We start from the raw sequence: 288,358 nt of genomic DNA, 5'->3' as shown, positions 1-288,358 counted from the left end.
TTCCATAAATGGAGCTCTTTTAGAAAGAAGTACCACCAACACACATTTTCGAGAAAATGAACATCACTTAAAAATTTCCATAACTGAACACATTTTGATTATATCACCATAACTATCCCTAAGAAATAGCTGCTACAGAAGGATGATAAGAGAGCCTTGCAATCTCCCAAGGAGCTTCCAAAGTGAAATCTTGGGACACTATTGAGAAAATGGAGCAATGCAAATATTCCTTCAACCTATGCACATTTGGAAAGTGAAAAATACCTTTCTTTTTTCTTCTTAACTGGAAACAGTTTAAGATAAAATAGTCAAAGAAAGGAAGGAAGGAAGGAAGGAAGACGGGAGGGAGGAAGGGAAGGAGGAGAGGGAGGGAGGGAGGAAAGATGGAAGGAAAGAAGAAAAAAAGGAAAAAACCTTAATTTTCTTTTGTCAACCAACTTACTTTGAATTATTATTTAGAAGAAGCAAACCAATGAATGTTTTCTTCTTATAATTTACCACAGTTAATTAGAATTTTTAAATTATTTGAAGGAGAAATAGAATTTAAACGGGCAAGAATGATTAGAGGCATTTTATAGCAAGAATTACATCAACTGTCACTGTCATTACAATGTGTCGCCCTCCAATATGAATGATAAGAACGTCTTTGTCTCAAGCAGTCATGTTTCTATAGTTTTGCACATCTGCTGACTAGATTATCAGAATATCCACTTCAATCACCTGCTTGGCCTTAACTACTCAGATGCAGTGTTTATTACAGAGACTGATAATCTTTAAATCTTGTGAAATTGTCTTTCACATCCTGTGCACAGCAAAACGCTCACACTCTCTGTTATAATCTTAGAAATAGGAGATGTCATTATTGGAAGATAACTCAGGAATCATCCTAGCCAAACTCTTAATTTTTATTAACACATCTGAAAACAGATTTCATTAATAGAAAAAACAGAGGAAATGTTAAGAGATTTGCCTTTAAGAAGTCACACAGAAATGGTGGAGGAAGCCCATTCTGCCTCCCTAAGTCCTGTTTCAAGCCCTAACCTTCAAGTATGTTTATGGGGTTGATGGAGACATATATGTGGAAAGTTCCAGAAGCATATTTGGAGAAGCAGACCTTGACAGGATCCCTGCTCAGCGCCTCACATCCACCCTCTACCTCACCAGTTTCACAGGTCCACCATGTCTAGGTGCCTGAGATGAAGTGAGCACATTAGCAATACAAATTAACTGAAAGAGAACCAACTGCATAAACTGTAGATTTAAGGTAAACTTTTTTTTGTTTCTTATCTTTGCAGTTTCTTCTTCATTCTTCAAACACACCCAGACAGACAGTGTTACACAAAAATATCAGTCTGCTAAGCCAACCCAAGTCACAAAAGCATGTCTAACACAAGACAAACTGACAGATTTCCCAATCCAACTCCTAATCCATTTTGGAGTGCTTGCTTCTCTACATCTCAGTTTTACTACAAACACCAAAGGTTCTAATTTCTAACCTCGAAGAGATGTATAAATGATTGAGAAATACTCATAACTTGTATGATGATAAACAGAGAAAAAAATTCTCAATAAGGGGACCTTTTTAGGACTTCCATTAGAAAGTGGCATGAAAGTCAAATTAGTTGGAGGTTACATTTCTTTATAAAGTATAGTTTAAAGAAAATTGTCCTGAAGATGAGAGTCTGGATATTCTTCAAGTAGAAAAATCTTGGTTTTCATATGTTAACAGGTCAGACAACCATGTTAAGGTGCAACAGGTAACAACTCCCCACTCTCAGCTCATAACAAAAGTGGCTATCTCCTGATATTATTATAAACACAAAGAGAAAAAATTATCTGTAACTGAGTCAATGATGTATCTTCAGAATAATTTCAAGTACCCTATTTTAGTATAGACATAATAACACTTTAAAAACCTACTGGTTTTTGCTCCCATGGGCCTTGGAACACATGCCTTAAAAAAAAACCTCACCAATGAAAAAGAAAAAAAAAAAAAGATCCTGAAAAAAGTCTCTACCTATTTCCTCAAAACCCCTCCTCCTGCTCTCAGTTTAATTTTTAAAATGCCTGACTTGAAATTTAAACTTATATTTCCAGTATCTATATCTACAAAATTGGAAATCAGTTTTTCAAAGAACTCTCAACATGCCCTCAAAAACCAAAGGGAATATTTTTAAATTTTCGGATGTATAAGTGTTATACCAAGTTTAATCAGTTAAGTCTGAATGATTTATTGTGAAACCAAAGCGAAAAAAATCAAACTTCTGGTTGATCTAGTTTTAGCTCCTCTTAATTTTACACATTGTTTTATGAGCCCCCAGGGGTTATGTAGGCATTTTACTCATCTTTCCATCGCTAGCGCCTCTCACAGCCGCCCTCGGGGATTTGCAGTAGAAGCTGTTTGGCCTGACTTACATGGAAAATTAAGCTCTAAAAATTTTTATGCAACAACAAAGACCATCAGCCTCTTTTTTTCAAGGTGGAGATCTAGAAGCAAAGTGAGAACATTTGGGAGCATAAAATTAGTCTGCTTTAACTTTAATAAGAAATGGTGATTGAAAAAAGTACAAATTTCGCACTTGCAGGAATGGGAGGGGGGGCGGGAGTTACTAAATCTGGAGTGTTTTTTCCTCCCTAAGTGCAAAACATAGCAAAACTAATAAAATTATGACCCAGAATAAAAAGGTCACATTCATTCTCAAAGCATTCATTTAAAAGTATACAGAAGCGTTCTTTAAAAATGCCCGCATATTTACACATAGCAGGAATGTGGCTACCAAATATTAATCCTGAGGGAAACGGATACACATTTACCTTCATAATTAGACACAGCAGGCCAAATGTTAAAGTAAACTGACATAAACCACAAAGACAGATTGAAAGTGACCAACAGAAAGTGCCCATCCGTCCTGGGAGCCCCGCTTGTGCCCCGCACAGCCATTGATCCAACATCTGCAGGCAAAAAAACCTACACTCACTAGCCGGGTGACGGAGAAACCAAACTTTTACAAATAAGTTAGTTCCGTCTTGCCAATCTACACCCAACAGGTGTCAACACACATCGCCACACAAAGTCCTTCCGAACAAGGTGTAAAGAAGCAATGTAAGGTTAGCAAGGAAGCTGCAATGACCCGACAGCTTTCGGGGTCTCGGAAAATATAAAGCCGAGCCCCTATTCCAACGGATCACAAGGAGACGGACGACAAGGCGGGGATGGAGATGGGGAGGCGGAGGAGGGGAGCTGTCCCGCCACAGACGCCGCAGGGGAATCTCGAAATCTCGGAGGGTGGTCCCACTGTCGCATCGGGCCCTGGACCTCTGGGCTTAGAAGAACTGGGTATTGCCGCGGCCGCAGGCAGGGAGACGGGGAGGGGATGGCGCGTGGTACCTGCTTATCCAGAGCGTCCCGGGCGCCGCCCGGCCCGGCCCCGGCCCTGGGCGGCGCGAGTGCCCGCTCGCAGCTGCAGCCCTCCAGGAGGTACATGCCCGCCGGGCGGCAGCTCTGCTCGCCCTCAAAGTAGAAGAGCACATTCTGGTAGAGGGCGAACCACTTTTCGTGCCAGCGGCTCGCCTCGGTTGCCTTCTTGCTCAGGAAGCCGCGCTTGGTGCCCTCTTTGCGGGCTAGGAAGGCCAGGTACAGGGCGTGCCCCTCGTTGTAGCGCACGCTCTTCTGCATGGTGAGGGCGCTGGGGTCTCACCCCTGCCTCGCGGCCATCTCCCGCCGGCTCGTCCGAAGGCGCGCCCGCTCGGCTCCCGACGGCGGACGACTCCCCTTTTCCGGGCGCCGCGCACAGGGCACGCCGTCGGCCTTCCGGGCGCGGCGCGGCGCGGCGCGGCGCGGGTCCGAGGGGCGCCGGTCTGTGGTCGGGGCACGTTGTCTTCCGCCACCGCCGCCCTCCTGGCCGAGCGAAGCCCCCGGAGCCCCCGACGCCCGCGTGGAGGGAGAGTGGCCCCGCGAGGGCGGCCGGCCGGCCGTTTCTTTGCCCAAAGTTGCGGGAGCCCGAGCCCCCGCGGCGGGCTGGGGCGGCGCAACGCGCCGCAGCCTGTGGAGGACTGTCCTCGGGCAACTCGCTCCGGGAGACAGAAGGTAAAACGTCACGTGGTAGATCAGCTGTAATCGGCTTGGAGACCGATTTAAAGGGCAAAGTCAGCGCGGCGGCGGTGACGGCGGCGCAGCCCGCTTAACCGCAGCGCGCGTCCCTCCCTCGCCCGCCGGCCAGGCCGCTGCCTCTGCTCCGGCCGCGAAGGGGCGGTTCGCGCAGAGGTGGAGGCGTGCGGCGACCGCACACACCCGCTCACACGCGCGCTCGATCGCACGCGCACACACACACACACACATACACACAAGTATATAGACTCACAAACACAGGCAAATGCACACTCACAGGGTGCGCACAGTCCAAACACTTGGCGTTTGCACAATTACACACTCACACGCATACAAACAGGAACACACAAATACACAGTCACAGACACCACACACTCCAAAACCCACAAATATATTCGCACAAATACACACAATGCAATACTTAACACAGAAAATTATGCACTCACATATATACAAATAACACCCACAACGTGCATTCCTACACACAAAAATACAAACCCATTTACGAATACACACGTAGGCAACCACACACATGCACACACTGACACGTTCACCCAAACACACATTTAGACACACAAATCATACACTCATCCACACGTTCAACCACACGCACACAATATAGACACACGCACACTTTTACACTCATACACACACCCATACAAACTGCACACAAATACACACCCATACACAACACGTTTATATTCACACATTCATGGTCATACACTCTCACAAACAAATGACCATATACAAACACATACATGAACACACACATGAACACACAAATGCACGAACACATTCACTCAAAAGTACACACAAATAACATTCATACACAAGCAATCACAAACATACAAATACACATTCATGCAAATTCATACACTTCCACAAACCCACTGACACAACACACTCACCTGCCACATCCACATCCTCACACTCATCCACGACTGGGTTTCCATGGCAGTGGGTGGAGTCACAGGATGGCTTTGCATAACGGGCAACCTTGACTTTTCCACCTGTACTTGCACAGCTGTATTTAAAACTCGAGGTGAAGGTTAACGAGTGTGACTCTCCTGTTCGCAGAAAGGTATCGGATGCTGTTGGTTCCCTGTCAATGACCGTGATTTCTCAGGATTAAGATGAAAGAGACTAAATTTTAAGCAGAGTTTTCAACCAGGAAAAAATACCCAAACAGGGAGACTTGTGGCCCCTTACAGAATCGATTCCTCAGAGGCCACGTTGTCATAGGTTCATTAGATACCCTTGCTGGGACTGGGATTCGTTTGATAAATAAATCTCACAGGTTCAGCCAGAAAACCAAGACCCCTAGTATACAATATAAGTGGAAAAGAAATGATGTGCACAGCAGCTGTGAGAGAAATCTAGTGAACACTCCAGGGAGTACCAGTGTTTGATTCTGCTATATACATTTTTTAGTCCCCTTAGTCACTTATCATAAAAATGGTTTGTCAACGTGTTTATTGTTAAAGACAAAATAATAATGATAATAATAAAATCCTTTTCTGGGCCATGAATCTGCCACAATACACCTGTCTTGTACCACTAGTTGTGAGTTCATTAACTGGTAGTCCAGGGCTTCTGCTGTAAGTTGTGTTTTTGCAGAATATTTTAACCCTGCCTCACTGAGCAGCTGAGTGTTTCCATTTTACCTCAAAAAAATCACTATTAAAAACTATAGGGAAATTGCCATTTGAAATTACAGTATGAGCACTGTGGTCATTTTCCTTTACATATTTTTAAATATCTAAAGGACAGTGCTTTGCAGATTTGGGTTTAACTCAGCTGGGAGCTTGCATTGTTCTTTAGAGGAGATACAAGTATAGAGACACTAAGTAAATGTGGACAAGGTTTTGAGCCAGATTCTAGATGCAGAAAAGATGGCAATTGCCTCAGGAGGCTGTGATCTAAACCCCATGAGCGAGTTGGCAGCAGTATAGTTGACGAGCTCCATTTTTGAGTGGAAACCATTAAGGGTGTGAAGTCAGTACAAAAACAATTTTGCAATGAGTATTTAGAACTCCGAACCACTTGTGTTTTTTCAGATGTGAAACTTTTTTTTCCCCAATAAGCAAAGTCTCTGGTGTTGAGGCTAATTTCAGTGCTTATTTATCCTTTCTGTCTACTCAAATATCCTTTGATTTGAACCACAAGAAGTATTCTTCTCAGCCTCTGGTCTGGCATCACTTCCTACCATGGACGGTGTTGTGGCCATCATATGCCCCTCCCACCCCCGATAGCAAGAGAAAGGAACTCTGATTTCTTCCAAAATTTGGCTGGTGACCATTATGGGTTTTAATTATGGAAATTCACTGGGAGAACTACTTATTGATCACCTGTTTATATCCTCAACACTATATTTAAGTGATGTAGAGGATATAAGGAAAAGACTTTGCCACTGCCTCTAGGTGCCTAGTCTACTGGGAATAGGATTTAATGTTTAGGCACTTCTCACCTAACTGTTCCTCCAAGGCACAGCTGCACCACCCAGTAGGAGAGCTTATGTGCAGTAGGTATCCATGCGATTCGTAAATATTTCCCAAATTAATTTAATATTTGGTCACTGAATTATTAAAGAGGGCACACACATTAGCAAACATTAGATCATTCTGTAAGACTGTAAGAGATGGAAACAACCAAAAATTCCTGGACATTCTAGAGAAGCTATATCCAGTGACTGCCTGATGGGCATTTGCGAGCTTTTAACTTCCTTCATTCATATGGAAACTGCACCCCTGGAATGGTGCCATCTTGAAAAACAAAGGGCCAGGAGGTTATGTAAATGAGGATGCTTTTCCTCCCAGCTGATCAAACAGGCTGGCAAAAAGGACTGTGTTCCAAGTGGGTGGAAACAAGCTCTTCTATGAATTCATTATTTTTCCTTCTTGCATTTCATGGACTCTTTCCCAAAAGGGTCCGTTTAAGTTGATTGTCGAGAACAACAGTGCATTTCTCACTGATAATGATGAGAGTGTCCTCTTTGACTTTGTCTAGGCAAGTTAAGAGAAAAAAAGTTAGCGATGAATTATCATATCTGGAAACCCTAATTACTACTTGTAGAGAGAGACGATTTCCAGATAATCTGACAAGAAAGGAAGGGAGGGAGAGAGGGAAGGAGGAAGGAAGGGAGGGAGGAAGGAAAGAAGGAAGGAAAAGAGAAACTTTCGTCTGAGTTGTCCAAAGCTATTAAGGTTGGAGAGCTGGAGTAGGGGAGCTCCTTCTACATGAATAGAACCTAATCCATAGCTTTTCCAGATCCATAATTCACGCATGAGAAGACATCCCAGGAGAGCTCTGTGGTCAAATACTATTCAAAGGTTAGGAGGACAGCAGGCAAGAAAGTGAAGAAGCAGCAGGCAGGCAGGGCCTGGAGAGCGTGGTATCCCAGAAGCTGAGTAAAGAAAGTGTTTAGAGAAAGAGGGAGTGATCAGCTGTATCACATGCTTCTTTAATGTTAAGTTAGATGCTAACCATTGAGTTTGGACGAGGAGGGGATTGTTGGTGATGGTGACAACCATGGTTTCAGTGGAGTGGTAGGGCTAAAAAGACTAAATGGAATGGTTCACACACGTTACATATATTACACTCAAAATCCAGGATGCAAATCCAAAACTGTTTTAGGAAAAACTCTGTCAGTCAACTTACCAGTATGGACTTGGAAGCTCAACACTCAGATCATCTCATTCTCAGCAGAGCCAGCTGTAGGCCCCTATAGGTAAGTGCCAGGAACATTCTGACAGGTCAGGTCATCACGTGCCCCAGGACCACATACACCTGAGTGAGAAGCACTGCTGAGTTTGGAGAAGATTCACTGCCACGGAAGAATGTGCTACAGGGAAAGACACCTGGTGAAACCCTGTCACGGTCACACAGCTGATAATGATAAGATTGAATCCAGCCTTATCACGGTCAACTGCTTGTCCAAATGGTCACAAAGTGGGGCTATCTGGCTGCTTCAGCAAGGAGTCTCTTTATTCTTCTCTGTCCCACTAAAGACTGAGCAGATATTCCTGGTGGCTCTGTGTCATCTTGCTGGATTCAGTTTCTCCTCATGCTGTAGGTGCAGGTGCAAATGGGGTAGGGCACAGGCTGTACGCTTTTGCTTAGACTGAACTCTGAAAGTTTCGAAACCTTGGGGATAAGAAGTAGAAAAGGAGTGGGTGAGGCTGTGGGAGTGATTTGAAAACCATAAACAATTTTCTGTCTCTTAGGATCTGGAGCCTTGGATTCCCCTTTGGTGTAGAAATTATTCCTTCATAAGAAGCCCTTTAATAGGCTCTTCAGTTCAGAAATACGAAGCAAATGCCCTCTCATCATTCTGGGAGAAAACTGTGAAGGGATCTCAATGCGAGTGTTTTGGCTCAAAAGCTCAGCATTCTTTTGTGATACATGTTATTGTGTGCATAGGTATTCTAGGAAGAGATGTTTCTTTTTCTTCTGGCAAAGACTGGCTTGATACAGAAATAAAAGCACTGCTCTCCTCTCCTGGCATGGAGAGGACTCTATTTCCCAGCCCTTCTTACCATATAAATGGGTTTTGGCCTAAGGGATGTGGGCAGACGTGGTGGGCACCTCCTTCTAGATCTGGTCAGGATCATCTCTGCTCTCTCTTCTCCTTGGTAAGAGTAAAGACACATATTGAAGTCAACAGGGCCACAAGAAGCCACAGTCCCTGAGTCACTGCATGGCTTCGAGCTGCCAGGAACAGCCCAACCCATGTGACATTGTGACATAAGCAAAACATAAACTTTTGTTTTATCAAACCACAGAGATACTAGGTTTGTTGTTACAACTAGTGTTAATTGCCCTGACTGATACATTTCTCTGTGGATTTAAAGTTCATTATACTATAAACTGTTCTTTGTACTTTTTAAAAACAGGCTTATTGTGGTATAAATCACCTACAATAACTGCGCATATTTAGAGAATACTATTTGATAAATGTTGACATACTTGTATATCCATGAACCCATAGCCACAATCAAACTAACAAACATTTCTATCACTCCCAATAGTCTCCTCATTCCCCTTTGAAATTCTTTCCTTCCCACCCCTCCTTCCCCTTCACCCCCATGCAAACACTGGTCTACTTTGTCACTGTTAGTTTGCATTTTTTAGAATTTTATAAAATGGACTCATACAGTATGTAGTCTTTTGTCTGGCGTCTTTCACTCAGCATAGTGGTATTGAGATTCATCCATTTTGATGAGCTTATCAATAGTTTATTCCTTTTCATTTCTGAGTAGTATTCTGTTGTATGAGTTCATCCATTTGCCTGTTGATGGACATTTGAGCTGTCCTTTGGATTAACCTAAGAACACCAAGATTTTCTCCTGTATTTTCTTTCAGAAGTTTTCTGTTGTTAGCTCTTGTATTTAGATCCATGATCCAAAGGTATGAGGTATAAATTGAGGTTCGTATTTTTGCATATGGCTATCCAACTGTTCCAGCACCATTTGTTGAAAAGATTATTCTTCTCCTATGGAATTACCTTGGCACCCTTGTCAAAAATCAGTTGGCTACACATGTGTGGGTCTATTCCTGGACTGTATTCTGTTCCTTTGATGTGTGTCTTTATATATATATATATATATATATATATATATATACAAATTTACATTGATATATAACTTAACACCAACTTCACACTGTCTTGATGAACTTTATAAAAAGTCTTAAAAAATCAATAGTTTAAGACATTAAACTGCATCTCCTTCTTTAAAATTGTTTTGACTATTTTAAGTGTTGCAATTCCATACAAAGTTTAGATTCAGATCACAAATTTCTGAAAAAAAATTGCTGGGGTTTAGATTGGGATTGGACTGAATCTATAAGTCAGTTTGGAGAGAATTGACATCTTAACAATATTGAGCCCTCCAATCCATAAGTATGGTGTATCTCCCCATTTTAGGTCTTCTTTAATTTCTCTCAGCAGTGTTTTATAGTTTTCAGTGTACAGGTCTTGCACAACTGTTGTCTAATTTATTCTAAGTGTATCATATTTTTTGATGCAATAGTGTCTTAGCTCAGGCTGCTCTAACAAAATACCATAAACTGGGTGGCTTGCCAGCAACAGAAATTTCTCACGTCCCAGAAGCTAAAAGTCCAAGGTCATGGTGCTAACATGGTTGGGTCCAGTGAGAGTCCTCTTCCTGGTTGCAGACAGTGGACTTCTCGTATCCTCATAGGGTAAAGAGAGAGAGCTTTGGTCCCTTCATTGTCTTATAAGGGCACCAATTTCATTCATGAGGGCTCTACCCTCATGGTCTAATTACCTCCCAAAGGCCCCAACTGCTATTATCATCACATTGGAGATTAGATTTCAATATATGAATGGGGGATGAGGGTGGACACAAACAGTCAACAACAAATAGTAAATGATATGTTTTAATTTATTTTCTGGTTGCTCACTGACAGTATATAGGTATAAAATTTAGTTTGACGTTGATCTTGTACCCTGAAACCTTACTATATTCACTCATAAGTTCTTATAACCTTTTCCTTTTCTTTCTTTTTTTTTAAATATTTATTTATTTATTTATGGCTGTGTTGGGTCTTCGTTTCTGTGCGAGGGCTTTCTCTAGTTGTGGCAAGCGGGAGCCATTCTTCATCGCGGTGCGCAGGCCTCTCACTATCGCAGCCTCTGTTGTTGCGGAGCACAGGCTCCAGACGCGCAGGCTCGGTAGTTTTGGCTCACGGGCCCAGTTGCTCCGTGGCATGTGGGATCTTCCCAGACCAGGACTCGAACACGTGTCCCCTGCATTGGCAGGCAGATTCTCAACCACTGCGCCACCAGGGAAGCCCCTTATAACCTTTTCATAGACTTCTTTAAGATTTGCTACATAGACAATCATGTCATCTGTTAATAAAAATGCTTTTATTTCTTCCTTTCATATCAGTATGTCTTTTATTTCTACTTCTTGCCTTTTGCTATGGCTAAGACCTCTAGAAAAAATGTTAAATAGAAGAGGTGAGAATGTACATCCTTGCTTTTTCCTTATCTCAGGAGGAAAGGATTCACCAGGTATGATGTTATCTGTAGGTTTTTCATAGATGCCCTTAATCAGGTTGAAGAAGTTCCCAGCTATTCCTGGTTTGCAGAGTTGTTGTTTTTTTTCAATCATGATTGGATATTGAATTTTGGCAGATGCTTTTTCTTATGTTCATATGGTTTTACTTTTTAAATCATTCAATATGGTGAAGCAATAGTTTTAAGTAATAGTGTTAAATAGGCCTTGCATTCCTAGGATAAGCTCTACTTCATCATGATGTATCGTCTACTGTTAATCCCGTACAGTGCATCTTTCATCTCAAACATTAGATTTTTCTTCTCTAAAAGTTTGATTGGGTCTTTTTGTCTTCCATTTTCCTTTTCATCACACTCATGCTTTCTTTTACCTTATCAAACATATGGGGTATATTTATAATAGCTGTTCCATCAATTCTGTCATTTATGTCATTTCTGGGTCTGCTCTTATTAATTACATTTTCTCTTTCCTATGAGCCACATTTTCCTGAGTCTGCCATTTTTGGTTAGATGCCAGACACTGTGAACTTTACATTTTCAGTTCTGTTGTTCTCACTGTGTTTGTTTGTTTGTTGTAATATACTCTTTTAAATATATATATATATATATATATATATTTTTTTTTTTTTTTTTTTTTTTTTTTTTTTTTGCGGTACGTGGGCCTCTCACTGTTGTGGCCTCTCCCGTTGCGGAGCACAGGCTCCGGAAGCGCAGGCTCAGCGGCCATGGCTCTCGGGCCCAGCCGCTCCGCGGCATGTGGGATCTTCCCGGACAGGGGCACGAACCCGTGTCCCCTGCATCGGCAAGCGGACTCTCAACCACTGCGCCACCAGGGAAGCCCCTCTTTTAAATATTTTTGACTTTGTTCTGGAACTCAGTTAAGTAACTTGAAAATAGTTTGATCCATAGAAGACTTATATTTAAGCTTTTTTAAGGAGGTTCAGAACAGCCTTTCATCTAAGTTAGTTTGGCCCACCCAGTTGAGGACTCTACTTCATATTCCTTGTCTTAGGTGATATTTCTATTCTGACTACTAGGAAGTAGTGTGAACTCTGGAGACTTTTCCTCTTGCTTCTCTCTGGACTTTTTTTTCTGGCCTTAGTCATTTTCTCACACACATGAGCTGATCTGAACTCAGCTAAAGACTGGAGGAGAACCTTCTGTGGATTTGGAGCTCTCTCTTTATGCAGCTCTCTCCTCTCCAGCAACCTGTCCTGTGTATTCTAGCCACTGGCTTCCCTGAACTCTAAATCTTGTCTCTTCAGCTTAGTGAGGCCACCAGGCCTTCTCTGGGTTCTGCCTTTCAGGGCCACAGCCTGGCAACTCTCTCCAGGATGGCGGGGGAGTGGAGAGGAGGTGGCACTTGTCGGGCTCATCTCGCTTGCCTCCCTTACTCAAGGATCACAGTCCCTTCCTGCATATTGTCCTGTGTCTGGAAACCACTCCTTCATCTATTTTGTCCTAGACTGTGGTTGTTTAAGGCAGGAGGTAGAAGTTCTGTCTTCATTCTTGAGAAGTTATTTGGCAGTTGCTCATAGGTGATGAAGAATTCATGTTGCTAGGATATCTACAAAGTAAAAGACAGGTAGGAGCTTCAACCCACATGTAGGAGAGACTGAAGAGGAGCTGCACCAAGCTTGGCAGAGCCTCACTGTCGTTTGGACCATTGATGTCCTCCCTATCCGAGGTGTGTTATTTAACACCAAAGACCACAGATGGCTCGTATTGGACTATTAAGTCCCATTAGAGCCTTAAAATAAGCCCTCATGGTAGGGCATGTGTTTTCTCCAAATGAGAGTGATTCTTCCTTTCATAAAATCATCCTGAGAAGAGGTTGATTCTAGGACAAGTGAGAACTGAAGAGGAAAGGTTTGTGTCAAAGGGAGAGAGAAACTTTTTCTCCAGCAGGGAATTCCTAAGTTAGTCTCCATGTTAATATCTACGTTCTCTGTTTTGTCGGAACCCTGTATTCTCTGTTCTGAGGGAAATGAAAGAAAGGAACGATTCCATCATTGAGATGGGGTGGTAAAGGTGAGTGGTGCTTCCCCTTACCAATCTCATTTCCCACTGGCCTGGGGGTGGGCAGCGGCCCATAGTTGCATGGAGGTGATTCCAGCTTCAAGGAGACACTAGACAAAGGTCCCTGGGGCTGGCAACTGAATGAGGAGGCTGGTGCAGGAGACCATACGCAGATCTTTTGGTGAACCCTCATAAGGAAGCACCCCAGTGGCCTCTTAGCAATTATTGAGATATAATTGACATATAACATTATATTAGTTGCAGGTGTACAACGTCATGATTTGATATATGTACATATTGCAAAGAAAACATTTTGAGATGGCAACGTTTCTACAGTCAACCGATGGGGGTATGAAAGCATGATAATCAGTCTAGATATTAACAGACATGTTTCCTATTTACCCCCCCTAACTGTTGGTGTCTAGATATACACAAAGAGATGTGTAGGGTTGGTGGTTTTCAACCTTAGCTGCACATTAAGGTCATGGGAGCTTTTAAAAAAGACCAGTGACTCTGCCCACCCCCAGAAATTCTAATTCAGATTACTCTGGGGTATAACTCAGGCATCTGCATTTTCAAAAGTTTCCAAGTAATCTGAATGGTTAGCTAGGGTTAAGAAGCACTGCCCTAGGCCTTTGAGGCATATATGCCTGTACAAAACCATTCATCTCACCTGGGCCTGCACAGTAAAACCGCTTGTCTTCTTCCTCTTCATTTTCTTTCTTACTCTGCCAGGATCCACTGCAGGCTGCCTGGTGACTACTGCTCCTCTCACACCCTCTCACTACTCTTTTTTGTCTATTTTTCCTCAATCTGTCTTATATTGGGTTATTTCACCTATATCCACAGCACTGTGCCCTTAAAAGACTAACCTCACCCAGCCATGAACAGCCAATCAGAGAGCTGCTTTCCCTCTGGGTGTCAGCCTCCATAGCCAGTCAGGGAGCTACTTTGCTTCTACATAGCAGCCTGGTCAATCATAGCACACATTGGCTGTGAGTTTCAGAGCCTTGCTTCTCCCCTGAAATCTGGTCTTCACAGGGTTACCACCTTGTCGCAGGTTGCCCAGGACTTCCTGGTTTTCGCATTGAAAGTTCTCCATCCTTGGAAACCCCCCAGTCCCCAACAAATGAGATGACTGACCTCCCTAATCCTGGAGCCACTGCATGACTTCCTTGTTCCCAAGAGCTGTTTGGTTTTTTTTTGTTTGTTTTTTTTTTTTTGAGCTGTTTGTTTTTTAAGGCCATTGAAGGTTCAAGTCCATCTGAGTACTTGAGGGTGGAAGTGGCAAGTTACCAATGACCTAAGACTTACTATCCTGGAGCTTATTATCAAATCTTTATGCAGTTAAATTTCCATAGTTTATTTCAAATGGTAAAATTATCATGTTCAGTAAATGTGTCAGAGTCAAAAACACACATAGAGTAGCATATGTTTGCCTGAGGCAAAGAAAATGAGATTCTGAACTGCTAATCTTAGTTCTCAAGTAGTATGGGAAGATAATTTTATAATGTGGATTATTATTATTTGTGCGGACTTGGGTAAAAATTATTTTTAAATGTATACAAGGGGGCTTCCCTGGTGGTGCAGTGGTTAAGAGTCCGCCTGCTGATGCAGGGGATGCGGGTTCGTGCCCCAGTCTGGGAAGATCTCACATGCCGTGGAGCGGCTGGGCCCATGAGCCATGGCCACTGAGCCTGCGCATCCGGAGCCTGTGCTCCGCAACAGGAGAAGCCACAGCAGTGAGAGGCCCATGTACCGCGCACAAAAAAAAAAAAAAAATGTATACTAAGAATAACAACAGGTGCGTACTTTATATTTGGAAAAAGCATTTACTTACCAACCACTAGCAAAGCATGTGCTCTGAATTGATTTTCCAGTGCCAGAGGTGGACTTTGGTGCTCCATCCACATTCCTAGGGGCCAAGAATAGACATCTGGACCGAGGAATGCTGTGAGGGGCAGAGTGATGCTCACACAAAACCTAGAAGTGGCAGTATGCAGAGACAGCATGGGCCTCTGAAGGCCACTTAAGAAAGAGAAATTCCACCATCTGTGAGTCATCACTTTGAGTTTATTATTACTATATCCCTGTGCATTTATTAAAAATGCATATACTCTCAGTAGGGGCACACACCTTTATGTGAATGCATTTATCAACTCATATGCCTTCCTAACAGGATAAATAGAGCAGCCCGAAAGCCCTGGATCAAAAGGAGGAAAAATTGGAGGGAGGGAGGGGAAGAGAGGTGGAGTGTGACATTGAATTCTAGGCAAAATATATAGTTAAAAGAATTGGGGGGAGGGATATGGGGAGATCTTATATCATCCAGGATCCAGTAAGGAAAATTTGAATATTTTAAATAGAATTTAATTCAGGGATAGAAGACCAAAGGAGTCAAATGGGGTTCAGGGTGGAAACTCCGAGACTAAGAACTGCAGGAAGTCAGTACAACTTCTGGGCTGTAGAGACAAAGGGAGAAGATGAACTCCTGGGCACCTGGAGTACCTGGCAGAAGCTGGAATCTTGTGGGCTTGTCTGGCAGGAGCTGAAGCCATGGAACAGACTCAGCTATTGCTGCAGACACTAGCCAAGGCAGAGATGGAGGAGAGAGAGAAAGAACTTGTTTACTCTCTCCTGCCTTCAAACTCACCAGTGTCCCTTGTTGGCTGAACTCACCCTGAGCCTGGCAGAGAGATGCAGAGCAGGGTGAGGGCAAGAAGTGAATGTGAGAGCAAGCAGGCCCAAGACTGGCAAACGCCCGAAAAATATCTACCTCTCTGCTTCATGAGCACACCAGTGGCATGCTCTTAGCACTGGGTACTCCAGCCCTAGATTTCAAAACATACAACCTTGAAGGCAGCTCTCCAAAACTCCCAACCCTATTCTCCCAAACTAGAAATAAGTTTATTCTGTAACCAGCTGAATGGCCTCTGTGACCCAGATCATCAAGAGGTCAACTCAGGGCTTCCCTGGTGGCACAGTGGTTGAGAGTCCGCCTGCCGATGCAGGGGACACGGGTTCGTGCCCCGGTCCGGGAAGATCCCACATGCCGTGGAGCGGCTGGGCCTGTGAGCCATGGCTGCTGAGCCTGCGCGTCCGGAGCCTGAGCTCTGCAACGGGAGAGGCCACAACAGTGAGAGGCCTGCGTACTGCAAAAAAAAAAAAAAAAAAAAAAAAAGAGGTCAACTCAATAAACATTTAGCAGCTTCTTACATGTTTTGGTGGTGATGGTGGAAACAAATAGGAATAAGACTCTAGAACCTCCAATAGTTTCCCATTTTAAACGAGAGGGCAAGCAAATACACAACTATTTATAATGCAAGACAAGACAAAAGGCCAAAATGAGTTTTCCCTGTGGCCATCAGAAAAACAAGGTGACTGAGCTAGATGATTAATAAAAAGAGAGCCAAATCATAGTTCATAGTTTGTATTTTCCAGGCTGGTGAGTTACGGTAAGACTGAGTACAGGAGAGACTTGCTGAAACTGATTAGGTGAAATTCTTTAGCACAAGTCCACATCAGATTCCCTGACTCAAATGCCATCTCTCACTAGATAAAGCCCAAGTTTCTCCCCTTGGCACAGAGGGTCCTCTGTGACCTGGTCTTGATTCCTGGTTTGTCTCATCTCCTACCACTTCAAATATTAATCTCCAGGAACTTTAAAATTCAAATTTTAATCTTCAGGCACTTCAAATATTAATCTCCAGTAACTCCATATTTCTGGTAGATCTCAGCTTTTATGAAGTTCAACAGTGCTTGTCGAATAAGTGACTGTTTCATGCCTCTAGCTTTTTATTTGCTTCTGTAAGAGCAGCCTTCTTTCTTCACCTGACAAGTGTCTGCTTATCCTGCAAGACATGGCTTGTTTATTTTTCCCCAGTGGAGGCTTCACTGAACCTCCAGCTGGATTTAGTCTTCTTTCCATGTGCTCTAGTTGCATTATCTCTCTTTTAGCATTTACCACAGTTTGGGAATTATCTGTTTACATGTCTGTCTCTGATACTGGATGGTTAGATCCTTGAGGCCAGGGACCCTGTCTTACTCATTTCTGGGCCTCAACAGAGGTCCCAATCCTGGGCATTGTAAAGGCTCATCTGCACTGAACCTAGCTATGACCAACATTAGTAATTGCTACCCAAATCCTTCTCCACTTCTCTTCCCTAACAGTACCCTAAAAGTAAGAGTATTTCCAGGAGTGGGGCTCTAATCTGCTCAAGCCACCAGCATGTTCCACCTCTCCCACTCAGAGTGATCGATCTAAGCCAGTCCAATCAGAGTGAATTGAAATTCTAGGGCAAAGACTAAGGCTTTCTCTTTGCTTAGATGTGGATGAGAGCCAAGGAGCCTCTGGAACATCGGCCATCATCTTGCAACCATGAGGAGAGCCAGCCTTAGGGTGGGATCAGTGCTGCGGAAGACAAAATGGAAAGACATGTTTGAAAAGGGTTCAGGGAGTGGGAGGATCGATGACATTGTTGAACCTCTGGATCCAACCAGCACTGAAGTCTGCATTCTCAGTTGGGTTCTCTGTCATGTGCCGTATAACGAGGTTGGTGTGATACACTAGGAAAAGATTAGTATCTCTAGAGTTAAGCACACAATCAGGAAACAGTAAAGGGCAGCGTCGAAGAAACTACTTGACTCTCCAATCACTAGTCCAGCCCTTTATGGGTACTTCATTCTATTTTCTTCTTCATACTGCAGTTGTTTGTGTTCTTGTCCAGTTCCTTCCTCATAGTGCAAATTTCCCCAGGACAGGGCCTCAGCTGTTCTCATCTTTGACACCCCTGGAACCAGTACAGCTGGTCCCATGGGCTCAGGCTGAGTGGCTCAATACAGCTGAAGTGGCATCTGGGCTTATATGGATAAGACCTGCTGGTACACTGGCAGTGGGAACCACCCCTGTGCTTTCTCCAACCATGTGCCCTACCCCTTCTATTCTACAGAATTCAGTGCAGCTCACACCCCAGATTAGGCTCGGGGGAGGACCACCTTCCCTCTTTTCTGCCCTCTCAGACTGATAACTCCCATCTGTGCTGAAGACATTTTTTGAAGTGGAAATCAGGCCACTCAAACTGAGAAACTGGAGTTTCCTAGTAGGGAAAACAGGGGGGAATGTGTGAAGGAGGGACAGTCCTGGTCCCCCAGGAGGGTTATACTCACTGCTCAATTGCTACCCCATCTGAGTCAGGGCAGTTGGACTACTTCCAAGAGAAGAACTCAGAGAAGGGAGTGTACACTTCTGCCCCACATCCCAGGCCCAGACCCTTGTTCAGATTTGTCACATGGTAGGACTTGCCCTGACAGTGGCAATCCCGGCTGTGGGGCGCCCTGGCTCTTAGGAAGGAGTCTCTGATGCTTTCTCTGGCTTTTCATACTGCAACCCCACCTACCCCACAAAATGAGGGCATCCCTGCCCAAGAGGTGAAAATCTACTGAGCAAGCCTCTGCGTCCCACAAAGGAGGTCTCCTCTCTAGATTTAGAAATTACTGAAAAACAATGAGGCTTCAATGGAAAAGTAGGGACTCTAGATGGTAATGTAAGACCCAGAGCCTGGTGGAGACACACACATGCACACGAGCACACACACTTGATTTCATGTAGAGAAAACAGGTACTGGAGTTTGAGGAGGGCGGAAATAAAGAGAAGAGAGTGATGAGGAGCAGGGTGAGCCTTTAGCACTCTGGAAGTGAGACTTGCAAGCCTCAGTCAAGGGCATCTCTACCCAGCTGCTTTGACCACTGTGGCTACCTCTCTCCATTCTTTTGAACTAAACATACTGGATTCCTTTGGGTAGTAGAGTCATTTTCACAATGTTGATTCTTCCAATCCAAGAACATGGTACATCTCTCCATCTGTTGGTATCATCTTTAATTTCTTTCATCAGTGTCTTATAGTTTTCTGCATACAGGTCTTTTGTCTCCCTAGGTAGGCTTATTCCTGGGTATTTTATTCTTTTTGTTGCAATGGTAAATGGGAGTGTTTCCTTAATTTCTCTTTCTGATTTTTCATCATTAGTGTATAGGAATGCAAGAGATTTCTGTGCATTAATTTTGTATCCTGCTACTTTACCAAATTCATTGATTAGCTCTAGTAGTTTTCTGGTAGCATCTTTAGGATTCTCTAGGTATAGTATCATATCATCTGCAAACAGTGACAGTTTTACTTCTTTTCTGATTTGGATTCCTTTTCTCTTTCTTCTCTGATTGCTGTGGCTAAAACTTCCAAAACTATGTTGAATAATAGTGGTGAGAGTGGGCACCCTTGTCTTGTTCCTGATCTTAGGGGAAATGGTTTCCGTTTTTCACCATTGAGAATGATGCTGGCTGTGGGTTTGTCATATATGGCCTTTATTATGTTGAGGTAAGTTCCCTCTATGCCTACTTTCTGCAGGGTTTTTATCATAAATGGGTGTTGAATTTTGTCAAAAGCTTTTTCTGCATCTATTGAGATTATCAACTGACAAAGGATTAATCTCCAAAACATACAAGCAGCTCATGCAGCTCAATATCAAAAAAACAAACAACCCAATCCAAAAATGGGCAGAAGACCTAAAGAGACATTTCTCCAAAGAAGATATACAGATTGCCAACAAACACATGAAAGGATGCTCAACATCACTAATCATTAGAGAAATGCAAATCAAAACCACAATGAGGTATCACCTCACACTGGTCAGAATGGTCATCATCAAAAAATCTAGAAACAGTAAATGCTGTAGAGGGTGTGGAGAAAAGGGAACCCTCTTGCACTGTTGGTGGGAATGTAAATTGATATAGCCACTATGGAGAACAGTATGGAGGTTCCTTAAAAAACTAAAAATAGAACTACTATATGACCCAGCAATCCCACTACTGGGCATATACCCTGAGAAAACCATAATTCAAAAAGAGCCATGTAGCAAAATGTTCATTGAAGCACTATTTACAATAGCCAGGACATGGAAGCAACTTAAGTGTCCATTGACAGATGAATGGATAAAGAAGATGTGGCACATATATACAATGGAATATTACTCAGCCATAAAAAGAAACAAATTTGAGTTATTTGTAGTGAGGTGGATGGACCTAGAGACTGTCATACAGAGTGAAGTAAGTCAGAAAGAGAAAAACAAATACCGTATGGTAACACATACATGTTGAATCTAAAAAAAAAAAAAAAAGGTTCTGAAGAACCTAGGGGCAGGACAGGAATAAAGATGCAGATGTAGAGAATGGACTTGAAGACATGGGAAGGGGGAAGGGTAAACTGGGACGAAGTGAGAGAGTGGCGTGGACATATATACACTACCAAATGTAAAATAGCTAGCTAGTGGGAAGCAGCCGCATAGCACAGGGAGATCAGCTCGGTGCTTTGTGACCACCTAGAGGGGTGGGATAGGGAGGGTGGGAGGGAGATGCAAGAGGGAGGGGATATGGGGATATATGTATATGTATAGCTGATTCACTTTGTTATACAGCAGAAACTAACACGCCATTGTAAAGCAAATATACTCCAATAAAGATGTTTTAAAAAAATAAAATAAAAAATTAGCATACTGGAGATTCCTGCTGTGCAGATAACCCTGCTCAGGTGAGTCATTTAGTCCTAACTGGCATTTTCCTGCAAAGTAAGTTTTCATCTGAAAAAGCCCAGGGGCATGGTAGTGTCACAGGTAATAGTAATAGCAGCAAACACACTTACTATGTGCTCGGTGTCAGTCCATGTCTTTTTCATAAATTAACTCACTTAATCCTCACCACAACATTTTTTTTTTTTTTTTTTTTTTTTTTGTGGTACGCGGGCCTTTCACTGTTGTGGCCTCTCCCGTTGCAGAGCACAGGCTCCGGACGCGCAGGCTCAGCGACCATGGCTCACGGGCCCAGCTGCTCCACGGCATGTGGGATCTTCCCGGACCGGGGCAAGAACCCATGTCCCCTGCATCGGCAGGAGGACTCTCAACCACTGCGCCACCAGGGAAGCCCCTCACCACAACATTTTGACCTGCATTTTATTATCACTACTATTTTACAATGAAGAAATTTAGGCACAGAGAGGTTGAGTAACTTACCCAAGGACACAGAGCTCATGAATCATACAGAATTTGAACTCAGGCAGTCTGACTCTATGGACTTGTCCATATTTGTAAAAGGGACATTACATCTCCTGTTCCCATACTAGTCAAATGAGGCTTATCTAGTCTTGTTCTAATAGTATTTCTCTTCATGAGTAACAGAACCCACTCTAGGTTCTTTAATCAAAATAGGATTTTAATAAAGAGGTTTAAAGAATCCTGGTAAGAGAACGAGGCTTCAAAGTTTGGGGCATGGAGCCAGAAACAATAGCTGGGGACCTCCCAGGACTGCCTCAAGGTGAGACATGCCACATCTGGTGCTGGTACCGCAGGTGTCGTCCACAGGGCACCACCACTGCCACTCTGTTCCTGGAAGGGCAGAGTCTCTTGGTCACTCTCCGCCACTCTTAGCAGCTGCTTCCTCATGATTTTCTCCTTACCTGAAGTCATGGGTAGGTATGTCTAACTGGCGGAGCCGAGGTCACATGCCAGTGCTGCCAGGGAAGTGGAAAATTGAGTTCTGATTTCTACTTTGGGGAGACGAAACTCATAACCTGAGTTTGAAAAAGATGCTGGGTATACGAATGTTCGTGCCAGCATCATTCGTGATAGCCCGATACTGGGAACAACCCAACTGCCCTTCGTTATCAGAACAGATATACAAACTGAGGTATATTCATACAGTGGAATAATATACAGCAGTGAAATGAATGAAGTATGGCTACAAGAAACAGCATGGATAATTCTCACAAAATTTCTCATTATGTTGAGAAAAAAGCCTAACACTAAAGAGTATGTAGTATATTATCCCATTTATGTGTTAGTTAAAGAGCAGGCAAAACTAATGTATGGTGATAGAAATCAGAATAGTGGTGACCTTTGGGAAATTATTAACTGGGTGGGTATATGAGAGAGCCTTCTAGGGTGATGGCAGTTTTCTAAATTGTGATGTAGTTGCCGATTACACAGTTTTTTCATGTTATAAAAATTTAAAGAGCTGTATGCTTTGATGTGTGCACTTTTCTATATGTGCATTATATTTCAACAAAAATGTTTACTTAAAAATACATGGTTCGGGCTTCCCTGGTGGCGCAGTGGTTGAGAGTCTGCCTGCCGATGCAGGGGACACGGGTTCGTGCCCCGGTCCGGGAAGATCCCACATGCCATGGAGCGGCTGGGCCCGTGAGCCATGGCTGCTGAGCCTGCGCGTCCGGAGCCTGTGCTCCGCAACGGGAGAGACCACAACAGTGAGAGGCCCGCGTACTGCAAAAAAAAAAAAAAAGAAAAAAAAAAAAAATACATGGTTGGGGGCTTCCCTGGTGGCGCAGTGGTTGAGAATCTGCCTGCCAATGCAGGGGACATGGGTTCGAGCCCTGGTCTGGAAAGATCTCACATGACCCGGAGCAACTAGGCCTGTGAGCCACAACTACTGAGCCTGCGCGTCTGGAGCCTGTGCTCCGCAACAAGAGAGGCCGCGACAGTGAGAGGCCTGTGCAATGCGAAGAAGAGTGGCCCCCACTCACTGCAACTAGTGAAAGCCCTTGCACAGAAACGAAGACCCACACAGCCAAAAATTAAAAAAAAAAAAAATGTTGGGCAGCTACACACATGATAAATATCAGCAATTGTCCTGTTCCACCCTCTGTTAAGTGTTTGAGCAAATGAATCATTTTGTTTGCATCCATCTCCTGTCCAGAAACTTCAGTAGTTCCTTGTAGACTGGAGAATAATATCTAAGTTCCTTAAACTGCCCTGCGAGGGTCTTTCTAGTCCAATCTGTGTCCAGCACACTGTACTCACCTGCCCTCACCCCTAGGGTTGGCCCTGCTCTCACCTGGAAAAGTCCACCATCTGGGAAAACTGGGAAATCTGATCTCTTCTGCAGGCCAACTAAGCCCCACCTCTGCCCTGAGGCCCCTACTCTAACCCTATACTCCCTTAGCCTCCTCTGAACTCCCATGGCAATTAGAATTGGTAAGATGTAGTTGACGACCAATATGTATTGCAGGCAACACCTCTTGAAATATTACTTTTTTGGGGGTCAATAACTCCCATTTTATAATTTATCTTACTAGTCAGATTGTGGGCTTTTTGAAGAGCGATCATAGCTGATAATAGATCTAATTTCCCTGCAAGGTATTGCACAGGGACCCGCCCAGGCAGACAGTGTTTGGTAACTTGTAGACACACGGATTCTGATGGAAAAAAAACCCTCTTGTTCAAGGTTCAATGTTCAAATCCCAAATCTGCCACTTGCTGGCTAAGTGAATAAGCCAAGGGAATTAACTGCTCAGGACCCCAGGACGTCCTTTAAAGGGTAGTTAATGATCATTTACATCGCTTAGCCTGGCATACTAAGTACATTATGCATATTAGCTATAGTTAATCTTTTCATTCTTGTTTTTAACTCTAGGGCACCTTTAAAAGTTCGCCTGAAGCCATAGGTCTCAGAACATAAAGAAGGTGAGGCACCTGGCCATCGGAGAGGAGTTTTGCTAGGGAAAGGTTCAAATGAGAAGAAAGGTGGCTTGAAAGAGCCCATGTTCACATCTCTCTTGTGGGTTCCAGGCTGTATATTGAACAATAGTATAAATATGACCCTGCCTTTCACCTTTCAGAATTTATATAGGAACTCAATTGTCCAAATAGTCCTAGCCTGTAAAGGCTGCTTTATTGTTTATTTTTTTTGGCCGCATGTCACAGCATGTGGACCGACCAGGGATTGAAGCCGCGCCCCCTACATTGGAAGCATGGAGTCTTAACCACTGGACTGCCAGGGAAGTCCCAAGTTGTCCAAATAACAACAGAATTTATAGGGTGTGGTTTACCTTAGGTTTTACTTTTTTCCAGGCTTAGCTGTGGCCGATCCACAGCAGCATGAAACTTAAAAGGCTCTTTTAACAGAAGATAAATGTCACCACTGAAGCCATTTTTTTAAATGATCAATGGACATAATCCAATTTTTAGCAGAAACCAGAGCATATGTAATTTGAACTAAGGAAGACAGAGCTGGATGAGACACAACAGTGAGGATCTGGGGGGCAAGAAGCAAGATAGAGAAGCTCCCTGACAATGTTATCTGAGAAAGGCAAAGCACGATGGAGCCTCCTAACACTCAAAAGATAGCACGTCTGAGGCAGTATTGTTTTATATAAATGCTGGGGGAGGTCATGATACTGTAATGCAAAATATCAACCTCAGACTCCAAGTTGAACAGATCAGAGTTCAAATCCTGACTCTGCTATTCATCAAAAGTAAGACTTTGGGGAACTCTATGGGCTGGTACTTCAGAATCCAGTGGAAATGTGTATACTGATTTCCACATCTGTAAGTAGGGATGATGATGATAATGAACTAACCTCATAGGGTTGTTGTAAAGATTAATGTATGCGTATTTTTAATACAGTGCTAGGGACATAGTATGTATTCATTAGTTAGCTATTATTATTCTTACCCACGTAATAATTCTACCCTATTGTTTTAAGACCACAATCCCCGGTCTTTGCCAAAATGCCAAGAAATCAGCAGAAGCCTGAATTATTTAACAGCTTCCTTCCTTTGATCAATCTTCAGCCATTGCCACCCTCATTCTTTTATTTCTCACAAAGTTTATGGTAATGGACAATAAAGCATTTCCTGTGGGATAGAGTCATTTGGATTTCCTATGCTGGGGACAAGCTCAATTTCCTGGGAAGGACCATCTGGCATTGCCCCCAGCTAGCCCTTGGAGCCAGGAATATTGCCTGGCAGTGAACACAGGAGAACATTTCACTTTCTCTTGTAGGATTCAAATTTCGTACAAATTATAGCTCTGTTCTCCTTTACTGCTAGAATCAAATGTGAAAATTAGGCATGAAATGCACATTCATCTTCTAAAATGTACTGCTCTATGTAGCATCAGCTTCTAGGTCTTGACTAAGTCTACAAATTCTGCAGTATTTCTATTAAGAAGGCAACGTGAACCATAGAGATTAGAAAGGAAAGCTCAGAAATCCATATGCACTAGGCTGGCAAGAGGAAACTTCACAAGATTCAAGCCTGAGAGTTTTTACACTGTGTTATATGCGCATTTTCATTTGCTTTTATTTGCCTTTGTTTGCATGAGTTGTGTGAAGTTAACTGTCAATGGCTTTATTTATTTTTATGACTCTTATGGTATTACAGTTGCTGATATCTACTGCTATGATTATTATTTATGACAAAATTAGCTCCTGTTGGTAAGCGTAGTAAATTTTCACTCACAGAGTACGTCTATGTTTGTGTTATTTTAATCTCAAATACAAATTGGCAACTACTGTAATTGTGGAAGAGAACAAGGAAGTGGGATTATAAATTGCCTTTATGAGGACAAAATATCCTTGGGATACTTAAAACCTTATTTTTAAATAGCATCTGATGCAAACTATTATACATAGAATGGGTAGACAACAAAGTCCTACTGTATAGCATAGGGAACTATATTCAATATCCTCTGATAAACCATAATGGAAAAGATTATGAAAAAGTATGTGTGTGTGTGTATATGTGTGTGTATATATATATATATATATGTATATATATATATATATATATATATATATACATATATATATATATATCTGAATCACTTTGCTGTAGAGTAGGAAGTAATATAACATTGTAAATCAACTATACTTCAATAAAATAAATTTTAAAAAATAAATAGCATCTGAGAAAGAGATAAACCTATGGTCACCTAATCTATGACAAAGGAGGCAAAAATATACAATGGAGAAAAGACAGCCTCTTCAGTAAGTGGTGCTGGGAAAACTGGACAGCTACATGCAAAAGAATGAAATTAGAACACTCCCTAACACCATACACAAAAATAATCTCAAAATGGATTAAAGACGTAAATGTAAGACCAGACACTATAAAACTCTTAGAGGAAAACAGGCAGAACACTCTTTGACATAAATCACAGCAACATCTTTTTTGACCTGCCTTCTAAAGTAATGAAAATTAAAACAAAAATAAACAAATGAGACCTAATTAAACTTAAAAGCTTTTGCACAGCAAAGGAAACCATAAACAAGATGAAAAGACAACCCTCAGAATGGGAGAAAATATTTGCAAATGAAGCAACTGACAAAAGATTAATCTCCAAAATATACAAGCAGCTCATACAGCTCAATATCAAAAAAACAAAAAACCCAGTCAAAAAAATGGGTGGAAGAACTAAATAGACATTTCTCCAAAGAAGACATACAGATGGCCAACAAACACATGTAAAGATGCTCAACATCACTAATTCTCAGAGAAATGCAAATCAAAAATGCAGTGAGGTATCACCTCACACTGGTCAGAATGGCCATCATCAAAAAATCTACAAACAATAAATGCTGGAGAGGGTGTGGAGAAAAGGGAACCCTCATACACTGTTGGTAGGAATGTAAATTGATACAGCCACTATGGAAAACAGTATGGAGGTTCCTTAAAAAAACTAAAAACAGGGCTTCCCTGGTGGCGCAGTGGTTGAGAGTCCGCCTGCCGATGCAGGGGACACGGGTTTGTGCCCTGGTCCGGGAAGATCCCACATGCTGCGGAGCGGCTGGGCCCATGAGCCGTGGCCGCTGAGCCTGCGCATCCGGAGCCTGTGCTCCGCAACGGGAGAGGCCACAACAGTGAGAGGCCCACATACTGCAAATAAAGAAAAGAAAATAAACAAACAAAACCCTAAAAACAGAACTGCCATATCACCCAGCAATCCCACTACTGGGCATATACTCTGAGAAAACCATAATTCAAAAAGACACATACGGGCTTCCCTGGTGGCGCAGTGGTTGAGAGTCCACCTGCCAATGCAGGGGACACGGGTTCATGCCCCGGTCCGGGAAGATCCCACATGCCGCAGAGCAGCTGGGCCTGTGAGCCATGGCCGCTGAGCCTGCGCATCCGGAGCCTGTGCTCCGCAACGGGAGAGGCCACAACAGTGAGAGGCCCGTGTACAGCAAAAAAAAAAAAAAAAAGACACATACACCCCAGTGTTCACTGAAGCACTATTTACAATAGCCAGGACATGGAAGCAACGTAAGTGTCCATCGACAGAGGAATAGATAAAGAAGATACGGTACATATATACAATGGAATATTACTCAGCCATAAAAAGAAACAAAATTGAGTTATTTGTAGTGAGGTGGATGGATCTAGAGACTGTCATACAGAGTGAAGTAAGTCAGAAAGAGAAAAGCAAATATCATATAATAATGCATATATGTGGAATCTAGAAAAATGGTATCAATGATCTTAGTTGCAAAGCATAAATAGAGACACAGATATAGAGAACAAATATATGGATACCAAGGGGGAAAGGGGTGGGGTGGGAGGAATTGGGAGACTGGGATTGACATATATACATTATTGATATTATGTATAAAATAGACAACTGATGGGAACATACTGTATAGCACAGGGAACTCTACCTAATGCACTGTGGTGACCTAAATGGGAGGGCAGTCTGAAAGGGAGGGGATATCTGTATGTGTATGGCTGATTCATTTTGTTGTGCAGTGGAGGCTAACACAACATTGTAAAGCAACCATACTCCAATAAATATTAAATAAATAAATAGCATCTGAGGAAAAATGAGAAATTGCTTCAACTCTGATGACTTTGACGATGACTTTTTGGTTAAGAGGCTGAATTTTAGCTCATGATCTCCTGGTTTTATTTCCTATGCCATTACTGTAGCTTGTCAGATCACTGCAGGAATAAACTTGAAAGATCATGGCAACTTTAAAAATATATTCAATTGTCTTAATGGCAAGGAATATTGCTATACATATATATATATATATATATATATATATATATATTTATTTATTTATTTTTTATTTTTTTTATTTTTTTTTTTTAATTTATTTACTTATTTATTTCTGGCCGCACTGGGCCTTTGTTGCTGCATGTGGGCTTTCTCTAGTTACGGTGAGCGGGGGCCACTCTTCGTTGTGGTGTGCGGGCTTCTCATTGCGGTGGCTTCTCTTGTGGAGCACAGGCTCCAGACGCGCAGGCTCAGTAGTTGTGGCTCACGGGCCTAGTTGCTCTGCGGCATGTGGGACCTTCCCGGACCAGGGCTCGAACCCGTATCCCCTGCATCGGCAGGCAGATTCTTAACCACTGCGCCACCAGGGAAGCCCTATATATATATTTAAATATTTATTTATTTATTTGGCTGCACTGGGTCTTAGTTGTGGCACACAGGATCTTTGTTGCCTTGTGTGGGCTCTTTTTGTGTGTGTGTGGGGGGGGGCGCTCTTTAGTTGAGGCATGTGGGATCTAGTTCCCTGACCAGGGATCAAACCCAGGCCCCCTATATTGGGAGCATGGGGTCTTAACCACTGGACCACCAGGGAAGTCCCTGCTATATTTTTAAGAACAAAAATTAATATTGAAATGAAGATGTGAAAACAACTAGACTTGAACAGGGTCAGATGGGTGGACTTTGGTGCATTTGGAAAGAGTTTTGCTAATTAGGACTAGCACAGATGAACAGTTGCTGAGACGTTGGGAAATTCTTTGGTTTCCAGTCACTGAGACCCCCTTGGGAACTTTATTGCTAACTTTGCTATATGACCATGGTAACATTATCCCTTGAGCATTTTCGACTCTAAATTGTCAAAATGGTCAAGAAAAAGAAAAAATATTATTTTTCAAAGTCCTTTATCAAAGGCACTTCTCTGGTTAACTTTGGACTGAGGCCACAGGAAGCTGCTAAACCTCTCCTGGGCCACATCTAGTTCCAGCAGTGGCACCATTCTAAGTTCATCCTAAAGAGCCATTGCCCACTGAGGCAAGTATCACTGGAATATTCCCATTAGGGCAACTGGCAGGGCACTGCTTGGGCAACAAAATAAAACAACAGTACTTCCTCATATTTTTTGCAGGCTTTCATTTCAAAAAATATCAAAGTGTGCCAATATGTCACCTTGCAGAAAAGACATTTAGGAAGTCATCTAGGCCATGTTTCTCTAAACATTGGTTTACAAAGTCTCACTGTTCTCTGTGAAATGAGAAAAGTAAGAACAATGTAGTAAGTTTGTAGTACAACTACATTTATTAAAATTTAAAGGCCTGTCTTTTATTCTGAAAATTTTGCCCTTCCTATTTTAGGAATTAAAATATCACTTTTATATGAATGATAGTTATTGTTGACAGTATGTTTAAAAAATGTATATTCTTAGCAAAATAAGAAACTGACAACAAAAGCTGTCCTCTACCCTCCAACCTCCAGTTTAAAAAAAACCAACAACAACAAACTTTGGATCCACTGATCTGTTCTTTTCAAAAGCTACACTGTATTCAAGTTTCAGGAGTGCTGTCTTCTCCACTGTATTTAAAAATCCTGCGTGCATAGCAGCCATGTTTCACTCATCTGTGTGCTTTGACTTCCCTGACAGTTCTTGGCACTCTGCATGCAGTAGGCGCTCCATAAATATATGTTGTGTTGACTATGAAGCAACCTCCATTCATAGTGAAAACACCTCCAGGGGAAATGGAAGGCAGCCTTTATTTTATGGTAATAGAGTATTTTGAGATTTGGTTATAACGGTGAAATAGAGTAAAAAGAGATATGGAGTGACAGGCTTGGGTGGATTCTTGGCTCCATCACTTTCCCATGAACCTCTTAAGTTTTTGGTACCTTGGTGTCCTCACCCAAAACTGTAGAATGTGTGCTTTGCTCCTCTGTGAAGTTGGTCCGGAGATCAGATGCATGGGTACCAGACCACAATTTGTCTACCTAGAACTCTATTCTGACGCACCCCAGGCTTCTCTCCGGGTCCCCTCATATGATTCTAGGGCAGCCAATCACAGCGTCCCTACCTCTCAGCTGTAAGTCTGGGTCAAAAAGATGGGGTACGGGACCAGCAGCCGCTCTCCCCTCTGTAGAGAAGATGCCTCTATGTAGTTGGAACCTGAGGGAGTCAGCCAAAGAGATAAAGCTAATGGGTCACATTTCTTAAGTCCTCATTATGCACCAGCACCAACCTAAGCACTGTCACACAAGAAGCCTGGGAGGTAGGTGCTGTTATTTTCATCCTCATTTGTCAGAGGATAAAGCCGAGGCACAGCTAGTAACAGGAAGAGCTGAGTGAACCCAGGCTGTTTGACAGGCGCCCAGAATCTCAGCCGCTGCATCATACCTGCCTTCCAAGGTGGAGGGACAGGAGGCAGAGTAAGTCCTAACAGAGCCTCCCTAGGTCCACTCTCATCCTCCTCAGTTACTCGAGCCAATAGATCCCCTTTTTTCAAGCAAGTTGTTATCCTCAGCTCAGCGCTCAGGATCGTAGAGGGGAGGAACTGTAAGGAGTGTAAGAAGCAAACGCTCCATCTTCTCAGGAAGATGAGCAAACTGAGGTCCCATGATTTACACAAACAAAGCCATGCACTCCAAACATCCCTGTTGACTCATACCCCACTGCTTCCTCTCACAAAATATCTGACATCCCTACGCAAACAGTCTCTGACCCTCCGGCTCTCGTGCCATCGCTCTCCTCTGGCTGTTTAATTTCTACTATCCGTCCAGTTCCAACCCTTCTGTGCAGCCTTTGTACATCCCTCCAGCCCACAGTACTCTTCCCTCTGGATCACCCTAGCAGTGTAACTGTATTCACAGGCTGCCTTCCGGGATCTTTGTTTGTTTGTTTGTTTTTTGCGGTACAAGGGCCTCTCACTGTTGTGGCCTCTCCCGTTGCGGAGCACAGGCTCCGGACGCGCAGGCTCATCAGCCATGGCTCACGGGCCCAGCCGCTCCGCGGCATGTGGGATCTTCCCAGACCGGGGCATGAACCCGTGTCCCCTGCATCGGCAGGCGGACTCTCAACCACTGCGCCACCAGGGAAGCCCCTCGGGATCTTTAATGTTAATATTAACTCTGGCCTCTATTTAATTCATGTACCTGACCCCTAATGTCCATCTTGACTAAGTTCCTTGAAGGGTGGGACATTGTCTTTTGTGGTTCCCTAAGCAGCTAGTACCAGGACCTTACATACAATTAATATGTGTGGGTTGACCCTTTACTTTTTGTTATTCATCTTCCTCTCACATGTTGCTGCCTATCACCTCTTTCCGAGAAAGTCAACAGGCTCCTCACCTTCTGGCAGAATGGCCCAAGCACTCTGCCCATGCCTGCTCTAGTTCTGGGTCTGGTGATGCTCAAACCTTCCAGCCTCAGGCAGGAGTCAGAAGAACCAGGCACTGGGCAGCCCCACAACAGACAAGCCACCATTTGGGAGCTGGATATTCCCTCCATGCAAACTGGACCAATGTACAACTTAGATATGTCGCTGTAAATCTTTGCTGAATGAACACCTCAATGGCATTAAAGTTACAGCTTAACTTCTTTTCTTTACAACACAGTGGTCAAGAACCTCTGAAGAAAAAAAATGTCTAGGAAACCTGAAGGCTGTGACCATGTGGAAACATTAAATATAGGAAGAAATACTGTCCAGAATTCAAAGTGTTGGAAGAAATTCTACATGGGATCATATAAGTATATGAAATCTACATTAGATCATATAAGTAAATAAACAAAACATTTGGTTTTGCCCAGTCAGAATAAAGTAGCTCCATTTTTGTTTTAGTATCTTCTATATGTCACTACTACCAAGAGCTGTAAACCTCATGACAAAGTAAGGATTGTTCCATTTTGTAGACTAGGATGCTGACACCCTTCAAGGTTGAGTGACTAGCCCAGGATGACATAAATGGGGAGTGAGAGAGCATATGGCCATTTAGCAAGGGCTCAAAACACTATTTCATACTCATATTTTTAAAAGCATAGCAACTAAATCATTTCTTCAGTAGAATGTGTATGTTTACTCCATTATAACTCACATGAACTTGTCTTCATGCAAATCACAGCAAAGATTCTTCCATCGATTTTGGTTTCAATTATTCTAAAATGGAAACAGTTCAATTTTTATAATTATAAATGTACAAGTTCAAGTATATTTTACCACAATAAAAAATCACCAAAAAGGTAGATTCATTATAAAAACAAACAAAAATAGATATTACCACAAATATAATGCACAGAATAGAAATCACTAGTAATCTTCTCTTATCTAGGAATAACTAATTAATAATAAAGAGCTCCTGAACAAATTTAAATTCCTCTGCATTGTTATAGTTCTACAGTGATCCCTTAGAAATGTTAAGCATGAATGGCTGGCTTTTCTTTTAGCCAGTTTGTTGCTATATTTTTATTTTAGTTTCATTAATATTTGAGAGGAGAGAAGAATTAAAGTCAAAGTACTGGCAAAGTCACACAAATCCATTGTAATCTTCAGTCTGGCTGCACCTAAACTCAGTTTCTCCTTTTGTACCCAGAAGACTCACTGTTCAAAACAATATTGTGTTGATCAAGAGACTGAAAGAAACGAGACACTTCAAAGCAAAGAGGACAATTTTACATATCAGTACAGGTGGAAAGTGCTGTCCTTCTAAACCCAGTAAAGTCATCCTGTTCTCCATACAAACAGGTTTTATTTTTTATAGAGACAACTGATTGCTGTTGAAATATTAAGTATCTAAGAAGCTAACAAAAGGTCAAGTATACATGCTTTCTACTTATGCTACTGGCTAACTGCACCTATAACCCAACCAATGTATTACTTATGTGAAATAGGGGCATATTTTACCTCTCATAACATACTATACTAAGGAATTACTACCTAACATGAATTTAGAGCCCATTTTTATAATTTAACAGGATGTGATCATCTGAGCACTGGGAAAAAAATACAACAGAATTATTAAAGAAATTGAAAGCCTTTAGAATTTGAGTTATTTTGCCTGGATTGAGAAGGTTAAGAGGTGACCAAAACTGCCTTTGAGATATAAAGGGAAACTGTTAAAATTAAACTGAGGCAGGGACTTCCCTGGTGGTGCAGTGGTTAAGAATCCACCTGCCAATGCAAGGGACACAGGTTTGATCCCTGGTCTGGGAAGATCCCTCATGCCGCGGAGCAACTAAGCCTGTGCGCCACAACTACTGAGCCTGTGCTCTAGAGCCCGTGAGCCACAACTACTGAAGCCCACGTGCCAAAACTACTGAAGCCCATGTGCCTAGAGCCCGTGCTCCACAACAAGAGAAGCCACAACAATGAGAAGCCTGCACACCACAGTGAAGAGTAGCCCCCGCTTGCGGCAATTAGAGAAAGCCCACACACGCAGCAACGAAGACGCAACGCAGCCAAATATAAATAAATAAATAAATTTTAAAATAAAATAAATAAACTGAGGCATATCAAAAATTTTAAAGTTTGAGCAAAAAATTATTTTAATTGGTAGGGCCAACTGGAAGTGGTTGGCAGTGCTCCATCAACAGGAGCCAGGGGAAAGATTTTTTTTTTTTAAATACATATTTATATCATAATTGGGATCAAACTGCACTTACTGTTTTTCTAACCTGCCTTTTGCACTTAATGCTTATACTAAGATCATTTTCCCATCATTAAATACTCTTCTGTAATGTGATTATTTATTTATTTATTTATTTATGGTTGTGTTGGGTCCTCGTTTCTGTGCGAGGGCTTTCTCCAGTTGTGGCAAGCGGGGGCCACTCCTCATCACGGTGCGCGGGCCTCTCACTATCGCGGCCTCTCTTGTTGCGGAGCACAGGCTCCAGATGCGCAGGCTCAGTAGTTGTGGCTCACGGGCCCAGCCGATCCGTGGCATGTGGGATCTTCCCAGACCAGGGCTCGAACCCGTGTCCCCTGCATTAGCAGGCAGGTTCTCAACCACTGCGCCACCAGGGAAGCCCGGGGAAAGACTTTTCTACAGAAGAAGGGGAAGCAAAGCAAGGGGATTATTTGATTGGCGATGACTTAAGCATTTGTATTTAGGAAAGCCTAGTTGGGGATGTGTGATTGGTTTTCCTTAGGTCTCAATTTCTTAATCCTGAAGAATCTACATGCTTATGTTTTGGTTTGCTTATGTGGGCTACTATGGTTTTAGAACCAACTCAGTCTAATGGTCTCCTTGTTTATTTAACATTACTTTGCGGGACTGTGTTGAACCTACAGTATTTACTGATCGTGAACCATTGTCATTTAAATGATTTATAATATCTCTAAACTTGAATGGGTAACTGGTATGGTCTGAGGGGCCCACCATGAATAATAAAGACACTGCTATCACTGGGAAACTCTAAGAGTTTAGAGGTTACCTCCCAGGAACCAGGGACAAAGGCTAGCCCAATTCTTTATTATATAAAATTGTATATCTGATAAGGAGCTAGTGTCCAGCATATATAAAGAACACTTACAACTGAACAATAAAAGGACAACTCAATTAAAAAGTGAGCAAAGGATTCGAACAGACTTTTTTTCCAAAGAAGTTATACAAATGGCTAATAAGCACATGAAAATATACTCGGCATCATTACTTCATTACCCATCTTGGTCATGAAATATTTTCCTTCTTATATATTATTGAATTTATTTTTCCAATATTTTGTTGAGGATTTTTTAGTAGCAAAGTATTTCTTATTGAATATTGATATCTTGTATCCAGAAACTAACCTGAAATCTCAACTCTTTTTTGACTGAGGGACAGGAAAACAAAAGCAGTACGGCTTATCTCTCATTCTCTCTGTTCTGTCTGTATTTTCCAGACCTCCACCAGGGAGTCCTGTACTTTGGAAGGAATTGCACCGCAGTGAAGAGTAGCTCCCCTTGCTGCAACTAGAGAAAGCCCGTACTCAGTAACAAAGACCCAACACAGCCAAAAATAAATAGGTAAAATAAATAAAATTTAAAATAAAATAAAATATTTATTTGGCTGTGCCAGGTCTTAGTTGTGGCACACAGGATCTTTGTTGTGGCACGTGGGATCTTTAGTTGTGGTATGTGGCATCTTAGTTGCAGTACGCGGGATCTAGTTCCCTGACCAGGGATTGAACCCAGGCCCCCTGCATTGGGATCGTGGAGTCTTAACCACTGGACCACCAGGGAAGTCCCCCAACCCCAGTTTTGGTTCAAGTGCATCTCCCATATGTTCCTCCTGTACTTTATGTATATCTCTGCCATAGGTGGCATTATTACATGGTATTACTGTGACATGTAGACAGCGTAGTGTGGTAATTAAAAGTAGGGACACTGAAGTCAGAATGTCTGGGTTTAAATTCTGGCTTTATTTAGTATAGACAATGTGACGTAAAGCTTCTTAAATTCTTTGTGCCTCAGATTCCTCATCTATAACATAATGATAATAATGCCTCTTTCATAAGGTTGCTGAGAAGCAAAATGAACCCTAGATATTTGTAGATAGACTGAAGTTTATTTTTTTAGCTTTCATTGTTTAGATAAATAATGTATCTATAGAAATTAGTATTGTTTGGCACATAGTAATTGATCCATAAAAATTACCTGTCATTATTGTTGTTTTTTAAAATTTCTAATTTATCCAGGGGATAGTAAGCTTCTTGAGGGCAGAGAGCTTTCTCTTATTCCTTTGTCATTCTCCAGCACTAGCAAGTATGCCTGGCAAAGAGTAGGTACTCAACAAATGTTCTGTTGTTTTTTTAACATAGAGAGACAGGAAGGCTTTGGTCTTAGGGGCAAAGCTAAAAAAATAAACTTCAGTCTATCTCCAAATACCTAGGGTTCATTTTGCTTCTTTCCAGAGTCCATGCAGTAATCACCCTTTGGGACTATCCATGGTGCTGACCTTTGCCCAGTTGGCTTAAGTGGCCAGAGCCTGCCCCAACAATTTGGGTTGTATTCTCTGTTGACTTACTACCTCTGCTGCACCCCCAGTCTGACTGAGCATGCTGTCACCTCAGTGTGCTGATGACTAAGGCTTTTCAGTAACCCTCCCTGACTTCCTAAATCGGCCCGTAGGTGCTTCTTTCCTAAATCCTATTCAACGTGCTTCTCATGACTCCAGTCACTAATGTAGCTAACTCTCTTCTTTATTCCCAATCAGTCCCTTTCTCTCTCTCATGCCTTTTCTGCTTTGGTTCCCCACTATTTTGTTGTGCTTGTTTTTTTTCCTACCTTTTCCTCTTTCCCCAACTATGATGAAAAAAAATTTTTATTTGCTATCCGCTTCATTAATGGTGACTCTCCCTCAAAAAATCCCTCTGGAATCACTGGCATATTTTATGTCAGTGCAGAAAGAGAGGAAGTAGGGCAGGCTTTCCATGGGAGACAAGCAAGAAACAGGCAGGCTTTCCAGAGGTAGGGAGCTGTGTGTTTGGCCTCTAACATTCACCTGTTTAAAGTAAGTTCAAATATAGATTTTTCTTAAGACAGAGTTTAGGATGACGGTGGTTATGGAGCATGTGTGGCAAGAGGGCTCTAACTGGGGGTTAAAACAGGTGGGAAATGCCCCACGGATGAACTTTGGTTACATCACTGGCTTGTGTGGGGCCTTATCTGGCTAGAGAGACATTTTTTTGGTCCAGATAAACTCTGCTAGAGGGAAGGCATCCAAAGAAGAAAGGGAAAATTCTAGTTTTTTCTCTCCATGACCCACTTAAAAGAAAATTAGCTACATCCATAAACAGATAAAAATCATCACCATCTTCGAGTAGGAAGACTTAGAGCATATATGTATGCAGTTCCTAACATTGCTATATCAAAGTGTAACCAATAAGTTTAGCCTGGTTAAGTACCTCAAGTGAACCAGATTCAGATGTACAGACTTAGAGCTCCTCAGATGGGTGGGTGCCGGGGGTGGTCTGAGCCCAAGAAGCTAAGCCAGCTTCTAACTATTTCCATGATCCCAGGCATTTACTAGAATGTTTCTGAAGGCAAATGAATACGTCCTCAGAAACATTTGCTATTGTTTTCGGTAACTATAAGTAACTGGGGCAGGAATTTTTTAAAGTTGTATTTTGTTTTGTTTTGCTTTTTAAAGCGAACACTGCTTAGAGCCAGGCATTTTTCGAAGAGCTTCACATACATTACCCATTCAATTTTTAAAGTAACCCAATGACCTATGTGCTATTATTATGCCATTTGTCATATAAAGAATTAGGGCCCAGAGAAGTTAAGTAACTTGCCCAAAGCCACACGACACAGCTAGGAAATGACTGTGTCCTTTGAATCAGGATTCAAATCCAGATGTTCTGACTCCAGAGTCTATGCTGTTAACCCCTGTGCTCCTCTGGCCCTTTAAGGGAACTATGTATGGTGGGGCTATCTTTCCAGGGTATAGGGACTGGGTGGATGTGCATTACTTTAAACACTTTTACAACTAATGTCAAGAACACCTTGAAATAAGGATAATAAGTGAAAATAAGGCTATCTCAATAAAAATAAATGCAATTCAAGGAAGCTGAGAAAGGGGTGAGCAAGTTGTCAGTTTGTGTCAGTTTCCCTACCCGCCCTGCATGGGGAGCAACTTTATTCTTCATTCCTGGGGATCCAGTTACTTAGCTAGCTCTCTCCAACTCTGCCCCTCCAAATATACTAGACAATTCGTAATCATATACTATCACATTATAACAAATATAAAATAGCTTTTTTTATTGTGAAAAAATAGATCTGAATTAAAACTTCTGGACATTTCTCAAATTATCCCTTATGATTTACTCTTTGAAATCATGGAATTTATCTGAGCGAAATTGCTGCCAAATCATCTACCCTTTCCCTTTGCTTCACTTCCTATAGTTTCTAACATCCACCTTGCAAAACAGCTCCTTCCCTCCAGGCTGTGCTGAAATGGGCTCCCCACCAATTTCATATCCCCACTGCCCTCCTGACACCCCTGCCAATTATATTCCCATCTAGTTAAATGTTTTACCTTGACAATCAGCATTCAACATATGTTTTTAAAGCTTCTTTCTTATTCAACTGTATTGCTTTTCTGGCTATTTAAGACTTACCAATATTACAACAATATTCTGCTCTTACTTATTGTAATCTACAGAATTTTAGTTATATTTTGGGTGAAATAGGCTTTTATGAACTAACCTAGAAACTTAAGTGCCCCTCTTAACCTTGTTTCCATGGGGAAATGCATTTCAAATAACAAGCTGATATACAGACGATTAGAACACAAGCCATTTGTACACCATTGGCTGTCTGGAATGTCAAGGGCCTATGACTGTTATTTGCCACACGATATGCAGCAACAAAGCAGCTAAATGTGTTTTTCATTTCTATGTGACCAGTGTTCTCCCAAGCACAGATGTTTCAAGGTTTCTGTGAGCTGATGGAAGAATGGAAATGCTCCAAAAACAACAACAAAAAAACCCCCACAATAAATCAACAAGGTGAAATAGTCATTAAACTCCTTGAGAACTGGGTGCGTTAGTCTATCCAAAGAAAATTTTATGGGACAATGTATAGAAACAGATTTTTTAATAAAGCTTTTCTGATTCAGGGCATAAATCTAAGAAAGAATGCTAAGAATTCACAGGTACCAAGTAGCAACAAAAATTGACCTAAGGGCAATCAACCTATTTATAAACTGGAGGGCATAAAAAGTGGAGAAAAGTTGCAAATATAGTCAACTACTATCTATACTAAGCAAATTAAAATAGGAAAATACAAACTAAAAGAGATAGTTATTGTGATGATTATGAACTTGGACCATTCAGGAAAAAAAAAAAACTATTGGTTTAATAGCAATTTAACTGCTCTTAGTGGAATTTTTCAAAATAGCTACCAGAATTGATTTAAATAACTGTACAGAGGGAAAAAAAAAACTATTAGTTTAATAGCAACTTAACTCTCTTAGTGGAATTTTTCAAAATAGCTACCAGGATTGATTTAAATAACTGTACAAGACAAATGTTGTATATTTCTCTCTTATTTACAAGGAGAAAAAGAAGTACATGGTAGCATAGGCAATAAAGAGAGACACCAAATATTAAAACAACATTTTTGGCAAAGATGAAATATGTATAAAACAGAGATAAAAGGAAAGTAGCACGAGAACAACTGAGATATTTGTTATGTGTTTCCAGAAACCTGAAATTAAAGTAACGCTCCTACATCATGTCCAGAAGCCACACTCAGCTATGACCACAAAGAAAATGATACCTAGAAAAATTAATGAATGATCAGATTTCTGAGACCTTTTCGAGGATCCACAAACACAGACATAAGACAAGGATTAAAAATAATAAAACATGGTTTGCGAAATAGAAAACTAGAATAAAAACAAGAAACATCTGGAAATACTGCATGATAACAGAATGCCAAAATGGAGGTTGTTCCAAGAAACTATAAAAAGACAAAGCTTACGTTGAGCATCAAAAGGCAGGCCTGCTTGCCTAAACCCATGATCTACCCTGTGGTAGTTGCAGTCGCTTGAGACAGAGGCTGGCAGTGGGGGAATATTCTTGCTTCAGAGGAATGACCCACAGAGTACTCTTTGAGGCTGAAGCCATGGGTCCCTCTGCACACATTTTCTTGCAGCTTTAGGATACAATATAACAGAGAGAGATCAAGACAATGGCATTGGCAGCTTTTCTGGCTTGACTATCTTTCATTGGAGAAACCTCATATTGGGGTTTGGTGGTCGAAAAACTTGTTGTCCCCATTGGGGAAATAACCAAGGCCCAGGTAGCTTCTGGGACTACCTAGAGATACAGGACTCCACACCAAAAGTCCACAGGGAGCTGAGAGCTTCGTTCAGTGCCTATACCAAAGAGGACTTCATGAAGGTTAGAGCTGCACTAGGATGGCCAAATTAAGTAAAACCCCCAAATACCTTTAACTTCCATTGTACTTTTTTAAAAAGAACTGGTAAACCTAAGGCCTATCTAGGGTAGTCATAAAGAAGATGAATTGTGAAACAGACCAAGTGAACAACGCTTTGTCCACATGTGTTGCATCAGTTAGGATGCTTTTGGCAGCAAGGAACAGAAAAATCAGACTTATAGCTTAAACTATAAGGATGAATAGTTCACTAAGAAGTCTAGGGAGGCAGTCCTAAGGTTGATTTGATGGTTCAATTGTGTCATCGAAGACTCCAGCTCTTTCTATCCTTGATTTCACTGCTCTCATGGTCATAGTTCCAGGCATCACATTCTTACATTACAGCTTGCATAGCTAGAAGTGGAGAAAAGTGGACAAAAACAACTTTCTCTTGGCATGTTCTTTTTATCAGAAAGGAAAAGAATCTCCTGAATTCTCTGACAGATTCCCCTTAAATCTCATTGTTCAGAACTAGATCAGATGCTCATCCCTAGAACACTTACTCTCAAGGAGGAATGGAGTTGCTATGATTGGCTTAGACTAATCAACCTATTAGTTGGGTACATTGCAGCTAGAATGAAGTTGGAATTCTGCTATCAAAGAAGGAAGAAGAAATTATACAAACTTGTCCTTTAGGAAAGGATAAATAGGTAAATAAAAAGCCTAAGCAAAATGTTATACAGACTACATAAACGATTATGCTGCTGCTGTGGTGTGGATGGAAACATGCAAAGATCAGGATAGGCTAAGTAATGCTGCAGGAATAGACAACCCCAAGTAAACAGAGGTTGATTTCTCACTCACATTACATGTCTATCACAGGTCTGCTCCACTCATAGACCAAGGCTCACAGAGCAGCTCTTATCTGGAATGCTGCTAGCTTTACAGCAGAGGAATAAAAGACATGGCAAACAAGATGCTCGTTCTTAATGTTTCTGCTCCAAAGTGACACGTCATTTCTGCTCATAATTTATTACCTAAGGGAAATCATTTGGTCATGCCTGAGTTCAACAGCCAGGGAGTATTATCCTCCTGCAGGAAGGTGATCCCAGGGGAGGGCAACAAATATTTTGAATGATAATGCAATCTACCAAAAGGGTGGATGTGTCATTTACCCGTTATTCACTTCAATGTGGTCATGCTCATTTGTGACTCAGCATAAAGCTTTTTTAAAACGAGAATCTAGTTTGAATTTTTCTGTTACCATTAAAGACAGTACTTGCCATTTATCCTATGATAAGCCACCTGAAGAACCAAGTAAATGTACAACAGCATTTGTTGTTTAATTTTTTCAATAGAATAATGCAACCATATAAAAAATAATTTAGAACACCCATAAACAGTTCCGTTTCCTGAGCTCCATCTCCCCTTTTCCCCTTAGCTTTAATTGATTCTGAGTGCAGAAAAGATTTTTAACTGTCCTCCTAACACCTCATGTTCTCCCTCTCTCTCTCTTTTAAATCTAGAATTAGGTTGGCTCAAGGAATAGTTCTGACACAACCATAATAGCCTCATCTTTCACAGTTCAGATATGGCCTAGTTGGAAAAAGCATATTTTATTGTTGAGAAGTTTGTTTATAATGGGGACAAATCCCACACTTTCTAAAGTTCTATTCTAATCCTCCCAGGACATAGCCTGATAAAGTTCTTGCAAAGCAGCTCTCTTCCAGAGAGAGTTTCCTTCTCATTCTGCTCCTGTATCCTCAGAATGAGAATCAGGGTAATAATGTAACTATCTGTGATTTCTCTGCACTTAATTATGGGAAGAAACATTGCTTTTCTTGTTGCCTAGGGTTTTGCAGAAGCATTTAAAGCAAGTTTTTGCACTGAGAGCTTATTTTAACTTATTTTGCGATTAACAAAGTTCTACGGCAACATATTATACAGAAATCATATATGACTTTTTGGAAACAGTTAATAGATTAACTTCTTTGTTCTTTAAAGAACTCAAAATTAACGTGAATTGGGCATATATAAGGCATTTTCCCCTAGTATTTCTCAGTCAAGACCTACAGAAAAGCGATATTATGTGATCTATTAAGTTTGTGTGTGTGTCTAAAATATACATAAAATTTACCATTTTAACAATTTTAAGTGAATAATTTAGTGACATTAAGTACACTCATATTTTTGTGCAAATATCACCACCATCCTTCTCCAGAACTTTTCATCACCCCAAACAGAAGCTCTGTACCCATTTAATAGTAACTCCCCATTATTCCATCCTCCAAACCACCACTCTATTTTCTGTTTCTATGAATTTGACTACTCCAGGTGCCTCATATAAGTAGAATCATACAGTATTTGTCATCTTATAACTAGCTTATTTCATTTAGCATAGTGTCCTTAAGGTTCAACCATGCTGCAGCATGTGTCAGAATTTCCTTCATTTTTAAGACTATTAATTTTTAAACTGACATAGATGATAATGTATTTTAATATGATCTGCATGGTTTTTAAATATTGTTTTGTCTTATTTTTGATTTATACACAGTTAGATGTACTCTTGAGGTACAGTTCTATGTGCTTCAGTATATGCACAGGTTTGTGTAATCACAAACACAATAAGGATACAGAACTCTACCAAATTTCTCGTTACATTCTACCCTCCTCCAATGCTAATCCCAAGCAATCATTAATCTGTTCTCCCTCCCTATAGTTTGCCTTTTCCAGAATGTCACATAAGTAAAATCATGAGTATGTAACCTTTTGGAACTGGCTTCTTTCAGTCAGAATAATACATGAGAGATTTACCCATGTTGTTTGTACCAATCATTTGTTCCTTTTCCTTCCTGAAAAGTATTCCATTGTATGGAACTGTCATATTTTGTTTATCCAACTGCCAGCTGTAAGACATTTGGATTGTTCCCAGTAATGGGCCAAAATGAATAATGCTGTTATAAACATTCATGTCTAAGTTTTTGTGTGGATACAAGTTTTTGTTTCTCTAGGGTAAATAACTAAGAGTAGGAATGTTAAATCACATGGCAAATGCATATTTAACTTTAGTAGAAACTGCCAAACTGTTTTCTAAAGTGGCTGTACTATTTTGCATTCCTACTAGCGAAGTATAAGAAATCCAGTTGCTCCATATTCTCACCAGCATTTGGTTTTGTGTTTTGTGTGTGTGTTTTAAGACATTCTAATAGGTGTGCAGTGCTATCTTACTGTGGCTTTAATTTACATTTCTATAATAACTAATGGTGTTGCACATCATTTTATGTGCTTATTTCCCATTCAGTTCTCTTCTTTGATGACCAGTCTGTTCAAATCTGTTGGCAATTCATGTATTGAGTTGTTTCCTTATTGCGGTGTTTTAAGAGTCCTTTATATATTATGGCTATGAGTCCTTTGTTTGATATGGAATTTGCAAATATTTTTGCCAGTATATGGCTGACATTTCATTCCCTTAACAGCGTATTTTGCAGGTCAAAAGTTGTGTTTTATACGCTACTAAATAACCAAGAGATCACTAGAAGAAATCAAAGAGGAAATAAAAAAATACCTAGAAACAAATGAAAATGAAAACAAGGTGACCCAAAACCTATGAGATGCAGCAAAAGCAGTTCTAAGAGGGAAGTTTATAGTGATACAATCCTACCCCAAGAAACAAGAAAAAAGAAAAAAATCTCAAATAAACAACCTAACCTTACACCTAAGTCAATAGAGAAAGCACAAACCACCCCCCCAAATTAGCAAAAGGAAAGAAATCATAAAGATCAGATCAGGGGCTTCCCTGATGGCGCAGTGCTTGAGAATCTGCCTGCTAATGCAGGGGACATGGGTTCGAGCCCTGGTCTGGGAAGATCCCACATGCCACGGAGCAACAAGGCCCGTGAGCCACAATTACTGAGCCTGTGCGTCTGGAGCCTGTGCTCCTCAACAAGAGAGGCCGTGATAGTGAGAAGCCCGCGCACCGCAATGAAGAGTGGCCCCCGCTTGCCTCGCACAGAAACGAAGACCCAACACAGCAAAAATAAATAAATTAATAAACTCCTACCCCCAACATCTTCTTTAAAAAAAAAAAAAAAAAGCCTATTAAAACAAAACAAAACAAAACAAAAAAAACCAAAAACCAAACAAACAAACAAACAAAAAGATCAGATCAGATATAAATGAAAAAGAAATGAAGGAAACAATAGCAAACATCAATAAAACTAAAAGCTGGTTCTTTGAGAAGATAAACAAAATTGATAAACCATTAGCAGACTCATCAAGAAAAAAAGGGAGAAGACTCAAATCAACAGAATTAGAAATGAAAAGGAAAAGAAACAACTGACACTACAGAAATACAAAGGATCCTGAGAGATTACTACAAGCAACTCTATGCCAATAAAATGGACAACCTGGAAGAAACGGACAAATTCTTAGGAAAGCACAAACTTCCGAGACTGAACCAGGAAGAAATAGAAAATATAAACAGACCAATCATAAGTAATGAAATTGAAACTGATTAAAAATCTTGCAACAAACAAAAGCCCAGGACCAGAGGGCTTCACAGGCGAATTCTATCAAACATTTAGAGAAGAGCTAACACCTACCTTACTCAAACTCTTCCAAAATACAGCAGAGGGAGGAACACTCCCAAACACATTCTAGAGGCCACCATCACCCTGATACCAAAACCAGACAAAGATGTCACAAAAAAAGAAAACTACAGGCCAATATCACTGATGAACATAGATGCAAAAATCCTCAACAAAATACTAGCAAACAGAACCCAACAGTACATTAAAAGGACCATACACACTGATCAAGTGGGGTTTATCCCAGGAATGCAAGGATTCTTCAATATACACAAATCAATCAATGTGATACACCATCTTAACAAACTGAAGGAAAAAAACATATGATAATCTCAATAGATGTAGAAAAAGCTTTTGACAAAATTCAACACCCATTTATGATAAAAACTCTCCAGAAAGTGGGCATAGAGCGAAACTATCTCAAAATAATAAAGGCCATATATGACAAACTCACAGCCAACATCATTCTCAATGGTGAAAAACGGAAACCATTTCCTCTAAGATCAGGACCAAGACAAGGATGCCCACTCTCACCACTATTATTCAACATAGTTTTGGAAGTTCTAGCCACAGCAATCAGAGAAGAAAAAAATTAAAGGAATCAAAATCAGAAAAGAAGTAAAATTGTCACTGTTTGCAAATGACATGATACTATATATAGAGAATCCTAAAGATGCTACCAGAAAACTACTAGAGGTAATCAGTGAATTCAGTAAAGTATCAGGATACAAAATTAATGCACAGAAATCTCTGTCATTCCTATACACTAACAGCGAAAAATCTGCATGAAAAATTAAGACAACAATCTCATTGACCGTTAAAATAAAAAGTACCCAGGAATAAAGCTACCTAAGGAGACCAAAGACCTGTATGCAGAAAACTATAAGACACTGATGAAAGAAATTAAAGATGATACCAACAGATGGAGAGATATACCATGTTCTTGGATTGGAAGAATCAACACTGTGAAAATGACTATACTACCCAAAGCAATCTACAGATTCATTGCAATCCCTATCAAACTACCAATGGCATTTTTCTCAGAACTAGAACAAGAAATTTCATGATTTGTATGGAAACACAAAAGACCACTAATAGCTAAAGCAATCTTGAGAAAGAAAAACAGAACTGGAGGAATCAGGTTTCCTGACTTCACAGAATACTACAAAGCTACAGTAATCGAGACAGTATGGTACTGGCACAAAAACAGAAATATAGATCAATGGAACAGGATAGAAAGCCCAGAGACAAACCCACACACGTATGGCCACCTTATCTTTGACAAAGGAGGCAAGAATATACAATGGAGAAAAGACAGCCCCTGCAATAAGTGGTGCTGGGAAAACTGGACAGCTACATATAAAAGAATGAAATTAGAACACTCCTTAACACCATACACAAAAATAAACTCAAAATGGATTAAAGACCTAAATGTAAAGCCAGACACTATAAAACTCTTAGAGGAAAACATAGGCAGAACATTCTATGACATAAATCACAGCAAGATCCTTTTTTTTTTTTTTTTTGTGGTACGCGGGCCTCTCACTGTTGTGGCCTCTCCCATTGCGGAGCACAGGCTCTGGACGCTCAGGCTCAGTGGCCATGGCTCACAGGCCCAGACGCTCTGTGGCATGTGGGATCTTCCCGGACTGGGGCACAAACCCGTGTCCCCTGCATCGGCAGGCAGACTCTCAACCACTGCGCCACCAGGGAAGCCCAGCAAGATCCTTTTTGACACACCTCCTAGAGAAATGGAAATAAAAACAAAAATAAAAAAATGGGACCTGATGAAACTTAAAACTTTGCACAGCAAATGAAACCATAAACAAGATGAAAAGACAACCCTCAGAATGGGAGAAAATATTTGCAAAGGAAGCAACTGACAAAGGATTAATCGCCAAAATATACAAGCAGCTCATGCAGTTCAATATCAAATAAAAAAATCCAACCCAATCCAAAAATGGGCAGAAGACCTAAAGATACATTTCTCCAAAGGAGATATACAGATTGCCAACAAATACATGAAAGGATGATCAACATCACTAATCATTAGAGAAATGCAACTCAAAACTACAATGAGGTATTACCTCACACCAGTCAGAATGGCCATCACCAAAAAATCTAGAAACAATAAATGCTGTAGAGGGTGTGGAGAAAAGGGAACCCTCTTGCACTGTTGGTGGGAATGTAAATTGATACAGCCACTATGGAGAACAGTATGGAGGTTCCTTAAAAAACTAGAAATAGAACTACCATATGATCCAGCAATCCCACTACTGGGCATATACCCTGAGAAAACCATAACTCAAAAAGAGTCATGTTGGGGCTTCCCTGGTGGCGCAGTGGTTGAGAGTCTGCCTGCTGATGCAGGGGACACGGGTTCGTGCCCCGGTCCGGGAGGATCCCACGTGCCGCGGAGCGGCTGGGCCGGTGAGCCATGGCCGCTGAGCCTGCGCGTCCGGAGCCTGTGCTCCACAACGGGTGAGGCCACAGCAGTGAGAGGTCCGTGTACCAAAAAAAAAAAAAAAAAAGAGTCATGTACCACAATGTTCATTGCAGCACTATTTGCAATAGCCAGGACATGGAAGCAACCTAAGTGTCCATCGACAGATGAATGGATAAAGAAGACATGGCACATATATACAATGGAATATTACTCAGCCATAAAAAGGAATGAAATTGAGTTATTTGTAGTGAGGTGGATGGAACTAGAGTCTGTCACACAGACTGAAGTAAGTCAGAAAGAGAAAAACAAATACGGTATGCTAACACATATATATGGAATCTAAAAAAAAAAAGGATATGAAGAATTTAGGGGCAGGACAGGAATAAACACGCAGATGTAGAGAGTGGTCTTGAGGACCTGGGAGGGGGGAGGGTAAGCTGGGATGAAGTGAGAGAGTGGCATTGACATATATACAATACCAAATGTCAAACAGATAGCTACTGGGGAGAAGCCACAAAGCACAGGGAGATGAGCTCGGTGCTTTATGGCCACCTAGAGGGGTGGGATAGGGAGGGTGGGAGGGAGATGCAAGAGGGAGGGGATATGGGGATATATATATACATATAGCTGATTCACTGTGTTATACAGCAGAAACTAACACAACAGTATAAAGCAATTATACTTCAATATGGATGTTAAAAAAAGTGTTTAAAAAATTTTGACGAAGGTCCATTTTTAAATTGTATTGTATTTGATGTCATATCTAAAAACTCTTTGCCTAATCCGAGGTCATGAAGATTTTTCTCCTATGTTTTCTTCTAGTAATTGTATAGTTTTACATTTTACATTTAGGTCTACAGTAAATTTTGAGTTAATTTTTGTACAAGGAGTATAGTAGAGGTTAGGGTCATTTTTTTTTTTTTTTGCACATGGATGTCCGGTAGTTCTAACATCTAAGATTATATTTTCTCCAGAGAACTGCCTTTCTTCTTTGTCAAAAATCAATTGACCATTTTGTGTGGGTTTATTTCTGGACTTAGTCTATTCTATTCCACTGATCTATGCAGTTATCCTTTTGCAAATGTCACTGTTTTGATTACTGTACTTTTTGAGTCTTAAAATCAAGTAAGATGAGTCTTTCAACTTGTTTTTTCTTTTTCAAAGTTGTCTTGCCTTTTCATATAAATGTTAAAACAAGCTTGTCTATATCTACAAAAAATCTGCTGAGATTTGGGTTAGAATTCATTAAAACTATAGATCAATTTGGGAGAATTGACATCTTAATTATACTGAGTGTCCAAATCCATGAATAGTATCTCTTCATTTATTTAGGTCTTCTTTATTTAATCAGTTTCTAATTTTTGACATATAGATTCTGCAGATATCTTGTTAGATTTAAACGAAAGTATTTTACTTGGGGGGGAACTATGTAAATGGTACTTCTTTTAAAATTTCATCTTTAAATTGCTAATGGCTAGTGTACAGCAATGTGCTTGATTTTTATATGTCAACTGTGTATCCTGTAGCTAAACTGACTAATTAGTTCTAGCAGCTTTTTTATACACTCCTGTGGATTTTCTACATACACAATCATATTGTTTCTGAATAGAGAAAGTTTTGTTTTCTCCTTTCCAACTTGCATGCTTATTTCTTTCTCTTGTCTTATTAAACTGGCCAGAACTTATAATGTTAAATAGAAATGCTGAGAACAGACATTCTTGCCTTTCTCCCAATCTTAGGGAAAAGTATTTGGTCCTTCACCATTAGAAATGATGTTAGCATTAAGTTTTTTTTTTTTTTTCTTTGCCCTTCATCAACTTAAGGATCTTGTATTCCCGGTTTGTTGAATTTTCTTTTGTTTTTTGAAATAAAGAATGGATGTTGAATATTGTCAAGTGCATTTTCTACATCTATTGATATGATCATATGGTTTTTATGCTTTAGTCTGTTAATATGGTGGATTACATCGATTGATTTTATAATAACTTTTTAATTAAAATATTTATTCATTTAATGTGTATACATATTTTATTGGATCTCATTTTTTTTTTTTTCCCCGTACGCAGGTCTCTCACTGTTGTGGCCTCTCCCATTGTGGAGCACAGTCTCCGGACACGCAGGCTCAGTGGCCATGGCTCATGGGCCCAGCTGCTGTGCGGTATGTGGGATCCTCCCGGACCGGGGCATGAACCCGTGTCCCCTGCATCGGCAGGCAGACTCTCAACCACTGCGCCACCAGGGAAGCCCTGGATCTCATTTTTTTTACATCTTTATTGGAGTAAACTTGCTTTACAATGGTGTGTTAGTTTCTGCTGTATAACAAAGTGAATCAGCTATATATATACATATATCCTCATATCCCCTCCCTCTTGCATCTCCCTCCCACTCTCCCTATCCCACCCATCTAGGTGGTCACAAAGCACCAAGCTGATCTTCCTGTGCTATGTGGCTGCTTCCCACTAGCTATCTGTTTTACATTTAGTAGTGTATATATGTCAATGCTACTCTCTCACTTCGTCCCAGCTTCCTCTTCCCACCCCCAGTGTCCTCAAGTCCATTCTCTATGTCTGCATGTTTATTCCTGTCTTGCCCCAAGGTTCATCAGAACCTTTTTTAAAAAAAAATTCCATATATATGTGTTAGCATATAGTATTTGTTTTTCTCTTTCTGACTTCACTCTGTATGACAGACTCTAAGTCCATCCACCTCACTATAAATAACTCAATTTCATTCCTTTTTTTGGCTGAGTAATATTCCATTGTATATATGTGCCATATCTTCTTTATCCATTCATCTGTTGATGGACACTTAGGTTGCTTCCATGTCTTGGTTATTGTAAGTAGCGCTGCAGTGAACATTTTGGTACATGACTTTTTTTGAGTTATGGTTTTCTCAGGGTATATGCCTAGTAGTGGGATTGGTGGGTCGTATGGTAGTTCTATTTTTAGTTTTTTAAGGAACCTCCATAATGTTCTCCATAGTGGCTGTATCAATTTACATTCCCACCAACAGTGCAAGAGGGTTCCCTTTTCTCCACACCCTCTCCAGCATTTATTGTTTCTAGATTTTTTGATGATGGCCATTCTGACCGGTGTGAGATGATATCTCATTGTAGTTTTGATTTGCATTTCTCTAATGATTAATGATGTTGAGCATTCTTTCATGTGTTTGTTAGCAATCTGTATATCTTCTTTGGAGAAATGTCTATTCAAGTCTTCTGCCCATTTTTGGATTTGGTTGTTTGTTTTTTTGATATTGAGCTACACGAGCTGCTTGTATATTTTAGCAATTAATCCTTTGTCAGTTGCTTCCTTTGCAAATATTTTCTCCCATTCTGAGGGTTGTCTTTTCTTGTTTATGGTTTCCTTTGCTATGCAAAACTTTTTTTTTTTTTTTTTTTTTTTGCGGTATGCAGGCCTCTTACTGTTGTGGCCTCTCCCGTTGCGGAGCACAGGCTCTGGACGTGCAGGCTCAGCGGCCATGGCTCACGGGCCTAGCTGCTCCGCGGTATGTGTGATCTTCCCAGACGGGGGCATGAACCCGTGTCCCCTGCATCGGCAGGAGGACTCTCAACCACTGCGCCACCAGGGAAGCCCCACACTTACTTTTTTTTTTTTTTTTTTTTTTTTTGCTGTACACGGGCCCCTCACTGTTGTGGCCTCTCCCGTTGCGGAGCACAGGCTCCAGACATACAGGCTCAGCGGCCATGGCTCACGGGCCCAGCTGTTCCGCGGCAGGTGGGATCTTCCCGGACCGGGGCACGAACCCATGTCCCCTGCATCAGCAGGCGGACTCCCAACCACTGCGCCACCAGGGAAGTCCCTACACACTTACTTTTTTAAAGACCTAAACGTAAGACCCGAAACCACAGAAGTCCTAAAAGAGAACACAGGCAGAACACTCTTTGACATAAATCGTAGCAATATTTTTTTTTAGATCTGTCTCCTAAGGCAAAAGAAACAAAAGCAAAAATAAACAAACGGGACCTAATTAAACTTAAAAACTTCTGCACAGCAAAGGACACCATCGACAAAACGAAAAGACAACCTACTGATTGGAAGAAAATATTTGCAAATGATGCAACCAAAAAGGGGTTAATATCCAAAATACATAAACAGCTCAGACAACTCAATATAAAAAAAAAAGATTAAAAAATGGGAAGAGGATCTGAATAGACATTTTTCCAAAGAAGATATACATATGGCCAACAGGGACATGAAAAGATGCTCAACATCGCTAACCATCAGAGAAATGCAAATCAAAACCCAATGAATATCACCTCAAACTTAGTCAGAATTGCTATTATCAAAGTCTGCAAATAACAAGTGTTGGAAAGGAAGTGGAAAAAAGGGAGCCCTAGTATACTTTTGGTGGGAATGTAAATTGGTACAGCCACTGTGGAAAACAGTAAGGCGTTTCCTCAAGAAACTAAAAATAGAACTACCATATGACCCAGTAATTCCACTCCTGGGAATATATCCAAAGAAAATGAAAACACTAATTCAAAAAGATACATGCATTCCAGTGTTTATAACAGCATTATTTATAATAGCCAAGATATGGAAGCAAACTAAGTGTCCACCAACAGATGAATGGATAAAGATGTGGTATATATAAAAAATGGAATACTGGGCTTCCCTGGTGGCGCAGTGGTTGAGAGTCTGCCTGCCGATGCAGGGGACACGGGTTCGTGTCCCGGTCCAGGAAGATCCCACATGCCGCGGAGTGGCTAGGCCTGTGAGCCATGGCTGCTGAGCTTGCATGTCCAGAGCCTGTGCTCCGCAACGGGAGAGGCCACAACAGTGAGAGGCCTACGTACTGCAAAAAAAAAAAAAAAAAAAAAAAAAAAAGGAAGCTATTAGAAAAAGAATGATATTCTGCCATTTGCAACAACATGCATGGACCTAGAGGGTATTATGCTTAGTAAAATAAGTCACAGGAAGACAAATACTGTATGTTATCACTTATATGTGGAATCTAAAAAATAAAACGAATGAATATAACAAAACAGACTCACAGATAACAGATACAGGAACAAACTTGTGGCTACCAGTGGGGACAGGGAAGTGGGGAGGAACAAGATACGGGTAGGGGATTAAGTGATACAAACTACTATGTAAAAAATAAATAAGCAACAGGGTTATATTGTACAGTATAGGGAAATAAAGCCATTATTCTGCAATAACTTTATTTTTTGGCCACACCACGCAGCATGTGGGATCCTAGTTCCCCAACCACAGATCCAACCAATGTCCCCTACATTGGAAGCACAGAAGCTTAACAACTGGACCACCTGGGAAGTCCCTGTAATAACTTTAAATGGAGTATAATCTACAAAAACAACAAACCACTATGTTATATGCCTGAAACTAATACTGTAAATCAACTATACTTCAATTTTTTTAAAAAACCACTTACTTGTGATGATAGTCTGATATGCGGTTTCTTCAGTTACAAAAGAGAGGAATATTGTATGGTACTGTAATTTTTTTGACAGCAAAGTTATAAAACAGAAAGCTAACCCATTATTAATTTTATATTAAATATCACTCACCTTATGCCTATGGAAAGATAGGCTATCTGCTTCAATGCAAGTCTTGCACACAGTGTTCTACAACATGAATATTTAGGCAGTGAAGATGATCATGATGACACAAAAACATCTCATATAATTCTTGCCGTAGTTACTAGATTTCCACACAAACATACACAACAGATAAGTTTATTAACTGCATGGCACAATGATTCTTTACTATTCATTAAGTGGAGGTGAGTCATCATAAAGGTCTTCATCCTTGTCATCTTCACATTGAGTAGGCTGAGGAGGGGAAGAAGAGGAGGGCTTTGTCTTGCTGTCTGAGGGGTGGCAGAGGTGGAAAAGGAGGCAGGAGAGGTAAACGCATTCAGTGTAACTTCATGGAAACACACAGTAATCTGACTTTTTTGCTTTCTCATGCATCTAAAGAATATTTCTATACGACACCAATCCTTTTTCCACCATTCGCTTTTGTTTCAGTGTCCATATCATACAAGGGTCTGTGTCGTGAAAGAAGTCAAAAGCAGTCTTGTATAATCAAAACTCTTCTGCCAGATTGTCTAATGTCAATATGTTTTGTGGTGCTGCTTCTTCTACATCTTCTTCCTCATCATCTGGCACTGGTTTGGAAGCACCCATCTCCATCAGGTTGTCTTCTGTTCATTTCTCTAGTTTGCTGTCTACCAGCTCTTGAATTTTTCCAAGGTTCATATCTTGAAACACTTCACCTCCCAATTTTATTTTATTTTATTTTTTGCCATATCCACAATCTCTTTCATGACTTCCTTGACTGTCTTTGTTGTAAAGCCTGTGAGGTCATGCGAACATCTGGACAGTTTTCTCCAGCAGGAATTTATTGCTTTGGGCTTGATGGCTTTCACAGCTTTTTCTATAACTATGATGGCATCTTCAATGGTGTAATCACTTCAGACTTTCATGATGTTCTCTGTATCTGGGTTCTCTTCCATAGCATTGACAATTCTTTCCATAGAGGACCATGCATAATGAGCCTTAGAGGTCCTTGTGACCCCCTAATCTAGAGGTTGAGTTAGAGATGTGTTTGGGGGCAAGTAGATCACTTTGATGTCTTCAGTATTGAACTCATGGGGTTCTGGGTGGCCAAGGACATTTTCCCATATCAAAAGAACTTTAAAAGGCAGTCCTTTATTGGCAAGGTATTTCCTGACTTCAGGGACAGAGCATTGTTGGAATCAATCCAGAAAAAGTGTTCTGGTTGTCCAGGCCTTTTTGTTGCACAACCAAAAGACTGACAGCTTTTGTTTATCTTTTCCCATTAAGGTCCAGGGGTCAGCAGCTTTATAGGTAAGGGCAGTCTTGGTCATAAACCTGACTGTATTTTCACAAAACAGTAGTTAGCCTATCTCTTCCTGCCTTAAATCCTGGAGCACGCTCCTCTTCCTTACTAATAAGTGCTCTTGGTGGAATTTTTTTCCCCCAGAATAAGGAACTTTCATCTGCATTAAAAACCTGTTCAGGCAGATATCATTTCTTCTTAATGATTTTCATAATGGCATCTGGGAACTTGTCTGCTGCCTCTTGGTCAACAGAAGCTGCTTCTCCTGTTACTTGACATTTTTTAAGCCAAACCTCTGTAACTATCAAATCAGCCCTTGCTGGTATTAAATTCTCCAGTTTTAGATCCTTTACATTCCTTTTGCTTTAAGTTGGCATATAATGACTCCACTTTTTCTCAAATCATATTAGAGTCTATAGATATGCCTTTTTTATAGCAATCCTGCACCCACATAAAAGCTGCATTTTCAATACGAGCTAAAAATGTATTTTGCAAAAAGTGCAAGTTTTTTGTGTCTGCTGGTGTAGCTGCACTAACGGCTTCATGAATTTGCTTTTCTTTTTTTAACAGTGTGTCTTACCCTGAACTCATTTACCTTGAAATGGCGGGCAAGCACAGCTGCAGACCTCAATCTATAATACATACCAAGCAATTCAACTTTCTCTTATAATGTCACAACTTTTCTCTGCTTCTTGTGAGCACTTCCAGCATCACTAGCAGCACTTTGTATGGGTCCCATGGTGTTTTTCAAAGTTTGTGGTATTGCACTAAACAAGGTAAAAATCATGTAAGAACCACAAGAGATCACTTTTTACTGTGACACACAATTTACTGGAGAAACAAACTGCTCACACAGAGACGACTAGCGTCACACAGCATTTTTGGATACTCACAACTCTTGAGCTCACTGCAACAGCTACAGGAGGTGGCTACAAAATTATTATAGTAGTATGTACTACAGTTAATTTTATGCAATTATGACTTAATACTGCATCTTTGTTTGTTTACATTTCTCTCATCTGCAGATGGTGCCATATGGCCTGTGTTTGCATGTGTAAATTTTGGTAAATTTTAACTTTTTATAGTAGATTTGTGTATATTTTATGGTAATAAATGATAAAATGGACTAGTATCTGCATATATTTTATACATGGATGACATCCCTTTTTCTTACTTTTTCGATATCTCTAGGCTACTTGATTTGTAAGTTTTTTCAAATTGCCACAAATCTCCAAAAAATTTTCCAATATTTTTATTGAAAAACATCCTCATATAAATAGACCCACTCAGTTCAAACTGATATTTTCAGACCACGATGAAAAAAACCCTTCAGAATTAATAACAAAAGCAGATGCTGCAGGTTGGCTCAATCAATATAACTTCAACTCATCTGTAGTATTTCCTCCTCTAGAAAAGAGCTGGAAGGCCAAAGACCAAAGCGATTTCTCCCGTTCCCTTGAAGCTAAAGTTATGTATGGACTATCTTTCGCCAACAAGACATAGTCGTGTGAGACTTAGCAGAATTGACTTTGTAAAGTGAAGATCACATGCCTCCTCAGGCAGGTTTTGTCTTGGAATGTGGTTTCTCTGCAGCAGTTATAGTAGAACATCTGGTGTCTAGTAATTATCTTTTGTGAACTGCAAAGGAAAGGTATTGCCTGCAACTAAGAACTTGGCCAAAACAACCCCAACTACTAGGTGATTTTAAAACTGTCTCAACCTTAGACCAAAGAAGAAATAAAAACTGCACTTATATCATGTTTGGAAATTAACTACAATGAAAATATCAAAATTTATGGGATTATACCTAAAGCTGTATTTAGAGGAAAATTCATAGCTTTAAAATGTTAATATACAAGTATCATTATTAAATATGAAGACTTTGGGGTCAACTGCCTTTGTTTGAATATTGACTCTTTAACTCAGTGCTCAGAACTCAGTTATGTATGATTATGGGCAAGTTACTTAGTTCCCCTCCAAGTCTGTATTTCCTTATTTGAAAAATGGAGATATTACCTCAGAGGGTTGTTACAAAGGTTAAATGGGAAATATCTAAAGCACTCAGCTCAGTGCTTAGCATAATCACTCAAACAATATTAAATATTATCATAAGGAGTTAGAAAATGGATAAACCAGTCTCTCGTTAGAGGAAAACAAAGGGGAGAGTAAAAGGGGAGTTAGAAAATTTAAGAATTTTCTCAATGAAGGAAATTCCATATCTATGCTTCATTTGCTTTCAGTAGGCTCTAGGACTGTCACCACCCTATTCAAAGCAATGAAAGAATTTGGAACCTTGCCCCAGGAAAAAATCCTTGAGCATTTCTCATAGAAACAATTTGTGTTAGAATCTCCTGATTCTGGGTGAGAGAAGTTTTAAAACTATTTTAGAGACTATCCAAAATTAGATTGAATTAAGTCTCCCCAAGTATGTTCATAATACATTCAATGCCAGTATTGTGTGATTTCTGACTTGGGCCATTTAGTCATCCTCAAACAACAAGCATGTCATTTGTAACAATATTTGATATTTATCAGGCATGTTATAGCTTATAAAGCTCTTCCTTATGCCTTTCTACTTGACCCTTAGAACAATCCTATGAATAAGCTAAGTAAGTCACATGTTACTATACTAATTAAAATTTTACAGAGGAGAAAATCAAGTTCCAGAGATATTTTATATGACTTCTTTGAAGATACTAAATGGCAGGGCACAGAAATTTAGAACTCAGCTAGGAACCAAAAAGTACTAGACTCACTGTAATATTTCCCTTATATTTTTATCTAGAAGTATCTTTAGGCTGCCTGCTAAAGTCATGGGATTTGAGAGGGTTTTTATTTACTAAGAAGAGAACACACTCCTATTTGTATTTCATCAGGATTTCTTTCTATAACCCATTCAAGAGAGATTTAATCCTAAGAGTATAAGGATCTGCCATTATCATTAGTACATTTATTCCCACCAGTATCTAGCTTTATTCCATTCCCCAAGAATTGTAAAAAGCTTTTCCATGTCACGCTATATACATTTCAACATTAACTCTGGATTCATCATTTAAAGATCTTAACTCTTCATGAACACACTAACATTTCATCAAGTTTATTGTGTAGTAATGAAAACACTTATATTTCTCCATAGCTACCAGATATTTTTAGTTATATATTTATTTATTTTAAATTTTATTTATTTTTTATACAGCAGGTTCTTATTAGTTATCTATTTTATACATATGTATTTATTTATTTTTATTGAAGTATAGTTGATTTGCAATGTGGTATTAGTTTCTGATGTACAGCAAAGTGATTCAGTTCTATATATATATATATAAAACACACATATACATATGCACATATATATTCTTTTCCATTATGGTTTATTATAGGATACTGAATATAGTTCCCTGTGCTATACAGTAGGACCTTGTTGTTTATTTTATATATAGTAGCTTATATCTGCTAATCCCAAACTCCTAATTTATCCCTCCCCCACCCCCTTTCCCCTTTGGTAACCATAAGTTTGTTTTCTATGTCTGTGAGTCTGTTCCTGTTTCTTAAATAAGTTCATTAGTATCATATTTTAGATTCCACATATAAGTGATACCATATGGTATTTCTGATCAGATATTTTTATCTTTCCTTTAGTTATAGTCTCCCTTTCAATTTTAAGATGTTACTGAATCTATAAATACATAGTACAAAATGTTCTGTACTTCAGGTATTTCACTAATTCAGATGAGTATGTCAGAATACTCCTCCAACCAGGCTGAACCAGTGAGGTTTTTTGTTTCTAGAACGCTGATTTCCAGTGTATTCACATATTGCACAAACCTCCAGCACTTTCATGAAATTAGGTCAATCACTTGTACTGGTGCCCAAAGTTGCTGCCAAGCTCATAGTAAAGTGAAGCTGGGTAAAGTGAAGCTGCCATTCTGGACAGAACTGACTAAGCAGAGTAGATGCTTGATCTTGGGGTTGCTACTCTCCAGGCCAACCAGCTGCTCATGTGGTGGCCCAAGACAAGCTACCCAACAGGAAAAACCATGGTAAACTGAACCAATCAAGTCTGCCTTCTTAGGGCATCTGAAGAAAAAAGGAAGTAAGAAAATGGTAGTGGGGGCAGAAACAGAGACCGTTGGAGAGAAGGCAGTAAGCATAAGTGACGGAAATGCAGAGGCCAGAAAACAGAAACAGAGTACAAAGTCAGTAATGGCAGAGGCAGCAAAAACAGAGAAAAACTGATTCACTACAATGGTGGAACAGCTTCCACATAGGGAGAAAACGAACCCTGTTGCTGATGAAATAACTAAACAACAGAAATAGAACTGTGTATGCTATATTCTGAAAATCATTCAAATTTCTCCTCTTCCATAAGCCCAAGTTAGGCTGCTGTTTCTCTTTTCCTTACTCTCAGTGTATCCTCTAGTGTCTTTCTGCTCTTGCAACTTAAAATAGAATCTATCACTATTAACTAAGTTTGCAGTTATTCACTTAAACACAGATCAATGAATTTATGATAAATTGCTATTCTGAAGGAATCATTTTAGTCGAAAAAACACCTTAACTGTGGTTAGACATTTACATAACATTTTATTTCTTCGGTTTTGAGGTTAGTAGCTAAATTGAATATAGTAAGATGTCTTGCAATTGGCTACCTACACTCATCTGCTACCAATAAACGTAGTTTTTACATTTAAATAAGATGCCTTGAAGTCTCTGGTACTTTCCTCTGTAGAAAAGTTATATGTTCAACTTGCTCCCTCCTATAAATGAGGAATTGCATTTTCTCACTGCAAGAGAACACTAACTCAATAACTTTTTTATTCAAACCTCACTCAAGGTTTCTATCTGACATAGGAGTGATTGTTCTGGGAGCTTCTAATACTGCAGGTTTGTTAAACCACTGCTGACCAGCATTAATTTACACAGGGACCTGTAAGCCTGCTGCTTACAAAGTGAGAGTTAATTTTTGGTTCCATCAACAACTCTTTTCTGACTAAGGTCATCTTGTTTTTGTGCCTACAGTGAAAGAATATTTTAGAACTTAGCTTGTGTACTAATAATATGAAAGCTACTGTTCACTAGAAAATTATAGTGCTCAAGGTCATGAAGCAGAGCTGATGCTTGGAAAGATTTTCATTATCTCCTTTCCTGATTATGCTCTACATTGGCTGGAATGTTACTTAGGATATAAAATACCATTATATCAGAGAGCTTACGAACAGTTTGAGGCATCATGCATGCTCTTTATGGACACTCCTTTAAGTTTCATAAAACAAAAATGCAACTTTCTGTGTTTCTTTTGCCTAATATTCTGTTACAAAGAAATGCAAGGAGTTTGGAGAAATTAAAGGCCCACCGTTATTTGCAGAACTGACTTCTTATGAATAAGAATTTGAAGGCATTATGACCATGCTTCTCATAACTCAATTCTTTAACTATCTGCATCAAGATCACTTATGAGACTCATTTCAAAAATAAGCTTTCCTCTTGGTACTTTCCACTCAATTTTGCTGTGAACCAAAAACTCCTCTAAAAATAAAGTCTATTTTAAAAAATGAATCTGGATACAGACCTTACACTTGTCACAAAAATTAACTCAGAATGGATCACAGACCTACATGTAAAATGCAACACTATAAATCTCTTAAAGGATAACAGAGAAGATCTAGATGACCTTGGGTATGGCAATGACTGTTTAGATATAACACCAAAGGCACGATCCATGAAATAAATAGTTGATAAGCTGGATTTCATCAAAATTAAAAAAACTGCTCTCTGCAAAAGGCACTGTCAAGAGAATGAGAAAACAAGCCACAGACTGGGAGAAAATACCTGCAAAAGACACATCTGATAAAGGACTGTTATTTAAAAAATACAAAGAATTCTTAAAATGCAACAATAAGAAAATGAACCTTGCAATTAAAAAAACAGGCAGAAGGCCTATACAGACAGCTTACCAAAGATATATTGATACATATGGCAAATAAGCATATGAAAAGATGCTTAGCATCGTATGTCACTAGGGAATTGCAAATTAAAACCACAATAAACCTACACACCTATTAGAATGTCCCTAGTCCAAAATACTGAGAACACCAAATGCTGGCAAGGATGTGGAGCACCAGGAACTCTCATTCATTGCTGGTGGGAATGCAAAATGGCACAGTCATTTCGGAAGAGAGTTTGGCAACTTTTTACAAAACTAAACATACTCTTACCATACAACCCAGCAATCACACTCCTTGGTATTTACCCAAAACTGTGTCCACACAAAAACTTGTACACAGATATTTATAGCAGCTTTATTCGTAATTACCAAAACGTGGAAGCAATTACAAGGTCCTTTGTAAGTTGAATGGATAAACTGTAATAAAAACAGACAAGGAAATATTATTCAGTGCTAAAAATATGAGCTATCAAGCCATGAAAAGACATGGAGGAAACAAACACATATTACTAAGTGAAAGGAGCCAATCTGAAAAGGCTACATACTGCATGATCCCAACTAAATGACAGAGGCAATGGAAAAGACAAAACTGTAAGACAAAGGTTGTAAAAAGAGCAGTGGTTACCAGGGGTTAGAGAAGAAAAAGGGATGAATAAGCAGAGTATAGAGGATTTTTAGGGCGGTGAAACTATTTTATATGATACTATAATGGTGGATACATGCCACTAAACACTTGTCCAAATCCATATAATGTACAATGCCAAGAATGAACCGTAGTATATATACCATGGGCTTTGAGTGATAATGATGTGACAATGAAGGGTCATCGATTGTGACAAATGTACTGCTCCAGTGGGGGATGCTGACAGTGGTGGAGGCTGTGCTTGTGTGGGCAGAGGGTACGTGGGAAGTCTCTGTAGTTTCTCCTCAATTCTGCTGTGAACCTAAAACTGCTCTAAAAAATAAAGTCTATCCAAAAAAAAAAAAAGTTCCCTGGGTTCCATACCAGAGTTACTGAATTAGACAGAATCCTGGAGAAGTGTTATGATCCGAGGAATATGAGTTGTAGCAAATCTCTTTGGAGACAAGACCACTAATCATGTAGGGAGAAGTGAGAAAAGGAAAGGAGAGAGAAAATGGGAAAGAAGAGATGAGGACACAAATGAACACTGACTGATATTCTTGTGTACCAACCTCAAAGATTCAGATTCAGCAGAGCTAAAGTGAGGCCTAGAAATCTGTATTTAAAACCTCCTTAGGTGATCCTGAAACTACAATGAGGTACCACCACCTCACATCGGTCAGAATGGCCATCATCAACATGTCTACAAATAATAAATGCTGGAGGAAGTGTGGAGAAATGGGAACCCTCCTATACTGTTGGTGGGAATGTAAACTGGTACAGTCACTATTGGAAAACAGTATAGAGGTTCCTCAAAAAACTAAAAATAGAGTTACCATATGATCCAGCAATCCCACTCCTGGGCATATATCCAGACAAAACTATAATTTAAAAAGATACATACACCCCAATGTTCACAACAGTACTATTTACAGTAGCCAAGACATGCAAACAACCTGAATGTCCATCGACGAATGGACAAAGATGTGGTGTGTGTGTGTGTGTGTGTAAAATTGTGTATATATATATGTGTCTGTATATATATATATATACATATATATATATGTATATGTATATATACACAACGGAATATTACTCAGCCTTAAAAAAGAATGAAACAATGCCATTTGCAGCAACATGGATGGACCTAGAGATTATCATACCAAGTGAAGTTAAGTTAGAAAGAGACAGACAAATACCATACGATATCACTTATATGTGGAATCTAAAATACGACACAAATGAACATATCTATCAAACAGAAATAGACTCACAGATAAAGAGAACAGACCTGAGGTTGCCAAGGGGGAGGGAGGGATAGGGGAGGGAAGGATGGGAGTTTGGGATTAGCAGATGCAAACTATTATATATAGTATGGATAAACAACAGGTCCTACTGTATAGCAGTATCCTGTGATAAACCATAATGGAAAAGAATATGAAAAAGAATATAAATATGTATAACTAAATCATTTTGCTGTACAGCAGAAATTAACATAACATTGTAAATCAACTATACTTCAATAAAATTTAAAAAAATAAAATAGAATAAAACCTCCTTAGGTGATTCTGATAGAGGGCGGGACATCCCTACATCCAATGAAGGAGATTCATGGAAGTAAGGTTTTAAAAAAAGGAGCATGAGGCTGAAAAGGAGGTTAAAATGGCACATAATATTTCTGATGTAGAAAATAAAATGACTTCTGAATGTTAAAAAGAAAAAGGATACAGTCAAAGGCAATGAAAGGATGATTTGAACAAAGGACAAAACAACTAGAGAAAAGGGTTCTTTGTCCCGAGATCAATAATTATTTCTGCCAGACGACAGCCCTGCTGTGTGTCTCATGATCATATAGGTGCATACTCTTCACCATCTTCATCGAGACAAGGCCAATGACAAAGTTATCTCTGGGGATTTAGTCTCAAAAACAGATTAGGTTGTAAAGCTCTAACATGCCAATAACCAGAGTGGTAGTTTCTAAATGCCACAATGTAAAGCATTTATTATAAACAAGCAAAAAACAACTGGCAGATAGTTCAGATAAAAATCAGTTCATACAGTGGGTTAAAAAAATCAATTTTTAAATTTTTTTAAAAAATTTATTTATTTATGGCTGTGTTGGGTCTTCGTTTCTGTGCAAGGGCTTTCTCTAGTTGCGGCAAGTGGGGGCCACTCCTCATCGTGGTGCGCGGGCCTCTCACTATTGCGGCCTCTCTTGTTGCGGAGCCCAGGCTCCAGACGCGCAGGCTCAGTAATTGTGGCTCACGGGGCTAGTTGAAAAAAATCAATTTTTAAAGACATTCAAAATCCATCAAGTCGGTAAGTGTGTCCATGAATTAGCACCTAAAACTAGGGTAACCACGTAATTTATTATTCAGAACAGGACACTTTTGAGTGAAAGAGGCTCTTAACAAGTACACCAGGAAAACAGGTGTAGACCAGAATGTCCCAGATTCATCCTAGGCAAACCAGAATGGATATCTCCCTAATGGTAATACCTCTTTGAACATTAATAAACCTAACGATAATCATCTATACTAACCACAATGTTCCAAAGAGGAATTGAAGGTAATTACAAAGTTAGAAACCGCAGATGGTATTAATCCAGGTTCCTTTTTCTCTCCACCCATGTTCTTAGTGTGAAACATCAAATGACACTTTTATAATTACTTGGCACAGCAGTAATTAATACTGATCTTGGAACTTAGTAAAGCTCTACAATAATTTGTAGACCACATTGGAATCAATCTAGTCTTTACTCTGGAATTCATGCAGTGAGCACTACTTCACCAGCTACCTTACCACTACCACCAAGACAACAGGCTCTAACTTGGACAAACTGGCAGAAGAAATTTTAATTTTTTTGTTTTAAGATATAGTATACTTCTATATGGATCTTGAATCCCTAGTGAAATAGTATCTTGATTATGAAACGAAGAGTCATTTCGTTGGATTTCTAACATGAAAGGGTTTGGTTTTTCTTTTTCTATTTCAACATTTATTGGGGTTCTACAGTATGCCATGCTTTGTCTAAATGATAGATTAAGCAGAGGAGAGAGACCAAATGACGGTCAATCCAATGAAAAATATTGCTTAGTCACTTGTAATCTATGAGACTAGTGGTTCACAAACCAGACTGCACTTTAGAATTATTGGGGGGTAGCTCTAAAAAAAATCTTGTGGGGGCTTCCCTGGTGGCACAGTGGTTGAGAATCTGCCTGCCAATGCAGGGGACATGGGTTCGAGCCTTGATCTGGGAAGATCCCACATGCTGCGGAGCAACTAGGCCCGTGCGCCACAACTACTGAGCCTACGCGTCTGGAGCCTGGGCTCCGCAACAAGAGAGGCCACAATAGTGAGAGGCCCACGCACTGCAATGAAGAGTGGCCCCCACTTGCCACAGCTAAAGAAAGCCCTCACACAGAAATGAAGACCCAACACAGCCATAAATAAATAAATAAATAAAATTTTAAAAAAATCTTGTGGCTTGCCACATAAAAATCTGTACATAAATGTTCACAGTAGAACTATTCATAATAGCCAAAAAATGGAAAGAGACCAAATGTGTATCAGTTGATGAACGGATAAACAAAATGTGGTATATACATATAATGGAATAGTTTTCAGTAATAAAAAAGAATGAAGTACTGCTACCTGCTACAACATGGATGAACCTTGAAAACAGTAAGTTAAATGAAAGAAGCCAGACACCAAAGACCACATATTGTATAATTCCATTCATATGAAATGTCCAAAATAGCAAATCTATAGAGACAGAAAGCAGGTTAGTGACTGTCTAGGGCTGGGGATTTGGGAGAGGAATAGAGAGTAACTGCTAATGACAACAGATTTTAGGGTGATAAAAATGTTATAAAACTGACTACAATCATCAGAGAAATGCAAATAAAACCACAATGAGGTATCAGCTCACACCCCTTTGGATGGCTATTATCAAAAAGACAAGCAGTAACAAGTGTTGGTGAACGTGTGGAGAAAAGGGAACCTTTGTACCCTGTTGGTGAGACTGTAAATTGGTACCGCCATTATGGAAAACAGTATGGAGGTTGCTCAAGAAATAAAAAATAGAACTACCATACCATCCAGCAATCCCACTTCCAGGTATGTAACTAAAGGAAATCAAATCAGGATCTCAAAGACATTATATCTAATATTAGAATTGCAGCACTCCTTAAGTTTGATACCTGGAGTACATACCCAATCAATGGCATCTTTCCTGCCAATCTCCATGGCATGTGTACAATCTTCATGTCTAAGACTCTGACACAACTTTCCCTTCAACACCTCAGCACCCTGGCTGGGAAGGAGCCTCACTTAGAATTGCAGTTTGGCAGTGCTGATCTTCTTCCAAACTTGGAGCAGGACTGACCTCCTGCAAATTGGCTGGCTGGCTGATATCCTGCTTTATGTTAGAGAATCTACCTTGTAATATTCCACATTGTCACTTGCCAGACACTGTGGACCGTCACTGCCTGGACACACTGCTCCTGAAACTCTTACCTGCTTGAATGTTGACACTGGCCTGGGCAAGCCAGAGATAGCCCCAACTATCCACTTGGATATGACCTGTGATTGCTGGTCCCTGCAGCTCCCTCAGGCATGAGCGTGACATTCCTGGATTCATCTCCTTTTTCTGCTGGCGTGCCAGTAAGGTTACGGCACTACCTCTGTTAATATAAAACATTTATGGTCTTATGGAGTATTGAAACATTGCTTTAAAAGTGTTATTTTTAAAATTTAAAGAGTAAATCCCAACTAATTCTATTTGGAGATACATTTGAGAATTTCACTGTATGTTAATATTTCTGGAAGGATGGAGGAATCAAACTACATCATATACTAACTCCATAAAGGTGGGGAATCACAGGGCTAAAGCATGAGTGACTCAAAAGTGTAGCAACCAACTGCTCTTCATCACCTTGGGGAGACTTAATTGACTGTGTCCAGGGCTCACTGTAAGAAATGATCTAAAGGGACCTTCCCTGGCGGTCCAGTGGTTAAGACTCCACGCTTCCACTGCAAGGGGTGCAGGTTCCATCCCTGGTCGGGGAACTAAGATCCCGCAAGCTGCGCGGTGCAGCTAAAAAAAAAAAAAGAATCTAAAGAAGAAATTAGAAATGTGGCCATCAAGTGAAGGCATTTCACTGAGTAGGAATGAAAACCGAGTGGGAAACAGGATGGGAAGCCTTTGTGCAAGATCATATATTTAGAAACAAAAAGAATATGGATATGAGAAGCCAGGTTGTAAGTGCTATAAAAAGCTCAGGGACAAAGCTGAGCACTGTCACCCTAAACGTGCAGGGAGGGAGCATTGTTATGAATCAACATAGCTATAAGGTTCAATACTGGGAAGATCATACATTTGCTATATCAGTTCGTAGAAAGGTCCAAAATGAGAAAGCTCAGTTTTGTGTACTTGGGAGGAGCAGCAACCTTGGTTCCACAATTAAACCTAAAAAGTAACAAATGTCCCAAATAGTTGAGAACCCCCAAATTCAACATGAAAAAAAATCATATATAGCAAGTATTTATCAGATGTTTATTACTTGAATGACAAATAATTTAATCCAACAATCCTCAAATTGCTTAAAACTATGACAATATTTAGCTTTTCAAATTTCATATGACCTTACTCTTTCTGTGCTCTAGTTTCTAAAAGCCTGATAATTCTATTTCTCTTCAAAAATTCTTATGCTTACAGTGAATAAACTGGTGGCATTATAAAATTCTTTTAGTTCCAATGAAAAGGTATATTCCTGCAAGGCATTTCAACCAGTTGCAAATTATCTGAACTGAAACAAATAAGATTATGCATTAAATTTTTATATCACTCTAAAAGTTCATGAACTGTATATTCTAGCACTCCAGGTTTTACTTAGAAGTTTTTGATTTTATTTGAATCTTACCGTCCATGAGATTTTCTAATGACATGATAGAAATCTTAATATTCAAAAGTGTTTATACTTTTAAAAGGATGGCAGGAACCTGAAACAGACTTTCTACACAAAAGTCCTCCCTGTTTCTAACAGGAATATACCACGGTCAAGTTTTATGCTCAGGTCAAAGATGGGCTGTTACTAGAGAGTTGTTTTATACAGTTGGTATTTTTAATTCTCTATTTTTTGGTTCCAAAACGTAGTCTTCATTTTCATCAGGAAGAGAAGTCTGTAATTTCTTCCAGTTTGAACTCATCCATCCACTTTTGCAAATCATTTGCATCATTTATCGTCCATAACTTCGCAAAACACTTTAGTCTTTTCCTGGAGAGAAAATAAAATACTATTTCTTTTATAAATGAAATTGTTAGAGGCCAGTACATCTCATGGAAAGCTATGAAAAGTCTGTAACATTAGACTCACAGGTAAGGTCCTGTGGTTGGGAAACTATGTCAGGATGCATCAGCCTTCCTGAGAAACAAATTTTTCAGTGCTGCTACTATAATCAAGAGACCAAAGTTGTTGATCAGCTCTCTTGCCTCTGGGGAGGGGAGAGCCCAGCTTCCTCCCTCTTCTAACTCAGCCAGAGGCTATGTGTGCTCACAGGATGAAAAGTAAAATTGATTTAATAAAATAATGCAGGCTAAAAAAATAAATAAATAAAATAAAATAATGCAGGCTATGGAAAGAGTAAAATGCCAACATAACAGAGACCTACTTAGGGTCTGAAGAGGGAGTATTTGAGTTCCAATCACTGCTCCAGCACCAACTAGCTGCGTGACCCTGGTTTCCTGGTCAGCTTCCTACCCCCACTTAGCCTCATTGTCCCCAACTATAACATGGGGACGACAGCAGTACCTATCTCACAAGGCTGTCGTAAGGATTAAGTGAGTTAATGTATATAAAGCAATAAGAACAGTAACTGGCACAGTGTCTAGGCTGCTGCAAAGGACTGACTGCCCAGACTTGCTGGTGCACACAGCAAGCATTCAATAAATATTAGCTATTACCAAACCCACATGAACGCACGGGATTCAGTTTGCTTTCTTTGACCTCGCCAATGGAATCGATGTGACAGGCACTTTTAGTGAAAAGGAAAAACAATAAATGCAGTGTATCCTGATAAATCATCAGATTCCATCCCAGTGCAACCTCTTTCTATAAGTCTGTCTTTTTAAGATAACTTTCTAGATTTCAAAATGTCATATACTAGTTGGAAGAGTTAAAATATTTATAAATAACCTGTGAATTTCACTGCTCTTGCTTTATAGGCTATATAGCAGCAACATGTATAAACTCTCATATTTTATCACCATCTTGCTTATGTATCTTTAGTAGTAAAGTTTTATTCTAGTTTCTGTAGGGAAAAAGAAAAATAAGAAGACAACAAGAGAGGATTTAAATCAGCCCAAAGAACTAAGGGCTAAGCTTATTTTTAAACTCTCATAGATGATTACATTTCTCTCTAGAAAAATTTTATGTTAATCTATTTTGTTACAAATAACTAGAAATAAGCGGTCACTGATTACATTTGTTTCTAACTTGGCATTGAGGAAAGGATCCAGAAGAGAATGTCAACAGAGGAAACGATATGTCTTTTATAGTATTCCAGCACTTTGGACCTGATTCACCACCATTTACCACTGCAAAGTGTGGAGTGCAAGGCAGAACCACAGAGGAAGGAAGAGGAGAAAGAGAAGTTGGTTGCACAACTGTACGTCAGTATACAAGTTGGCAATTGTTTAACTAATATTAGGTGTTAATATTTCAGTATTTAAATAGGGGATGATTTCCAGAACTAAAACATATTCTTACAGTATAGTGGTCAGCCAAGATGTTCTATTGGACTAACAGCCTGTTCACTCTTGGTCATATGGTTATGGACCAGGGCAATCATGTCCTGCCCCAGGCCGATCAGACTCTCCAAGCAGAGAAAGAATGGGGTAGGAGGTAGGGGAGGAGCTTATGTTGTTTTATAATATAATCTTATATTTGGGGAAAAAAGGCTATAATTTATTATTTATTAGTATGGTGTTTTCCTAGGAATATCTTCCTTCCAAAGTACGTCTCAGGTTTATATGAAGATTAGTATATATACTGACTATATACTTGCTGGCTATCCAGGGTAAAAAGTGAGTGCATTCACAAAAGCGTTCCTAGATGATGGAGAAGTCGGTTAGAATGAAAACTCTGTCACAAACTAATCCACAAAGTAAGTGACGTGTGGATACTGACTCTAATCAGCTAGTTATGTGATACTATTATTTTCATTCCTGTCCTGACAGAATTCTTCATTTCTGAATGCAACCACTGCATATCTGAATGCAATATATGAATAAAAGAAGTACTCTAAACATTTTATATATTGAGGTTAACATTAGTAATTTTTTGCATAAATATTTTAGGCAACAAATGTGTTGTACATATTAAGAAGTTAATTCTTTAGAAAAATGATTAAAAGAACCAATTTATCAACTTAATAAAAGATCTGACTAGAGAGGCATGAGTGAATTCACGTGAGCTTTGGTAAGAGCTGTTTTCATTTTATTGTAATTAAATGTTTCACAATACTTGAAGAGACACTTGAAGGAAGTTCTGATGTTCATTTACAGGACAATCCTCTTCCTGGGACAACTTGGAAGATTTCATTATAAATCAAAAAATGCAGCACAATCATTCTGACCTTTTCATATTTACTAATCCTTCCAGCTCTTTTGATTTGCTAGCTGCTTTCTTTAAAATTTCTCCAGGAACATCTGCTAGTTTAGCCACATTGAGTCCATAACTCCTTGCTGCAACTCCTCTGGTTATTTGATAAAGAAAAGTGACAAAATCAGGAACCTGGTCTTCTTCACCTAAAAAATAGTTAAAAAAGAGAGAGAGAGAGAGAGAGAGAGAGAGAGAGAGAGAGAGAGAGAGAAAGAAAACCATTCTTGAAAGTTGAAAGAAATTAGAGGATTAAAGACAACATACAAATTCTTATAACTTTATTCAATTAAAATTTATAACCTGAAAAAGAAATCCATTGTTCCTAATCCCTTGTTAGCTCCTTTTATCAACACTACATATCTAGAAAAGGGTAAATACTGCTTTGAAAATGCTTTTGAATTTAGAATCTATCTTTTAGCTCAGTTAAAATGGTGTTTAACAATTACTCATTGTAAGCTAAGAAGTATTTAGTTTTATGCTGTTTGCTGAAAAATTTCCACTGACCTTCTATATCAAAAAAGTGATTCTGATACGTGGTACAATACAATTTCTCCTTTAAAAATAGATTTAAAAAAAAGTGTTTTCCAGTGGAAGAATATATTCATCAGTCTTGTAATACACTCTGTAAAGTAACATATGTAAAAGATGTTTCTAAGAGTGCTAGAAACAAAACCACAAAAACAGATAAGGAAATATTACATGTTGCACAGTTTAAATAACAAGACTGAGAAATTCTGGCTTATTAAACATCCTAGTTAACTAAGAGCTATACATATTGAAGTGGATGCTTTGGTACCACCCAAATCCCACTCAGGACTGAAGGGTTTACTGCCCCAACTGTCAGGAAGGCTGTTAAGCTTGCAACTCTCAGCTGTGTGCTCCCTTTGGGAACTTCCTCAGCTGAAGAGAACTGCTTCACCCAAGGTCACGTCCCATCTTGGGCAACCTGCGTCCAGTGACTGGTTGCTATGGGGGTTTGTAGGCAGCCTCTAGGATGGCCACCAAAGTTCTCTGCCTCCCTGTGTTCAAGCCCTTGTGTCATTCCCTCTCCTTGAGTGTGGGCTGGTTCAAAGGACTTGCTTCTAATGAATAGAATATGACAAAAATTATGGCCTGTCACTTTTGAGATTACATCATGAAAGACTGTGGCCTGTTTTGGGCACTCTCACTTTCTTTCTGGCTTGTTTGCTCTAAGGGAAGCCTGTGGTCATATTGTGGGCTGCCCCATGGAGGTCCCATGGAAAGAAACTGATGTCTCTGGCCAACAAGTCAGTGAGGGCCTGGAAGCCTACCAACAGCCACGTGAGTGAACTTGGAAGTGGCTATTCTGAGGTCTGCCAACAGCATGTGAGTGGGCTGCGAAGTGGATTGCCCCAGTCAAACCCTGAAGCGACTGCTGCCCTGGCCGATACCATGAGGTAGCCTGTGAGAGACTGTGAGGCAGAGGTGTTCAGCTGAGCTGCCCCTGGATTCCTGCTCCACAGAAATTATGAGATAATAAATATTTGTTGTGCTAAGCTGCTATGTTTTGGGGGGTAATTTATTATGCAACAGTAGATAACTAATAAAAGGTATAAGGCCTGGCTCTCTCACCCGAAGTTGAGGTAACTCTGAAGGACCAACCCTCGTCAGAGCTCTCTGCAGGGTGGGCTGAAGCCTTATAACTGTAACACAGCCCAGGACTGCCCAGTCCTGCTCGGGTGTTGATGGTGAGAGCGCTCCCCAATAAACTCTGGCATGTAAACCTCAGAATCTGCTTCCTCAGGAACCAGTCTACCACATAGTACATATACATGAAGTTAAAACTTTTAAAGAATTGGGATACAATGAAGTACAATAATACAAAGACAAGACTGTGAAGGGATTCAGAACAAGGCTCCCCAAGATGTGCCACTCTGGCGTGCAGAGTGTCTGGGGCTGAAGACAGGGGAGGTCCAACAGGTTCAGGAAGGGCTTTTTAGCTCCCCCTTCAACGGCCTAAAAGAATTTAGATGGAGGTAGCCGGGGGCCCTGGCTCAGAGACAGACTGTTACCACAGAGAACATTTATCTGAATGACCTATGTATAGGGCAAGACAAACATCTAATTACCAAATATCTGTTTTTCTTATTTCCCTGTGAATTACCCTCCTCCCCTTTGATGCCCCAGTCTCATATCCCATTCCTTAGCTCAGGATGGCATAGAAGCCTCAACTGCCTGACTTGCCCTCATATTCTTATGAGGCCCCCATAGATACATAAGTAAATTTGGTTTTCTCCTGTTAATCTGTCTTATGTTAATTTGATTATTAGACCAGCCAAAGAACCAAGAAGGGTAGAGAACAAATTCTTCCCCAACAGCTGCATACAGTTTAATCTCTGATAAACCTAAAGCAGCTTGGGATTATGCAGCTTTTATTACAAAATTCAATATAATTGAACGGTATTGCAAAAATGTCCAAGATGAACCAGATTCACAATGATTTCTGAGACCCTAGTATACTTATTATAAGTTTATCAGGAGCTTTTCTCATATATTATTTCATTTGATAAACGTGTATGCTTTATTCTTTTATCAGCTAAAAGCTAAAAAGCCAAAAGACTGAACACAATGGAGAAAAAGGATAATGGAATTTTCTTTAATCTCCTCTAAGAATTCAGCAACAGACAAATAATACCTTTCTAAGGGTGGGTGCTAGAGGTGGGAGGTGAAAAGTATGCTGACACTATCAGGAATACATAGACTAAAACTCACATTACAAAGCACTAAGAATACCTTTTGCCTCCAAATAAAACTTAAGGAACACAAAGAACAGGTGACAAAGTGGGTAGGAAAAGACTAGGAAAGAAGCATGTAGAAACCAGTACCTGCTAACCTGGATAGTTTGTTACCCTTCAATGCTCACAAGACATTTTCATTCATGCAAAATCTTAAAAACTTTACCTTCTTTAGTTGATATTATTAGTAGCCTATCCAAAATCTATTCCACCTCTAAGAAAACCCTGATTTATAAATGAATTAACTCCCTGACCATTTATCTCAGGGAGCAGTGTCCTCATATCCAGCTCCAAATGTTGATCCCAATTAGTCTAGGCTGACCAAAGTTATCCCTTCCATTCTTACTTCTAGGAATTGGTTTAAGAATGATCATGTGATTCAATCCTGAAAATAAGATAGGACACTGATGAGATGCTAGTGGGTATCTAAGAAAAGTTCCCTTGCTCCTAAGAAAGAGTCACAGGAAAAGCTGGTCCCTTTTATTCCTTCCGACATTGTCAATTCTGGATGCAATGCCCAAAAGAGCTGCAGCCATCTTGCTGCTAGTCTGATGATGAAACCAGCAAGGCAGGAAGGCAAAGCCTGGAGAACTGCATAGAAGAGGAGCTGAAGCCCACTCTTCCTGAGGTGCCTGTAATACGAAATTATACGTATCCTCATCGTCTGAGCTGGTGTGAGCCCAAGTGTTCTGTTACTTGCAGTCAAATGCACAGAGGAGAGGTTAAGAGACTTCCTAGGATGACAGCAACAGCTGGGCAGCAGGCCTAGGAAACAACCAGTTCAGATGAGCAGGAAGACAAAGGGCTCCAGGAAGAATGAAACCAGTGGGGAAAACTGGAACCAACAGGTTCAGTCATGTGGAAAACTGTCTAGAGAGGTGTTTTGCAAAGCTACTGGAGGATACAGGAACTTTCAACAATAGACTCAAATAAAACAATGAAAGAATAAAAACAATTATCACCTTCAAGAAAAACATTGTAAAAGAAAGAAAACATACTTGGCTCATGAGTAAGCAATACCTACTGGCAGTAATAGTGAAAACAATGAATGTGAATGAAACGGAAAAAACGTGAAACTACTATACCAGGAGGAAGGGGGAGGGAGGGTGGAAGACCCTCATTTAACAGAAGTCAGTAAATACTGTGTCAGGTTGATGAACCAAGAGATAGGAAAATAAGCACAGTATTTAGAACTATGGAAGAAATGGATGAAAGAGTCAAAAGCAGTTGCCTTGGGACTGGGATTGGGAGGGGCCGTGGAGTAATAAAAGGATGGAAGCAGGGGACCACTGCCTGTTACTGTGAGTCTTTAGCATTATTTAGTTTTTAAATATTATGTTCATGAATAAAAATCTAAGTCAATAAAATAAGATGCCAAAACACTTAAGATGTAAGGGTCTGAGTTAGTAGTCAGTTCACATCAAACACTTACCACTGACCCTTCCCTGCTAGTGAACTCTGTTTTGTTTATCCCATTGGATTTTAGCTTATAAGCTCCTCCTGTCACTTTGGATGCAGATGAATAGATACAAAACTGCTTCCATGAGAGAATTTATGCTGTGTTTTTCAAGACCGCATGGTGGTGAAAGGCCAGGACTGCCTAACATTACATTTATCTTAGGTCCAGTGCTTTGTTCTATTTGGGCCAGTTGCCTGATATCTTTTTCAGGTCCATCCTTACTTATTACTTTTCCAAAATAAAATTTGGACTCTGGAGTATCTTTGATAATGGATTTTCCATTGTAGCACACCAACTGCATAAACCATCACTGGCCCACAGCTTAAAAGAAATTATTATTGGGCTTCCCTGGTGGCACAGTGGTTGAGAGTCCGCCTGCCGATGCAGGGGATGTGGGTTCGTGGCCTGGTCCAGGAAGGTCCCACATGCCGCGGAGCGGCTGGGCCCGTGAGCCATGGCCACTGAGCCTGCGCGTCCGGAGCCTGTGCTCCGCGATGGGAGAGGCCACAACAGTGAGAGGCCTGTGTATCGCAAAAAAAAAAAAAAAAAAAATTATTACTGAACAGGGGGGAAAAAAAAAAGCTAAAATCTACTATATTACTTACAGCGCTTGAATTTTTTCTATTGGCTAATGATGTTCTTTTTCACGAAATGTTTCATTTCTGTGACTTGAGTAGTAAGCGGAAGGCTAGGAAAAATACTGTGGCTCCCATATACCATTTCTAGCAGAGCAGAAGAGAACTTGCAGGCAGAGGATGTAGATTCTAGGCTCAGTTCAGCCCCCACCCAGGTGGCTGACATGGGGAACCCACTTTACCTGAGATTCACTTTCCTTGTCAAATTAAGACAACATGTATGGCCAGTATAGAGTATTACTCTTAGTAAGTAATTAATGCTAAATGATATTTTGGGAAATGTATTGAGTTTTTTTTTTTTTTTTTTTTTTTTTATGCGGTACGCGGCCTCTCACTGTTGTGGCCTCTCCCGTTGCGGAGCACAGGCTCTGGATGCGCAGGCTCAGCGGCCATGGCTCACGGGCCCAGCCGCTCCACAGCATGTGGGATCTTCCCAGACCGGGCATGAACCCGTGTCCCCTGCATCGGCAGGTGGACTCCCAACCACTGCGCCACCAGGGAAGCCCTATTGAGTATTTTTAAAGATAACTAATACACATGACTGTTAGGGCATCTTTTCTGAGATGGATCTAAGAATAAAACCTAAATGACACCCTCACCCCACCTTCTTCTTGTAGAAAAATGAGATAAGGAGGGCCAGAGAAGGATTCAGACATGGTGAGGATAAATGCAAATTCTATCTGACCCTAAGCTTAGAGAAAATGAATTTGGACAAATGTCAATTACAATCAACATTCACAGCTTTTATGATTAATAAGCAATAAGTTCATCCTCCTATGAACTTCAAGTTATAAATTATGAAAACCAACAGAATTCTAGTTGTACTTACTGCAAGAACAATTCATACCTGGGTCCTGTTTGCTTTCATCCTCGTTGACCAAGAATCCCATGTGATAATTCCCCACCTGTTGTGAGTAACTTTTTTCTAATTCACAGACTGGTGGATAATGGGTAACAAAGAGGGTTAAGGATTTCACCTAAAGCAGTGAGACATAATGAAAGTTATTTTATTTTTAAATTTTAATTTAAACTTTTCTCCAACTTTATTTTGAAAAATTTCAAACCTTCATAAAAGCCTCAAGACAAGTACAATGAACACTCATGTATTCTTTATCTGGACAACCATTGGTTAATATTTTGCCATATTTCCCCTTTCCTCCTCCCTCCCCCTCTACACACACACACACACACACACTTTTTTCCTGAACCATTTGAGAATTGTAGACATCATGACACTTGGTCCCTAAATACTTAAGATTCTATCTTCTGAGAACAAAAACACTCTCCTATATAACCAGAATAAAATTATTACACTCAAGAAGTTTAACAATGATATATCACTATTTACTAACACATAGTCCATGAATTTCCCTTACTATCCCAATAATGTTCTTCAGAAATTTCTTTATATTAAAAAAAAAAAATCAAGACTCATGTGGTACACTTAGTCATGCCTCTTTAGTCCCCATTAATCTAGAACAGTTCCCCAGACTTCTCTTTTTTCACTTCTATGTCTTTAAAATTTTTGAATTATCCAGGAGGGCTGTTTTGCATAATCTCCCTCAATTTGGATTTGCCTCATTCAATTCAGATTAAAACTTATTACCAGCAATATTATATATATACGTAGGTGACATACCCTTTTCAGTATATCACATCAGGAGGTACATGATGTCAATCTGATCTATTATTGGGGATGCTAAAGCTGATTATTTGGTTTAAGTGTGTGCCCAGAAGATTCCTTCACTGTACTGACACCCCTCTCCTTTGTAATTAATAAATAACTTGGGGGTGATACTTTGAAACTGTGTGAATATCATTTTCTCCAACAATCTTTCATCCAAAGGTTTTACTATCTGTTGATCATCATTGCCTGAATCAGTTATTATTCTGGTAGTTAATAAGTGTCGATTAAAAAAAACAAACAAAGCGTTCTCTATTAGCTGGAATTTTGTAAAGTAGAGCTTTCCCTTCTTCCTCCCTACCCTCACCATTTTAAAATTTATTTTTGTGTTGTTAGTATCAGTACAGACTTGTGGATTACTTAACTAGGAATGTTTTAAAGCACAGTTATATGTGTTCTAGAAATCCCTATCTTAAGGGAAGTTAACACCAAATCTTGGCCTAAAAATTAGCAGAAGAGGGTAATCAAATTGAAGAACTCCAGTTTTGATTCATCTGCCATTCGCCTTATTAAAAGTCAGAACATATGCCTTTTGTCTAAAAACAACAAATAAACCTATTAAGGCAGAATTTCTTTGACAAGTTGCTCTTAAAATCTGCCCTGAAATATCTTAGGACCAGCTGTCTCCCCAGTGTCCCTTCCCTGAGCTGACGGGCATTTCTAGCTGGAAGACCTAAGGGTTTGGGTTACACCACTGCCCCCCTCAAGGCCATTTTCACCCTGCAGCAGCAACATGTAGCCTCCCTGACTCCTCCTTTTCCTCCCTTCCCCATCCCAGCAATCAAAAGACATCATGAAAAATCAAGATTTTCATCCATAAAAAAGTTAGGGACTCTTGTTCCTGAAAAATCCTCTTCAATGACTTAACTCCAAGGTAAACTTTATCTAAAACTAACACTTTCTTCATCAACATTTAAAATATCCAAAAACTGCTACAGAAGCAATGAAAACATGACAAACTCAATTCTGTCTTAATTTGTTCCTGAAGGTTCTTAAATGACTCTGAAATTGTGACAAACTGCTTTTGGCAGCCAGCCTCCAACATGGCCCCAGATATCTTCGCTTCCCAATGCTCATGCTCTTGAGTAGCCTCTTCCACACTGATCAGGGCTGACCCTGTGTAGTCAACAACATGATGGCAAAATAAAATGCACTGCTGCTTCTACCTTGGCCTCTTGGAATGCATCCTCTGGGGGAAGCCAGATGCCACTCTGTAAGGATACTCAAGCAGCCCGTGGAGAGGCCCATAGCGAAAGAAATTGAGGGCCCTGGCCAATCGCCAGCACCAACTTGCCAGCCATGTGCGTGCGCCACGTTCGAAGAGGATCCTGTAGCCCTGGGTGACAACTTGACTGCAACCTCAGAAGAGGCCCTGGGCCAAAACCACCCAGCCAGGCTGCTCCCAAATTTCTCACCTCCAGATACTCTGAGAGACAATAAATGATTACTGTTGTTTTAAGCCACCAAGTTTCAGGGTATTTTGTTATGCAGTCATAGTAACTGATACACTGCTATAGAGTAGATACAATTAAAGGAAACTCGAAGTTGACAAATTCAGCTCTGTGATAATTTGTTCCTGAAGGCTCAAAATAAAGGAATGTCTTAATTAATCTATTTTTTATTAAATGAAAGATTCTTTAAATTCTGTAGTGCTTTACAACTTTCCGAAGTTTCATGCACATGATTTCATATAACCCCATAATAACCCTTTTTCCCCTTACCCCTAAAAAGCCCCTCCCTGCTTCCTTCTCCCCACTAGTTTGCTCTCTGTATCTGTGAGTCTGCTTCTTTTTTGTTATATTCACTAGTTTGTTGTATTTTTTGATTCCACATAAGTGACATCATACAGTATTTGTCTTTCTCTGTCTGACCTATTTCACTTAGCATATTGCCCATCCATGTTGCTGCAAATGGCAAAATTCCATTTTTTTTACAGCTAGGTAGTATCCTTTTTTTTTTTTTTTTTTTAGGTACGCGGGCCTCTCACTGTTGTGGCCTTTCCCGTTGCGGAGCACAGGCTCCGGACGCGCAGGCTCAGTGGCCATGGCTCACGGGCCCAGCCGCTCTGCAGCATGTGGGATCTTCCCAGACCGGGGCACGAACCCATGTCCCCTGCATCGGCAGGCGGACTCTCAACCACTGCGCCACCAGGGAAGCCCCCCTTTTTTTTTTTTTTTAACATCTTTATTGGAGTATAATTGCTTTACAATGGTGTGTTAGTTTCTGCTTTATAACAAAGTGAATCGGCTATACATATACATATATCCCCATATCTCCTCCCTCTTGCATGAGTAGTATCCTTAAATGAATGTTTAAAAAGTATGTTTTGGAGGCAGACATAGAACTATACTGAACCTGTAGTTTCTACAATGATTAAAGAAAAGTTCCTGAGCTATATCTTTTTGAAAATACAGAATTTCTTTAAAAGTAAAAAGTATTTATTTTAAAACAGAAAATGTGTCATTAACTATGTAATCTAACTAAAAGTTTAAACAAAAAACTGAGGGCCACAAAACTTTAAAGAAAAGGGGATTTTATTTTTGCAAAGAAATACGAGCAAAAATGTGCTTTTATTGGCTATTTAAGGAAGAAAGGAAGAAATGAAAATGGAAGGAAGACACAGAGACAAAGAAAAGTGTAAAAAGTAGAGAACAAAATAGAAAAAGAAAAACCAAAGAAGAGACAAGGTTCAGGGGCAGGTGCTAAGGTGAGAGAAAAAAGGAGAGATCAAAATGAACAAAAACAGAGACAGTTAATAAAGGGGACAGTTTGATGGAGATGACGGGGGTACAAAGTTTGACACAAACAAAAGTTCACATTCAGGTGCTTAGAAACGAACTCTGGGACTTCCCTGGTGGCGCAGTGGTTAAGAATCCACCTGCCAATGCAGGGGACGTGGGTTCGATCCCTGGTCAGGAAGATCCCACGTGCCGCGGAGCAACCAAGCCCGTGTACCTCAACTACTGAGCCTGTGCTCCAGAGTCCACGAGCCACAACTACTGAAGCCCGCGTGCCTAAAGCCTGTGCTCTGCAACAAGAGAAGCCACTGCAACGAGAAGCCCACGCACTGCAACAGAGTAGCACCCACTCGCCACAACTAGAGAAAGCCCACGCACAGCAACAAAGACCCAATGCAGCCAAAAAAAAAAAGAAATGAACTCTAAAAAAAAAGAAACACACATGCACTGAAAGTGTTACTAAGATAGAGACACCGAAAGATCAGATCAAAGGTCTTATAAGGAGATCTTCTAGGATATTGTTGAAAAAAGTATTTCACAGGGCAAAAATGGCACTATCTCTTATTTGGTTCTTTTCTCAAGGATTGGATTGCAGGTGGATGGGCCCTGCTCTTGATTTAGTTTGCCAAGGAGAGTAAGATACAGTTCTAGGTGGAAATATTGCCAAGGAGGCCTTTCTCCTACTGACCAGGTTTATTCTGCCTCAGCAAAAGAAAGCAAGACACATCAAAGAACTACAAACTTTACTTAGGGCCAATCTACCTGAGTTCCATGTATAGCATTTGAAAGATCAATTGCAGGAAAAGGATGAACTGCAGGATAATATTGAATATTTTGAAACCGAGGTCAGGAAAACAATTTGTATAGTATGCACCATTCCTGTACAAAAAGGTATGCAAGATACTTACATCTCTAATAAAATGCTCAAGTGTAGCATAAGCAATGGCGATTCCATCATGGGTGCTTGTCCCTCTTCCCAATTCATCCAAGATAACCAAAGACTGTGATGTTGCTTTTCTTATTATTTCTGCTGTGTCAGCCAGTTCTTCCATAAATGTACTCCGTCCTTTATATATGTTATCTGCAGCCCCCATCCTACAAACAAGATGACAAAATCCTGATTTTCCTCTGAACTTCATTATTAGGAAGCCAGACATTATTTTCTGAACAATAACTGTAAAAGATCCCTACAGGGGTCTATGTACTTTGAGCCAATAACAGCTGAAATTGTATTAAACAAAAGAAAATATGTTGGATATAAAGAGTGTCTAACATCAAACGGCACCTTATAGAAACATTCTGGGTAGAACCTGAGGTACTGGACAGAGCTCTTGAAAAGCAGGGAAACCTCTGACTTGGCCTCTTTCTGACCAATCATTTCAAATCAAGGTTTTGGTACTCACAGGGGAAAACAACGCTTCTCTGTATCACTGTGTGTAAAATCCATGAGTACTAGGATGCCGTACAATCAAAGGCTTTTTCCAGTGTTTCCTGAAGAAGATTCCACACCGATATTACAAATTAAAGTACCATGTTGAAATAATTTTTTTTTTTTTTTTTACTAGAACTAGAATTATGGAGGTTTAAATAACCTCAGACACCTAATACAGGTTCCTAAAGTGGACTTCATGGAACAGTGTTCTTAGAGATGTCAAGAAACAGGTTCAAAAGATGTAAGGGTTCTTTCCTGTAAGACTTCTTAGAGCCTTTAATATTCTACTACATCTTGTGCATTTCTTACACCTGATCTAGTACACAGCATTTCTAACTCATTTAACCATGAACGCTTGAAACTTCTCCTGGAGCACCTTCTGACAATAATGGTTTACAGAACACATTTGGGAGAATGTAAAAAGAAATCTGGGGGGAAAAATTAGGTATTTGCACTCCAGGTCATGCAGTTTGCAGCAAAACCTAGAATTCAGACTCTGACCCACTAGCCAGCTTTGTGGACGCTGGTGACTATTTTCTCAGCAAAATACCTTCATCAATTTAGTTTTTCTACAACAGTTCACATGTGACCTACAGCAGCATAATATGTCTCTTATTTCTGGAAAAACTCATGGTAAAACCGAGCCTTAACTATCCTGTGGCTGGAGCCACGTACTGGGCAGGAGCAATGGAGTATAATGCCCACCCCCTCACTTCCAAAGACTGGTGGCACCTTAGGAGACCTGCTCCAGTAATCAGTGGCATTTAGAACCTGTAATTAACGACATCTACGATGCAGGTGACAGTGCTGTCGATTCTGTCTCCTTTAAAATCGATAACTACGAAACATATTTTCTGAAATGGTGCTAACTCAGGAGCATTCTGGTTACTTTTTCAAAGTTTAAATCCTGTTATTTACCTCAATTTTCAATGTTTACTTTACTAATATGTTCCCTGCCACAAAGCAAGAATATTAAACTTTCCTATCCCTGCAACCGCTCTGAATTCTTCGGAACCATAATGTTTGAGTCTCACTTAACAATGTTTGATTTTATTCCTGACAGGTTGTGAACTGACAAAAAGAACATATCTTTCGCTGATAATAAAATAGCTCTGATAAGGCAAATATCTGGGGGGGGGTATCTTTGATTCAAGAGTTAGAAAAACAAGCAAGCACTGGCTAAAATTTTAATGCAACAGTTTACGTATACTTAAGTGCTTTCTAGAAACACTACGGTAACAGAGTGGTCTCACTGGGAACTGCAGGAATTGTAGAATGCTTTGGGGAAAGATATTCTAAGATGAGATTGCAAATCAGGAGGGAAGGCTGAATGATCAATCAATAAAAAAAGATGGTAGCTAATTGGCTCTTTCAGAAAAAAACAAAAACAAAAAAACAGACAACAAACAAAGATGTGTCCCTACTCACACCATATTCCAAAATCAATGTATATGAATTTAAAAGTTGAATGTAAAAATAGAAACCATACACATACCAAGCAGTCTAGATGAAATTTAATCTCTAGACAGGTGGGTGGATGGCTTTATATACATGGCATCAAAACATGTGTGTAGCAAAATGCCATGGTACCAACGTGTCTTACGGTATTACAGGGTTTCTGTCCTTAAGGAGGTCAGGCCAGATTTCAGGGGATCTTGGGTGTATTTTTATTAAACAATGGTCCCAACTCTACTATTAGACCAGTAGCTCTCAAATACCTTTTACCTTTTAAATCCTTTGTTCACATGAAATTTTACAAAGAAAATCACTCTGCCAATGAGATCAAAGGAACACTGATTTGGTCAAGAACCCAGCACTATGAGGCCTCACTTCCCCTTCTAGAGGGGGCTCTGTGGGACTCCTAACACCCTGTAGAACAGTCTGAAAGTCACTCCATTATAGGAGCCAAAACATTTTTTCACAATTCTATTTTTCCATAGCACCTGATGATAAGGTAGCAATGCTGCCCAGCAGACACTGAAGAAATGGTGGCGCCTTAACCAGTCACTGAGGCCACTGGGGAAGTATGTGTTTGTAACTGTGGGAACTGTTTATTGATAAAAATATTTTCTATTAACTTCTCTTAAGAAATTTCCTTTAAGGAATTCCTCTTCTTAAATTTATTTTTCCAATAAATCTCAGCAATATAAAGATTTTATATGATTCTGATGGACACAGAATTTTATCAATAAATCCATTTTCCTTTTGGTCTTGTTTACTAGGAAACAACTGGACAGCTCCTTATAATGACAAATAGCAACAGGGACTTTATCTTAGGTTTCTATCCTTGTCCTTGATCTTTGAATACCATTTTACTTTCTTATTGTCCTGCTCTATTGTATATATCCCAGTAAACTGTCTAAAATAAGGTTTGGAAATAAGGCAGGGTATAACACCATTACCAAAAGGTCTGTAATTTTCTATTAATCCAACAAGCATTTACAACACATCCTACTGGACAATGATTCTGAAATTTTTCAAATGTTAAACTATGTTAGAGATTTAAGGAATTCAGAACATATGTCATTATTATCATTCTGCCTGTATTTGTATTCAAATGCAGGGAAAAATGGAAAATGCATTCTTTAGGTTTCATCTCAGAGTAAGTTTGCTCTGACAGGTTACAGATATATGATTAAGAAAAAAAAAATCACTCTGATATTTTTAGGAGTGGCGGCTGACTAATCTTTCTAATCCCCTACTCCCTCCTCGTCTAACCCTTATATAGGTCAACAAAGCTTAATAAAGCATTAATGGAGAAAAGAAATTACTACTTTTTTGAATCAGTTTCTAAAATCAAGAACACTCATGAAAATTTGAACAAGGGTTTGTTTTTATGAGGTCTTGATATTCTGAGATAACATTCTAGATGTTTCTAAATTATAGCAAATAGGGTGGGGCTCTGTCCCTTCAAACCACGATCTCTGGGCCTTATGAAAGGAAGATGCTAGCATGAGGGAGAAATTCTGAAATTAACAGGTGGAAAAAAGGATGCTTTATATTGAATGATAAGTAATTGGAGCTTAAATATGAAAACCGTTAACTAGAGGAAATGATTATTGTACTGCATCAGGATTTTTTGGGACACACTTTAAGTGCTTTTAAAATAATATATAAGTATATATATTTTACATATATATAACTAAAATTTACCATTAAAAAAATTCTATTTATTTATTTATTTTTGGCTGTGTTGGGTCTTCGTTGCTGTGCTTTCTCTAGCTGTGGCGAGCTGGGGCTACTCTTCGTTGTGGGGTGTGGGCTTCTCCTTGTGGTGGCTTCTCTTGTTGTGGACCACGGGCTCTAGGCACGTGGGCTTCAGTAGTTGTGGCATGCAGGCTCAGTAGTTGTGGCTCTCGGGCTCTAGAGCGCAGGCTCAGTAGTTGTGGCATACGTAAAATTTACCATTTTAACACTTTTTAGGTGTATAATTCAGTGGTAGTAAGCACATTCACAATGTTGTGCAGTCATCACTACTATCCATTAGCAGAACTTTTTCATCATCTCAAAATAACCCATCAAAAAAATAATTCCCTGTTCTTCTCTCCCCTCAGCCTCTGCCTCTATGAATCTGCCTCTTCTAGTTCCTCAGATAAGTGAAATCATACTCTATTTGTCCTCTAAGTGTTTTGTATAGGACGGCTTTTATATTAGCTAATTTTGCCTTCTTTTTGGAATTGAAGATGTTCTACTTACTTCATTTCGCTAAAAGCTTTGCAGAATTCTGTACAGTATGGGTGTTTTAGATTGGGTTTTTTTTGCATATTATGTAATTTTTACAGAAGGAAATAATCTCCTGAATAGCAAAGTACTCTAACTTAAGAAGGATGGTTTAAGGAAGAAAAACAAAGTTAAAGTCTAGGAAGAGAAAAAAGGCTTCAAAAGAATACCAAATATTGAAAGATGTGTAGATACAGCATGGTATTTAAAAGGTATAAAAAAATGTGAAGTAGTAGATCTGTATCACATTTTCACATAAACATTAACCCAGCAATGGAATGAAATCACAAATAATTTACCACTACACGTGTGCATTTTTTTTTTTTTTTTTTTTTTTTTTTTTTTTTTCTTTTTGCGGTATGCGGGCCTCTCACTGTTGTGGCCTCTCCCGTTGCGGAGCACAGGCTCCGGATGCGCAGGCCCAGCGGCCATGGCTCACGGGCCCAGCCGCTCCGCGGCATATGGGATCCTCCCAGACCGGGGCACGAACCCGTATCCCCTGCATCGGCAGGCGGACTCTCAACCACTGCGCCACCAGGGAGGCCCTACGTGTGCATTTTTTAAAAGCCTGGAAGGCCATACACCTAAAGGACGATTTCCAGGTTGTGGAATTACAGGTGATTTAAATTTTTTTTTCTTTTTGAGCTTTTCTATAGTTTTAAATTTTGCACAGTGAACAAGCTTTACAGTATCATTAGAAAAACAAATGTTATTTTAAAAATCACAGTACATTTAAAACACTTTATACTCCACTGATACATTTAAAACACTTTATACTCTACTGTATCATTGTGTTAAGACAAGGTAAAATTATTGCAATTACCAAGATAAATAACCAGCTTTCTTCTACCAATATCAAAACACCTCATTAGCAGCAATGAAATTATTATAATAGATAATGAAAAAGGTTTCTTTATCTAGGGTAATTGTTTCTACTAACAGCTGCAATCAGATCACACTATGGTATTTAAAGTCAATTTATAACAGCTATTACAGTGAACTGCAAATATAACCAAGCAAAAGAACACTACAACTCTTTCAGTGTCAATGGAAACATAGCTGAAAATCAAGGCAGCAATCCAGGAAAATGCCAAACTTGTACTGGCTCACATGAAACCATGTTCACTAGAACCACCTACAAAGCACATGCAGGCCACATAAGGACACAGGTGTTTTCCTATCAAAGGAAACCCACAGTGTGCTGACTGGGCAAAACATTCCCCAACACATCTACTTGTCTATTCAGTGGGATAGTCCCAAGAAATTCAAAGGAAAATATTTAACTATTTCTTAACTATTTTCTGTGAAACAACACAATTAAGGCCATCAAAGCAAGGATAAATCAGTCATGAGGGAAAAGACTAACCAGATTAATTAATAAGATCAATACAGGGAAACGTGACACAACCAGAGGAGGCATTCTTATAACTGAACTCACACTATGAGCTTGAGCAAATCACAATCTCTGCTTCTGTTTTTCCTTCTGTAAAATGTCACGTGTTGAAACTAAATAATAGCTCCTAAACCTGGATATGTTTCTGAGTCACTTGCAGAGGTTCTTTTTTTTTTTTTTAATATTTTTTTCAGTTGAAGTATAGTTGATTTACAATGTCATATTAGTTTCAGGAGTACAGCACAGTGATTCAGTTATACATGTATGTGTGTGTGTGTGTGTGTGTGTATTCTTTTTCAGATTCTTTTCACTTACAGGTTATTACAAAATATTGCATAGAGTTCCCTGTACTATACGGTAGGTACCTATTGGTTATCTATTTTATAAACAGTAGTGTGTATATCTTAATCCCAACCTCCTCATTTACCTCCCCCCTTTCCCCTTTCGTAGCCATAAGTTTGCTTTCTATGTCTGTGGGGCTATTTCTGCTTGGTAAGTAAGTTCAATTGAACCTTTTTTTTTTTTTAAGATTCTACATATAAGGGATATCATATGATATTTTTCTTTCTCTGTCTGACTTACTTCACTTAGCATGATAATCTCTAGGTCCATCCATGTTGCTGCAAATGGCATTATTTCATTCTTTTCTATGGCTGAGTAATATTCCATTGTGTGTGTATACACACACACACACACACACACACACACACACACCCCACATCCTCTTTATTCAGTCATCTGTCAAAGGACATTTAGGTTGCTTCCAGTCTTGGCTACTGTAAACAGTGCTGCAATGAACATTAGGGTGCATGTATCTTTTTGAATTATAGTTTTCTCCAGATATATGCCCAGGAGTGGGACTGCTGGATCATATGGCAACCCTATTTTTAGTTTTTTAAAGAACATCCAAACTGTTCTCCATAGTAGCTGTACCAACTTACATTCCCACCAACAGTGTAGGAGGGTTCCTTTTTCTCCACACCCTTTCTAGCATTTATTATTTGTAGACTTTTTCAAGATGGCCCTTCTGACTGGAGTGAGATGACACCTCACTGTAGTTTTGATATCCATTTCTCTAATAATTAGCAATGTTGAGCATTTTTTCATGTGCCTGTTGGCCATATGGATGTCTTCCTTGGAGAAATTTCTACAGATTCAATGCAATCCCTATCAAATTACCAAGGGCATTTTTCACAAAACTAGAACAAAAATTTAAAAATTTGTATGGAAACACAAAAGACCCTGAATAGCCAAAACAATCTTGAGAAAGAAAAATGCAGCTGAAAGAATCAGGCTCCCTGACCTCAGACTATACTGCAAAGCTATAGAGATCAAAACAGTGTGGTACTGGCACAAAAACACACACACAAATCAGTGGAACAGGATAGAAAGCCCAGAAGTAAACCCATGTACCTATGGTCAATTAATCTACAACAAAGGAGGTAAGAATATACAATGGAGAAAAGACAGTCTCTTCAATAAGTGGTGCTCCAAAAACTGGACAGTTACATTTAAAAGAATGAAATTAGAACATTCTCTAACACCATACACAAAAACAAACTCAAAATGGATTAAAGACATAAATGTAGGACCAGATACTATAAAACTCCTAGAGGAAAATACAGACAAAAAGCTCTTTGATGTATATTATAGCAATATTTTTTGTATCTGTCTCCTAGAGTAATTTTTTTATATCTGTCTCCTAGAGTAATAAAAACAAAAATAAACAAATGAGACCTAATTAAACTTAAAAGATTTTGCACACCAAAGGAAACTGTAAACAAAATGAAAAGACAACCTACAGAATGGGAGAAAATATTTGCAAATGATGCAACTGACAAGGGATTAATTTCCAAAATATAAAAACAGCAAACAGCCCAATCAAAAATGGGAAGACCTAAGCACGAGTTCTTAATTACAAAGTCCAGGAGTCTCCTTCATCATACCGATAACAACTGTATCTCCAGGGAATCTACATTCCAGGGACATGCCTGGAATCTGCACTTAAAACTAAATGAAACCAAACCCTCAGGTGACTTTGAAGCATTAAATTCATACGACCACTTCCCATCAAAAAGATGAAGTGAGATATCTCCTGTTTGGCAGACACAGCTACAGGAGCTAAATAAACCAGAGAGGCACTCATAAGGCAACATTTCTGTTGCCAATAAAATTCTCAGCAGCCCACTCATTTCATAAAATATAATGTGGTTTTTAGTGCTGGTATTTACTACCAACTAGAAGACATGTACTCAGTCAAGATATTTTCCTTCTGTCCAAGAAGTATACATATATTTTAATAGAGTACAAATACTCCACAGTAGGTACTCAATCAGTATGTGCTGAATTAAACTAAATTCGGCAAACAAACCAGTTATCAGCCACACAGCCAAAAGCAAACATTTAAGATAAGTAAATTTAAGCATTTGAAGACCTATTACCTTCCAATTCTCTCTCAAAATAAACACAATGGTGCGATTCTGGGTACAAAGCATTACTGAGCCCAAAAAGTTGAATGAGGTTTAAGTTTGCACTTATCAGGATAATAAGAAACAGATCTTAATTCAGTGATGCACTCAAAGATGTTAATAGTCCTTGGAAATATGTGTCTAGAAATATAATATTTCACCAATGAGTACATATATCACCAATTAGGGCCAAATGTATATGTTTGCCAAAATTCTACTTTTAAAAAATCCTTCTTATTCAGAGAAAGGTTCATGAGATTACAACATCCAGGAGAAGACTCCCAAAGCCTCCTATTTATATCTTTTCATGCATTTATTTATTCTTCTTATGGCACAGCACACACCACATAGTAGGCACCCAATGAATATTTATGGAAAACATAAATTTAAACCTAGTGTTGTAAATGTCCAATTAATAATGCAAAAACAACCAATTTAAAGATAAAGTTTGGGAATTCCCTGGCAGTCCAGTGGTTAGGACTCCATGCTTCCACTGCACGGGGCACGGATTTGATCCCTGGTGGGGGAACTAAGATCCCGCATGCCACGCGGCATGAACAAAAAAAAAAAGACAAAGTTTGGAGCCAAATTTTACGCACACATCTGCTAGACTTTAATATTTTTTCCATTGAGCGCAAAAAAGGATCTGAAGTGATTTAGAATAACAAAATATTTATAACAGAAGAGTTACAAGGAATATGAAAGTAAGATTACAAGCCATAGAGTATATGCTCAAATTTGAGACAGCAAGTTTAGCATGAGCTTTTAAAATGCTAATTTTAGGGTCTCACGCTGAAGATTCCAATATAATAGGTCTGTGACAGGCCTTAGAAAGCAGCATTTTTAACAAGCATCTCTGATTCTGATGCAGCTGTTCTAAGAATCATGCTAGAGAAATACTCATGGAGAAATACTCCCATATAAGAAGAGATGGGGAAAACTAAACCAAATTTGTTTCTACACTTGTGCCTTAAATTCAGCTCTTAACCTCTTGGCAGTCAAGACAAAAAGGAATTAAAGGGGAAGCAGCCATTGGCTGAAAACATGAGGCCTGGCAGTTTGTCAGGGAAGGCCAATAAATTGCTTCAAATCTCTTTATAAACAGACACAGCACGCACATGGAGAGAAAAAAAATTCCTTAGCATTAATAAAATGTGATTTATCAGATGGTACTTCATGTAAAAGATATTAATAGAAATGAAAATGCCCTTATGACCAATTTTTGAGACTATATAGAAACATCACCAAATGGGTATTTCTTGTTCTAATTAATTTAAATCGTAGGGACAAATTTTTACACACTGCTGGTGGGATTCTAAACTGGTCCATGTTCCTTGAAGAACAAGAAAGATGCACATCCCTTACACTCTACAGTCCCACTCCTAGGTAAAGCCCAGAATCAGAAAACTCACACGTGTACTAGATGTAAGACAGGTATCAGAACTGCTGATATTTGCAACAAATTTGAATCATATTAGATATTAATCAAGAAAAATGGGTAAACTATGGTACATGCATACAATGGACTATCTTAATTAGAGAAAAATGAGTCAACTAGAATTATATGCATCCATATGGATGAAGTTCATAAATATGATGTTGACGGGGAAAAAGCCACTTGCAGAAGAATGACGTTTAAAAGCATACCAAACATAAAGTTTAAAGGCATACCAAATAATTCCATATATTATTTCAAAACATACCTATGTAGTGAAAATATAGAGAAACTCATGAGATAAAAACCAGAGTCAAAAAGGGTTACTTTGGATGGGGTGGAGGGGAACAGGACCAGGGAGGGTTATGGGTTCAGTTGGATTGGCAATGCTTTATTTCTTTAGTAGGTAGGAAGCTACATGGGGGATTGTAATATGTCTGAATAATTTCATAATAAACAAATGAAAAATATGAGGTTATAATATTAAACCGTATCCTAGTAAAAATTTAAAATCCTAGGGATATAACTAAATGTGGTCCACATAGACTCCTTTCCAATGGTAATAGGAAGAGAAGGCAAGGACAGGGGGAATGTACAGGGAACAGGGTCCTTCTACTAGAGCAGTGCATCCCAGATGGAGGTCTCAGAGGTTAAAGACTTCAGGGAATCTCTGCATAGAAGACACACCACAGCCAATAAAAGTGTGAGACTAATCTGTAAGAACTGACAGGGAAATTCAGTTTCCCCCAGGTTAGGAAATAAAAGCAAGCTATATAATAATAATGCTTAGTATAAGACCATTTAAGAGAGAGGACTTATGTATACCTCTAAACTTGTGGAAAGTTACATGAAAAACCATAAATAGACGCTGATCTGTAGAGAAGTAAACATTTCACTTAATACCCTACTACACTGTAAATAGTTTTTCATAATAAGCTTCTCTTACTTTTAGAATTAAATAACTGAGCTCTCCAGCAAGGGCTTGGGGAAATGCTTCTCAGCCTTGCCCACATTTCAAAACCACCTGGACACATGTAAAATTCAAATTCCCAGACCCTGCCCCAGGCCAACTTAGAACCTCTGAGGGCAGGGTCCAGGTTTCAACATTCTTTAAAAGCTCCATGTACATTAAGGGTTAAAAAAAATCAAAGATGTTAAATGTGCAAAGGGCAATGTTTCTGTTATGAAAATTAAAGACACCAGTCTTGCATACTGATCTGACAGAAAGCCATCAATTCCTAAAGGAGGAAGAACTAGGGCTACTTAGAGGCTGGGTTAAAACTTCGGAAAAATAGGGTCTGATATGCTGTTGGGAAGGTTTAAAGCTTAGAACCCCAGATTCCATGCTACTGAGTAGGGAAGAGAAGTCTGTCCTGGAAAAAAGTATTCCCAGACAATGACCATATATGCATTTCATTAGACGCCTATGAAACATCTCATTTTGACTGATATAACCCTTAACATTTTTGGGGCAGGGGAGTACTCTTGTTACCTGTTTATTTCAGAATTTTGAAAATATTCATAAGCCAAACTAAAGAAAAGTCACCATAATCCCATATCTCTTACGATATTTTGGAATGCAGCCTTCTATCTAGATGGTTTTCTCTGCATATATTTACATATATAATTTATCATACAAAAGTGGAATCACACTGAATGCCAAGCTTCATAACCAGCTCTTTTTCTTGTAATAAGAATATTCTTTCATGTAATACTACCTCTGATTTGGCCCATCAGGACCAGGTAACTATAAAATGTATCCCCAGGTAGATGAATAAACTAATGTGTTTGCAGGAGTTAACTCAGAACGAATACTATTATACTGAAACAATGAATTCGGTGTTGGCAAGGTTTAGAGTGCGGAATATTTGGTTAACTTCTTTCAAGGATGACAGCTAAGACCAGCAATTCGTAGTGATTTCACACCCTTTAAAAATTATTCTCAAAACCTGGTATTATCAAACTTTTTGTTTTATAGATGTGAGACCTGAGGCTAAGTTTAGAAAAGGAGTACTATACTAAAATATATATGAAGACAGACTTTTAAATCCAAAATACTAATGACACAGACTCTAGAAGAAGGAACAAAACTCAAATTTACTGAGTACCTATTACATACCAGACACATCATGTACTTAATTCCCACAATAATCTGTGATTAAGCAGTATTATCTCCATTTTATAGATGAAAACACCGAGACACTGAGAAGTCAAGTAATTTGCCAAAGGTCAGATAGCTGTTAAGTAGCAAAAGTGGGATTTGTACCCAACTATAACGCTTTTTTTTTAATTCCATGACACCATACTTCTTTCAAGGCTCTAGGTGAATGAAGTAACTAGTACACAGTCAGGAAATTGGTGAACTTGTATTGAGACCCGAGCTTTCTGGCTCTAAAGCTTCCATCCTTTCCCACATATAACCTATCTACTCACATTTTAGGGGCACTTATTATTAGCAAGAGATAAAAGAGAATCCTACTGACCCATCCAGAACTGGGCGAAGTCTGGGATTTTACACTATTTATATCAAGTTAAGCCAATATGGTTTCACAGATGCTAGCAAAAGACATGAAAACCCTGAATCAGAAACAAAGGACTTTTACCCATATTGGTTTGCATCAGCTGTCAAGTCCCGTAAGGGCAAGGCAAAGGGCTCACCATGGATGCTGTGCATGCAGTGGGTTGTATTACAAGGCAGAAAACTGAACTTGAGGATTCACTACTTGTACAACAAAAAGAAGCAAGCTTCCTCTTTGTGGGGAGATGTTATTACCTCTTCCCTCAAGATTGCTTGCTGCAAGCCCAACCCTGACAAATGCCCAGGTAGGGAGCAATCAGGGGCTTTCTTGGTGTACTCAGTAGGGACATGCAGGGACACTCAGGGCCCATGGCAGACTGCTTTTATAAACATGACCTTAAGGTCCATGAAACAACAGCTACTTAAATGGTAAAGCATAAGAGAATGTCCCATATTTCAGTGTTTATATCTTTATAATCTATTTATTTCTTTAACTGACTGAAATGATTCTTTGCTAATTAATGTTTTAAAGTTGTGATCAATCTTGCAGTATAGGGACTTCCCTGGTGGTCCAGTGGGTAAGACTGCGCTCCCAATGCAGGGGGCCCAGGTTCGATCCCCGGTCGGGGAACTAGATCCCGCATGCATGCCGCAACTAAGAAGTCCACATGCCTCAACTAAAAAGATCCTGCATGCCGCAACAAAGATCCCGTGTGCTGCAGCTAAGACCCAGTGCAGCCCTACCCCCCCTAAAAAATCCTGAAGTATAAAAGATCAATATCTCTCTGTGTTTCAGAGAGATCTAGATATCCAAATAGATTAAGGTTTGATTTGTTTGCCCAGACTTCATAGCTTGTGTTACAAACTTTGGCCAAATGTCTGGTCGTCTCTCTTTTCATGACATTAGCAGCCATTTCTAATTATTGCCTAGATCTATAACTACATTAGGGATTGCAAAAAGAGAGAGGGGGTGATATTCTAATACTATTATTCCTTCTCTGTTAGCTGGAACACTTCCATAAAGAGAAAATTCTTCTCATCATATTTTTGGAAAGGCATGGTAGCTGCATGGTTCTTCCCCTTTATTTTTCAATTTTCATTCTCCAAAGTGACTACTGATTTTTTGTTTTAAGTATCATGAATTCATTCTAATATCCTCTAAGGTGATTGATGCATTTTTTTAGAATCATAAATTCATGGACATAACATATTCCACTGGATATCCCTCTTAAACATGTTCAAGTCTACCACTCAAAAATAAAACAAATCCTTTACTGGATCTCTCACCCCCTCTTCCCAGCCAATCTGCTCCAGGGTCACCTACTAACTCTATATCCTAACTTCTCACTTACTCTCTAACCCTCTTTAACTGGAGTGAGGCCCCACCACTCCACCATAACAGCTCTTGCAAAGGTCACTAGTCATATCCATTTTGCTAAAACCAAGGTGGACTTTTCAGGCTTCGTCTCATTCAGCCTTTCAGTGCTGTGGACCATTTCCTTCCTCCTTGAAGCATGTTTCCCCGTGCTCCCATGACACTGGGATGTCCTGGTTTTCCCCTACCTCTCTGGGTACTCCTTCTCTGTTGGTTTTTTAAGCTTAAGCTTATCTTCTTACTCAGCTATGACATGTTGGCAGTTCTAAGGCTCAGCCTTGGAACATTATCTTCTTCACTATACTTACTCTCTGCCAACATGATCTCATCCACACCCAGGATCTCACTTCCCACTTATACAAAGATGTCTCACAACAAATCTATATTGTTACCTTTCATCTCTCCCTCTGAACTCAAACTTTATATCCAACTGACTACATGACAGCTTCCCTATGGTCTCAGAGTATTGCTACCTACTACATATAAACACCAAGTCAATATTCAGCCAGAAAAAAGAACAAAATAATGCCATTTGCAGCAACATAGATGGACCTAGAGATTAGCATACTAAGTGAAATAAGTCAGACAAAGACAAGTATATGATATCACTCATATGTGGAATCTAATTTTAAAGAATGATACAAATAACTTATTTACAAAACAGAAACAGACTCACAGATTTCAAAAACAAATTTATGGTTAACAAAGGGGAAATGAGTGGGGGAGGGATAAATTAGGAGCTTGTGATTAACATATACACACTACTACATATAAAATATATAAACAAGGACCTACTGTATAGGTCCTATTGAATATTCTGTAATAACCTACATGGGTAAAGAATCTGAAAAAGAGTGAATATATGTATAACTGAATCACTTTGCTGTACACCTGAAACTGACACAACATTGTAAATTAAAAAACCAAAAATAAAGTCAGGATCCATGGAAAAAAAAAATCACTCTCTTCCAGTAAATGCCGGCATTCTCCACCCAGATGCACAAACCACTGTCATTGCTGAAAACTCCATTTATCTCAGCCTCATATCCCATCTATCACCAAATCCTGTTGATTTATTTCCTGTTATTTATTACCTTTCAAATATGACTCCTTTCCATTTAAACTAACACTACAACCCAGTCCAAACTACTGATACCTCTCACCAAGGCCACTGCAAGGGCCTACTGATAAGACTGCATTGATCAACTGTGTCCTTCCTCCAAACATTCTCTGCATTTCAGTCAATGTAGATGTGATCATACCAAGCCCTGTTTAAGACCCTTCAATGGTTTCCCATGGCTCTTACACAAACACCTAACACGGTCTACACTTTGTGTAACTTGCCCTTACCTATTGTCTTCAGCTTCATGGAGAATCTTGCTCCCCTAGAGGGCCACCCTTCAGCTGGTGTCTATGTTTTTTTTTTTTAATGTGAAAGAACATGTGCACATGCTGTTTTCTTGCTCTGAAATGCTCTTCTTTCCTTTGATTAGTTAATGCCTCCTTCAGATTACACATCACTTGCTAAAGGAAGCCTTCTCCTGACGTTCCTGACCAGATCAGGTCCCAGCACCACAGGCTGCCACAGCCTCACATACCTAGCCTTTGTAGACTTGTCACAGCTGCAATTTTACATTTCTTTATACAATTTTTTGGTTTATGCTGATCTTCTCCATCAGGTAAACTTCATGGGAACAGAAACTATGATTGCTTTGTATTCTGAGTGCTTGTCATATGTTAGGTGCCAAGTTAGTATATGTTGGATGAATGAACAAATGAAAATGAATGGATAAAGATCCAAATTTGTTGAATTAATGCACTTTGTCCTTTTCCAGAAGGCTTATATTTGCTCTCACCGAATATACTTTATATAAATATTTTATATACATAGAACAGGTTCTATACATTGGTAAGAATTTTATTATACTAATATTATAAATATGTTATCATCACAAAGGTTAGTTATTACCATTGAATTCATTCCTTGTGGCAGAAACTATTTTCTGATTACCTCTAAATCCATTCCTGAACACCTGTCCCTTGCCTAACTCCGTTATAAAAGCCGGATAAAATCAAATTCATACTTTGTTTTGCTTGTAATTATGGCCATGAGACACAGCGCTGGTTAGCGAAATGTAAGTGAAAGTTTTCTGGGAGGCTTCTGAAAAGGTACTGATTTCCTGAAAAAAAAGAGAAGCTTTTGCATTCCTTTTCCCTTTTTCCTCATATGAATATCAATGTGATGTCTGGAGTCACAGCAACTATCTTGCAACTATGAGGAGAAGACAACAAAACTGCAGAGCCACTGAAACATCAGAAGTGGTCACCTACTTCAAGCTTCCTTGTTAAATGAGAAAAGGAAACCCTTATTTTCTTTTCTATTACTTGTATCTAAAAACATTCCTGATATTCTGCTAACAAGATTCTCTTCCAGACAAATTACCTTACATTGCCCAAGATATTTTTTCTCTTTCTTTTTATTTTTCTCTTCTTTTTATCTTTTTTCTATTGATGAAATTTCTCTGTCACTCCTCCTAATAACGTAACCAAAATAAAATACATAGTATTTTTTTTTAGGAAATAGAAAATTAATTATAATGTTAAAAACTAAAGAAATATTTTTTAAATTTATTATATTGAGTTCATTTACAAATATATGGAGATCAAAATAACATCTGTTTGGTGATATGGCATCAAATATTGGGTTGGCTTCAATCCAAAAATGGGCAGAAGACTTAAATAGGCATTCCTCCAAAGAAGATACACAGACTGCCAACAAACACATGAAAGAATGCTCAACATCATTAATCATTAGAGAAATGCAAATCAAAACTACAATGAGATATCATCTCACACCAGTCAGAATGGCCATCATCAAAAAATCTAGAAACAATAAATGCTGGAGAGGGTGTGGAGAAAAGGGAACACTATTGCACTGCTGGTGGGAATGTAAATTGATACAGCCACTATGGAGAACAGTATGGAGGTTCCTTAAATAACTAAAAATAGAACTACCATATGACCCAGCAATCCCACTACTAGGCATATACCCTGAGAAAACCATAATTCAAAAAGAGACATGTACCAAAATGTTCATTGCAGCTCTATTCACAATAACCCGGAGATGGAAACCACCTAAGTGTCCATCATCGGATGAATGGATAAAGAAGATGTGGCACATATATACAATGGAATATTACTCAGCCATAAAAAGAAATGAAACTGAGCTATTTGTAATGAGGTGCATAGACCTAGAGTCTGTCATACAGAGTGAAGTAAGTCAGAAAGAGAAAGACAAATACCGTATGCTAACACATATATATGGAATTTAAGAAAAAAAATGTCATGAAGAACCTAGGGGTAAAACAAGAATAAAGACACAGACCTACTTGAGAATATGGGGAGGGGGAAGGGTAAGCTGTGACAAAGCGAGAGAGAGGCATGGACATATATACAGTACCAAACGTAAGGTAGATAGATAGTGGGAAGCGGCCGCATAGCACAGGGAGATCAGCTCGGTGCTTGGTGACCGCCTGGAGGGGTGGGATAGGGAGGGTGGGAGGGAGGGAGACGCAAGAGGGAAGGGATGTGGGAACAGATGTATATGTATGACTGATTCACTTTGTTATAAAGCAGAAACTAATAAAAAAAATTTTAAAAAAATATTGGGTTGGCCAAAAAGTGTCTTCGGTTTTTAAGTCAAAAGAAAAGACATTTTTCATTTTCACCAAGAACTTTATTGAACAACATATTTACTGTTTTGTTCCACTACCTTCTGCCATTTTTCAGGCAACTTCATAATTCCATCTTCCCAAAACTTTTTATCTTTTTGAGCAAAGAACTGTTTACAGTCTTCCAGGGAATTGAAATTTTTTCCTTTAAGAGAATTTTGTAAAGACCGAAATAAATGTAAATCTGAAGGTGCAATGTCTCATGAATACGGTGGATGAATTAGAACTTCCCGGCCAAGCTGTAACAGTTTTTGCCTGGTCATCAAAGAAACATGTGGTCTTGCGTTATCCTGATTGAAGACAATGCATTTTGTGTTGACTAATTATGGACACTTTTCATAGAGTGCTGCTTTCAGTTGGTCTAAATGGGAGCAGTACTTGTTGGAGTTAATCGTTTGGTTTTCCAGAAGGAGCTCATAATAGAGGACTCCCTTCCAATCCCACGATGCACACAATACATCACCTTCTTTGGATGAAGACCAGCCTTTGGTGTGGTCGGTGGTGGTTCATTTCACTTGCCCCACAACCTCTTGCATTCCACATGATTATACAATATCCACTTTTCATCGCCTGTCACAACTTGTTTTAAAAACAGAACATTTTCATTACGTTTCAGTAGAGAATCGGACGTGGAAATACAGTCAAGAAGGTTTTTTTCACTTAACTTACGTGGAACCCAAACATCAAAGCGATTAACATAACCAAGCTGGTGTAAATGATTTTCAATGCTTGACTTGGATATTTTGAGTATGTCGGATATCTCCTGCGCGGTATAATGTTGATTGCTCTCATTGAATGTCTCGATTTGATCACTATCAACTTCTACTGGTCTACCTGACCGTGGAGCATTGTCCAGCAAGAAATCCCCAGCACAAAACTTCACAAACCACTTCTGACACATTTGATCAGTCACAGCATCTTCTCCATACATGCAAAAATCTTTTTTTTTGCGTTTCAGTTGCCTTTTTACCTTCTTTGAAATAATAAAGCATAATACGCTGAAAATGTTGCTTTCTTCTTCCATCTTCAATATTAAAATGGCTACACAAAAATTCACCAGTTTTGATGTTTTTTTAAAAATGCACGCTGATATGACAGCTGTCACAATACAGTCTAACAAAATTGTTTCAAATGAAGTTAAAGACAGCTAAGAACTACTAGAGCCATCTTATGGTAAAAAAGGAACAAACCTTTTAACCAACACAACAGAATTTAGGTTGCTTTGCTTTGTTCATTCTCTGATTAAAACCCAAGACTTAAAGTGTTTTAATGTCTACTCAACTACATGAACCTTAGCATGTGATATATTCTGATGTGTTCAAGGGTCAAATATTAAATAAGCAGGAAAATAAATCAGACACTCTACACATATACTTTGACTATATACTATAGACTATATTTACTTTTTTCTAAAAATGTAAGTGTAAGAAGTATAAATAATATTTTAAGAACTGATAAATCTGAGTAAATAGATTAAACTATGAATCCTAATTGGTGAGACCATGATATTTCACCTATATTCCTAATATGGCATGCAATTTAGGTTTATAGGTTGAGGGTAAGTCTTAGCCAGTTGCATGTTATGTCCTTAGAGCAAAAAAGAAAATGAATTAAATTATCTTGGGCCAGTGCCTTTTCCAGTCTGTTGTCAGTTCCCGGCCTATAAAATAAGGAGGGTAGACTAGGTTGCAGACTGCTTTATAGAGCCTAGAAGCCAAGTCTCCAAGCCTTCTACCTCTTTTTTTTTGAAATTAAGAAAAATTTTATTTTATATTGCAGTATAGTTGATTTACAATGTTGTGTTAGTTTTAGGTGTATAGCAAAGTGATTTAGTTATTATACATATACATATCTATTCTTTTTCAGATTCTTTTCCCATATAGGTTATTACAGAGTATTGAGTAGAGTTCCCTGTGCTGTACAGTAGGTCCTTATTGTTTATCTATTTTATATATAGTAATGTGTATATGTTATTCCCAACCTCTTAATTTATCCCTCCCTCCACCTTCCCCCTTTGGTAATCATAAGTTTGTTTTCTAAGTCTGTTAGTCTGTTTCTGTTTTGTAAATAAGTTCATTTGTATCATTGTTTAGATTCCACATATAAGTGATATATTTGTCTTTGTCTGACTTACTTCACTTAATATGATAATTTCTAGGTCCATCCATGTTGCTGCAAATGGCATTATTTCATTCTGTTTTATGGCTGAGTAATATTCCATTGTATATATGTACCACACCTTCTTTATCCATTCATCTGTCGATGGACATTTAGGTTCAAGTCTTCTACCTCTGATTAAGGCAGAGCAGATCTGCTTTTATCTGTTTAATTTTCAACTTCTACAAATAATTTCCTTTAAGAAAGAACTCGGTAACTAAAAACAAGTTGAAAATGACCAGACAAAATGATCTCCTTGGTCTCTTCTGATATTAATTTCATGAAGAAATGATTTCTTTAAGTTCCTAAATTCTAAATAGCAAGATCCTATATAGCAAATCTGTTCACCTAACTATGTGCGTAAGAAGAAAATTCATGTGACGATGTGGGCTTGATTTATTGTCAGAAATATATTCAAATAGAACTAATGTTTTTACCTTGTGAAAATGCCATCCACAATTCCAATTGTTGCTTCCTTTGCCGGAACATAGGAGCCAATCTGAGCCATGATAGTAATCAGTGCAACTTGCTTTATGTAGGAGCTCTTTCCACCCATGTTTGGTCCAGTAATTATCATTACTCTCTCTGAGTCCCCCTACAAAATTAAAAAGCAATTTCACTTATTGTACTAGAGGGGCTTCTATGTAATAGCTACAATTTATTCCATAAATGAGAATGCATTAGGCAAAAGATTAAGGTGTGATGTTTAAATATGTCACCCATTAAGTATCACAAAGGGAAAGAGGACCGCTTTGTCTTCAACTTGAACTGTGCTATTACAGAACAGTGAAGTCTTAGCAGCACACATGGTTGTTTCTGGACTTAAAAAAGGAAATAACAAGAAGCAACCTAAATGAGATAAATACTATGGCTTTCTCTTTAAATAATCATTAATCTGCCTATGTCTGTTTTTTATATTACTTACATTTAAAATTTATCAATTTCCATTTGTCCATACTAAAATTATAGGTATTACACATCTAATTGCAGAAAGCCCTAATCTGGGTTGGTAGCAAATGAATATTTTCAGTTAAAGAGGGATAACTGCTAAAGGGATGAATACCAAATTCTAGATATTGGTTTTATCAGGATTTAATTACTCACTGGTATTTCACCAGAATAAGTGAAAATGGGAGAAAAGCTGCAACACTTGCAATGATTTAATTTCTAGAACTTACCTGTATTAACTAATTCTAGTACTTGCCATGTATAGACTCATCCTAAGAGAAACTGTCCAGCTGCAGCCCTCTGCAGAGGAGTTAGCCTAAGGCATCCATTTGCTATGCTATGTGGACCCACCACTCTTGGCAATACCTGCCTGGTCAAGAGTAACCAATCGGTAACTGACCAACAGCCTAAGAGGTGGCTTCACATACAGGTCTTCTGAAACTAATCAACTAATCTCTTGGGAGCTGAAATCAAGAACCATGGAGAGGTTCAGTAAACTGGAGGAGAGGTTGAAAAGAAACACAAAATGAGGCTACAAGACACTGGGGACCATGAGTAAGAAGTTATGAGTAACCAAAAGGTAGGGCAGGGAAAGAAAAAATACAGAAGAGCCAAGAGGAATTAAGAAACTTCATGCAAATAATGGGGCATTAGAGTAAAGCATTAGAAAGTCTTACTATTAAAGGTATTAAAAACTAAACCTGTTCCTGTCTCTAAAGATGTTCCATATCCTTATTAACCATACATTTCCAGTCTCCCTAAAGCCAAGGTATACTAGAGATCTTGCTCTTCCTGTGTGATTCCTTTCTCTTAGGATTACATATGGCTTTATAATGAGCCTCATGAATCTCCATTACTTGAAGGAACTTGAGTTAATCTGTGTTTCTTGGAACAGAAAGAGCCTAGCACAGTAAGAGCAAAGGAAACAAACCTGGTACAAGTAGAATGATAAAACTTATGATGAAAAATTTTAAAATTCTCCTACAGATGTTAAAAAATAATAAGCTATTATAAACAAATGAACATTTGGCATATGAAATGTTTTGAAAATTCAAATTAAATGAACAGATTTCTTTTTTAAAACTGACAGAAATTACACAAGAAATAGAAAATCTGAATAAGCCTATACCTATTAAAGAATTAAATCTGTAATTAAAAGCCCTTCCAAAAGAAAAACACCAAACCCAGATAACTTCCCCACTGAATTCTTGCAAACATATAAGAAAGAAATAGCACCAATCTTACAAAAACTCTTCTAGAGAAGAGAACAAGAGGGAACTCTTCCCAAATCATTTCAGAAAGCCAACATAATCTTGACATCAAAACCTGACAAGAGCATTACAAGAAAAAAAAAATACAGGTCAGTTTCATCCATAAATATATAATATATGCAAGACTCCTTAATAAAATATTAATAAGACAATCCAAGGATATACAAACCATTTAGAATTTTTGAGGAATATAAGGTTGGTTTAATATTCAAAAGCCAATCAATGTAATTCACCACATTAACAGAATAAAGAAATCATATGATGCTCTCCAATGACACACAGAAAGCATTTGATAAAATTCAATATCTATTCATTTAAAAAATTGCAGGAAAAGGAAATAAAAGCTATAAGAATTGGAAAGAAAATGATGAAATGATGAAACTGTCATTATTCCTACATAAAGGAATAATGACATACAGGAAAAACTGTTTCCAGAAAAATCTAAAGTAATCTATGAAAATTATTAGAATTGACAAATGAATTGAGCAAGAGCTCTGGGCATAAATTCAGTATTCAAATGCCAACTTTATTTCTACATTTTAGCAACAAGTAATTACAAATTAAAAAAATTTAATGATATAATTTATAATAGTATCAAAAGAAATCAAATACATAGGAATAAACCTAACAAAATGACCAAGACTTCTAAAGAGAAAACTACAAAACATTACTGAAAGAAATTAAAGAAGGCCTAAGTAAATTAAAGAAAGCGCCATGCTCACAGAATAGAAGGCTCAATATTGTAATGCTACAATAATTAAACTAGTGTGATTCCGGCACAGACACAAATAGACCAGTGGAACAGAATACAGTCCAGAACAGACTGACATGTATACAGTTTCCTGACTTACAACAAAAGTGACACTGTAGCACAGTGGACAAAGGATGTTCCTTTTAATAACTGGTGCTGAGTCAAAAAGATATCCATATAGAAAAATTTTAAATCTTGATTTCTTAAGTTACATCATAAAAATCAATTCCAGGTGGATTATAGATTTGAAAGACAGGGAAAAACTATAAGGTTATTAGACAATAACATATGACCTTGGGGTAGACGTAGATTTTGTAAGCTGATCATGAATCACAATTAACTGTAAAGAAAAATGTTGAAAATTAGAGTGCATTAAAATTAAGAACTTTTATTCATTAAAAGATGTCATTAAACTGAGCTATTTGTAATGAGGTGGATAGACCTAGAGTCTGTCATACAGAGTGAAGTTAGTCAGAAAGAGAAAGACAAATACCGTATGCTAACACATATATACGGAATTTAAAAAAAAAATGTCATGAAGAACCTAGGGGCAAAACGGGAATGAAGACGCAGACCTACTTGAGAATGGACTTGAGGATATGGGGAGGGGGAAGGGTGGGCTGTGACAAGGCGAAAGAGAGGCATGGACGTGTATACACTACCAAACGTAAGGTAGATAGATAGTGGGAAGCAGCCGCAGAGCACAGGGAGATCAGCTCGGTGCTTTGTGACCGCCTGGAGGGGTGGGATGGGGAGGGTGGGAGGGAGGGAGATGCATGAGGGAAGGGATGTGGGAACAGATGTATATGTATGACTGATTCACTTTGTTATAAAGCAGAAACTAATTAAAAAAATAAATAAATAAACTTAAAAAAAAATGGAAAAAAAAAAAAAAAAAAGATGTCATTAAGAGAATGAAAAATTATGGAATAGAAGATATATGTACTAAGTATTTCCCAAAGACTTGAATACAGTGTAAATAATGAACTCCCACAAATCAAAAGAAAGACAACCTCAAGAAATATGGCTGAAAAAAATTTTTTTAATGACAAGAGAGGGACTTCCCTGGTGGCCCAATGGTAAAGAATCCATCCTGCAATGCAGAGGACACGGGTTCAATCCATGATTGGGGAACTAAGATCCCACATGCCATGGGGCAACTAAGCTCACGTGCCACAACTGCTGAGCTTGTTGAGCGCCTCAACTAGAGAGCCCTGCATGCCACAAACTACAGAGCCAACATGCTCTGGAGCCCGTGTGCCACAACTACAGAGAGAAAACCTGCAAGCCACAGCTAGACTTAAGCCCATGTGCTGCAGTGCAAGATCCCTCAGGCCACAACAAAGACCTTGCAGTGCCACAACTAAAGACCCGATGCAGCCTAAATGAATGAATGAATAAATAAATGAATAATGAATGAATGAATGACAAGAGAAAAAAACACAAATGGCCAGTAAGATGACATTCTACTTCAAATCATTAAGAAAATATAAACCAAATCAGAGAGACCACATCACTTCACTAAATGGCTAAAGTTAAAACCAAAAACTGCCAGTATTAAGCTTTGGCAAAGATGCAAAACAACTAGAATTTTCATATACTACTACTGGGGAAGTAAATTGTACACTATTTTGGAAAACTGTTTGGCAGAATTTATTAAAGCTGAAAGTAAACATATCTGAACAATTCTGCTCTTAGGTACATGTCTAACAGAAATGTATATGATGTATATTTAAAAAAATGTAAAAGAATGTTCACAGTAATACTTTTCATAATAGTACTAAATTGGAAGTAACTCAAATGTTTATCAATAGAACAGAAAAGTTATCATGTATTTATACAATGAAATTCTCTATGACAATGGAAATAAACAATATGCAAAAAATATGGATGAACTGCATAAAACCAATGTTGAATCAAAGAAGCCAGACACAAAGAGTATACATTGTATGTCTCTATTAATATAAGGCTCAAAAACAAGCAAAAATAACCAAAATTATTATTCTTTGGTAAAAGAAATTAGGACAGTGATTACCTTTCAGGGGGGAAGTAGCTACTGGGAGGCCTTCTCATACTCTACAAGTGGAGCTTTTAGAATGTGTTCATTTCCATTCTATTGTTCTACTTCTCGACCTGGTTTTGGGATACTTAAATGGGTACACTTTGTGAAAATTCACTAAGCTGTACACTTATGATTTGTGCATAATTCTGTATATTTCAATAAAGGTTATTTTAAAAAGGAAATGAATATATTCTCACAAATTAATCTACCAAGCAATATAATTCCAGAAGTTAATTTTGAAATTTCTTTGATAGATTAAAAACAAACAAACAAACAAAAAAAAACAAAGAAAAGTCAATACAATTTTGAAGAACCACAATTGTGAGAGGAGACTTTGTAATAAAGCTATAGTAATTAAAAGTGCAATATTGCTTTAGGCACAGGTAAACATAGCAGTAACAGAAAGCCCGGACACAAATCTATACATGGCACTTGGTATTTTGTTTATTTTATAAATAAGCAAAAAAGATACCATGGTTCAATAAACAATGGTGGGACAATTGGGTATCCATATGATAACAGAGTTAGGCTTGAATCTCACAGAGTCCCTAAATTGAATCTAGATGGATGAAAGAAAGAAATGTGAAAAGCAAATCTTAAACTTTTAGAAGAAAACATGGGAGAACGACTTAATGACATGAAGGTAGAGAATGATTTACTGAACAAGATGGGAAAAGCAACACAAAAATATAAATCATACAGGAAAAGACTAATACATTTGATTAAATTTTTAATACCGCTGTTAAAAGCAGTCATCAAACACAAAATGAAAAGGCATATAACAAAGTAGTACTCCTACTTATTAATAATACCAAAACAAAGGAAAAATGGGCAAAGGACATGAATATGATATTTATAGAAAAAAGAAACATGAAAGGCCAAAAACATGTTAATCAGGGAAAGGAAAAGGAAATCTGCAGTATTTTTCAAGGGACCTATTCCTTATATTCATATGAAAAAATAAAGAATATCCATAGTGAAAACTTTTGAAGGAATAATTTTAAGAAATAACCTTTTACATTCATCATACCATCAAAAAGTTTAAAAGTCTGTTTACATAGCATGTTGGCAAGAATGTGGACAGCAATTTGGAAATGTTTACTGACGTTAAAGAGTCCATATACTGGTACATATGACACAGCAATTCCTCTTTTAGAAATCTAGGAAAATGCACAAGTGCTCAAAAAGACATTTACAAAGCTGTTCACTCTAATACTGTTTGTATTCGTAATAGACAAAAAATAGAAATTGTCTATCACTAGGAAAATGAAAAGATCTACTTTGTACAATTATTAAAACGATTATTTACAAGGTAGAATACAATAAGATAGGTTCAGTGGCACATATTTATGTAAATTTTAAGTATATACAAAAATATTTCTATAGTATTAAGATACATCTATATCAAAGAATAAAAGCCATGCATAAGGATAATAAATAACATCAGGATAATGGTTGCCAATGATGGTAGGAGGTAAAGAGGGAGGAAAAGAGATGGTAGTTAATTACATATGACCTTAGCTATATGTATACTATTTTATTCACTTTAAAAACCCTTAATTATTACAAAATGTCAGTCTCTATGATATCTGAGTGAGGGGTAAATGAATGTTATACTGTTTCTATACCTTTCCACTTGTTTGAAATATCAGGTAGTTGAAAGTTATTTAAGTGAATTACTTTAAGATTTAATTATTTCATGGATAATCACAATCAAGTAACTCTTTGCAAAAACACATATATTTTTCAGAAAAATTCACATAAGTTCCAAACGACATTTTGTTATTTGGATTTCCAGCATATTATACAAAAACAAAGTACTATAGAAAAGCACATAATGGAAAGTGAAAGAATATAACACAAAGGAGATAACCCACAGAAGGGTTACACATGCCGTGCTAAGGGCCCTTGAACTGAGAAGGCATTGTTTATGGAGCTGCCTGAAGCGGAACTACCAAATTTTAAAAAGGAAATGAATATATTCATTTCCCATTCATTCCCATTGGCACGTGAGGGTGGCCAATGGGAATGCAGGAGCAGAATTTTTTTTTTTTTTTTTTTTTTTGCGGTACGCGGGCCCCTCACCGCTGTGGCCTCTCCCGTCGCGGAGCACAGGTTCCGGACGCACAGGCCCAGCGGCCATGGCCCACGGGCCCAGCCACTCCGCGGCATGTGGGATCCTCCCAGACCGGGGCACGAATCCGTGTCCCCCGCATCAGCAGGTGGACTCCCAACCACTGCGCCACCAGAGAAGCCCAGAAATTTTTTTTTAATCAGTAATTAAGGAAAGCTATAAGAAAAACATACACCCTTTATCTTGTAGACAACCTTTCTCCCCCCAATGCCTTGAAAAATAAAAGTAATTATTGTTCGATTCCATTTTTTCACCCAGTGAAAATCAATAAATTTGACAGGGTATCTTAAAAAAATCTTAATTTAATAACTAAATATTTTAGTAAATAAGATCTACAGTGATAAAGCAAAATATAATAGTATGTGTAGTTAGAAGATGATATCAGTTTCTGGCTTTGCCATTAACTAGGTAGGTTAATGTAAGAATGAGTAACAGAAATCTTGGCCTTACACGAATTTTGTGAAATTTAAAGTAAATAAGAAAACAAAATATGAAATTCCTTCAAAATTATAAATGCTGTAACAGTTTTTGTAAATCATGTTTCTTAAAACTAAGCCACATGAAGAAAAAGTCACAACACACTCTAAACTAACTGAAACAGAAAAAATGAATTAAAGGAAATGGATAAAAGGAAATGAAAGTAAGTTTGCCTTAGGCTTAATGTAAAAGTCAAATGTGAAACTTATTGGAAGAGCTTGATAAGTAAAATAAGTATGTGTATGGCACTGACACAAATAAAAATGTTACTCTCTTTTGGATTTAAATTGCATATAAGGTAGCGAAAAATGAATAAGCAGATCTGGTACTTCCCATTATTTTCAAAAGGAATGACATTTTCCTTTTACACTGAACTACACAGAAACTGCTGGTGTTTAGAACCACATGATCATGTACATGTTCTTTGAATACTTCATCTCTCCAGCATTCAATACAGGATAACAAAGTTTTTAATTTATTTGATTCCAGAGCCAATTGATACACAAAAATCAATTCTTTGTATATATAGAGAAAAATATCACATAAAAACCTAGACTTCAGAGTTCTAATATTTAAATAATGTTTATTTAGCTGGAAAACAAGTCTCTTTCCCTGACACTATACACCAGTAAGTGATGAATGACTGATAAAACAAAATGACCCTTAGAGATCTTCTTTAACCAGGAAGAGGGTATCCACCAAAGCCTTATCACAAACATCAGACTTAACGGTCAAATATTAAAAGCATTTCCTTTAGATCAATCAAGACAAGATGTCCACTATTACTGCTTTTATTCAACCTTATGCTGGAGGAACCAGGCAGCATAACATGACACTGAAAAAAATAAAAGGTATAATTATGGACTAAAAAGAACAAAACAAAATTGTCATTCACAGACACATGATGGTTTACAAAGATAACCAAGAAGAATGGCTAGACGAATTATTATAACTAATGAGAGAGTCTAACAAGGTGGCTAGATTTAAGATCAAAATGCAAAATAAACTTCATTTTTCTATAAGAGCAACAAATAATTAGGAAATAATTGTAAAAAAGTGGTGTGATGAATTGGGAGATTGGGACTGATGTATATACACTAATATGTATAAAATGGATAACTAATAAGAACCTGCTGTATAAAAAAATAAATAAAATAAAATTCAAAAAGAAAAGTTATGACCTACATAGCAACAAAGGAATACTTAGTAATAAATATGATAAAGATGTAAAAAAACCTTTATGAAAATAATTTTTTACTTTTCTTGAGAGGACTTAAAGAAAACCAAAATAAGTATATACTACATGCATAGAGGGACAAATTTATATGCCACATCTATATCACAAAGATGCCAACTTTCTCCCAAAGTGATCCCTAGGGTCAATGTAATTCCAATAAAAATCTCAATTTTTCCCCCCACCAAAGAACTAGTTAAGTTGACTCTAAAATGAAATGGAGAAGCAAATGCTAAGGAAAACTCAAGATGTTCTATTAGAAGAATAGGTGGGGAGATGTAAAACATTATTTAAATGCTATAGTAAATAAAACTGTGTGATCTTGGCTTAGGAACCAAAAACAAAACAACCAAGAAAAAAAAACTGACCACTGAAAAATAATAGAGTCCAAAACAGTTCCATGAAAATATGAAAAGTTAATATATGACAGAAATAATTCTGCAGATTGATGGGAAAGAATGGGTTATTTGAAAATTGATGTAGGACAACTGATTATATAGAAAGATATGAGATTGGAATCCCACCTCACACAAGATATAAAAATAGATTTTAGGTTGATTCATTAAGGACCTAAACTTGAAAAGTAAAACTTAAGAAATTATAGGTGAATACTTTATAAACTTTATAAAGATTGGTCAAAAAGATTAATATATAACCCAAGTTTATAAAGTATATAGAACTCACATTTCAAAAAGTCATTTGCATTCTCTGTAAAACTAGTCAGGGATATGTGACTGCCTTTCCTCTCTAGTTCCCAAGATGACATAGCAAGTACATACATGATCAAGGAATTTCACCTATCTAATGTGTTTATCTATCTTTTAGTGAGGACCATATGTATTTGAGGCACCACACATCAAAGGGTCCCAGATATGAAAGATACATTAAATCTATCTGGAAGACCAGTTTGGATGAGTAAGCATTCTAACAAAATAGCCAGAAGCCAAAAGTTGGCAAAGAACCACTACCCACTCTGGAGCTTACTGAAGTTCCTAGTAACGCACCCAACAGGACTGGCCTAGACAGTGCCCAAACCTGTGGTAGCATCAAGCAAGATGCCATGCACAGAGCAAGTTCTCAAGAAACCACACACGGATGGGTGGATGGATGGATGAATGACAGGGAACAAAAGCTGAAGTACTGCACCAAGGGGACTGTTTCTGGAGAGCATCTATTACTCTGATGAACCTTTGGAGAGGCTAGAATTTCATTCTTTAAACATGTCATAAGATCTTAGTATTGTGTACTAAGAATCAAAACACTGAATTTAAATCAGTAAGTTTTAAGATAGCTAATTAAGTTCCACATTTAATGCCATATTCTTTGGGAGAAAAAAAGAGGTAAAGATAACAAAAAAATAAAAGGTAAACTTTAAGGTATCATAAGAAGATCATAGACAAGTGCCAGGCACTGTGCTCAGGATTTTATATTCGTCATCTCATCCAGTTCTCACAACAGTCTCATGGGGTAATACTAGTATCGCTGTATTTTCATGTTACAGGTGAGGAAAGAAAGGCTTGGCGAAGCTAACTATTACCTTGCCCAGTAATGCGGAGCTACTAAGTAGTAGAACTGGGATGCTAAGTGAAGACCACCCTGACAGATGTCTCAAAGGGAACCCCTACTCAGTGACAAGAAATCACAGTCACCACTAAATAGGAGTGCTGCTCTAGCTCAGAGCCAGCATCCTTGGATTTCTCACTGGGTAAACTACAGTGATGATCAGTCAGAATATCCCTGAAGTCAGGAGATGCATAGCAGAAAAAAAAAAAAAAGCTAAATTGTTCAATGTTAATTTCCAAGACTTGAGTATCACCTAATTTTCTGCAAAAACTGCTTTCTTCCTTGACAAGTACAGATGTTGACATCTATCCTTTAAAAGGAATCATGGTAGAACTATTTTTATAATAGCTGCAGACTGCTGAAAAAGTTCAACAGTTTCAAAGTGTTTTATTCCCTGAAAACGTCAATCAGTGGCACGTCACAGTAAGAGACTCCTCAGTGAAAGCTTTGTCCAGACAAGCTCTCAGCCAAATCCCTGCACTTTTAACCCAAGGCAAACTCCAAACAGAAAGGTGGAGAATGAGGCTGGAGAGAAATACAGGCTATATGTTGAGATACCAAGATAAAAGTCCCAATCCTTCCAACATCTACATGCTTTCCAATTTACGTTCCACTGAGAGCTAGCTGTTACTCTGCCCAACCCCTTCATTTTATAGATGAAGAAATCAAGACCCAGCGAGTATGGTGGCCTATCTGAGATGACAGTAAACTAACAGCAGAGCAGGATTTGAATTTACACTTCCCATCACAGTCAGGCACTTTCCCACTACACTCATGTACCAAAAAGTAGTACATGATAAGATTTTTTTTTAAAAAGGAACAGAGAAAGTGTTAGAATAGAAAGAAATTATTTCTGGCCATAGTGATGGGGAAGGCTCTAAGGAGGCAGTAGCATATTCTGGGTCTGGAAGGCTGAGAAGTTCAATCACTGGAGATGAGTAAGAGATAGGAAAAGAGAAGAGGAACATTCTGCACAGGTCAGAACACTTTAAAAAGCAGTTATCCTTGACATGAAAATTCATGAAGTGTTCCATCTTTTTAATCTATGATGAAGGAGGCAAGAATATACAATGGAGAAAAGACAGTCCCTTCAATAAATGGTGCTAAGAAAAAATGAAATTAGAACATTCTCTAACACCATACACAAAATAAACTCAAAATGGATTAAAGACCTAAATGTAAGACCGGATACTATAAAACTCTTAGAGGAAAACATAGGCAGAACACTCTCTGACATAAATTGCAGCAGGATCTTTTTTGATCCACCTCTGAGTGAATGAAATTAAAAACAAAAATAAATGAATGGGACCTAATAAAAGCTTTTGCACAGCAAAGGAAATCATCAACAAAACGAAAAGAAAACGCAGAGAATGGGAGAAAATATTTGCAAATGAAGCGACTGACAAGGGATTTATCTCCAAAATATACAAAGAGCTCATGCAGCTCAATACCAAAAAAACTCCAACCCAATCAAAAAGTGGGTGGAAGATCTAAACAGACATTTCTCCAAAGAAGACATACAGATGGCCAAGAGGCACATGAAAAGATGCTCAACATCACTAATTATTAGAGAAATGCAAATCAAAACTACAATGAGGTATCACCTCACACTGGTCAGAATGACCATCATCAAAAAATCTACAAACAATAAATGCTGGAGAGGGTGTAGAGAAAAGGGAACCCTCTTGCACTGTTGGTGGGAATGTAAGTTGATACAGCCACTATGGAGAACAGTATGGAGGTTCCTTAAAAAACTAAAAATAGAGCTACCATATGATCCAGCAATCCCATTCCTGGGCATACATCCAGAGGAAACCATAACTGAAAAGGATGCATGCACCCCAATGTTCATTGCAGCAACATTTACAATAGCCAGGACATGGAAGCAACCTAAATGTCCATCGACGGAGGAATGGATAAAGAAGATGTGGTACATACATACAATGGAATATTACTCAGCCATAAAAAGGAAAGAAATTGGGTCATTTGTAGAGATGTGGGTGGGCCTAGAGACTGTCAGAGTGAAGTAAGTCAGAAAGAGAAAAACAAATATCATATGATATCACTTATATGTGGAATCTAAAGAAATGGTACAAATGAACCTATTTTCAAAACAGAAGTTGAGTCACAGATGTAGAAAATAAACTTGTGGTTCCCAGGGCGGGAAGGGGGGGCGATAAATTGGGAGATTGGGATTGACATATACACGCTACTATATATAGAATAGATAAATAATAAGAACCTACACGCAAGAGGGAAGAGATATGGGAACATATGTATAACTGATTCACTTTGTTATAAAGCAGAAACTAACACACCATTGTAAAGCAATTGTACTCCAATAAAGATGTTAAAAAAAACCTACATATACACACTACTATATATAGAATAGATAAATAATAATAATAATAAGAAGAAGAAGAACCTAGCACAGGGAACTCTATTCAATTCTCTGAAAGGACCTGTATGGAAATAGAATCTAAAAGAGTGGATATATGTGTATGTATAACTGACTCACTTTGCTGTACAGCAGAAACTAACACAACATTAGTTAATCCACTATACACCAATAAAAAAAATTAATTAAAAAAAGAGTTTAGGGTTTCCCTGGTGGCACAGTGGTTGAGAGTCTGCCTGCTGATGCAGGGGACATGGGTTCGTGCCCCGGTCCAGGAAGATTCCACATGCTGCAGAGCGGCTGCGCCTGTGAGCCATGGCCGCTGAGCCTGCGCATCTGTAGCCTGTGCTCCGCAACGGGAGAGGCCACAGCAGTGAGGCCCGCGTACCGCAAAAAAAAAAAAAAAAAAAAAAAAGAGTTTAAAAACAACTGTTGATTTAGAAAAAAAAAAAAAAAGCAGCAGTTTATCCAGGAAGAAAGGAGCACAAGAAGACAGAAGTGATAGAAAATAACATTCAAATGCTATTAATATTTCCTCCAATCATTAACAATATATGATGATCATGTTATGTGAAAAACACATTTATAGTGATTCACACTGAGGATAAACTGGAGACTGGCAAAAAGACTCTTGTACAACCAAAGCTGTAAGAAAGATCCACAGAGAGAATCAAAAAAAAGGATACAAATGAACTTATTTACAAAACAGAAATAGACTCATAGACGCAGAAAGCAAACTTATGGTTCCAAAGGGGAAGGTGTGGTGGGGATAAATTGGGAATTTGGGATTAACAGATACACATTACTATATATAAAATACATAAAAAACAAGGACCTACTGTATAGCACAGGGAACTATTTTCAGTATCTTCTAATAACCTATTACAAAAAATAATCCAAAAAAGAATATATATACATATACGTATATATACATATACATATACATATATGTATATACATATACATATATACATATATATGTATATATATATATATGTATATATATATATACATATATATATAACTGAATCACTTTGCTGTATACCTGAAATACTGTAAATCAACTACATTTCAATAAAAAATATTTTTTAAACAAAAATAAATCGATAAAAAGAAAGATCCACAAAGAATCAGGTAGGAAGGGAAGAGAAGCGATCAGGTCAGGACCTATGCCCCTGGGAAAGGACATAGAAGAGAAGGGGGATCCTCCCTGGGGAGTGAGTGGTTCAGGCCACATATTGGGTGCCCCAGCCCTGGGGTCCAATACGGGGAAGAAGAGTCCCCTTAGCTGGTTAGAAAGCCAGTGGGACTAACAGGAAAGCTGAAAGAAACCTAGACAATGTTCACGAAGAATGCACACAAACTTCCTTACTCTTGAAACAAGGTGCAGAAAACAAATTGAAACTACACTGGACTCTGGAAGTTTTCCTGCGACCACTCCAGCACATGCCCTAGTCTGAACCAAGCACCCGCTCAGGCCCCACCTGCTTTGTGACACAGCTCCACGCTAGGGTGAGTGCTGCTGCAGCTGAGGAGAATGCTCAGTTGCAAGGGACTGCCAGCCCAGACCCAGAATGGCATCTGAATGGGGTAAGAGCAGCCATTACTGGTGCTGACAGAAACAGAGCATCAGAAGTGGTCCTGGGCTTTGACTGTGGCCAGGACCACTAGAGCCCGTGCCCAGATCTAGGCCAAGTGCCCACAATGGCCCCGCCTGCTCTATGGTGCAGTTCCACACTAGGGTGAGAGCTGCAACAGTCAAGGGGAGTGCTCAGTTGTTGAAGCAAAAAGGCGGCTCAGACAGGGAACAGCATCTGAACAGGGAAGGGGCAGCCATTACTGGCACTTACAGAGGCAGCACATCAGAAGCAGTCTCAGGATCTGACGGTGGCTGAGGCCAACAGCCCGCACCCAGACTCTCTTGCTCCAGCACTGCTCCCTTCTGGGGCGAGGGGACTGGTGCCGGGAGTGGGGAGAGCAAGAGCACACACTTTGAGGGAATGGAGCAAGCTTGGACCCAACTCGCAGGGCTTCTGCTCCAGCACCTTGGGATCTGCCTCTGCCCCCAACAGGGTGGTGTTGGCCACGGAGCAGAGGAGAAGCTCCAGCTCTCACCTGGCTCTGGCCCTGGCCCTTCCACTTCCAACCCCATCGCCTACCAAGGTGATGGCTTCTAGCACACCCTGGGGAAAGATGTGACTCACGCTCACGTGAGATCTAGCTCTCCCACCAAAGGCACTGGACACATTCAGACTATATAAGGTTGCTCCCACACAAGGATACCCCTTCAAGACCACAACAGGTAACTGTTTCACCTAATTTCACACAGACAGAGAAAGTTAAGTAAAATAATAAGACAAAGGAATTTGTTTCAATCAAAAGAACAAGAGAAAACCTCTGAAAAAACAACTAAGGAAACAGAAATAAGTAATTTGCCAGATAAAGAGTTTAAAGCATTAGTAATAAGCATGTTAACTAAATTAGGGAAAAGAATAGAGGAACACAGTGTGAATTGTAACAAGGACCAAGAAAGTATAAAAAACAACCAGTCAGAACTTAAGAATAAGTGAAATGAAAAACATACTAGAAGGAATTAATAGCAGACTAGGTGATACAGAAGAATGCACAAGTGATTTGGAAGACAGAATAATGGAAATCACCCAATCAGAAGAGCAAAAAGAAAAACAAATTTAAAAAATGAGAACAGATTAAGGGACTTCTAAGACAACATCAAGCGAACCAACATTTGCATTATAGGGGTCCCAGAAGGAGAAGAGAGAGAAAAAGGGGTCAAAAATATATTTGATCAAATTATGGCTGAAAACTTCCTGAACCTGAAGAATGAAACAGATAATCAGGTATAGGAAGCACAGAGAGTCCCAAACAAGATGAACTCAAATAGACCCACACTAAGATATACCATAATTAAAATGGCAAAAGTTAAAGAGAGAATTCTAAAGTCATCGAGAGAAAAAGTCATATATAAGGGAACCCCCATAAGGTTATCAGCTGATTTTTCTGCAGAAAGTTTGCAGGCTAGAAGGGAGTGGAATGATATTTTTAAAGTGCTGAAAAAGAAAATCCTGCAAACTAGGATAACCTACCTAGCAAGATTATCATTTAGAACCGAAGGAGAGATAAAGAACTTCTCAGACAAGCAAAAACTAAGAGTTTATCAATACTAAACCTACCCTAAAAGAACTGTTAAAAGGTCTTCTCTAAGTGGAAGAGACTATAACATGAAGTAAGTATCTATAGAAAAGGAAAATCCCACTAGTAAAGGCAAATATATGGTAAAAGCTGAGGATCAACCACTTAAGTAAGTTAGTATGAGATTAAAAGACAAAAAATTGTAAAAGGAACTACAACTACAATGAACAACCGTAAAGGGATAAACATGAAAATGTAAAATATGACATCAAAAACACAAAATGTGGGAGAGGGGATATATAGCTGTTAGCCTAACTGATGCCATCTTGGGCCCTTAGAGTCTCTCCTGTCCTTCCACTGATACTACCCAGGACTGTACTATGCAGTAAATCACTTCTCTGTCATTCAGGGCTTTGAGTTAACAGATATTGTTTAATAATAATTAGGATCAGGTGGCCTCTATGCTCTGTTAGTCCCCAAACAATGATGAAAACCTTCACGGATGTATTCCTAGTGCCCACAAGACTAGTTATCCATTCATAAATTTAATTTAGGAATGCACATTCTGTTTCCAAGCACCTATCCCCCACACCCTAGGTCAATTATAAAATTGTCCCAATGGCCCCTCAGCAGTGCAGACTGCACCTATGAATGCTTCCGTATCACTGTCTCCTCAATCCCAATTGCACCCTGTGAGTAAGTTACCCTATAATAAACTGACCCATTGATTATATAGGGCTGCCTCCCTCATCGTTTGGTCTCAAGATGCCTTCTCAGTTTGGTGGGACTTTTCATTCCCACTGTCCTCTAATGGGGGAGTAAAAAATTGTTCAAACACATCTTTTAGAATGTGTTTGAACTTAAATGACTACCAACTTAAAACAAGTAGATATAGGTCAACATAAATAAATCCCAAGGTAACCACAAATCAAAAACCTGCAAAAAATAAACAAAAACTAGAGAGAAAAGAACACAAGCATACCACTAAAGAAAAATCATCAAGCCAAAAGGGAAGCAACTAAAATAATAATAAAAGAACAGAGAAGAACTACAAAAACAACCAGAAAACAAGTAACAAAATGGCAATGCCAATAAGTACATACCTATCAATAATCACTTTAAATGTCAATGAACTAAATGCTCCAGTCAAAAGACATAGTGTGGCTACTGAGATTTTTTTAAAAAGGACCCATCTATATGCTGCCTACAGGAGACTTACTTCAGAGCTAAAGAAACACACAGACTGAAAGTCAGGGTGGGAAGAAGGTATTTCATGCAAATGAAACAACAAGAAAGTGGAGGTAGCAATATTTATATCAGACAAAATAGACTCTAAAGCAATGTCTATAACAAAACACACAAAAAAGGGCATTATATAGTGATAAAGGAATCAATACAAGAAGAGGCTATAACACTTACTAACATATATGAACCTAATAGAGGAGCACCTAAGTATATAAAGCAAATACTAACAGACATAAAAGGAAAAATTGACAATAATATAATAATAGTAGGGAACTTTAACACCCACTTACATCAATGCACAGATCATTCAGACAGAAAATCAATTAGGAAACAGTGGTCTCCAATGACACATTAGACCAGCTGGGCTTAATATCTACAGGACATTCTATGCAAAAACAGTAGAATTACACATTCTTTTCAACGGTACATGGAATGTTCTCATGCTAGGCCATAAAATAAGCCTCAACAAACTTAAGAGGGTAGAAATTATATCAAGCATTTCTCAATCACAACCATATGAAACTAAAAATCAATTATAGGAAGAAAAATGGGAGAAACACAAACACACAGAGACTAAACAACATGCTACTAAGACACCAATGGATCAATGAAGGAATCAAAGAGGTAATCAGAAAATACCTTGAGACAAATGAAAATGGAAATGCAACACTCCAAAATCTATAGGATGTAGCAAGAGCAGCTACAAGAGGTATGTTTATGGCAATACACACCTACCTCAAGAAACAAGAAAAATGTTACATAAACAAGCTAACCTACCATCTAAAGGAATTAGAAAAAGAACAAAGGTCAAAGTCAGAAGAAGGAAGGAAATAATACAGATCAGAGAAGAAATGAATAAAATAGAGACAACCACCCTCCCCCAAATAGAAAAGATCAATGAAACCAAGAGCTGATATTTTGAAAAGATAAACAAAATTGATAAACCTCATTAAGGAAAAAAAAGAGAGAAGGCCCAAATAAATAAGAAGAGAAATAATAATTGATATCACAGAGATACAAAAAATCATAGGAGAATACTATGAACAGTTACATGTCAACAAAATGGACAACCTAGAAGAAATGGACAAATTTCTAGAAAGAGACAACCTTCCAAAACTGAATCAAGAAGAAATCTGAACAAATGATCACTAGGAGTGAAACTGAACATATAATTACTGGTAGTGAAATTGAATTTGTAATTAAAAAAACCTCTCAGTGAACAAAAGTCCAGACCAGATGGCTTCAAAGGGGAATTCTACCAAACATACACAGAAGAGCAAATACCTATCTTTCTCAAACTATTCCAAAAAAAACTGAAGATGACAGAACACTCCCAAATTCATTCTATGAGGCCACCATTACCCTGATACGAAAATCAAAGACACTACAAAAAAAGGAAAGAAAATTATAGGCCAATATCTAAGATGAATATGATGCAAAAATCCTCAATAAGATATCAGCAAACCAAATCCAACAATATATAAAAAGGGTCATATACCATGATCAAGTTGGATTTATTTCAGGGGCATAAGGATGACTCAATATTCACAAAATCAATGTGATATACCACATTAACAAAAGGAAAGATAAAAATCACATGATCATCTCAATAGACACAGAAAAAGCACTTGACAAAATCCATTCATGATTAAAAACTCTCAAAGTAGGTATATAGGGAACATATCTCAACATAATAAAGGCCATATATGATAAACCCACAGCTAACATTATACTCAACAGTGAAAAGCTAAAAGCTTCCCCTCTAAAATCAGGAAAAAGACAAGGATGCCGACTCTCACCACTTCTATTTAACATAATATTGGAAGACCAAGCCACAGCAATCACACAAGAAAAACAAATAAAAGGCATCCAAATTGGAAGAAAATAAGTAAAACTGTCACTATTTGCAGATGACATAATACTATTATAGAAAACCCTAAAGTCTCCACCAAAAAACTATTAAAACTAATAAATGAATTCAGTAAAGTTGCAAGATACAAGACTAATATACAAAAATCAGTTGCTTTTCTATACACTAATAGTGAACTATCAGAAAGAGAAAATCAAGAAAACAATCCATTTAACATCACATCAAAAAGAAAAAAATACCTAGGAATAAACCTAACCAAGGAAGCGAAAGACCTATACTCTGAAATCTATAAAACATTAATAAAGGAAAATGAAGGTGATACAAAGAAATGGAAAGATATCCCGTGTTCATGGACTGGAAAAAATATTGTTAAAATGTCTACAATACCCAAAGCAATCTGCAGATTTAATGCAATTCCTATCAAAATGCCCATGACATTTTTCACAGAACTAGAACAAATAATGTTAAAATTTATATGGAACCATAAAAGACCCCTAGTTGCCAAAGCAATCTTGACAAAAGAGAACAAAGCTGGAGGTATCACCCTCCCAGACTTCAGACAATACTACAAAGCTACAGTAATCAACACAGCATGGTACTGGCACAAAAACAGACACAAAGATCAATGGAACAGACTGGAGAGCACTGAAATAAACCCACACACTAATGATCAATTAATTTACAACAAAGGAGACAAGAATATACAATGGAGAAAAGACAATCTCTTCAATAGGTGGTGCTGGGAAAACTGAACAGTAACTACATTTAAAAGAATGAAATTGTAACATTTTATGACAACATATATAAAAATAAACTCAAAATGGATTAAAGACCTGAAACCATAAAACTCCATAAATCATAGCAGTATTTTTGGGGATCAGTTTCCTAAGGCAAAAGAAACAAATGGGACCTAATTAAACCTAAAAGCTTTTGCACAGCACAGAAAACCATCAACAAAACAAAAAGACAACCTACTGAATGGGAGAAAATATTTACAAATGATATAACCAATAAGGAATTAATATACAAAATATATAAACAATTCAGTATCAAAAACACAAACAACCGGATTAAAAATTGGGCAGAAGACCTGAATAGACAGTTTTCCAAAGAAGATATACAGATGGCCAACAGGCACATGAAAAGATGCTCAACATCACTAATCATTAGAGAAATGCAAATCAAAACCACAATGAGATATCACCTCACAGCTGTCAGAATGGCTATCATCAAAAAGTCTACAAATAAAAAATATTGGTGAGGATGTTGAAAAAGGCAACCCATTTATACTGTTGGTGGGAGTGTAAATTGGTGTAGTCACTATGGAAAATAGTATGGAGGTTACTCAAAAAACTAAAAATAAAACTACCATATGATCCAGCAATTCCACTGCTGGGTGTGCATCTGAAGAAAACAAAAAACACTAATTTGAAAAGATACATGTACCACAATGTTCACAGCAGCATTATTTACAATAGCCAAGATATGGAAGCGACCTAAGTGTCCATCAACAGATGAATGGATAAAGAAGATGTGGTATATATATATAAAATGGAATAACACTAAGCCATAAAAAAGAATGAAGGGCTTCCCTGGTGGCGCAGTGGTTGAGAGTCCGCCTGCCGATGCAGGGGACACGGGTTCGTGCCCCAGTCCGGGAAGATCGCACATGCCGCAGAGCGGCTGGGCCCGTGAGCCATGGCCGCTGAGCCTGTGCGTCCGGAGCCTGTGCTCCGCAACGGGAGAGGCCACAACAGTGAGAGGCCCGCATACCGCAAAAAAAAAAAAAAAAAAAAAAGAATGAAATTCTGCCATTTGTAACAATGTGGATGGACCTAGAGAGTATTACACTTAGTGAAATAAGTCAGAGAAAGACACATATTTTATGTTACCACTTACATGTGGAATCTAAAAAGTAAAGCAAATGAAGGAATATAATAGAATAGAAATTGACTCACAGATATAGAGAACAAACTAGTGGTTACCAGTGGGGAGAAGGAACAGGGGAATGGCAAGATAGGTGTAGGGAATTAAGAGATACAAATTACAATGTGTAAAATAAATAAGCTACAAGGCTATATTGTATAGCACAGGGAAATACAGCTATTATTTTGAAACAACTTTAAATGGAGAATAATCTATAAAAATACTGAATCAATATATTATACACCTGAAATTAATATAATACTGTAAGTCAACTATACTTCAATTAAAAAGAAAACACATTTATAGCAGAATCATGAGAATAATCTGGCCATAGAATTAAATTAAGCTTACAACTCAAACATATTTTATGGTATGCATTATTGTTGTTCTGCTTTGTCATTAGGTACAAAGTCAACAGGGTATGCACATTATTGTAATCACTCTTTCTTTTAACATTTATATAGACAAAACAAGCATTTCTGGGAGTATTTGTTCTGGGAGAAGAGAGGAAATCTTTGCTCTCCTCCCACACTACCTCAACTTGACCTGTTTCAAGTATTATTCTTGTAACAAACATGTGAGCTCCTACTATGTGCCCACATGGTAGTAGGTTCTAAGGCACCTTCTTGATCTCAGGGTAAGAGACTGTGACCAGGATTCTAATGTCCATCCCGCCCCACTCTAGAATACTTGGGCTGTGGATCTCCCTTGGGTTACAGAGATCCACAGGGTTCGAGCACTTCCTGGGAATCTTCCTGCTGTGCGTATTTGATTAATTTTCCTCCCTCTTACAAATTTAGAAGCCACCAACCACACTTTTCCCTTTCTCCCTCCCAAAAAGGTAAATTTATATTATTTATATTAAAAAAACAAAAAACCCCAAACCACGAACGAACTAAAAACTCCACCTTGGATTGCTATAAAAAAATCCATCCATTTTGAAGTCATTTGGTTTAAAAAGCAAATAATCCTAAGACTGCTGTGGGTTATGGTGGCGTTTCCCAAGCAGTACTGAGACAGGCTGGGACCTGGGACCCTTTGCTGCAGTGCTTGCACCTGGACAAACGTCTCCTTGAGAAACAAAATACAAAGAAACTATATGAGACTAAAACAACTGCATGCACACGCAGTTCGGGCAAATTTTGGACAACAACATACAAAGAGACCAAAAACCGAACTGCCACTTCTGAAGAGCCGGGAGCAAAAGCAGGGTACTGAGCATGCCCCCTGCATACAGCACCACCAAAGGGGTGGGCAAACCCCCTAAGCCACTCTCCAGCCCATCCCTTGGACACACCCCTACCCTCACCCCATATAAGGAACTAGCTTGGCCTTCCTGAGTGAGCCAGAGAAACTGTTGCATGTTCTCGCTCCTCCTTGCTGAGGCAGGGGCCCCAGTAAAGCCTTGACTGAATTTCTTGTTTGGCCTCTTATCAATTCTATTGATTAAGGAGGCTAAGAACCCTGGTTGGTAACAGTATGTCTTGGCAAACTGTCTTGGTCTGCTTCACAGGTTACAGGTGTTCCAAGATGCTGACCCTCAAAGTGGCAGGTGGAGCTGGGGCAGTCAGAGCTCCCAGGACAACCTCCTTTTGCTCTGAGCAACCTTTTCCTTCTCCTTTTATTCCAGTGTACCAGCACTAACATCATTTTGTTGGTGTGCTGCGAAGTGAAAAAGGTTGGAAAGCACTAGCTTGCCTTAGCATACTTTCATGTTTTGGGAAATAGTTCAAGACTATTCAACTTGGGTAACCCCTGGCAGTCAACTCCCCTTTCTGGGCCTTGGTTTACTCACAAGTATGAAGAGGTGGTTACACTAAATGATCCCTAATGTCCCTTTCTAGTTCTACAGTATAATTACTGTGTAAGTTGTGAACTTCCCATATAACACCCTGAAAAATAACATTTTGTGAAGAAGAAAAAAGCACAGATTTGGAGTAAGACTTGGAGACTGCTCAAGACTTCAAGTTAATCCTTATTTAACAAATCTGATTAGATGCCTGCTACGTGCCAGAGAGCCCTGATTGACAGTAGGATTATAACTAAAGCAGAGAAGCAAAGTCCCTGTTCTCTTCAAGCTTATAATCCACTGGGAACCACAAACCAAAAAAAGGCAATTACAATTTAGTGGCATAAAGACTAAACTGGGGAGAAATACAGAGTGTTGTGGGTATGTGACAGGGGTACCCATCCCAGCTTTGGTAGGGAAGCCTTAGTGCGGGATGTGACACCAGGACCAGACTTAAAGAAAAGCAGGAGCTGGAGGGCGTGTGGGGTGGGAGGTGGGTGTGTGGGAGGTGGGTGCGGACGGTGTGGGGGAAGATGACATTCTAGGCAGAGGGAAGACCATCTGCCAAGTCCCGTAGTGGCGCAGCATGTTGGGAACTATACGACTGGAATTTTAAGCATTAATTCAAATAAGGGAGTGATATGACAGGTTAGGAAAAGCCCTGTAGCTGCAGAGTGGAGAATAAACTGGAGGTGGGCAGATCCAGTGGCTGCTAAGTCTACAAATACTCAGATTATGTAATGAGTCAGGGAAGGGAACCAAAAAGGGAGGGTTTAAAAGTGTATTCCTTTCAATTATGCTTGCAGAAGTCAAACAAGGTTTCCTAGAAGAGGAAGCAGAGCCAGGTCTTAAAGGATAAAAAGGAATATACAATAGCACCTTGTTTTTTTTTAATTGTTTGTATTTCTATTTTTTTTTTGATGTTCAGATGAAACAATAACTGAATGCTAAAAATTAGGTAGGGATATATTTAAAAGATCCTTGAAAAATTCTCTTCAGCTAAACCCACTTTCAGTGAAATGACTCTTCTATGTCATGCCCGAGAGGGCTTTTCCTTCAGCCTTCTTTACATTTTTATACAATCTCCCTGAGTGACAGACCCAGAATCTAAACTCCCTGTACATGCATCGTGATGATTCTTAAATCCCTAACTCCAGCTCAGCCCTCTCTCCTGGCTTTTATATCCACCTTCACATTGGGATCTCCACCAAATGTCCACAAGCACCTCAAAGTCACAGTTCCTTTCTGTTTGATTCTTTGTTATATTCCTGCCAGAAAACCCAATGTAGCAGGTTAAAAAAAAAGTTAGTTTGTTTATTGACCATTCTGATATCCTCTACTTTGAAATGCCTGTTGAAGTCTGTTGCCAATTTTTCTACTGGATAATCCGTTAGTTCCCTTATAGCTTTTATAAGTACTCCATCAGTGTTAATTTAATTGGATCTATCTCCCACCAAGTTAGAGAGGTATTGTGTCTCTTCTTTGTAAGCCTGAAATCAAGCACAATATTGACACAAAGTAACTGTGTCAAAATCTGTAAGAATAAAATATTCATAAAACAATGCTAGTAAAAAATTCATAAATCAATGCAAGATTGTGAGATGTGAAAAAAATGAGTATTCTTAAAACCAGCTGAGGAAAAGCGGGCAGTAAGTTGGCTTGTTTAGAAGCATTACAATGAGTTCATATAATACAGAATCCAGAAAAGTATAATTACATGTGCAAAAGACCATTTCTTAAAATTACATAACTATCAAAAGCAACGATGCCACTTGACTTTCAGGAAATTATTTTCAGAGTGTATTTTATAATTAACACCTATAAAATATTTAAAATTGAGTTTTACATAGTAAGTTCTTTTTCAACAGTATCCCTATATAGAAATTTATACCCTGCAAAAAAGAATGCACTTCACCATAGCAACAGTTCTATATCAACTCCTACTCAAGTTAGAAAAAGCATATGTAAAAGAAATGAATATTCTGGAATATTCTGAGGTGCTTGCTGGAATAAATCACTCCACTTATTTTGTAAAAATTTAAAAGTAAGAGTTCAATGTTTCTTTGAAACATTCCTGTAATTAGGCTAATTTAGTTTCTCATATCTTGCTTTTTTAAATAGTGTAATACATTACTTAAAAGAGGGGGAAAAAAGAATAAAAAAGGAAAAAACAAATTCAATGTCAAGAATAACATACTTGATTGGCGTTTTGGGGGAGGGAAATAACAACAGGAAATGATGTTTCCAGTGATTTATAAGGAAACCAAGGTACTATATGGTACAACTCTATTACTTTCTCTAGAAAAGTTACACCCTACTGGTATTATGGAAACTGAACAAGAAATTCTTATGTTCACAGAGACTTCCTGTAATAAGTACTTCCAAGTACTTATTAACTTGGTTTGATAAATTAAGTAACTTACAAATTCCCTAATGAGAATAAATATGTTTACAGACACTGGGGATCTGGTTATGTACTCCTACAAGTCTTTGTATGATATTGCCAACTAAAAATTGCCACTTGCCATCTTCCTCTACCAGGACTAAGTCACAAACCACTGCAACCGCTGACCTTCAACACACCCTGGAAGGATTTCAGGGTGGAGATCAGGAATAAGGCACTCTGTGCTCTGGGAAAAACTGGCAGAACAGGCCTTCAGATAGCTAGATATTTTCAGGAGAACATTTTGAGACCAATTCTTGCACCTCCTCATATCTAGAAAAGCACTAAAATCATTAACGGTGACATCTGCTCCTCGTGACTAGCAGCAAGCCTCCGCCAAAACGTGTGCTTGACTGCACGCACCCCGTTCACTAACATCATATGTAACACTGACCCCTACCTCTCTGGAGCAGTTTCTCAGAGCTATTTGAAATGCTCCCGAGCTATAGTCCTCATTTTGTCCCACATAAAACTTAACTCACAACTCTCACGTTGTGCGTTTTTTTAGTCGGCAATATCAGAATGTATCGTTAAACTTGATGTAATTCAAAGCATTTCCTTTCACTCACCACCCTTGTGGTCAACCAAATTCACCAGGCTCACATCTCTGTCACCCTTGCTCACAGCCCAAGATGGAATACTCTGTGATATTCCCAGCTCCCTTGCTCTCCTGGGCTTCCTTTCTCTGACCTAATTTCCAACTGCTCCCCTACATTTCAATTTTCTCACTATCCTCTGAAAAATTCCCGAATACTTCTATGTTTCTAACTTCCTTGATTAACATTTCCTTCATACGTTGACTTAGACCGAAAGCTGGCTGTTATTCCCCTGCAGTCCTCTCATTTCAAGGATGAGCTTTTTGCCACATCCTGTCACATGTATCTTAGGGTTCAAACATTCTCCAATATCTGCTTCCTCAGGGCTTTACCATCTCTACTTGTCTTCACCACAGGCATCTACATCTACCTCCAGGTCACCAGTCTCCATCCCTCGGAATCTCTGACACCTGGACCACCTTCACCTTCCACTACAAATCCTGTTGTTTTAGATGATTTCAATGTGCATATGGTTGCCTTTTTCTCAAATTCTGTTCCCTGATCTCCTCATCCCCGAAGACCGTCTCCACTTCTGCTACTCACCTTCCATGGCCATACCTAGGATCTTGCCCTCACCCAGAACACTACCTCTGAAATCTTGAAGTCAGGCATCTCATTCTCTGATACAATCTCTCTCACTTAACTATTCCCTACATAGTAACTCTTTCATCTCATCACCAGATAATTTTCCTCTGTGTTGACAAAGACTCCCTCCTTGACTAAATTCTAGTCAGGCTCCTCTGAGCCCTCTTCTTGACTAGGCCCCAACCTTGGCCTATAACAACTGCAACCCTCTCAGCACAAATGACTTCATTTACCCTCCCCACTAAGAGACCAGAACAAAAGCCAGCAGAGCTTCTAACTGCTCAAGGCTGCATTCTTGGGATGACCCCAGTCCCCCTTAAAGTGCCTGCCTACAAAAGCACAACACTGCCAAGAGAGAATGTATACTTGTTCCAGCCAAAATGTGGTGATAGGCAGATAGACCCCGAACCTTCTCTTAGAGCAGTTACTTCAGAAAGCTTGCAATTATAAATCCTTTCTCTGCCCCTCTAAGAGGTAAATCTTCTACCACCTAGAGCTGCGTGAAATGCAACACTGAAATGCAAACATTCATGGAGATAACTCTCACTGTCCTTCTCAGTCCCTCTGGGAGGGTATTAGCAACAGTTGCCAGTTAATAAACCCAGAAGGGTCTCACACTACCCAATCCCCTTTCTCAATTTTTCTGTTCCCACTTCCTTGAACCTGCCCACGCCCACCACTCCTCCCTACTCCCTCATTCTCCCTTTAAGACACCCAGTCACCTCTGTACAAACTGAAGTTGAGTTCATTTCAAGCTGGACTCTTTCCCTATGCAATAATATTACTGAATAAAACTACCCTTACCACTTTAATTAGTGTGTGGTAGTGTAGGGCTCTGTTTATCTTTGACAATGTAAATCTATGTAACACACACACACACACACACACACACACACACAGAGTTCACTTTTTTCCCCAGCTTTAATCATTCTCTTGCTAGTATTCTCAATCCTTTAGGAAAAAAAAAAAAATCTAAATTCCTTAACATGGCTTTAAACAAACTGGCCTCTTCCTTATTTCTGACACTTTTTTCTTTACACTCTATGTCCCAACCTTCCTCAACATCTTTCAGTTCCCTGAACCCACCCTGTCTCACTCCCAGACTCTACCATGCTGGTTTCTGACCTGGAATACTCCTCTCCATTTCCCTGGCCTGCACTGACTCACTCTCTTCAGTCAATATTTCATCCCTGGGAAACTTCGCAAATGCTCCCCCTACATTGGGTTAGGTCAACCTGCTACGTGCTCCATGTCACCTGGTCTCCTGTACCCTAGCCTGACCAAGCTGTATTGTAATAAACTATCTTCTCTGCTAGACCACCAGCTCTCTAAGGGCAGGGATATTTCTGTCTTGCCTTCCACTCTCTGTCCTAATACTCTGCTTCACTACCTGGGGCTAAATAGGAACTCAGTAAGTATGTGTTAAATGAATAAGTATTTTAAATCATTAATGTAGTATAAGAGAACTCTAGCCCATATAACAAAAATTCTTATCACTGAAATCAGCTGAAGCATCTGTGATTCTTTCACAGAATGTTTGAAAACAGTAGAGCATAAGACAAAGCCTATACTATACACCAACAGGAATCTGCAAAACCATGGTATGATTCTACCCCATTAGTATCTGCGAGCATTTATAAATATAAAATATTTTCCCTGGATTACCAAGGATAACTAATTAAGACTAATCCTTTAGTTGCTAAATTGTTCCCTCTATGGATAGTCCTTCACTGGAAGTAGCACTGATTCCATATTTGGTGGTGAATATAAAACTACAGCCAAGGATTAGTTGATTTAAAGCCTAAGGTAAAACTTGTGTAAATTTTTAAAACATTATTTGGTATTTAAAAGTTTGAGATTAGTGTTATCATCTTTCACTTATTTTTGGCCATGATGTGGTACTTACCAACAAATTTGTACTATTGGGAACATACTGGTCCTGTTCTCCCAGCAGCACGTCAATCACAGGGTGCCGGCCATTTTCTATTATGATTTTCCTTTCTTCTTGTAGAGTTGGTCTGCGAAAAGAAGCATGTTTCAATTTACAAGGCAAGGAAATAGGCTTTAAAAAAATCTCTAAGAGCATGAAATTTTCTGTGGCCAGTCTGTCAGACACACAACAAAACCTTAAACATGGACTTTAAGAACATATGCTCAGAATAAGTCTTTGAGTATAAAAGTTAAATTTCAACTGTAGAATCAGAATTGGAAAGACAATTATTATAATTATAGTGCTCTGAAGCACAAACTTTAGCAGAGTCTTATGATGGCTCTGTAACTGAGATCTACCTTTATAAGATCCTTTTTATTTTTCTACTATTCTCTAAAATATTTTCATTAATAAAAATTACCGTTCAGATTATTGCTACTTAAATCATTTTTAGTAATAAGCAAAATAAAGAAAATCATGCAAAATTATTTCTAGATTTAATTATTACATTAATAAAAATTGTGTGTTGGACTTGGGGACAGAAGGACCTAAAATTTTCATATTCTGTTTAATTAAAACATCTTTATATGGTCTTTAGTATCTTTCACTTTTTTTGATACAAAAAATGTTTGTGTGCCTTGTTGGTTTTGTTTTTTAAGGTTTTATCTTTCTGTTTTTATCTATAGCTTTATCTATCCAAGCTCTTGTGAGCAGTGTCCTTCTCTCAGTCTCCTCCCCAGAGGTTACCACTGAGAGCAGTTTGGAGTCTACTCTTTCCAACCTTCTTCTCTGCATTTAAGTTTATATACACTCATTGTATTGCTTTGTGATTTCTTTTTTTTTAAAAAAAAAGAATCATACTGTAAGATATCATTCCACAACTACTTTTTTTCCCCCTTAATATTCCTCAATACATATAAAAGGCAGATTTCACCATTTACCATATGGGTCCAATGGACTCTTTCATTTATTTTGTAAATATTTCTTAAGTCATTTTACAAGTAATTTGTAGAACTGAGAATAAAAGAATAGTGAAAAAAATCATGACAAATTTTAGTAAGAATTCAAATACAGCAAATCTCAAAGTTTTATTCTATATTTTCCTGGTTTTGAAGGCATATATACCTGGAATGGGCAACACACTGTGAATGTAAATAACTGTTCATAAGCTGTCATGCATGCACCTGGACCATATTCATTTATAAATACTAATTCTAGATTTCAATACATTTCTAATAGGTTTTAGTTTATCATTATTTCTGATTCTTTTACCACTTGCAACAAAAATGCAATGTTTGAAGAATTTTTTGAAATCTTTTAAAGCTCATAATTTTGTAAAAGAGAAGACAGCCATCTTCTTTGCTTCATAACTGCAAAACATTTTTGCACTTACGTTTATAAATACAATTAGAATAATCAATCAAATGAGTATTTTTATTTTATATCATCTATTTTCTTTCAATCTCCTGCCTTCAGCACCTATCCACCAGCAAACAGTATCAAGTAAATTTTAGCGCACAAATATCATAAAAGAATACTCTCAGACGTCCTTTTAGCAAAACAGGATGGTCTCATTTCTTGTCACTAAGTATTGCATGCTGTGTGTTTCCTTTGGAATAACCAACTGGATAAGGATACTACATTTCATTTTGCCCTCACAAATAAATTACTCACACACTAATTCTTGAGTTGGAGACAGTGCACCTAGGATATTATTATCTGCACACACATAATCTGAGATTTTGTTTACACAAGAAATTTCACCACCATCATTAGTATCTAGAGCACTACTATCTTTCCCTTCACATTCATCTTTTGAATAACCTAGTAACAATGAAATGTCTTCCGTCACTTTTTTTCTCTTTGCTATTATGGGTGAGAAATGAAAAATTCTGAGTTCTCAACTGTGTTCACTCAAAGTTAGAAGCAAAATACAAGAGTGGCATCTCCAGTCTTCTTATATACCTTCTTGAAAGATGATGTAACTCTTCAGAAAATACAATGAGAAAAATGAAGAATGATGTGACAGTGATTTCTATCTCATTTTTGCACCATCATTCTCCAGCTTCCTTCTTATTTTAGACTTTTTTTTTTTTTTTTTTTTTTTCAATACGCGGGCCTCTCACTGCTGTGGCCTCCCCCATTGCGGAGCACAGGCTCCGGATGCGCAGGCTCAGTGGCCATGGCTCACGGGCCCAGCCGCTCCGCGGCATGTGGGATCTTCCCGGACCGGGGCACGAACCCGTGTCCCCTGCATCGGCAGGCGGACTCTCAACGACTGCGCCACCAGGGAAGCCCTTATTTTAGACTTTTACAGCATACTGGGAAAAATCGATAAACAGTGATGATATCATTCCTAGCATGATGAAATAGTAAAGCATTACAGACATAAGCAAGATAAAAATCATTAAAGATCCCAAAATGCATCATTGATTTATAAAAGGGTCCAATGGACCCATCTGGTAAATGCAAGACAGAATAAATTTTATTCTCCTTTAAAAAAAAAAAGGTAAATTGTCTCTTTGTTCTTTGGAAGACCTTTAAAGAACTCAAAGCTGAAATTAGGTCCAGTGAACCCTGATGGTATGGAATACTGAAGATTACGGATCATTTCTTGTCAGAACTTCAGCATTCTTTGGAAGGTGCTGAATAATAAGTTAGCTGTTCTCCACTACTGAACATTTACTGTCTAGATTTTCACTGTTATAAACAATGCTCCAATGAACGCCCATATATACGTGTGCATGTGCATATTTCCAAGTGTTTCTCTAAGCCAGAGGAAATTCCTGAAGCAGAATTTCCAAATCATAGGGTATGCATATTTTTTAACAGATGAGATACCTGTATCAATTTGCCCTCCCACCAGCAGGATATGAAAGGTGACTTTTCATACCCTTATCTAAACTTGGTATTATCAAACTTTCTAATTTTTAACAGTGTGACCTCATTGCTTTAATTTGCAATCACTGATTCCTAAGGTTGAACGTCTTTTCATCAATTTCTTGGCCACTTGCTGGTCTTTTTCATCTTAACATCCTATCAATGACCTCCTCAAGTGCTTAGACTCAGAACTTTCACATATAAGCACATTTCTGAATTCAAAAACACCAAGAAATACTACTTTCCTAAATAAATACTTAAATTTTTCTTAAATATATCTGGCTAACAAAACCCCAAGAATGTACACTCACATGTCTCAAAGAAAGTCACTAAAGTATCTTCTGAGTAAACAATTTGAAATCATCCTTTGGAACAGGATATTTAAAATTACAAGAAAAGGACGGTTTTTGAATTTTAGGGTATAATTTTAAAATACAATTTTTACCTAAATGGGTTACAAATCTACTGTAAAAGAAAAAAGATGAAACCAACTGTAAGTGATATCAGTTTTAAAGTAAAATTCTAAGTGCTCTGCCAAGTGAAATCAACATATATTCATGACATTGATATGATTTCCCAGGAAGGTTTTCACTTTAGAATAAAAATTTGAGTGATTTTTTTCTGCTCTAAAATCTATACTACTTATTCTGTTACTATCAAAATTACATAATGACAAAACACTTCCTGGTATAGTAAGAAGCAAATGAGTATTCAGAGAGCTGAGATGATATACTAGGACAGGACAGCTACAGCAAGAAAGATATGAAAATCATGTTGAGGGCATTTTGTGGCACTGAACAAAAAGAACTGAGAAAATCTGGATTCTGCCTGAAAAGAATGAAACTTAAACAAATTTACTTATTTTATATTTTTAAAATTGCATCATTCTCCTTTAAATGCCCCAGAGAAACAAGACATAATCCATATTAATAAAACAATATAATGTCCAGAATATGAATTGGATAGAAAGACCTAGAATAAGAACTTCTGCATAAAGATTTAGACTCTAGTGAATAAAGTGTCCTAATAGCATTTAGAAAGAAGAGACTGTAATTATGAAGCCAAACAATCAATTTTAACTGCAATAACTCAGATGCACTGAAATCTTTAAACAAGTTGGAAATCTAAGGAAAAAAAAGTATAAACTTCAGATACTTAAGTACTAGTTTAAAAGGTATTTTAGATAAATGTTTCCTATTTCATGGCTATTTACACTCAATTTTATGGCTGCTAAAAAAAGAGACTGAGTATATTACTTAAAGGTTATGGTGTGATTTTTCATTTAAATTTTGCAGGTGGATTTTTCTTAATATAAAATATATAGTATCCAATTTGAATAGTATTTTAGCATGCAACATTTCCTGAAATTGTCTTCCTGATAGAAGAGGTGGTTTGGAACAATCCTACTGAGGACAAGTAAGAGGTTGGATAAAGTATAGAAAACAGCTACTTGAAGGCTCCTGACAACTAACAGGACAGCAAGGAATTACCAGGGAAGGATCTGGGGTAGAACAGAGGGTCAGGGAGACTGTTTGCCAATTACTGAGGGAACGGCTGACACTGAGCACTATGGACAGCTTTAATCTGGACTGAGACACCAAAAGGCTGCGCATCAGGCATAAGAGTGCATATGAAGTGAGAAATGCAGATTCTGAATCTTTGAACCTTTGAATCTTTGAGCCTTTGAATCTCTGAATCACCTCAAGCCCTGATAAGGACTAAGTGATGCCAGAACGTTTGTGTATTGAGATGTGACTCTTTCAGAAGAAAACATCAAATTATTTCTACAAATGATTTTGCAAATACAATGCCTAGAAGATAATCAAAATAACCAGGCATTCAAGGAGATACATGAATGAAAATGAACAGAAACAACAGACAATAGAAACAGGCCCACAAGGACTACAGATATTCGAATCATCAGACACAGACTTTAAGATAACTATGCTTACCATATTCAAAGAGACAGACAAGATTGCAAACTGACAGAAAACGAAAAATGATTTTAAAAAAATAAATTATTATAGGTATGAAACATACTAAAAACCCTTAAGCTCAGATATTTTTTAAAGACAAAAAAGTTATATAATACTTAATTCTTTCTGATTTTTGAATAAACATCTGTGAGTAACAATTGCTGTTTATTAAGTGTTTATCATCTACCTGGTCCTGCTTAGAAGTTTCATAATGTCTTTATCACATTTAATTTGTACAACATTTCTAAGAGGCAGGTATTATTTTGTCAATGCAGAAACTGAGGATCAGACAGGTTACAAAACTTGTTTAAGGTCAGTTGTCAAAAACCAGGCTGGTATTCAAAACTATGCCCCTAAGAGGTGATTAGGGCATAAGGGCAGAACCCTCAAGAATGGGCTAGTACTCTTATAAAAGAGACCCCAGAGAGCCCCCGATAGGGCAACGCCCACAGGAGTCACAGAGAGCCACCAGTGCAAAATTCCGGTCTGGGGCAGCTGCCAGAGTGAGCTCAGGCAAAGAGCACCAGCAGAAGTGGGGCCACCAAAGAGACCTACCTCATGGGCAGGGCCCAGGCACAGAGCCACTGTAGGAGCTGGGTGGCCTGGAGCCCTAGGGGCCCAACCTTTGCCAAGCAAATCTATGGGAACAGGACTGCCACCCCAGTGGGTCGGGAAAGCAGGACCCTTGTGCCCCAGTGGGCCTAGAGGGTAGAGCACTGAGTCAAAGATTTAGCTGAAGCTTAAGATTTGGACTCAAGGAAGAGCAACTGAGTGCAATTTGCCTCAAAATGAATCACACCTTAACTCTCCCCCATATCTGACTTAGATGATATTTAAATGAGACTTTTATAATTATAAAGTTAAACATATCATAAAGTGTTCCAGTGAACGCCAACAAATGAAAGGATTGCTCCTTTATGAAAATGTCACCCACATAAACCTAAAAATTGAAATATGTAACATTCCCCTCTAGTTATAGTGAATATCTGCTTTCATTGCACTCAATGCTACAGCAAGAAAGGAATTTCTTAATTTTAAATCAAGCTATATGTGTATGACATTCAGCTTTACCAAGAGTTCAACATATTTGAGTAATTTTAATACCTTACAATAAAAACACTAAAATTAATTGAATAATTCTATCTGTTCTAAAGCACTGGAAAAGGGGAGAAATAAAAAAAAACACATTACCTGCAGTAATCTCCTTGCTTAGCGACCTTGGCCAGGGAGAAAATGCAGTCAACAGTTGCTAGGTGATGTACTGCTTTACACAAGGAGTGATAATGTTCACTGAAATTCCTACAGAAACAACAACAACAAAAAGGTGAGCAAATTGATTTCTTAGACCTGTAAAAGCTGCACAATAAGTAATCACTTTGTTAGCTAAGATGAGCATAAACAAAATAACCAGGCATACCTAGCAGTTAAGAAAGGTGGAAATTACAGTGAATTACTTTTCTGTTTAATAACTTGATTACTGAGGCTTTTTTGTTTCACTTGGAAAGAAATATACATATTTAAAATAGTTTCTATACAAAAGATGTCTACTCTTAATACCTTATTGCACATTTCATCTGACCATGACACTTCAACTCAGACCTAATGAACACTAATGTAGTGATCATTTTCATTTAGCTTAAATAATGTCATGAACTACCCAAATGGGTCAGCCTCCCTTTGTGCTTCTCCTTCACAGCATCATCCAAACTAGGAATAACAGTTTTATTATCTTTATTTTACACTGACTGGAAACTTCTCGATGGTAGAGCCCAAATCCATCTGATTTACTTATTTAACATCTAGCCCATAGAGTTGACACTGTAATAAATTTCATTGAAGGCAAGCAAGAAGAAAGGTACTTTTTTTCAGTAACCTTCAGTTGTCTTATTAATAATTCATATAGAAATTAAATCTTAGACTTGTTTTTCGAAAGGTCTGCCACTGACTCAAATCTTTGGCCAATTAAGTAGCTGGTGATCTAAAAGCTTAAAAGACTTTACTGAAAGACTTATTCAAGAAAAAATATAGGAATGTATCCAGGGGGTTTCATTCTCTTTGTTGTTTTTTTTTTTTCGCTTAGATTATCCCATTATCTCTTGCCACAGGAGTCCCTTATACCCTTTTAAAGAAGATCCCCCCAAAAGTGATGACTGTTAGGCTGAATGCTTCTCTTAAAAAATATTTCTGTATTGTACTGTGGGTTTCAGAAACTTAGAGATTTAGTCTGTTTGCTTCTTAAATCCAAAGGTTTTTAGAGTGCTTCCTAGCTTGAAAACGACATCCAGATTAAGCTACTGTGTGATTAGTTATTACTATAATACTGTATTGATTTTTTAGAATCTGTAATTTCTGATTTTTTATTAATATTAGACTAATCTATTCCATGTAAATGACTTTTTCAGATACTAGAAACAACACATTAAATATCCAGTTTTATTTCTGCATTAACTTTGTGAATTGAAAAATTTGTGAACTGAAAAATATATTTTTACCTTACAGTATATTTTAAACTACTTTGAGTAGACGGAGCATAATGAATACAATTTACCTATTTCTCCCTGAATTAAAGTTAATCAAAACAAACAACATGAATCCTACTAACAGTATTAAAAGTCTGTGCAAAATCCCGAACACAAAGGAGACTGGCCCCTGCCATCAGACAGGAGCACCAAGTTGTCACCTTAAAAATGACTCTTGGGCTTCCCTGGTGGCGCAGTGGTTGAGAGTCCGCCTGCCAATGCAGGGGACGCGGGTTCGTGCCCCGGTCCGGGAAGATCCCACATGCCGTGGAGCGGCTGGGCCGGTGAGCCATGGCCGCTGGGCCTGCGCGTCCGGAGCCTGTGCTCCGCAACGGGAGCGGCCACAGCAGTGAGAGGCCCGCATACCGCAAAAAAAAAAAAAAAAAAAAAAAGACTCTTAGTTTTGAAGATGCCACGTGCTGCACGGATGTAACACCCCTGAGTGGCTGCCCAGTGATCAGGCCTTGTCATTTCTGGTCTGGCTTCAATTTTAGATCTGACCACTCATCTATCCCTTGGACTGTGGCTGACTCTGTTCCTAATTCTAATTACTGACCCATCTGGTCTTCCTATCCTGGCACTCTCTCTTTTGCCAGAGAGCAGCCACATTTGATGTTTCTGCTCTTGCCTCTCTGGATCTGAGTGTCAAAGCACCTGTGGCACTTAAAAAAAAAAAAAAAAAAGCAGCCAATTTTTTCCTACTCTCACTCCATTGTTCTCAAGTCCTGTCCAGGCTACTAAAACCCTAATTTGCCACTACCCAACAGCCTTAGGTTGAGGGTAACTGTCCCTGATGATCTTCTAACTTCCAGGATTGAAATGAGTAACATAACTCTCAGTTAGTACCATTTCAGTTTAACAACAAAAAAGGCAGCAGAGAGAAGGTAATTATTTTGATATGGACGACAATGTTCTTTTTCATGTCAACTGTATAAATAAGGAATGTGAAAAAAATTTTAACTATCATAACATCACCATCATAACTTCATAATTCTTAAGAAGCCTTGTTTGACTTCTCGGTCTTTGTCTATTTGCTACACTTCGCCAAATTTCAAAGAGATCATTCATACTTAGAAAACTGACAAGCTGAAAAATGGGCAGTTCAGATAACAATCTGATAGACTGGGTTTATGTCATAACAACGTGCAACTTTATCACTAAGCCACCGAACAACTTCACCTAACCACTGTGATTTAATCTCTGGTCAAAAGATATTGCTGGGTCCATGGGAAGCAGATTAAGACACTTGTGTTCTAAAGCTGTTATGACAGTTTACCATCAGATGTTTACTATCAAATATTGCTCAATGATATCTGAAGTTAATAAAAAAAGGAGACTATTTTATTTTTTATTTGCAAATGAATTTCTAAAATAATCAAATGACTGTGTGAGAGGTATTATAATTCAATTTTTAAAGAATCTGCAATTGAGATTATTCAATATCCACAGCCCATCTTCTAGAACACAAAAGAAGAAACAGTTTTTTGAGAGAGGGTTCTATTCACAGACTTTCTTACAGCCTTGATTTCTTACGATATTTTGATAAAAAGTAATGTGACTAATGGACCACTGTTAGTATCTCAGTAAGAGACAAAAACACTTTGTATAGCTGGTATTCAATCCTCTGGTGTCACGTTCAATGAGGTTAATCATTTCTGAAATGACATTATATTCACACCATCTGGCACCTCAATAAACAGTATGCCATAACAATCAATGCTGTTCTCAAGTTGGGGCTCTAGTTGCAAATGCTGTAGCTAAATTTCAGCCAATACTCTTTTTTAAGATAAAAAAATTTAACAAATTTTTCTCATTTTGAAAGTAATATATGTATATTATAGAAACTTTTGATATCATGTATCTGCAAAGTACATTAAATTTCCAGTAACCTCAACATCCAGAATTAAATCACTTAATATTTGAGATGATACACACCCACCCACCCCCACACACACACTTCTCCAAAGATATACAAATGGCCAATAAGCATATTAATCATAATAGCACATATATTTAATCTTTTAAAATACAAAGATTTGTATGCTGTGCATGTAAGTGAATTTACACATACAGAATTAGCATCACATTTTGATACTTTCCATCCTTTTTTCACTTAGCAATATATCATGAGTATCATATTCTTCTGTGATGTTTTATTTAATGTTAGCTCACACCCAACTACAGCAAAGGTGTGGTACAATGGAAGCAGGATTTTCCTGAGTTAATGGGGTAGAATGGCCCAGCAGAGGGCTGACACAGTGAGAACGGTGAGGTGTGAGAAGAGGACAGGAGAGGGAGGGGCAAATCAAAGAGACATTTCAAAGAGAAAAAAGACAAACAGGAGTTTGATAACAGATAAAGAGACAAAAAGAAAGAATCCAGATGCCGCCAAAATCTTTAGCCTGGAAGACCTGAACTTTCTTTATTCTAGAATCGGGACAGGGGGAACATAACCCAGACCTATAAAATCATGTACGGTATGCAGAGAGTGAAGAGGAACAACCTCACCAAATCCCGGGACCCTAGGACATGGCCCTCAAAGTTTGAAAGGGGAAATGTGAGTCCAATTTTCATGTTCCCAGTGATATTACTAAGGGAAAAGTCAGGAAAACTGAGAGACTCAAGGGCCCTAAAAACCCTTAACATAGGTAATTGAAAGTAAATTGGAAAAAGGAATTTCAGACCAAATTTCCATCCCTGAATTCAAGACTCTGAGACAAGAGAACCTCAAAAGATTCCGGATAAGTACACTGGAATTGAGATAGGCTGGGACCTGGGACCCTTTGTTGCAGTGCTGCAATGCTTACACCTGGACAAACCTCTCCTCGAGCAACAAAATACAAAGGAACTATATGGGACTAAAAATAACTGCTCACATGCCCAGGTGGGGCAAATTCTGGACAAACGATACAGAGAGACCAAAAAACCCAACTGTTACTTTTGAAGAGCCCCAAGCAAAAGCACGGAGTCAGGAGCAAAAGCAGGGCGCTGCACATGCCCCCAGCTCACAACATCACCTAAGGGGTGGGCAAGCCACCTAAGCCACCCCTCCAACCTGACCCCTGGACAGACCCCTACCCTCACCCCGTATAAGGAACCAGCCTGGCCTCCCTGAGCAAGCAAGGGAACCTGTTGCTTGTTCTCATTCCCCCCTGCTGCAGCAGGGGCCCCAATAAAGCCTTGCCTGAACTTCTTGTCAGGCCTCTGATCAATTTCTATTGATTAAGGAGGCCAAAAACCCTGGTCGGTAACAAAATCTCTTTCTGATCCTATAATTCAAAACTCTGCTGGGCAAGAAGAGATGGTACCAATTTACTACCTTTTAAAAACTCACATATTATCTTTTTTGTTCCTTTTTTTTCACTTGTCAGATTGGTTAATTTAAATGGAATAAAGCTCCCTGAAGACTTCACTGAATACTGTTCAAGTTTTTAAAGAGAAAGACTAAGAGATTTCTGTTTAGACTGATGCCCATGGATTGACTCATCATGGGCGGGCTCTACAGCCTGATGGTAAGGGGCACACACCCTACCACCAGACACCCTGGGTTGCCTCTGGGCTCCAATCCTTACCCTTGTTGTGAGCAACTTATTTTTCATTTCTGCATCTCACTTTATTCATTTGTAAATTGGGGATGATAATAATATTTCACTAATAGGGCTCTTGTGAGGAATAATGAGCTAACATATATAAAGTGTTTAGATGCGTGGTGGTCTGGAGCCAGCTCCCATGGACTCTTGAAACTCAGCTGTCCACATCTCTTCCCAGTTCAGTCCAGCAGGAGACTGCAATCAGTCCAGGTGGGAGTAGTGACACAACAGAAATCAAACACACACTACTACTCTTCCAGAGAGTTGGCTGTTAACCGTTTACCAGCACACCAGCAAATTAAATTAAATATGAGCATGTGACTATTAATAAATCCAGAATGAGACATTCTTTGAGACAAAGGCAAGGACTCTTCGAAAAAAAAAATCTCATAAAAATCCAGAAAGGTAGGGGCCTATTCTAGATTCAAATACACTAAAGAAACATAATAACCAAATGCAACATGTGAAAGTTTTTTAAATATGGGGGGAGGGGGACTCAGATATAGAGAACAGACTTGTTGCCAAGGGGGAGGGAGGTGGGGGAAATTTTCAAATTTTCAAATTTACAAATTTTCAAATTAAAAGTTTGGGGGAAAAGGTAAAGGATGTAAAAATATAAGAAAAAAATTAAATGGCGATAATAAAAACAAAATAACTGACCCATACTTGTCCAACTCTGAAAATGTTAAGCCTTTATATAAGAAAAGTCAACAAAGTCCAAGGTAGAATTTCAAAGTGACGCTACTAAACATCCTTAGCAACAAAATGTTAGTTCAGTAACAATAAAGTATATTTGGTTTCTTACTAAAGACTAAAATGAGCTTACATTTCAATGGATTCAAAATAAAATCAGAGAACACATGTACTCAACTATTTTATGGCAGGTCACAAGCAGTAATCTCTACTTTTCTTTCTGATGGAAAGATTTTCCGGTCTATTTCTCATAGCAAAAAGTCAGATTATATTTTTCATTGTAAACTCACTCTAGAAAATCAAGCCATTCAGCACTGCAGTCAAGGACTAGCTGCTCCCGGAGCTGATTCAGATGTCTGTAATTTTCTACAATAAAAGGAGAGTGAAAGCGGCTCACAGCTTTTGTGCTGGAAGAGAAGAAAAAACATAAATAGGAAATCAAGGTTACTAAGAAATCAGTAATGCCATCACTTCAGAAAATTAAAGTACTTATTTATTATTCTCTGATGAACGTTGAAAGTAAATAGCTGTAAATACAGAACATTCTTCAATTATGATCCTGAACTTTACTGACTCCAAAGATCTTTGTTGTAAATAAAATACTTGAAGTTCACAGGACTTTGTTCAGGAAGCTTTTAAAATTCATTTCAAGTTATACCCATATGGCAAAGTCAAAGTTTAGAATTTCTGTTTCATAAGAGCTTTTTTCTTTAAATTATACTAAATGAAAATGCTTGCTTTATTAAAAAAAGATCAGATACAAATATAACAAAGGAAGTCCTAACAAAGCAGGGAGTTGGACATACTGGTGAGGGTGGTATTATTTCTTATATTTTATTTATTTATTTATTTATTTGCGGTACACGGGCCTCTCACTGTTGTGGCCTCTCCCGTTGCGGAGCACAGGCTCTGGACGTGCAGGCCCAGCAGCCATGGCTCACGGGCCCAGCCGCTTCACGGCATGTGGGATCTTCCTGGACCGGGGCACGAACCCGTGTCCCCTGCATCGGCAGGCGGACTCTCAACCACTGCGCCACCAGGGAAGCCCTATTTTTTATATTTTATACTTTTTTGTATGATTAAAGTATTTCAGTGAAAAAAAAGCATTACAAAGAATAGTAATGTATTAATTCAGGAGGCAGTCAAAGAAGAGTTCTTCATGATCTAACTATAGATTCACAGTGACCCTGGATGGGAAGAAATATCATGTACTCCTCTTTTGGGCTTGCATATAATCTCTGCTTCTTCCTCAAGAAGCTGCAGAACACAATGGGGGATGCTATGGGTCCCCAGTCAGAGAATCCAGACGAGGGCTTCAACTCTGTCACTTACTTGCTAGCTATGTGACTTTGGGCCAATAAAACTGACTTTCTCTAAACTAAAAACTTTCCTCATCTATCAAATAGGGATAATAATAATATCTACCTTATAGGTACTGTTGAGAGGATCAGATAGTGCTTAGCAGAGTACCTATGTCATTAGTACTCAATGTTAGGAGTTCCATGGTGGTGGTTATTACTGCTATTGATGCTATTACTATGATGGGAACTTTAAGAAGAAAAGGTCAAGACTGAGTGATAGGCAGGTGATGACAGTGTATCCTGATCTTTGTTTATACCCTCACTCCTGTAACATGCTGTCACAATTACCTTTAATTTGGCAAGTTATTGGATTATAAGTGAGCCTTTCACATTAGAAATCTGACTTGATATTCTAACCTATTCAAGGTTCTGACAGCTAAACAACAGATAAAAAATAACAGTGAAACTTCCCCCAAACCATCTTATTTATTCATTCAATTTACATCATTGAAATGTTCAAAAGACGCTGGCACTGATTTATGCCTTGCTTATTGCTTTTAAAGTATGTCATCTAGATTTCTATGCAAACATATTTATCACAGTTCTCTTCTGACAAAACTCATTTAGTGAGACATTTTAGTGAATGTTCTAGATACACTAACATAATTTCTAGTAATTTCTCTTCACAAAGCATATTACCATTCATTAGCTGTAGCACAGGACAAAAAAAGATAAAGAATGCCTGCAAAATGAGGAAACATTCCCTAAAGTCAATAATACCCAAAATTCAATTATAGCTTCTGGTAACATAGGAAAAAAAAAAAAAAAGGATGGTATTAGAGGTAAAGAAACCCATGACTGTGCCTTCAGGATCCTTTGACAGTGGCCATGGAAAATAAATAGTTTTCTTTTTTAATTAAAATAATAATTAAAATTAATAATCATTCACACATCACGTCAAAATAATGTTAAAATTTCCTTCCATTCTTAACATAGAGTTCCTTCATACCATCACCAGCAACTAGTCCCCTACTACCTTAGGCAAATATAGTATTTTCATCTCAAGTTCATGCAAACATATTAACAGTAGTAATAAATATTTCACAAACGATGCTACTCACAAGAGGAAATACACTTCTCTAAAACCACTTTAAGAGTCCCCTCTTGGGGATTAATGCCTAACCAAGGAGAAAAGGCAGGGTCTCAACGTGGTTCTCTAATTTTGTTTCTGATTAATTATTTTCATCAATTCATGGTATAACTTAAAAAAAAAAGAACATGTAAAGAACTATTATAACTATGTGCCATGGAAAGCAAGCTCAGTGAGGCATAAAATGAAATGTCAGCTTCTTAAAAGAAATGTCAGGTATAGCATTCATCAAGAAGTTCAAGCAACCAAATTAATCTTATAATTGAAGGTTCTGCAACTTTCTTTTTCCATGTGTTTAAAATGTTCTCTGAGGAATAAGAATAAAACAGTAGTTCACAAACAAGAAAACAAGTGTACACAAATAAGATACCCTTTGGAAAAAATGTTTTAAAATCCATGATAAAAAGAGTTTAAGATAATTATTTATCTAGTTAAAAGTTCCATAAATAAACTGAAGGGCCAAACTGGCTTTTAATGTCAAGGATGTGGTTATTAACATACCAGAAGCATGCTGGTAAACACATGTCATAATTCCCGTTAATAAGAAAAAACACGTATTTTTAAACTTACCTTCCAACCTTAACCCAATCAGTTGGTATACAAGATACAGCAGAATTCTTTATCTCAATCATAAACTAAAATAAATACAAATAAAGGTTAGATATTTAAATGATTAACCATTATATTTTTAAATCTTTTAAATCTTCCTCAAAATTGTTCTATAATAGCAGAAAATAAATGTGATGATTGTAATTCAAAAAAAGAACTGTGCTATAATAGTCTAGCAAATATTAATCTAAACATTCAAAATAAATCCAGTATTGTTACTGGGAGAGTGCATATATGTCTGTACAACCAAATATTACTAATTAGGGTTTCAATACTTGGGATAAAGTACAATTTGTATTCAGCAAAAAGGTTGTAATAAAGGATATAACTTGGAGCTTTAATGTTTGTAACACTGTTATGTTCATACTACGAATGGTGATTTTTCTTTAATGACCTTTTTCATTTATTACTACCCACTTATCTTAAGAATTCTATTACTCAGTAATAAGATTAAATTTCTAAGTACATAAAATTTTAAAATATTTGATTATTAGATGTTATATCAGTTTGAGATATGGTCAGTCCCTAATTCTAAACAGAAGAGGATTCATCGTAATAGTTTTTATCCAAGAAACCTAAGTCCTCTAAAAGTATCCTCAGACAAAGCACGTAACTTCCTCAGCAATTAAGGGATTTCTTCACGAGTGTCTTCTTTAAGTTTTCATTTATATGAACCATATCTTTATAGATCCAACTGTACTCTACAAGCTTTTCTGAAATCATCCAGGAAGTAAATGAAATCACTACTTCAATCACACCTTCCATTTTTAGCACTAGTTATATAGCATCTCTTCTTCCTGTTCAATTTCCTGTATTATTGCAATGATATTTAATGTTTTATTTAAATAAATAAACAAATAAAAAATACACTTATTTTGTATGGGATGGGACTCAGAAGCTCTGCGGCAGCCACTAATTTTGAGATGGCTACAGGAACTTTGTCACATGTTTTACAACATTTCAGGTATTTATAATATGCATATTATTAATAGTATCAGCCTGGGACTTCCCTGGTGGTCCAGTGGTGGAGAGTCTGACTTCTAATGCAGGGGATGCAGGTTCGATCCCTGGTCAGGGAACTAAGACCCCACATGCCGCTGGGCAACTAAGCCCGTGTGCGACAACTACTGAGCTCGTGTGCTTCAACTAGAGCCCGCGTGCTGCAAACTACAGAGCCCATGCACTCTGGAGCCCGCATACCACAACCAGAGAGAGAAAACCCACGCTCCAAAACTAGAGAAAAACCCACGCACCACAACAAAGAGCCTGCATGCTGCAACTAAGGCCTGACGCAGCCAAAAAAAAAAAAAAAAAAAAAGTATCAGCCTGGCTTTTGAGTTTACTTTTCTATTAATAGAAACATTGTAGCTTTTACATTAATTATAATAGGAATTAATGATTAATTTTAAGAATTTTCATCCTTAGCAAAGATTTTGTAACTAATGCTGTCCTCTTTTATAGAGGGAATTAATACAATTTCAAATCTGATATATCCAGTTAAAGAGTTAAGAGTGAAGAGTCTTTAAAAGTCCCCTTTGGCTAAAAGAAAAGTAACTAAGGGGGCTTCCCTGGTGGCGCAGTGGTTGAGAATCTGCCTGCTAAGGCAGGCGACATGGGTTCGAGCCCTGGTCTGGGAGGATCCCACATGCCGTGGAGCAAATAGGCCCGTGAGCCACAACTACCGAGCCTGCGCATCTGGAGCCTGTGCTCCGCAACTAGAGAGGCCGTGATAGTGAGAGGCCCGCGCACCACGATGAAGAGTGGCCCCCGCTTGCCACAACTAGAGAAAGTCCTCGCACAGAAACGAAGACCCAACACAGCCAAAATAAATAAATAAATCAAATACTTTGCAACAACTTTCAGATTACCATATTAAAAAAAAAAGTAACTAAGGACAAAAATTCACAAAATAAATATCACTGATGAGAAATCACTCTAAGAGTAGGCTAAAAAATTCTGCTTAAATATTATTTTGAAATGTTCTATGAGAAAACATATTGGTCTTTTTAAAAAATAATTGTGGGAGGAGCTATGTCAAAGGCAAACAGCAAAATTCAGGACCACATTAGATCACTAATATTTGGGAAGGACATGTGTAACACAGAGCTCCATAGGAATTACTGCCTAAGGATGGTGGAAATTTTGAAAAGAAGCTACAACTGCCTCAGTGAGGTCTCTGGGCAGCCAGCTAGGATAGTGTACTTAAGTTATTCACCATAACTCTGCAGCATGGCAGCTCTGGATTCAGATCCATGCCTTATACTCATTACCAACTGCCACTGGTCAGTGGCAAACTGCTCCCTTTGGAGCACCTTGGGAATAGTTTGGACCATAACTGTTCAATCTGTAAGTATCCAGGGTCTATTCTAAGGACCACAGTTCCTCGAGCAAGCCATTTATAGAGCCAATACAGGATGGAAAACAGAGTGAGAATCAGGAAAGCTACGTGGACCTCCTGCTTGTTAAACCCCTGGGGTCACTTCCTCAGGTGCTGCTCCTGTGTGTCATCTTCTTTTCAGCCTGTGTTTCTCCTCAGAGTTGTCATCAACTAGAAAGTTTTTTTCTGTTCTACACTAGCTATGGAATAGGAAATTTTCTATTTCATGAACATTCTAAGAATGAGAAGACAGGCCTTTTGTTTAGAGACTTTATTGTTAAAGAAAAGGAAACTAACAAAAATTGGAAATTAACATATATTTCAGAAATCTTAGAGAGTTCTCATAGCAACTTCCCTTACTCTATAGTTCATGACTGTGTTTCTTAGGTGTTGATGCTAGAAGTCTGTCCAGATTCATTGTAACAATCCCTCATATTCTTCTGCTGGGATCCAGTTCTGTCCTGGTTAAATGTCAGATATTGTTACTCAATTTACAGCCCGTAGAATCACTGGACTGGCAGCATTGTTAAGTTTGCTGAAATTCTTATCACACTCCAGAAACTGCTCTCTGTTTTCTCCAAGGCCACACTTCACCCATTCCTGTCCTCTCCACTGTCTTTCCCACTATGTCTTAGGAATTTGCAAATATTTTTTATTTAGATGTAAAATATAACAGAGATTACTTTCCACGTCTTAAACATGTTAAGCAGATATTTGGATACGCTGCATGCTGTGAATTAATAAAATTTTTTCTAAAGATTTTCCACTAATATTTCTTTCCTTTTCCTTAAGAAAAATACTAATCAATACTGCCTCAAGTCTAAATATCCCCCCATGCCTATTCCATATCTGATTCAAGGTTAAGAGACAATTCTCTCCACACATAAAACATGAAAGAGGCTGCCACAGAAGCAATGAACTAACTATGTAAAGCTATGTAAATTTCTGTTTTCATTATTTTCTTTCCAGGATTTTCTTTCTTTCACTATTTTCTAAACTAATACTTTCAGAGTCAGACACAATAATTCACCATAGTCAATAAGGCTTAGTATTCTAATGAGTACATAAAAACTGGGAACAAAGGTGAAAAAAATGAATGGTGCCAAAAGTAACACTGACTTGACAGTCTATCTATTTTTACTAATATGAACAAGATCCATGTACCACATAGGGCTGCTATAACAGGTTTTTAAAAATATATTACAAAGTTAAATGTATGGAAATAAAATTTCAGACAGAACCGAAGGGTATAAAATAAGAAGCACATATATATAAAACAAGGGTTTTCCTTCTTTCCTCCTTCACTTCTCAGAGGTAATCATATTTGATGGAGTCTGTTCTTATTCCTTTGAGTATCTCTAAATTTGCTTATAAGTTCAGTACAAATATTTAAACAGAATTTGATTATAACAATGCTATTTAGAATTCATTTGGTGTTTGAATGAACAGAATCACTAATTCCCAAAAAATGTTATAAAAGTGATTCTGTATTGATGTACTACTAAGATTCTACAGGTTAAAAAAAAAAAACCCAACAAGAATCCATCCTATTGTTAAAAACTAAGAAATTTCTTGCCTCAAACTTATCAACTTAACTTAGTAAAGGTTAAAAATAATAATTTACCTTCCTTGTTAATCCTTTGTAATCCAATTACTTAATCTCCATGCTGCGCTTTTTCTTAAATTCAATGCTATACTGACACAAAATAACTAATCTACTATCCCTTATGAATTCCTAATCAGTTTTCCCCATTTTTACTTTAAAACTGCCAAATGAATCCATGGCTGTCTTCCAATGCCTTAAGCTTTATTTAAGTCTGAATAGTACGAGCTCTACAATGTCTGGATTTTATCAAATAAAATCTATGATGTTGATAATCCTTTGTATTAATATTTGTGAGTTGAGTGAAATAACGACATGGTATAAAGATTGGAGGCCGACCTGGGCTGGAAATGAGCTTCTAACTTGGGTAACTTATCTCACTATACTATGCCAAGTCTCAGTTTCCTTTCCTGCAAAACTGGAATAATCCCTTTCTGTGTTGTTACAAGGATTAATAATATATGCAAAGCACTTAGCACCATTCTGAACATTAACATGTGCTTGACAAATGGTAACTATATTACTATTATTATTATTATTATATGAATAATATGTGCATAGTGCTTTCCGATTAGAAAATACTTTCATGTATTTTAACTCAATTGGTCTTCACAGTAGTCTCACTACAGAGGTGACTCTTCCATGGTCATGTAGCATGTAAGTGGTAGAACTGGCAGCTTTCCCCACTGTAATACCAGGTAACCACTTTTCTACTAAACATCTTTTATTAACGTATCAGGCAATTTTGATCATCTCATTTTCAACGAATAGAACAGAACAGTGGCACTGAGATCACTTGTCAGTTTGCAAGGTCATAATTATATAGTGAAACCAAGAGATACAATTAAGTATTTGGTATTTGCCTGTTCAGGGAAGAGTGAGAAGTAAGTATACGTAGGGTGAAGTCATTTTTCTGTTATACAGAGCTCTATGTGGAATGCATTATGAAATGTCTGCCTTAGTATAATATCTTAATTTTGTCTAGAAGACAGGCTGACTTAATCACTGGTCTGTTACATTAATAAACATTTTAATAAAGATTATAATTTACTGTAGAATTTCTTAATTCAAGTAATCAAACAAATCAACACTTTTGGCTAAATAAAGCAGTCCAAATATTTTAAAAACATTTGAAATTATGCTTTTCCCCACTAGAAAAATATCTATTTTTAAAAATTCTGAATAAAATATTCATCCTATAGAAATTATTCACAAATTCCCTAATTTGCTATTTTAACAAAGTAGAATTTTTCAGATTCCCTCAGTTGGAATCTTTATATTTTATTAAGCATAAGATGTAGAAGTAGCAACACCTCAAGACTTAGAATAGGACCGACAGATATAAGTACACTTTAAAAAGCGTACTTATTCCTGGTTCTCATTCAGATACTAATATCAAACTTTAAACAGAAATACACATACCAAAAAACACATTCTAGACAGCACCATAATCTTATGGAAGATCCACTAAATGTAGGTTTTTGCTATAGTTTTGTTTTTCTGTTCTTTTAGCAGCTATACTGCTTCAAAAGGAAGCCCTGCCATTTAATCACTTTGTGATCCAATTAGTGTAGGTTATTCACTACATTCGGTGGTTTGTATCATTTCATCATCTGCAGACCAGGAGTCAAAGACTAACTTCTCTCTCTTGGATTTAGGGTAAATGAAGTCTTGAAAGTTATTATTTACGATAGTCAAGGTTCTCTATAATTTCAATAGATAATATTAAAACACATGTAACATTAAGTTCCATGGTTTTACCGAGACTAAAGTAAATAAGCAAACCAAATACTGTTATTAAAAGAAAATTCTTATCAAAACAAGCTATTACAATGTATTTCCAAGAAACAAAACAGAAAATCTGAAAAAAAAAGAAAACAATAATCCTTTCATCTATCCTCAGATTTTTATTTACATTTTAAAATATCCTTTCCAATTGAGGAAAACTAATGTAAAGGAAACGTATGTTTGATACTACCTCCTGTCCTGATACTGTCACATATTGTGCAGAAGGATTTTTTAGTATTTTTCGTATTTCTTGCAAATGTGTTTGAATCTTGTCAGTAACTTCCTGAATTTCGTCCTTCCTCTTTTTTATTAAAGGGAAGTGAGAAAGGTCTTTGAATAATTCAGTTTTATCCCCAATCCTAAAAAAATGAGAAAATGCAAATACATATATTAAAGCATATTACTTATACCAATTAACAATTATTTTTCAAAACATAATGAAAGACCAAAGGGTGGGAAGTCAGGAGAACAAGATTTTAATTCCAGCTCTTCCACTAAATATTTATGGGTGAGTTTCTTAATTTCTTTGAAGACAGACAAAATTACCCTAACATTATTTTCGTTTTGCAAGTTCATGATTGCCATGGTGAAACCAAGAGATGAAATTCAACATTTGTTGTATATTCAGAAAATAAACACTAATGTAAATACTGTCAAATCTTTTTTCTTATACTTAGAGTTCTTTGTGGGATAAATTGTAAAATGACTACTCCTTAGAGGATAACTTTGCTTCTGCAGTTTCTGAATATAAAGCAGAGGATCTCTGGATATCTAGCAAATAAGCACAAGATGCCATCTGCCATCTATTTTTGGATTAATAAACTGCTACTACTTGCTAGGCCTGGACTTTATCTTTTCATCACCTGATACCTGGAGAAGTACCACATTTGTTCTGTGTGACGGAACTGCCTAAACACTAAGTGTTATTTCTAGCTGTAATATAGAGCCTTTAGTATCTGATCACATTTCTAGTTTTACATGCAACTTCTTTCATTACTTCTATAGAAGCTTAAGTATCCACACATCAAATGGCAAATACATTACTTTCACTGCTAGAAAGGAAGAACTAAGGGTCTGCTACTTACTTGGCAGCTTGTTCGTTGAGAATCTTTAAGTAATGCTCCACTGGACTGAGGAGTTCAGGAATTTCTGAAATAAATGTCTGGAGCAACTCTGACTGAACATGGGAATTAACAGCAGGTATTAGTGCTTGAAATTCTGACTTCAGGTGGTACAGGGTTTTGACAATCAGGAAGAACTCTTGTGTAGAACACTGAAAATAGAAATATTTTTTCTAAATAGCATAACATATGTGAAAATGAAATTTAGTTTGTGGTCGTTTTAAAGGTAGAATCAGAATAAAAGAAAATTTTAATTTACTGTATAAATTAGTTAATTGAAATAAAGCTTTTGTTGATATGTCCTAAATGTTAATAGTTTAAGTACTTTATAATATTTTCAAGCTATAAAGAAAATAATTTGAGTCAAGGATAGGAAAGCCAATACTTGTTCAGTATTTTTTCATTTTAAAATATGTTGACCATATAACACAAATACAGTAAACAATGTCGCAAATATAAAGAATAATTCTGAGAAAATATCTGCAAAACATTTAAGAGATAAAGGGCAAAATTCTCTCAAGTATATGAAGTTTTACAAATTGACATGGAAAAGATGAATAATCCAAATAATAGTGGCTAAACGAACAGAATATGAAGCTCATAGAAAAAAATGTCCAATAAGCACATGATTAATGTCACATATAATTAGGATAAGCAAATTAAAATGACAAGATAGCATTTTTCACTCATCAGAATGTCAAAGATTTTAAAGTATGATAATAGCTAAGTAACAGAGTGTGAAAAATGACACTTTTATATACTACTAGTAGAGGCATAACTTTCCTGAAGAGCAATTTGGCATATATTTAAAATAAAAAGTGTATATACCCTTTGACTAAATAATTCCATTTTAAAGAATTTAACTAAAATTATTTTTCACAAGTAGTAAAAAAAAACTGTGTATCTGAATCTTTATAGTAGCACTGTTGGTAATAATATTAAAAAGATGAATAAGAAACAAGTATCCAGCAATTGAGATATTAGGAAAAACTCATTCAATGTGATACTATAAAACAGTTAAAAAAACTTAGACATCTGTAAATACTGATGTGCAGGTTGATATGGAACTCTGTAGTTTCAACATATTAAATATACATAGTATATGTTTACACTATATACCATACATGTATTTACACAGTAAAATTTCATTTGTGATTCTTTAAACTATATATATTATTCTACAGAAATAAAAGTATAAATTGAAAATTTCTGGGAAGTACACATGTAACTTTCTCTAGTTACCTCTGGGTAGTCGATATGCAGGAGGGTGGTAAAGGGAGACTTTTACTCTTTATTTTACACTCCTGTATACTGTTGTATGTAATTTTGTAACATGAACGTGAATAATTTTTTCAGGGGTGTATAGTTGTTTTACAATGTTGTGTTATTTTCTACTGTACAGTGAATTGGAGTTCCCTGTGCTACATATCAGGCTCTTATTAGTTATCTATTTTATACATATTAGTGTACGTATGTCAAACCCAGTCTTCCAATTCATCCCACCACCACCCCGGCCACTTTCCCCCCTTGGTGTCCATACATTTGTTCTCTATATCTGTGTCTCTATTTCTGCATTGCAAACTCTTTTATCTGTACCATTTTTCTAGATTCCACATATATGCGTTAATATACAATATTTATTTTTCTCTTTCTGACTTACTTCACTCTGTATGACAGTCTGCAGGTTCATCCACGTCTCTACAAATGACCCAATTTTGTTCCTTTTTCTGGCTGAGTAATATTCCATTGTATATGTGTACCACATCTTCTTTATCCATTTGTCTATCGATTGGCGTTTTGGTTGCTTCCATGACCTGGCCGTTATAAATAGTGTTGCAATGAACACTGAGGTGCATGTGTCTTTTTGAATTATGGTTTTCTATGGGTATATGCCCAGCAGTAGGATTGTTGGGTCATACGGTAATTCTATTTTTAGTTTTTTAAGGAACCTCCATACTGTTCTCCATAGTGGCTGTATCAATTTACATTCCCACCAACAATGCAGGAGGGTTCCCTTTTCTCCACACCCTCTCCAGCATTTATTGTTTGTAGATTTTCTGATGATGTCGATTCTAACTAGTGTGAGGTATTACCTCATTGTAGCTTTGATTTGCATTTCTCTAATAATTAGTGATGTTGAGCAGCTTTTCATGTGCCTCTTGGCCATCTGTATGTCTTCTTTGGAGAAATGTCTATTTAGGTCTTCTGCCCATTTTCGGATTTGGTTGATTATTTTTTTGATGTTGAGCTGCATGAGCTGTTTATATATTTTGGAGATTAATCCTTTGTCCGTTGATTTGTTTGCAAATATTTTCTCCCATTCTGAGGGCTGTCTTTTCGTCTTGTTTATAGGTTCGTTTGCTGTGCAAAAACTTTTAAGTTTCATTATATCCCATTTGTTTATTTTTGTTTTTATTTCCATTACTCTGGGAGGTGGGTCAGAAAAGATCCAGCTGTGATTTATGTCAGAGTGTTCTTCCCACGTTTTCCTCCAAGAGTTTTACAGTGTCCGGTCTTACATTTAAGTTTTAATCCATTTTGAGTTTATTTTTGTGTATGGTGTTACGGGAGTGTTCTAATTTCATTGTTTTACATGTAGCTGTCCAGTTTTCCCAGCACCACTTATTGAAGAGACTGTTTTTTTCTCCATTGTATATCCTTGCCTCCTTTGTCAGAGATAAGTTGACCATCGGTGCGTGGGTTTATCTCTGGGGTTTCTATGCAGTTCGATTGATCTATATTTGTTTTTGTGCCAGTATCATATTGTCTTGATTACTGTAGCTTTGTAGTATAGTCTGAAGCCAGGGAGTCTGATTCCTCCAGCTCCGTTTTTTTTCTCAAGATCACTTTGGCTATTCGGGGTCTTTTGTGTTTCCATAGAAACTGTAAGATTTTTTGTTCTACTTCTGTGAAAAATACCATTGGTATTTTGATAAGGATTGCACTGAATCTGTGAATTGCTTTTAGTAGTACAGTCATTTTCACAATATTGATTCTTCCAATCCAAGAACATGATATATCTCTCCACCTGTTTGTGTCATCTTTGATTTCTTTCATCAGTGTTACAGTTTTCTGAATATAGGTCTTTTATCTCCTTAGGTAGGTTTATTCCTAGGTATTTTATTCTTCTTGTTGTAATGGTGAATGGGATTGTTTTCTTAAATTCTCTTTCAAATTTTTCCTTGTTAATATACAGGAATGCAAGAGATTTCTGTGCATTAATTTTATATCCTGCAACTTTACCAAATTCATTGATTAGCTCTACTCATTTTCCAGTGGCATCTTTAGGATTTTCTATGTATAGTATCATGTCATCTGAAAACAGTGACAGTTTTACTTCTTCTTTTCTAATTTATATTCCTTTTATTTCTTTTTCTTCTCTGATTGCCATGGGTAGGACTTCCAAAACTAAGTTGAGTAAGAGTAGCGAGAGTGAACATCCTTGTCTTGTTCCTGATCTTAGAGGAAATGCTTTCAGTTTTTCACCATTGAGAATGATGTTTGCTGTGGGTTTGTCGTATATGGCCTTTATTATGTTGAGGTAGGTTCCCTCAATGCCCACTTTCTGGAGAGCTTTTATCATAAATGTGTGTTGAATTTTGTCAAAAGCTTTTTCTGCATCTACTGAGATGATCATATGGTTTTTATTCTTCAATTTGTTAACACTGTGTATCACATTAACTAATTTGCATATACTGAAGAAGGCTTGCATCCCTGGGATTCTTTAAATGTGTTGTTGGATTCTGTCTGCTAGTATTTTATTCAGGATTTTTGCATCCATATTCATCAATGATATTGGTGTGTAATTTTCTTTTTTTGGTCATATCTTTGTCTGATTTTGGTATCAGGGTGATGGTGGCCTCATAGAAAGAGTTTGGGAGTGTTCCTTCCTCTGCAATTTTTTGGAAGAGTTTGAGAAGAATGGGTGTTAGCTCTTCTCTAAATGTTTGATAGCATTCACCTGTGAAGCCATCTGGGCCTGGACTTTTGTTTGCTGGAAGATTTTTAATCACAGTTTCAATTTCATTACTTGTGATTGGTCTGTTCATATTTTCTATTTCTTCCCGGTTCACTCTTGGAAGATTATACTTTTCTAAGAATTTGTCCATTTCTTCCAGGTTGTCCATTTTATTGGCATAGAGTTGCTTGTAGTAGTCTCTTAGGATGCTTTGTATTTCTGCGGTATCTGTCTTGACTTCTTTTTCATTTCTAATTTTATAGATTTAGTCCTCTCCCTCTTTTTCTTGATGAGTCTGGCTAAAGGTTTATCAATTTTGTTTATCTTCTCAAAGAACCAACTTTTAGGGCTTCCCTGAAGGTGCAGTGGTGGAGAGTCCGCCTGCCGATGCAGGTGACAAGGGTTTGTGCCCCGGTGCGGGAAGATCCCACATGCCACGGAACAGCTGGGCCTGTGAGCCATGGCCGCTGAGCCTGAGCGTCCGGAGCCTGTGCTCTGAAACGGGAGAGGCCACAACAGTGAGAGGCCCGCATAGCACACACACACAAAAAAAGAAAAAACCAACTTCTAGTTTTATTGATCTTTGTTTGCTATTGTTTTCTTTGTCTCTATTTCATTTATTTCTGCTCTGATCTTTGTGATTTCTTTCCTTCTACTAACCTGAGGTTTTTTTATTCTTCTTTCTCTAGTTCCTTTAGGTGTAAAGTTAGATTTTTTATTTGAAATTTTTCTTGTTTCTTAAGGGAGGATTGTATTGCTATAAACTTCCCCGTTAGAACTGCTTTTGCTGCATCCCATAGGCTTTGGATCGTTATATTTTCGTTGTCATTTCTCTCTAGGTATTTTTTGATTTCCTCTTTGATTTCTTCAGTGATCTCTTTGTTATTTAGTAGCATATTGTTTGGCCTCCATGTGTTTGCGTTTTGCATGGTTTTTTACCTGTAATTTATTTCTAATCTCATTGCGTTGTGGTCAGAAAAGATGCTTGATATGATTTCAATTTTCTTAAATTCACGGAGGCTTCATTTGTGACCCATGATGTGATCTATCCTGAAGAACGTTCCGTGTGCACTTGAGAAGAAAGTGTAATCTGCTGTTTTCAGATGGGATGTCCTATAAATATCAATTAAATCTATTTGTTCTATTGTGTCATTTAAAGCTTGTATTTCCTTATTAACTTTCTGTCTGGATGATCTGTCCATTGGTGTAAGTGAGGTGTTAAATTCCCCCACTATTACTGTGTTACTGTCAATTTCCTCTTTTATAGCTGTTAGCATTTGCCTTATGTATTGAGGTGCTCCTTTGTTGGGTGCATATATATTTACAATTGTTATGTCTTCTTAGATTGATCCCTTGATCATTATGTAGTGTCCTTCCTTGTCTTGTAACATTGTTAATTTTAAAGTCTATTTTATCTGCATACTGCTACTTCAGGTTTCTTTTTTTTTTTTTTTGGCGGTACGCAGACCTCTCACTGCTGTGGACTCTCCCGTTGTGGAGCACAGGCTCCGGATGCGCAGGCTCAGCAGCCATGGCTCACGGGCCCAGCCGCTCCGCAGCATGTAGGATCCTCCTGGACCGGGGCATGAACCCGCGTCCCCTGAATCGCCAGGTGGACTCCCAACCACTGCGCCACCAGGGAAGCCCCCAGGTTTCTTTTGATTGTCATTTGCATGGAATATCTTTTTCCATCCCCTCACTTTCAGTCTGTATGTGTGCCTAGGTCTGAAGTGGGTGTCCTGTAGACAGCATATATATGGGTCTTGTTTTTCTATCCATTTAGCCCATCTGTATCTTTCGGTTGGGGCATTTAAATCCATTCACATTTAAGGTAATTATTGACATGTATGTTCCCATTATCATTTTCATAATTATTTTGGATTTGGTTTTTAGGTCCTTTTCTTCTCTTGTGTTTCCCGCTTAGAGACGTTCCTTTAGCATTTGTTGTAGAGCTGGTTTGGGGGTTGGTGCTGAATTCTCTTAGCTTTTGCTTGTCTGTAAAGCTTTTGATTTCTCCGCTGAATCTGAATGAGCTCCTTGCTGGGTACAGTAATCTTGGTTGTAGGTTCTTCCCTTTCATCATTTTAAATATATCGTACCACTCCCTTCTGGCTTGCAGAGTTTCTGCTGAGAAATCAGCTGTTAACCTTATGGGAGTTCCCTTGTGTGTTATTTGTTGTTTTTCCTTTGTTGTTTTTAATAATTTCTCTTTTTCTTTAATTTTTGTCAATTTGATTACTATGTGTCTCAGTGTGTTTCTCCTTGGCTTTATCCTACCTGGGACTCACTGTGCTTCCTGGACGTGGTTGGCTATTTCCTTTTCCAGTTTAGGGAAGTTTTCGACTATAATCTCTTCAAACATTTTCTCGTATCATTTCTCTCTCTCTTCTCCTTCTGGGACCCCTATAATGCGAATGTTGGTGAATTTAATATTGTCCCAGAGGTCTCTTAGGCTGTCTTCATTTCTTTTCATTCATTTTCCTTTATTCTGTTCTGCAGCAGTGAATTCCACCATTCTGTCTTACAGGCCACTTATCCATTCTGCTGCCTCAGTTATTCTGCTACTGATTCCTTCTAGTGCATTTTTCATTTCAGTTATTGTACTGTTCATCTCTGTTTGTTTGTTCTTTAATTCTTCTAGGTGTTTGTTCTTTAATTCTTCTAGGTGTTTGTTAAACATTTCTTGCATCTTCTTGATCTTTGCCTCCATTCTTTTTCCGAGGTCCTGGATCATCTTCACTATCATTATTCTGAATTCTTTTTCAGGAAAGTTGCCTATCTCCACTTCATTTAGTTGTTTTTCTGGGGTTTTATCTTGTTCTCTCATCTGGTACATAGTTCTCTGCCTTTTCATTTTGTCTATCTTTCTGTGATTGTGGTTTTTATTCCGTGGGCTGCAGGACTGTAGTTCTTCTTGCTTCTGCTGTCTGCCCTCTGGTGGATGAGGCTATCTAAGAGGCCTGTGCAAGCTTCCTGATGGGAGGGACTAGTGGGTAGAAATGTGTGTTGCTCTGGTGGGCAGAGCTCAGTAAAACTTTAATCCGCCTGTCTGCTGATGGGTGGGCCTGTGTTCCCTCCCTGTTGATTGTTTGGCCTGAGGTGACCCAGCACTGGAGGCTACAGGCTCTCTGGTGGGGCTAATGGCGGACTCTGGGAGGGCTCATACCAATGAGTACTTCCCAGAACCTCTGCTACCAGTGTCCTTTCCCGGCGGTGAGCCACTCCCCGCCTCTGCAGAAGACCCTCCAACACTAGCAGGTAGGTCTGGTTCAATCTCCTGTGGGGTCACTGCTCCTTCCCCCTGGGTCCTGGTGCGCACACCACTTTGTGTGTGCCCTCCAAGATTGGAGTCTCTGTTGACCCCCAGTCCTGTCAAAGTCCTTCAATCAAATCCCACTGGCCTCTGAAGTCCAGTTCTCTGGGGATTCCTCCTCCCATTGCCAGACCCCAGGTTGGGAAGGCTGACATGGGGCTCAGACTCTTCACTCCAGTGGGTGGACTTCTGTGGTATAATTGTTCTCCAGTTTGTGAATCGCCCACCCAGCAGTAATGGGATTTGATTTTACTGTGATTGCACCCCTCCTACCGTCTCATTGTGCTTTCTCCTTTGTCTTTGGAATGTGGGGTATGTTTTTTGGTGAGTTCCAGTGCCTTTCTGTCGATGACTGTTCAGCAGTTAGTTGTGATTCCGGTGCTCTCACAAGAGGGAGTGAGCACACGTCCTTCTACTCCATCTTCGAACGTGAATAATTTTTACTTTTGGAGCTTGGGATAAAGAGTATGGGCTAAACATGTGCATCTAATTTCACTCTGTCTTGAAGCTACAGACCAAGATTGTTTTAAAAGTCATGAAACCTCAAGAATAATTAGGAGAAAAAACAACAGCAACAACCCCTTAGAAGCTACGAAGAAAATGGACTAACAGTAATTGACTTAGAAGCCTCAAGGTATTTGAATCTTAAGCAGCTATGAGAAAAAGTAGGACCCCACTTGAGTTATACCCAGAATCCTAAGACTCAGGAACTGGTGGCACAAAGTGGAAGTGGAAGCTGAGGGTAGGGGAGTTGGGAGGGGAGAAAACAACTGGTTGAAAGTGAATTAAGCAGCAATTAAATCCCTCAATCCCCTATTCCTCTATATGCTACTAAACAACCACCATTTTCTACCCTACATAAGACCCTTGAACAATGTGGAGGTTAGGGGTGCCAACCCTTCACACAGTCAAAAATCTGAATATAACTTTACAGTCAGCCCTGCATATCTGTGTTTCTACATCCATGGATTCAACCAACCATGGATTATGTAGTACTGTAGTACATATTTATTGAAACAAATCTGCTATAAGAGGACCCACACAGTTCAAACCCATGCTGTTCAAGGGTCAACTGTAGTTTTCTTCTCTGGAGAAGGTAAAGGGTGTGTGAAGCAGCTTCAGGAACAGTGAAGGATGAGAGTACCACCAAAAGCAAGGGATTAAAGGAATGAGTACAAACTGAATGCTGAGATTCCCAGCTGTCCTCATTGAGCTCCCAGAACATTAGCAGTCAGAAAACTGAAAGAGTCCCTGGGGAATCTCACAAGCCCAAGAGGAAAATTTTAAAGATAGCATATACCAGGAGTTCCCCCAATAAATGGACCACTGAGTTCACGCTACAGTTCACCTTATAATTTGCAAGCCACATTCAACTACACAGACCTTGCTATCAGCATTTTAGTTCCCCACTCTTTAAAAATGATCAGACAGATTAAAAATTCTAACATGAAATCCAAAAACTAAAACAAACAATCAATTAATGGACGAACAAATACTAGAAGAAATAGAGCCTATACAGGTAGAAGAAATCTTCTAAAAAAAAATGTTAACAATATCCTCAGTTAAACAGAGAATACTGAAATAAGAGTATTGAAATAAACAGTGAATCATGAAGTAAGAATGGCATGCTATTTTTTAAAAAAAGAAATGTTCAGAGAACAAGAAAACAACCAAAAATTTTTAGAACTTAAACTATCAGAGTAGAAATGAAAAATGCAACAAAAGAGGCAGAAGATCAATGTGATAAAATTTCCAAGAAGGTAAAGCAAAAGTGTAAAGAGATGGAAACACAAAAGAAAGTTCAATAATCAGTCCAGAAGATTCAATCAACTCAAATAATAGAGCTGCAGAAAGAAAGAAATCATCAAAAAATAATTCAGAGATGTATTACATATATACAGAGGACTAGTACTCAGCCATAAAAAAAGAATGAAATAATGCCATTTGCAGCAACATGGATGGACTTAGAGATTATCATACTAAGTGAAGGAAGTCAGAAAGAGAAAGACAAATACCATATGATTATCACTTATATGTGGAATCTAAAATATGACACAAATGAACCTATCTATGAAACAGAAACAGACTCACAGACATAGAGAATAGACTTGTGGTTGCCAAGAGGGGGGGGTTGGGGGAGGGGTGGAGTGGGAGATGGGGTTAGCAGATGTAAGCTATTATGTATGGAACGGATAAACAACAAGGTCCTACTGTATAGCACAGAGAACTATATTCAATATCCTGTTATAAACCATAATGGAAAAGAATATATTAAAAAAAGAATGTGTGTATATGTACATATATACATACATATATATATACATACACACACATATCTGAATCACCTTGTTGTACAGCAGAAATTAACACATTATAAATCAACTATACTTCAATAAAAAAAATAATAATTTTGAATTTAGAATTGTACTTCCAAATTTCCCAGAACTTGGTTGCCAGCTTGAAAGGGCCCAATACAATGAATTAAAACAGAACCAAATCACGGCAAATTATCATGAAATTTTAAAACACTGGAGACAGAGAGAACCTTCTGTTTTCAGAAGGAGGGAAAAAAAAGAACAACAACAACAAAAAGTAACACAAAGAATCAGGAACCAGTATGACTTCAGACTGTTTAACAACAATAGTAGAAGAAGACAATGAAGTAACACAAAATTCTAAAGGAAAATAATTTATAGCTTAGGATTTTTATACCCAACCAAACTACCAATCAAATGTGAGAGTAAAAGAAAAAAGACATTTCCAGACAACTAGGTTTCAAAACTTACTTCCAGCGCCCTTTCTCAGGATGCTTCTAGAGAACGTACTCTACTAAAATGAAGGAATAAACCAAGAGGAAGTCATGGAATACAGAAAACAGAAGATTCAATTCAAGGGAAATAAAGGGAATCTAAGAAGTAGCTACTCAACAGGTATAGCAGGGCAACCAGTCCAGGTTGGATCAGGTAGGAAGGCTCAAGAAAATGAAATTAACAGAATATTTGATGAAAATAAATATCTGGAAATGAGAGGACAATGTAAGTTTGAGTTAATGATAAGTACACAACATAAATAGTATATATATATATATATATATACACACATATATATATAAATGGATGAATGCTAAGAACGTATTTAGAAAGATAATAATTAACTACAAGGAATGAAGTAAATTATGCAAAAAGAAAAAAAAGAAAGTTAGGTCCAACTCAACAAAAGCTGAGTTCAAAATGCATCACAGGGCTTCCCTGGTGGCGCAGTGGTTGAGAGTCCGCCTGCCGATGCAGGGGATGCAGGTTCGTGCCCCGGTCCAGGAAGATCCCACATGCTGTGGAACGGCTGGGCCCGTGAGCCATGGCCGCTGAGCCTGCGCGTCTGGAACCTGTGCTCCGCAACGGGAGAGGCCACAGCAGTGAGAGGCCCGTGTACCGCAAAAAAAAAAAAAAAAAAAAGCATCATAAAGCACCTTTTCTCCAGAAAGGCCATGGCTTTCTGGGAAAGATACATACAGGAAGCTGCACTGTTTGTATAAATGTGCAGCCTAGAATTAATTTACAGCCTAGAATTGACCTAGAGTCACTTAATAGTACATTCTAATAAAAGAGCAAAAATTAACATTTTCAATAGAATTTCTGAATAATAATGTCTTGTAATTATTGTAATTTGATAAGCAAAAAAGGGGATTGATGGTTCACATTCAGGTATGATATAAAGTTTAAGTCAGCAACAGCAAGGTGAAAACCAGAAGTGCTTGCAATCAAGTCCTAAGTGCCCATGGCAGGTTGCTCTCAAACCTCTTAAGCAAAATGGCTCAATGGAGCTGCAAGAAAGCTGAGGATAAGGGTAAAACAGTTGCTCCTGGAGTCTCTCATGTTCAACCCCATTTCTGGCAGCAACCTTCTCTGTGGAAGAGCTTGAGAACACATGCCCAAGTGCAGAGGCAGGTCATCACAGGGCTGGAAGAACCCCAGACTAAGCTCCGTACTGAAAACATGGCTTTGGGCTTCTACCAGTCTAGTTATGAAACTATTCTCGCCTACAAAATTCTGGAAACACTCTCCTTTCAACATTTACTAAGTGCTATAATTCTTTAAATGTATTCACCACCGTTAGCACTTATGTATCATTTTCTTACAAAATAGTTATTGAGCAGTTAATATGAATTCCTATGACTACCACTATTTTCTAAGATTTAAATGTGAAGTCTTACTATCAAAAGAAATGCTTATTTTATTTAAGAGTCGGCCCACTTGGTATCCTCTATTATTATCATCATAAAAATACCTATTTGTGCCTATTCCACGACACTTTCCACACAGCCAGATGGCCTAGGCCTACCACTTCCACAACATCCAAAGCGTGTTCCTTACCATTTTCTGAATTTCACATAATTGGCACAATCTGTACCCAGGATATCACTCACCATTTGGTGCATACAGCAGAAGCTTATTTAGAGTAATCTAATGATAAAGAACAGACATGTGTTTGATGGTAATGTTCCAAGAGCCAGCTAACTAATTTAAAGCAAAAATTTGCTTTAAAGCATTCAGACTTCCTAAAGTTGGTCTGTTAACAAATCATTTCTAATCTTCGCTTTTCAAATCAATCTTTAGGCACATTCTTGTGTAAACACTAAAACAGCAACAAGGAACAGCTTCTGAGTGAGTCACAAGTTCCTTTAGTATAGTTTGAAACTCTAAAAAGTCATTCCTACTCTGCCTGTTGGTTACTTTTAAAAGGATCATATTCCATCATATGTGGAATCTAAAAACAAAAACAAAAACAGAAAACCCGAATTCATAGATACAGAGCACACATTAGTGGTTGCAAGGGGTGGTTGTGTGGGCAAAATGAGTGAAGATGGTCGAAAAGTATTTGTAAGTTGCTAAGAGAGTAGATCTTAAAAGTTCTCATCAAGAGAAAACAAAAAAAACTTTGTAACTATGCAATGGTAAAGGATGTTAACCAGACTTACTGTGGTGATCATTCTGCAATATATATATATATATATATATATATATATATATATATATATATATATATACACACATCGAATCCTTATGTTATATATTGATACCTGAAACTAAAATAACGTTGTTTATCAATTATACCTCAATTTAAAAAAGAACTAGATTCTGACATTTACCAGAGTTTTAAAACTTTTCTAAGTACACAAACTTTATGAAATGCAAATATTAAAGTACAGTTTAAAGAGAGGCAGGAAGGCATAACAGAAATCACAGCATCCATTTTGATGCCGTGGATACTTTGATTCAGCTCTTCTGATTAGCAATTGATAATTTTTTCAGCTTTGCTCCTATTTTCTTTTGAGAAAAACAAAAACCTCTAACATCTGTCAGTGAATCCTTTCAAGTAGTGAAGGCAATGTGTTTGGAGATCTGTTGCTTGACGAACGGTTATAAGCCCTGATTGTCAGCCACTGGGTCAAGGTCGAAAACAAAGTAACAAATGGTTTGACATCCATTCTGTAATCTCAAAAGAGTCAACCATAAGACTTTCAACTACCAGGGCAGCCTCTACTATTGGCAGCAAAACAACAACACAGTGCACCAAGCAATGGTACAACAGATGCCGCCAACCCCATAACCAATGGACACATTTTTCCCCTAGGGATTAGTATTTCCCAATTTCAACTTGTTCTTTCTTTTCAAATGTAGCTGAAGCATATGGAACAGTTACGTAAGTCCTCTTGGGCACTGCAAGTATTCTTGGAAGCAGTAGTTATTATTCTAGTAAAACTTTGTGGGGGAAAAGGCCTAAAAAAAGTAAAGACTCGTGAAAAATTGGTCACAACTAAAGTTTGGGCACATAAAAAAAGTTCTACAATAAAATTATTAAATTGGCAAGGGTTTACATTTGGGCAAAAAATAAAATTTGCTTATGTAGGGACAACCAGGGAAAAAAATGCAATGGTATTCAAAACTGCTACTACATCAAAAATGGTAATGTCCAAAAATGTAAGCCACTAAAACCCAATCAAGGACCCTCATTTAAATATGAATTCTGTCACTTAGTAACAAGTTACTAACCCTCTTCTTAGCATCATCATTTAGTCAAGGTAATGCAAGCTGTTGTAGCATTATATAAAGACAGCAATATACATAATTTCCCACCAGTAAGAAGGTGCTAAACCTTCTCAACCTCACCAAATTTTTTTTTACAAGGAACAAAGAGTCTAATGTATGTGAGTGACTTCTGCAGTAGGTAAGACACTATAAAAAGTTAAACAATTATAAATACAACTGAAAATTTTTAAAAATTTTAGGCATATTTTGAAGATAAGGCAAATTATTTCTCTAACAAACCTCACTTGTTACTGTTATGACAAACTGTAAAGCTTAAGTGATGAAAATCAAAGGAATGCTTTTTACTTATCCTCAATATCCAAACTTGTCTGCATATTAATACCACCACAAATATTTTACTAGCAGATTTCTCCTTTGGTTAAGTCAAATAAGAAGTTGTTCTGAGGTCAAAAGAAATAAGGCACCTCTTTCTAAACGTAGACGGTCTAAGTAAATTTCCTATTTTGATGATGGTCCATACTTTGAGGTTGAAACAGGAGAACATCCTGTATTATAACAGAAGGGCCTCTATGTATTGCTATAGTTAGCAAAAGTGGGCAAACTTTTACTATTTACAGTGCAAAAACTGGAATAATCTCAGTTTGTGCAATTAAAATCTCTAAGGATTCTCTCATGTTATCTGCAAGATTTTACAAAATAAAATAAAAATAAAGCTCTGAGATGTTTCCCATTTGCACCTCAACCTGAAGAACATTATCAGTTTTAAAAGATTCGATTTCTGTCACACTTACTTTTTTGTGATAAATGCTACAGAGTCCTCTTTCAATGTCAGGCAATTTACGTAGATGATTTTCTATCTGGCCAAACACACTGGATTCTGAATGGAGAACTTCAGATACAGCATCAAGTCGAGCATTTATCTCCCTGTGAGAACAGAGTAATGGCAATTATCAGATATGTTAGAAACTCAGACTGCAGACATTTCCCACTCTAATGCCCAGCACTGTGAGAGAGCAGCCACTCAGAAAAGAACAAAGGAGACTCTTCCTCCATACCTCTGGCCCTTCTCTGCCCCTTATCATCGAAATCGAAGAGCAGGTACCAGACAAGGAAAGTCATTAACTAGATGGCTATTCATTAACTAGCCAGCAGAGACTGGCTCCTTACGTTTTCCTTCCTCCAGAGCAAACGCACAGACTACACTTCCCAGCCTCCCCTGCAGTGAGGTATGGCCGTGTACCCAAGTTCTAGCCAGTGAAATGTGGGTAGGAATGATTACGCCACTTTTAGCCCTGGCCCATAAAACCTCCTGTGATCTTTCACATTCACTCTTTCCCCCTTTGCCAACTGGATGTTGAGTCCAGGGCAATTCTGTGAGCCCCTCACCTGCTGACTCCATCAGCATGGGTGTGTGAGTAGAGCAGAAAATCCCCCACTCCCACATCTGCTACCAAATGAACGTTTCATTAGCAAAAAATAAACTTGTATTGTATTTAAACAACTGAGATTGAAAATTTACTTGCTACCATTGCTTGTATTACCTGGCTAATAAAATGGGTCTACAGTGGGCAAATGAATTTCCTACTCTGACTGAAAGGATGGACCATCTCAATCAAAAAGCAATTCTTTCAGCTAACCAACTTTTTTGAGAGAATACTTGGTGGTGGTGGTTGAATTGATCAAGTGTTCGACTGAAATGGGACTAGGCACACTGAGCCTGGGCAAAGACTGGGAGCAGCAATAGAAAGTGCAGAGGATGGGACTTCCCTGGCGGTCCAGTGGTTAAGACTCCACGCTTCCACTGCAGGGGGCACGGGTTTCGATCCCTGGTCAGGGAACTAAGATCCCGCATGCCATACAGGACAGCCAAAAAAACAAAAAGGAAAGTGCAGAGGAAAAACATCAGGAGACATGGGAGGCCAGGGCTGCAGGATTTTATGAATGGCTACACCCAAAGTGATGGGCCACTTGGGGAGAAATGGTGAGACTCTGTCAACTCAACATGGAAACCTGACGAAATGTGTCCTAAATGAGATAAGGCCCATCCAGCACCTATACACGTCAAAGGCCTACACTAGGTATGATGGCCATATGTGAAAAGACTGCAATAAGTAAACATATCTAGTAGAAAACGGGCCTTTAGTAAATGCTTTTTGGATCAATGAATGAACAAACAAGCAAGCAAATGAAAGAATGAACTGACATTTGGGGGGAAATGGGGCCATTAGCTGTTGAATACACATCTATCAAAGTTCTGTTGATATCATATACACTGATGTGAAGGGCAAACCTTATATCAGAATCCTGACTAGATAACTATTGAGTATTTCACAATTAATTGAGTGCTTTTATCTTTGTTATCCTTATAACTATCCTGTGAAGTCATGCCTGTTCACAAAACAGGATACTAACTTCAGGTCTCATTTTTCAAAAAAATATTTATTTGGCTACACCGGGTCTTAGTTGCGGCACGCGGGATCTTTAGTTCCCTGACTAGGGATCAAACCCGGGCCCACTGCATTGGGAGCCCAGAGTCTTAACCACTGGACGACCAGGGAAGTCCCCAGGTCTCATTTTTGTTCCATTTTTTCTCTGGCTCATCCTCTGCTATGTAGAACAGGCATTTGGTTTAGCATGACAAAATAGAACAAGCTAGAGCTTTGTAGACACCCAGGCTGATTCTTCCATTCTCAATGGGATGGCCTCTTAAATCTATTCAGTTCTTTCCATGTCTACTGCCACTACCCTAGTCTAAGTAAAAATCATTTCTCACAAAGAGAAATGTTCTACCAAATCAGCCTCCTAACTTTCCACCCCATGCGCACTTCTGTCCCTTTTTCCAATCCATTCTCCACACTGTAGCCCAAGTGGTCTTCCTAGAACCCAAACCTGTTCGTGCCACACCTCTGCCTTAAGCTCATCAATGACCTGCCTTTAATCTTAGATTCAAATCCAGAATCCTTAACTGACCTATAAGACAACTGATCCCTGCTTACCTCGCAAGTCTCATCTCAGATCACCTGTCACTCTCTTCCTTTCACTCTAAGTTCCAGCTGGACTGAACTTCTCCCAACATCTCGGTCACTCCAAGTTCTCTGACATCAGGGCTTTATCATCTGCTCCTCACTCTGCCTTGAAGACTCCTTTCCCCTTTCCTACTGCCTACCAGCTTCCACTTTGGCAAACTCCTTCTCACCCTTCCTCTGAAAGGGCTTTCTAGACTCACTAGACTATATTTCATCCTTTGCCATCCTTTTCCATACAACCCTCTGTTTTCTTTCCATAGTGGAACTTACAACTGTATTTACTTCTCTACTATCTTTACCGCTAGACAGTAAGCTTGGTGAGAATGGGGATCATTTCTTCAGTCCCATAGTTCTGAGATCACGATACGTGCTCAATAAGTAGCTGTTGAATTTGAGTCAACTGAATTTCAAAGACTACATATAAAATAAATCAAGATGAGGTGAAAAAATAAAAAATTAAATTTTCTTTGCGTAAGATTGTTAGGGTAAAACATTGATTTATTTTATCACAACGTTTACCCCAAATGCTATACAAATATAAAGTTTTATTTTAATAACTCACTCCTGCACAAATGAAAGATGACACCAATTGAAACAGACTAAGTTGATGCTGCAGATGGTACGAGGACAGATAAAATAATGCCATCTGTGAATGTATAAAAGACAGCCAGATAGCTACTCCCTCAAAAATTATAAAGGTTGTCTGAAGTATGGAAAGATAAAAGCAAAAGAGGTTAATAAAAACCTAAATCATATTTATGAAGTCTTCCAAAAGACTTTTAAAAAAATACTTTCTTGGAAAATAGAAAGGTAGTAGCTTTTTTTAGCCTTGTGACAGCCCGGACAAAAGCCCGTTCACTATGAATCACTTTCACATTAACCCAGCCTTCACTTGTTAGGGAGGTAACAGCTCAGAGGTTAAGAATTTGGGCTGAAAACGTAAATGACCTCAGTTCAAATCCAGGCTCTTCCATTTACCAGTAATTTAGACTTGCCCTATTTTCTCCATCTATAAAATGGAAATAATAATGGTCCCTAACTCATAGAGTTGTTACAAGAATTCAATGAAATAACACACATTAAGCACTTAGCACAGTGCCTGGTACATAGTAACTACTCAATACATGTTAGTTGTTACCACCACTATTATTACAGAGATCTTTATTTGGTTATGAAATTTGTTTGGTAGGCATCACAGAGAACAGCTCAGGGGAGGGAGAAACAGCACCCAAAACATAAGCTTGGAAATAACTATGTGTAGACAAGCCTTTAGGCATAGATATGCAAAAAGGTGTTTTGTGCAAAGTGAACAGGAAAGGATTACACAAGGAAGGCTAGTTCTGGCACCTCAAGTGCTACATCTGACTGGTAGTAGTGACCTGAAGTACTGTGCTAAGATTGGTTAGCAGGTACATTGAGAAAGAACGCCATAACCAACTACAGATGTCTAACACGGGCAGGGAGAGGGGGAGACGGGGAGAGGGTGAGGCACTGTTTACCACCACGAATTTCTCATCACTGGGGCAGCTATACTTCCACTTTTATCTCCTATAAGCAGATCAGAATGCAAATCAATAAAAAATGACTTCTAATCAAGTTTTTGAAATAAAATGGTATATCTTAGAACTGTTCTTTAATTAGCAGGTATAAGACTTTCTAAATAACCGTAATAAAATAATAGGTCAGACCACCAGAACAGAAAACAATTATTTTGGTACAGTCAATGAGAGAGATCAACAAAACAGGAAATAGCACTGTCAATTAAATGAGGATAAAGATATTATTCCAAGATGCCCTGTGGTATTCTACAGTTGATCGTACCACATGATACATTCTAAACAAATGAAAAGAGGACACCTGAGTCATTCATTTCATTCCATATGACAAAAAACAATGAATGTGAGGTCCTGGGGATGACAAATATTCTTCTTTACCACCAAAGATCCAACGAGTAAATGTGGGTGTCGCTGGAGTCCTTCACGTTTGAAAATGAACTGAGTGATGACGTTAATATCTGTTGTATGTGGCTGTCACTCAGAAACACAGTGTATCACCTATAGCTACTGCCATAGTAAGGACATGTGATCAGTCTGTACCTGCTGGTTGCTATTTGTGGAGATGCCTCTATAATTCTAACATCAGGTTATTTGGGGAGGAAAGAAATAAACTACTGGGGAGAGGTTTTTTGTTGTTGTTGTTTGTTCTGATTTTTTACTGAAAGGTTAGCTCTAAACACAGATGATATAAAATGCGTAAATTAAATTCAGACATTAACACATTACTCATGCGATACGGCTAAACCAACTACCTAAACAACTTTCTGGTAGAAACATGAATCACAGGCCTTCTCCTAGGGCCTAACCATCATTATTTGAACCCACCTAGCTTTGCCTTTCACATACACTATTCACTCATTCATTCAATGAACAATTACTGAGTGCTTATAAAGCACCAATTGCAAAAACAGAAGATGGAGAGTGCAAATATCATGCTCAAAACCTTATAGATCATGAAAGAGTTTATTTTATTTATGAAATTACATTCTAAAGAGCTATTCTCAATATTTACTTTGTTGCAAATTGTAAATCACCCAAGTTTTTAAGGATTTTTATTACTCATGTTCAAATGAGGCAGCATTTTACCAAGAGACAATTCACCCTTTTCAGAATATTAAACAGAACAATTTTCTGACAGCTACCTTCCATTATTGGTTCAGGTCACAAATCTGAGTCTTTGAAAAGAGCATGAATATGATTTCTGTTTTTGATGATAATGGGAATGGGTATTTTCAGACCATCCCTCCCACTGAGGACAATTCAAAAAGCCAAACAAAACATAAAATACGTTCATGAAAGCATCAAAAGACTAACAAAATTTAAGGAAAATCTATACTAAAATCTAAAAGAAAGCAAGAACCCAAAGAAATAATCCAGCAGTCAAAACCACTTTTGCACTAAAAACATATGCCAGAAGAATCTGCTGTAAAAATAAGCTGGCCTCATAGTAAGGGTAAACTTGTAGAGTAGGTGAGCATCATTTGGATGAACTGAAACACGTCAAACACTGAACTTGAATTAAGATGTCCCAGACTGGAAGTATCACTGAGAATCTGGCAGAAGCAAATGAAAATCTTCTTTGGGAAAAGACACCTTCATCTTAGCTCTCGTGTTATTTATTTATTTATTTATTTATTTATATTGGAGTATAGTTGATTTACCATATTGTGTTAATTTCAGATGTAGAGCAAAGTGTTTCATTTTTTCAGATTATATTCCATTATAAGTTATTATAAGGTATTGAATATAATTCCCTTTGCAATACAGTTTATCTATTTTTATGTATAGTAGTTTGTATCTGTTAATCTCATACTCCTAATTTGTCCCTCCCTCCCTCCCTCCCCTTCCCCTTTGTTAACCATAAGTTTTTTTCTATGTTTGTGAGTCTGTTTCTGCTTTATATATAGATTTATTTGTATTATCTTTAGATTCCACATATAAGTGATACCATATAGTATTTGTCTTTCTCTGACTTTCACTAAGTATAATATTCCCTAGGTCCAATCATATTGCTGCAAATGGCATTATTTCACTCTTTTTTATGGCTGAGTAATATTCCATTGCATATATATATACCACATCTTCTTAAGCCAATTGTCTGATGATGGGCACTTGGGTTGTTTCCATGTCTTGGCTATTGTAAATAGTGCTGCTCTCTCACTTTATTCTTAAAAATAAAATTTCTAAGTAATATAACCAGCATTCAAGCATAAAAAGAAATGAGATGAGTAAGAATCAATAGAAACAACAGACAACAGGAAGAGACATAAAAACTACCAAGCTTTGTGGGGTGTGGGGCTGAATGATAAAAAATACTCAATAAATTCAAAAGACATTGTCAAAAGAAAGCAGATGAAGAACAGAACAGGTAGAGAAATTAGAAATCAAATCAGTTATATAATTTCCATTACTTTACAGGTGATCCTTCTTTGCTCTCTTGCTCTCTATAGGATTTTTATCTCTGATTCAGTGTCATGTGTAGTTTCATCATGATTTAGCAAAATGTGGGTTTCTTGTTTGTTTTCAATTGCCCTTTGATTCAACTGTGCTTTCTAAACCTAAGGAGTCACATCTTTCATGAAATATGAGAAACTCTCATCTTCTATCTCTTTGAATATTGTCTCTCTTTTCCTATTCTCATTTTCTTCTACTGGAAATCTGATGAGGATTATGTTAGACTTGATTTGTCTTTCAATCTCTTCTATCTCTGATCACACTGTCTCTCTGTGCTACACTCTAGGTAATTTCTTCAGATATCATCTTGGATTTCAGATATTGCATCTATTCTGGTCTAACCCACCCACAGTTTCTAAAAGTTGTATGTACTTCTTCTTAAAAAATCAGCCTGACCTCTTTTGATGGTATTTTTGTTCTGTGCTTATGTTTTTATTATCTTTTGTGTTTCTTTTAACTTGGTGGTTCAATATTTATCTTTATAATCCCCTTATTTGAAAGTCTTGGGATTCTAAGTCTACTGTTTATAATTTCTGCTGACTCAACTCACGATTACTTGTTTCTCCACGTCTTTTGTAATTACGGTTTATGAGCTTACAGCAGAACTTGCTCTTTGAGATTCCTAGGAGGCCTAGATGAGAGTGTATCCCTTCAGGGAGGACCTGTATTTGCCTTCGCCAGGAACCATAACGCACAATGGGACAATTTTAAATAAATTTCACAACTTAGAAATTGCCAGACCACAGAGATAAAACAAATCAGAATAACAAACCTGAGTGAAGGTGGGCCTGTGGTTAAGAATTCTTGGAAACTTGGCAACTATAGAACAAAGCAGAGACCAGCTAAAGGTTCCTGAATAGACTGCATCCCAAAAGATGCTGGTTAATCCATATGCAATAACAGGGCAGACATTTGGGTAAGAGGCATTTAGGGTCACTTTTTTCTTGGTGGCAGCAGTCCCCTTCTCTGCTCTCGCTCGCATCCACACAGCAAAGGAAAAGAGGCGTGGCATCAACATCAATCAGTCACAGCTCCCAGTTCTGTTTCACCCACCACTCTTCCTTCCCATTTATGAGAAGTAGTGTGTCTCACTGGGCTGAGTAAGAGCAGCGTCACCGCAGGTGAACATCTGTTGGCAGGCTCATGGAACATGGGAAACCACAAAGAATAAATAGGGCCTCCTCGTGTAGTTAATTACAGGAAGTTCCAGAGAGTTAAAATGGCATTTAGCTTTGCTAATATAAACTAAATGTTAAGTGGAGCAAATATATAATATTCTATTACTTTGTCATTTAGGCCAGGGCTATAAATTAGACATACAAATATTAATACTCTAAACATATGGGTTTACCAAAATAAAAGTCATTTAATTATTCAAGAAAATTAACTATTCAAGAAAATTAACTATCACTAAAATGTACTTTAGAAAATTACACAAAAATCTAGTCAAGGACCTATTTCCTAAAACCAACAATTTTCAATTTGCTTAAATATTGGTGTGATTTAAATGCCAATAATAAACTTAGCATGCTTAATTCTCTTAAGCAGTTTTATAAAAATCTAACTTGAATTATAAAAGTATTCTTCATTTGTTCTAATTACGTTATTGAGCAATACAGTGAGTCACAAGCATTTTATTTTAGGTATAAAAGCTTCCATCACTTGCATCTACTTCTCACTAGATTACACCTTGACCAAATTAGATTAGAAACTCCTTGAGAGTAGGAACACTGTCATTGACACTAAATAATACAAAATTAATAATAACTATCTGGGACTTCCCTGGTGGCACAGTGGCTAAGAATCTGCCTGCCAATGCAAGGGACATGGGTTCGATCTCTGGTCCAGGAAGATCCCACATGCCACGGAGCTACTAAGCCCATGCGCCACAACTACTGAGCCTGCACTCTAGAGCCTGCGAGCCACAACTACTGAGCCTGCGTGCCACAACTACTGAAGCCGGTGCGCCCAGAGTCCATGCTCCACAGCAAAAGAAGCCAATGCAGTGAGAAGCTCATGCACCACAACAAAGAGTAGCCTCCGCTCACCACAACTAGGGTAAGCCCGCAAGCAGCAACGAAGACCCAACACAGCCAAAAATAAATAAATGCAAGCAGCAACGAAGACCCAACACAGCCAAAAATAAATAAATAAGTTTAAAATAACTATCTTATACTACTAAGTGTTAATGTGCACTTGGTCAATCAGAACAGAAAGTTGAGTTTCCTAAATTCCCAGGACTTAGTCAAGTTAAAGTATTAAATAAAAGAGAAAGGCTGTGATCCAAGCCCAACCACATACAATGACAGTCCTCAAATGCTAATAGTTGCGTCATTCTGAAAAGGGACTAACACAAAGGCTCTACCTCTTTACCAGTGGTCCTTGAAAATTCTCCTCACGATTCTGACTATAGCTATAGGCAAAAGATAAAATACAGGGAAGTACCAGATTCAGGAGAACTGACCAGGACAGATACTGGACAACTGACATCATGGGCACCCAGCCTCCTTCCTGTAACCACTGGAAGCCCCCCAGCCAGGTCATCTTATGACTGTCTTCCCATCTTTCTAAAACAAGATGTGGTGGAAAACAGATGCTCTCAAGTCTAACATGGGCTTTCCAGAGAGATGGGCTTGGGTTTGAATCTCACTTTCACCTGATTAGGATGGTGGTGAAGGGGTGGTAGAAGTACCATTTAAAAATTTCATGTATATGTGTGTGTGTGAGTGTGTGTGTGTATGTATATTCTCTATATTATTTACTTTTAAGAATAAAACATTGCAAACACACATAAAACACTACCCCAGCTGCATTTCTTTCCCTTTCCTCCCTTCCCAGAAGTGACCATTTTCCTGATGTTAGTAAATATCCTTTCCACTTCCTGTTTTTATATTTCTACCACTTATGTCTGAACCCCTAAACAACACAAATGTGTTACAAAATTCAGATAAATGGTTATTGTGCTCTATGTATTCTTTTTTTTTTTTTTTTTTTTTTTTAGTGGTACGTGGGCCTCTCACTGTTCTGGCCTCTCCCGTTGCGGAGCACAGGCTCCGGACACGCAGGCTCAGCGGCCATGGCTCACGGGCCCAGCCGCTCCGCGGCATGTGGGATCTTCCCAGACCGGGGCATGAACCCGTGTCCCCTGCGTCGGCAGGCGGACTCTCAACCACTGCGCCACCAGGGAAGTCCTATGTATTCTTTTATAACGTTGTTTTTATGAGATTTATCCACATTGAAACATGTAGACTTGAGTCATTCATTTTAACTGCCATATAATATTCTAATGTATGACCAGATAACTATTTTTCCATTCCCCTAATAACTAGGTTGCTTACAATTTTTTGGTATCACAAAGCTCACAGCTATCTTCTTGACTGCACAACTGATGCCAGGAACCACAGTAATCCTTTATATGTACCATCTTATTTGGTCCTCACAACACCACTATGGGGTAAGTAATGCAATTCCCATTTTACAGGTAAAGAAACTGAGGTGTACAAAAGTTCATAACTTGACCCAAGTGACACAACTGAATGAGGGAATCAGAACTCAAGCTCAAGTGTCTCATTAACTCCAAAACTGTGCTTTCAGACATGGCCGTATGTGCTTTGCTGGATGATCTCGGTTAATGAACCTAAGTGTCAGTTTTTCTCATCTACAAAATAGAAGCAGTAACCAGCTCTGAGGATAGCTGAAAGAACAGAGATAACACAGAAGAAAAATGCAGCACAGTTAGACCCTGGTTTCCCTTTCTGCCATTTTCTTTCCACTCATATGATCCTCTTGAGTTTTCATCTTCTGCTTCCTCCCACATAGAGACTAGTTTACAGAGGAACAGACCTCACCTCTCAAGCCTCAGCACTTCCCTCTTCCCACCTTGGCTACTCTTCTTTCCTCAACTCTTAGATTTGGACGTCTGCTCCTTTCTACCAAAACATTTCCCTTTCTTTTTTTAAAAAAATATGTTTCCTTTTCATCCCTAAAATTAATCTAACATTTTGCATAAATACCTTCACCTGGACAGATACAATCCAGAATGTTTTTCAAAGGTAAAGGAGATGAAAGATTTTTCAGAATACTGTACTATGGGAGCAAAATTGCGTAATGCTTGCAATTGACAAAATTCAGTGTTCTTTACAACCTCACTACAAATATTGAATAAATGTGTGATACATTTAAATAATCATCAAAACACTTGTTTCCATTCCAGAGATGTGTACATTTGATCTGCCCATGCCAAGAGGAGGAAAGATATGAAATAATTAAGCCTATCTGTTATGGACTGAACTGTTTCCCCCAAAAAATATATGCTGAAGACCTCTGTACCTCAGAATGTGACCTTACTTGGAAATAGGGTTATTCTAGATGTAATTAGTTAAGATGAGGTCATACTAGAATAGGGTAGGCCCCTAATCCAATTTGACTATATTCTTATTAAAAGAATGCCACATGAAGAGAAATGCACGCAGGGAGAATACTATGTGAACATAAAGGCAGAGATAAAAGACAACACATCTCCAAGCCAAGTAACACCAAAGATTGCCAACAAACCACCTGAAGCTAGGAGAGAGACACTGAACAGATTCTCCCTCACAGGCCCACTGACATTTTGACCTTGGACTTCTAGCCTCCAGAACTGTGAGACAAATTTATGCCATTTAAGCCACCCAGTTTGTGGTACTTTTGTTTCGGCGGCCATAGTAAACAAATACACTGTCTAAATCACCAGTTATGTAATTCAGATTCTACAGGTATGGTCTTTAAGAGCCACATGAAAATCACGTTGACCCCAAATATTTCTAAGCAAATAAATTCTGACTCAGATGTGTTTAGAGTTATGAGCTAGACCTTTTTACATGATACTTAAAACTAGCTATGCCTGAAGTGGATGATAGCCCCTTCCTGTCACCCAGCCTGGCTTCCTTACTAAGTCACATGACTTTCTCTGATCAACTTCTATCTATTTTAATTCCACTAGGGGTTTGACAAGAATGCAAGATGTCGCCACACCATTTCTTCCACTGTTAAGTACAATGTTTTCATACCTGAACAAGCAATTATTCCACTAAAAGAGAAGAAATGATTTCTCAGAACCAATTCTGTGGCACTAAAACAAGGAATCACAAGAAAGAAAACTGCTTCTAAGGTTCTTTTTTTTTTTTTTTTTGCGGTAGGCGGGCCTCTTACTGTTGTGGCCTCTCCCCCTGCAGAGCACAGGCTCCGGACGCGCAGGCTCAGCAGCCATGGCTCACGGGCCCAGCCGCTCTGCGGCATGTGGGATCTTCCCAGACCGGGGCACGAACCCGTGTCCCCTGCATCGGCAGGCGGACTCTCAACCACTGCGCCACCAGGGAAGCCCCTAAGGTTCTTTTAAAATCAAGAAGTTTTTCTCCGAAAAATAAACTTCCCTTATATAGGTTTGCCTTTATTTTCAAAGCCTACTGAGAACCCTAAGATTTTCAAATGGATTCATTTGTTCATAATTTCTTAATCATCTGTTATATTCAAAGTACTATGAGCTGCCAGTGTATTGTGTTTGGGGTGGAGTAGTAAGAAACAGGACATAATTGAGAGGAGATAACTTTCTATAGCAGGAGGAAGGAGAAGAAGGAGGACTTCCCAAAGGAGGAGTCTGAGTTAGGACTTTAATGAGTCATTCTTTTCATTATCCATTCAATAAATACTTACCAGACTATACTACAAAGCCACAGTAATCAAAACAGTATGATATTGGCACAGAAAGCAGACACATAGATCCATGGAACAGAATAGAGAGCCCATGGTCAATTAATGTACGTACGGTCAATTAATCTATGACAAAGAAGGCAAGAATGTACAGTGGACAAAAGACAGCTTCTTCAGTAAGTGGTGCTGGGAAAACTGAACAGTTATATGTAAATCAATGAAATTAGAGCATTCCTCACACCATACGCAAAAATAAACTCATAATGGATTAAAGACTTAAATGAAAGGCCTGAACCCGTAAAACTCCTAAAAGAGGATATAGGCAGAACACTCTTTGACATAAATTGTAGCAATATTGTTTTGGATCTGTCTCCTAAGGCAAAAGAAGTAAAAGCAAAAATAAACAAATGGTGCCTAATTAAACCTAAAAGCTTTTGCACAGCAAAGGAAACCATCAACAAAATGAGAAGACAACCTACTGAATGGGAGAAAATATTTGCAAATGATATGACCAATAAGGAGCTAATATCCAAAATATAAAAACAGCTCATACAGCTCAATATCAAAAAAAAAATAATAATAAACCAGATTCCAAAGTGGGCAGAAAACCTGAACAGACATTTTTCCAAAGAAGATATACAGATGGCCAACAGGCGCATGAAAAGATGCACAACGTTGCTCATCACCAGAGAAACGCAAATCAAAAGTACAAGGGGATATCACCTCACACCTGTCAAAATCTCTATTATCAAAAGGTCTACAAATAACAAATGTTGGAGAGGATATGGAAAAAGGGAACCCTAATACACTGTTGGCGAGACTGTAAATTAGTGCAGCCACTATGGAAAAGAGCATGGAGGTTTCTCAAAAAGCTAAAAATAGAACTACCATATGATCCAGCGATTCTCCTGCTGGGTATATATCTGAAGAAAACAAAAACACTAATTCAAAAAGATACATACACCCCAATGTTCATTGCAGAATTATTTACAATAGCCAAGAAATAGAAGCAACCTAAATGTCCATCAATAGATGAATCGATAAAGAAGATCTGGTATATTTATACAATGGAATATTATTCAGCCATAGAAAAGAATAAAATTCTGCCATTTGCAAGAATGTGGATGGACCTAGAGAGTATTATGCTTGTGAAATAAGTCAGAAAGAGAAAGACAAATATTCTACTCTATCACTTATATGTGAAATTTAAAAAATAAAACAAGCAAATTTATATAACAAAACAGAAATAGACTCCATAGACACTGAGAACAAACTAATGGTTACCAAGGGGGAAAGGGAAAGGTGGAGGGGCAAGATAGGGGTATGAGATTAAGAGATACAATTATGTATAGAATAAATAAACAAGGATATATTGTACAAACAGGGAATTATAGCCATTATTTTGTAATAACTTTAAATTGAATATAATCTATAAAAATATTCAATCACTACGTTTTACAATATTATATGTTTCAGGTATACAACACAGTGATAATGTTGTGAATCAACTATACAACTGTACCTCAATTTAAAAAAAGGAATACTGATATATGCTACAACATGAATGAACCTTGAAGATATTATGCTAAGTGATAAGACAGTCACAAAAATACAAACCTTGTGTTATTCCACTTATATGAGGTACCTAGAATAGTCAACTTCATAGAGACAGAAAGTAATATGGTGTTTGCCAGAGTTTAGGAAAAATGAGTAATGAGAAGTTATTCATGAATGTGTACTGAGTTTCAGTTTTGCAAGATGAAAAGAGCTCTGAAGATGGACTGTGGTGATGGTTGCACAATACTAATGTATTTAATACACTTAAAATGTACTTAATGAATGTACTGCCCTTAATGACATGTACACATAAAAATGATTAAGATAAATTTTACATTATGTGTATTTGACACTAATAATACGTATTTTCTTTAAAAAGTGCAAATGTAGAAAAATGAGCACGGGGAAAAATACTTATCAAATGCTTGTTATAAAGGAAACACACAGTTGAGTGAGACAGGCAGATATTAAACAAACACTGATAAACAGATACCAATCATAATAAGTCCTATACACCATCCAAGAATAATACAAAGAACATAATTTAGATTAGGAGGTCAGAGAAAACCTCTCTGAAGAACTAACACTTCAAGGTAAAACCTAAAGAAGAAAGCAGTTAGCTGTGTAAAAACTGAAGAGAAAGAAAAGAATATTCTAGGTAGAGAGACGAGTAAATGCAGAGACCATGAGAAGAGAAAAACCTCTGGAATGCTCAGGAACTAAAGGAAGGCCAGAGTGAACAGACGACAACGAATGCATGAATGCAGAGGAGAGTCAGACAGAACAGCCATGTTTAAGAATTTTAATTTTATTTGAAGCACAATGGAAAGCCAATGAAGAGTTTAAGGCAGGGCAGTAATATGATTCAGCTTTTATTTTCAAAAAAGAGATCAGTTAGGAGGATACCGCAGCAGTCCAAGTGGGACTGACTGCAGTCAAGATGGCAAGACATGCACAGTCTCTGGATATATTTTAGAGGTAAAAGCAATAGGACTTAGTATTAGATTGGATGTGGTTGTCAAAAGGAAATATCCAGAGTAAATCCCAGGTTTCTGGCCCAAGCAACGCATTAGGTGGAGGGGACAGGGAACCAGGAGGAGGAATAGGGTTGAATACGTTAAGTTTGAGATGCCTGTGATACACCTATGTGTTTAGGAGCCTGACTTGAATATATAAGCCTGGAGAATAGAGGAGAGTAAGGCCCAAAGATACAAATTTGAGAATCACTGACATTTTGATATTTATGGTCATGGGCATAGGAAAGCTCATTTGGAGAGAACAGAAGGGGAGGGAAGGATAAGGGAAGGAAGAAAGCTGAGCTCCTAAGGTTCAGGCCTCAGGAACTCCAACATTTAAAAGATACAGAGAAGATGAACAGTGAGCAAAGGAAACTTTGAAGAAGCAGCTAGCAAGTTAGGAGGGAGACAAAAATGAGTAGTTTCCACTTTAGAAAAAGGGAACAGACTGTACAAAGGTCCAGAAATAAATCACACCCTAGTGTGCTGTGAGAACTGTAAATAGTAGGGAGCAAAACATAATCAGATATACATTTTTTAAAAAAAATCATCTTTGGGCTTCCCTGGTGGCGCAGTGGTTGAGAGTCCGCCTGCCGATGCAGGGGACAGGGGTTCGTGCCTGGGTCCGGGGAGATCCCACATGCTGCGGAGCGGCTGGGCCCATGAGCCATGGCCGCTGGGCCTGCACGTCCGGAGCCTGTGCTCCGCAACGGGAGAGGCCACAACAGTGAGAAGCCCGCGTACCGCAAAAAAAAAAAAAAAAAAAAAAATCACCTTTGGGTAATGCAGATAGAAACAGAGAAGGGCAATACCGGAGGCATGGAGATGCTTAGTTTCCTTAATAAAAAGTCTTTCATGAAAGGGCTTTCACCTGAGTGCCTTTCATAAAAAGTGATTTTACAAAAAGGCAAGATGATATAATACTACTTCGTGCAGAGAGGCAATGTTTTCATCATTGATCAAAATAGTTCATCCACTAGAAGGGGAGGAACTGATTTCTCAGGTTCCCTTTGTGGTTAATAATCTGCTATTCTGTAAGTGTGTATGCACACCTGCACACGCATGTACACACACACACACACACAGCTGCATTTCCAAGAAATCACTATCTCACTGAAGGAAATGTCTTATTTCCAATTTGTTCTGCATACTCATGTCGAACATTTCCTGAGGCAGAGACATGCTAGTAGATGTGTGGGTCTGGAGCTGCGGGAGATAATGGAGACAAAGTCATCAGCACATGAGTTACAGGAGAAGCCATGGCCACAGATAAGATCCTAAGTAGTGTTGAAAGTAAGAAGATGCCCCAGGAAAGAGCCACGGGTAACATCAACACTTAAGGTGCAGGCAGAAGAAGAGGTACTCACGGAGAAAACTCAGAACTTACCTTTGCTTAATGTTTCAAAATATAGGGTAAGTTACTGAATCTTGAATACTCTTCTAAGATGAACAAATCTGCCTTGGAAATTAATATTTTGCCTAAAATACCATTTTAGATACTCATCCCACACTTTTCAAAGTTTTCTGCCCCTCCCCCTCCCAACCAGTCACTATTTACAAGCAGAATTTGCATTGTGGGGCTTGTGGACAAAACCAGTAAAGTACCTATGGTATATGTATAAAAGATTGACAAGACCATATCAACTAAAAGAAGCAGAAGAAATTCAAAGATGGAATCTCAAAAAAAATGAATTCAATATAATTTAATTTTAAAAGGTCTTAGGACTAATGGCTTGCCAACATGGCATTCAGTTATAAGAAGCCAGAGGCCTACACTGAAGAATCTTCTTGCCTAAAATTACAGAACTGATAAAACGTATGGGACACAACACATAAGAAAGCATAACCTATTTATAAAAGCCAACGTGTTTCAGTAGAGTAACATCTGACCTCAATAACCCAAGTGAATTCTTTGAATCAGTAAGTATAGGGTAAAAGCCATTTATACTTTCTAGAAAGTCATTAGAAAAATTTGCACCAAAGAGGCCATTTTATAGAATAAAAAGTAGTGGGAGTGGAAAATCCTCTGAAACTTGAAACACTTGGTTCTGAATTTATGAACTGTGTGATTGCCCTGGAAGCTAAAATAGGTTAAAAATATAAAAAAGATCCTAAAGGATTTAAGAGAATTCATGGATGACTGACAAATAATGGGCTCTTGAAGAACTTTGGGAGATCCACCTTATATCTTGCTAAGTTCCCTTGTCACCAATTATTTGTTGTATGATCTCACTATAGACAAAAACTAGGCCCTAACCTTTGGCTGCCTATGTCAGAGACAGAATATTAGCCTGGATGCATGGCACCTAATGTTAGTACTAAAACAACAACAACAATAAATATATAGCTGAACTACTGACTAATCAGCTGAAGATTTTCTCTAGGTATTTGTTTGGAAGACATGGCAAGTGCAATTAAGATATAACTGGAATTCTTTGGAAGTCAATTTTTTTTATAAACACATTTTTATTTATTAATATTTATTTATTTATTTTTGGCTGTGTCGGGTCTTAGTTGCGGTGCACGGGCTCTGTAGCTGTGGCATGCAGGCTCTCTAATTGTGGCACACGAGTTCAGCCCCACGGCATGTGGGATCTCAGTTCCCTGACCAGGGATCGAACCCTCATCCCCCGCACTGGAAGGCAGATTCTTAACCACTGGACCACCAGGGAAGTCCCTGAATTCAATTTTAATGGATTAGGAAGCTTAAAGTTTTAAAACTATGACTTAAAATAAAAATGGCAAAGGAAGAAGTTTTGTGCGCCTCTTTTCAGCTATATATGTTTTACGCTGGTCTAAAGTTCATACTTGAAAGCACTGGAGTTCAATGCATGGAGTACCTTCTCTCAGCCTTTCTGGGAAAGGAGGGTCCCAAAGAGTACATGATCAACCCCCAAAGAGCATACAACATGGTCTACTGAATTTATCTCAAATTAATCCTATTTATACAAAACAAATTTAACAACAGAAATAAAAAATTTAATTTGCATGAAAAAGTCTGCTAGCAAGTCTGTTTCTGTTGAATATTTCAACTAACCAAATAAAATAATAAGAATAATGTGGATGCTTTAGATGCCTTTCTATCAGCCAGAAGGCAACACCCCTTATATTGCTGTCCGCAGACTATCTACAGAAAGCCATCTTGTCTGCTTTTGCTCCATGAGGTATCTTTATCTCGTTTGAATACTGAACCAAAGTAGATACTTCCATTTTCAGAATTCCTTCTTTACCTAGTCAGTTTCCCCTGTCCAAAGGTCTTTATGGTCAAGAAAAGAAATCGTAATGACCCATGAAAAGCTGAAGTGATTTAGTAATCAATCATCATCAGAACAGTATCTTAAAGCTTAGGACTAACAGTTAACAGCATCTGCTATCCTTTGCTAAAGATGGCTATTTACTAAGCACAGCATAAGATACAGCCATTAGTGAGGCTGCTGTGCAGTTTAAGAGACGATGCACGTAAAGCCCCTAGCATAGTGCTTGCTATATGATAAAGAGCTCAAACCTGGCAGTGAAGATTACTGCCTCCTTCTATTCCTTACAGCAGCCCTGTGAGGAGGTACTGTACCACCGCAAAGGTGAGAACACGGTGGGCTGGCTAGGGGGTGGTGAGCTGCAGCCTTAGTGGGACTGACTCAGTTGACAGAGCCCACTAACAGCACCAGCACTACACTCTCTCTGGTCCGTCCATATGGGAAGCTGTTCAAGATGGATTCAATGCTGATTTTAAATCTAGGCTCTACCAGCTGTGAAACATTAAGCAAGTTATTGAAGCTCTCTGAATCTGTTTACTCATCTCAAGGACCCACCCTCAGACGATGATTCTAAATATTAAATACTGGTACATAGTAAAAGCACAATAAATAATAGCATTCATTCATTCAGTCCGTCAGTCAACATTATTTGGACTCCTATTACGTGACAGGCATAGGTCACAGCTCCCAAATCTATCTGCATGTCAGAATCATCTGGGAGCTTTTAAAAATTCCAACTCCCAGGCCACACTGAAGGCCAATGAAATCACAGTATCTGGGGGTTGGATACAGGCATTAACTATTTCGAAGCTTCCCAGGTGATTCCAACGTGCAGACAAGCCTGGAAACCACTGTGTTTTAGGCACCAGACTCACCTACCTTCCCTGAAAGCACACCTAGTTTACTCATCCTACCTTCTTAAACATCTCAGATCTAAGCCCTCTTTCAGATTCCTACTGTTACTTCTTTAGCTCAGGTCCTCAGAACCTCTCTGTGAACTTGCTAACTTGTTCCCCACCCATGACCACTTTGTCTGCTCCCACACACAAGCCAGTTCTGATCCTATCACTCCCATGTGCAGAATCACTGGATTAAACTCTGGCTACCAGCTCCTCAGCCCAGCCTTCAAAGCCCTCAACAAAAGGCCCCAGCCTCTCTCCCTACACCCTTATGCTACTGATGACCCAAGCTAACTGGTTAACTCACTTTCTCCGGGCAGACCCCATGTCTTCCAACTGAAAGCAGACTCGTTCTTAGGGACAAAGAAAAAAATCTTCCCGATAATAGTTTATTGCCAGATACAAAATCAAATCGTCCCCGATTGAAAAGAGTGTTCAGATTAAACACACAAAAGACAATTCCTTTTACCTTAGTTTAAGGAGTGGCTGGGTCACCCACTTCTTTAACTTCCGTCTCCCAAATGAAGTTTTAGTATGGTCTAAAACCCAAAATAAACTTCCTTTGGTTTTCATATCAGTCTAAAAAAGACCAGAAAACAAGCTTTATCAACTAGATGATTGTATTTGTACCAAAACTGCTAGTTGTTCATGCGTCCTCATTACTCCATAGACCCCAATTTTAAATGTTACGCCCTAGCACAAAACAGAGCTCCAAACAGGTGTTCATTCAATGTCAGATGAATGAATGTATACATACACATATCCTTATATACACACACAAAGTACTTATATTTTACACAAGAAAGATATAGTCTATGTATAGTTTTTAGTTAACTAACAATAAATTATTGAGAAGTCTCTTTTGAAATGTTTGTCCTAAACATCTCAAAAATATAACTGCATCCTTTCCTGCCTTGGAAAGCACAGTGAAGATAATTTCATTTTCCTTTGGCAGTCCAGTATCTCCCACTACCTAAGAATTGCCATTCTAAAGAAAGATACTCTCATGACAACACTGAACAAGTTTAAGGAGAGAAGTGAACCTGTACTGCACTCTAGGACTGTACCCCTGAAGGGTTTGATTTTAGTCTGTTTTATTAAATCCTTAGCAAAAATTTATCTATGCCTTGCCACTTTAAAGTTAAGCCATTAAAAAATTTTACAATTAACTAGAGATGGTATTAAATTTTACCAAGGTTTCATTGTAGTACAAAATGTCTAATAATAGGTTTAAGTTCTATTTGGAACATAAAGTTGTTTTCACCTGATTTTTTTTTTTTTTTTTTTACTCTTTCCTTTTCCTTCAAATCAACGAGCAGGTACGTACAGACTACCTCCTGTGTGCTCAGCAGAATAACTGGCAAAGGTATATTAAGACATGGTCCCTCCCTCAGGGCACTTACATCCAAGTGTGGGAGAAAAGACTCCTAATGAGGACACAATGCCACCTGGCAGAAATCAACTATAAAAAGTGTGCTATAACCTCTCCAGGCCTTAGGAGTTTAAAGCAGAGCCCACACGGAAACTACAGTGGTCATGGAAGGCTCCCTGAGGACGAGCTGGGCAGGCAGAGCAGACCTATGAGGAGAATCCACATCAGTGACTGCACCATCCCTTCCTGAGACGACAGCCCGACTGCCTGGACCACAGTAAAGGGTCCCAGGAAGAGTACGGTGGAGGGGAATCATTCTCTAATTACCTGACATCATTGGAGAAGCAGGCTCAGACAAGACAGGGAGAACTGCGGGAGACCTGAGTCCTGTTATATCTTTGCTCTCCCTGACAGCCAGCTCCCTCCTCATGACCCCTTTCCATTGCTCTATGGTAAAGGAGGCCAAAGCCGAAGCACAAAGACAAGCAGAAGATGCTAATTCTCAGCTTCTATTTCTACAAGGGCCCAAGTCCTGATAAAGAAAGGGATTTTAGAGGGTATTCTGATGACGGATGATTTTTGCCTTAGGAATTTGATTTCAGAACTGACTCCACTGTGATAGGATGTGAACGAGGAGGATGTGGCAGAAGTAAAGAAATCTTGGAATGCCGGGGCTGTGTCTGCAGGCTTTGACTGTGGGCTCTTCTTCACCCCAGAAATGCCCTTTTGTGTGCTACGTCGGGGATGTATACAGAGTTGATGAGAAAGACTTGCGGGAAATATGCTCAACTTCAGGATGACAGAATGACATGATAAAAATGTTATTGCATAAAAGGAAGGCTGACTCCAGTATACAAGGACAGCCTGGCAGAGGGAGAAACCAAGTGAGAGAAACTAGACAGCAATATACAAATCCAGGAGTCAGGAGAATAAATTCAGCATTTACTTTAATTCACAGCAGTTCTAGTGATTCACAGCAGATGGTTCAGCTTTTCCACTACTTACTCAGATGACCTGGAACTGCTTTTTCTTTCTGTGACTTTATGCTATAATAACATTAGTTTTATAATATAATATCTCACATTCCCAAGTGATAGTTTAATACATGAAAGCAATAATTTTAATGTCTTCATTATCCTTCTCATTCACCAATAAAGGGCAAGTAAACAATGATGGAAGTTTGTGAAGTGAAATATTATGCATCTTACAGTCAAACTGAGTATCAGAGAAACTTGTTTTCTATGCTGGATAATGAAGTAAGACTGCAGACACTTCAACAATCAGTTAAAAGTATGTAGAAAAAACATAACCAAGCAGACCAAAAAACTCCACTTTACATTAATTTCCAAAGATGATGCCTTTCCAAAGAAATATTTGATAAAGAAATTATCAGGATGGACATGTTGCTTCAATCATTAAAAAGCACAGCTCTACAGCTCCCAGCATAACCCCCAAGTAAGTATTTCATGTATTTGGTCCTCAAAGAAAGTGAGCACTGCAGTTACCGGTAGATGTCAGGCAGAGCTGTCAGCTGAAGACAACACTGTTTTCACCTGCATACCTAAGAACAGACTGCTACCTGATCCCAAATTATTTTTCAAAACCATTTGGAATCTAATAGGCCTTATGTTTACCTGACCTGATTCTGAAGGATTTCCAGGTTCCTTAATGTTGTTCCATTAATTGTCATAAATTCCATTTCGCCTGACAACTGTTTAAAATTCCTGTAAAAGAATGAAATATGAGCCACGATGCAAGTGCATAAAGGAACAGAAAAACTAATTTAGGCATTAGAAATACTCCAGTAACATGATTTCCTGCGATAGGAAATCGAACCAAAAAAACCCCAAAAGAATATTCATTATAAGAGTATCTTCTATCGACGCTGGGCGCTGTTAGGTAAACTGATGTGAAAGGACAGCTGTTGTCACACCAAAACCAAGAACAAGGAAGGGAAGTAATGGCACCAACAATTTAAAAATTTTTTTATATTTCCACTAATAGAACCAAACATAGCCTTTTATCATTGGCAGAGCAAGTGGTGGTCTCTTCAGGAAAAGCTACGCAATTTGCTAGAAAAATGTCAGTACACTTAAAAACGTCCTCCTTATTCTTTAGCATGAGATCATCCTGAAAAACACTTTAAAAGCTTTTAATCAACATTCTGGTATGTGCAAATGTTATTTACTCTATAATTAAGACCACAAATTAATGTGGCTAATGTTTTAGTAGAGTATAAAACTGAAAAAGTAGAAATTACTTCCTTAAGTTCAAAGAATTCACATTCTCCATATGTCCCTGTAACTATCGCAAACTAGATTAAAAATTCAATAAATTTCAAATAAACTTGACTATTGAGTTCAATGTGATTAATAAATGTGTGCACAATTCAAATTTTGTCCTTATTAGTCTGTCATGTTAAGAAGTATATTAATCAATGCATTACTAATCCAGTAATTAATTTCCTTTATAAGCCAGTCATTTGACATTTCTGTCCATAGCACTTACAGATTTGATGGCTCATTTTTCAAAGCAAGAAAAATAATGGCAAGTCACTAAACTATTTGGAGGGAAAGCATGAGTGTTTGCATCATAAAACTAACCCCACTCATCATGGCCGTAATAAGATGTAAATAAAATCCAGTTTCCTAAGCCAGTTATGGAAGCAAGCTTTCATCCAGGAATCTAGAGCCTAAAATCAGAGCCCAAGGAGCCAGTGCTCATTGAGAGATGCCTCCACTTCTAGATGACTCCCAAAACTAAGGTTCCAGAGCCCTGAAAAAGAAATAACTTACTGCATATTAGGGATGTCGCCTAGTAACTGAACACTGTCCCCTGGCAGTGTAATTTACCTGCAACAGGTTTGACCTAACTTCCAAAGGATGACTTGTTAACGATTTTTAGAGGGAAGCAACTCCAACACTGATAGTAGGTGTGTGTAGGCCATTCTCTCCTTCTTATAACCGTTAACTTAATTTGCCTTGATTACAGTAATTTATCTTCTTCTGCTATCCTCATTAATAGATCTAAGCTCCTTGGAGGCATGGGTTCTTTGTGTCTTATACATTTTTCAGCACCTGCAGAGCCTAGCAGAAAGTATATGTTCAGCAAAGGTCTGCCATCTTTCTATGGGGAGGCCAGTTTGGGTTTGTTTGGTTTCCTTTCAGTCATAAAGCCCAGAAATGTATATGTGAAACACCCAGAGACAGTACTAAAATGTAAAACATTATTTTCAGGAAGAAACAATTAGGCAGTGATTTGCTGTACAGCTGACAGATGTTCACACAGCTTCATGGTCAAAGATACAAGTTGGGGGCTTCCCTGGTGGCGCAGTGGTTGGGAGTCCGCCTGCCGATGCAGGGGACGTGGGTTCGTGCCCTGGTCCGGGAAGATCCCACGTGCCGCGGAGCGGCTGGGCCCGTGAGCCATGGCCGCTGAGCCTGCACGTTCGGAGCCTGTGCTCCGCAACGGGAGAGGCCACAGCAGTGAGAGGCCCGCGTAACGCAAAAAAAAAAAAAAAAAGATACAAGTTGGAAGTATTGCTAGCCTGGACTCTGAGTTGCTATCTAACCAGTTCCCATGTGTTTAAAGAAAAGTCATTTACTTCCCCTGTTCTTGACAGGTTTAACCTACACCCTAGGGGTGATTAATGAATACCTGAGTACCTTAATCAGACACAGACTCTCGAAGGATGCTTAGTTGGCATCAAGAACCCACAATTCAGCAGCATTGACATCTGCAATGATCTTAATAAAAGAGATCAACCACTGGGCAATATTAAGTTAGACTGATACCTATGGAATGATAATTACCAAGCAACTGTAAGAACTAACTATGCTTCAGGTTTCCCATATGTTTGGATGATAATGTACTCTGGAGTTCTGACTCTTCCTTACAAATACAAAAGAAATTTCCTTCTGTCAGTGTCTATTTCCATTAGGAATTATATATATACTTTTTTTTTTTTTTTTTTTTCTTTTTGCGGTATGCGGGCCTCTCACTGTTGTGGCCTCTCCCGTTGCGGAGCACAGGCTCCGGATGCGCAGGCCCAGCGGCCATGGCTCACGGGCCCAGCCGCTCCGCGGCATATGGGATCCTCCCAGACCGGGGCACGAACCCGTATCCCCTGCATCGGCAGGCGGACTCTCAACCACTGCGCCACCAGGGAGGCCCTATATATATACTTTTGAAGTCAGGGTTATATCTGCCAGCATCCTTAGGAATTCAACAGTATATGATCACTGATCAAGCAATTCTAAATTATTTATCCTTTTGGAAAAAAACAAATTTTATGTGCTTTGAAATAAACCTTATAAACAATGCCTGGCTAGCATTCATCCTGTGTGAACTTCCATAGAAATCTTCCAAGTAACATGGGAAAATACTTCATTAATATTTCAGACAACAATAATACAAAGGATGCTTTTCTCCCCCTCAAGTTTTATAATGGGAGAAAAATGTTCTTGCTGAAAATTGCCAAAGAAATTTAACATTCTACATCATCCCTATACTACTTAAAGAAAAACAAAACAAAAACTAAAACCAATCTTTCTGATTTAGACAAAGGCAGCAAAGGTGTAAACCTTATGTGAAAGATCAACCCCTTACAAAGATTCTATTTAAATACTATTAATATTATTTGAAAATGAAAACAGACAAAAAAAAAAAAAGACACCCTACCACATTACATATGAAATCTATAGTGGAGAATAGTTCTCTATGTAGTTTTCAGAGTTCATACATTCACCATTTGTCTAACCCTTTGATGGTTAATTTATGAATTGTAAATTGTATCATATGACAAAAATTCAGTTTTATTGTAAATTCACTTCTAATTTATTTGCAATTAAAACAAATACCTTTGCATTTCTAAATGCTGCCAGTATGTATATTAAAGAAGAAAATAAGAAGGGTGTATAACAGATCTCCAACAATTCACTAGGAGAATACATAGGACTCAGCATATAGTCATACTCACAGCTATGATTTATTACCGTGAAAGGACACAAAGCAAAATCAGAAAAGGGCAAAGGTACATAAGGCAAAGTCCAGAGGAAACCAAGGACAAGCTTCCAAGAGTCCTCTCCTGGTAAAGTCACACAGGATGTACTTAATTTCCCCAGCAGTAAGTTGTGGCAACATGCGTGAAATATCCACCAGAGAAGCTCATTAGAGACTCAACACCCAGGGTTTTCACTGGGGGCTGCATTCACATAGGCACCTCTTCCCTACCGTGTACCGAAATTCCAGCTCCCAGAAAAAAAGGAGGTGTTCAGCATAAACCATACTGTCTGCAGAAACCGTTTAGGCACAGTGAGCCATTCTTACTGGAGAATGCTGGAAACCCTCCCCAAAGGCAAGGTCTCAGATGCCAGTCAAGGGTCAAGCTTGCATGTAGGGATTCCTAAGGATAGTTGTCTCATCAGGTTTGCCATGTTAATCTTTTTTTGCATTTCTCTCTTTTCAAATTCTGTTTCTCTTAAAAGTATCTCTGTTGTATTTATTTACTTTGTATTCCTTCTAGTTTACTCTTTATTCCTAAATTGATCTTTTTCTTTAATATATAGTTCACTCTCAAATCCTATCACCTCATTTCAAATCTTTCCTATTTCTCATCTATTCTCATTTGTCCTTTCATATTTAGCATCATTTCCTTTTAGCTCATTTTGAAGTAGTAGGTTATAGTTTTTATTTAATTTGTGGGCATGTCTTTCTGGCATGCGTTCACTTTCTGTAAGGACATTATCCTGCTCCTTATTCTTTTTTATTATAATTTTATATGGGATTTCAATTTGGTTCTTTTCCCATTGCTAATTTTTAAGTGAAAGTTAGTTTTCCAGATGTTTCAGAACACAGACATTTTTTAGGATAGCTGATGTTACTTTACACATCTCCCTCTTCTGTTGTTTTTTTATGGCGTTCAATCATGGCACCTCACTTCTGCTTTCATTTGTAAAAGATTAATTGCATGAGTACTGTCCTTTAACCACAACTAGAAAATTATACAAATATATATATACACACACATACACACTACATACATGTGTGTGTATATACATATACATATATATATACATTTAAAACTGTTTTCGGGCAGTTGGACATCAGGCAGCATAGAACTGTGATCCTTGAGAGAAGAAAAACAAAAGAGGTAAACACTACGACTTACTCCTTGGAGAGACCAAGGAAAGTAGAAGTTGTGAGACAGAATGCCAGAGATGACAGAGCTGCATACAGAGAGATGCAGAAGGGTCCCCTCAAAGTCTCTGGTGAAGCACTGATCCTTAAATATGCGGAGGACCTCACATGAGATCAGGGAAAGAACCACAAGAAACAGTAGGACGAACAAGGGTTCACATAGGGCGTAGAATAGTCTGCTCTCTGACTAAAGAGAGTAGAAATACCTCAAAATACTTAGGGCATTGGGTAGAAGTCTTGGAAGTGTATTGCTTTCAGGGTGGGATTAAAATAGACATAGGCAAGGATTTCCCAATCTTGGTACTAAATGATATTTTACTGAGATAGCTCCTATCTGTCCACCCCACCTCTGCAGAAGAGGAAGTAGCTTACTTATCCAGGATCGATATGATATAGGGTAATTCTTCACAGAGCCAAAGATAAGGGGCTAAATCTCTCAACTCTACAAGTTAATCACTCTTTTAAAAAGCTGTCTATAAGGGGCTTCCCTGGTGGTGCAGTGGTTAAGAATCTGCCTGCCAATGCAGGGGACACGGGTTCGAGCCCTGGTCCGGGAAGATCCCACATGCCGCGGAGCTACCAAGCCCGTGCGCCACAACTATTGAGCCTGCACTCTAGAGCCCGCAAGCCACAACTACTGAGCCCATGCACCACAACCACTGCCACAACCACTGAAGCCTGTGAGCCTAGAGTCCATGCTCCGCAACAAGCCCACGCACTACAACAAAGAGTAGCCCCCGCTCGCCACAACTAGAGAAAGCCCACGTGCAGCAACAAAGACCCAGTGCAGCCAAAAAAAAAAAAAAAGCTGTCTATGTTAGTAGCTGTCCTCCTTATCTTCAACTCTATGATCTGTGAAATAATAAGAATAAGAAAGGTGATGAAGTTTTATGAATGCTTTTCAATACCACTTCTTAATACTACTTCTCAATTAACTGTGAATTAGTATAAAGCACGGTTTTATATTATGGTGTTGTAGTCAACACTATAATACATTCAATAGCTATCATGAATACAAATTGACAGAATTCTTAAGCTTTCTTTTAATTTATGTCAATTAATATTTTTAATATTCTTCAGCAACAATACCACACGGCTCATTCTTGCCCCAGAATATTCTATCTACAGCAGGTAAACTTCTTACCTAGTACTTACCAAAATTCAATTCAATAGTACTTACCAAATTCAATTTAAGAAATGTTTTTTAATATAACATCACCCTTTTTTTATTTTTGAGAAATCACTTACTTGGGTTTGGAAAGCACCTTTTCCAAGTTAAACTCTTTCAGATATCTTATTATGGCAGCCAAAGAGCAAATCACAGGCTTTTCCAAGTTAATGATGCCAGAAAAACTTTGAGAACCTAAAAAAAACAGAATATACACCTTCATTAAAGTTATTATTCATTATTAAAAACAAACATTAAGTTAAATAAAATTTAGTTTATGATTTTTGAAATAATAATTTAGACCGTTATCTCCTAAAATTACCCTTTGGAAAAGTACAGAAGTTTACAAATACCTAGGGTATGGAAAAAAGGGCATTTTCTGATGGTGGATGACCCTTTTTGGAGAGCAACAGAGCAACTATTTTCAAAGTGTAAAATGCTCATCCCCTTTGACCCAGAAATACTCCAAAATGCTTGTTAAAGATGTGTATACCAGAAAGTGAGTTGAAAAATCTTTTCTAGTAGTTTCTGCTTTATAACAAAGTCAATCAGCTATACATATACAGATATCCCCATATCTCTTCCCTTTTAAAAAATTAGACACAAACTAATTGAACATCAATAAGGTATTACTTAAATAAATTTCAGTACATCCAGATTATTATGCAGCTACTAATGGGAATGACTTTCCCATTAGCTTTCCATCTGGTCTCCCACCTTTATCCCTGTGCCCTATAGGGTATTCTTAACAGAGCAGCCAAAGGAATCCTTTTTAAAATGTATGTCACATAACTGGATTACGGTGCTTACAAATCCTCCAACATTTCCCAACTCACTGAGAGAAGTAGCACAAGTTCGTACAGGGTCTAAAAGTCCCTACACAACCTGCCTTCCATCTCCTTTCACCTCTGAGCTCACCTCCTAATATTCTCCCCTTACTTACTCTGTCCCAGCACCCAGGCTCCTTGATATTCTTTAAACACACCAAGCACTTAAGATATGTTGTACTTACTGTTGTCTCTGCCTGAAACACTGTTCCTTTACACGTCCATGTGGTTTTCCCCCTTAACTACTTTAATCTTCATTCAAATCTTTGTTCAATTGCCACATTCTCAGTGTGGCCTTCCTTCACCACTCTACTTAAAAATTCACCTCTTCCCTGCCTTTCTGTATAGTACTCATCACCTTTAAACACTATTTTATTGTACACCTCCCCCTATTAGACTGTAAACTCCAGAAGGGCAGGAATTTTTGTCTGTTTAATTCCTTACAGTACATAAAATACCTCAAATAGGCATTCAATAAAAATTAGTTGAAAGAATAAATACAAGTTATATTAAACAAATACATAGAAATATGTATGTATATGTGTAGATCTGTACATCAAAAAATTCTTAAGGATGTGAGGGGAAGGACTTGTACTTTTTTCCTTACACACAGCTATGTTTTAACTTTTTTTGCAGTAGGTATTTATAACCTTTAGAAAAAATTACAAGATATCCTCTACAAATCTGTAATATAAAATATATTACTTTCAGCTATATTTATATTTTTATAAAACCAAGGTGTAAATGACGAGTTAACAAAACTCTTTTCCCTTCTACTGAGAATTTCATCTTTTAACTGTCTAGCTCTGTTCCCCAGGAAACCTGACAAAGATGAAGTGCCACTGTGTTATGAGGTAGCATTGCGTATGGTAAAAATGACCTGAAATCAGTAAACTGCAGCATCTGAACTAGGGGAAATTATAAATACCTGACTCCAGAATTTTGGCCTTCCTTGAGTACATTGACTCTTTGAACTTGGCATGTCCTTTGGAGAAATTCCAGCAAGAGATAAGGTTTCCTATAGGGCATGGGGCTTCTAAGCCAGGGCAGATCCTGCATCCCCCTGATGAAAGTCTGCTTTCTTTGCAACTGAGCAGTCACTAGAGGAGGGAGGGGATTTTAAGCACCCAATGACTCTGTGGACTGCTGCAAAGACTGCTGAGGACTCCTCCCACTAAGAGAAACAGCGTCCTGTCGGCAAACTGGATTTTCTGTCCTATATCCTTCTAAGTGAATCTGATGCCAAGAGTGGCTTATGATAGTTTCGTGACTTAGTCTTGTCTTTAGTTGAACATAAGATGATGATCCCTTGGTGATATCTCGGACTGCCATTATAAGTGGGTTACACTCTCAGACGCTTGACTCAATTTGGCCAAGACACCATGAGATTAAAAGGGATGGGGAAAGAAATGCCAACAAGACATTGATGCCTAAGAGGGAGCTGGGGGAGGCTGGTCTAACAGTGAAAGCTCTGCAGCTTGTGATAAGGGATAAAATTGGACCTTAGCATAAGCTGGACTGGCAGGAATGAGGGGTACAGACCAAATCAAACAGATACTTGGCTGAGAAAATGTGAATTAGACAAGCAATGGTAATCCAACATATTAAGACCCTGTCACTAATGTTCTGGTATTTTAATTCTGGCCATCAATTTTTGGAAATGCTAGCCTTCATTAGGAGATTTACCCAGACTTTTTATAAAATTGCAGGAAAATCACGGGCTATCTTTTAAAGGAAGCAAAAAGGAAGGTTCTTCAGTAACTAACTTGTTACACTCCAATGAATATGTCAAAAACATCAAGTTACTAAATGGTCATAATTACAAAGAAGCAGCTGCAGTTGTGCTTCTGATGAGTGCAAGAACAGTGAACTCTTCCCTCTACTTCCAGTCATTAATCAATAACTATCTAGTTTCCATTAGAGTTTTAGTCAAACTTGCACCTTTATCCAAATCTCAACTCAGTTAAATTTGAGGACACATGGCTAACATGTATAAAATATTTACCTTTACCATCAACTACGTCTTTTGCATAAAATTCTGTAACCTCTTGGAAAGCGTGGCTGTATTCAAAACACATGTTATCCATCCTTTCTACTCGAATTCTGTCATCCCGCATGCTGAAAGAAAAAAATGCAAAATTAAAAAATTAATTATCCATAATCTTGCACTATCTGTATTTAGGCCTTGACCTGACCAAAATAAATAAGACTCATTCCTTATTCTCTCCCAAGTTGAAAATAAAAAGACAAAGAGCTAAGGTTTCCCTGTCAAAAGCCTGCATTTCATAAAATATTATTACTTTTACTCCTGGTATTTTATATCACCTAGCACACTGTGAGTACTTTATATAGATTGTTATTAAGAACTCATTAAAATTAAGGTCAGTTACTTTAATAAACACAAAAGGGAGAAAAATGGAAAAGCATCAATTTAATTGCATCAATTGTTTAAATCCACTAGAAACAGAATACATCATTAATTTCTTTGAAGTGGCATCTTTGGTTGGCACTATGCTAATAAGTCCATTTCTTCTATCACAGCCTCCAGTCAAATATAGTAAATTCCCCTTAAGTCAACTCTCACTCTTTCTATAAGTGGTTCTACACTTTTAAAAAATATGCATATATGTGTGTGTGTATATACATAAATGATCATGTAAGTACGTAAACAGAATCATCAAATCATCATCCATGCTAGTAGTGCATCATTGTCTTTTCCACTTTCTAGTTTGCTTAACTCCCCATTCCCCTCCCCTCCCCTCCTCTCCTTTCCTAATCACCTCACTCCCAACCCGTTAACAGCCTAGGAGGAATCCTTCCTCGTTTTTTTCATGTTCATATGGTCATACATAAGTATGTCATATACACCTACTCATACATGCATTGTTTTATAAAAAGGGGATGACTTTATACAAACTTTCCTGCATCTTCTTTTCTTCACTAAATAATAACTCTTGGAAATCCCTCCATATAAAGTGACCTAGCTACAACTCACTCTTTTTAATGGCTGAAAAATATTTGATAGTATGTAAAAGCCATAATTTATTCCACCATTTCTTTACTATTGGACATTCACTTGATTTAACATTTTGCCACATGTTGCTTTAGAATATTTTTATCTAAAAAAAAAAATTACAGATACAGGTGTATCCTGCACACGTCCCTCTTCAGTCATATTCATCTACCATCTTCAGAAGTAAACACTACCTTCAATTTGGTGTATATTAGCACTATGTATGTTTTTATACTTTACAATATATTTTAGCATCTTTACACAATACACTGTACCATTTCATGTTTTAAATTTCATATAAGCAGTACTTTATTACACCTATCCTTCTACAACTTGCTTTTGCACTCAGAATTATATTTCTAAGATTTATACATGAAGATGGACATATTTTTTTTAACATCTTTATTGGAGTATAATTGCTTTACAACGGTGTGTTAGTGTCTGCTATATAACAAAGTGAATCAGCTATATGTATACGTATACATATATCCCCATATCCCCTCCCTCTTGCGTCTCCCTCCCACCCTTCCCTATCCCACCCCTCTAGGTGGTCACAAAGCACTGAGCTGATCTCCCTGTGCTATGTGGCTGCTTCCCACTAGCTATCTATTTTACATTTCGTAGTGTATGTATGTCCACGCCACTCTCTCACTTCCTCCCAGCTTACCCTTCCCCCTCCCCATGTCCTCAAGTCCATTCTCTACGTTTGCGTCTTTATTCCTGTCCTGCCCTGCCCCTAGGTTCTTCAGAACCTTTTTTTTTTTTTTTTTTAGATTCCATATATGTGTGTTAGCATACGGTATTTGTTTTTCTCTTTCTGACTTACTTCACTCTGTATGACAGTGTCTAGGTCCATCCACCTCACTACAAATAGCTCAATTTCGTTTCTTCATATCTGTTTTTAAATTTTCAATTATTTCTTATTTTTGAGTAAATTTTTAAGATTTGCTTTTCAAATTTAATTCACCTGAATTTATTCTGGGGATGGTGTGAAGGTAGAAATACACTTTTATTTTCCATATGATTATCAATTAAGGATCAAGCACCATTATAAAACATTCCATCTTTTCCTACTAATTTAGAATGCTGCCTCCACATTTCTATATACGTGTGACCCTGTTTCTGGCTTCTATCCTATTCCACTGATCTTTTTGTCTATCTCTGTATCAGGACCACAGTATTGTAATTTCCATGGCTTGGTATCAATATCTGTGGCAAGGCCCCTACCTTGCTTTTCAAGATTGTCTTGGCTATTCTTGGGCTTTTGAATTTCTTTAGAAATTTTAGGTTCATTTTGTCAAGTTTCACAAAAACCGTATTGGGCTTTTGACTGGATTTGCAATAAATTAATTTAGAGAGAAATGATATCTTAACAAATCAAGATATCCTATTGTTAAAGATGGCATAATATCTCTATTTATTCATGTCTTTTATATCTAACAATAATGTTCTGTAATTTTCTCCATGTTATATATATCTTTGGTTGTGCTCACTCTTAGATATATTATAGATTAATACTACTGTGAAGGGAATCTTTTCTTCTATTACATTGACTAAAAGCTTATCACTGGTGTACATGAATCTAAATTTTTATATGCAGCAACAATGCTAAACACTTTTTTCCTGTATTGTCTATATATGAATTAATATCATCTTCAAGAAGAAAATTTCTGTTTTTCATTTCTTTTTCCTGTTTCACTACACTACTGGCTAAGACCTTCAGGACTGCGCTGAACAAATGTAAGGCTAACAGCCATCCTTTGTTTTCTTACTGATACTAATGGGAATGCTTCCAAAGTTTCGACTCTTAAATATGATTTTTACTAATGGGTTTTGGAATAAATGACTTAGCCCGAGGTTTGGCAAGTTTCCCAGTTCTTGCAAAAATAAAAAAAATTAGTCATAAAGGATTACTGAATCTTAGCTAATGCTCTTTCTATAGGTATTAAAATAATCATATTGTTTCCTCTCACTTAATCTGGTAAGATATTATTCATATTTCCTGATCTTTGCATTCCTGGAATATATTATACTTGTCATGATGTTCTGCATTGCTTAAATAAAGTTATAAATTTGATTTCTTAGTGTTTTTCTTTTCCCCCAGAAAATCTGTGCCAGCATACCTAGCTCCAAAGGCTTTTTCTGTTCTACTGCAAGACTAGACAGGCAAAAGCTGCTTCAGGAAGAAATCTAAGAGGGAGGATTTTCTCCCATCTGTAGTGCTGAAGAGGATTTTTCCACCTTAATCCAATGGAGAGAGTATCAGACTAACTATTGCAAATCTCTTATCAATTTTTATCTTCCTGTAGACACCCTTAATACCTGGATTTTTAGAAGCCTACTGCAAAGCTATTTAGTAACTCAAAAAGCAACAAATGACCTTAGGTGAGTTCCACAATGCTTTTGTACAAGTTCCTAGAGTGAACACACGAGGCAGCTGGTAACTCAATTACTGTTCTAATATTTTGTTTGAGAAGCAGATAAGGATTTAGAAACACACTAATTTTGATAAAAATGGACTTGTCAGTTACCCTTGAGGCTTTCATGGAAGCATTACAAGAGTGTTAATTTCAACATTCTGCAATCTGTATATAAAATACCCTCATGCAAACATTTTTTTCCACAAACTGATTGCAGTTATATGTGAAATCTCTCACCTGTTTCCCTAGATTTCTTTATGGTAAAATCAAATCACTGTATCTTTGAAACAAAAGTCTACTTGAAACACTGTATACATAGAGAGTAATATCCAACCAGAACTGGTCAAACTAGATTTTAGTAAAATTTCTATACTCAACAGAGAACTGTCAATCTTGGTTTCCTCAAACTGTAGCCTGTGAAATACCTGCATCAGAATCACCTGCAACACACATTAAAAGCACAGATGCCACACCCCAAATGTGTTCCATCTGAATTCAGCAAGAAGCTGGAGGAGAGGGGGTATTTTCATTTTCAACAGGGTTTTCGGAGTGACTCGCAGGCAAACTGCAGACTGAAAACACTCATCTACACGAACAATACTGACAGCCATTGTAGGACTAGAGTACAAAGTGGAAATATAAATCTTCTCCAAAGACAGTCTATGTTTTTAGCTGCTCTATTAGAGGTGAGCAGTAAATATCTTTTCACCAAAAAATTAAGGAAGTCAATGATGGTCCCATAATTGACCTAGGACTTAAAAAATTATTTAAAAAAACACCTTCCCACCCTCTACAGAGGCTGTTTGTGACCAGAGGCTGAACAGAGGCTATGCTCCTCCTCCGTGGGCCTGGGGTGGCAACTGCCCTTCTGCACTGGATGGGAGGACTAATGTCAGCATGTAAGTCTCAGTCACTACATGGGGTATGCAAAGCTGGACTGTTTTAAGATTTCTAATTTTATTTTATTTTTTTAAAGATTTATTTATTATTTGTTTATTTTTGGCAGCATTGGGTCTTAGTTGCGGCACGCGGGACCTTCGTTGAGGCATGAGGGATCTTTTGTTGCAGCGTGCAGGCTTCTCTCTAGCTATGGCAGCGGGTTTTCTCTCCTCTAGTTGTGGTGAGTGGGCTCCAGAGCACGTGGCCTCTGTAGTTTGTGGCGCATGGGCTCTCTAGCTGAGGCACACGAGCTCAGTAGTTGCAGCACTCAGGCTTAGTTGCCCTGCAGCGAGTGGGATCTTAGTTCCCTGACAGGGAGCGAACCCATGTTCCCTGCATTGTAAGGTGGATTCTTTAGCACTGGACCACCAGGGAAGTCCCAAGATTTCTAATTTAAAAAAATTTTTTTCCTATGTTACATGCCTCTGTGTTGCCAGATATATTGTTTTTGAAAAATTAAGTGGCAATAAAACTCTCAACAAGTGTGGAACCTACACTAAAAAAAGGGGGAACTTTAGACCCAGTAATGTCAACTTGGACATAAATTTGGTGATTCTCTGGTGCTGAGTAGCAAACTACTTACAAAGATTTTGATAATGTTTAATTGTGACCAAATGTCAACTTACCAATTTATGATCTATGCTGACTTTTGAAACTATAATTTTTATAGATAAAAAGAGCCTTGCTAAAGGCTGACAATCTACTCTAGGAAAACCCAAGGCCTCTTCTGACAGTGTACTTATTGATAATAATAATACGGATTGAGTTCTAAGCTTGTTGAGTGATTAATTCTTTCCTCTGGGCTTCCCTGGTGGTGCAGTGGTTGAGAATCTGCCTGCCGATGCAGGGAACACGGGTTCGTGCCCCGGTCCGGGAAGATCCCACATGCCGCGGAGCAGCTGGGCCCGTGAGCCATGGCCGCTGAGCCTGCGCGTCTGAAGCCTGTGCTCTGCAACGGGAGAGGCCACAACAGTGAGAGGCCCGTGTACAGCAAAAAAAAAAAAAATCTTTCCTCTGAGGACAGAATGCAATAGAGATCGAGATTGAATAAAACAGACTATGTAACATAGTTACAATGCCTCTATATCAGGATTAGGATGAAAGTCATTAATTTATTACTTCTTATAATAGGGAACCATCACTTTCTCGGAAGACTGAGGGCATTATGTCAAATTATAAAGACAACCACTACAATGAAAATATCAGAATAACCCAAGAAGAACAGCAAAGAAAACGGACCATATAGTGGAAGATTCTTTAAGATATAAAAATAGAAAAATGATTATAGACAAACTAATATCAAATATATCTACCATAATGACAAATGTAAATGGGCTAAACTCACTTATTTAAAGAAAATTAACCTTGGATTGGATTACAAAAGAGGAAAAACTGGGATTTCCCTGGTGGCACTGTGGTTAAGAATCTGCCTGCCAATGCAGGGGACACAGGTTCAAGCCCTGGTCCGGGAAATTCCCACATACCACGGAGCAACTAAGCCCGTGCACCACAAATACTGAACCTGCACTCTGGAGCCCACGAGCCACAACTACTGAAGCCCGCACACCCAGAGCCCATGCTCCACAACAAGAGAAGCTACCACAATGAGAAGCCCGTGCACCACAATGAAGAGTAGCCCCTAATGCTGAATACTAGTGGTCATAGTAACTATTCTTGTTATTCTTCTGACTTTTTTGGGTCTATTATTAGTGCTTGTTATTGCTGTAGTTGTATAATCTTACACAGTATAGAAGTTTCCTGAAGTATTGCTGTCATTTTTGGTGTTGTCTTGTAATTAATAATGGATGAATGGATGTTGAATTTTATCAAAATACTTTTCACATCTGTCTAGATGATCATATATTTTTCTCCTCTACCTTACTAATGTGATGGGTTATATTAATAGATTTCTTTATGTTGAACTGTTTTTATATTCTTCAGCTAAGGAATCACACTATCTTGTATTTATCCTTTTTAGTATACTGATGGATTCTGTCCGCTAACATTTAATTTTGGAGATTGATTATATGATTTACACCTTAAAAAAAAAAAAAGAGTAGCCCCTCATTCTTGCAACTAGAGAAAGCCCACACAGCAACAAGGACCCAACGCAGCCATAAATAAATCAATAAATCAATAAATCAATAAATAAATTTATTTATTTTAAAAAGAACAAGAAAAACTTTCTACACTATAGGAGCAAAACTTAAAGTAATTCAGAAAGGTTAGAAAGAAAAGGTTGGCTGGAAAAAAACTGCCCAGATGAATATATTAGGCTAGTGTAAATAAAAAGAAAGCATGGGACAAGATTTTCTTATCAGGCAAGAGAAAATTCAGGACAAAAAGCATTATAACAAGACAAAGAGAGGTACTTAATGATAAAAAGGACAAGATGGAAGAAAAGCTTTTCATCCCATATCCTTACAAGAGTTTTAGATTTTTGAACCATTGGAATATACTACTTATTCAAAAAATAAAATTGTTTCCTTAGAAGAGAGAAAGAGGGCTTCGCTGGTGGCACAGTGGTTGAGAGTCTGCCTGCCAATGCAGGGGACACGGGTTCAAGCCCTGGTCTGGGAGGATCCCGCATGCTGCGGAGCAACTAGGCCCGTGAGCCACAACTACTGAGCCTGTGCGTCTGGAGCCTGTGGTCCGCCAAGAAGAGAGGCCGCGATACTGAGAGGCCCGCGCACCGCGATGAAGAGTGGCCCCCACTTGCTGCAACTAGAGAAAAGCCCTCGCACAGAAACGAAGACCCAACACAGCCATAAATAAATAAATAAGTAAATAAATAAAAAGCTAAAACTATAGAGCTTCTAGAAAAATATGAAGGAATATGTCTATGAACTTGGTATAGGCACAGATTTCTTAGGAATTAAAAAAAAAAAAAAAAAAGAAGAGAGAAAGAAAAAGCAAAGAGTGGATTACAGGATTTATTACACAGGAGCTCCCAGGAGATGTTTGTCCACTTCCATGGACTTAAACCTGGGAGGCTAGGAGTCCAGGAAACGGAATGGCTACAACCTTCCTGCTACCTTGTGGAATGTAAGAGGGCAAACGCCAGAGGGAGAGACGAAGGAGAAGAGCCCCTAAATCCATCCATGCCCAATTCCAGCCTACCTTCAAGCTTTTCACTTACATGAGCCAATATGTTCATTTTTCACTTTTAAAAATTCAATAAGAACTCACTATAAAGTATACAGTTTTCAAAAAGCAAAAGAGGAGTCTTTGCTGTCCAGAGAAGGAAGTGGACACAATCACACAGACAGCATCTTAGAAAGATAGCAACCTCTACTGTTGGCCAGATGGGCAAAAGTAAACTGAGGTGAGAAAGACCCAGTTTGATTTCAGCTGGTGAGCCTGCTTCAGACCAAACCAAGAGGGAGACAGAGTACAAATCAGAGACTGTAGAGACCAGGAAGCCCCCGGCCACCACTACACACACACTTTCCCACCAAGCAGAGATAAAGGGACCTTAGACAAGTTACCACTGGGGGCTAGAAATTAAAAGCAAATTTAGGGCAAGCCCTCGCAGGGTTAGAAAGACCCAAAGTAAGGAAACACTAGGACCTGGCCCCAGAGGACAGGCCTGTTGGGGAGCCAGAAGAACTGAGAATCTCGTCACTCACTATGCAAACTCCATGGGGCCTCAAACAGAGGAGGCCTAAGGCCCAGGAAGTAACCAAGGCCTGCACGAATGGCAGCTGTGCCTGCTGTTCAAAAGACTAAGACAGGTAAGACTAAGACAGGAGGTCTTACCTTATCTTACCTTATCTTAAGGTAAGACGTCTACACTAGGTAAACTCATGTCTTTCTAAAATTTTCTCTAGCTTTTGATTTTACTTTTTCTTTTATAGTAGTTGTTACTTTAAGGAAAAAAAAAAAAGGTAACACTCCAACAAAAAATTGCTCATCTGTCTGGAAATTGCTAACCTGACAGGGAAGTACTTCTATCTGCAATGAGGTCAGAAGAACTAAGAGGATTAGAGTGCTCAAACTTTGGGGAACCAGGGGGAAGAGAAAAACGAAGGGGGAGGGAATGGAGGCAGAAAGCCCAAGGGCCTAGAGAAGGCATCATTTCTGCCCACAGTCATAACCTCCCAGCTCTTCCTTCCTGACCCTGGAAATCTTCTCTAAGGATGAACTCCCTTGGAACAATATTTTAAAACCTCCATCCTCTCTTAATCTTTCAGTCCATCCCAATCCTGGGTCTTTTTGCCACCCGTCTCCACATACCATACCCCCAGCCCTGTGCACATATTCTTACTTATTTAACAAGCCAGCCAAGACTCACCTCCTCTAAGACGTTTTCCCAGAAGAATAACCACATGCTAGGATGGCCTGTGCTTTCTACTGGACATGTGGGACTGCAGTTTGTAAAGTAATACCTTTAGAAATAAAGCTACTTTGTTTGAAGCACACATGCTTTTTGTCAGGAACTTTACTGCCAGAGATAGAAATACAAACTGTAATATGCATTATAAAGGAATGAAAGTTTCATGGAATATTAACCAAAATAATGTCAACTGTGCTATAACACATTACTCATTTTGAAGTCCAGAAGCAGAGGTGAAAGAAGGGAATGGTTGCTTCTTTGTGTGTTTTTACTGAGAAGCCATATAATGGAGTGGTTCAGAGCCTATGCTTCAGAGCCAGGAAGTCTGGATCAAATCCCAGTTCTGCCACTTAGTAGTTGGATAACCCCAGACTCAACAGCTCTCTGCCTCAGTTTCCTGGAAATCTGTATTAAAAGAATAGTAGCTCCTTCACAGGGGGTTTGTGAAGATTAAATCCGCCAATAAATATTATAAAGCCCCCAGAATAGTGTCTAATACATAGTGTTAGTTATTGCTGTTATTATTAACATTACTACTGATACTTAAGAATGAAAGATAGGAATAGTCATGTGCTCAAAGGAAAAGGGAAAAAAGGGAGAGCGCTTTAGAACAGATGAAATTGGGCAGGGCAGGCACAAAGGAAAGAACACATCAGCAATGAAAAATATTCTCAGTAGCTACCAAGATGTGTCTCTAACGGTACCTTTTTCACTCCAGGGGAGCACAGGATGAAGATGAGGAAAAGCTAATGTGGGATTTCAGAAACCACTACCTCTCCCCAAAATAGCACCTCACCTACTTCTGATGCGTGAAATGCCTTTAAATAGATGTAAAGCATTTTCATTTCACAGGCAGAAACAAGTCACTCAAAGGTCACTTAAATAGCAGTCTTCAAAGATGACAAAACAAAAGATACAGGTTAATTTTAAAGTTTACCTTTAGAAAAATTAACAAAAGTTGCTAAACTCTAAAACCAATTACCTAGACATGTACACACTACTATACATAAAATAGATAACTAATAAGGACCTACTGTATAGCACAGGGAATACTACTCAATACTCTGTAATGACCCATATGGGAAAAGAATCTATGGGTTGGCCAAAAAGTTCCTTCAGTTTTTTTTTTTTTTTTTCTCTTGCGGTACACGGGCCTCTCACTGTTGTGGCCTCTCCCATTGCGGAGCACAGGCTCCTGGACGTGCAAGCTCAGCGGCCATGGCTCACGGGCCCAGCCACTCCGCGGCATGTGGGATCTTCCCGGACCGGGGCACAAACCCGTGTCCCTTGCATCGGCAGGCGGACTCTCAACCACTGCGCCACCAGGGAAGCCCTCCTTCAGTTTTTAAGTAAAAATAAAAGACATTTTTCATTTTCACCAAGAACTTTATGGAACAACATATTCACCGTTTTGTTCCACTAACTTCTGCCATTTTTCAGGCAACTTCATAATTCTATCTTCCCAAAACTTTTAATCTTTTTTAGCAAAGAACTGTTCCAGGTGCCTTTTATAGTCTTGCAGGGAATTGAAATTTTTTTCCACTAAGAGAATTTTGTAAAGACCGAAGTAAATGGAAATCTGAAGGTGCAATGTCTGATGAATACGGTGGATGAATCAGAACTCTCCAGCCAATCTGTAACAGTTTTTGCCTGGTCATCAAAGAAACATGTGGTCTTGCGTTATCCTGATGGAAGATTACACGTTTTCTGTTGACTAATTCTGGACATGTTTCATAGAGTGCTGCTTTCAGTTGGTCTAATTGGGAGCAGTACTTGTTGGAATTAATCGTTTGGTTTTCTGGAAGGAGCTCATAATAGAGGACTCCCTTCCAATCCCACGATATACACAATACATCACCTTCTTTGGATGAAGACCAGCCTTTGGTGTGGTCGTTGGTGGTTCATATCGCTTGCCCCACAATCTCTTCCGTTCCACATTATTGTACAGTATCCACTTTTCATCACGCATCACAATTTGTTTTAAAAACAGAACGTTTTTGTTATGTTTATGTGGAGAATCGCATGTAGAAATACGGTCAAGAAGGTTTTTTTCACTTAACTTATGTGGAATCCAAACATCAAAGCTATTAACATAACCAAGCTGGTGCAAATGATTTTCAATGCTTGATTTGGATATTTTGATTATGTCGGCTATCTGCTGTGTGGTATAACATTGATTGTTCTCAATTAATTTCTCGATTTGATCACTATCAACTTCAACTGGTCTACCCAACGGTGAAGCATCGTCCAGCGAGAAATCATCAGCACGAAACTTCACAAACCACTTTTGACATGTTCAATGTCACAGTACCAAAAACTCAAATGTTCAGCAGGTGAATAGATAAACAAGTTTTGTAGCAATTCTACTGAACAATAAAAAGGAACAAACTACCAATACACTCAAAGCATGGGTGAATTTCACAGGCATTATGCTGAAAGGGGCTGGACATGAAAGAGTACATACTGTAATGATTCCATCTATGTGAAATTCTGTAACAGTCAAATCAGATCAGTATTTGTTTGGAGTAGGAGGTGAACGTGGGGAGAAAAATGACTGCAAAGAGGCACAGGGAACTTTCTGGGAAGATGGAAATATTCTGTATCTTAATTGGGATGGTGGTTATATTGATGTATATATTTATCAAAATTGATTTGACTCATACACTTAAAATGTGTAAATTGTATTGCATGTAAATTATACTTAAGGTTGATTAAAAATTAAAGCTTTATATATTTGCCATATATAATTAATAGCTGAAAAATTTTCTATTAAAAAATCTGAACATTTTGGTACAGATGAACTGGTTTGCAGGGCAGAAATTGAGACACAGATGTAGAGAACAAACGTATGGACACCAAGGGGGGAAAGCGGGGGTGGGTGGGGGTGGAGGTGTGATGATTTGGGAGATTGGGATTGACATGTGTACAATGATGTGTATAAAATGGATAACTAATAAGAGCCTGCTGTATAAAAAATAAAATAAAATTCAAAACAAATATCTGAACATTTAGACCAACAATTCCTGTGCCAGTGTGTATTTCAAATACATTTTTGGAATAAGATTCTAATTCAAGTATTTATTCAGCAAAAAGCAATGGTGCAGAGAAGGATCTCATTTTGAAGAAAAACATTTAACTTCAAAAAGTACATTCCATATTTATATGCTTTGAGATGATCATAGTTTAAATGTCATCCACTATTTCACATACACACAATCATCCTAACACGAAGCAAATTTTTACAAAATAATTTACGCTTCCTGTGGTTCAAAGACATTTTTATTAATCACAAAAATCACAAAATCTTTACCTGACATTATATGCCCTCGAGAAAAAGCAAAAGAAATCCTACTTTTCTGAGAGTCTTATATAATCCTGAAGAGAATGATCAGCATTAAAACATTCTCAGCTTAGTGGAAATTCATCTCAAACATTTTTTTCATGCATGATTAAAAGCATTCTCTCAGTGACAGACACAAAATCAAGACCATTTCACTCGGATCATACGCCTTTGAGTTCATTAACAAGCTCAAGCCTGCCTCAGACAACTTAAAATAACCAATCTTCCTAAACTGATATTTTTCTCTACAAATAACGAACTCTGATATTATCCCAAGAAACAGCTGCTTCAAAAAAAAAATAATAAAATCAACAAATTGACGATCTGGAATTCATAGTACATGAATAACTAACTGATGTTTCCTTTTCAATTCAACAAATCTTCACTACAGGAATAAATGGAAAAAAGGAAAAAAGGAGTTCCTTGCTGTGTGTTATGGGCTGAATTATGTCCTCCTAAAATCCCTATGTGGAACTCCTAACCCCCAATACGTCAGAATGTGACCTTTTTTTGAAGACAGAGTGCTTACAGAGGTCATCAAGTTGAAGTGAGGTCATTAGGGTGGGCCCTAGTTCAATATGACTGGTGTCCCTATGAAAAGGGGAAATCTGGACACAGACACACACACAAAAGGAAGACTGTAGCAAGAAACATAAGAAGAAGATGGCCATCTATGAGCCAAGGAGAGAGGCCTGGGAAAGCCTTCCCTCACAGCCCTGAGAAGGAACCAACCCTGCTGGAACCTTGATTTTGGATTTCTAGCCTCCGGAAGTGTAAACCAATAAATTTCTGTTTTTTAAACCACCCAGTCTGTGGTACTTTGTTACATCAGTCCTGGCAAACTAACACAACCCTACTAAAGGGCTCAGTATCTATTTAGAGATGCTTATAAACAAATCACTAAAATACCAAGTAGATTGAAAAGAATGCCTGTGGTAGTATCTGCCAATTTCAAGAGTGTAAATATTCTCACCATGGATGATTCTAAGCTACCAAAGCTTACCTGAAAGAAAATTCCATGGAAATATAACCATCCATTCTCACAAGCCACTACAAGACAAATCTAGCACAGAGCAAAAACACAGGCATCAGTATTTAATACACAGGTGATTTCAATGTACAGCCAAGGCTAGAATCCCAACTGAAAATTGCAGGACAGCTTCATAAAAGCAATAAGACTGTTAAAATACAGACTATTTTGGAAGACAGATGAGGAGAAAACACACCACACCACATAAGAATAGCTTAAGAATGGCAAAAAAACAAGTGAAGAATGAAAAAAAGAGCTAATATTTACTGAGCACGTACTATGTTCTATGCACTGTTTTAAACCCATTATATGTATTAACTATCTTAATCCTCACTACTACTCTGTGAAAAAGTTCCATTATTATATACCTGGTTTTGTATAAGAAAACAGAGCCACAGAGAGGTTAATAAGATCCACAGCTAAAAAACGAAAACAAAGACAAAAAACCAAGGAAGCTAGGATTCAAACACAGGTTGTCTGGCCCCAGACTCTGTACTCAGACCACTGTCCTGTGCCATCTCTCATTGTACATGACATGTTTAGAACACAGCAATTAGTCTAGTGCAACTAGAGCCCAGAGAAAGGGACAAGGGACTGGACAGGAGAAAGTGTGCCATACTCCTGGCTTCATGTTACCTTACTTACGCAATGGGTTTTCAACTCAAACTCTTGTAAAATCAATCAATTTAACCTTCTTGCAAAACTTGTTGTTTAAATACGTCCAATCAAATAGAAAAGTCTGGAAGTGAAAATCTATCTGTAAAACAAAATCACCACCTCTTTATTTATATGTGAAAATACGATTTAGACACAAGGATTGTTTAGCAGGCAACAAGCACCTGTCATCATTCAGGAGCAATTAGCGTGGCCCTAGAGCCTCTGAGAAGGAATGCAGGAAAATCATACACATTCCCTAAGCTACAAAGAGAATTCTGGAAGATGAGGCTGCACTCACTAAGCTCCTGGGGCAAAGACAGCACCACACATGAAAAGCCTAATTTTTCCACTTCTGAGGTTAGAGGAAAGACACCTATAAACACTTCACATCACTGAGGCCCCGGGGGACCAATGAATTCCACTACTGTTTCCAACATTTAGCCAGTATTTAACTCTGGAATTGTTCTTTAAAAAAAAAATGCTTTTTATCTATGTATTTGCAGAGCATTGTAAAATATCAGCATTTTGACAAAGGTAGTATTTTAGTATATAAGATAATGGCAAAACTGAATAAAACACATACCCTTTAAGTAAAATCTTTGCATTGTCAGTACAGAGGGAAAGATAAAGTGAAAGGAAACAAGCAAGCAAGGAGGGAGAGAGAGGCTTCTCTCCTTTTACAGGCAAATACTTTAATGCTCACAGGGCCTTGGAACTAACCTAAAGAAGCTCTTTCTTCAGCAGCCCCAGAAAAATGACAGAATGTGTTGAGAGGCTAAGTTCTGTGTCTCTCTGTAGCAATAAGTAGGTGGGAAGGAGGTAGAATATGACAATCAACCTGAAGGCCAGGCTGTTCCCACTGTTCTCCAGAAGTGAGAAGAAATAGGATTTTATTCTGGGTGGGCAATCTCTTGTCTTGCTCAATTTAATCACCCACATGTAAACTCTGTGATATCCGGGGGTTGAGAGTTAAAAGTTATATAAAGACTGTAAAGTATCCTTACCGATACATAAATGACTGCCTGACTTGGCAACCAGGAATTGCTTAAAAAGGGCAGTAATCACTTTATCAAGTACTTCCAAACTCCCAATATTTTAGTCAGAAGCAAACTAGTTTTTACATTCCTACTTGCAAAAATTATATCTCAACAGTATTAAACACCTGTCACTTAGTGGCTTATTGGAACAACACACATTTATTATCTCACAGTTCTGTAGGTCAGAATTCCAACGGTCTCACTGGGCTGAAATCAGGGTATAGACAGGGCTGTGTTCCCTTTCTGAAGGCTCTGGGAGAGAATCTGGTTCCTTGCCCTTTCCAGTTTCTAGAGGCAGTCTACGTTTCTTGGCTTGTAGCCTCTTCCTCCATCTTCTGAGCCAAAATGAGTGGGTCAAACACTCACAGCACATCACTCTGACTCTTCTGCCCCCAACCCTTCCACATTTAAAGGACTTGTGATTACTAAGCCCACCTGGATAATCCAGGGTACTCTCACTACCTTAAAATCAGCTGAGTAGCTCCATTATTTCCCCTCTGTCATTTAACCTCACATATTCACAGGTCCTGGGTTTGGGACAAGGTAATCTTTGGAGACAGAGAGACAGATACATGCATATATGCATACATGCTACTAGACCACCTGTGCCTGATTCCTCCCTATAAAAAATTTATAATTTATAAATTACACAGTAATTACTATAATAGTAATTACCTCAAAGGTTTGTTGTGAAGATTACATGAGTTAATATGAGTAATCATCATTGAATACACCTGGTATATAGTAAGAGCTACACTATCTTTTACAAACTCTTTAGAATTTCTTTTTTTTTGGCTGCACTGGGTCTTTGTTGCTGCATGTGGGCTTTCTCTAGTTGCAGCGAGCGGGGGTTACTCTTCGTTGTGGTGCATGGGCTTATTGCAGCAGCTTCTCTTGTTGCAGCACACGGGCCCTAGAGCGTGTGGACTTCAGTAGTTGCAGTGCATGGGCTCAGTAGTTGTGGCTCGCAGGCTCTAGAGCGCAAGCTCAGTAGTTGTGGTGCACGGGCTTAGTTGACCCGCAGCATGTGGGATCTTCCCAGATCTTTGAACCTGTGTCCCCTGCATTGGCAGGCAGATTCTTAACCACTGTGCCCCCAGGGAAGTCCCTACAAACTCTTATTTCATCTTTGTTTAAACTTTTCTCTCGTTGTGCAATGTATTTTCTCAACACCTGTCTAGTTAAGTGTTGCCTATCCTTCTAGGCCTTCTCTTGCATGATGCTTCCCTACATTGCATAAAACTGCATTTGTCTAATACAGTAGCTACTAATCACACGGAGCTACTGAGCACTTGAAATGGGGCTGTTTGGAATTGAAGTGTGCTATAAGTGTAAAATACACATTGGATTTCAAAAACTTTGTAAAAAGGAATGTAAAGATTTAATATATAAAAAGGGATGTAACAGTTATATGTTGGAATGATATTTTGTATATATTGAATTAAATAAAGTATATTATTAAGATTAATTGCACCTGTTTCTTTTTACTTTTTAATGTGGCCACCAAAAATTTTAAATTACATATGTGATTCACATTACATTTCTACTGAGCAGTGTTGCTCTACACAGAATTATCCTCTCCCTCTCATGTACTCTCTTAGTATTTAGTTTGCTTTCCTATCACACACACTATATAATCTACTTTGTATGCAGCGATTTGTGTATGTGCTGGCTTTCCAAGTAGACTGGTAGCCTTTAATGGGCAAAGATCATGGATCTTCTAATCTCAAGAAGATCCATGGTAACTGTACTATAACTGTTTGTGAAGCTGAATGGAAAGGGAAACATTATTTAGCTAATGTGTTTTGTATACCTTACCTGATTCACTGTTAACAGGAATGACCAGAAGTCAATCTGTCTTTGAAGCAACTTTTTCTTGGGTTAAACACATGATTAGGATGTACAGCAAATGGCAAAACAAAGTTTCATAAAACAATACTTAGCTTATTACATACAATGCACCCATCTATCTTTGACTCTACACTATTTTATTTCTTTTTTTTAAGTGGTAATTGCAACCCATAAGATTGTTTTCATAGTCTGCTAATGATTTGTGACCACAGCTCCAAAAGCACTGCCTTGATGGGTGGGTCAGGTGCAGGCCTCCCTGGCTGGACACAAACAATCTTAAAGATGTCATGTGATACTCAGCACTCCCCTGATCTCAATGGCCCCACCAGGTAAGGACTAACGCTGTGGTGTGGTCATGGTCCAACATGGCCATCAGGGAAGACACAGAGATCCACTCATCATGAATTCTTCTCTCCACCAGCCTTCCTGTTGGGGCTGGGGGCAATTTAGTACACAATCTAGTACAGAATCTAGTACAGTGTGTTCAGGGCCCATGTCCACTCCCATGAGATGGAGAGCCCAGCTCAGCATGGCCAAGAGAGTTGATCAGAGCTGAAGGTACAAAGTAACAGAAAGAGCTCATGATGGTGCTAAGGGAAAGAGTCCTAAGAACTTGTCAGAGTTTTCTGAGCTGCTGTTGTGTGAAGGGGCTCCCAAGCAAGCCTGGAGAAACACCATTAACCTCAGCATTATGTATATTAAATCAAATTATATATTGAATCAAATACTAGACAGGTATTTTCTTTAAAAAGGTGAAGGGAGGAGGGGTAAGGAAGGGAAGAGGAAAAGGGAGGTAGGGAAGAAAAATGGTAGAGGGAAAAGGCAAGCCAGGACTTCATAGACTTTTATCGCTCTAGGGATGAAGACTTGGGTTAGTGGTTAAAAAGAATCCACAAAAAGAGGATGGGAGGGAGAAGAACTTCCTGGCCTGAAAATAAGAGATAAGGGAATAATTTCAGAGTAATCAACAAAAATAATGGAAATTAGTAAGAAATCTCCTTTCAGCAGAAAGGTTTGACAGGAAGGAGTCATTGAAAAGACTAATGGATAAGTCTGCAACCACAAAGGCTACGACATAAGCAAGCCTGGTGGGGAGGCGGGGTGCGCTTTGAACCAAGGTTTTGATTTAAGGTAGACAGTGAAAGGAAGCTTTGTTAGAAGGGAAGAAAGTGAAATGAATCTTTGAACTATGAAGAGGGAAAGGGAAGAAAAATAACTGAAGAGATCCTAAGGACAGATGGCTACCTTTTTTAAGAGTTCAATTAAGGAGATTTTTGTACTTCATATTGCTATTAGGTTATATCTTAATGATGGCAGGAGGTGGACTTATCAACATCAAATAGGACTGGAGATCTAGTGGGCTTTGCCACTAATTACCTTGGTGATCATGTAACTTCAGAATAAAATGTTTTAGTTAATTAGGAGACTTTATGAAATTAAATCTCCAACCCCAAACGAACAGGTAATTTACAAAAATCAAGTAAAAGTAGTAGAACAATTCTGCACATCTCACACAATTGCTTCCCAACTTTCTGTTCAAGTGGACTGGCCCCACCTTGGGAGTTCTCTGTAGTAATCATTCCTCCAGACTGCTCAAATTCTGTTTTTTCCTATTCTACTACTATCAATAAACCTATAACATGTACACCCCATTATTCTTTTAAGATAGAGATATCCCTGAGGATTTACACTCAATGAAAATGCACAAAGACGCTCACTATTTAGATAAACCACACAACAAACACTCTTGTAGAATATCTATTAATTTATCGTGTTTTAAATTCTGGATTTTCATATATATGAGTTAAAAGTGCTACCCATTAAGGGCTTCCCTGGTGGCACAGTGGTTAAGAATCCGTCTGCCAATGCAGGGACACGGGTTTGAGCCCTGGTCCAGGAAGATCCCACATGCCGCAGAGCAACTAAGCCCCTGAGCCACAACTACTGAGCCTGCACTCTAGAGCCTGAGAGCCACAACTACCGAAGCCCGGGCACCTAGAGCCCGTGCTCAGCAACAGGAGAAGCCACCGCAATGAGATGCCCATGCACCGCAATGAAGAGTAGTGTCCACTCGCTGCAACTAGAGAAAGCCCGCATGCAGCAACAAAGACCCAACGCAGACAAAAATAAATAAATAAATATTTTTAAAAAGTGCTACCCATTAAAAGTTCTAGCTAGAGATGTAAAAACTATCTGCACCAAGAAAACTACTGAAAATACAATGGCATTTCTACCAGAGAAGGAATTAATATAATTTTTAAAAGGAAATCAATATAAAACAGATTTTTAATATATTAAGACTTCCTCTTTAAATGTTTGCCTTGAGACACATTTTCCTACTGTGTATTAGATTTATTTCTGCTACTTAATCCACTACCATATCTACTACCACAATCAATATTCTAATTTTGAATTTTCTAAATAGTGAAGTGAAATTATTATATAATAAATAGAATGAAACAGAATGGAAAAGGAGCCAACTTTACATTTTATCTTCTACTCTAGAAACAAGGAATAAAGAAAACAAGAAAAACAGAACAGAAAGAGAAAAAAAACAAAAAAAGATTTCCTATGAGCATCACAGTAGAAAAAGTTTCAAGTGCCAGAGATGAGGTTGGAACCTTGCTGTCAAATGATAGGAAATTAATATGGTCTTCCCAAAATGAGTTGGCTATCCTCATACATTTAAATACACATTTACCATCATATATCCTGTACGAATTTCCAGCTACTACAACAATCCCTTCATGTTTATAAAACCCAATTCATTTTTCCTAAGAAAAACAAACAGGAAATATTCATTATTCTCCTTATTCCAAAAGTTACTTGTTTAGTCATTCACTCATCAAGCATTTATTAAGTACCTACTATATTCAAGCTACTATAATAGGTCCTGGGGACACAAAAGATTATTATGACACAGTTTCTGCCACGAGCCATCCCTTCTCGGTTTTTTTCTGAGGATACTCTTAATCCAACCCCTCCTTAATATTGTTCTCTCTCCACTGTTCCAACCTTGATTCTCTTTCAGTTCCACTTTATACAATCTTTCTCTCCAAACCCCACATCTGTACTACCTTAGGCTGCTACACTCACCCTGCCAGGGCAGCCAACCAAACTAGTTTCTTTTCCCTGAGAAAGCCACACTCTCTCAAACCCCCATCAGCCTGGCTGTCATTCTCGAGTCTCAATTCTGGCATACTCTTCTGGGAAGCCTCGCTTAACTGCATAGACAAAGCTTCGTGTTCTTATGCTACCAGTGACTCTATAAGACCATAACATTTGGCACTTTTGTTATAACTGTTCGTTTCCATGACTACCAGCCCTGTAGACTGTAAGAATCTGGAAGGTAGGGACCTTACTCATTTTTGTATCTTCACCATCTAGTAATAAGCTTGGCACACAATAAATATTTTTAAGAGTGAATGAATGAATGAATGGATGGATGAATAATAATGTGCAAATCAGAGGATGGATCAAAAGGTGAGAATCCACTGCAAACATCTATCAATACAAATATTTCTTAGGGATAAGAAAAGAATAATCAATCAGAATTTACTGCCAGCTATCTAAATTAATAAAATAAACTTGAAAGTGTAATAAAATACCTCAATTAGGAAGGTCAACTACTATAAAAAATGGAGACAAGCCCAACTCCAGGGAGCTTAAATGCCCTTTCTGGACCTCAAATACATAACCTGTATTTCTCTTAAACTCTGGTTTGGATTTTTTTTCATTCAAGCAATGGTCCTATTTATACTGGATTTAGCTCTAACACTCATACAGAACCTAAATGACAAGAAGCAGATAAACATGACATACACTGCCCCTAAAGTGTGCTCCAGCATGTTTCCCCTACCTCAGTCATTCCTCCTCCACCTTCAAGAATGTTCCCACATCTGGGGCTTCCCTGGTGGCGCAGTGGTTGAGAGTCCGCCTGCCGATGCAGGTGACACGGGTTTGTGCCCCGGTCCGGGAAGATCCCACATGCCGCGGAGCGGCTGGGCCCATGAGCCATGGCCGCTGAGCCTGCGCGTCTGGAGCTTGTGCTCCGCAATGGGAGAGGCCACAACAGTGAGAGGCCCGCGTATCGAAAAAAAAAAAAAAAAAAAAAAAAAAAAAGAATGTTCCCACATCTGCAAGTACATCACTACTACAACTCAGTAGTTTTTGGTAAACCAACCCACTATTTTTTCAACACAAATACCAACTTAAGAATCTTCCTATGCCGTAAACATTTATGAAATCACCGGTTTGATTCACTAATTATACATTTTTAATATACCTTAAATAAATATTTAACTATGAAAGTAAAGAATATTTATTTGTGAACTGCTTGGAATTCTATCAAGTAAGTAAACCAAGTGTGACTCGGCTCCACCAGTGGTGGCCAGTGCTCAGAGTCACCCACTCCCAACCTTCCCTGTTCCAGGGCCACTCCTCTTTTGACCTAAGACTCTACACCTGATTTATGCCCTTCTCCAGGCTCTCTGAATTCACTTGGTTTTGAGTTTCCTTCAATTCTTTTCGAATTTTAACTTAAATACTTAATTTTTTTTTTTGGTAATAAGCAATAAAGGAGAAACTCTATAAAAAGCTAATATGACTTAATCCTCGTGACAGCACTCTGATGGAGGACTGGTCAAACTTCACTACGGTTATTTTTTGTCTGCTCAGATTGTTAATTCACCAAAGAATGGAAGAAGGACTTTCCCCATTGGTTGTGCTTTTAAAAATGTTCTAACATGCTTAAACTTTAGGTGATACCAAAACAAATTTTAAACTGTTTTAAATTATAAAAAATTTGAAAACGGAGTTTTCTTTTTCCCTGAGTCAGACTCACCCCACGTACAAAACTACAGTAAAGATTTGCACATTGGATTATCAACATAATCCAAGTGCTTTTTAAATTTTATTTTAATTAAAGTAATATCAAGGAAGCAAAGTTCATTCATACTCAGAACAATCTCTAAAATAAGATCTTGATTAGAAGCACTTCTGCTCTGGGAAAGAGGAGTAAACACACCTTTCCCTCTTTCTCCTGCTGAGTACAACTCCCTGGACATTATACATAAAACAAATAGAAGACTCTCTGAAAGGCAGACAGAAAGCAGACCAGCAGGGAACTCGAGACCTGAGGAGTGACACAGAGGTGAGTCCCCTGAGTTTACTTTTGCCACATATATCCCAGCCTTGGAGGTGAAGAAGCTGACAATCGGGAGAGGCCAACAGGAGCAGGCAAAAAAGGTCCAACAATCCTGCTCTCCCCAAACACCCAGGAAAGGTGCAGCCAAGCAAGACAGAAAACTCTCAGACAATAACCACTCTACTCCAGCCAAACACCACAGAAAAAAAATGTGGTCCAACTCCACCCATGCTAGCAAAGGCCAAGGGGGGAACCTAGACTTCCTTTCTCACCAGACTGATAAATGGTATCAACTGGTCACAGTTGGTTTTTAGCCAAGTATAATTTTCTAAATGTCATGCAGCTTCAGAAAATTTTAAGAGTTAATATTGTAAAAAAATAATACACACCACTCACCATATCATTTGCAACAGATGGACTACAACCACATATCCCTACTTTGTCCTATTTCTCTATCTGGCTCTTTATCCCCTCCCTTTATGTTTCTGTCTATCCTTCTTCCTCCAACTCCCAACTACTGACATTCTCCAAACTCTTTGATCTTATCCTTTTCTCTGTACAGTTTTTTCTTTTATGGGAACTGTTCATTTACTTTTTTTATCTCAACACTCGCACTAGGCCTCTTCTATCATGCCATTCTTTGCCCAGAGACCCGACTGCCTTCCATTAGGAGTCCACACCCCTTTGCTGGATTTTATGGTCCTTGACTCTCTCTTTCCCCCAACTCTCAACATGAAAGTTCTCCTCCAATCAGAAAAGTCTCCCCACTGTCTTCACACCTCCTCTAATATTTCCAGCCTGTGGGCCCCAGAGTTCATGTCGTTTCCACACACACAACATACTATCCTCCCTCCCCACTACCAATTCAAAGCCCCCTGTCCTGCAAATGCCCCCATGCCAGCCAACCTCCTCCAACAGGCCTTCCTTGGTTATGTCAGGGCCCAGAAAGCTCTCCCTCTCTGTATTCAAAGTTGACCATCATCTGCTCTGTCCATCTGACTTGCCTCAAAAATCAGTTTCTTTGAGAACTAGTAAATATTAATTAATATTTGTTTATTGTTTTCTATACCTTTCCTCTTGACCAGTTTTATAAACATATAACATCTCTAAGCTAAAGTGATCTTAACTGCAGTTAATACAGTGCTTAAAATCATTACTTTCCCTTTGTTTCTCTCTATAGAGAGAATGTAAGAATGTATACATTCTTACAACAAATGGAAAAGATAACAATTAATATAGTAAGACTAATTTCCTAAGAACCAAACTGAAATCTATAAACACACTTTACATAAGTGATCTATAAAATTTTACATAAATTATCTATAAAACATAATTCACTGAAGAAAAGATGATAGTTTATCATTATTGAGGAAGAATAACTTTAGCTTAGTACTATCTCTGACTAATAGTTATTCACTCTAAATTATCATACAATACAAATTAATTCTGTATCTAGACAAATAAAAATAAAAGTGAAGCTTTTCGTAGTCTTTAAATTGTTATCCATGGTATATGAAATGCTTTGGAGACCTCTTGTGGTCAAAGTTAAAAAATACAAAACAAAACAAAAAACCTAATACGTACTTAAAATGGATATCCTGTAATTCCAAGGCATTCTGCCTTTTCTCACAAAGCTTTATTATGTCTTCAGTATTAATAAAATATCAACCACTAAGTGACAAAAACGGCTGGTTTTAACTTCAGGTTTATAGTGGAAGAAAAAAAAAAGGAATTCTAAATCTGAGACTCAAGAACCTACCCATCACTATTTAAAACAAAGAAGAGGATACCACCAGAAACACAAAACAAACTTTTCTCCTTGAAAATTCAATGCTATGTTATTTACTGGTAGTAAATATGGAACAGAGTTTTGGCAAGCTCTGTTCTTCATACCCTAATTAAAAGCATTCCCAGGTTTCCCTGGTGGCGCAGTGGTTGAGAGTCCGCCTGCCGATGCAGGGGACACGGGTTCGCGCCCCGGTCCGGGAAGATCCCACATGCTGCGGAGCGGCTGGGCCCGTGATCCATGGCCGCTGAGCCTGCGCATCTGGAGCCTGTGCTCCGCAACGGGAGAGGCCACAACAGTGAGAGGCCCGCGTACCGCAAAAAAAAAAAAAAAAAGCATTCCCGATCCCCACTGCTAACTTTTTCTTTCTTTTTTTTTTTAAACAAGGCTAGGAATTGTATCTCAGGTTGATAAAGGCTAAATTTTATGGATGTTAAAGTGGACCCACTAGCATTTAGGGAGAAATTAAGGTAGGACCACACTTCACACAGTAAAGCAAAATAAAAGTGAATTAGAAGTTGAATGTAAAACTTTTTTTAAAATAATAAATCGACTAAAATAAAATATAAGTAATTATGTAAGTGTTTTCAGAATAAGGAGAGATATTTCTAAGCATAAAAATAATGGAATGCTACCATTAAGTATGGAGGCTTAATTGGTTCAGGCAGTACACTAAAAATACAGAGAAACAGTGAATTAATATATAATCAAAAATGTTTTTTCAAGAGAGTCAAAAAAAAAAAAGGAAATCCCCAAGGGCCAAAAGCCATATGAAAATCATAGCTGTGGATGGGAGATGACACCATAAAGGGCCATGCACAGAGAGTAGAATACGAAGGTCCAACATACTTCTAGTAGGAGGTCCAGTGGAGCAGAGGGGAGAGGCAGTATTCAGAAAGATAATGGCAGATGGGAATAACAGAAAAAACAGCTTCCATCTATAGAGAGCTTTCTATGCTGGGTGCTGTTTCAAGCACTTTGCCTTTATTTTAACTTATTTAATCCTCACAGCAATCCTATGAGGTAAACACTCTTACTTTCTCTATTTTACAGAAAAGGAAACTGAAGGACAACATAATTGAGTAATTCAACCAAAGTCACTAAGAGGAAAGCCAATTTTCGAACCCAAACCCTGTGTCACAAGAGCCACACTGCTTGACCGTTTGACTTTTGAATCTCTACTGCTCCATTCTATACCTAGATATAGATCAACTTTAGACTACACAGAAATGTGGATTAATTGTTTACTGTTTAGTCCATTATGTGAATAAAATAAAAAATTACATGTGGTTAGTAAACACAGAAAAAATTACATAGTCCCAATGCTAACCAGAAAAATACAAATTAAAACAAGACAAAGGCAGTCATCAAATTTGGTAAAACCCACATATGACACCCAAACTATCTTTGGTATGCCAAATGGCTTTTGAATCTCATTTGATGAGTAAACATTTAGGAACATCCCCAGGCGATGCTGCCTGCCAGCCAAAAAATTCCATTTTGGCAATGTCTTTGTGGAATGTTTTAATATTTTATTGAATTTTGCCTTTATTGTTTTATAAAAATAAGTGCTTTGTGACCATCTAGAGGGGTGGGATAGGGAGGGTGGGAGGGAGACGCAAGAGGGAGGAGATATGGGGATATATGTATATATATAGCTGATTCACTTTGTTATACAGCAGAAACTAACACAACAATGTAAAGCAATTATACTCCAATAAAGATGTTAAAAAAAAAAGAAGACTTTCTAGTTAGAATGCTGTGATTATACTGTAGCTAGAATTGAATATATCCATTTTTCTGAGAATGAATAATAATCATAGTATGAGTTATGATAATATAGTCTCAAATATTTTGTCTAGTTAAAACAGTGTTTGCCACCAAAATGCAATAATCTATGCCAACTGAAGAATTCCCGCTTGTCTAAATTAATTTATACATTTGTCTGTTGGGCATAATATCTTATGTGATAGATTTCTAAATGATGTGCTGTTTCAAAATCTTAATGTGGTCTTCATTTCTAGCTGTTGTTCAGTAGTACTGGTTTGAATCATAGTATTCTACTAAAAATAAATCATAAATTGTGAAAATAAATAAATAAAGCTAAAAAAATAAGTGGAAATCAGAAAAATGAGAGTGTTGATTCAACTGATCAATTTTAATCTCAATTACATCTAATTTAATCAAATATACACTCAGGTATGAAGGAAAAAATTAACAAAATCAAAGATATAAAATATGGGAAATATAGTTTTAGAAGACTGTCTTTAAAATCTTTAGAGATTCTATTAACTTTTTTAGCCCTCCAAAGGCAGCATCCCTTATCAGTTTACTTGTCTGACTTTTAATTAACCAAGTTTGAACACTGTCAGAAAAGGATTAAGAACAAAATAAGGGGAATTCATGCAGAATTTTTCGTCTATCCAATTGGCAGAAATTATTTCAATGATCACTTCCCATGCTAGCAAGGGCTCAAACAACCTGCCTATACTATAGTGGTAGAAGTATAAATTAATATTACCAATTCTAGCAAGCAATCAAGAGTTTTCTAAATGTTTATACTCTCTAACCAATTAATTCCACTTTTAGGAATTTAGCTTAAGGAAATAATCAGAAATGCACACAAATATTTCTATGCATGGATATTCATCATAGCAATATTTGTAATACTGAAAAAAATGAATACAATCTAACAAAAGGGGAATAGATAAATTACTGTATGATCCACTGATATGACTGAATGTTATGTAGTCATCTTGTCTTCGTAAATACTCACTGAAATATTGGCAGATGCAATGATGTTCTCTAGAATTTGCTTCAGATAAATAATCCAGGGAGGGAGAGCGTAGAGTTATAGATGAAATGAGATTGGCTGGTTGAGAAATATTGAAGCTGGTTGATGGATTCATGGGGTTCACTAAACTATTCAGTATAATTTCATATACGTTTGAAATTTTCCATAATAAAGTAAAAAAATACATGGAGAATTAAAAAAAACAGAATACAAAACTGATTTTGCAACATGAATCAAAGTTTATAAACAAAAAATGATGATACACATACACAGAAATAATACACCAAGATGTTTAACAGTAGTTATCTCTGAGTTATAGCTTGTTACTTTTGTGTTTTTTTTTTTTAACTCTCAACTTTTCCTAAATGAATATGGACTAGTGTTACAATCAGAAAAACATATTTTGAAAGCTACTTTGAAAGAATTTCAAGTCAGATGAAAAAGGAACATTCAACTCGAAGAACAAAGAAACATACACAACTTCACTGAGTCAATTAATTTGATTTTCCAACTGATTTGTTAACCTATTAAATGTAAATCTTCGTGGGCTCTCCGGCCTAGTCTAAAGTCCAAATTCCTCAATATATAAAGTCCTCTTCACCCGAGCCCCAGCCCACCTTTTCAGTCTCTTCTCCCACCAAACTCCTTGGGTAACAGTACAGAATCTTCTCACCTAGGCACCTTCATGTCTGTCATGCAATACATCATGTTTTGGGAATCCAGTTAGGTCTCTACACATCTGCCTCTCCTACTGGATTATAAACTCTGCCAGACACATATCACAAGCACATCTTCTCCCTCCATACGCCATGGTGCCTAACATACTGCTTCATAAATAAGAGGAGTGACCATAGATCTAGTAAATTTAACTAGTGGACTCAGCCACAAATTGAAACTTGCAGCACAAATAAGGCATTTCCAAAACTATATAAACTTTCTAAGAAATGATTATCTGCAGAAACTGAAGATTAATTACCAAATAATATCATTTAATAATATCATAAGCCCTTTAATATCAAATAATTTCATTAAATATCATAACCCCCTTTAAAAAGAGCAACTTTTAAAAGCCTTCATTAAGGTGACATTAAGGGTCATTTTGGTTTTCTTTTTCAGAATTTCCACTACTACTGAAATATTTTTATAAAGAAAAATCATTTTTAACAACTTTATTATCAGTTTGGGAATCAGATCTAAGTTTCAGAATCAACATGAATTTCCAGCAATGTGCCAACTCACCTAACAGCTGTGGTCTTGTGGATGAGCATCTCTGTTTGCTGTGACAAGTCTGATGGAAGCAGAAGCTCCACTGGCTGCAGGCATAATATCCGAGTTTCTAGCTCTGAACGGGAAGCAGAGTCCTGGAAACTGTCGAACACAACCTCTCCTGTGGCGGGCTGCACTCCCTATAAACAAAAATATAATGGCACAGAAAAAATATATTTTTCCCCATTATAACTATGACACAGCATTAATAAACGTGGAAATAGTAAAGAGGACACTCACAAGTATGTACTTGCATTTCTAAAATGTTTGAAAACCTGTCTGCTTTCCAAGACTCTTAAACAGGAAGTCAGACTCACCAATCTAAACTATGCTAGATGGGATTTTAGAGAGACACTCTGAGTCCAACTAAGTCCTGGATCTAACACACCGGACTGAGTGACTGTGACAACTCATTAAACCCGCCTGGGCCTCAGGGTCCTCCTCTGTAACTGGGGATAAACCAGCCTACTTCCCTCATAGAGTTATTGTAAGGGTCAAATCAGAAAACAAATGAACACCTTCTAAGCTATAAAGTACTGCACAAATAGTGGCTGCCATTACTGAGAGTAAGAAGTGATATGTTTCTAGAAACCTGGCCACCAGAGTAGGAGTAAGGTACTATTTCAATATATAAAATTAATAAATAAAAAATATAGGGGGGATGGGAATGTCTGTCCTGAAGGCGAGGTTTGGGTGGCTCACCACAGCATCCACTACACAGCTTTTCTTTCTGGCATGTTAATTTGTTTACTGTAGTCACATTCTTTTGTTTTTTTTAATTAAAAAGATTTTTTTTTGGCTGCATTGGGTCTCCGTTGCTGAACGCAGATTCTTGGAACCTGACATGTTATCACTTTGAGACCGCTGGCCAGCTGCTCCTGACTTGGCCACATGAAGGCTCAGACTGTCCAGGTCTCTGAACTGAAGAGAACTAATACTATTAGCATATCTCTCACTACCATTAATGCAAGGTATTTCAATGAAGAGTATCAGGAGGACATCTACAAACCCCAGACTGGCATATACAAGTTCTGAGGAATGGTGGAACAACCCAATGTATCTGGGTGACCTTTGGAGACAGCTGAGACAGAGCTACAACAGGGCAGTGGCTGACACCCAACTCACAGCCCATCTTCTCCAGCCGCGTGGCGAATAGGGTCTTGGTGCTCCGGCAGGCTGTCAGGCCTGAGCCTCTGAGGTGGGAGAGCCGAATTCAGGACATTGGTCCACCAGAGACCTCAGAGCGCCACGTAATAACAATCTGTCAGAGCTTTCCCAGAGATCTCCATCTCAACGCTAAGGCCCAGCTCCACTCAATGACCAGCAAGCTCCAATGCTGGGCACCCCATGCCAAACAACTAGCAAGACGGGAACACAACACCACCCATTAGCAGAGGCTGCCTAAACTCATACTAAGTTCACAGACACCCCAAAACATACCACCAGATGCGGTCCTGCCCACCAGAACACAGGCACCAGTCCCCTCCACCAGGAAGCCTACACAACCCACTCAACCAACCTTACCCAATGGGGGCAGACACCAAAAACAATGGGAACTACAAACCTGCAGACTGGGAAAAGGACACCCCAAATACAGTAAGTTAAACAAAATGAGAAGACAGAGAAATACAAAGCAGGTGAAGGAGCAAGGTAAAAACCCACGAGACCAAAAAAATGAAGAGGAAATATGGAGTCTATCTGAAAAAGAATTCAGAGTAATGATAGAAAAGATGATCCAAAATCTTGGAAATGGATCAGGAATGAGGAATGAGGAAAATACAAGGAACGTTTAACAAGGACCTAGAAGAACTAAAGAGCAAACAAACAATGATGAACACCACAATAAATGAAATTTTAAATTCTCTAGAAGGAATCAATAGCAGAATAACTCAGGCAGAAGAACAGATAAGTGACCTGGAAGACAAAATAGTGGAAATAACTACCACAGAGCAGAATAAACAAAAAAGAATGAAAAGAACTGAGGATAGTCTCAGAGACCTCTGGGACAACATAAAACGCACCATAATTTGAATTATAGGGGTCCCACAAGAAGAAGAGAAAAAGAAAGGGAATAAGAAAATATTTGAAGAGATTATAGTTGAAAACTTCCTTAATATGGGAAAGGAAATAGTCAATAAAACCCAGGAAGCACAGACAGTCCCATACAGGAGAAATCCAAAGAGAAACACTTGAAGACACATATTAATCCAACTATCAAAAGTTAAATACAGGGCCTCCCTGGTGGCGCAGTGGTTGAGAGTCCGCCTGCCGATGCAGGGGATACGGGTTCGTGCCCCGGTCTGGGAGGATCCCATATGCCGCGGAGCGGCTGGGCCCGTGAGCCATGGCCGCTGGGCCTGCGCATCCGGAGCCTGTGCTCCGCAACGGGAGAGGCCACAACAGTGAGAGGCCCGCATACCGCAAAAAGAAAAAAAAAAAAAAAAAAAAAAAAAAAAAAAAAAGTTAAATACAAAGAAAAAAATATTAAAAGCAGCAAGGGAAAAGCAACAAATAACATACAAGGGAATCCCCATAAGGTTAACAGTTGATCTTTCAGCAGAAACTCTGCAAGCCAGAAGGGAGTGGCAGGACATATTTAAACGGATGAAAAGGAAAAAGATTACTGTACCCAGCAGGGATCTCATTCAGGTTCAACAGAGAAATTAAAGCCTTTACAGACAAGCAAAAGCTAAGAGAATTCAGCACTACCAAACCCGCTTTACAACAAATGCTAAAGGAACTTCTCTAGGCAGGAAACACAAGAGAAGAAAAAGACCTACAATAGCAAACCCAAAACAATTAAAATGGTAACAGGAACATATGTATCAATAATTACCTTAAATGTAAATGGATTAAATGCTCCAACCAAAAGACACAGACTGGCTGAATGGATACAAAAACAAGACCTGTACATATGCTGTCTACAAGAGACCCACTTCAGACCTAGGGACACATACAGACTGAAAGTGAGGGGATGGAAAAAGATATTCAATGCAAATGGAAATCAAAGAAAAGCTGGAGTAGCAATTCTCATATCAGACATAATAGACTTTAAAATAAAGAATACTGGGCTTCCCTGGTGGCGCAGTGGTTGAGAATCTGCCTGCCAATGCAGGGGACATGGGTTTGAGCTCTGGTCTCGGAAGATCCCACACGCAGTGGAGCAACTAGGCCCGTGAGCCACAACTACTGAGCTCGCGCGTCTGGAGATTGTGCTCCACAACAAGAGAGGCCGTGACAGTGAGAGGCCTGTGCACCACGATGAAGAGTGGCCCCTGCTCGCCACAACTAGAGAAAGCCCTCACACAGAAAAGAAGACCCAACGCAGCCAAAAATAATAAATAAATAAATAAATAAATAAAAATAAAGACTATTACAAGAGACAAATAAGGACACTACATAATGATCAAGGGATTAATTCAAGAAGATATAACAATTGTAAATATTTACGCACGCAACATAGGAGCACCTCAATACATAAAGTGCTGTATATGCTAACAGTCATAAAAAGGGAAATCAACAGTAACATAATCATAGTATGGGACTTTAACACCCCACTTTCACCAATGGACAGATCATCCAAAACAAAAATAAATAAGGAAACACAAGCTTTAAATGACACATTAAACAAGATGGATTTAAATGATATTTATAGGACGTTCCATCCAAAAACAACAGAATACACTTTCTTCTCAAGTGCTCATAGAACATTTTCCAGGATAGATCATATCTTGGGTCACAAATCAAGTCTTGGTAAATTTAAGAACACTGAAATAGTATCAATTATCTTTTCTGACCATAATGCTATAAAACGAGATATCAATTACAGGCAAAAAACTGTAAAAAATACAAACACATGGAGGCTAAACAATATGCTACTAAATAACCAAGAGATCACTCAAGATATCAAAGAGGAAATCAAAAAATACCTAGAAACATATGACAATGAAAACATGACAACCCAAAACCTATGGGATGCAGCAAAAGCAGTTCTAAGAGGGAAGTTTATAGCAATAAAATCCTACCTCAAGAAACAAGAAAAATCTCAAATAAACAACCTAACCTAAAGTAATTAGAGAAAGAAAAACAAAAAAAACCCCCCAAAGTTAGCAGAAGGAGAGAAATCATAAAGATCATATCAGAAATACATGAAAAAGAAATGAAGGAAACGATAGCAAAGATCAATAAAACTAAAAGCTGGTTCTTTGAGAAGATAAACATAATTGATAAACCATTAGCCAGACTCATCAAGAAGAAAAGGGAGAAGACTCAAATCAACAGAATTAGAAATGAAAAAGAAGTAACAACTGACACTGCAGAAATACAAAGGATCATGAGAGATTACGCCAAGCAACTCTATGTCAATAAAATGGACAACCTGGAAGAAATGGACAAATTCTTAGAAAAGCACAACCTTCCAACACTGAACCAGGAAGAAATAGAAAATATAAACAGACCAATCACAAGCACTGAAATTGGAAACTGTGATTAAAAATCTTCCAACAAACAAAAGCCCAGGACCAGATGGCTTCACAGGTGAATTCGATCAAACATTTAGAGAAGAGCTAACACCTATCATTCTGAAAACTCTTCCAAAACAAAGGAGAAGGAGGAACACTCCCAAACTCATTCTACGAGGCCACCATCACCCTGATACGAAAGCCAGACAAAGATATCGCAAGAAAAGAAAACTACAGGCCATCTATCACTGATGAAGATAGATGCAAAAATCCTCAACAAAATACTAGCAAACAGGATCCAACAGCACATTAAAAGGATCATACACTCTGATCAAGTGGAGTTTGTCCCAGGAATGCAAGGATTCTTCAATATACCCAAATCAATCAATGTGATAAACCATATTATCAAACTGAAGGAGAAAAACCATATGATCATCTTAATAGATGCAGAAAAAGCTTTTGACAAAATTCAACACCCACTTATGATAAAAACCCTCCATAAAGTAGGCATAGAGGGAACTTACCCCAACATAATAAAGGCCATATATGACAAACCCACAGCCAACATCGTTCTCAATGGTGAAAAACTGAAACCATTTCCTCTAAGATCAGGAACAAGACAAGGTTGCCCACTCTCACCATTATTATTCAACACAGTTTGGAAGTTTTAGCCACAGCAATCAGAGACGAAAAAGAAAAAAAGGAATCCAATTGGAAAAGAAGTAAAACTGTCAGTTTTCAGATGACATGATACTATTCATAGAGAATCCTAAAGATGCTACCAGAAAACTACTAGAGCTAATCAATGAATCTGGTAAAGTAGCAGGATACAAAATAATGCACAGAAATCTCTTGCATTCTTATACACTAATGATGACAAATCTGAAAGAGAAATTAAGGAAAGACTCCCATTTACCATTGCAACAACAAAAAAAAACAAAATACCTAGGAATAAACCTATCTAAGGAGACAAAAAACCTGTATGCAGAAAACTATAAGACACTGATGAAAGAAATTAAAGATGATACAAACAGATGGAGATATACACCATGTTCTTGGATTGGAAGAATCAACATTGTGAAAAGGACTATACTATCCAAAGCAATCTACAGGTTCAGTGCGGTCCCTATCAAACTACCAATGGCATTTTTCACAGAACCAGAACAAAAATGACCCCGCAGAGCCAAAGCAATCTTGAGTAAGAAAAATGGAGCTGGAGAAATCAGGCTCCTTGACTTCAGACTACACTACAAAGTTACAGTAATCAAGACAGTATGGTACTGGCACAAAAACAGAAATATAGATCAATGGAACAAGATAGAAAGCCCAAAGATAAACCCGCACACATATGGTCACCTTATTTTTGATAAAGCAGGCAAGAATATAGAATGGAGAAAAGACAGCCTTTTCAATAAGTGGTGCTGGGAAAACTGGACAGCTACGTGTAAAAGAATGAAATTAGAACACTCCCTAATACCATACACAAAAATAAACTCAAAATGGATTGAAGACCTAAATGTAAGGCCAGACACTATAAAACTCTTAGAAGAAAACATAAGCAGAAGACTCTATGACATAAATCACAGCAAGATCCTTTTTGACCCACCTCCTACAGAAAGGAAAATAAAAACAAAAATAAACACATGGGACCTAATGAAACTTAAAAGCTTTTGCACAGCAAAGGAAATCATAAACAAAACGAAAAGACAACCCTCAGAATGGGAGAAAATATTTGTAAACGAAGTAACTGACAAAGGATTAATCTCCAAAATATACAAGCAGCCCATGCAGGTCAACATGAAAAAAGCAAACAGCCCAATCGAAAAATGGGCAGAAGACCTAAATAGACATTTCTCCAAAGATATACAGGTTGCCAACAAACACATGAAAGGATGCTCAACATCATTAATCATTAGAGAAATGCAAATCAAAACTACAATGAGGTATCACCTCACACTGGTCAGAAGGGCCATCATCAAAAAGTCTACAAACAGGGGCTTCCCTGGTGGTGCAGTGGTTGAGAGTCTGCCTGCGGAGGCAGGGGACACGGGTTTGTGCCCCGGTCCGGGAAGATCCCACAAGCCGCGGAGCGGCTGGGCCCGTGAGCCATGGCCGCTGAGCCTGCGTGTCCGGAGCCTGTGCTCCGCAACGGGAGAGGCCACAACAGTGAGAGGCCTGCGTACCACAAAACAAAAACAAAAACAAAAACAAAAAAGTCTACAAACAATAAATGTTGGAGAGGGTGTGGAGAAAAGGGAACCCTCTTGCACTGTTGGTGGGAATGTAAATTGATACAGCTACTAGGGAGGACAGTATGGAGGTTCCTTAAAAAGCTAAAAATAGAACTACCATACGACCCAGCAATTCCACTACTGGGCATATACCCTGAGAAAACCGTAATTCAAAAAGTCATGTACTACAATGTTCATTGCAGCACTATTTACAATAGCCAGCACATGGAAGCAACCTAAGTGTCCATCGATAGATGAATGGATAAAGAAGATGTGGCACATATATACAACGGAATATTACTCAGCCATAAAAAGAAACGAAACTGAGTTATTTGTAGTGAGGTGGATGGACCTATAGTCTGTCATACAGAGTAAAGTAAGTCAGAAAAAGAAAAATAAACACTGTATGCTAACACATATATGGAATCTAAAAAATAAAAAAAGATTCTGAAGAACCTAGGGGCAGAACTGGAATAATGACATAGACATGGAGAGTGTACTTGAGGACATGGGGAGAGGGAGGGGTGGGCTGGGACAAGGTGAGAGAGTGGCATGGACATCTATACACTACCAAATGTAGAACAGATAGCTAGTGGAAAGCAGCCACGTAACACAGGGAGATCAGCTCGGTGCTTTGTGTTCACCTAGAGAGGTGGGATAGGGAGGGTGGGAGGGAGACGCAAGAGGGAGGAGATATGGGGATATATGTATACATACGGCTGATTCACTTTGTTATACAGCAGAAGCTAACGCACCAATGTAGAGCAATTATACTCCAATAAAGACGTTGAAGAAATAAAAAGTATAATTTTTGCACAAACAGATCAAATATAACAAACTTGATAAACACTATGTACATAGTTTATCCAGGGAAACAACTATGATAACTAAAAGCCATCTCCATCACCTCAAGCCAATAATAGCCAAGATAACCTGGAAAAGATCATAGTTTGGAAGAAAAGAAAAAGATTAAGTAATTTACTCAAGGTCGAGGGGCAATAAAGTGGTGGAGGCAAGATTCACGTAGTCTGACTCCACAAGCCACACTCTTACTCACTACTGACAATTACGAAAGGGATGGGGCCAGTTACAGACTGCATGAGCTAACAGGAGGAAAAACAACCAGTCCCTACACTCATGGATGACTGGTGGAAAGTCAACTGACACAGCCTCTCCAGAAAACTGCCTGACGTTTTCTAAGGAAGCTGAGAACATCCACATCTTATAACTCAGCAATTCCTCCCCTACCTATATACTCTTGAGAAACTCAGGCACATATATAAGGCATGTGCAAAAAGGTTGATAGTGTATCCTTTGTACAAGCAAAAATTGCAAAGAATCCACAAGAATGAAAAAACTGTAAAATGAAATACAATGTAGCAATGACAACAAGAAAACTACTAAGGTAACACATGTAATATCTGATAAATCCCATGTACAAAATGGTAAACAAAGAAGCAAGACCCAAAAGGATACATACAATATATTTACATTTATATACTTTTTAAGGTAGTAAAACTGTATCTAAAAGCAAGGGAATTATTACCTTAAAGTCTGGATTATGGTTACCTCCAGAGGGAAGGGGCCCTTCTGTGAGCAGTGCTGTATTTCCTAACCTGGCTGGTTGTCTCATATTACACTGTAAATTTCTGTTTTATGCATTTTTTTTCCTCGATTATTTTATAACTTTTTAAAAAATCACTCATTTTTGGCTCAAGGAAGTTCCTTAATTCTAGCCCAGAGGCCTTCTCTAGTGGCCAGATAGCTGGACTGTAAGTACATTAGCATACATATATGTTTATCTCCCAATCTACAACCCAATTTTTTAAAAAGCTATTAACAGAAGTTCAAGTAATAAATTTATCAGCCAGATAAATTCCCCTCTGCTTTTTTAAATCAGAGAAATGGTCTACATCGTAAAACCTGCAACATCTACTACTCTGTGTGATATGTAACATTGATAAACCCATAGTCAGTCTGCATAAAGCTGTGCATTGCCCAGCCTGAAGGTAGCGGGCCTGATGGCAGTGGCACTACAACACAAAAGCCTTTGATTTCAGACTAGCTACCAGAATCCAAAGGATGACTCCTAGGTAGTGATTGGGGAACATGTGACACTCACCACAACAGGGAAGAACCCAGCAAGAATAGGGTAAAGGAAGATGAGATCCATTTCAGCCACACTGAATTTGAGTGCCTTGTCCAATGAAGAGTTGGAAGCAAGAGCCTGGAGCTCAGAAGAGAGGTGCCGCCTGGACCAGACCTCCGGATGTCATCAGCCCAAAAGTGGTTGGTGAGGTAAAGAATGGGTCCCAAGAAAATGCCTGAGATGCGAACTATCGTTTCTTTTTTTTGCATGCCAGTTCATACACTACGGTTAACTCTGGCAGTAGGCCAGAGCCTATGTCTAACTGCACAAAGTAGGAGCTGTATACTATCAACTCTGCTCCTTAGACTGAGTTCCAGGTAAATATAAAATAGCACATTACATCTGATAAAGCTTAAGAGCAAGTAACCTTACTACTTGTAGGTAGGTTCAATTGCCTGCAGCTAGATAAAAAGTGCTTCTCAAAGGTAAAAAAATCATTTAGAGCCATCCAACAGTAATGCAAACTCCCAGAGGGAAAGGCTTACTGATTAAGCAAAGGTCAAGTTAGCACAAAGTTATGCAGTCAGACTGAGGTATTAAAAGGTGCTTTGGAGACATTTGGGTTGTAAGAATTTTTGTTGATACGGTAGCTGGTTGCAGAAGTTTGTAAAAAACAAAGAGAATGAGTTATTATTAGGCAAAGGGTCCTACTTGTGCTTAAGAGAACAAGGGAGTCTAATAGTTCCAAAGGGCCCTTAAACCTAAGATTGTAAGCAGAGTCCAAGTAAGTCTATAAACGGGCAAATCTGCTCACAAATTGCCAGAAGGCAAGATCAATAAAACTATGATTCACAAATTATACTTACCTGGAAGACTGGTTATAAATATTCCTAATCCTTATTAAAAAGAGAGTTTTGTACTAGCCAGCTATCATTTCCCTTTAACTCTCGAACTTTCCTCTGAACTAGATATGACAATCCCATAATCATTTGTGTTTAACTTCAAATCCCTAGAGGAAATTTGTAAAACCCTTTGTTATCCATGCATGTGTTGACTTTTATTCTGCTATCTGTACACCGTCCACATGCATGCCTGTCACTGGGTCTATCTTCAACCCTAAACTGCTAGAGCCCATGGACAGAAACTATCTGGATCCTTCCACAGCACAGAGTGCCAAGTAGCCACCTGAGAAAATTATAACTAGTAATTTAACATATAAAATTAGGAGGAAAATGTTTTTCTAGTATAATTACTTGAGGACACAACCCATCAGATAGCCTCATTATAAACCATACATGATTACTCATATTTAAAGATTCCTTGAACATCTATCATTCGTTCTTTTTTTTTTTATTTATTTATTTATTTATTTATTTTTGGCTGTGTTGGATCTTCGTTGCTGTGCACAGCCTTTCTCTAGTGGTGGCGAGCAGGGGCTACTCTTCGTTGTGGTGCACGGGCTTTTCATCGCGGTGGCTTCTCTTGTTGCAGACCACAGGGTCTAGGTGCACAGGCTCAGTAGTTGTGGTTCGCGGGCTCTAGAGCGCAGGCTCAACAGTTGTGGCTCACGGGCTTAGCTGCTCCACAGCATGTGGGATCTTCATGGACCAGGGCTTGAACCTGTGTCCCCTGCGGATTCTTAACCACCGCGCCAGCAGGGAAGTCCCTATCATTCATTCTTCACCTACAAAGTACTTACCACAAGTCCAATGAAAACGTTCCCCTTTTTTTTGTCTTTAACATTTTCCTTATTTTCACAGATACACAGAAGATAGCTGGTAGAAGTATCAGTCATTATCTCATCGACATTAACAGCGTCATCCAGCTTGACTAAAGGATTTACATGTAATAATCATTAAAGAAAAACAAATGCTACATTCCCATTAGCTTTTCTCCCTTAAAATAATGGTTCATTTTCCTGGGCATTTTTGCTTTATGCAAAACTCTTCCATACAGCATTTATTCTTCTGATTTATTCTGATCATAGTTACATGACTTATCTTCCCTAAGATATAAGATTCATGAGAACAGACAACTATTACCGTCTCACTTCCAAAGGGCCTATGATATGCCTCAGATCCTGTGGAAGCACCAATTTTTAACCCTCTGCTTTACTTGGATAATGCTGAGCCTTGACTCCTTAACAATCACATGATGTTTAATTCCACAAGTCAAAGCATGGATACACTGAAGTAGTGTAAATTACTTTCCTCCGTTAAAGTACCTAACAGCTCTCAGACATAGCAAGAGAATTTTTAAAAGATATGAGAAAAGAAAACCAAAAAAGAAAACAGATACATACATGTGCACGTGTGTGTGTGTGTGTGTGTGTGTGTGTGTGTGTGTGCAGTAAGTCCATTACATAAATTCTCAGGGATGAAAGCTGATTTTGGACAAGGTCAGTCTGGGAACATCCACTTTGGGCATCAGCAGATAAGAGCTACAGCAGCAGCAAAAGAGAAGCACGGAGGGGTGCTGTTTTAGAAGCAGGCTTTGAAAAAGAGACTCAAGTTCGGGCAAAAGAAACAATAAAATTATGAAGTTCTTACAGCCTGATCAGCTTAGAACAACACAGAGCTATTAATGGTCTGGGGTCCACTCTGAGTGATAACCGTTCCGTATTCATGGTGTTAATGGAATAAAACAGCCTTCAGAATTTGGGTAGAAGCTAAGCAGGCCTCTAAATAAGCACATCTGTAATAAACCATAACAGCAATAGCTTCACACAGTATCATTTAAGACCTTATCCCTACATTCTTTTATTCTGAGAGACCTGACCCCATTCCACAGTAAACAAAATGCTTCCTTATCATATTTGATATATAATTATTTGGTTTTTAAATAATTGATAGAATTTTATGACTTTGCTGTTAAAATCATTTTGCTTCAAGTAACTCATTGAATTTATCAATGACCATAAACTGGGGGGCAATCATTACATATACTGAGGGTTCTTGCAAGTGAGAAAGCTTACAATCCATTTTCAAAAGTAATAAAATTCTTATGCTGCTAACAATTAATGAGGATGACCTACTATTATGTTTTATAAGCAGTTAACTGTGTGTTAACTTGGTAGTTTTCTTTTCACATTTTGAAGTAAATAAGTTATTTTTTAGGTCTCATTTTAGGAAGATCTACAGGAGCTTGTAAGCCCTAAGCACCTAACCACTGCCCACAAAGGCCTAGGAAAGATGCAATTTCACATCAGTTGCTAACTTGCTATCATCTTTTATCAGGCTCTCTTTTTTCTTGCTCTTAAAATACAATGAACTCTCCTTTTACTATGGCATTTGAAAAATGCTTCTTTCCAGCCAATATCAACTCTTCTCTTTTCAGTACCTTACTAATCACAGGTCAAGGTAACCACACTGCCTCATCTCATCAAAAAGGTACCCAATCAAAGAACAGTTTTTAAAAATGCTATTTAAAACAAAGTCCTTGTAACATTTAAGAAAAACAATGCCTATTTGAAAAGGATATCTTCTCCAATAAGTGTAGATTTTGTATAAAGAGCAGTCAATTTCCGGGAAAAGAGTGAACTTTTGTTGTCCCCAATGGCTTTTAACGCAGCTGTTTCAGTTTGTTTCACAACTCCCACCTTCAACAAAAGTAAGAAATACTGCATATCAAATATGGTGGAAAATTTGTTAACAAAACATTAATTCCAGATGTTGAAAGGTTAATTCTGAAACATTTAAAATAAACAAATTAGTCCACAATGTCCAGAGGTAGGGCTTAAGTAATAAGTACCACAAGGACATTGCAAGTGTGGATAGATCACTATGAAACACTCCATCACAGAGTTGAAAAAACTTTTTACCCTAAATATCTAATATGTTAAAAACTCATGGAGCTATACTGCCAATAATTATGACAAATTTTAATTTCTCCAAAATAACAAATTCCAAAACCAGTTATAGCCTACCATCTTAGAAAACATTTCCCTCTCTGGAAGAGACTCTAATCCCCTTTTCCCACAAGTTGAAGTCAAAGCTGACCTTATATCCCTTGGCCACAAGGCGGCGTACGTGAACAAACAGCCGGTGAGTAGGTATGCTTGCTGTCATAAAGTTGTGATCTAAATGGCAATAGATATTGAGCTCCCGGGCTGCAATCTAAAAAAATTTAAGAAGAAAATATCAATAAATTTCTACTTCTAGATTCCCTGTGCAGTGTTTGTTCACTTTGTTAAAAATCCATCAAGGTATACATTTAGGATTTGTGCACTTCTCTGTGCGGTATGTCAATAAAAAGTTTAAAAGACATTCGCTGTGTAGAAGCCTATGGTTTTATCTTTTTTTAAACAGTGTCCATGGCCTAACCTCAAAGCCAACATCTATATTTATAAACAACTCAGAAAAATATGACAGGTTTTCTTTTATGTCCTTAGATCTATCAAAACCTTAAAAGTGCTGAGCTTTCCCTGCACAACACAGAGACCATGAGACTGAAATAGAATAAGAATTTGCTACTTAGCACATGCAAATAACTGAAAATTAGGAGATACCACGGAGTATACGTAAATGATGAACCTCCTTGGACAGAGGGCATCTTTGAGGAAGTGAGAAGAGAACCCCCTGGTCTGGTTAGCTACTTAATGATGCATGAATTGATAGGAATGCAGAATCAGGCAGCACCACCTGATTCCCTATGTTTTTCTACAAAGTCCCAGGGCTTAGATATTGCCCACTGGAGCCACGGAATTGGAGTCATTCCTTCACTCTCACTCCCCTATACCACCCGTCTCTGAACTGTATTAGTTCATCGCTGCAGGGCAAGAAGACATCAGTCTTTACTGTGGTCAAGGCTGAATTTAGCACTCAACCTAGAGAGAAGGGCAGAGAACAGCACTTCCTTTCACCCTTTCAACTATAAGAGGCCAACCACATGGTTCCTGTCCTCAGGAAACACGTGGATGCTGTTTCAAAGTCTAATTCCCTGACACAGAAGGGAGCATCATGCCATCTGAACTAGAGAACACCACTTTCCTGCCACAGGACTTAGGACACTAGAAGAACAAAAGTTGGCCAGGTCTCCACTCCCCATCCATGAGGTGGCAGACGAGCCACCTCATCACTCTCTGAAGACATACTATCCAACTAGGCCTAAAACTAAGGGATCGTCACAATCATTCATGACTTCAACAGCACCACCAGCAATACCAAGCCTAAGCTTGCCCCTAAATGCTCAAATTTACTTTTAACCTTCTTAACTTCGGCCTACATCAAACACCCGAAATTAAATACAAACCCAACTTAGACTAAGATAGCAAGACAGCTGATATACAGAGACCTGTAAGACTTCACACACTTGTTGGTGGTTGGCAGAGTTAATGTGCTCTTCCACTGAGATTTAACTATGTTCCTGGCTATGAAAATTCATAATTTAAGGGTAAAAAGAGGAATTTCTGTACATCTCAATGTTCTTTTTCTTGTTTGAGTCTTCATTAGGAATACTCACATGATGATGGTTCATTCACAATTGACTTTCGATGGATGAGAGGTACTGGGCCAGCACCATGGAGAATAAGCACGAACATTCCAATAGGGACCCCTCACTTCCTTCCCCACAAATCTAGCATCCACCAAGTTTGCTTGTGTCTATTTTTAGTTTTTACTTTAAATGAAAGTATTTTTGAAGGTAATTGATCACATTAGCTTTTCCATAAGGTGGTCAGAAAATGAAATAAAAACACTGGAAAATATTTAAGGCTGGACAAAAAAACCAGGAAACAGTGTCTGAGAAAACAACTTACCTCTGCATCTTCCCCGAAGAATCTATACTTATATCCACATTCCACACACAAAACTGCATCTTTCTGCTGCTGCTTCATTTCTAAGTATTGTAATTCTAAGGGGGTGTAGATGCTTTTGGTCCGTTTGTTAGACGGTTTAGAATCAGAAGTCTTCTGTAAGTTTTCATAACTGCTATGTGATGATCCAAAATGACTGAGTGTCTTGTCCTGGCAACCAAAAGATTTTTATAGTTTAAAAAGTATTAACTGTAATAATAGTTCCAGAACGTAAATTTGGCACAAAGCTAATAACTGGTGAATCCAAGTGAAAAGTTTATAAGAGTATATCATATATTAGGCATCTTTTCTTGCAGGTTTGGAACTTTTTCAAAGTAAATGACTTAAAAAAGTGAGCCAAACTAAACTACTGTATAATTATTTGAGCAAATTTTGAAAGCCTAAACTAAAAAAGCTTTCTACACTTCTCTTTAAATTGGATTTCATTAAACCAATTATAATTAACCATTTTCTTTTCTTTATTCCCAGATATATAAGGCACAAAAAGTCATCAGGCATCAATCTGTCTCCCTCAGCGGTAAGGCAAAACCACTTTGAACAAGCATGCCAGCAGCTAAAGCTGCACTTAATGTTTAAATTTCCAAGTACAGTCTAAAAGATAGTATATTCCAAAATCTTTATTCCAAGAAAGAATCACAATTTGTTTGGTAAAGAGAGATGAGAAACAGCTTTTGGAAAGCATAAAGCACAAGGTTACTTTTTCAACATTAGTATTCCTGATATCCACCTGTCTATATGAAAACCATAATTAAATCCAGTTCACAGCTTAGAGCAAATTCCTTGCTTCTGAGACTTATTAAGGTAAAATGAAACAAATCTGTACAATTGATGACATAAAAATTCATATTTTAAGGCAAGGCAAGAAAAATCTAAACATAAAATTTTTCTCTCCCCATTTTGGCCCCCTCCCTCCCCTTCAGTGTGCATTGTGCATCTATCTGCCTTATGCTTAGGTTTAGCAGAAATACCTGCTCAACCATTAAGATCAATTTTCCTCCTTCTGGGGCCAGCCTTATAACTCCTTGGAAGCTAACATTTCTTTCTCAATCCTTTAAGGGGTCACGATGACCTACCACTCACCTCGTACACACAGACATCTATGGTGAACTTTATATACAATGCCAACATACCATTTCCCTTAAAGATAGCCATTGGTGCATAACATACCGGTCAGACGACCTGGGGAGACACTGGGCACCTAATGGAAGTCTTCTTAGCTTAAATACTTACCTATGACCTTATTAATGTTACTAGCTATATTACTTACATTCTGCCTATTTTATAATATAATTGTTTCTTGCGTTACCAAATGTATGACTGAGCCTCCAATAAAATTAATAATGATTAGGTGACTTAAAACGATTGACAAAATATACAGTCCTATATGATCAGTGATTTTAATAGTGTAACTCTAGATATGGGAAGAAGCAACAAGAGGGAATCTTTTTCTAGACCGTAACAGACTATAAGACAGGTGGTTCAGAGGCTTTCGGCTACTGTTAACAGGGCCTAGTCCAGTAACAGCACAGTGAGTGGCCTATCAACAAAATCCTTGCCTGACCTGAGAATGAGTATTCCTAGCGCCATAGGACAAATTGATCACAAAATGCCTCCCAAACCTTGGTTGAAATTAAGACCGAAAGGGAACCGATTACAAAATAAAGACTGTTTGCCCATCAACCAATTCTACAAGAATGAAGTCATTAGCTACTGTGGTTGCTGACCTGTATTACACCCTGAAAGGAATTCAGGAAGAAGATCAGGATGAGGCACTTTGTGAAACTTGCCCTCAGATAGTTAGATATTTTCAGGAGAAATTTTTTTATAAACCTGGATTCTTGCATCATCCCATACTTAGAAAAGCACTAAAATCATTAACTAAGATGTCTGTTCCTTGTGACTAGCAGCAACCTTCTACCGAGTTGTGTGCTTGAGTGCACATACCCCCTTTACCAAAATCACATATATGCTGGCCTCCCCCTTTACTTCTTTGGAACAGTTCTCAGAGCTCTCTGAGAGACTACCTCCCAAGTTATAATCCTCAGGTTGGCTCAAATAAAAATTTTCACTTCTTTCTTAAGTTGACTATTGATTAATTATTTGGGTCAAAAGGATAAATCCAGCTTCTAATTAAATGTCACTGGGTCACTGCCAACATCAAAAAACTTACCAGCTACCCCTGAAATTAAAAATATGGCCTAAAAGACTAGTGACCAGCAGAGGCAGAGAAGAGAGAAAGAGAAATGTCTTATATGGCCCAGGGAGGGGACTGCTGTCCAAGGAAAGCCCAGAAAGACGTTCTTTACAGTTGCAGTTGCTAAAGGTTTAAAAAATTCAGCTTAGCTGGAATAGCAGGTAGAGACACAGTTTATCTGAATAGCGAAGCCAAGCAAACCTCCAAAGATCAGCAATGAGACCTGGTAAGGTATGGACAGGCATGGCAGGAGAAAAGTGGGTCAATATACCAGATTGGAGAATGCATTTGCTTTTAATTATGATGGATTTTCTACTTCGTTTCCATGACTGTTATCTAAAATTCAGGAAAACCACATATTGCAAAACTTAATGAATACTTAAAAAAATATATTTCCTGGAAAAAGAAAGTTCTTACTTTATACCTTATTCATATATGGAATGAAAGTAGGAATCCAGCAGATAGTTTTAAGCATATGGGATACGAATAAACAAGTCAATCTGAATACTTGAGTATTAAGCAACTTTTTTCCCCCACCATTTGGGTGAAAATATTTCTCAGATATACTCTTTTTCATATTCCCAAAGACAGCATTCTGAACTCAATTTAACTTTATCTTGACAATTGAGGATGATCAGAATAATAAAATGGGAATTTCAGGACCTATTTCTAGGTGTCCCTTCTAACTGGTTACTTCTAATGTGCTGTGAATCAGAAATGCCAAGTTGGTCATTTTATGTATAAACCAACAGTAAATCTCATGAGACCCTAGGATAAATTCTCCAATTAATAAAGTAAACATACACAGACAAACTTTTTGACCTCTATACTTTATAACCACTACACCCAGGTGAATTGCTTCTAAGTATTAAAAAAAGATTAAAAATAAAAACAAAGCAACTTTTTTTCTGATGATGTAAAGTCAATGGATCTTATGGCCTGGCTGAAGGAGGAGTTCATGAATCTGGACTTTGTGGGAAGGAGTGTGAACTTCTGAAAATTAGATACAAAATTGTGTTGGTCTGAGTATTTATCTGAGTAACGAATCCCTAGTGTTCATTAGATTTAAATGACTCATAAAAAAAAATAAAGAACTAGTTCTCTAATTCCATCGCTTTCGATCATGGCTACACATTAAAATGAGAGCCTTTAAACGATATCCATGCCCAGTTTTTCATGAAAACTAACTAAACATGATTCTGAAGAAGGGTTCTTACTATCAGTATTTTTTTCATTGACGTAGAGTTGACATACAATATTATGTTAGTTTCAGGGGTACAACATAGGGACCTGATAGTCAAATACATTATGAAGTGATCATAAGTCCAGTAACTAACTGTCACCATACAAAATTATGACAGTAAGGTGATTCTAATTTAAAGCTGGGCTGAGAACCACTAATTCTGAATTATAGATTTCAATGATGGATCAAGAATTAAATTCCCTGATTCTGCAATGGTGAAAAATACTAATAATCACAAAACAGTGGAAGAATTAAGAAAGCCATATACGTTTGGTTAAACTCTGAATTTATTATATCAGCCAAGCTTTCAACTAAAAACCTCAAAACATCTCTATAAATTATTCACTGTGATTTTCCAGACTAATCATGGAAACTATAAGGAGGACTATAAGAAACTGTGCTTGTATTAATTATTAATAAAGAATCCCCCCAAGTCAGTGGCTCCTAATCCAGGCTGTACATCAGAATCTTCTGGGAGGTTTTCTTGGTTTTGTGTTGTTTTAATAAAACCAATTCATCCTGCCTTAATACATAGTAAATCACAATCTCCAAGAATTAAAAAAAAAAACTAAAACTAAAAAGCAAAAGCTCCCTCAGCTAATTTGGATGATCAGCCAAGTTTGGGAACCAGTGCCCTGAGTGAACCCACAAACCTAAAGGCACTTCAGAACCTACAGTTCTAAGTAACTGGATATTCATCTATATAAGAGTTACATACCTTTCGACTAGTTTGAGATTTGGAATCTTCAGAAGAAACTGCATTCTTTGCACGTAGAAGATTGATATCATCAAAATCAGTACATTTTGGCAGAACTGCAAATCTCTTCTGAAGAGACTCTGTCTGGACTCTATTTTGAGGAAGGGCAGAATCGCAGCAGAATTCTTTCAATTTTTCCAGAGACTTTAAAACGTTCCTGGTCCTCTGATGTTTCTTTGGCTCTTAGCAAGTCAGAAGAAAATATAACAATAGTATTTTATCTCACTTGGTCAATTCATAATTAGCATAGGATTTTTAAAGAGGGAGCTTCTCACTAAAGCAATGAATCTAACTATAATGTGATAAGGAAATAAAGAAACCTCGGGTTCAGGGTGAAGATGGCATATTGTAACATAGATCTAATTTCACTTGGTCCTGAAATCCTATTAAAAACTACAACAGGGCAGACAGAAAAGAAGAGGTGACAACTGCAAACAAAATATCTGAAGCTAGAAGGATAAATGGATAAGCAATAACCAATTTAGCATACCTGAAAGCTAAATCCTAAATAATATATAAAACCAGGAACCAATCCTACTTACAACACCAAATGCTTATTAAATGGCTCAAGGATCAGGGCACCAGTAGCTCTGGAAATGGAAAAAAGGGAGGTTCTAAAATAAACAGAACTGGTTCAAAACAATTTAATTCCTAGACCCCTACCCCACTCCAAACTCAAGGGTAACTGTCCTCCTTCTACCTCAGAAGAAGACTGGAGATTTCTCTGGAAAAGGCAAAACAGGCACAGGTGAGACGCAGTACTGTGCCTGAGCCATAAGAATGATGTGAATACAGGCTTACTGTATGCGGAGAAACCAGCCTCTTCTCACCAGCTCTCAGAACACAGGCAGCCAGAGCTCTCCCTCCAGGCAGGAGCTCACAAGACTCTGGACTGGGGAAACTGACCAGCTCCATGGGAAAGACCTAAAGATACTGATACCAGGAATTCACCAAGGAAACCAGATCACCACTCCCAGGACATGTGCCTTCCTGCCTCCACAGCTCATGCTATTCTTTCTCCCCAGAATGCCCTTGACCCCAATTTCCACATGGCAAATTGTACTCATTTCGTCAAGACCCATCTCAAAACTACTTTTTCATGAAATTCTGCTAATTCTCCCAGTTTAAAGTCATCTTTTCTTTCTCTATGTTCCTATAGCAAGATCGCATCTCTCTACAGCACTTATCACACTCTGCCAATTAGCAGTTATTAATAAGCAAGCAACCCATAAAATAAGGGAAACTATCATGTATTGGGTATCTACTATATGCCAGAATACATCTTTTCACCCTTTAGAGCAATACTATTAGGTAATTACTATTTAATATAAAGAAACTGGGACTGCATTTATTATCTCTTACTTTCCCATTAAAGCAAAAACACTCTGAGGGCAAGAGTTGGGTTTTGTTCATTTCTAAAAGTTTAAATATTTTCATATTAATATTCAAACCTCTCTTTAGATCTATACTTTATCCTGTCTCCTGTTAACCTTGTAGCTAGAAAAATGTATATTTGAAATCTCTTTTCAAATGTATATATTCATCTTATTTACTGTTATTCTCCCCTTTTCAGGATGTATACTTGAATCACTCTTCAAACATGTACTGTAAGTTTTTACATTATGTAAGGACTTCCCCCTATCGATACAAAAAAAACTTTCCCGGGATGGGGGTGGGGTATAAGTCTTAGAATTGCACTCATGTGAAAAAAGAATATCTAAAACTGAAGTGTTAAAAACTAAGGTGAGGGCTTCCCTGGTGGCGCAGTGGTTGAGAGTCCGCCTGCTGATTCAGGGGACACAGGTTCGTGCCCCGGTCCGGGAGGATCCCACGTGCCGCGGAGCGGCTGGGCCCCTGAGCCATGGCTGCTGAGCCTGCGCGTCCGGAGCCTGCGCGTCCAGAGCCTGTGCTCCGCGACGGGAGAGGCCACAGCAGTGAGAAGCCCGCATACCGCAAAAAAACAAACAAACAAACAAACAAAAACACTAAGGTGAAGTAGCCAGGGACTCTTCTAGCTAGTGAATGCTCTGCTCTTTTCTTCCCATTATGTATTTTTTTAAGTAAACAGTAAAGTTCATATTTCAAAAAATTCCATGTCTATGGCCTTATTTCCACAAACTTCAGGGTTTGCTCAGCTGGATGTGCAGCAAGGACTCAGCGTGCATGTGGTAAGAGCCCTTGATGGCTCACTTTCTTGCCCTCCTCCTTACCATCCTTCCCCACCCTACCCTACTCTCACCACTGCCAAGGAAGATTCCACCTTGAAGCTCCATCCTTGAGTTATGCTCAATACAGAAAGGTTTTTGTCGGTTCAGAAAGATCCTGGATTGAGCCAATACAACCTCTCTGCTACCCTTCCACATCTCTTAAGGTTTTTTCTCTCCTTTTTCTGTGTAGCCATCTTTCATCCTTAGGCTGCAATGACTTTCTACGAGTGCATCACAGCTCAAGAGTTAGGAAAGAAGGTGTCCCACACTTGTTCATTTATATCAAGCCATTATGATTCCTGAACTATAAAATAAGAGAAAGAACTGGTATACACGCAATTACCCCAAATTACAATTTTTTCTTAATGCTCCTAGGACCATCAAATCTTGAGCCATCTAAAAGAAAACCAGGGGGGAATATGAACATGTTATCTGTGGGAAGAATGAAACTTACACAGGAAAACCAAAATCTTTCATTGCCTTCCTCACAGATACCTAAGAGAGATTTGAACACCTCATAAGGCCCTCAATGAAAAAAACTAAATTGGAAGGCTTCTCAAGTGCAAAGCCCCCAAGAGCTACGAAACCCTCATGCCTAAGAAGGGACACAGATATAGGCACCAGTCCCTCCATTAGGTCTGAGGAAGACTGTAACTACTGTGAAAAACCTGGCTCATGGAAAACTGAGTACTATGAAAATTAAAAGGGAAACCTCCTAAAATGGAGTTGGGAGGCCAGCAGGGAGAGCTCTCCTGGACATACTACCCAGCATCAATACAGATCCCAACAGGAAGAGACTTACCTTGCATCTCCTATAGAAGTGACACTAGCTTACTACCACCAGCAGGAGGAAGATTTTCTCCTTGCCTGGCAACATTACAAACAATGACAGACTGTCACAACTCAGCCAAAGAAAAGCCACTACACTTTGAACTCCCAGTTTCCTCCAATGACCCTCCCAAATTCCTCTTCTCTATAAAAGAGTTTCCTCTCCTTTGCCTTGCTGAACTTGCATGTGGTTTGCCATAGTTGCATGTCCTAAATTGCAGTTCTTACCTGCTCCCAGATAAATCCATTTTGCTGGTAAAATAATTTGCTGTTCTCCTGTTTTAGTTTAACAGTACCCAAATAAACCTTAACAACCTCCATATTCTGCTCCTATACTTAAAACCTCATACTATTTCCTTTTCTGAAGATGCCATGAAATGAACTATCAAATTGCCACAATATGAGATTAAGACTTGCCAGCATTATCACTAAAGTCTCTGAGCCCTTAAGAGGATATGCCCCAGAAATCAGGCCATTGGTTGCCGTCCCAACATGTTAAATAGACCAAAAACTTCTCAGTAAAAATCTTTCACTGAATTAACACCTTCACTGTTTGAGCTTTAATTTTTTGTGTACCATAAAATGTAAATACATAATAGTTACTTTCTCTACTCAGGCTTCCTCCTCTAGGCCTAGGTTATGAAGGATCAAGGAGGTAGAAGAATTATATTTTAAATAAAGAATTTTAATCTAGAAGAAAGCACAGAGTAGATACTGAAATATAAATATGTGCCACTATAAACAGATTTTCAAAAATCTGTATAAGAATCTGTTTTACAGATAAAATAATTCATCTTAAAAAAAGGAAAAAGAGAAAAACCTCTGGAATATTACAAACATATTTTAAATCAGTTAAATTTAAACACAATGTTCAGGCAAAACCAATCTATACTGAAGTCAAGATAGTGGTTATCCTTGGTGGGGGGAAGGGGTTGCCAGTGGGACGGAGCACAGAGAGGTTTCTGGGGGTCCTAGTAATATAGTTTCTTGATCTAAGTGACGGTTATATAGGTGACTTCAGTTTGTGAAATTTATCAAGCTTATGATTCTCTACATGTATTAAACATCTATAATGAATTAAAAACAACAAATCCATGTTCATAGATCTCAGGGTCTCAAGAATTCTCTGTTTGGGAAGATAACTTACAGCCAATGTTTTTGAGGGTTTAAGCTCAAAAGAAGATATTTAAGCTTAGGCAGATAAAAACAAGACACAAGTCAAGGAGGAGAGTCTTAAAAAGAAAAATAAATAGATTTAAGAGGCAGTTTCAAATCTTGTCTAACAACAGAAACCCAGGTAAAGGGCAGAACTTCCTCTTGTTTTAAAAGACTTATTTTTTAATCTTAGTGCCCTTGTTTTTAAATATTCATTCCAAATTGGGGCATGTTGTTTTAAACGTCAAAAGGTGATTCTTTTTTTAAGAGTATAAAATGAAAATGGAAAGTTTGTTGGATAAAACTTTTTACCCTGTATAATAGGCAGTCATTACAGAATGCAAAAATGGGAATTTGGGGAATGGCATATTTGATTCCATGAAAAAATTTGATTTTTTCACTAAAACTAAGTAGCTTTATACTCAGCCATAAAAAAAAATGAAATAATGTCATTAGCAGCAACATGGATGGACCTAGAGATATCATACTAAGTGAAGTAAGTCAGACAAAGACAAATATATGATATCACTTATATGTGGAATCTAAAATGTGATACAAATGAACATATTTACAAAAACAGAAACAGACTCACAGAGTTAGAAAACAAACTTAAGGTTACCAAAGGGGAAAGGTCGGGGGGGGGGCATGGTGTGGATAAATTAGGAGTTTGGGATTAGCAGATACAAACTACTATATATAAAACAGATAAACAATGAGGACCTACTGTATAGCAAGGGAACTATACTCAGTATTTTGTAATAACCTATAAGGGAAAAAAATCCGAAAAAAAAAAATGTATATGTATGACTGAATCACTTTGCTGTACACCGGAATCTAATATAACACTGTAAATCAACTATACCTCAATTTAAAAAAATGTAAAATAACTAAGTAGCTTTGATGTTAGGATATTAATTGTAGTGTGTAATAATTATAAATATTAATCGATGTCTTTTATAAAATGGTCTGGGGTAAACTGGAAAAAATGAATTTAAGGCAGATTTCAATTTGAACTTTCTGGATATGGTTTAAAGGTATAATATTTGATACATTTCCCGGGTCTTTTTAAAAAATTGTATCTTATTTTTATATACTCTGGCTATATTTTATAATATCTTTAATTGATTTTGTAAAGTCCACATTTATATAGTATTAAGATAATGTATATTTGTATTTATCAAAATGCATTTGAGACAGAGTTCTACACTGTTTATCTGTAATTAAAATAAGAATAATAACAAAAAGTCAAGTCTGAATCTGGGGAGATTTTATTTACCAAAGGTAGCCAGACATATATATATTCCATCCCATATGTTTTTCCTATGTGATGCTGACACTCCTGCACTGAAAGGTGGAATCCATGTTCCTTCCCCTTGAACCCATGTTCCTTCCCCTTGAACCCCCACAGGCCTTTGTAACTAATTCAACCAACAGAGTATGGCAGAAGTGACACTATATAACTTCCAAAGCTAGACTGTGAAAGACAATACAGCTTCTGTCAGGATACTCATTCTTGGAAACCAGCCACCACGCTATGAGGAAGCTCAAATTAGCCCACACAGAGAGACAACAGAGCCAGCTCATACCGGTAAGTGAAATCTTCAAGAACTTTGTGAGCCAGTTGTAAAACACAGCTAGTATGTTACAGTATATAAACTTACAATTAAATGAATTACATTAAAAACAAAGGTAACAGGGGGCTTCCCTGGTGGCACAGTGGTTGAGAATCTGCCTGCTAATGCAGGGGACACTTGTTTGAGCCCTGGTCTGGGAGGATCCCACATGCTGTGGAGCAACTAAGCCCGTGAGCCACAGCTACTGAGCCTGCGCATCTGGAGCCTGTGCTCCACAACAAGAGAGGCCACGATAGTGAGAGGCCCACGCACCGGAATGAAGAGTGGCCCCCGCTCGCCACAACTAGAGAAGGCCCTCGCACAGAAACGAAGACCCAACACAGCAAAAATAAATAATAATAATAATTAATTAATAAAAAAAACTCCTACCCCCAACATCTAATTAAAAAAACAAAACAAAGGTAATAAATACTCAGACCTCACTGCTTCCTAAAACTTTTATTACATTTTACTATTATCTATAATCTAAAGATTATTAACATGTATTGTCTCTGTATGGTGTAAATACTATATAATGGTGTGCTATTGCAACTATGCACCCTTTCCCAACTCTAGAGAAGTCAAGGCTTAAGAACGGGGCTACTCTAGACCTTCTCTTCCAAAGCTTAAAAACAATCCCTAAAGAGATCAAACTGATCCACAAGGAATTTAACTACTTGCCAGAACAAAATTCAACATTCTTTAAAGAAACACAAATCCCAGCACACAACACAAAGTTCAAAATACTTATTATCAGGACTTCCCTGGTGGCGCAGTGGTTGGGAGTCCACCTGCCGATGCAGGGCACAGGGGTTCCATCCCTGGTCCAGGAAGATCCCACATGCCGTGAAGCAACGAAGCCCGTGCACCACAACTACTGAGCCTGCGTTCTAGAGCCCGTGAGTCACAACTACTGAGCCCACACACCACAACTACTGAAGCCCACTTCAGTAGTTGCCCAGAGCCCGTGCTCTGCAACAAGAGAAGCCACCGCAATGAGAAGCACGCACACAGCAAGGAAGACCCAACGCAGCCAAAAATAAATAAATTTAAAAAACAAAAAAACAAAACACAATCCAAATAATTAATTACTAAACATGCAAAAAGTAGAAAAATCAGTCAAGGTGTACAAAACCAGAAATGATAGAGATGACAGAATTAGCATATAAGGACATGAAAACACATATTATAAACATGTTCCATATAATCAAGAATGAAAAGGAAAAAATAAAGAGGAGCAGAATAGAAGGTTTTTGTTTGGTAACAGCTTTACTGAAATACAATTCACAGAGAAAAATGGGAGATTTTTTAAAAAGAACAATACAGAACTTCTAGAGATGAAATATACAATATCTGAACTGAACATTTCACTGAATTAAATTTACGTCATATTAGATACTACAGGAAAAAAATATCACTGAACTTGAAAATACAGCAGGAGAATCAATCCAAAATGAAGCAGAAGGGGAAATAATACTGGAAAATAAATGAAAAGAGCTTCCTTATTTGAGGGATAATATTAAGTAATCTAGCATCCCTATTAATAAACTCTCAGAAGAAGAGAAAGGGAAGAGACAGAAAAAAAATTTGAGAAAAAAGTGGCTAAAAAATTCTTCCAAATTTGATGAAAACTATAAACCCATGGAACCCAAGAAGCTTTAAATGAACTCCAAACAGGATAAAGATTAATGAAAAAATAAAAATTTTTTTAAAATACTAGACTAAGGCCCATCAAAATCAAATGTGGGCAAACCAGTGATAAATACAAAATCGTAAAAGCAGCCAGAGGAAAAAAGACATATTAGGGAAATCAACACCTTAATTAAAAAACACCGAAAACACCTTGATGTCACAAATGCTAAAGGTTAAGAACCTTTGAAGGAATACTATCACTCCCTTTCTTCTTAAATATAGGACTTTTCTAATATATACTTTACCTAGTTTACTGTGACTTCTCTTCTTTTAGAGATATATATTTGAATTTCTCTTCAAATGTATGTTTTACCTTTTTATTATTATTCAATTTGTTTTCAAAACACATATTTAAATCACTTTTCAAATGTATCAGGTTTCCTTGTGAGTATAAAAGCTTCCTTAACCCTGTGGATCCTAGGTATAAAAAAGAGCTTATAAATTGAAGAATTAAGAACTGAAGTGGATCCATATAATGGCATATTATTCAACAATAAAAAGGAATGATGTAATTTAGAGTACTCAAAATCATAGAAAGCAGAATAGTGATGGCCAGGGCCTGGGGGAGGGGGGAATGTGGAGCTATTATTTATTGGCTATAGAGTTTGAATTCTGCAAGACGAAAAGAATTCTAGAGATGGATGGAGGCAATGGTTGTACAAAATTATGAATGCACTTAATTGAACTGTAAATTTAAAAATGGTTAAGATGAAAATTTTATGTTCCGTGTATTTTGCCACAATAAAAAGAAATTAAATCAAAACAACTTTTGAAAGGAAGGAGGTACCGATACATGCTACAACATGGATGAACCTTGGAAACATTAGGCTAAGTGAAAGAAACCAGGCAAAAAGGCCACATACTGTATGATTCTATTTATATGACATGTTCAGAATAGGCAAATCTATAGACAGAAAATAGATTCGTGGTTGCTTAGGTCGGTGAGGGGGGCGCTGCTTGGGGAAAATGGGAAGTGACTGCTATTGGGTACTGAGTTTCCTTTGAGGGTGATGAAAATGCTCTAAAATTGACTTAATGAGGGCTGCACAATTCTGTGAATATACTAAAAGTCATTGAATTGTATATGGTAAATGGGTGAATTGTATAACATGTGATTATATCTTAATAATCTGTTATTTAAAAAAAAAAAACCCGAGGTGGAGCAATCACCCAGTGTTAGACTGGGGAAAGCTCTTTCTTCTTCCTGAGTGTGATTTTTACCAAGTAGCAAAGGTCTTATTTCAAAACATTCCAAGTCTGTTGCCCCTTTTCCACCTCAGCTCTCCTGGGTGCCTGGAAAAGTTACTTAAGTGTGGTAACCCTCAATCCTCACCTATCACCCACCTCTTCTAAAAAGGAGGACAGCAAGGGTTGTTTGGAAGAATAAAAGAACTACAAAAAGCCTGTAGAACAATGGCAGGCAAACAGAGGGTTCATTAACAGCTTGACGAATTTACTGAAAAACTGAATAATCAGAGCTATGTACAGTAAAAAAGCAAAGAACGGTAGACAACCCTGGGAAATGCGAATTCTGTCAAGTCATGCCTCTCATCATGGCCCCTTCAGGTAGGAGGAGAAAAAGGGTATCATCAGATTTATCCTTCTCTTTAACCATACGTCTCCATTTCTATAGTTATTTCATACTAAGTCTTTCATGTTAACCTTAAATCCAAATTTTACCTCTTGATACGCTAAATTGAAACTTTTTTTTTTTTTTTTGGTTTTGTCTCGTTTTCTTTACCTAAATTCCTGGGGATAATGAAGAAAGAAGCATTTTCTGTCCTCCCCTATCACAAATTGTCTAAGGCCAAAAACTAGAGAAAAATCTGCTCAACCATCTGTATCCAATACCTCCCCTAGAAGTCCAACAGCTCAGGAACAGTGGTTTTACCCAAAACCCTTTAGCATACAGAAAAAGCAGCTCCATGATTAAAAAGGACAGGGTAGATCTACAGGTCCTGACATTGAAAATTGTTCAAAATGTTCTGCTAAGTGGAAAAAAACAGTTGCAAATTAGTATATATAGTATAATACAATTTATAAAACATTATTATTAGTTAACTAATTTGGGGGTCTATTTGAGTACATATAGATGTGTATAAACAGAAAAACCTGGAAGAATTGTACAGCACCCCCCAAAATTAGCAGTAGCCCTTACTGAAAGGGAGAGATTATGAGGTCTTTTACTGTCCACCTTCTACATTTCTGTATTGTTTGAAATTTTTATAACAAGAACGTTTTACTTTTATAATCAAGACAAGAATTTGCTAGAGGGAATAAGAGAGAAAATTGGGAGAACTACAGCCAAATTGCAGAACTCCAGCTCTTACCTCCACTCCCCCAACCTCTTAGCCACACCACCCCTTATGAAGGGGCCAGTCTACTCAAGCACAATGGAGACCTTTCTCCACAAAGGAAAAAAATGGCGCAATACTCCAACAGTCTCCTCTGCCTTCAGGAGAATGTGAGAATATCAGAGTCATGACTTGTAAGAATGAAGAAAAATTGCTTCAGAACTCACCAGGGTTCCCAGGCATTACTGAATCACTTCCTTCTTCCTTTTCTTGAACTTTCTTTGCTTTCTTTTTAACAGGCCCATCACTCTCCAGTGGTCTCTTTTTACTCCTGTCGATTTCTGCAACCTATGTTAGAAAATGATATTATCTCTAATCTCAAAACTTGATGTATGCAAAATAATTTAAACTTTACTTCTGAATGACAGCAAGGTTCTTGCCATCCATCCTTCATAGAATCATCTATTTAGAGTTATGGGTGAACTGTTTTACCATCTTCAAAGACAAGGTGGAGACTGGCAAGTCATGAGCCTCAGCACCTCAAGCCCTCCTAGAATTAGAACCAAGGCTGCTACTTTTCTTCACTCGATCAGCCTTCCCCTATCTCAGATTATGAATCACCCTATTTACCTATGTTAAATAGAATACCTTTAAGAAAAAAAAACTGATATTTAGAAAAGTTGAATTTAGACATATAATTAAAAACAGTATCATTTTTGAAATGTTAATTGTCATTTAACTGTTTCACATTCAAACTTGATTTATGTTCACCACTGAAAATGCCACAAGATTATGGACTATATGCTGGCAGAAAACCTGTCAAAAACGTAAGTCCTTCACCAAATAACCTCTAAATGGTAGGCATAAAATAAAATCTTGGTGAATTCATAAAAATGTAGGCTATGGTCAAAAAACAAAGACAGGAGAGGAACAATCATCTATGGAAGAAATATAAATGAAGGGAACAAGATTTTGAAGCAACAGGAAGCATACAACAACTAGCCATCACATCTGTATCATCTTAAGAAACTTTATCCATCCAAATTGTGTATCAGACTTTATAACCCGAACTACAAGGGGTACAGTAACCAGGGAACTGCACAACATGACTTTGACCCGTAAACGCTTGAAATACTAAGCAAGGTTGTTGCAGCCTTAAAAACTAGAGATTTAACGGCAGTTTTCGTCTGGTCAGCTAACCAAACACATACAAATAATAAATAATGCTCCTCTTCAACCCTCAATCCAGAAAAAAAAAAGGGGGGCGGGGAGAGGATGGAGATTAAAATATGTATCCTTTGACTCTAACCTCATCAGAATGAGCTCAGGTCTGCCATTAAGAGCCGGCGTGACCTTAGCCTCAAATCTATTACCCCAAGTGTAATATTACCCTAAAATGTCTGAACTGCACCTAGGACGGATGCGGCCCTGCCTCTTCCTTCTTTTTCCTTCCTGAGTCCCGCCCCTTTCCCGCCTGGCCCAGTCATCTCGCATATTCTCGCGCACAGTTCCCGCCCCCGCCCATATGGTCGCGCCGACTCCCCGATGGCCCCGCCCCGTCCTGGACCGAACCCACCACGTGTGGCTGCAACTGAGGCGGGAGAGTGGACGCTAGGGGCGCTGCGGAGTCAGAGTCAGGATCCGCCTTCTCGGCTGCACCAGTTGGGGAGGAGGTGGATTTCAGGCTTCCCGTAGACTGGAAGAATCTGCTCAAAACCGCCTGCCTTGCAGGGCCTGGGCCGGCGGGAGCGGCTCCACCAGAGGCCGGCTTTCGGCGCGGCATCGCGGAGCAGGCAGCCACAGCCCGGGAGCAGGACGAGGTAGCAGCGCGAGCCCGCGGCCGCCGTTCCCAGGGCGTCTGCGGGCGCGAGCACGTCGCAACCTTGCGGTGCGCCGGGGCGGGGGGCGGGACGAGGGCGGGGTCTCGCCTGCACAAATAGGACTGAGGGGGCAGGGTGGCCAAAATTTCGCGCCAAGCTGGAGGGTAATCCTAGTGTCAGTGTGACGTGCTAGCTCGGACGTGTTTTCTGCCGCTATCATGGTTCGTCCGCTAAACTGCATCGTCGCTGTGTCCCAGAACATGGGCATCGGCAAGAACGGGGACCTGCCCTGGCCCCCGCTCAGGTACCTGCTGGGCCGGGGGTGGGTCGAGTGTGTTGGATCGGAGCTTAATCGGGGCACCTGGGCCGGGCCGGGTCGACGCTGCGAGAAGGGGTCGGACTCGTGACCTGAGTTGGCGGGAGGTAGGCTTAGACTTCCTTCCGCGTCAGGAGCCTGGCGGCTAGTTACTGATTTCCGTCCCGCTCCAGCTGCCCCGCTAGGCCTTTTTCCCCCGCGTCCTACCCCAGAGCAAAGTCCCGGTCCTGGAGGTCCCCCCAGCGCACCGTTTGTCGGGTGCGTTAGAGCTGAAGCCCACGGGATCACATTCTGAGTAACTCCTTGTGTTTCTCTAACTTGTAGGAATGAATACAGGTATTTCCAAAGAATGACCACAACCTCTTCAGTAGAAGGTAATGTGGGATTTTTAAGTGATTCAAATTTGCGAAGGGTCTTGCCTAAGGATGCTTACCAGTGCAAATTTTATGTAAAAGTTTTTCATGTTAGTCTGGGACCTTTTGTCCTAACATAAATGTGTATGCAGTTCCCAAGGTTCATTAAACATTTTTTTTTGAAAAAATTTCTTTGAGATTTTATGTGGGCGCGCGTACAACTCAGGTATTGGTCAAAATTGGAAGCTAGGTAGAGGCTTCTGTGGAGGTTAGCGCTGGCAAAGGAAACCAGAACAGGCCTTTGAAATAGCTGCTGGAAGAGATGATAGTGCCTGAATGGCAATAGAGAGGACAAAAGTCCAAAAAGCGGTTACAAGATACTCAATTTGGAGATAAGAAAGTCAAAGGTGATGCAGGAAGGCATCAAAGATGAACTCTCAGATTTTCAGTTTGAGAGTCTGGGTGACTTGGAGAATAAAGGAGTGGGGAATAGCGTGCAGCTGTAATGATGATGATTTTAAAGTGCTTGTAGTATATCCGGGACAATGTCAGGCACGGGGAACTAGGTGAATTGAGCCACTGGAGAGAAGAGGATAACCAAGGATAAAAGTGGGCATGAGGGAGAAAAAACCTAAGAGACATGTGTGTTTATTCATTAGAGGAGGAATAGCAGAGTAAACAGGGAAACAGTAAATCAGAAAGGAGCAGATGCAGCATAACTATAACAGGGCAGATAAAAGGTACTTCAATTTGACCCTTGAGTCACTAGTGGAGACATGATGGCAAAAGCTTGAAGCTAAAAAATTGACATGAACCTCTCTCAAGAATCCTAAGTATGGCCTGCTAATAGGAAGAGCATCCCATGCCTGACCTGTTTGCTGGTTTTCAGTAAATATAGTATTACTTGGATGAACGAATGAAAGGGTACCAAGGATGTCTTGGCTTTTTTTTTTTTTTTTTTTTAACACCTCCCTATGTCCTTCACTCATCATCTCTACCTTAGTTGTTAGGTCAGGTCTGTGCCATATTCCTCATCAGAATTCCTCACCTATTAGCTCCATTATCTTTAATAGTTGATATCTCCTTACTGAACACGTAAAGCTCTGTCTTTGAAAATATAGTGCATATTGTATAAGGGTACTCTGAATTATAGGGGGTTTTTTGTTTGTTTATTCTTGGAGGAAAAATTTTTTTCCCAACATTTGGAGGTAATATTTGGTAAGAGTAGTGAAACAAAACCTGAAAAATGCCTAGTCTTACAACTTGCAGTTTGTAAATTTAGTGTTTTTGGTTAAATAAAATCAAACTAATGATGATTCTTTAAGAAAACAGATACAGGGACTTCCCTGGTAGCACAGTGGTTAAGAATCCGCCTGCCAATGCAGGGGACACAGGTTCGATCCCTGGTCCGGGAAGATCCCACATGCCACGGAGCAACTAAGCTTGTGCGCCACAACTACTGAGCCTGTGTTCTAGAGCCTGCGAGCCACAACTACTGAATCCCGCAAGCCACAACTACTAAAGCCCATGCGCCTGGAGCCCGTGCTCCACAACAAGAGAAGCCACTGCAATGAGAAGCCTGTGCACTGCAACGAACAGAAGCCCCCACTCACCGCAACTAGAGAAAGCCCATGCACAGCAACGAATACCCAACGCAGCCAAAAATAAATTAATTAAATAAATAATTTTTTTTTAAAGTAATAAAACAAAACTACATTAAAAAAAAAGAAAACATACATGCACTCCTTTTGATGGTCTACCAGAACATATCAGAAACCATAGAAATGAGTATGTTCCTTTGATCCAGATACCTGACTCCCAAGGGTTTTCTTCTCCTAAGTAATTAAACAAAAATGGAAGCTTTACATGTGTAAAGTTTTTATAGATGCGTTATACTTGAAATAGATGCACAGAGGCATAATTGATAATGTTTTAAGCTAACTGCATGGAATATTAAGCAGCTGTCTTTAAAAAAGTATGACTAATTTAAATCTATAAAGTATGCAAATATGAATAATACTGTTACATCAGTTATTACAGTACATATTAGATGCTGAGTATTGTAAGTCTTCAATCGCCACAACAACTCTACAAGAAGGAACTATCGTTATCTCCATTTTATAGATAAGGAAAATAAGGCACAAGAGATAAACATGACTCACCTAGTAGATGACAGAATACATTCAATTTGAGCACTTCAACCCAGAATCTTTGCTCTTAACTACTATAATATACATGACTACAGTTGATGAAAACTATATATTGGTTATAAGTTGGCTAAAGCCAAAGGAAATAACAGTTACTAGACTTAGATAATGGATGACAAATGGTAAATTTTGATAAAGCTGTTTTAAATTTTAATTTTTTAAAGCAGATCCACTAGGTGTCCCTATGACAATCATATCTATGCATATATGTATGAATATATAAAAATATATATGTATACTCCCAAAATATATTTATCTTTTGCATGTGACTTTACAGGTAAACAGAATTTGGTGATTATGGGCAGGAAAACCTGGTTCTCCATTCCAGAGAAGAATCGACCATTAAAGGACAGAATTAATATAGTTCTCAGTAGAGAACTCAAGTAAGTACTATACCATAAATTCACCACAAGAAAATCATGTTCCGTTTCTTATGGTAGAGGTCAGTATAGGACAAAATAAAATAGTATGAATGTAACTATGGATGAAGCTACTTAATATCATAAAGGTGATTACAGAAAATAAGAAGCAGTTATTTATGCCATATGACAGTAACTTATTCTACTCAAGTGACTAATTTCATCACCTTGACAAATTACATTAAATCTAACTATGGTAATAGATTTGCGCGTTTCCTTGAACCATTATTCAGTAGACTTAAATATCAGTTATATAATGTAATTTAATAAACTTTTCTAGTTTCACGTAAAATCAAAATACATATATTATGGAACTTGCCAAACTTAAGTGGTTATCCCCTCTCTGTACCTAGCCCTAAATGCAATAAGATGTAAATTTTAGGATGGGCTAAAAACTGGTCCTAGTCTTGTGCCCTGTTATTTCTAGTTTACCACAACAGCCAAATAATATTTTGTGCTTGTGTTCTTTATCCAGCATCTGAAGGTTAAAATTTTCAAAGTTTTGGGCTTCCCTGGTGGCGCAGTGGTTGAGAGTCCGCCTGCCGATGCAGGGGACGCGGGTTCGTGCCCCGGTCTGGGAAGATCCCACATGCCGCGGAGCGGCTGGGCCCGTGAGCCATGGCCGCTGAGCCTGTGCGTCCGGAGCCTGTGCTCCCCAAGGGGAGAGGCCACAACAGTGAGAGGCCCGCCTACCGCAAAAAAAAAAAAAAAAATTTTTCAAAGTTTTGAAATGGAAGCATTTCCTAGGAATTCTAGGGAGTGTCTCTAGTTGGCCTGGGGGAGGAATTTTTCTGTTTACCAATTTAACATTAGGTAACATAGTTCTGGATGCCTGGAAATGCCCTGGGGACTTGGCAGGTTGAGGAGGGGGAAGCAGTTTAGGTAAAAGCATTAAGACTCTTCATCAAGTCAACTCCAGTGCTTTTACCTTCACCAAGGCTTCCATGGCATTTACTCTACATGTGATGCAAACCGATTGCTATTTTGTTTCTTTTTGTTATTTTTTACATTGGCCCCAGCCCACTAAAATAACTTCTGGAACCTCAAGGGGTTTTGCAGGAGTTTTCTCGGGGGGAGAGGGGAACCTGAATTATACCATAAGGGAAAGTTTAGGACTGGCATGGTAATTATTCTCTCTTAAACTAAAAATATAATCACACAAAAAATGCAGCATCAGGCTTCCCTGGTGGTGCAGTGGTTGAGAGTCCGCCTGCTGATGCAGGGGACACGGGTTCATGCCCTGGTCCGGGAAGATCCTTCATGCCGCGGAGCGGCTGGGCCCATGAGCCATGGCCACTGAGCCTGTGCGTCCGGAGCCTGTGCTCCGCAACGGGAGAGGCCACAACAGTGAGAGGCCCGCGTACCACAAAAAAAAAAAAAAAAATGCAGCATCCTAGGGCACTGCTTGCTTAATAACGGTGGTCATAATATTCCTTTCCCATGTGTATCATTAGGGTTCACCCAGAGCAGCAGAACCAGTAGAAGATAGATAGATGGATAGATAGATAGATAGATAAAAGAATTTTATTGCAAGGAATTCCACAGTTACGGGGCTGGGTAGGCAAGTCCAAGTATCTATAGGGCAGGCCATCAGGAAGGGCAGGGAGGAACTCTGCAGAAGGGGCTGAAGCTGCTGCCCGCTGGTGAAATTTCTTCTTCAAGGAAGCCTCAGATCTGTTCTTAAGGCCTTTCAACCCCTTGAATTAGGTCCACCCACATAAAAGTCATTTAATTATCAACTTTAATCACATCTGCAAAATACCTTCACAGCAACACCTAGATTAGTGTCTAAATAACTACTATAGCCTAGCCAAGTGAACACCTGAAGATTATCCAACCACGGAAGGAAAAACACTACACAGCTGTAGCCTAAGGGGATTCAGGCTTATATAGATTTTCTCCTAAATCCCTCCTAGAATGGTATAGGTTAAAAACCTGGAAGAAAGTATACCAGAATATTTCACTGATTGCCTTTGGGTGATGGGGAATATGTTGATGTGCATCTTGCCATCTGCCCCGATCTTCATGCTCTTCTCTTTCTCCTGGTTGCTAGGATATTCTGATTATATCTTGACTTCATAGAATCCAAATTCACAGACCGTATTGCCATTCCCAGAGACTCTTTAATAACATATTCTTGAATACTACTCAAGTTTATTTATGGCCAGCTTGAGCTAAAACAAACATAAAGAAATCTCAGTGGGGGAGATGTTCAGTTGGGCCAGCATATCTCCTCAAATGATGAGTCTTATTTCTTCCTTATGACCCCCCTGTGGTGTATGTAATTGGATTCAGTTGTTTCTTATGTATTTATATGTAACATTTGTTGGTGCATTTCACTTTTTTTTTTAAGGCAGAGAGAAAATTTAAAATCTTTATCACCAAGTACACCAAGGAAATAGGGATACCAGTTAGAGAAAAAAATTAGAGTTATTTTTTGTCCCTTCTGCTTCCCTACTTGCTGGTCAGTTCCACACATATCCTGAGCACCTGCTATGTGCCAGGCACTGCTAGGTCCTAAATAAAAGGCGGGGGGGGAGATACACACATGTAAATCTCTTGCTCATGCAAGCTTTCAGAGATATTCAATTTTTCACCACCACCCCACAATGTAAAAAGAAACTGAATCCTCAAAGTAATCCAAAAATTTGCTGCCAGATACTAGTCATTTTGCATAACTGTTCCCTTAATAAGGTATAGAAAAATGTCTTTCCAAAGCTTTCTAGACAATCAAGTTGTGGCTTTAAAAGAAATATTATGCAGCCACATTTGGAAAACAGGCATTTTCTCAAGATGTTAAACATAGAATTATCATATGACCCAGCAATTCCACTCTTTGGTATATAACCAAGAGAAATGAAAACATGATTACATAAAAACTTGTACACAAATGTTCATAGCAGCATCATTCATAGTAGCCAAAAAGTGGAAACATCCCAAATGTCCATCAGCTGATAAATGGATAAACAAAATGTGCTATATCCATGCAATGCAATGTTATTCCACAATAAAAGGAATAAAAGGAATGAAGTACTGATATGAATCAGTACATGAATAAGCTTTGAAAACAGTATACTGAGTGAAAATTTAAAAAGCCACACACTGATGGCCATTTGATTCCATTTATATGAAATGAAATGTCCAGGATAGGCAAATCTGTAGAGACAGAAAGTAGATTATTGGTTGCCTGGGAGTGGGGAATGACTGATAATAGATACAGGGTTTCTTTTGGGGGTGATGGAAATGTTCTAAAAGTAGATAATGATGACAACTGTACTCCATGAACATAATAAAAAATCACTGAATTGTATACATTAAAAGGGTGAATTGTGTGGTATGTGATTTATATCAAAATAAAGAGGTTTTTTAAAGTCTTTGGAACCAAAAATCAAATAAAGAAGTTTTACTGCAATGCTGCAGCTTTGGCAGCATCTTTAGAAAATCCAAAATTGCCTGCATGATATAAGATGTTGTAAACTGTCTTCAGTCCATGAAGTTGTCTAACATTTCATGGCAGAATAATTTTTTATGGTCCTGCTATCATATTCTCCACAGTGATTAAAACTTTGTTCTCTTCATAAAGCTTCGGTTCTCTCCCCACCACCCACATACTTGGTGTAGCAAAGACTTACCAACCTGGCTTCTAATACCTGTTCTGGCACCTATTAACTTTGTGGCTTTAGGCTTTTTTAACTTTGAGCCTTGCTGAGCCTCAACTTTCTTATCTACTGAGTGGGATTAATAATGACAACTTCTTAGGGTGATTTTGAGGGTTAATTAATATTTTATATGTTAAATTTCTGGCACACAGAAGGTACCCTATAGATATCAGGTCCTACTCCCCCAGTCCTTGCTATTTTAGCAAAATTACATAATTTTGTAGCTTATTGAAAATATTAATATTAATGAGATCACAATGGACAGGCTCATGATCTTATTTTCACCTTAACGTTATCGCTTTGTTCTTCCTTCCCTCAATCTTGAGACAGAAAAATCCCCTGCTTTTAAAATCAATTCCTTCCCCCACCTCCACTGTTTTATTCTAGACTCCATTTTTTTTTCTGTCCTCAGGACCTTGCTGTATTATACTGCCCTTTAGTATTTTAAACCTCACCACAGATTACTTTTCTTCTCCTCTCAATTTTCCTGGAGCTTCCTTGTGTTAAATAACCTTAATGTAAGCCTCAATAATATTTATAGTGGCCTGTCACTTCTGTGTTTTGCTCATGTTTTTACCTCCTTCAAGACTCAGCTAAGGGATCAGACTCCAAAGAGAATTCTTTCTGTCACCCCAACCAGATGAGGCACAACCTCTGTGCCCATCTAGCATCCTTCATACATCCCCATTGCATGTCCTTTTCACTTTTATGGCCACTGCTGAGCCTTTTTTTGCCTGCCATCACAACCTTCTTGGTACAGGAAGTGCATTTTTTTTTAAATCTCTATTTCCAGCACCTAGCATATCTCCTAGCAAAGTAGGGGTTCCAGAATCATCCCACATAACAACACTTTGTAACCTGCCTTTTCCCCACTCAATATATTAAAAGATTAATTTCTATAAATATTTTTAGTGGCCGCATAGTATTCAATTATGAGGATGAAGCATATTTGAATCAATTCTTAATAGTTAGAAATCACTTTTTTTTTTTTTTTTTTTTTTTTTTTTTTTTTTGCGGTATGCGGGCCTCTCACTGTTGTGGCCTCTCCCGTTGCAGAGCACAGGCTCCGAATGCGCAGGCTCAGCAGCCATGGCTCATGGTTGCAGCCACTCCACGGCATGTGGGATCTTCCCGGACTGGGGCACGAACCCGTGTCCCCTGCATCGGCAGGTGGACTCTCAACCACTGCGCCACCAGGGAAGCCCTAGAAATCACATTTTTAAAGACTGAGTATTAAAGGTCTTAAAGTGAACATATTTCTGAATTCTGGTTAAGATGTGATTCTAGCCTAGGGTTTTTGTTTTTAACTGTTTTCCCAACAGTCCTCAGGGAAATTGGGGAAGAATTCTATCTGCCATCCTCTTTCATCAGGCACAATGGAAAGGATAATGTTTATATAATACCCCAGGGTAATCAAATGAGGCAGCTTAAGGCCAGAAAACACTGGTCTGAGGGCTCTGCCTAAACTAGGCCACACCATCTGAGGCCTGAGGGAACCAGAATCTAACACCTTTGTAGCCCGTGACCACCAGTTGAAAGCCTATTGTCTGAATAAGAAGTGCAGCTCAGGCCCCAAAGTCAGGCTGCTGGAACTCAAATCCTAGGTCCACCATTTCCTAGCTGTGTGACTATTGGCAACCTAATCCCTCAACCTCAATATCCTCATCTGTAAAAAGGGATAATAGTTCCTACATAGGACTGCTGGCAACATTAAATGGTATGATGAGTATAAAGCAGTGCCTGACCCTACTACTTGTCAGAGCAAGTAAGAACTCAATAAATGTTAGATATTTTCTTTGTAATACAGCTATCCATCAGGTAAAAAGCAGCCTCCCTTGAATAGGGCTTTTAAGGAAAGGGATGGAAGTATCACTGGAGTGCCTGCTATGTGCATTATCTCTTTTAATCTTCATGCCAACCCTCTGAGGGAATTCAAGATTCTGGGTAACAAGCAAAATATCAATCATGGCCACACACTTCTTGATGTAGAGTATGTGTGCTACCACATACCAACTGTCCTTTGTGAGGGAATCCAATCTGGATCGGATTGAGATAATTATAGAAAGAAAATTTAGCAATGAAATAAGTAACAATATTGAGTGCTTGCTATATGGTATTTATTGTGTTAGTTTCTAGGATTTGTGCTGTGAAGAGGCTGAGGAACTCAACCATTGGCTCAATTTTTTTGCTAATTTTCTGCCCATCTAGGGTCAAGTGTTTCTTGTGAAACATTTCTATACCACTAAGTAGCAATACTGTGCTGAAGCATTTCCTCCATGTCTTTTTTACAACTAAAATCTGAAACAAATCCTTAATCTGTTCTTTGTTTTCCTTTTTAGACTCACTGCAAAAGGGCAAAGAAATAGTCTTTACCTTAATCCCTTGAATCATTCTCAAGCCATTGTTCCACAGTCTTCACAAAAAGATTGTCCCTTTTCTTTGAAGTCCACACCAACCACATATACCACCTTCTAAATCATTTTGCCGTAATCCACCTACTTCTAGAATACCTCTTCCGGTTTTCCTCTTATGTCAGTTCCTAAATCACCAATTTACATCCTACCTTAACTCCTGTCATCAGTCCTGACTTAAACATCCTCAGTTACTAAAACCATCTAGACTCTTTCAAAGTCATTGTAAACTTGGTTTATTAACTAGACTGTCTTCTCCCCCCAACTCCAAATCTGTTTCTTCTAAATTCAGTTCTCCCCTCAAATGGCCTGGTCCATCCTAGTCACTGCAACTGCCCTGATACCTTTGGGGATCCCTTGGCTCCTTTAGCTTCACCCTAGTCGTGTCTTCTTCCAGCTTTGAATCAAAATACATTCTTTGTGCTATCTTAACTCCTTGAGAGATGACAAAGAGCAAAGTAAGTCAAATAGATATCAAGAAGGTGAGAAAGGAGGCAGCAAAGAGAATGAATAGTCCCCATTAGCTCTTAGTTAATCATTGTTAGAACTACTAGTTCAAAGGCAATTATATTAATTTTTAAAAGCATCAGTCTAAGAACTTGACATTGAATTGTAATTTCTGTTGTGTCTAATTACTCTGAAAGCCAATTCTGCATGTTTCTTCGTTTATAAAGGGAATTGCAAACTCTCACCAAAATAACGGTTTTGGAGGTTGGGAGAGACTGAGCTAGTCAATATAAACAATAAATTAATTGACTTTTCCCCTTTGGGATTTTTAATTACAAAAGTAATAACATGCTCATTTTTTGATAATTCATTTATTTCTATATTGTTTGAGACATGAGAATCCTTTCCCCACACCCCAAAGGTAACCACATATTAACAGTTTGAATATCAGTCCAAACTACAGTCACTCAAACATATCACTCTTTTTCCAACATTTTATCATGAAGACTTTCAAGCCTATAGAAAGAATTTTACAGTAAACACCTGTATACCCACAACACAGATTCTACCACATAGATTATTTTATACTATGCTTGTTTTATCATCCATCCAACCATCCATCAGTCTTGTTATTTTTATGCTTTTCCAAGTAAACTGCAGACATTAGTATATTTTCCCCTAAATAATTCATTATGTATCTCATTAACTAGAGTTTAATATTACTTTACTATTTTTTTCTTTTGAAATAAACATGTACAATGAAATGTACAAGTCTTACATGTACATTTGTTATTTTTTAAATTAATTTATTTATTTTGCGGTACGCGGGCCTCACTGCTGTGGCCTCTCGCGTTGCGGAGCACAGGCTCCGGACGTGCAGGCTCAGCAGCCATGGCTCACGGGCCCAGCCGCTCCACGGCATGTGGGATCCTCCTGGACCGGGGCACGAACCCGCATCCCCTGCATCGGCAGGCGGACCCTCAACCACTGCGCCACCAGGGAAGCCCCTACATTTGCTATATTTTAACAAATATACGCACCTATGTAACCCCATATCAAAGATACAGGACATTATTGTCACTCCCAGAAAGCTGCCTCAAGTGAATTCCCAGTGAATCTTTACCCCATCCCTCTGGAAACAACTACTGTTGTGATTTTTTTTCCACCACAAATATCATGCAGTATCACAAGTGGTTCTGTTTTTGATTCATTGTAGACCATACATACACAAATATGGGTTGAATTATTGGCCATGGGCCATACTGATGTTAAATGCTTTTTATTGAAAGTTTTCATATTTATGATGATTTTAATTTTATAATTACTGCCTCCTAGTCAGATTATTTGACTAGTATGAATGGAGTTTATAGAAATTATGTGTAATTCTTTCTTGTAATCTCAGGGAACCTCCACAGGGAGCTCATTTTCTTGCCAAAAGTTTGGATGGTGCCTTAAAACTTATTGAGCAACCAGAATTAACAAATACAGTGGACATGGTATGGATAGTGGGAGGCAGTTCTGTTTATAAGGTAAGTAACGTTATCTGTGACTATATGGAAATAGTCTACCCTCTTTCTTTCAGCTTCCCTGCCATCTCAACTTTAAAAAATTACGCCATGAGCAAAGGAAGCATGTTATTTCTCCTGGAAGTTAGACATATTGCCAATCTGCACTATTCATTTTTTGATACTATCATACAAACTAAATGAAAATTTTAAAGTAAGTTTTTAGGTCTGTACCAGTCTATTTTCAATTCAAAATAGTTGATGTTTCCAATTTTAAAAACATTCTAAATCCTTCCTGAGAATTGTACTTGCACTGCATTGTCTTCTCCTCCCTGGATGTGCCTAAATACACTAAGCTATCGTCTTTTCCTCAAGGATAAATATTATTATGTCCCTTACTGAGGAAAGGCTGTGGCCCTCCTTTGAGATACACTGACTGGATGTATATGAACTTGTTCAAAGCACAAGACTTTCCCTCAACAATTTTCATATAAAGTGAGGGTAGGGGGAAAGTGTGACATGATTTCGTATCATAAGGGAAGACACTGTGTTAAATAGAAAATATTCCTTTTTCTTGATACCAGATGACTTCAGCTTTAAAAATTTTTGAGGATAATGAATAGAATTTTATAACTCTTTTATAACACTGAGGAAAGTTTACATTTCTGGAGAGGAAAAATCAGCCCCTACCCTTTATAGCTTGTCGTAATATATGAACACTGAAATCATTTTAGAAAGAAGTATACCAGGATCCTAGGTGGCATTATAAAAACTCTGTTTCTTGGGTTCCTGTTTCTACAATCTTTAACGTTCTCCATTTGTAATAGGGGGGAAATAGACATTTTCCTTTGATCTTTTCAGCCAAGAATGAATTTCTAAGAAAATAAGTTGTTTATTTTGCTGAGTGCCGATCACATTTTGAATGATTCAATACCATAGTCACTTGAAAATGTATTCTTTAAACAATTTAAGTACTTAAATACATTTATATAATTTAATATATCTGTACTTGCATAAATAATAAAGAAGTAGAATCTGTAGGTTTTTGCATTATCCACCTCACATCACATTGACTTACAGAACATTCTGGACTACCAGCCTGTTTTTGTAAATAAGGTTTCAATGGAACACAACCATGCCCATTGGTTTAGTGTTGTTTATGGCTGCTTTTGCCTACAAAGGTAAGAAACCATATGGCCCACAAAGCCTAAAATGTTTACCATCTGACCCTGTACAGAAAAGGTGGGCCAGGATTATTTGGCCTGAGGCAACCCAGCACTGGAGCCGACAGGCCCTTTGGTGGGGCTAATGGCAGACTCTGGGAGGGCTCACACCAAGGAGTACTTCCCAGAACTTCTGCTGCCAGTGTCCTTGTCCAAGCAGTGAGCCCCAGCCGCCCCCCGCCTCTGCAGGAGCACTCCAACACTAGTAGCCGTGTGGCTGACAGGGTCTTGGTGCTCTGGCCAGGAGTCAGGCCAGAGCCTCTGAGGTGGGAGAGCCGAGATTGACATTGGTCTACCAGAGACCTCCCGGCCCCATGTAATATCAAATGGCGATAGCTCTCCCAGAGATCTCCATCTCAACACTAAGACTCAGCTCAACTCAACGACCAACAGGCTACAGTGCAGGACACCCTATGCCAAACAACTAGCAAGACAGGAACACAACACCACCCATTAGCAGAGAGGCTGCCTAAAATCATATGTTCACAGACACTGCAAAACACACCACTGGACGTGGTCGTGCCCACTAGAAAGACAAGATCCAGCCTCATCCACCAGAACACAGGCACCAGTCCCCTCCACCAGGAAGCCTCCACAACCCACTGAACCAACCTTACCCACTGGGGGCAGACACCAAAAACAATGGGAACTGTAAGCCTGCAGCCTGCGAAAAGGAGACCGCAAACACAGTAAGTTAAGCAAAATGAGAAGACAGAGAAACACACAGCAGATGAAGGAGCAAGGTAAAAACCCACCAGACCAAACAAATGAAGAGGAAACAGGCAGTCTACCTGAAAAAGAATTCAGAGTAATGACAGTAAAGATGATCCAAAATCTTGGAAATAGAATGGAAAAAATACAAGAAATGTTTAACAAGGACCTAGAAGAATTAAAGAGCAAACAAATAATGATGAACAACACAATAATTGAAATTAAAAATTCTCTAGAAGGAATCAATAGCAGAATAACTGAGGCAGAAGAACAGATGAGTGACCTGGAAGATAAAATAGTGGAAATAACTACTGCAGAGCAGAATAAAGAAAAAATTGACAGTCTCACAGACCTCTGGGACAACATTAAATGTACCAACATTCAAATTATAGGGGTCCCAGAAGAATAAGACAAAAAGAAAGCATCTGAGAAAATATCTGAAGAGATTATAGCTGAAAACTTCCCTAACATGGGAAAGGAAGTAGTCAGTCAAGTCCAGGAAGTGCAGAGTCCCATACAGGATAAATCCAAGGAGAAACACGCCAAGACACATATTAATCAAATTATCAAAAATTAAATACAAAGAAAAAATATTAAAAGCAGCAAGGGAAAAGCAACATACAAGGGAATCCCCGTAAGGTTAACAGCTGATCTTTCAGCAGAAACTGCGAGCCAGAAGGGAGTGGCAGGACATATTTAAAGTGATGAAAAGGAAAAACCTACAACCAAGATTACTCTACCCAGCAAGGATCTCATTCAGCTTCAATGGAGAAATTAAAACCTTTACAGACAAGCAAAAGTTAAGAGAATTCAGCACCACCAAACCAGCTTTACAACAAATGCTAAAGGAACTTCTCTAGGCAGGAAACACAAGAGAAGGAAAAGACCTACAAAAACAAAACAGTTAAGTAAATGGTAATAGGAATATACATATCAACAACTACCTTAAATGTAAATGGGTTAAATGCTCCAACCAAAAGACAGACTGGCTGAATAGAAACAAAAACAAGACCTGTATATATGCTGTCTACAAGAGACCCACTTCAGACCTAGGGACACATACAGAATGATAGCGAGGGGATGGAAAAAGATATTCCATGCAAATGGAAACCAAAAGAAAGCTGGAGTAGCAATTCTCATATCAGATAAAATAGACTTTAAAATAAAGACTATTAAAGAGACAGGGACACTACATAATGATCAAGGGATCTATCAATGAAGAAGTTATAACAATTGTAAATATTTATGCACCCAACATAGGAATACCTCAATACATAAGGCAAATGCTAACAGCCATAAAAGGGGAAATCAACACAATACAGTAACAGTAGGGGACTTTAATACCCCACTTTCACCAATGGACAGATCAGCCAAAATGAAAATAAATAAGGAAACACATATGCTAACACATATATATGGAATCTAAAAAAGAAAAAACAAAAAACGGTTCTTAAGAACCATGGGGCAGGACAGGAATAAAGACACAGATGTAGTAGAGAATGGACTTGATATGGGGAGGGGGAAGGGTAAGCTGGGACGAAGTGAGAGAGTGGCATGGACCTATATACACTACCAAACGTAAAATAGATAGCTAGTGGGAAGCAGCCGCATAGCACAGGGAGATCAGCTGGGTGCTTTGTGTCCACCTAGAGCAGTGGGATAGGGAGGGTGAGAGGAAGATGCAAGAGGGAGGAGGTACGGGGATATATATATATATATGTATAGCTGATTCACTTTGTTATACAGCAGAAACTAACACAGCATTGTAAAGCAATTATACTCCAATAAAGATGTTAAAAAAAGAAAAAAGTTGGGCCATATATCATTAACTTTGATACAGATCTTCAAATGCTGCTGTGATTAGTCCCTTCAATTTTTCTAATTTTTGGTACAGTAAGAATTGGTAGAATACTGATTTGATTGGGGCAAGAGAATAAATGATTTAATGTAAGCCATAGTATTGAAAATAAAAAGTAAAATTCGTTCTATGCCCTTTGTATGGAATTTTAAGTATTACACACAGTTGAATTTATATGTGTATGTGTTTTTGTTTTGTTTCAAAAGCTATTTCAAAATCAAGAGTTATTGCTTTCTTAGAGTTGCAGTTGGGACTCCTGACTTTGTATTAGAATTTTAAGATATTTGTTCCAGGGCAGTTTTTTTTCTGTATAAACTATCAATAGTACTATAGGCAGTAATAGAAAAATCATTAACAATATAATGCCAAATGCAATCATTAGCAACAAGAGACAGAATAAATTACCTACTAGCATTGTAACTATCTGCTGAGAAATTGAGGCATTAAATTTTATGTATATGTACTAAGTATGCCCTTGGGATTTTCATTAGTCAAGGTCTCATGAAATTACTATCCTATCCATATATACATATGTAAATTTTTTCTATGGAGGGTAACTAGATAATCTGGGGTTTTTAATTCTTAAACAACAACCAAAGATAAAAGACAAAATTGAATGCTTAAAATGAAAAAAAGAGTTCATGTAAGCAAACTAGAGCCCAGAGTATGTTTGAACTCACCCTTGTAATTATTGATAAATGATTAGGGCCATTCCCAACTAAGTCATACTTTGCAGGGTCCCAAACTAAAGAATAGGATAATTAAATAGCATGCTTTGGAGGTAACAAGATATGTAGCATGTCTCTAATATCTAGTACAAACTTCAGTATGTAATTAAAGCAAAAATATTAGAGTTTCTATAACCTTTGACACAGATAAATAAGGAAATTGATTGATGCCTTTTGTTTTATTTCAAAGGAAGCCATGAACAAGCCAGGCCATCTTAGACTATTTGTGACAAGGATCATGCAGGAATTTGAAAGTGACACATTTTTCCCAGAAATTGATTTGGAAAAATATAAACTTATCCCAGAGTAAGTAAAATGTTATTCATTGGTCTGAAGCACCTTTGGCTTTCCTGCTTAAGAATTATAGAAAAGAAGGCTTCCCTGGTGGCGCAGAGGTTGAGAGTCCGCCTGCCGATGCAGGGGACATGGGTCGTGCCCCGGTCCGGGAAGATCCCACATGCTACGGAGCGGCTGGGCCCGTGAGCCATGGCCGCTGAGCCTGCGCCTCCGGAGCCTGTGCTCCACAAAGGGAGGGGCCACAACAGTGAGAGGCCCGCGTACCGCAAAAAAAAAAGAATTATAGAAAAGAGAATGTCTCTTCAGATTGAATTCGATGTAGCAATGTGTTTTATAGACAAAAACTATAGGAATTTTTGGATATCTGCTTTAACAGACTTGGGAATGTTCAGGTTTTAATGACTTCACTGAAATCTGGAGAATAAGCATTAGTTCATTCTGTAAGATCAGTGCTTATTTAGCATCAGACTTTGTCTTAGGCATTGGGGATACAGTGTTTACCAGGACAGATGATGTCACTATTCTCCAGGAGATTACATCCTTTATAGTAGAGGAGGAGGGTGGCAAATAATAGATAAACATCCAAAGAGTTGATGTGTGGTAGATTGAAATACTGTGATGTGGTAGATACTGTGTAGTCTGAGAAGTCCTCTCTGAAGAGTGATGTCTACACCAGATCTAAATGGCAAGAAGCCAGCCACACAAAGGGCTGAGGAGAGCATTCCGGAAACCAGAAGTAGCTAGCGCAGAGAACTGAGGGCAGAAAGAAGCCTGGCGTGTTCCCTGAACCTGAAAGCCATGGTGGGCATTGTGAACGAGGGGGAGATCAAGAGGGATCAGACCCAGGGCAGGTTTAGAGGGTTCTGAATAGAGAGTGATACTCTTCTGTTTATGGGCAATGGGCTGGAGGGGACAAGAGTGAAGCAGGGAGACCAGTTACAGTAGTTCAGGCGAAAGATGAAGGAACTAACTTAGTGGTGGAGGTGGAAGAAGATGTTACACTTGATTTACTCTGTAGTTTACTTTGATTTTAGCATGAAACTGTCTGCTTTTGAAAACATTTTAGTTTAAAAGTGCTTTTCAGCTGTTGGCTATGCAGAGTAGAAGATAATTATATCAACACTTTTAGACCAGCTCTTAACTCATTCTTTCAAACACTCTCAGTTGAAAACAGTCATTCTTTGAGTGCAAGTTTGATTTTGGAAATACCTCCTAAAAGCAGCATTCAGAGCCATGTCTGAATAAATGGATGGCCAAGCTTTAGAATAAAGTATATTACTTTACAGAGTAATATAGGTAATGGTCTCAAATCAAATGAAGTTTGTGACTGATTTTCTTGGGCTCTTAACTAGGTCTAAAGAAAACTGGAAATTCTAAGAACTCTAAAAAGTTTCTAAACAGCTAAAGTACAGGCTTTTGCTTATAGTCTCCAAAGGTGACTACTTAGAAAAATCACATTGATTTCATATATATATATATATATATTTTTTTTTAATCAGCTGTGTTTGTCCCACCTTATTTTCTCTTGTACTGCTTAGATTGCTGATTCTCACATTATGTGGATATTGATCTCTGCTATCCCTCATTTCTTACCTTTCTTTTTGCTACTAACAAAAAGAATACATTACTGTGTGAATCAGCTTCATATTAAATACCTTTGTAAACCCTGTTACTCTCAATTAGACCTCTTTCCAAAGCTATGACCCTTCAAGATCCTTGATAACTTAAAACAAATACAATTCTGGCTCTTTGACTCTTAGAAAAGAAAATATTAACATCTCCTGAGAAATGATTCACACATCTCAACATTCACCCATTCGAAGTATATAATTCAATGATTTTAGTATATTCAGAGTTGTGCAGCCATCACCACAATCCTAAGTTCAGAACATTTTCACCATCCAAAAAGAACCCCTGTACACATTAGCAGTCGCTCTCCATTCCCTTCCCCTGCTGGCTCTAGGAACCACTAAATCTATCTTCTATCTCTATAGATATGCCTATTCTGGATATTTCATGTTAACAGAATCATATAATATGAAGTCCTTCTTGGAATTGGCTTCTTTCATGGAATTGGCTTCTTTCACTTAGCATACTGTTTTCAAGGTCACCCATGATGTAATATGTATCAGTACTTCACGCCAAAAAGAATTCCATTGTATAGATTTACTACATTTTATTTATCCATTCACCAATTAGTAGACATTTGATTTATTTCCACTTTTTGGTTAATGTAATATGTTTTGAACATTCATGTACAAGTTTTTTGTGGGGATGTATATTTTCATTCCTCTTGGGTATAATCTGGGAGAAGAATCACTGGGTCATATAGTTTAACATTTTGAGGAACTGCTGAACTTTTGATAATGTGACTGTACCATTTTACAGTCCCACCAGCAACATACAAAGGTTCCAGTTTCTCTATATCCTTGCCAACACTTGTTATTGTCTGCCTTTTTGGTTATAGCTATCCTAGTAGGGATGAGGTGGTATCTCATTGTGGTTTTGATTTGCATTTCCCTAATAACTAATGATGTTGAACATCTTTTCAGGTGCTTATTGGAGATTTATATACTGTATCTTCTTTGGAAAAATATCAATTCACATCCTTTGCCCATTTTTAAAATTTGGTTATTTATCTTTCTATTACTGAGTTTTAAGAGTTCTTTGAATATTCTGGATACAAGTCCTTTATCAGATATATGAGTTGAAAATATTTTCTCCTATTATCTAAATTGTCTTTTCACTTTCCTAGTTGACTTTCACTTTTCCTAATCATTTGCAGCACAAAGGTTTTTAATTTTTATGTAGTCCAATTTTTCTATTTTTTTCTTTTGTCAATTGTCCTTTTGGTTTCATACCTAAGAAACCATTACCTAATCCAAGCTCACAGAGATTTTTTCCTGTGTTTCTTCTAAGAGTTTTATAGTTTTAACTCTTAATTTAAGTCTATGATGTGTTTGAGTTAATTTATATATGCTATAAGGAAGAGGTCCAAGTTCATTCTTTGGTAAGCAGCATACCAGTTGTCCTAGCACTATTTGTTGAAAAGACTGTTCTTTTCCCCGACTGAATTGTCTTAGCACCTCTGTGGAAAATCTGTTGACCATAAATGTGAGGGTTTATTTCTGGACACTCGGTTCTGTTCCACTGATCTACATGTGTATCTTTATGCCAGAACCACACTGTCTTGATTACTGCAGCCGTGTAATAACTTTTGCGATCAGGAAGTACTAGTCTTCCAGCTTTGTTGTTCTTTGTTGTTTTGACTACTCTGTGTTCCTTGCACTTCCACATGAATTTCACGATCAGCTTGTCAATTTCTGCCGAAAGGCAAGCTAGGATTTTGATAGAGATTGCTTACTGTGGAGAGTATTGCCATCACATCAGTATTAACTGCCAAATCATGAACATTTGATGTCTTTTCAACTTATTTAGATCTTCCTTAATTTCTTTCAGCAATGTTTTGTAGCTTTCAGTGTACAAACCTTGCACTTCATTGTTAAATTTATTCTTAAATATTTTGTTCTTTTTAATACTATTGTAAATCAAATTGTTTCTTAATTTTATTTTCAGATTGTTCATTGCTAATATATAGAAATACAGTTGATTTTTGTTTATTGAGCTTGTATCCTGCAACCTCACTGAACTCATTTATTCTGATTGTAAATGGATTCCTTCAGATTTTCCAGATACCGAATATATCATTTGCAAATAGAGATAGTTTTACTTCTTCCTTTCTAATCTGGATGTTTTTTATTTCTTTTTCTTGCCTAATTGTCCTGGCTAGAACCTCCAGTATGATGTTCAATAGAAATGGCAAGAGCAGACATCCTTGTCTTGTTCCTGATCTTAGAGAGAAAGCATCCATTAAATTTGATGTTAGCTGTGGGTCTTTAATACATGCCCTTTATCACACTGAGGAAGATCTCTTCTATTTCTAATTCATTGAGTGTTTTTATCATGAAGGGGTATTGGGTTTTGTCAAATACTTTTTTTTTTAGTCTCTTGGGATAATCATGTGGTTTTTGTCATTAATAAGACAAAATATATAATTAATAACACGCTATCAATATGGTATATTACATCAGTTGATTTTTCTGTTAAACCCATCTGGCATTTTTGAGATAAATCCCACTTGGTAGTAATGTATAATCCTTTTTATATGTTGCTGAATTCCATTTGCTAATATTTTGTTGAGGATTTTTACATTTATATTCATAAGGATATTGGTATATTGGTCCGTAGGTTTTTTTTGGTAATGTCTTCATCTAGTTTTGCTATCAGGATAGTGCTAGCCTCACAGAATGAGTTGGGAAGTGTTCTCTCTTCTTCTACGTTTTAGAAGAATTTGTGAAGGACTGGTATTAATTCTTCTTTAAATGTCTGAGAAATTTTTAATGGTGAATAGACTGAGATAGGAAATTGCTATCCAAAGCCAAAATTCAAAGAAATTGCTCCAAAATGGACATTCTAAACAAGGCTATGGAAGAAAACAAAAAGTCCTTTCTTCCACTGCAGCACATCATGGTCATCTGTACTTTCAAGCCTGTAGCAACGTAGTAACAGCCTCTTTAACATGGGATGGAGGGAATCCCCTAAGGGATAAGGGAGATATGAAGTAGTATAAATCTTTCATGAAATAGAGAAAAAGGAAACCTCTGAAGCAAAGAGAATATGCTTTGTCCCTGGACGTCTGTAACATTGCTCAATTCTGGAGCTTTCTTTCCAAATCTCTCTACATTGGGCAACTTAGAATTGCTCCCTACTGTCCAGAAATGAGTTCTGATCATTCCTTACTCCCCTTCATTCTTTCCCCACAGCTACCCACTTTGTTTAGACTTCCATTATCCCTCTCCTAGGCCTCTTGTGGTTACATAGGTTTCAGTTCAAACACAGTATCTTTTATTAACACCAAACTTCCTGGTAATAAAAGCACCAGTATAATGAAATAAAAATGAAAGAGGACTACTGTGAAGCAAGAAGAGAATAAATTAAAATGTAGATGAAGCCACAAGTGGTAGAAGTCTAAAAGCAGAATATTAACGAAGTAAGATGGTTTTACTTTGTGTCTCCCTTTTTTCCCAGTGGGTCATTGTCAATGCAATCATTTTTTTTGACAGCACCATGCCAGCCTGTCCATTAAGGCTCTGCCCTTATTCATCTTGCCTGGAAGAAGTCTTTCTATCTCAGACTATTTCACACTAGGATCCAACCAAACCATCGGAGCAAAATACTTTATAGCAACAGTTTTCCCACTTAATGAGCCCCAAACAGACTTCTCCTTCTAGTTAACAACCTTTCATGTGATCATGTAGTCAAATAGGATTAAAGACCAGAAGAGGCCTTTGAGGCAGTAATTGCCTCCAGAGCTGGGACAGATGCTCCTCACCAGTAGACACTTGAAGTAAGATTTAGATGGGCTGATGTTTCCTCTTCCGTTCCCATTATTTCTTGACTGTCCAACAGGATCCTGGCATATTTGTCCATATTATTTGTGGATCCCTCTCCTCCTGAGCCTGTGCTTCCTATAGAGTCATCATTTTTAGTTATGATTTAGTTCTTATAGATACCTGTTCCAGGAACTCTGTTTACCTCTATTTTAGACCTTCCATCAGATCATCTCTGCATTATTCTCATGCTCCTTTGTCAGTTCAGATCTTATGATTATTTGTATTCATTTGCTTCTTTAATGCTTGAAGATTCTAGAAAAGACCATCTATCTGGGCGGTTCATAATAAATAGGTGGTGTTTCCAAATCCTGTTAGACTTAAACTTGGAGTTCAAAGGTTGCTCTTAGACAGTTTGTTCTTCAGAAAAGTTTGGAATTATGATTATGAGGTAGTTATCATTATTAAAACAGACTGAATATGTGAATATTGTGGAAAGTAAAATTAATCTTAAGCAGAATTAAATTTTCATTTCACAGAGAAAATAAACATTATTACCATGACTAGTGACCATATCTAGCCCATAGCATAGTTATTTCTAAATCATTATTATTCATGGTGTTAGAAATAGCTTTGATTTGATACTTTGCTTTTATCTTGTTAACTGACAATCTTGATACTCTTGAGAATTTTACACACACACACAAATGTAAATGTTGCTTTTGGTGACTCATCTAAGAAAGCAAAATTGTGGTTTAAGGTTGGCCTAGTAAAATCATTTCTTTAAACAAAGAAAAAACTATATTGCTACTAAAACAGTAGAACAGAAACAGCTTAGGAAATGGTTAGTAAATAGAAACATACCTTCTTCCTCTGAAATGTATTCTCCTTTTTTTTTCTTACATATTATTATGCTATTGTTATTTCATGTTTCTAATTATATTTTTTTCAAAATGGCATAATCTCTAATTGGTTAACAAAAGGTTAATTCCTATTATTACTCAGCATTCTGTTGGGTATCATAAGAGATTTAAATTTTTTTTCTATGTTATCTCTGCCTACAATAAGGTTAGAAAATAGGGGGACAAAACAATCTAATATCATTAATGGGTAACATTTGTAGAGCACTTAATATAGCAGGCACAGTGCTAAATTCTCTATAAGGATGAAGACTTTTTATTGATAGCTAAGTGTCACACAGCAGAACCAGATTCAAACATAAGCCTGACTAAAGCAAGTCTTCCTGACCCCTCATCTTGAGCACAGTGGATACAGCCAGCACAAACCTATGGAAGTACACCAAGATTAGGGTTGTGGACAAGAGTGGTCAGAAGAGCCTTCAGTGGAAGACCCAGGTTTGGGGTTTTCTTTGTCGGGGGGGGGGTGGCGGCAGTGGTGTTCAGTGAAAAATAATTTTTTTGTTGTCATAAGAACACAGCATGAGATCTACTCTCAACAAATGCTTAAGTGTATAATACACTATTGTAAACTGTAGGCCGAGCGTTACACAGAAGATGTCCAGAACTTGCCCATCTTGCTGAAACTTTATATACCCTTTGAACAGCTACTCCCTGTTTCCTCCTTCCCTCAACCCCTGTGAACTACCCTTCTACTCTCGTGTTTCTATGAATTTGACCACTGTAGATTTCTCATATAAGTAGAATCATGCAGTATTTGTCCCTCTGTGACTGACTTATTCCACTTAGCATAATGTCCTCCAAGTTCATCCATGTTGCTGCATGTGGCAGGACTTCCTTGTTTTTTGAAGGCTGAATAATATTCCATTGTATGTATACATATTTTCTTTACATATTCATCTGTCACTGTAGTTTCCATATCTTGGCTATTGTGGATAACGCTGCAGTAAACATGGAAGTGCAAATATCCTACAAGAGATAAGTGTTGGCAAGGATGTGGAGAAATTGGCACTCTTGTACATTGTTGGTAGGAATGTAAAATGATGCAGCCACTATGAAAAACACTATGATGTTTCCTCAAAATACTAATAATAGAACTACCATATGATCCAGCAATCCCACTTCTAAGTATATACCCAAAGGAGGGCCTGGGTTTTGACTTAGAAGCTGAAGGAAACACACACCTAAGTGAGTGTTAGGGAGTAGAAAAGATCAGATAAACAGTGATTCTAGTAAAGGATATGAAATAAGCCACACAGTGGGGAATTAGAGCAGTGTGGTGTCCACTGATTAAACAGAAATCAAGAATCCCCATGCACCACACACAACTTCAGTTCCACTCTAACAGTTAAAGGTTGTGTTTTATTTTTTCTCTGCTCACACAAGAGATTTGATACCAAATGTAAGACTTGCAAAAAGTTCTTAAGAAATTTCATATTAGCTGGGTGACAGAGTGGGAACATAAAAGAGAAACTGCTAACAGTGGTTAGTTTGGGGGAGAAAAACTAGGAGTTAGAAGGAAAGGAAGAAGAATTATACTTTTTATTTTCTAACTTTCTGTAGTTTGAATATTTTCTTACTATTTGCATGTGTAGTATATTTGCATAATATTTAATTATACATCTTTTTCTTTTACAGATATCCAGGTGTTCCTTCTGATGTCCAGGAGGAGAAAGGCATTAAGTACAAATTTGAAGTATATGAAAAGAACAATTAATGTGAAAGTGTTTTCTGATCTATTTCAAGCCTCCTCCTCCCCTAGCAAAATTATGTATTTTTTGTTGTAGAGACTTTTGTTGACTTTAGATCTATGGATAATTATTTCTAAGCAAAGTACTTTTATTCCCTATTAATCTTAACTAGACTGTATCAGGTACCATCTGTGAAACATTTCTTGCTGTAACTTCCTGAATGCCCATCAACAGTCAAGAATAGGTGACCAGCACCTGCCTAGGGTAGAATATCTACCAAGACAGCCCAAAATGGGAGAGTGCCCTGGTAGCATGAGCTGAAACCAGAGCCTATAGAGCTAGGAGCTAGGCAGATGGGTCCAAAGGTCAGAAATGGATTATAAACAGAAGAGCTAGCATTCAGTTATTTAAATTAGATCAAAAGAGGGACTGTGAATTACTTTATATCAACTTCTGAAAAAAATTCTCTTCACTCAAACCAGGAGTCAATAAGTTGAAAAATCCAGGATATTCCACAGGGATAGTAAAGAGGCAGGTACGAGACTACCTTTTCGGTGGTTAAAGGAGAAGGTTTGAGACCTTAAAAAACTTTGTTCCTGATCTTCACTGAGATTGCATGGGATGTTACAATGATAGAACAAGAATTGGCTGCTCTTTACAAAAAAGAATAATCTAATATCAAACATAATGGCTAAAATTAAAAATTCATAGAGGTAATAAATTGAGAATGAATATTGCTAGAAACCAAAATTAGTAAGTTAGAAACTAAACTTCACAGAACTAAAAAATGAAAATTAAAACATGTTTTACCCATCACGTTAGCAAAAATTTAGATTAAGTATCCAAAAAAAATAGCATTTTCTGCCTTATAAATTGGTACAACCTTTTTAGAGTGTAAGTTAGCAATATCAATTAAAATTCAAAATATTCTGGGTTTGGACCCAGAACTTCCACTTCTAGAAATTAATCCTGAACAAAGAAATGGACCTAAGAGTATTTGTTGCAACTTTTTTTTCAAACTTAGAAACAGCCCAAATGTTGATTAATAAGAAATAACTAACCAATATGTCTATAAAACGTAACATCTGCAGCAGTTAAAAAGAATGAAGTACTGACAGGAAAATGCCAAAAATTGCTAAATAAAAGAAGCAAATTGTGTATAATACTCAAAATGTTTAATAAATGTTCATGTGTGGGAAAAAGCATGCTGCAAACTGTTGACAGTATCAAAGTTGGGAGTGTTATTTTCTGCGTTAGGTATGTCTGTTGTGATTAGATTTTTTGTAGCATTATATACTTATTTTCATGAAAAATTACTTAAAATGATAAATTGAGCCCTTTATACTTAGCAGTAAAATTAGGTTACAGAACATCAGGAATAAAAAGAAATGTCCGAAAATCTTCCATACAGGGAAAAAAACAGATCACACAGAAGAACAGGAATCAATACTGACTAAGACTTACAAACCACAAGAAGACAGTGGTGCGCTCTGCAAGGAATATAACCAGAAAAAACTATTAGTATCCAGAATTTATAGATATCAGATACTGATAAGAAAAAGAAACAAGCCATTTAGAGAAGAGGAAACTCAAGGGGCCAAAAATATATAAAAAGTTGTACCTTCCCACTAGCAATTGGGGAAATGCAAATTAAAACTACAGTGAGGGCTTCCCTGGTGGCACAGTGGTTAAGAGTCTGCTTGCCAATGCAGGGGACATGGGTTCAAGCCTGGTTCAGGAAGATCCCACATGCTGCAGAGCAACTAAGCCTGTGCTTCACAACTACTGAGCCCACATGCCACAACTACTGAAGCCTGCATGCCTAGAGCCCGTGCTCCACAACAAGAGAAGCTACCGCAATGAGAAGCCCATGCACCACAACGAAGAGTAGCTCCCGCTCGCCACAACTAGAGAAAGCCCACGTGCAGCAACAAAGACCCAGTGCAGCCAAAAACAGAAAAATAAAATCAATAAATTTTTTAAAAATAAATGAAACTACAGCAAGGTACCATCCATAACCATCAGATGTGGCATTCTCTCCAATACTTAACATTGTCAGGCTGTTAAAATGTTGGCAATATTTATTAAGGATGAAGATGCACATACCCTTTGACCCAGCAGTTCCACTCAATACCAAGAGAAAACCTCCTACATAAATCTTGAGAAGTTTGTAGAAGAATGTTGCAGCCTTGTTTGTAACAGTGAAAAACAAAACAACCTGCAAGTCCAATGACAAGAAAATGAGTAGGTTACTGTCTTACATTGGGTTTCTCCCAGAGCAGATCCTGAGACTAGAATTTGAATGAAGGAGTTTATTTGATAGGTGACACCAGAAAGAACCAATTGGTGTGTGGAAAAGTAAAACAGGGAAGGTAAGAAGGCCAGTTCAAGGTCAGTGAGCAGATTCCCATTGGGTAACAAACTCAATAGTGCTGAGATATCTGGGAAATGGAGGGGAGGAAATCCGGAGTATTTATCCCCAACTCGTTGATTTGGGGCTGCTCCCAGGTTTGTCAGCTCCCTGACCTGTGTATGGCTGAACACTCCAACTGCTAGAGTCCCAGGTGTTTGCAATAAGAGGCTGCTGGCATGCATAGGAACAGCGAATGCTAAACACTTAAAGCAATTCCATATGTTTATGATTGTGTATGTAAGATTTTCATACTTTTTAATATAGTAAAAAGTATAAAGCCATGCATAGTTTGTTTGAAATATTTTACAATTTTAAAATATACAGAATCAGGAAAATCAGAAGTTCAGGAGAGGAATGATGGTAATTCAGACTAGAGGATTGGGCATAGTAAAAATATTTGATTTACGATAGATTTAAAAGTTGGAAGTAGGGACTTCCCTGGTGACACAGTGGTTAAGAATCCACCTGCCAAGGAAAGCGCAGAGCCCAGTGATGGGCGTGGGACGCTGGGGCTGCTGCTGCCGCCACCAAGAAGCCTATGTGCGAGCGCAGGTCGCTGTCCACACAGCCCTTCCGGGAGCCTGTGCAGCCCGCCACTGCCGGGGTCCCGGGATCCAGGGGCGGCTTCCCTGGGAGAACGCACGGCGCACCTCGGGCTGGTGCAACGTCACGCCGGCCTCTGCCGCTGCAGGCTCGCCCCGCATTCCGTGCCCCTCCCTCCCACCCGGCCTGAGTGAGCCAGAGTCCCCGAAGAGGCTGCTCCTTTAACCTTGTCCTGTCTGAGCGAAGAAAAGACGCCCTCCGGCGACCTACACGCAGAGGCGGGGTCAAATCCAAAGCTCAGACCCAGGAGCTGTGAGAACAAAGAAGAGAAAGGGAAACCTCTCCCAGCAGCCTCAGAAGCAGCGGATTAAAGCTCCACAATCAACTTGATGTACCCTGCATCTGTGAAATACATGAATAGACAACAAATCATCCCAAATTGAGGAGCCAGGAGTCAGTGCTGTGCCTCTGAGGTGGGAGAGCCAACTTCAGGACACTGGTCCACAAGAGACCTCCCAGCTCCACATAATATCAAACGGCGAAAATCTTCCAGAGATCTCCATCTCAACACCAGCACCCAGCTTCACTCAACGACCAGCAAGCTACAGTGCTGGACACCCTATGCCAAACAACTAGCAAGACAGGAACACAACGCCACCCATTAGCAGGGAGGCGGCCTAAAATCATAAAAAGTCCGCAGACACCCCAAAACACACCACCAGACGTGGACCTGCCCACCAGAAAGACAAGATCCAGCCTCATCCACCAGAACACAGGCACTAGTCCCCTCCACCAGGAAGCCTACACAACCCACTAAACCAACCTTAGCCACTGGGGACAGACACCAAAAACAACGGGAACTACGAAACTGCAGCCTGCAAAAAGGAAACCCCAAACACAGTAACATAAGCAAAATGAGAAGACAGAAAAACACATAGCAGGAGAAAGAGCAAGATAAAAACCCACCAGACCTAACAAATGAAGAGGTAATAGGCAGTCTACCTGAAAAAGAATTCAGAATAATGATAGTAAAGATGATCCAAGATTCTATTTCCAAGATCCAAAATCTTGGAAATAGAATAGACAAAATGCAAGAAACAGTTAACAAGGACCTAGAAGAACTAAAGATGAATCAAGCATCGATTAAAAACACAATAAATGAAATAAAAAATACTCTAGATGGGATCAATAGCAGAATAACTGAGGCAGAAGAACGGATAAGTGAGGTGGAAGATAAAATAGTGGAAATAACTGCTGCAGAGCAAAATAAAGAAAAAAGAATGAAAAGAACAGAGGACAGTCTCAGAGACCTCTGGGACAACATTAAACGCACCAACATTCGAATTATAGGGGTTCCAGAAGAAGAAGAGGAAAAGAAAGGGACTGAGAAAATATTTGAAGAGATTATAGTTGAAAACTTCCCTAATATGGGAAAGGAAATAGTTAATCAAGTCCAGGAGGCACAGAGAGTCCCATACAGAATAAATCCAAGGAGAAATACGCCAAGACACATATTAATCAAACTGTCAAAAATTAAACACAAAGAAATCATATTAAAAGCAGCAAGGCAAAAACAACAAATAACACACAAGGGAATCCCCATCAGGATAACAACTGATCTCTCAGCAGAAACTCTACAAGCCAGAAGGGAGTGGCAGGACATAATTAAAGTGATGAAGGAGGAAAACCTGCAACCAACATTACTCTACCCAGCAAGGATCTCATTCAGATTTGATGGAGAAATTAAAACGTTTACAGACAAGCAAAAGCTGAGAGAGTTCAGCACCACCAAACCAGCTTTACAACAAATGCTAAAGGAACTTCTCTAGGCAAGAAACACAACAGAAGGAAAAGACCTACGATAACGAACCCAAAACAATTAAGAAAATGGGAATAGGAACATACATATCAATAATTACCTTAAATGTAAATGGACTAAATGCTCCCACCAAAAGACACAGATTGGCTGAATGGATACAAAAACAAGACCCATATATATGCTGTCTACAAGAGACTCACTTCAGACTTAGAGACACATACAGACTGAAACTAAGGGGATGGAAAAAGATATTCCATGCAAATGGAAACCAAAAGAAAGCTGGAGTAGCAATTCTCATATCAGACAAAATAGACTTTAAAATAAAGACTACTAGAAGAGACAAAGAAGGACACTACATAATGATCAAGGGATCGATCCAAGAAGATATAACAATTGTAAATATTTATGCACCAAACATAGGAGCACCTCAATACATAAGGCAAATACTAACAGCCATAAAAGGAGAAATCGACAGTAACACAGTTATAGTAGGGGACTTTTACACCCCACTTTCACCAATGGACATATCAGCCAAAATGAAAATAAATAAGGAAACACAAGCTTTAAATGATACATTAAACAAGATGGACTTAATTGATATTTATAGGACATTCCATCCAAAAACAACAGAATATACATTTTTCTCAAGTGCTCATGGAACATTCTCCAGGATAGATCATATCTTGGGTCACAAATCAAGCCTTGGTAAATTTAAGAAAATTAAAATTGTATCAAGTATCTTTTCCGACCACAATGCTATGAGACTAGATATCAATTACAGGAAAAGAGCTGTAAAAAATACAAACACATGAGGGCTAAACAATACACTACTTAATATCGAAGTGATCACTGAAGAAATCAAAGAGGAAATTAAAAAATACCTAGAAACAAATGACAATGGAGACACGACGACCCAAAACCTATGGGATGCAGCAAAAGCAGTTCTAAGAGGGAAGTTTATACCAACACAATCCCACCTTAAGAAACAGGAAACATCTCGAATAAACAACCTAACCTTGCACCTAAAGCAATTAGAGAAAGAAGAACAAAAACATCCCAAAGTTAGCAGAAGGAAAGAAATCATAAAAATCAGATCAGAAATAAATGAAAAAGAAATGAAGGAAATGATAGCAAAGATCAATAAAACTAAAAGCTGGTTCTTTGAGAAGATAAACAAAATTGATAAACCATTAGCCAGAGTCATCAAGAAAAAAAGGGAGAAGACTCAAATCAATAGAATTAGAAATGAAAAAGGAGAAGTAACAACTGACACTGCAGAAATACAAAAGATCATGAGAGATTACTACAAGCAACTCTATGCCAATAAAATGGACAACCTGGAAGAAATGGACAAATTCTTAGAAATGCACAACCTGCCAAGACTGAATCAGGAAGAAATAGAAAATATGAACAGACCAATCACAAGCACTGAAATTGAAACTGTGATAAAAAATCTTCCAACAAACAAAAGCCCAGGACCAGATGGCTTCACAGGCAAATTCTATCAAGCATTTAGAGAAGAGCTAACACCTATCCTCAAACTCTTCCAAAATATAGCAGAGGGAGGAACACTCCCAAACTCATTCTACGAGGCCACCATCACCTTGATACCAAAACCAGACAAGGATGTCAAAAAGAAAACTACAGGCCAGTATCACTGATGAACATAGATGCAAAAATCCTCAACAAAATACTAGCAAACAGAATCCAACAGCACATTAAAAGGATCATACACCATGATCAAGTGGGGGTTATTCCAGGAATGCAAGGATTCTTCAATATATGCAAATCAATCAACGTGATACACCATATTAACAAATTGAAGGAGAAAAACCATATGATCATCTCAATAGATGCAGAGAAAGCTTTCGACAAAATTCAACACCCATTTATGATAAAAACCCTGCAGAACGTAGGCATAGAGGGAACTTACCTCAACATAATAAAGGCCATATATGACAAACCCACAACCAGCATCGTCCTCAATGGTGAAAAACTGAAACCATTTCCACTAAGATCAGGAACAAGACAAGGTTGCCCATTCTCACCACTCTTATTCAACATAGTTTTGGAAGTTTTAGCCACAGCAATCAGAGAAGAAAAGGAAATAAAAGGAATCCAAATCGGGAAAGAAGAAGTAAAGCTGTCACTGTTTGCAGATGACATGATACTATACATAGAGAATCCTAAAGATGCTACCAGAAAACTACTAGAGCTAATCAATGAATTTGGTAAAGTTGCAGGATACAAAATTAATGCACAGAAATCTCTGGCATTCCTGTATACTAATGATGAAAAATCTGAAAGTGAAATCGAGGAAACACTCCCATTTACCATTGCAACAAAAGAATAAAATATCTAGGAATAAACCTACCTAAGGAGACAAAAGACCTGTATGCAGAAAATTATAAGACACTGATGAAAGAAATTAAAGATGTTACAAATAGATGGAGAGATGTACCATGTTCTTGGATTGGAAGAATCAACATTGTGAAAATGACTCTACTACCCAAAGCAATCTACAGATTCAATGCAATCCCTATCAAACTACCACTGGCATTTTTCACAGAACTAGAACAAAAAATTTCACAATTTGTATGGAAACACAAAAGACCCCGAATAGCCAAAGCAATCTTGAGAACGAAAAAGGAGCTGGAGGAATCAGGCTCCCTGACTTCAGACTATACTACAAAGCTACAGTAATCAAGACAGTATGGTACTGGAACAAAAACAGAAAGATAGATCAATGAAACAGGATAGAAAGCCCAGAGATAAACCCACGGACATATGGTCACCTTATCTTTGATAAAGGAGGCAGGAATGTACAGTGGAGAAAGGACCGTCTCTTCAAGAAGTGGTGCTGGGAAAACTGGATAGGGACATGTAAAAGTATGAGATTAGATCACTCCCTAACACCATCCACAAAAATAGGCTCAAAATGGATTAAAGACCTAAATGTAAGGCCAGACACTATCAAACTCTTAGAGGAAAACATAGGCAGAACACTCTATGACATAAATCACAGCAAGATCCTTTTTGACCCACCTCCTAGAGAAATGGAAATAAAGACAAAAATAAACACATGGGACCTAATGAAACTTAAAAGCTTTTGCACAGCAAAGGAAACCATAAACAAGACCAAAAGACAACCCTCAGAATGGGAGAAAATATTTGCAAATGAAGCAACTGACAAAGGATTAATCTCCAAAATTTATAAGCAGCTCATGCAGCTCAATAACAAAAAAACAAACAACCCAATCCAAAAATGGGCAGAAGACCTAAATAGACATTTCTCCACAGAAGATATACAGACTGCCAACAAACACATGAAAGGATGCTCAACATCTTTACTCATTAGAGAAATGCAAATCAAAACTACAATGAGATATCATCTCACACCAGTCAGAATGGCCATCATCAAAAAATCTAGAAACAATAAATGCTGGAGAGGGTGTGGAGAAAAGGGAACACTCTTGCACTGCTGGTGGGAATGTGAATTGGTACAGCCACTATGGAGAACGGTATGGGGGTTCCTTAAAAAACTACAAATAGAACTACCATATGACCCAGCAATCCCACTACTGGGCATATACTCTGAGAAAACCATAATTCAAAAAGAGACATGTACCAAAATGTTCATAGCAACCCTATTTACAATAGCCCGGAGATGGAAACAACCTAAGTGTCCATCATCGGATGAATGGGTAAAGAAGATGTGGCACATATATACAATGGAAAATTACTCAGCCATAAAAAGAAACGAAATTGAGCTATTTGTAATGAGGTGGATGGACCTAGAGTCTGTCATACAGAGTGAAGTAAGTCAGAAGAGAAAGACAAATACTGTATGCCGACACATATATATGGAATTTAAGGAAAAAAATGTCATGAAGAACATAGGGGTAAGACAGGAATAAAGACACAGACCTACTAGAGAATGGACTTGAGGATATGGGGAGGGGGAAGGGTAAGCTGTGACAAAGTGAAAGAGCAGCATGGACATATATACACTACCAAACGTAAGGTAGATTGCTAGTGGGAAGCAGCCACATAGCACAGGGAGATCAGCTCGGTGCTTTGTGACCGCCTGGAGGGGTGGGATAGTGAGGGTGTGAGGGAGACGCAAAAGGGAGGGGATATGGGAACATATGTATATATGTATAACTGATTAAATTTGTTATAAAGCAAAAAAAAATAAAAAATAAAGAAAAAAAAGAATAGGGAAGGAAAGTCTCTGTGTCAAAATAAGAATTTTAAAAAGCAAAGTGGGATGAGAGGCCCCTATAAAACTTGCTTCAAATCATGTAAGAGACTTATGTTTGAATTACACAAGTAGTCTACAATTTCTGCACTGAGAACAATAAAAAGGGTCAACAAGACACTTCCCTCCTTCAAGGTAGACCCCTGGGTATAATGGCAGCGACATGGCTACAGACATGGCCGCCATCTCCTCTGTCATCTGCCTTCAAAGACCAAGTAAATTGAACCTATTGTGAGTCTCTGAACCATTTGTATGCTCAAGGACATCCACCTTCAGAAAGAGGGCAGGACGCGTGCTTAGAATATAGAGGCATTTCTTGATACTACAGTTTGATGTCCTGACATTATCCTCTCATTGTGATGAAAAGAATCAAATTGTGAGTTGCACTCACAGAGGAGGAGTCCCAGGTTTTGGCAGACCTAACACAAGCCCACGTAAGGAAGAGGTGGAAACAGAGATAAAAAAATAAAAAAAAAGAAAAAGAATCCACCTGCCAATGCAGGGGACATGGATTTGATCCCTGGTCCAGGAAGATCCCACATGCTATGGAGCAACTAAGCCCATGTGCCACAACTACTGAGCCTGCACCCTAGATCCTGCGTGCCACAACTACTGAAGCCCATGCACTCTAGGGTCCATGTGCCACAACTACTGAATGCGTCTCCTGCAACTACTGAAGCCCACACGCCTAGAGCCCGTGCTCTGCAACAAGAGAAGCCACCACAATGAGAAGCCCGTGCACAGCAACGAAGAGTATCCTCTGCTCGTCACAACTAGAGAAAGCCTTCACACAGCAACAAAGACCCAATGCAGCCAAAAATAAGTAAAATTAAATTCTTTTAAAAAGTTGGAGGTAACAGGATTTTCTGGTGGAGTTTGATTTTGGCTTTGGACCCACTGAATTTGAGATACTTTTAAGGAAAGAAGGAAGGAAATAAGGAAGGAGAGAGGGAATTAAAAAAAACTGAAATAATAGAACCATGCCTTCAAAATTGAGAGAAGTTATTTTCAACTGATAAATCTATACTCAGCCAAATAATCAGGGGTGATGCACACCTGAACAGTTGATCTGATAATTGAGTTGGCTACTAAGTCCTAACAGGCAGGACAAAGGGATGATTCATGTCCTGGGAGGGACAAAGTGGGCCACCGTGTGAGAGTTCATCACACTACTCAGAACGGTGTGAGGTTTAAAACTTTAGGGCTTCTCTGGTGGTGCAGTGTTTGAGAGTCCGCCTGCCAATTCAGGGGACACAGGTTCATGCCCCGGTCCGGGAGGATCCCACATGCTGTGGAGCGGCTAGGCCCGTGAGCCATGGCCGCTAAGCCTGCACATCCGGAGCCTGTGCTGCACAACGGGAGAGGCCACAACAGTGAGAGGCCCACGTACCGCAAAAAAAAAAAAAATTTCCACGCCACGAAGGCTTAACACACCAACACAGCTCTTGGAGGGTGGAGGGAATTGCAATCTAGGATTGAAAAGTCATATTTAATTTCTATCATATATTCAATCTCATTTTAATACATTCTATGTGGCATCCACATTTGGGCTGATTTGGCATTTCATTATATCAGCCACATTGCTATAAATGACATTCCCAATCAATAGATTAAAATAAACTTGTGCGCTTTCCCTGCAGTACATTAAAGGTGACAGCAATGCTCTTCACTCACTGTGTTGATTAAGAATTCACTGCCTTAGCAGATAAACCCCTAATCACAGTGCCTTAACACAATGGAAGTTTATTTCTTGCTCAGATGAAGTCCAACACAGGTGTTTCTGATCAGCAGGCAGCTCTCCAGGTGGTGATTCAGGGATCAAGGGTCATTCCATCCTGTGGCTTCTAGCTTCAGCTAGGGATTTCCAAGATTGTTGCCAAAAAGGAAAGAGCATGGAGGATCACATGTGGGAGGTCTGACGGGGAGGGCAGGCTGCAAAGTGGCACACAGGACTTTCCTTCACATTCCACTGACCAAAACTTTGTCATAACCACACCCAACTGCAGGGAGGCTGTAGTCTAGCTGTGGACCAGGAGATAAAGGAAACAGATTTGGTGAACAGCTAGGTAGAAAGGAAAAGAAAAGATACCAGGATTATAACTTCACCTCTGCTTCTCCATTTTTCTATTTTTGCATCTTTGTTCTGGGGTTAAGAGATTTGGGTGAATAGTATGGAAATGCCTCTTGTTTCTAGTAAGGGTCCTTGAAGTTTTTGAAAATAGAAGGCTAGAAGGAGTTAATGCTAATTGTTCTTTAATGTTTGTGAGAAATATAAGCAGAGTTCAGGTCTTCTTAGGAAAGAACTCCATATTTTAGGAAAGTGACTCATTCATGGGCGGAGACTAGATCTCTTGTAAAGAATGGAAAGAGTAATACCAGTCTTTGCACATGGAAATAACTTTGTCATTTAGAGCCTTTTATTAACATTACAGATTGGGCTTGTATTTTAGTTCCATACTACCTATATTCTCATTGCCTATGTCATTATATTTGGTAAAAAGTGTTCTTCTATTGTGGAACATATTCTTGTTTGGCTCTTCCATCTAGACTAGGAAGCCTGTCCTTCCCCAACACGCCATTAGTAGCATAGACTTCTCCACATTCTGTCCTCAAAACTTACACCTGGAAGGGGTAAGATTTCAGGTTGTGAGTGGAAATCGGGTCTGAACTCTGTGGGTCTCATTCGGTGAATGCTCCCTGCTGGTCCTCTCACTCCCTAGAGTTCTCTTGTATCTCCAGGCAGCCTGACATCCAATCATCTTTCTCACTTCCCTCAGACAGGACTTTGTAGCATCTGAATTGAAATTAAGAATGTTGTCAATTCATTTAGTACAAACTCGGAGGGGCAAGAAGAAAGTTCATCCAGATTGAATGGTTCTGAATTTCCATCTTAAAAACTCCAGCTATTACTCAGGTACAAAAATGCGATTGATTTGGTCTGAGTTTGCCATAGAATGTGAAATATATATGTCAATTCATATATATATATATATATATATATATGTATATATATGTGTGTATATATATATACACACACACATATATATATATATACAGAGAGAGAGAGAGAGAGAGAAATTTATTTTAAGTAATTGACTCATGTAATTGTGAGCACTGACAAGCCTGAAGTCTGCAGAGCAGGCCAGCAGGCTGGAAATCCAGCCAAGGAGTTGACATTGCAGTCTTGAGACAAAATTTCTTCTCAAAAAACCCTGCTTTTGATGAAAACGGTAATTCAAAAGGATACATGCACCCCAATGTTCATAGCAACACTATTTACAATAGCCAAGACATCGAAGCAACCTAAGTGTCCATCGACAGATAAATGAATAAAGAAGATGGGGTACATATATACAATGCAATATTACTCAGCCATAAAAAAGAATGAAATGGGCTTCCCTGGTGGCACACTGGATAAGAATCTGCCTGCCAATGCAGGGTACACGGGTTCCATCCCTGGCCCAGGAATATCCCACATGCCACGGAGCAATTAAGCCCGTGCACCACAACTACTGAGCCTGCGCTCTAGAGCCTGCGGGCCACAACTACTGAAGCCCATGTGCCACAACTACTGAAGCCTGCGTGCCTAGAGTCCATGCTCTGCAACAAGAGAAGCCACTGCAATGAGAAGCCTGCGCATCGCAACAAAGAGTAGCCCCCGCTCACCGCAACTAGAGAAAGCCTGCATGCAGCAACGAAGACCCAACACAGCCAAAAGTAAAAAAAATAAATAAAAATTAAATTAAATTAAAAAAACAAAAAAGGGGAAAAAAAAGAATGAAATAATTCCATTTGCATCAACATGGATGGACCTAGAGATTATCACATTAAGTGAAGTAAGTCAGGCAGAGAAAGACAAATATCATATATCACTTATATGTGGAATCTTAAAAAAAATGATACAAATGAACTTATTTATAAAACAGAAACAGACTCACAGACATAGAAAACAAACTTATTGTTACCAAAGGGGAAAGGACTGAGAGGGATAAATTAGGAGTTTGGGATTAACAGACACACTACTATATATAAAATAGATAAACATCAAGGACCTACTGTGCAGCACAGGGAACTGTATTCAATAGCTTGTAATAACCAAAATGGAAAAGAATCTGAAAAAGAATATGTATATATCTGAATCACTTTGCTTTACACCTGAAAAAACATTGTAAATCAACTATGTTTCAATTTAAAAAAATTATCAGGGCAGAAAAAAAAAAAAAACCTGCTTTTGCTCTAAAGCCTTCAACTGATTAGATCCGGCCCACCCATGTTGTTAACGGTCATCTCCTTTACTTAAGGTCTACTGATTGTGGGTGTTAACTATATCTACAAAACACCTTTATGGCAATACCTAGATTCATGTTTGATTAACTTACCAAGTACTACAGCCTGGCCAAGTTAACCCAGAAAACTTA

General features: G+C 38.4%; 3 protein-coding genes across 6 annotated transcripts in view; 1 reads left to right on the top strand and 2 right to left on the bottom strand.

Annotated features, from left to right (window-relative positions):
- RASGRF2 (Ras protein specific guanine nucleotide releasing factor 2) overlaps nt 1-4,017 on the bottom strand; it is a 243,459-nt gene extending 239,442 nt beyond the window's left edge. For both annotated transcript variants that reach the window (XM_081232427.1, XM_081232428.1), the window contains exon 1: nt 3,389-4,017. In XM_081232427.1, the coding sequence (XP_081088553.1) occupies nt 3,389-3,676 (288 nt within the window). In that variant the 5' untranslated portion in view covers nt 3,677-4,017. The remainder of the gene's footprint in view (nt 1-3,388) is intronic.
- A 61,861-nt stretch (nt 4,018-65,878) lies between these two features.
- Nucleotides 65,879-250,735, bottom strand: MSH3 (mutS homolog 3; the record flags this gene model as incomplete). Its single annotated transcript, XM_081231819.1, is given in 25 exon segments — nt 65,879-66,472; nt 66,474-66,564; nt 68,924-69,095; nt 74,647-74,776; nt 79,130-79,316; nt 98,888-99,045; nt 126,799-126,910; nt 132,870-132,977; nt 138,771-138,887; nt 141,502-141,566; nt 147,499-147,667; nt 148,394-148,581; nt 162,539-162,671; nt 181,667-181,776; nt 184,209-184,293; nt 190,016-190,130; nt 192,768-192,880; nt 220,351-220,517; nt 230,857-231,002; nt 232,638-232,755; nt 233,156-233,272; nt 234,913-235,119; nt 239,125-239,345; nt 249,180-249,300; nt 250,529-250,735. Coding segments are annotated over 25 exon segments (3,435 nt in total). The 3' UTR covers nt 65,879-66,394.
- DHFR (dihydrofolate reductase) lies at nt 250,688-276,161 on the top strand. 3 transcript variants are annotated; one of them, XM_081231821.1, is made up of 6 exons: nt 250,688-250,772; nt 251,413-251,462; nt 253,926-254,031; nt 261,987-262,113; nt 266,800-266,915; nt 274,852-276,161. In XM_081231821.1, exons 2-6 carry the CDS (start codon nt 251,438-251,440, stop codon nt 274,928-274,930), a joined length of 453 nt encoding a protein of 150 aa, XP_081087947.1. In that variant the 5' UTR covers nt 250,688-250,772; nt 251,413-251,437; the 3' UTR covers nt 274,931-276,161. The 3 variants fall into 3 exon arrangements, with proteins under 3 accessions (XP_081087947.1, XP_081087948.1, XP_081087946.1); XM_081231822.1 differs by having other exon boundaries at nt 250,734-250,840; XM_081231820.1 differs by lacking the exon at nt 250,688-250,772 and adding an exon at nt 250,930-251,076.
- Nucleotides 276,162-288,358: the final 12,197 nt, after the last annotated feature.

The sequence above is a fragment of the Mesoplodon bidens genome (assembly GCF_964165515.1).
Source record: "Mesoplodon bidens genome assembly, chromosome: 4".
Classification (NCBI taxonomy): domain Eukaryota; kingdom Metazoa; phylum Chordata; class Mammalia; order Artiodactyla; family Ziphiidae; genus Mesoplodon; species Mesoplodon bidens.
The sequence above is the reverse complement of the archived record's forward strand: the minus strand, read 5'-3'. Positions and strand labels throughout refer to the sequence as shown.

Excerpts from the sequence above, each read along its gene's own strand:
- DHFR (XM_081231820.1), top strand. The coding sequence starts at position 250,991 with ATGGTTCGTCCGCTAAACTGCATCGTCGCTGTGTCCCAGAACATGGGC. Across the intron at positions 251,463-253,925 it reads CACAACCTCTTCAGTAGAAG|GTAAACAGAATTTGGTGATT; the intron begins GTAATGTGGGAT and ends GTGACTTTACAG. Across the intron at positions 254,032-261,986 it reads GTTCTCAGTAGAGAACTCAA|GGAACCTCCACAGGGAGCTC; the intron begins GTAAGTACTATA and ends TTGTAATCTCAG.